Source organism: Mizuhopecten yessoensis, unplaced genomic scaffold (assembly GCF_002113885.1).
Source record: "Mizuhopecten yessoensis strain PY_sf001 unplaced genomic scaffold, ASM211388v2 scaffold3853, whole genome shotgun sequence".
NCBI classification, from domain to species: domain Eukaryota; kingdom Metazoa; phylum Mollusca; class Bivalvia; order Pectinida; family Pectinidae; genus Mizuhopecten; species Mizuhopecten yessoensis.
This window is the reverse complement of record NW_018405252.1, coordinates 590,904-838,029: the sequence shown is the minus strand read 5'-3', so window position 1 is coordinate 838,029 and position 247,126 is coordinate 590,904. Positions and strand designations below refer to the sequence as shown.

Sequence of the window (247,126 nt, the reverse complement as noted above, 5' to 3'; positions counted from 1 at the left end):
GTGTATACTAGGTTCACAGGACACAGTACTAGGCTGTCCCCTGGTGTATACTAGGTCCACAGGACACAGTACTAAGCTGTCCCCTGGTGTATACTAGGTTTACAGGATACAGTACTAGGCTGTCCCCTGGTGTATACTAGGTTCACATGACACAGTACTAGGCTGTCCCCTCGTGTATTCTAGGTCCACATGACACAGTACTAGTCTGTCCCCTGGTGTATACTAGGTTCACAGGACTCAGTACTAGGCTGTCCCCTGGTGTATACTAAGGTTACAGGACAATGGACTAGGCTGTCCCCTCGCGTATACTAGGTCCACAGGACACAGTACTAAGCTGTCCCCTGGTGTATACTAGGTTCACATGACACAGTACTAAGCTGTCCCCTCGTGTATACTAGGTCCACAGTACACAGTACTAAGCTGTCCCCTGGTGTATACTAGGTTCACATGACACAGTACTAAGCTGTCCCCTCGTGTATACTAGGTCCACAGTACACAGTACTAAGCTGTCCCCTGGTGTATACTAGGTTCACATGACACAGTACTAGTCTGTCCCCTCGTGTATACTAGGTCCACAGTACACAGTACTAAGCTGTCCCCTGGTGTATACTAGGTTCACATGACACAGTACTAGGCTGTCCCCTAGTGTATACTAGGTTCACAGGACTCCGTACTAGGCTGTCCCCTGGTGTATACTAGGTTCACATGACACAGTACTAAGCTGTCCCCTCGTGTATACTAGGTCCACAGTACACAGTACTAAGCTGTCCCCTGGTGTATACTAGGTTCACATGACACAGTACTAGGCTGTCCCCTCGAGTATACTAGGTTCACAGGACACAGTACTAAGCTGTCCCCTGGTGTATACTAGGTTCACATGACACAGTACTAGGCTGTCCCCTAGTGTATACTAGGTTCACAGGACTCCGTACTAGGCTGGCCCCTCGTGTATACTAGGTTCACAGGACACCGTACTAGGCTGTCCCCTGGTGTATACTAGGCTCACAGCACACAGTACTAGGCTGTCCCCTCGTGTATTCTAGGTCCACAGGACACAGTACTAGGCTGTCCGCTCGTGTATACTAGGTTCACAGGACTCAGTACTAGGCTGTCCCCTGGTGTATACTAGGCTCACAGCACACAGTACTAGGCTGTCCCCTCGTGTATTCTAGGTCCACATGACACAGTACTAGTCTGTCCCCTGGTGTATACTAGGTTCACAGGACTCAGTACTAGGCTGTCCCCTCGTGTGTACTAGGTTTACAGGACACAGTTCTAGGCTGTCCCCTGGTGTATACTAGGTTCACATGACACAGTACTAGTCTGTCCCCTCGTGTATACTAGGTCCACAGTACACAGTACTAAGCTGTCCCCTGGTGTATACTAGGTTCACATGACACAGTACTAGTCTGTCCCCTCGTGTATACTAGGTCCACAGTACACAGTACTAAGCTGTCCCCTGGTGTATACTAGGTTTACAGGACACAGGACTAGGCTGTCCCCTGGTGTATACTAGGTTCACATGACACAGTACTAGTCTGTCCCCTCGTGTATACTAGGTCCACAGTACACAGTACTAAGCTGTCCCCTGGTGTATACTAGGTTCACATGACGCAGTACTAGGCTGTCCCCTCGGGTATACTAGGTCCACAGGACACAGTACTAAGCCTAGGCTGTCCCCTGGTGTATACTAGGTTCACATGACACAGAACTAGGCTGTCCCCTCGTGTATACTAGGTTCGCAGGAAAGCAGGACACAGTACTAGGCTGTCCCCTCGTGAATACTAGGTTCGCAGGAAAGGTTTATCCATACATTAGGACACAGTACTAGGCTGTCCCCTCGTGTATACTAGGTTCGCAGGAAAGGTTTATCCATACATTGTGATGTTTCATTTCCATTATCGTTCAAGTTAAGTGTAGGAGAAAACTGCAACAGACCTGCAAGCATTCCCTTAACAGGCAAGTCTGATGATTGGTATCATCCAATCAGATCATTTTTTACCTAAAGAATGGTAACACCAGATGCATCAGAAAAAATCCTCCGACAGAATATTGATAAATTTCTATATAACATTTAACATAAATTAAAAACAATCTTTATAATCTAAACAAAAACAGTAACAGCACAGTATAAGTTTAAATGTGATTTGGTCCAGACAACAGTAGATTTGGTAGACCACGATTAAATGCTGAAATTAAGTCATCATACACTCATTAAAAAGTTTGCCAAACGATTCCACATACCTCCACATGAAATTCTCAAAAATATTTTGAATGTAAAAAAAATGTTTTGGCGATTTCATCCAGAGAACAAGATTGATTTTGCAGTGGTTCTAGTCCTATTAGATTCCAATAAAATCTAACAAAACAAGAGGCCCATGGTACATATATCATAGGCATAAATAGAAACGGGCACTTGGATTTTTTCAACATGAGTGAAAATCTTCTCAACGACTGGCCTTCATAATGACAGAGTGATCTCCCTTTGGTATGCCATTGTTTGCAAAAGCAGGTTATTCCAGTTTCTGTGTCATGTGAATATTTGTTGTAAAACTCCTAGATTACATTGTAATCAGTGACTTGCGGAAGAAAGACAAACAAGCTAGGAGACCAAAAACATCGCCAATGTTAGCATTTTAAATATGTAAATCAGATGGGTTTTTTCTCTTCTGGAGAACCTAAAGTTACAAACCAAACTGACCTCTCCAAGAGGCAGGTATAACACATTTTCCACTAACATGTAACAAAAACATGCACATTTCTTTTCTATAATAAAACTTTAAACATGGACATGAAAAAACATGAATAACACTATGAGTAATGTATATACCCCTCTATCGACCTCCCCTCTCTATATTCCTTATACTGTGACTCATCCAGTACATAACAATTATCACACCCTCTATCGACCTCCCCTCTCTATAGCCTCACTTCAAACTCATCCAGTACATAACAATTACACCCGCTATTGACCTTCCCTCTCTGTAGCCTCACTCCTACTCATCCAGTACATAACAATTACACCCTCTATCGACCTCCCCTCTATATAGCCTCACTTCAACTCATCCAGTACATAACAATTACATCCACTATTGACCTTCCCTCACTGTAGCCTCACTCCTACTCATCCAGTACATAACAATTTCACCCTCTATCGACCTCCCCTCTATATAGCCTCACTTCAACTCATCTAGTACATATGCTCACACTTTTTTTCCAACGAATCAGAAAGCACGAGTTTATTGCGTGGACGAATATATTCACGAGTGCGCACAGCGCTCGAGTGAATATATATATCGCAAAAAATGAGTGCTTTCTGATTCGTTAGCAAAACACAAGTGTGTTGTCTTGCTTTTATCACATTCCTTCCGTATTTGGTAGAGATCAACACACAGATTTTATAAACTTTGATATTTTTTGCAAATACTGGGAACTTTTCAGTTCGCCACGACTAGGGGATTCCCATAAAAAGTAGTTCCGGCTAGTAGGTAAATACAACATTCCGTATTGCATATGTGCAATACAGAATGTTGTATTTCATGGTCCGAACATTGCTTGTATTACTATAACAAGATTCAACAGCTATGTGATAAATAACAATTACACATGCTATCGTCTTCCCCTCTCGGTAGCATCATCACTCAAGACTCATCCTTTACAAAACAAGAACTACACACAAACAACCTCCCCTATCTGTACCCTTACTCATCCTCTACATCACCAATCACGTAACAGCTCTCTTACACCCAATGGACCAAGCTTCCTCTAGGAGTATATGTACAGAAGATTAACATGGAGTATACAACAGACATGTACACGTGTCACTTAAATAAAGCACTTAATATTAAAAATGTCTACCAGTAAATGTTGTCTAAAACTACTCACACTACTGTTGGAATCAAAGTCATCACAGACAGTTAACGAGACTAATATTTCAGCAATATTTGGAGGTAGGTCCTACCACAATAACAAAGGATCATTAAATTCTACATTTCACAGGTTGGAGACCCTGTTCCAGCACAGTAGTCCACTTGCTCTTGTAATGTACATTAGGACTAGATACAAGGAAAATAAACCTCAGATGTCAAACAAGTTTCTAATTCCTACGTATCATTTCTAATAACATGTAAAGTGCTTTGAGATTCTTTATATCACATTCAACCAAAGCATGTATAATAGCACATTTTGTGAAAATTTTGATATCTCTTCAACAATCTTATATTATTCAAACAAATTTTCCTTTACATAGAAGAATGTCAGAAACAAACTGATCTCTTGGTATCTGCCTCTATATCGTAAAGGTTTTAGAAATCCAGTGAATGCCTTGACATCTGCCACTTCATATGAAGATTTTTAGAAACCAATTGAATCTCTTGATATCTGCTTCTATGAAGGAAGATTTTAGAAACCCTTTGAATCCCTACTATCAGTTTCTATACAGGAAAGGTTTTGGAAAATCATTGAATCCCTTGATATCTGCTTCTAAATTAAATATCTGATTGTCAAAATAGCCAGAAAAATCCTTTAGCACTTTATGCTTGTCCGAGAGAATCTTCAGACTATTAATGCATAGTATATGTATTAGTGTGAATGTATGTATATTGACCGAGCTGACCTTCTGCGTTTGATAATTGTTGATTCACCTCAAAGGTGATGTGTGACTATGTGTAATGAAACTTGGAGTCGTGTACATTTGGTCAATCCGCTTAATTAATGTGGTTTATGTAATGTTGGTATGATCGTAGATTATAATCGCTGTTGCATATTTCAAAGGATTAAACATCTATCTTGTAGCCCATGACAATTTGGTGTTCGAAGTAAAGACTATTTAATTATTCTATATTACTCAACTTATGATTATACCCATACTCTACTGTAGCTATTTATAGCCACGTGTCAATGTTGTAGCCCGAGACAGTGACATAGCGCTGATGTCACCAATAGTTGGAATCCCTAGTGATGATTGACCACCTGATAAAGTACCAATCCCATACTCTAGTGGTGGGCCTATTTTTATCTATTACTATTAATATCTATACTTACAAAATGCATGCGAAGAAAAATGGAGATTGTGATTTTAATAATATCTGTTTTTCTTGCATCTTTAAAAGTAACCTATTTCGTTGTTTGATTCTTACTAGCACTTTAAACTGTCAATCTACTTAAGTAACACAGAACTGCCCATCAATAGTGCTAAAATATCCTAGCTCTCACATGAAGAATTCACAATTCAATAGCTCCCTAGGAGTCCAAATTCAAAACTCAATGGGAACAAGTGGTAGTGACACAGCCCTAACAATATTGCTGAAATATCATCTCTAAATACAAAGCCGTCACAACTCATAGTTCCCTAGGAACCAGTGGTTGTCACGGGAATACTAGGTGCCGATGTGGTTGCCACGACACTGGGTACCGTGACAACTACAAAAGGCTTAACAACTGGCTGGCCAATCATCTGTCCGCCTTTTAACAGGCCTGGAGAGAAGATGGGAAATTGTTGTAGCAGTTGCTGTGATGTTAACATATTGATCTGTGACTGGGATAGTCCTGGAGTCGCAGCTGCCAGCTGAACGTTTGGTGACATCACCATTGGTGACACAAGATGCGCTCCGCCGGCCTGACCCATCTGAGCCAGCGATATGAGTTGCTGCATGGATGTGTGGCCAACCATGTTGCCTATACCCGACAGACCGCCCATAGTGGTCCTTGGAACTGTCTGTGGCATCAATGCTGCTAGGGGAGCCGTCATAATTGCGTGGTGTGGTCCAGCCCCGATAATGGTGGGGCGAATGTTGTTAATAGGAGCAGCGTTGACCATTGAATGTGTGGCTTGTGACACTGCTGATGTTGCCATGCCATTCTGCATAGCTGCCAGTGACATTAGAGAAGCTGAGGCTGTGGTTATCGTGGTAGCCGAGGAGATCTGGGATGATGCTGTCGTGACTGAAGTCACCATGGGTGTGGTGAGCTGTAGGCCGGACGACATTAGTATGGGTTGGTTCAGGGCTTTTGTCAGGGGTGTGAGGTTGGTTGCAGAGTTGATGTTGGACATGGGGATGGACATTGCTGCTGTGCCTGCCAGCTTGTTGAGGGCAGCCAGTTGGGCAGCGTTAGCAGGACCACCGAATGAGCCAAGTGACAGTGGCGCCCTCAACTGGGTTATGGATTTCATCTGATTTGGGTGGAGCTTGCCAGCACCACTGGCACTTGTGGTGGCAGTTGATGACACTGTTTTAGAACAGAGAAATTGTATTAGGCAATCTGAAAATCGACATATGAAATTAAATATCCTGACAATGAACTATTTGAGATTGCGTTACAAAGAATTATGCTTCAGAACTTATAGTTATTACATAGCACAAGCATACAAGTGGTCTTTTTATAAATTCATTAAGCTGTATTCATGGAATGCCATCAAATATCTTTCCAATAACATGGATGTCAGGTTAAACAACAGTTTCCAAGGCTGTCTGACCTTGACCTTACCGTGCACTGCCCCCTGGGAGGTGCCACTCTGTTGTCGCTGAAGCAGCTGTCGGGCCAGTATCTGGGTCACTGGGGGACGTACAGCCGCAGCCAATGTCTGCTGGATTACACTGCCAGTCGTCTGAATGGCTGGCATGGAAACTGTTGAGGTAGTCATGGGAACTTTGCTGGTGGTGTTGTTGCCAAGGGTACGAGTTGGAGTAGGGTTGGGATTTGAGACCTTCAGGACTGTCATGGAGGCTTGACTCACAATGGGGTGAGGCAATGACTTATGTATGGTCTTGTTAATCTTTACCTCGTGTACTAAACAGAAAAAAACATGTCACATTCTTTAGTTCTGACTGCATGTATTCTTAAACGGCTCCAAAATATTTCAGCTCTTCATACCATTGTATTTTGTTCCATTTCAATCTAATATATAGGAAGTGCTTAATGTATACAGACATATCCTTAAGTTAAAACGAACAGAAGTACAGTAAACCCTGTCCTATAGGATACCATGAGTGATACTATCAGTAATCAGAATACACAACGGTAGAAAAGAGATTACAAGCCTGAGTTGGATTAGACATGATGTCTAGATACTCCGATCTGATTAGTCAAATGTATGAATCTTCAGAGGTCAAATTAATGAGGAGATTGGACCATTCGGGGGATAGGATAACACAGGATGTCTGAATATCAAGGGGTCTGTATAGACAAGATGTCAATAACCTCAGAGGTCAAATTAAACTGATTGTTGGACCATTCGGGGGTAAGATAACACAGGACATCTGAATACCAAGGGGTCAGATGAGACAAGATGTCTAAATCCTAATAGGTCAAATAAACAGGAGGTTGGACCACTCGGGGTAGGATGACACAGGATGTCTGAATATCAAGGGGTCAGATTAGACAAGATGTCTGTGTTCCAAGGGGTCATATTGGACAGGATATCAATGCCATGTAGGCCTGACTGGACAGGATATCTGAATATCAAAGGGCCAGATTAGAAATAATGTCCGAATATAGAGAGGTCAGCTTTGACACCATATCAATACCCACAGGCTAGATTAGCCAGAAATGCGGTGGGAATACCGAGGGGTCAGAATACCGAGGGGTCAGAATATCATAAACAAGGGATCAGACTAGACAGGTTCCATTGTGAATGTACCAGTATAAATAAGGATAAAAGCTAATTAAGTAAAGTTTATGACAAAGATAAATTTGTTGCTTACCAGTTATGAGAGAACGAGCTATTTCATCGTCATCTTCATCCTCACTGCAGATAGGACTTCCTTGCTCTGAAATACAGAGATTACAGGGGTTAACACACTAGCAAAGGCACCTACTCCTGGAACAAACACTGGTGATGAGAGAAACACACATATTGTCAGGTTACACAGGTATTAACGACCTTCAGGTATCTGAACTGCTGATATTCATATAAACAATTGTTCATCAAAAACAAGATGGAGAGACATGTAACAAACTTAGAAATAGCCACAGATATCTACGGACAGAGACCTTACCTGTTTTATTTAAGTTAATAGGATTGTGTCACCATTTCTCAGTAGAATTTCTTCAAATTTTGTAGTTATATTGCTTTGGAGTAAAGAAATTTTTTAGCCACAAAAAAACTATAGGTTGTCAGAATTTTAAGGATTTTAAATGGATATTTATGTAAAAAGGAGTGAATTTTGGAAAAAAATATGAAAGACAAGTTTTTGCAAAATAATGTCAATAAAAATGATAGTGCCATAGATTAGTATTGCATTAATGTATATCAATTTAATAAATGCTGAAATTGTGTAAAATTAATTATCTATAAACGATTAAAAATTGACATTTTATAATAAAACCATATACACATAGTAATTGCATGTAAGAGTTATCTGTCCTGAAAAAGGTAGCCGGTGTCCTGAAGTACAGAAAAATGGACACATGTGACTCATTGATAAAAAATCAACTGAACTAATGCCTGGGTTGCTTTGTAATACTTTAATATTGAGAGAACACACTGTTCTGTCAATACTAAACACACAATATTCATCAGTTTAATATTAAACATTAGAATATGTGGAAATTGTGATACTGTCTCCCTACATTGGATTTTCAACTAGGGATGTACTTCCTATTTTCGTTTATCAATACACTCCTATGACCTTAAGGACTTATTCTTTTGTCAACAATTATCATTTTTACGGTAATCAACATGAACACAGCCTTAAAGGTGAGGAGAAGGTGTTACTACCAGGGCAAGAACCTTACATGTGGCAGTGGAAGAGTTTCTATCCTTGTGGATCAAAGTTTTCAACCATGACAACAGTCCCATCTGTGGTAGTGGAGAGCTCTTTACCCATGTCGTCAGAGATTACAACTGATGGCTATAACCATGACAACAACCTTACCTGTGGCAGAGGTAAAACTCTTTACACATGTTGTCAGGGATTACAACTGATGGCTATAACCATGACAACAACCTTACCTGTGGCAGTAGAGGTGGAGTTGGTGTCCTGATCGTCAGGGATGGTCGCCCATTGGTTGATGTCTACTTCTATATTCATCCTGACAAGTTCAGTCTTCAGCATAGCCATTCTCTCCTGGAGGCTGATTTTTTCCCGAGCCAGGCGCTGCATCTCCAGTTCATACTCCTTTTCCTTCCTCCGCAGCGCCTGCAATACAGCAAAACCTACTTCTATGAAGGACAGTGGTAGGAAATACAAGTAGTTGTTACGCAGGACATCTGGGTGCCAACAAAAACTGGTATAGGTTATGTAAACCCAAACAAATCTCAATTCTCTTACGAATGACCTATTAATTACTTCATGTCAGAATCATGAAAGAAGTTTCAAAGTCTTCAATATAAGCTTGAATTCTGAAGTCTTGTTACGACAGTGATTGGCTGTATCTAATATGTAAGCAGTATCTAAGGTATACAGGTAATGAAAAATCAACTCCAATCAAATAAGTGCTAATATGTAAGCAGTATTTAAGGTATACAGGTGATGAAAAATCAACTCCGATCAAATGAGTACTAATATGTAAGATGTATCTAAGGTATACAGGGAATGAAAAATCAACTCAAATCAAATGAGTACTCATATGTAAGCAGTATTTAAGGTATACAGGTGATGAAAAATCAACTCCGATCAAATGAGTACTAATACGCAAGCAGTATCTAAGGTACACAGGTAATGAAAAACCAACTCCAATCAAATAAGTGCTAATATGTAAGCAGTATCTAAGGAATACAGGTAATGAAAAATCAACTCCAATCAAATGAGTACTAATATGTAAGCTGTATCTAAGGTATACAGGTAATGAAAATTCAACTCCAATCAAATGAGTACTAATATGTAAGCAGTATTTAAGGTATACAGGTAATGAAAAATCAACTCCAATCAAATGAGTACTAATATGCTGTTGTCTTAATAAGGTTGGGTTTTTATAATGGCAGTTACATAAAAAGGTAGATATATACATTTTTTTATCATATGAATAGTGTTATGCACTGTCATAAAGCCATCACATAAATTATTTTTATGTAACGTTTGTATTATCACTCTGGAAATGTTGTCACAATTGAATAGGAACAATCAATGTGACGTCACGTCATTGTGAAGCGAATGCAATTTTCATTGTTTCAAAGACAGCCAAATGCAAAATATTTGTTTCAGATCACAATTATACAGTTTACTTTGTATTATATGATAAAAAGAATATGTCATTCGTTTCCCTTCATATTAGATTTATGATACTTGTTTTGGATATTTCATATTTGCTTGCCAGAGGCTTGCAAACATGAACAAGAGGCCCAGAGGGCCTGTATCGCTCACCTGGATATCTAAGCAATCATGGCAAAATATTCTCCAAATGGGATCCAAGGAATTATGCCAGACCCCAAGGCCAATCCTTGTAGATATCTGTATTAGATTTTTCATGCCCAGCAATTTTATGTATAGTTATGGGGTGGAGATCTCAACTGTTTCCAAGCTGTGACACAGAAACTAGGTCCATAGGGTTGTGGCCAGACCCCAGGATCAATTCTAATATCATGACTGCATTTGTCTCTTTATGCCCAGCATTTGTATTTGTAGTTTTGGGGTGGGGATCTCAACTGTTTCAAAGTTATGACCCAGGGACTATGTCTCCAAGGGTTGGGCCAGACCCTAGTGCCATCCTGGAAGCAAATGTGCATTCTTCTCTTTATACTCAGCAATTGTATATATGGCAATACGGTGGGGATCTCGACCATTTCCAAGTGAAACACTTTTTTTGGCCCCACCCCTTAGCCTGGGGCTACCATTTGTACAATTTTGAATCCCTGCCTCCCATGAATACTTCGGACCAAATATGATCAATAAAGTAATTTATAGCAATATAGCCAAATTGCCGCCTTTCGGCCTCACCCCTCAGCCCCCTTGGGGGTCAGCCCCACCATTTGTACAATTTTGAATTCCCACCATCTAGGGATGCTTCCAGTCAAATATGGTTGATATCAATCTCTTAGTTCCAGAGAAAAAGTCGCTGAAAGCAATATAGCCAAATTGTCCCCTTTTGGCACCGCCCCTCATCCCCACTATTCGTACAATTTTGAATCCCCATCACCTAGGGATGCTTCCAGTCAAATATGGTTGATATCCATCTCTTGGTTCCAGAGAAGTCGCTTAAAGCAATATAGCTGAATTGCCCCCATTTGTACAATTTTGAATCCCCACCACCTAGGGATGCTTCCAGTCAAATTAAGTTAAATTCCAATCAGTGGTTAAGAAGAAGTCGTTCAAAGAAATTGTTGAGGTACGGACGCCGGACGCCGCGGTATGGCATAAGCTCACCTTGGTCCTTCGGACCAGGTGAGCTAAAAATCCAAAACTTGTATCATAAATCTAATATGAAGGGAACAAGTGTAATAAATCCTCCAGGTGCTGTGATTGGTCAAAACTGTGGGTACAATTTCAATATTTTTGCTATTAAATATATTTTTATTGGATCGAAAACTGTTCATTATCAAAAACAAATCTGGTTCGCACAGCATCGAACAACAAGAGGCCCAAGAGGGCCTGTATCGCTCACCTGAATATTTAAGCAGTCATAGCAAAATATTCTCATTAAATATTATATTGCAATAAAAATATTTCCCTCGCAAACTTTGTTGGCTCCATCTGTTAAAACTACCAGCAATATATTATTATAAGATTCTATGCTTTTTGATTCTTCTTCAGAAGTTGCTTGACATATTTTTCCCAGTGACCTTGTAAGTAGGTCAATGTCATTTTCCTTCTCAAATTGGTTAGCTCGATTTCAAAAAGCTACCAGCCAAATCTTATGAATCCATTCCTTTTAGTTCTTAAGAACAAATCCATTAAAATGTTGTTGACCTCTGTGACCTCTAACATAGGTTGAGGTCATTTTCATTCGCAAACTTTGGTGAACTCTATCCCAGGAAGTCACCAGCCAAATATTATAATTTTATGCCTTTAATTCTTCACAAGAAGTAGTTTTATACAAATTGATTTTTTTCCCCTAAGTATGCTTCAGACCACATTTGGTTTAAATCCCTTTGCCCAAAGATTCTCCAGAACAAGTTTGGTTATAATCGGTACAGAAGGACAAGGATCTTTTATGTTTTCCTCTATTTCCCCTAATGGGCCCCACCCATCTGCCCCAAAGAAGGGGGTTCACACACCTCAGTTTATACAAAATTGATTCTTTTGTCCCTAAACATGCTTCAGACTGCATTTGGTTTAAATCCCTTCACTTGTATAGTAGGAGAAAAAAAATCCACTTTTTCCCCTATTGGGCCCCGTCCCTATACCCCCAGAGGGGCCACACCCTCCATTTATACAAACTTGAGGCTCTTTTGTCCAAAGATGCTCTAGAACAAATTTGGTCAAAATCCTTCTATTGGTTGAGAAGAAGATTTTTAAAGATTTACCTTTTCCCCCCCTATTAGACACTGCCCCTCTGCCCCCAGGGGGGCCATACCCTCCGTCTATACAAAACTGAGAACCCTTTGGCCAATGATGCTCCAGACCAAATTTGGTCAAAATCCTTTATCAATACAAAAAGAAAAGGATCTTTGATGTTTTCCTCTATTTCCCCTAATGGGCCCCACCCATCTGCCCCTAGAAGGAGGCCCACACACCTCAGTTTATACAAAATTGATTCTTTTGTCCCTAATCATGCTTCAGACTGCATTTGGTTTAAATCCCTTCACTTGTATAGTAGGAGAAAATAGATCCTCTATTTCCCCTATTGGGCCCGCCCCTCTGCCCCCAGAGGGGTTACATCCTCCGTTTATACAAACTTGAGCCTCCTTTATCCAAAGATGCTCTAGAACAAATTGGGTCAAAATCCTTCTATTGGTTGAGAAGAAGATTTTTAAAGATTTACCTATTTTCCCCCTATTTGGCCCCGCCCCATGCCCCTCTGCCCCCAGGAGGACCATACCCTCCGTTTATACAAAGCTGAGAACCTTTTGGCCATTGATGCTCCAGACCAAATTTGGTCAAAATCCTCTGAGCCGTTCAGGACAAGTAGCGTACAAGTACTTTGGTTTTGACCTATATAGAGTCATTTGATCAGGTGATAACACATGATTGTGTTTGAAGTTTTGTTTTAAACTATGAATGATATATGATAAATAGAGTCTTACATTCGTGTCCGTGTCATATTCAATTCATTTAACAAGTTCAACAAATTGATATAACACTTGCCTATAGGCTTGCGTCATATCAAATTATTGAACTTGTTGTATAAATAAAATCTGACATGAAAGGTAAGTGTCATATATTATTGAACTTGTTCAATATGACATGGACGGTAAGTGTCATATATTATTGAACTTGTTCAATGTGACATGGAGCTGAAAGGTAAGTGTCAAATATTATTGAACTTGTTCAGTGTGACATGGAGCTGAAAGGTAAGTGTCAAATATTATTGAACTTGTTCAGTGTGACATGGAGCTGAAAGGTAAGTGTCAAATATTATTGAACTTGTTCAGTGTGACATGGAGCTGAAAGGTAAGTGTCAAATATTATTGAACTTGTTCAGTGTGACATGGAGCTGAAAGGTAAGTGTCATATATTATTGAACTTGTCTAATGTGAAATGGACATGAAAGGTAAGTGTCATATATTAGTGAACTTGTTCAATATGACATGGACATGAAAGATAAGTGTCATATATTATTGAACTTGTCTAATGTGAAATGGACATGAAAGGTAAGTGTCATATATTAGTGAACTTGTTCAATATGACATGGACATGAAAGGTAAGTGTTATATATTATTGAACTGGTTCAATATGACATGGACATGAGAGGTGTCATATATTATTGAACTTGTTCAATATGACATGGAGATGAACGATAAGTGTCATATATTATTGAACTTGTTCAATGTGACATGGAGCTGAAAGGTAAGTGTCATATATTATTGAACTTGTCTAATGTGAAATGGACATGAAAGGTAAGTGTCATATATTAGTGAACTTGTTCAATATGACATGGACATGAAAGGTAACTGTCATATATTATTGAACTTGTTCAATATGACATGGACATGAAAGGTAAGTGTTATATATTATTGAACTGGTTCAATATGACATGGACATGAGAGGTGTCATATATTATTGAACTTGTTCAATATGACATGGACATGAAAGGTAAGTGTCATATATTATTGAACTTGTTCAATATGAGATGGACATGAAAGGTAAGTGTTGTATATTATTGAACTTGTTCAATATGACATGGACATGAACAGTAAGTGTCATATATTATTGAACTTGTTCAATGTGACATGGACATGAAAGGTAGGTGTCATATAGTATTGAACTTGTTCAATGTCACATGGACATGAACATGAAAGGTTAGTGTTGTATATAATTGAACTTGTTCAATATGACATTGTCATGAAAGGTAAGTGTTGTATATTATTGAACTTGTTCAATGTGACATGGACATGAAAGGTAGGTGTCATATAGTATTGAACTTGTTCAATGTGACATGGACATGAACATGAAAGGTTAGTGTTGTATATTATTGAACTTGTTCAATATGACATGGACATGAAAGGTAAGTGTTGTATATTATTAAACTTGTTCAATATGACATGGACATGAGAGGTAAGTGTCATATATTATTGAACTTGTTCAATATGACGTAGACATGAAAGGTAAGTGTCATATATTATTGAACTTGTTCAATATGACATGAACATGAATGTCAGATCCTCTTTTGATTTCATTCTTATGTGGACGTAAATCTGAACTTTAGAAAATATATATAAATAAAGCTTTAATTATTTCACAATAATTACGACGCAGGTTATTAACTGATGTTAATCCCTCATAACAATCAGGAAGTGTCTGAGTTGATTGCTTCATCTGATCATTATGTGAAAGTTACTGGGGACCAATCATGTTATGATGACCTCAAACTTGAACCTTGACAGAAACCTGGTTACCATAGAAAACACAGCCTTGTTCCCACAAAAATGGCTTTTCACCATTTGGTTAAATGATCATGAATCAATGCAAAAGAAGGTAAAGTTGGATTTTGTGATTTTGTACATAAATATAAGTACTGAATACATATTTTGAACATTTATGAGGCTTTTAAAATATTTAACAAAACTATATTTCTTTTCTTTTTACATTAACAATTAATATAAAGCAATACATAACTAATTATTCGTTATTATTAAAATTTGTGTTTCTGGAAATAGGAAATATTTACCAGGTAGGACTATGGCCAGCAGTTATACTATCTTAATGAAATTTTCAAAAAAATAAATTTAAATCCTAAATGTTACATGTGGGTGACATCACAATGTATCATACAATTAAATATTTACTTGTAGGCGGATTGGTAGAGTGGTTAACACTCCGGCCTTCAAAGCAGGCGGCCAGGGTTCGATCCCCGAAGTGGCCATACGCATGGAATATTCAGAGAAAGTGTTTTTCTCCTGCCCACACAACTCCAACAACCCAGGTGGAGTATAAAATGGTCTGGGGTGGGTGTTGCGGTATCTGTGCTGTAGCATTCAAGTTAGGTGGCACTATAAATGATACCGTTGGAAGCACGGTCCCACTACAAACAGAACACAATACATCTCCAGCTCACACACAGGCGTACACAAATAGGGAGATATTAGCCAGGTGGCATAGGACTAGTAGTTAGCACCTGATAAGGCAGCTCCTGCGAATTCCTCAATATTGTATTGATTAATATATATGCTAATTGTATTGACTGTATAAATTGTATATCTATGTACTGTCAAGCACTTTAGAGTGGCTTATGTTAGCTATATAGGGCGCTATATCAAATGTTGCATATTGATTTTATTGATTTTATTTATTGTCAGGTATTGTAGTTAAGTATATATTTATTATAGTTCCTGTTTACTTTTTAATCAAAATACAGTGATTCTTTTTTGCTCAGTTTTACAGCCTAATACAGTCTGTTTCCTCTAGCTAAAAAGTGCATTAAAATGTATTTTCTCAAAACGACGAAAAAATGAGGAATATATTCCAAATTTCAATTAAAAATGCTACATTTCCCCAATCAATAAAGGAACAGGCTGTTGTAAAATTCAGGTAAAAGTTAAAATTCTTTCATCAGCACTGACATTATGTGTAGATACCTGGTAGTTAGAACCCTATAACCTCTGTAGTTAGAACCCTATAATCTCTGTAGTTAGAACCCTATAATCTCTGTAGTTATATTAGAACCCTATAACCTCTGCTGTTTAATACAAGGATTTTTTAAGCCTTTCAAACAAAATACAGTATTTATACTTCCTGTTTATTATTTTTCTGTTTTTGCCAAAAAAAAGTGATTAAATAACCCAGAACACAGCCTTGTAGCAGTGTAAGATTTTTCCACAATTACAAACAGCCTTGAACTTAACAATAAATGTAATAAATACAGAATTCTTCTATAGTATGTGGAATGAACATGATTTACTGTGATCCACACGACACTGATGACTAGACAGTCTAGAAATGTACTATACCTGCTAATGTAAACAAACACTATCTAAAATCATTGTTCAGTGAAAATGAAAGATTTAAACAAGTTATCACTGACCAACATCGCCTGTCCCTATTTATATCTCTCTAACATGTGTTAAGGTGAATGTAAGTCACATGATATAATGTATTGGGCAACCCAGCCAATCAGAATTGACCATGTGCCAGCCTGGTACAAATCAAATATAGCACATACTATCATTATGATAATGTGTGACCTAAATATCGGTCTACAAGTTTGACAGCTTTAGGCTCCACCCCCTTGCCCCTACAAACACTGAGCACTAGCCTATATTTACACTTGTATACATGCTAAGCTACTCAGTGACGACTGCCGTGATGAAACATGTCTTAGACAAAATCACACCATCAAAACCTCTTTTTCTACTTCAAACTGAATGAAGTACTATTATAAAATATTGTTTATCTGATTTTTGTTCATAAATAATCAATGATCCTTTAAAAACTAAATAGATTTGGGGTGTAGGACCATGTGACACAAGGACATGAATTAGCCATGTTGTGGTTGTGATCCTAACTATGTCAGTCAAAATTACCCACTAAGGAAGTCATTGCGTACTGGACACTGCCCCAAAATTTAATCTCCTAGGAAATTGTCAATGCTATCTTATTCAGGTATTCTATTTTCATTTGTTTTTCTATCTATCTATCTATCAGATCTGTTATTAGATTTTATTTATTTATTGGATTATAATTATTTATTTATTGGTTTATTTAAAGCAGGAATTCATAAACATTTCCAGAAAATTAACCTTTTTATCTGAAAAAAAAAAAGAAAACCTAGAGATATTTTCCTGTTAACTACTTCCAATTTATAAAAAATTGTTCATGATATAAGAATGATAATAATTCATAGCTGCTTCAAAATTACTTCCTGCTAAACTATTCAGTTTTTAATTCCTTTGCAAAGGACATTTAACTGCCATTCATTCAAGGAATTCATGACATCTCTAATTTAAATGTTTAATGTTTGGAAATTTTGATCCAAGTAGTATTTTTTTCTGTTACAAAATAAATTAAACGCAAAGATAAAATCTACACAGAAAAGTACCACTAATTGGCTGATAAAGGGGTACAAATTAATATCTGTAATGCTGTTAGTTATAAACTGTTGCTCAAGATATAATCAGACAAAAGTTTGGTAAGTGTTTATTCTGAACGATATCATGTTTCCTGTATTTGTGTACACATATAAACATAATTACTATAAAATAGGTGGACAAATCGACATCAAAATGGTGGCATTTTTTTATAACACTTCCTTTGTTTTTAAAGACGCAAATGATCACAACCAACCTCAATATAATGTGACCTGGTTTGATTTGAGCACATGTACCAGGTAATCACTAATTATAGGTGCCATTTCAAGCCGATTCTACCCAAAAACATATCAACCTCCAATATCAAATTCTACCTGTGGTGTCACTTGTCAATTCAATGTGTACGGAGTTCAGATTCTATTTCACGGTACATGTGTATGGATGTTACAACAATGGTTGTCATGGTGATGTACAACAAGGGTTGCCATGGTGATTTTTGTAAGATGCAAATGTCATAATATGACAATTCACAGTAAAATCCATCATAAAAATGCTTCCGACTGTTTATATATCTTACTTAAATCTTTTATAACGCCAACGACATAATATACTTATTGTATCTGTATACCATTCTGAGGAAAACTGAGCCACCTTTTGGATCAATTTTTGATCTCTGTATATACATAGTCTGAAGAATCTCCTAGAAGAGATGAAAGTACTAAAGACTCGTTGTTGAGAATATTTCTTTTTATAATATATACATATAGATAAGTTAGAAACTGACGATGTCATAGATACAAAAAGCTTATAGGACAACACTATAAAGATTTCAGATTAACACTCGACTCACACAATTCAGTACAAGTCTGGCATCAGTGGCCATATAGAGAGACAAGGTGGCATCGTTTAGACTGGGAAGGGATATTTTTCACAATATTTCCACATTTATTGTTAATGTGATAACCATTTCCTGTGAGGTTGGTGAAACCAATCCCTTTTAATTATCAATAAGAATAAAAGAATCTATCACTCCTGTATGATGTTAACAGAGAAATCCGAACCTGAGCATAAGATTTCTTAAGTTGAGTTGAGAAATGACTGGTTAATATTCTCCCACACTCTCCTGCTGCTAAACAACATGTAACGCTGAACCCAATGCACCGTGCCATCAACAAAGGCGCTTTCAATTAATCTGTGACAACATTGATGATGTTACCCTGGCTTCACTGTATAAATAATGACATGATGGGGACGTTTTCATAATAATAGCACATGTTACATGCTGATATTTTCCTTAGCAAAAACAGAAATGCACTTTGAAGTATATATTATATATATATATAGCCATGCAATAAAGTATATAGCTACTTTTTTATAGTTAGGAAAGCAGCGTAGCAGCATTCAGTGGGAAAACAAGTGTTCTACCAGCCATTCAGCAATAACCTGCCACCTGCTACATTGAGGAGGAAGACAGTCAGTGAACACCGAGGGTGATCCGGGGGTCAGCACCTTTCATGCAGCTATTTTGTATGTGTCGGTGTGTGGCGTGCCATCCCGCACAAACCACTTCATGTTACATATCTTTATCAATCGCGTTAGATCAGCTAGCTATTGTTTACAGCAGTTTATCAAACTTTTTCTTCTTTTCTGTCTGTATTTAAATTGACTTGAGACAGATCTCTCCAAATGATTGGTAAATGATACTATTAAAACAAGGTAACACATGTATAGGATCCTGTTACCAGAACCAAAAATATACATGAATCAGGTATCATTTGAATTCCCTATACATACAAACAGTGGCTAGGTGAATCGCAATACATATATATTATCCTCAATTTACATGATCTAACTTTAAATAATAATCTTGTAATCTATAAATACAAACAAGTAAAGAGAGTTTTCAAATTTCCCCAACCATATTCAAATGCATCTCCGTTATCATTCTACTAACAGATGACAGTACAAAATGTCAGTGATTAACTTCATAGCAACTGATGACATTATATAAATATGACATTCATTAGCAGGTAACAGTGAATATTGTCAAACCGAGAAAACCGTTGTCACCCGAGGCGAAGGGTTTTTGAGGGTTGACAATATTCACTGTCACCTGCTAATGAATGTCATATCTATTTTGTTACACCAAAACTCTTTGTAGCTCAGAAACAGCAGCAAACCTCGATAATGACATCTTGTCTGTTGATAGTCTGCCGTTTACAATCGCTATCGCACCGGCGTTTGATAAAATTGGCTGTTGCCATCAAACGTTCTTGTGACCATCACAGTGGGGAAACGTAGCGGTGAACGCACATTTTTCGCGCATGTGATATTTTTCACTGTCTCATGGCAATATCACCTGCTCCCCTTAAAACCGATGTATTTTCGGAGGGTGACAGAGATTTTTGTTTATTTTTCTCCCAACCAATCAAATAGCTAGAAATTCACTTGAGGTGTAACAATACAAAATGTCCATGAATGTCATAGCAACAAGAGACAGTACAAAATGTCAGTGAATGTCACAGCAATACATGACATTACAAAATGTCAAAGAATGACATAGCAGTTGGTGACAGAACAAAGTGTCATTGATTAATTTCATAGCAATGGACGATAGTCTGCTAGATCTTTTCATGCACATCAATACTATTCTAGGGACAAAGGGATCAAACACACCAAGTTTTGGATTCATGATCCTTTTAGTACTTTCTTCAGAAAAAGTACTAGTAAGAGGCTTCAAAAGCAAAATCTAAGGCAGCTGATATTTTTTCCCCTGATCTATCTAAAGTTGAAGCATGCATAACTTAAGGATAGATACAATCATGTGTATTAATTTTCATCAAGATCCTTTACATAGTTTGTATGAAACAACAATAACAAAATCCAAGATGGCTGCATTTGTGGCCATTTTTTTAATATCCATCCCAAACTGGAGCATGTGTACTATGGACCAAGGAGATCATACATTTTTTTTTAAATCCCTTCAGTAGTTATGAGAAATAGTAGCTACTCAATATATGAATGCAAAATTCAATATCAATGGACCAAGGGGATTGTGTATACCAAGTTTCATCAGGATCTCCAACATTGTTTCTGTGAAATAACGGCTATAAAGAGGTAACTGATTGACTGACCCCAAACCACATAGACGAGCTATACAAATGATGGTGGGCTTAAAATCAAACTGCGATAGCAATGCATAAAATAAGTAACACACAGGAGCAAAGTATTATTTTAAATTTGGTGATGTATCCCAATATACTGCAAACCATTCTGGAGTTTCACAATACCTATGTTTCACAATATACAGCAGATATACAATACAATACACCAGTTGCAAATGGAAGTCATGATCGGTTACCTTAAATGACTTGCAGTGTAGCGAGCCTCGAAGAATACCAAGGTTGATGATAAATCTTACCTGTATGTAACGCAGCGACCCTCTGAGAATACTCAGGTTAGAGGTCCTCTTGTCTTCAAGGGTTGGGATTTGATTTTTCAGAAACTCAAAGCATTCCTTCAAGTGAGCTCTCCTACAAGTAAACAGGTTACATTAGCTACAATTCAGGAAAGTTGAGCTCATAATTGTGTCTGTCACCAGAAACTCCTTATATATGTATGTTTTAAACATGAAATCGTAGAAGTCAGTGTCTACTGAAATTTGACTCTAAAAATATAAAACTGATTTTTTTGTTTATAATTGAAACTATATATAGCAGCATGTTGGTTTTTCATTTGTATCAAAATTATAAAATATTTTAGTAAACTGATTTGTATATCAGCCTGTGTCCATGACATTGCCGTTTTCTGTATTAAATGAAATTTGCAAACTCTGCCTGTAGGATGGTACTTGAAGCATACAATTGTTCATTCCTTTGGTTTTATTGGAGTAGCATAAATAATGGTCATTTCATCATTGCATAACATCATTATAATCCATATCAGGATCGTCAAAATGTTTAAATTTGATTCAGAGTAATGCCCCTTGCGTTTATACATAATGTTCATCCCTACAGTGAAAGCAGGAATACACCAACATTGATCTGCCCCTGTCGCATATTTGTTATAAGTCATGTTTTAGTCAATGTTTTTTGTCAGGGTTGTTTATGACTGTTTTGTGACCCACTGTGGCATACAGTGCTGAGCTGTTTTGCAATTGACAATGTTACAACACTTTCTATAAAATACAACTTTGGTTTTAGATATGGTCAAAAGATGGTAGCCTCTGCAGAGTTAACTCTATAACATAAGAGGTCGCTGGTCAGCTGACTGCGAGAGTTTACGTGGCACCTGTCAAAAGTATCTCGCCGTGTAAACCTCCAACACTGTTGGAGTAAGTTAACTGGGGATTAAATACATCACAAATGGTGACAGGCTCAATATGCTTCCATCATTCATTTTTAATCAAAGCAGCTTAACTAATGCTGCCTCAACAAAAAAAACAACGTAAATTCAGGACATTCCACAATACATCTAAATAACATAATATTTACACGTGAAATTATATAGAAACTTGCTCGAGTTACCTCCCATAACTGAATGGTATTTTAATGAGATGTTTTCCTATTGCTACAACTTAAAATGCGTATGTTAGCTGGACTGTTGTAGCAAATCATGATGATTTTACCATTATTTAGACATAACCATGCACATACATAAATACACTTCCACTTAATCTTTTGTATATAAATGTGTGCCGTTAACACTATAAACAAAATTTTAATTAATGGTGTCAATTAAATACCACTTATGTAAAGATATTAGCAAAAAGTTGTTTATTAACAGTGCCAATTGCAAAACGCTAGATTTATCTACAGAGAATATATACATAAAAAACCTCCTGATAACCCACACATCATAATCTTTTATTGTTTATGTCAGTTGTTTTAATTAATTGCCTATTTATTATTATTACCTGTTCTTTTCCAACTTATTATGGACTTCACGTGTTCCAGCTCTGTAAAAATAAACATTGCGATTCAAAACAAAATATTACACGGATGCAAATCAACGTGAATGGAAAATGTACAATTTCACAAAACAAAACACACTGAACGACACCGTGTCGAATCACACGTGACGCAGTTTCGTCACAGAACACGTGAAATTGAAGGTCGATCATGTTTACTCACCCGCCCGCACGGCGCTTGTCTTTGCCGTCTCCCTCATTCCCCGATAGCTTCCCCGAGTTGCTCGATTCAGGTGATCCATCGGAATCGTTCATAGACAACACGGAATAGCCATGCGGATCCCGGGGGCCCGAATCAACTAATAAAGCAGAAATGAAACAAAATACAAGATAGTCTAGCGTTCCCGGCACGTACAAACAGCTCATAAATATGCAAATAAGTATTATCTCCAAAGAGAGACCCCGACAGCAAATGTGTATACATTATCGAATTCTGTATGCAATCGCCATATTATCAAACAGACAATTGCAAACGTGATTTTAACGAATCCTAAATGGAAGACGCTTTCATCAGAATATAATAAAACGTGAATAAACGACGTAAAAAACATGAATTTTCATCAAAAATAGGCCATGTGCTTAATCTTACCACGTGTTCTGGAATGGTTACGCCATTCCAAAAATTCGGCCGCTTCTAACAAGGTTTCCAGGCTCATTTCCCTTGCCGATCTGCTCGAAACGGTAACAGGATTGTTCCTCAGTCACACTGACTGGTCACTTTCTGATCAGTCTCCTAAGTATATTACAACATTCAATGTTTTGTCGAGCCACCAACATAAGATGGCGATGGCTAGACCAAAACACTTGGCCCTGAGAAATAATTGCAGTACCACGTGGTTTTTGATTGGCACCTGTCAGTTTTCGACCAATCAAAACGCCGAATTTTGACGTCATGATGCTACCACGTTGGAAATCACATGGTTTGTTTTGGCAATGTTAATAATTTTGCATTCAATTTTATGGTCAAAACAAATTGTAAGTAATATCTGAATGGTGCAAATTATTCATTGAACATTGACTTAAACTGCTTGCGGGTGAATAAACAATGATTATATGAGTATTTTTCTGCAAACAAACGCGTGTTTGTTGTAAATAGGCAAGTGGGTGTTTCCCCTGGTGATGATGACATACATTTTCCGAAATCGCGAACTTCGTCGCGAGAAATCGTGAGATAGCTACAAAAATGGCGTCAACCTAGATTTACTACGTGGAGAATAACAAGACAAGGAAGAAGCATGCTGCAAATGACACGTCCGGTTTCAATTTAAATTTGGTGAGTATCTGGTCATTACGCTGAACCCTTTATTGCTCTATAACATTAGGCCTAATGTTGCGTTGTGTTTACATTGGTGTCAGTTTGACAGGCAGCAATGCCAGCAGTCATGCCGTGCACACGTTGATGTCATGCTATTTGTAAATGAACTGAAACATCACGATTTAAAATTTGAATGGTGATGTAGGCCTACGTATTGAATCTTGAACTAGGCCCTAGCTGTCCAGGGAAGACGTGGAAATTGTATTATATTCTCTTCTGACGGTAATAACAACAGGTAAGTCGTCTGACTCGATCACATTTCATAAATGAAGCATGGCAAAGATACCTTGTATCAGGTGTCGCTGATCATTACAACATCAAGACCGAGTTTGATGAAAGTTGTTATTTGCGAAATCCCGGTCAAGTCCCGTCCATAAATATATCTTATTAATTACTCTGCCTTTTGCTCACTGGTTAAAGTGTTTTAACCCACAATTTTATAAAGAGAAAGGTTCCGCCAAATCATGTATATCAGGTTAGTGCAATAATTCCAAAATAACAGGAAAAAATAGAAACTTCATTTTTTTTTTTACAATAACTATGAAACAATTTCTTCCAACTTATATTAATCATTCTTGTTTGCCGGGATGAAAAGTTAAACATGTATAAAAATATGGGAGAAAACCCAGTGAACTGAAAAAACGCACATGGTGGCAGGCAGGTGACCAAATACTTCTCATTCAATATATGAGAGTATTAAAAGGCTAGTACGCTTATCCACTGTGACATTCAGCCACCCTATAGCTAGACTCCAGTCAAAATTGTATATCTTAATTGATACAGTTTTAGCATTTTTATCCAAACCCCACATGGTCAAGCTGGTGAACCTATACTTTTCACATATAATTGGGTAATCACACCCCATCCGTCTTTATGAAAGGCGAACAGATATGCTGTCACCTCACCAATCTATAACTAGAGCCCAATAAAAGATATTTGAAAACAAAATATTGTCACTTATTTGGACTAAGGTATTATAAAAGAGTTTATGTACACTAGGATAAATGGTTAAGGTTATTTTACCAGTTGATAGCTCTGCTCACCAATATTAGAAGTTCTGGTGCACCTAATGAGAAATTTACTTCATCTTGTAGAAGTCTTAAATAGTTCTGGTTCTGTTCCATGTTCAGTGATGTTTCTGGAAAAGTTCTGGATCTGTTCATGTTCAGTGATGTTTCTGGAATAGTTCTGGTTCTGTTCCGTGTTCAGTGATGTTTCTGGAATAGTTCTGGATCTGTTCATGTTCAGTGATGTTTCTGGAATAGTTCTGGATCTGTTCATGTTCAACGATGTTTCTGGAGTGAAGATTTGTCATTTCTGTTGACAGTCATAATGGTTATTACATACAGGGGGCACTGATTTATCCATAAGTCATTTCTGAGGTATAAATTTCCAGATAAAAACTTTTAAAATTCATACAATTTGGCAGTCACATGGTACATTAAGGGGACATGTATACTTCAGGTATAAAGGTAGCAATCAGTAGCAAGACTATTTCATTGAAGTGTATAATTGATAAATTGGGACGGAAACATCTAAGAATTTCACACCTTTCGTGAAAAGGAAGTCTACTTACCAGGTATAAAGTGCCCTTTCATTAGACATGGAGTTGAGAACTACACACTAGTATTTCAACACATGGTTATGAAAGTTGTCAGATTGTGGTGTATTAAAACTGGTAGTACACATGTCCCATGACTAAAACCCAGTCAAAGTAATCTGAACAAAATCTTGAAATAAGATATTTTAATGGTTCTGATCACCAATAACAGCACTGTTTCATCAATTAGTGTTAAATTGAACTAGCCCATCAGTCATATGTTCAGGTTTATTGATTAATGGTTTTGGTCCAAGAGTTTAGCTATAAGGTAATCAATAGAGCATGTATACATCAATCGAGTGTTCTGGTCCACCAACTGATTCTTAAAATCCAATTTACACGTACATATAACTATTAATTAATAACTGAGTACACCCCTGTAGGTTCAGGAAAAGGATAGGCCTGCTGTATCCCACTGCTTGTTTTGTCATATAAAGGGACTTGTGTAGGGCCTCTTGCAGAATTGAGGGTCTTCTTCTGTCTTAACTGTAGGGGACATTGAAGAAAAATTGATCTTTTGTCTCCTTGACAACACATGAGACATCTTGCCTCCCCTAAGTACTCATGTTTTTCGTATGACTTCAATTGTTGTGAAAGCATTAAAACCTTGTGGATTTTTTTTTTGCAGACAATGTACATAACAGTATGCATGGAATACCTAGCTTATATAATTTCGATGTTAAATGTCATTTTCATAAAAAAATAATCATACCAGCTGTTCTACCTCATGAACTACCTTAAATTTGCGGGTATAGTGCGCACTCGGGTAATAGTGCGCACTCGGGTAAAGTGCGCATGTACGTTTTTGGGGTCAGATTTGAAGAGAGAGAAAAAATGGAAATAAAATGTTTTTTTTTTTTTTTTTTTGAAAAATCCTAAAATTAACGGTATCTATCAAACTGGAAAAGTAACATCAAAGGTAGCTTGGTGTTTATAACGCCGATTAATTAACGATTGATTGATTGGAGTCAACAAGCCCATGAAGGTCTCCCTCCGTACCGCTTGGTGGACGAATCCTGCAGAAACCAAACGAAGAAAGTCTAAGGCCTAATGTGCATTTTTTTCCCTGGCTCACTTTCATGTTGACATGATCGATAACCTCGTGAATTATTTCAATATTATGAAGCATCATAAAAATAGTGTATTCTGCTTTTATTTATTTCCTTCAAGTAGATTTGAAGGGGATGTGTTTAATGTCCACGCTTCTAGTATAAACAATTTTTTTATAATCCCTTTACAGTCAAATCAGTCTGTAGTTCTAACAGTGCACCGGGACTTCACCCCACGGCACATGTTGAGGAGTGAAAACAACACGGTCCCTCGTTTGCGACTGCAAGTAATTTCAATTACTATCATACTATCATATATGACTGACGACTCAAAATAAACTATTTGAAGGGAGGTAATCCAATATGGCGGACCAGAAACTCTAGAACGATAACCCAAGAATGACTTGTTCCTGCGTATAGTGCGCACCCCCTGTTTGACATGACAATATTTACCCAAAAAAGTGTGCACTATACATGCAAATTTACGGTATAATCAATCCTAGGCCTGTGATCCTGAAACACATTTGGCTGGTGTTTGAGAAATGTGTAAAAAAGATTCTACCATCAGCTGGACTTTATGGTACATGTAAAGCCACTGGTAAAGGGCTGGACATTGGTATAGTAATTGGAAGATATATGTATAAACTATTGACTGCAGGCGACACATTTGTACAGTGGTTATGGGCAACATGTTGGTGCTGTGATTGGAGGCTAGACTGAACTTTAAATTTGGTAAAGGTACTGGAGGCTAGACCGAACTTAAAATTTGGTAAAGGGACTGGAGGCTAGACCGAACTTTAAATTTGGTAAAGGTACTGGAGGCTAGACTGAACTTTAAATTTGGTAAAGGGACTGGAGGCTAGACCGAACTTAAAATTTGGTAAAGGTACTGGAGGCTAGACTGAACTTTAAATTTGGTAAAGGGACTGGAGGCTAGACTGAACTTTAAATTTGGTAAAAGGACTGGAGGCTAGATATAGACCGAACTTTAAATTTGGTAAAGGTACTGGAGGCGAGACTGAACTTTAAATTTGGTAAAGGGACTGGAGGCTAGATATAGACCGAACTTTAAATTTGGTAAAGGTACTGGAGGCGAGACTGAACTTTAAATTTGGTAAAGGGACTGGAGGCTAGATATAGACCGAACTTTAAATTTGGTAAAGGTACTGGAGGCGAGACTGAACTTTAAATTTGGTAAAGGGACTGGAGGCTAGATATAGACCGAACTTTAAATTTGGTAAAGGTACTGGAGGCGAGACTGAACTTTAAATTTGGTAAAGGGACTGGAGGCTAGATATAGACCGAACTTTAAATTTGGTAAAGGTACTGGAGGCGAGACTGAACTTTAAATTTGGTAAAAGGACTGGAGGCTAGATATAGACTGAACTTTAAATTTGGTAAAGGTACTGGAGGCGAGACTGAACTTTAAATTTGGTAAAGGGACTGGAGGCTACAATTTGGTTCAGTAGTAGTACACAATTTTAGATTTGAAAATGAAGGACTTTTAATGGGCCAAAGTTTTGTCAAAATTTGGCAATTTCAGTTTTTTAGAATTCTAGATTGCATTGTGATAATTAAAAGGTTAGGATGTTTCTGGATTTGTAATAATTTGTATTTGTGATCAAGTTTGTGTGTTTCTAAAAATTCACAGTTCGGTTTACAGCGATATAATTGTCACTATTCTAAAGTCAAAGTCCCCTTTTCTAAAATTGTGAAAATAATCCCTGAAACATCTACATTATATTCCAGAAGTAAAAAATTAATTCACCTCTCAATCTATTCTGTCAAGTTTTAAAAGGATGATGTATTCATGTCGGTGTTCATGCAAGCATGCGAACTTTAACTAAAGTGAAAGGATATTAAACTATTGAGGTTCAATTATCCATGACACATTTTTTTATGCATGTTCACAAGTACAATTATAACCACAATTTTTAATAAGAAAAGCAAATCCTTCAGGGTATTTCATTTTGTCAAAACTATCATGGTTCAAAGTGAGGTATATGAAGATCTCTACACAACAACTACGGTAAATTTCCATAAAGTTAAATACTGGATAGTTGTGGTAGATTTTGTTCAGGTTTGATGCTTGATCATTTAATAGTTGATTTTCCTGACCTTAAGTCATGATCTGTGGACACCAATCATATTACTCTAGCTTTTGTGAAGAAGTAAAACCACTATGAAACCCTGTCAAATTCCAATGGATTGACAATGTCTGACTCGAGTTGCTTGCCCTTTTTTGCATTGCAAAAAGCTATATTGTGAAAGGCATTTATAATTTCCTTTTCTACAAAAGCAAGAAAAACTGACAGGGGGAGTTACTCTAAGTCAGAAAATATTTTTGGGTTGCTTCATCTTCTGTATAGAGTTGAAAAAACTATGAGTGGTGCGATTATAACTAATGTAGTGGTACCCTTTACCTTAAATACATCCATTCAGCGACTGTATCACTAGTTGGTCTTATTAGACCTTTTGTGTCATTGGATACTTGAAACTCTGTCAACTAATCTATATTTTGTCATCAGTAATCAGCCTTGATTAATTGATTGATTGGTTGGTTTTATGTCCGCTTCACTACCGAGTATTTCGATTATCCAGCAACCTTGAAAGCTTGGTAGTCATCTTTTATAGGTGAGAATGCCCTCCCCATAGCCTCTCTCACTGCCTAGATATATCAGCTGTCAATAATTCATGCTCCTGGTTGTAGCCTGGTATAGTGAGAGTTGTTACGGAGTAGGTATATGTACCCACACATTATCTGTTCACGCTTAAGATAATGAGATTTGTACCTGTGCGTCAGATTAGAAATGGGTTTGATCTTGTGCATAAAACAGAATGCACACATTTAAATGTGCAATTTTGTAAGAAATCTACCAGTGATTGTGACAAAGATTTTGGATATAAGTAGTAGAAGATGTACTGTAGATAGGTAAAATGGTTTTGTTCGGGTATACATAGCCAGTTAAAAACACACTACATAGGTGGTGTCGGACACATCAAGGGATTTTGTGACGCAATTTGTGTTATGCATGGTTAAATTGAGCTATTAAATTTTTAACAAATTTTGTTTGATTGTAAAAGGAAGACAATAATTGCTTCTATGAGAAAAAAGGGGATTCAAAACATTTTAAACATAGCAATCAGTTAACACTACACAAATGTATCCACAGATTATTTGATTCAACTTAATGTCACTAGCGATTGGTCAGGTTTATTTACCTGAGACCAATCAAATAGCTAGACGCTTGCCTTCAGTTTTGCTATGACATATTCCAGGGGTGCAGAGAGCGAAGGTGAGCGTAACTTCTGGAGTATCGAGGATGCTTCACTTATGATAAAGGAGGTTTCATATAATATATCGTCACAAAGTCACAAACATAAAATTTTACTTTTTATGTTGATTTCATTGTTTTTGTGACATTTCATTTTTATCTCATTTCTGTCCGTCTCATGACGTTTAGAGGAATCTACTGTAATAATGGAGATACCCAGGTTACAGCAGAGTGTGTTCTGTTATTGATCTTATCACTGTAGAGTAATAGAAAGTCACCCATTTAACGCCAGCTACTGCTTTGTGTAATAGAGCTTGGTTTTGGTATGGCCATTTTAGAACAGGAAAAAAAAAATGCTGTATATAAAATTTCCTGGTAAACAAGTATAAAGGAAATAGAGAGTAAACCTCTAAAAGAGCAGGTGACCTATTAAGGTCCCAAGATCTCTTGTATAATTATATATATTATATTTATAATGCGACTTCTTACATGGATGTATCACAGGTGTATTAGATACAGTAATATTTATATATATCTACACAATTGATTGTATCAGCATCTGTCAGCTAGGTAAAAGTTATTGTAAAATGTCATGGATCCGAGTTGTGCCTCTGACACAATCTAATGAAAATCATATCCTACAGCCGATAGGGACAGTAGGTTTAGCTTATGATTTTAATCATAATGGCCTGAGTCTAATCGTACAAATATGGAATATCAGACGTATGGAAATATTTACGATGTCAACACATCAATACCTTGTGTTTGATGTACACGTGTTACAGACAGCAGACTACCTACCCCAATAACTCTGGACTAATGTTTACCTAACACTAGCTGGTGTTTATAATTTATAGGGTATCGTGCTCTCCCCAGACCTCTAGTAATGACTTGATGCTGTCATGTCATGTTTTATACTGGGGTAGGTATCAATACTTTTTAACTTGTAGTGATTTTTGTTGTGTAAATCGATGTGTGCTGCGAGGTATAAACTGTATTGTCTCCCAACTGTCTAGTGTCACTCATATACAGCACACATGATACATGTGTCCTTACTGACACTGCCCCCTAGTGTCACATCTATACAGCACACATGATACATGTGTCCTTTCTGACACTTCCCCCTAGTGTCACATCTATACAGCACACATGATTCATGTGTCCTTACTGACACTGCCCCCTAGTGTCGCATCTATACAGCAAACACGATACATGTGTCGTTACTGACAATGCCCCCTAGTGTCACATCTATACAGCACACATAATACATGTGTCCTTACTGACACTGTCCCCTAGTGTCACATCTATACAGCACACACGATACATGGGTCCTTACTGACACTGCCCCCTAGTGTCACATCTATACAGCACACACGATACATGTGTCCTAACATGACCTGGTGTTACTTATGTCTAGAGGACCAGGAAGTGGAAGTAATTCAGGACAAAAGAGCTGTTCAGTCGGCAAGTATAGATCATATGTTTAAGAAAATATATGCCAGTATTATAAGAGGGGAAAAGGGAATGGTATTTTCCTGCGTTTCTCAGTAATAGCAGGAAATATATGTCTGTTATGATTCGGATGGAACTGTATTTTGATTGGCTAAGTGTATTGACACATGAATATGAATGAGCGAAAGTGCTTTGCACGTGCAGGTTATAGAGTAAGAGAGGTACACGTGGTAAGGTAGTCATTCTAGCAAGTATAGATCATATGTTTAAGAAAATGTATGCCAGTATTATAAGAGGGGAAAAGGGAATGATTAGAAGGTGGGGAAAGAAATAAAAGTAAAAATTTAAAGTGGCTAATTGTTTTATTGGTCTATCTACATATGTTGGACTAGCCCTAGATTGTTTTATTGGTCTATCTACATATGTTGGACTAGCCCTAGACGATTTGTATGATTGCTATTTTGAAGTTTGACTGAGGCTGACAATGACAATTTTTATGATTGCTAATTTGAAGATTGAGGCTGACAATGACAATTTGTATGTTTGCTATTTTGAAGTTTGACAGGCTGACAAAAATGATTTGTATGATTGCTATTTTTCAGGATGTGACTGAGGCTGACAATTATATTTGTATGCTGTTTTTCAGGCTGTGACTGACGTGAGCCATGTCTCCTCCTGTGATTGAGAACCTGAAGGGGTTTCTGTCCACCAAGCCTCCACTTGTCATTTTTATGATATGTCTCGGAGGCTGTGCAGTCGTTCTTCTGACCTTGGCCTATATAGTGAAGGTTAATGACCAACTCATTAATCCAGATTTAACTAAGGTCAGTGTGTGGTCGGCTTAACTGATTAAATTACCTAAAATTTGGATCATCTGGCATCAGAAACATCATCTAGAAATTGTCCATTTAGATTTTAGAAAGAAAATCAGTATTGTCAATATTTAACCTTTATAAGCAACTCACCCTTGGGATAAGCAACCCAAAGTTGTTTCATCAGGTCCGAGATTCCCAAACATCTAAAACAATTTACTGACTAATATGATAAGAGTCTATTATGGCTATTTTGTTCAGAATTTTAAAAGGATCGGTAACTGGTCTAGGTTTTCAAACTTGCTGAGCAGCCTAGCATGCTTATCAATGCAAAAATAGTACACTGGTCTTTTTATACGAATTAATTATTCAATTATCTTTCAATGTTACTGTAATGGATAGTATTCATATTTGTTGTTTAATACATTCATTCTAATGTGACAGGATTGGAACAAGTTTCTGGATAATTTTGCGGAGCTGGAGTTCTGTATGATAGCTAACTCATCAGGGTATCCTGACGAAGCCCAGTCTGCCTCTCCAAAGCTGACTGACAAGTTAAATGTTATCAGTAACAAACTGACGGGGTCGGCATCCACTACCGAGAGGTCACCACAAAGTGGAGACGACATTGTGTAAGGTTTCATTTGTTACCGTTAATTAAACCACCCCTGGTTAAATAAAATAGAGCATACACATGAAAGTAAATGAAAAAATATAAATAAAATGTAAAGGTAAGCACAACCTGAATATAAGGTCGTATTTAGAAATACTGTGAAGATACTTATTTTAGTGGTAATCATATTTTAGAAGTTTTCATGACAATTCAGAAGTGCTAAGCTATGACGATCACTAAGTAGAAACCACTTTTCTCCTCTATGTTGCAGTGCTAAATCAGGACTATTATAATTGGGTTCATAAAATTGAATGTAAAATATATGTGTATGAATTATAATTCCCTGGTATGAATGGCTCACAGACTGAAAAATAAATATGTAATTGATGTTTTTAATAATATAGACGTATAGCAGTGTTCAAGAGTTTAACTCAAATGTTGACATGTAGGGAGAAACAATCAATGAACACACTCTCATAAATACATAACTCCCTGTATCTCATCCTGACAGTGTCACTTAATACGACAATCAATGAATACACGCTCTCATAAATACATAACTCCCTGTATCTCATCCTGACAGAGTCAATTAATACGACAATCAATGAACACACACTCTCATAAATAAATAACTCCATGGATCTCATCCTGGAGAGTCACTTAATACGACAATCAATGAACACACACTCTCATAAATACATAACTCCATGTATCTCATTCTGACAGTGTCACTTAATACGACAATCAATGAACACACTCTCTCATAAATAAATAACTCCATGTATCTCATCCTGGAGTGTCACTTAATAAGACAATGAAAAAGTCACCCTCATTGTTTACAGTAACACATCACTGACAATGTCACTTAATACGACAACCAATGAAAACACACTCTCATAAATAAATAACTCCATGGATCTCATCCTGGAGTGTCACTTAATACGACAATCAATGAACACACACTCTCATAAATAAACAACTCCATGTATCTCATCCTGACAGTATCACTTAATACGACAATCAATGAACACACACTCATAAATAAATAACTCCATGTATCTCATCCTGACAGTGTCACTTAACGACAATCAATGAACACACTCTCATAAATAAACAACTCCATGTATCTCATCCTGACAGTGTCACTTAATACGACAATCAATGAACACACTCTCATAAATAAACAACTCCATGGATCTCATCCTGACAGTGTCACTTAACGACAATCAATGAACACAATCTCATAAATAAACAACTCCATGGATCTCATCCTGACAGTGGCACTTAACGACAATCAATGAACACAATCTCATAAATAAACAACTCCATGTATCTCATCATGACAGTGTCACTTAATACGACAAGCAATGAACACACTCTCTCATAAATAAATAACTCCATGGACCTCATCCTGACAGCGTCATCTAATACGACAATCAATGAACAGACACTCTCATAAATAAATAACCCCATGTATCTCATCCTGACAGAGTCACTTAATACGACAATCAATGAACACACACTCTCATAAATAAACAACTCCATGTATCTCATCCTGACAGTATCACTTAATAAGACCATCAATGAACACACACTCTCATAAATAAATAACTCCATGGATCTCATCCTGACAGTGTTATTTGATAAGGCAATGAAATAGTCACCCTCATTGTTTACAGTAACACATCACTGACAATGATGGTGGAATTGCGGCCGACGCCCCACTTCTACGGGATCACACAGAATGTGACTTTCCTGTCGTCCACGGTAACAGGCAGTCAGATTGGATTGTCAGGTACGCCATAATATTAATACTACAGTTTCACTTCAAATAAGACAGTCTGTAAACCAATTAGGAGTTGAAGAAAAGTATAGATTTAAATGGAAAATTGATTTGCTGATTGATTACAGGTATATGATCGATTTTTCAAGACTTATGAATTCAAGAACTTGCAAATATTTTCTTATTCAAGTATTAGTTTCAAACAGCTACTTATAGGGGGACAATGTTGTCTGATATTTAATCTAAAAATCCCAGGGGATATTTAAAGTACGGATGTAAACATATACTGACCGAGGTGACTTCTGTAAACATGGCAATTAGCATCCTGTGCAAAACAATACTCATCATACTCTACACTTGGTCAACTTGCTATTCAAACATATCCTATACACTATTGGTAGATTGTAGATTACATTTGTCGTTGCAGGCATATTTCATAATTATTCACATTAATTAACCCTTTCACCACTGTAGACCGTAATAGACTCATCTGGATCAATGCATGGTAGAGTCTACTAAAGTTACATAGGGATGAAAGGGTTAAAACAATACTCTCATTGCTTTACCTTTGCATTACTTTGTGTGGAATCTCTTTTGAACTTTTTAATGTTGATGCTTTTCCAGGGGCAGCTGCTGACCTTGAGATGAATGTGACCTTGAACTTCCCGTTCGACTGGAATGACACCGATTGTTCTGGAAGCACCTGTCCTACTATACATATCCTCACATGTATCAACTTACAGGCCCCTTTGGCCTTTTTCCCCAGTACACGGTAAGTCTGCCATTCAATGCAGTAATAAAGAAACTGTTAAGTAAATTTCTCGTAAATTCTTAGCTGTGGGAAACCATGGTCCGATAAAAAACAAAAATCAAGCCTAGGGCTACGGTTCCCGCAGCTAATATATTCTATGGATATATCAGACAAACCAGGAGTTAAACATAAACTTTTTTTTCTTTCACAACAATTACACAAGTTACAAGTTATTACAGCTGACATTAATCACTCTTGTTGGTCCGATGTTAGCATGCAGGGAGGGGGGTCTTAATGTGAGAGAAACCAATGTACTAAAACATACACTAAATTTTCTAGAAGATTTTTTTTTAAATGAAGAACAGAATTTAATATTGTTTATATAAAAAGTCAGCTTTTGATTGTTAATTATCACTTTCAGAGAAGTTCCCAGAACATGGGAGACTGAATCTAGGGCCTACCCTAGTTGATTTTTTTTCAGATATCTGCTCCTCCGGCGCTATACGCCTCAAATGATTGACTCTCTGTAAGCATAAACTTCAAAAAATGATTTGCTGCGCCTCTGCATTTTGATCACAAGAAGGACAACCTCATTTTGACACGGTGTTCTAGCTATAGACATAGGTGCCCAGACAAGGTTGTCCTTGCTCGTCTCAAGAGGTGTCATTTATAGATTAGGGAAACACGAAGACTAGCCTCAATGCATAGCCTCTCAGGAACTATTAAAAGACTTGTTGTCAGATTGCATAAACCTTAGCAAACACAAGACAGTTTCTCTAATCTTGTTACAAGTCTTGAATTCTTCTCGAAAAACTTAACATCTCCAAAATTCCACCTGAAATCTGTTGATCTGTTACAATATAGATAACTTACCATAGCCACATTAACATTTGTCAATTTCATTTATTGGATGTTACCGGGTATTTCCCTTAAAATGTTTTCATCGACCATTTATTGGATCGAATGACATCCTCTATGTTGATTGGACTTAAAAAATGTTGTAATAACTTTTTAGGTCACCTGAGCTTTAGCTCAAGTGACCTATTGCTATCCGTTTTCGTCCGTCGTCGTCCGTCGTCCGTCGTCCGTCGTCCGTCGTCCGTTAACATTTTACATTTCAAACTTAAAGTCAAGTTCTGCTGGGCCGATTGAACTGAAAGTTGATAGGAATGATCGCCTCATGGTCCTGACAAAGTGTTGTTATTTTTCGGGTCGATCAGAAATCCAATATGGCCACCACGGCTGCCATTTTGGAAAACTATTTCAAACTTAAAGTAAAGATCTACTTGGCCGATTGAACTGAAACTTTGTAGGAATGATCGAATCATGGTCCTGACAAAGTGTTGTTATTTTTCGGGTCAATCAGAAATACAATTTGGCTGCCATGGCCGCTATTTTGCTACTAAGTTCTAATAGGCCGATCTCACTTAAAATTGGTCTAGGAATGATCAGCTCATGGTCCTGACAAAGTTAAGTTAACATTATACTATTTTTTACTCAAATTGGTACATATTTCAACAACAAAAATAAATACTATAGACTCAGGTGACCGTTAAGGCCCATGGGCCTCTTGTTTATATAATATATGAATATTTTGATAGGAACTGCCAGGGTTGGGGAGCCCTGGGGTCAGGCCCTTGAACAGTATGGTGTCCTCACACAGGAGAGCTCTCATTCAACATTCATCTTTCAGTCTCTTTCTGAATTTAGTTTATACGATCATATTTCCGTTGTAATAACTATTAATACGGTTTATACATTGTATATCTCCAGACAAGTGGGTGCGTGCTACAGTGCATCTAACGAGTCGAGCAGTGAAGTCCACACAAGAATGCAGAGTTACCTGGGTAACCAGTTCACCCTCCTACCAACAGCAGCTTCACAATGTCAGGAAACACCAGTCATCAAGGTCAAACACAAGGTCGACCCCAGGTTTACTATGATGCTGACGTTGGTAAGCACTGCTTATATCTATTCCACCTGTTCAATCAATAACTTTTGGTAATAACTGAATGAATATTCAATATACTGAGTTAATGAATATTCAGTATGCCTCTCTAATGAATATTCAGTATGCCTCTCTAATGAATATTCAATATACTGAATTAATGAATATTCAGTATGCCTCTCTAATGAATATTCAAATGACTTTGTTACAGGATCTAGATGTGTTGCTTGCATTAAAAATGCTGATAACACATGATTCTCCTCTTAGACTCCCAAAATGTAATCCCTTCTATGACCCTATGTTTCCCTAGTTATTGATGACCATGTCTGTGTATGTACAAATGCAGACAATTCAGAAGACTCTTCTAAGAAGTTTGCTCAGCTCCTGTTTGTGTAGTTTAAGATAACCGCTTAGTACAGTACAAATACACATTTGATATTACCCATGCGGTTTGGGTATGCCATCCATCAGGAATTCATTCAAACATCTTCATATGACACTTGTTTTTGGAGGGTATTAAACACGAATAAAAGAACCATTTATACCAAGAAATTATGTTGTCAGAGATCAGAAAAATATCCTTGATCAAGGATTGAGTAAAATGTGGAATAATTATGCTGTTAAGTATACAGTTGACCTTACACAGTAGGAACATGTTTGAATAGTGTGAATTTTAGCATGTAATATAGTAAGATTTTTGTCTCTAAGCTGGATATAGAACTATGAAGAGCTTGCCAGATGAGCACTAATTTCTAATGTTTTCTATAGTTTGTTTAAGTTGTGTTTTACTGTGTAATTCTTCCTATCCTGTGTAGTAAGTAAAGTTAAACTGTTTGCTGTATACCCTACAGGAGGACCGGTCAGTCATCAATCTCCACCTGATGCACACAAGCTACTTCCTGTTTGTGATGTTTGTCACCATCTTCTGTTACGCAATCATTAAAGGCCGGACAAGCAAGGTCAAAACACACAACAGTTACTCAGAGGTGAGTCACAGTAACTGTTTAGTGGTAGGTCCTGTCTGGTTCAGTCACAGTAACTGTTTAGTGGTAAGTCCTGTCTGGTTCAGTCGCAGTAACTGTTTAGTGGTAGGTTCTGTCGGGTTCAGTCACAGTAACTGTTTAGTGGTAAGTCCTGTCTGGTTCAGTCACAGTAACTGCTTAGTGGTAGGTCCTGTCTGGTTCAGTAACTGTTAAGTGGTAGGTCCTGTCTGGTTCAGTCATAGTAACTGTTTAGTGGTAGGTCCTGTCTGGGTCAGTATGTGTTTAGAAGTCCTATCTGGGTCTAAATGTGCAACAGATGAATAGGAAGCTATCTTGGCAATTTTGTGAAACTTCAGATATTCTCGGCTATAAAATCTAATATGTTATCAATTCATTTTCGTACAAAAAATGATTTGTACTTGATATCCGCAAAATGTGTCACATTATATCCATAAACTTTGTTCATTTGCAATTGTAGGTGAATTCTTATGCATGAAGTGCAGAGAGGTAGACAGGCATGTCTGTGATACTGTTGATAGCAGTTCTTTTCTTGGCAAGGCTTACCATTGTCTCCCCTTGAGCACCTGGACGAGGCTTGGCAAGGCTTACTGTTGTCTCTCCTTTACCTCCTGGACGAGGCTTGGCAAGGCTTACCGTTGTCTCTCCTTGACCTCCTGGACAAGGCTTGGCTAGGCTTACCAGTTCAGTCACAGTAACAGTTTAGTGGTAGGGCCTGTCTGGTTTAGTCACAGTAACTGTTTAGTGGTAGGTCCTGGCTGGTTCAGTCACAGTAACTGTTTAGTTGTAGGTCCTGTCTGGTTCAGTCACAGTAACTGCTTAGTGGTAGGTCCTGTCTGGTTCAGTAACTGTTAAGTGGTAGGTCCTGTCTGGTTCAGTCATAGTAACTGTTTAGTGGTAGGTCCTGTCTGGGTCAGTATGTGTTTAGAAGTCCTATCTGGGTCTAAATGTGCAACAGATGAATAGGAAGCTATCTTGGCAATTTTGTGAAACTTCAGATATTCTCGGCTATAAAATCTAATATGTTATCAATTCATTTTCGTACAAAAAATGATTTGTACTTGAAATCCGCAAAATGTGTCACATTATATCCATAAACTTTGTTCATTTGCAATTGTAGGTGAATTCTTATGCATGAAGTGCAGAGAGGTAGACAGGCATGTCTGTGATACTGTTGATAGCAGTTCTTTTCTTGGCAAGGCTTACCATTGTCTCCCCTTGAGCACCTGGACGAGGCTTGGCAAGGCTTACTGTTGTCTCTCCTTTACCTCCTGGACGAGGCTTGGCAAGGCTTACCGTAGGTCCTGTCTGGTTCAGTCACAGTGCCTGTTTAGTGGTAGGTCCTGTCTGGTTCCGTCACAGTAACTGTTTAGTGGTAGGTCCTGTCTGGTTGAGTCACAGTAACAGTTTACTGGTAGGTCCTGTCTGGTTCAGTAACTGTTAAGTGGTAGGTCCTGTCTGGTTCAGTCATAGTAACTGTTTAGTGGTAGGTCCTGTCTGATTCAGTCACAGTAACTGTTTAGTGGTAAGTCCTGTCTGGTTCAGTCGCAGTAACTGTTTAGTGGTAGGTTCTGTCGGGTTCAGTCACAGTAACTGTTTAGTGGTAAGTCCTGTCTGGTTCAGTCGCAGTAACTGTTTAGTGGTAGGTCCTGTCTGGTTTAGTCACAGTAACTGTTTAGTGGTAGGGCCTGTCTGGTTCAGTAACTGTTTAGTGGTAGGTCCTTTCTGGTTCAGTCACAGTAACTGTTTAGCGGTAGGTCCTGTCTGGTTCAGTCACAGTGCCTGTTTAGTGGTAGGTCCTGTCTGGTTCCGTATGTGTTGAGAAGTCCTATCTGGTTCTAAATGTGCAACAGATGAATAGGAAGCTATCTTGGCAATTTTGTGAAACTTCAGATATTCTCGGCTATAAAATCTAATATGTTATCAATTCATTTTCGTACAAAAAATGATTTGTACTTGAAATCCGCAAAATGTGTCACATTATATCCATAAACTTTGTTCATTTGCAATTGTAGGTGAATTCTTATGCATGAAGTGCAGAGAGGTAGACAGGCATGTCTGTGATACTGTTGATAGCAGTTCTTTTCTTGGCAAGGCTTACCATTGTCTCCCCTTGAGCACCTGGACGAAGCTTGGCAAGGCTTACCGTTGTCTCTCCTTGACCTCCTGGACAAGGCTTGGCAAAGCTTACCATTGTCTCCCCTTGACCTCCTGGACGAGGCTTGGCAAGGCTTACCGTTGTCTCTCCTTGACCACCTGGACGTGGCTTGGCTAGGCTTACCATTGTCTCTCCTTGACCTCCTGGACGAAGCTTGGCAAGGCTTACCGTTGTCTCTCCTTGACCTCCTGGACGAGGCTTGGCAAGGCTTACCATTGTCTCTCCTTGACCTCCTGGACAAGGCTTGGCAAAGCTTACCATTGTCTCCCCTTGACCTCCTGGGCGAGGCTTGGCAAGGCTTACCATTGTCTCTCCTTGACCTCCTGGCCAAGGCTTGGCAAAGCTTACCATTGTCTCCCCTTGACCTCCTGGACGAGGCTTGGCAAGGCTTACCGTTGTCTCTCCTTGACCTCCTGGACAAGGCTTGGCTAGGCTTACCATTGTCTCTCCTTGACCTCCTGGACAAGGCTTGGCAAGGCTTACCGTTGTCTCTCCTTGACCTCCTGGACGAGGCTTGGCAAGGCTTACCGTTGTCTCCCCTTGAGCACCTGGACGAGGCTTGGCAAGGCTTACTGTTGTCTCTCCTTGACCTCCTGGACGAGGCTTGGCAAGGCTTACCATTGTCTCTCCTTGACCTCCTTGACGCTGAGGCTTAGCTTCTGTGTGACAATGACACCTTCTATAGGAGGCAGAGCTCCTGTGTTGCTCTTGCTCCTGATGGACGTCCTGGACGAAGCTTAGCAATTGTATTACACTGACAGGTGTAACTTGTGTATTACACTGACACTTGACGGACCTTCTTTGGGAGGTGAAGCTTCTAAGTTTCACTGACAGGTAATGGATCTCCTGGGCAAAGCTAAGCTTGTGTTACACTGACATGCATAACTTATGTATTATACTGACACCTGACAAACCTTTCGAAGACGAAGCTCTGGTCTTACACAGCTCACCTGATTGATACCCTGGACGAGTCTCTGTGTTTCATTGACATTTGACAGACCTTCTTTGGGAGGTGAAGCTCCTGATGAATCTCCTGGGCAAAGTTTAGCTCTTGTGTTACACTGACAGGCTCAACTTGTGTATTGCACCGACACCTGACAAACCTTTAGGAGACGAAGCTCCTGTGTTACACAGCTCAAGTGATGGACATCCTTGACGAGTCTCTGTGTTTCATCGACCTCTGACGGACCTTCTTTAGGAGGTGAAGCTCCTGGTGGATCTCCTGGGCAAAGTTAAGCTCATGTATTACAAACCTTTAGGAGGTGAAGCTCCTGTGTTACACAGCTCAACTGGTGGACATCCTGGACGAGGCTCTGTGTTACACCGACATCTGACAGACCTTCTTTCGGAGGTGAAGCTCCTGATTGACCCCCTGGACGAGGCTGATCAGCTTCTGTGTTTCATAGACATCTGACGGACCTTCTTTAGGAGGTGAAGCTCCTGATGGATCTCCTAGGCAAAGTTAAGCTCTTGTGTTACACTGACAATTACCTTGGAGGAGATGTAGAAATCTTTTAAGGACTTGCGTGCAATTTGAATAGCAATTAATTATCTGCAATCTGGATAAGTGTATACCAGTTAAGTGTATACCAGTACACGTCAACTGAATAGCATTATAGTCAGTGTATATTGTGTATAGCAATGTAGATATTACTGAACTACAACAGACTTTCAGTATGTCCCAGAATATTGCATGTCAGTGATTTTACATGGATTTAGAATATAGGGATAATTATATGTGGAATGATCTCAACTGTGTCTAGGGACACAAAACGATCTTGCCAGTTTCACAGAATGTCACCCTTCAGGACACAACATACCAGGAAACTTGTGCTATGTGGTCTGTAGTAATACTGATCCTCAGAAAATATTGAACAGTTTCAACATTGAGTAAGTTAACGGTATATGTAGTATTCTGTACATTTGTACTGTCACTGCCAGGAAACAAATCTTTGTACTGTCACTGCCAGGAAACAAATCTAAGTGTTTAAATATAAAGATCAACCAAGTGCTCCTGTTGTTTCCAGTTCAATATAGACAGAACTAGTTCAGAAAATTGGTGTGATTGTACATGCATGCAAACACCAAACACATTACACTCGTAAATTAGAATACTGAATTTCCTCTCCACAGCGACAATGCATCATGATTTAGCACAAAATCTTTTTAATAACTTCAAGGAATATAGTTATTACTATTTAGCAGTTATCATAAATTAGTGCTTTTTAACTAAGTAGTACAAAAAAACACCAAGGTATGATAACTGGTAAATTAATGATGTTTACTGTTGTTCATTGCCAATGTGGTGTTACAGTTTGCTGACAGTGATGTATTTGAACGAACTTGTGTTCAGATGTCTCCTGATCTTTGTTATTTATATGTCCATGTCTCTATGTGTGATATTTATGTCCTGATATTGTCACTAGGTTTCTTTAATGATTTCAATAAAATGATGACAGTTATTAGGTGTCAAGTTCCAAAGAGACTGACCTCTCTCAAAATGTGTCATGTGATGAATCATGTGATGTGTCACATGATCAGTCAGATGTTTTCACCAAAGTCTGGTATCAAGGTCACGTTGTAAAACTGTTTGTAACATGGACATGTAAGTATGGTGTTAGTCATTTTATGTACATAAGTGCTGTAAGATTATTATGGTGCAGTGTGTAAACTTTTTCTGTATTTGTTACAGTGTCATTGTGTGGGAATTCCAGATTAGGTAGCGTGTAAAGAATTTTTGATTGAGAATGAATGCTGAATACCGTAGATTTAATGTGTGTATGTTATAGCACCATAGTCTGATGAGGAGGTCATTATGTAAATAAGATAATTGTTTGTAAGATGAATATGACGTTAATTATTATATGTACATTACAGTGCTGTAAAATTATTGTTATGATGCACTGAGGTTTTCAGAAAACCAGTCTGTTCTGTCCTTTTTATATGTCATTGTGGGAATACCAAACAGGTACCGTTTAGTGTTGTCATATTGGAATAAAAACTGAATACCTACCTGAGAGTGTATGACTTTATGAGGGGGAGCATGCATTATTTCATATGTGTTTTGGGGACCATTTGTTACTTTGTATAAAGCCAGTCAACTGCTGACTCATCATGTGTTTTATGGTACATATTGTTTTTGAATCTTCAAACCAAACACAGAAACCCTGCAGAGACATGGTCCAAGTGGCTGTATGACGTGTTGTAGTGTTTAGCCTCTATGGTCCAAGTGGCTGTATGACGTGTTGTAGTGTTTAGCCTCTATGGTCCAAGTGGCTGTATGACGTGTTGTAGTGTTTAGCCTCTATGGTCCAAGTGGCTGTATGACGTGTTGTAGTGTTTAGCCTCTATGGTCCAAGTGGCTGTATGACGTGTTGTAGTGTTTAGCCTCTATGGTCCAAGTGGCTGTATGACGTGTTGTAGTGTTTAGCCTCTATGGTCCAAGTGGCTGTATGTCGTGTTGTAATGTTTAGCCTCTATGGTTCAGTCATCTGTCTGTCTGGTTTTTTAAGGTATTTAGCAAATATCATTGAAGCTAAAACACATCAGTTGTGAGTATTTATAGTAAGGAAATTCTAAATGTTACAAATAATTAGGCTTTGATTGAGAAGTGCTTCCTGATGACCTAGAAGATACCCAGTATATACCTCAGTTTGTTCAAAAACAATTGGAACAAATTCTGTTTCAATATCAAAAATTGCATTCTTAGGATAACAAAAGGTACCACATCCAGGTGTAATAATTTAATGTTAGTTATTGGAAGAAGGTGTTTTTAAATCAGCCATAATTGTTAGAGCTTTGGGGTGTAGATATGGAATAGGAGGGACTATGGTTAAAGATGACCATTACATATTGATGTTTTTCAGTACTGCTTGCCAAGTTTAAACACATTTGATGAAGAACTCTGTAACAACCAACATTAGGTGTAAATTAAGATTTGATGTAAAACCAGGATTGTTTTAGTATTTCAGTATTGGTTATAGAATTGAGATTTGTTATCTTGTTCATTGAAATGTTTTGTTTAAGTTAAAACTTTAATTATTTTGACATGTTAAATGTTTTTGTTATGTATTATAGATTTATTGTTCTGTCATTCAAGTCCTCTGCCGCATTCTTTGTTTTAAATTCAGCGTTTTCTGTTTTTATCTCACTTCACTGCTGTATAATCAGAATATTCTTGTTGCTACTTCCTTTTTTTTGCAGTAAAGTATGGATTTTTACTCATCTTACTTTTTTAAGAACTGTACAGCAGTAACTTCAGAAAAATACGACCTTTTATGATATTAATTTGGGAAAAGTTAGTAAAATCATTAAATAATGATTAAACTACAATTAGTTAGCACTTATGTAGGGACTTAAAGTAGAAATGTAATATATATAAACATGTAAATTGTAAATTTCAATTAGGATACAAGCCTAATTATCCAATTTTCCCCTGGAATTGGCTTATCAGAATTAAACTAAAATAATGCTATACAGATCAATATCTTAATGTTGATGTTTATGAAATACTTGCCATACTTACTGATTTGCCGTTTGGTAATACCTCCTGTATCAGTTTTGTTCTGCTTGGTTAGTTTCACTGTAATGTACCACACTGACCTGGCAGAGTACAACAGGGCATTGGACTAACCAAGATCACCCTAAACTGCAAATCAATAGTTAAGCTTTGAAACTATTATATTTAATGCTTCATAACATTCCATACTAACATTCTAAAAGACTGAACATTTTAGTTACTAACAGTGGTATTTCATATCGGATATTAAAGTTGAATAATCTGACTTGAAACATTAACCATTAAAAAAAGGCAATAAAGAAGTTAGCTGGTTAAATGTGAATATTTGATATAAACTTACTTATTATTGATCTGATGTTCTACATGTGAGTATATGAAGTATCTGTAATATTGCTCTGTGATAGGATTTGTATCTGTTTACATGGTGTGCATGCCGATGATGAAAGACACTGTTGTAAATTTCACTTAAACCAGAGATTATCGATCTTTTCATGTCTACAAAACACCAATTGTTTACACAACAACCAACCATTCTGTTTGTAAGGTCTAATACACCGATAGGTTTGAGCTGTGATATAAGTGTGTAATGATGGGTCCGTGTTCATGAAACCGTTCTCATACTCAAGCCCACTTTCTTCAATCATGTAACATGGTCAAAAATTCTAGTGTAAACACCGTAAATTATTACAGAAAATGTATTACAGAAAAGTTGAAGAAAGAAAGTTGGCTTGAGCACAGACTCTGGGTTTGAACATGAGAACGGTTTCATGAAGACAGGCCCTGGTATGTGTAATTCTGTATTTACTGATGATACCTGTTCAGAAATTAAGCCTGCCTCATTGTTATACAAACTTTAAGCATTGGGGTCATTACTAGAAATACCTATTTGTGTAAACATGGTCAGTACTAAGTACATACATGGATTGTTTATGGTGTATTTAATACAGTATGCATTAAGTGTTGTCATGTACTTGACTCTTAGTAACCAATATCAGCTGCTGAATGGATATTTTATGTTGTGTTCAAAGTGCTTGGTGAATCTAGTGTGTAGTCTTGGTACATTTAAACCTCGTTGGTCTGCATGCTTTTATAACAGTGAACCTCATTGGTCTGCATGCTTTATAACAGTGAACTCCATTGGTCTGCATGCTTTATAACAGTGAACCCCATTGGCCAGCATGCTTTATTACTGCGAACACCATTGGTCTACATGCTTTATAACAGTGAACCCCATTGGCCAGCATGCTTTATAACAGTGAACCCCATTGGCCAGCATGCTTTATAACAGTGAACCCCATTGGCCTGCATGCTCTATTACAGTAAATCTCATTGGTCAGCACGCTCTATTAAAGTGAACACCATTGGCCCTTACAGAAAACCTCATTGGTCTGCACACTATTACAGTGAACCCCATTGGCCAGCATGCTTTATTACAGAAAACCTCATTGGTCTGCACACTATTACAGTGAACCCCATTGGCCAGCATGCTTTATTACAGAAAACCTCATGGGTCTGCACGCTTTATTACAGTGAACCCCATTGGCCAGCATGCTTTTATTACAGTAATCATCACTGGCCAGCATGCTTTATTACAGTAAACCTCATTGACCAGCATGCTTTACTACAGTAAACCTCATTGGCCAGCATGCTTTATTACAGTAAACCTCACTGGCCAGCATGCTTTATCAGAATTGAACTCATTTGTCAGTATTCTTTATCAGAATGATCATCAATGGTCTGCATGCTACCTTGAGCAACACTGAAAAAAGTAGTTAAATACTAATGAAGGGATTTTAACCTTTTTAGGGATGAAACATTTCTTGATATGATAATTCAAAGTTAGATATTAAGAAGTGGGTTCACCCTGAGAGTAGTGGGTTGGACCCAGAAGTATTTCTCTTATATTGCCCTACCAAGTGTACTGTGTTGTTATTGTAATTGTAAGGCCCAACAAGAAATCCAAGATGGCTACCGTGGTTTTAGAAACTTGTGAAACTTGTTCAAATAACAATAAAAACTGAGTGGAATACACCCTATTGACTTGTTATATAATATCAGTGTAAGAGTTCGTTGTGTACCACCATACATTCATGTTTGTAAGTATGCTAAGTTTAGCTTGGGTTACCAAAGGATAAAAGATTGTGTATGTTTTATGTGGTTAGAAGTTTGATACATTTAAGTAAAGAATAAGTAATCAAAGGATGAAAGGATGTACATGTGCACTATTTACCGTCATACCATCATTCTGGTACAATGTCAGTAAGGTTTACGTAACCAAAAGGACGAGTGTACATGTACTTTGATTTCCTTGTTGTATTGCAATATGCACAGCGATGTGTGTTAGTCAAGATTACAAATAAACTTCTATTTACACTGTCACTTTGTTGTTTATTTTTGTCCTTCACTTTGTTGTTTACTTGTGTCCAGCTGGTCTATGTGTAGCGTCATTTGATCTCCAAAGTTTCTGAGATTGTTCTCCTTTTTTCTGCCGAACGCTATCAAATCAATTCAATTTGGACACTATTGGCCATCAGACGTGCATAAATATGGCACAGCTTACAGAAGTAAGCAGAAATTAATGATAAACATTAAATATTTAAATAATAGATAGATAGTACAGGAAACGACAGTGATTGGTTAGAAAGTACCTAAATTTCAAGAAGAATGATTTTGGTTTCTAGCATCTTTGATCAAGGTAAAAGCTAAATTGGCAAAACTAGGTAACAGGAAGATCTTTCTAACGAAGTTTGAGATGGACGTACACTTCTATGTTTGAGATAGACATACACTTCTATGTTTGAGATAGACATACACTTCTATGTTTGAGACATACACTTCTATGTTTGAGATAGACATACACTTCTATGAGAAATGGCGATAGCGACTAACATGGTCAAACTTAATTAAGATGCCTTTTCACCATTTCCCCTCCGTCCCATAAATCTCCAAAAGATCCATCTAATATATCTTGAAAACGAGCTACAATAAACTTTATCTGTCATCAAAGATGGCACCCTTGCTGCAATTTTCTTCTTTGGATCAGTGTCAAAATTGAATGCCTAAGATATTTGAAATCCAGTACTTTTTAGAGAAACACCGGTAGAATTGTTTAATGACGGATCACTGATGAACGGCCCATCGCTTACTGTGTAGAGTAAACTAGTGGAACACATCAACTCGGGATGAACAAAGTCACATCATTAATTACCTTCAGCACAGTTTTCGAAAAGGAATTTCGGAAAAAAAAATCTGTCTGAGTTATCGGGGCTAGTACATTTCATGGGATGAGGTCGAACCTACAAGTTCGGGAAGCCTGGTCGAACATCCCTTACACAGCGAGGGAAAATGGCTCGACTTGTCAAAAGTGACAGCGACCTTGTTGCATCATGAAAGACAAACCGATCCCATAAAGTAAAACTCCTCATTCGAACTCAAAAACAATGAATATTGGGCAAAATATGGAGGAGGGAACGACTTTTACGGAGACCTTTGAAAAATTAGAAATGTGTCTTCTGCTTCACCGACTACACTCGTCTTGTAAATCTAGATTAAGTCCTTCTAAAAGTGTGAACTAGAGTAATAATAACAGCAGTAACCGAACTAGAGTAATAACAACAGCAGTAACCATGAGTATAACTAAAAACGTCAATATTCATTTCGCACAGAGATAATAGTGTTGGAGATGATGACGACGACCGCTGAAAATCTAGCCACCGAACTCCGCAAAGAAACTGCCAATGTTTGTTAACAAATGTTCCTAAACAATTCATAGCTACATACTTAGATTGTCATTATCTTCTCCCTGGAAAGAAAAGTTTTCACAATAAGAAAACCAAAGTGTTCCTCCAGTTTGGTATGAAGTACAGTGTAGAAAAGTTAAGGCTGTTAAAGATGGATCAAATGAGATTCGAGTTCTCGAAAGTCCCCATTCTATTTTTTTTACACCCGTCAAATTTGACGGAAGTACATGTATTATGGTATGGGGTTGTCCGGCCAGCCGGCGTAAACTTTTGTTTGTCCGGCAATCTCCTTTTACATTTTTCAACTCATCTCTTTGAAACTTGGTATACATTATATTCATAATATGAAGTTGTTTCTCCCTTAAAAGAATTTTGATTCGACAATTTTTCCAAAAGTTATTGCCTTTTGTTCATTTCAGTATTTGATTTTTTGTCCGGCAATCTCCTCCAACATTTTTCGACCGATCTCTTTGAAACTTGGTATACATTATAATCATGATATGAAGTTGTGTCTCCCTTAAAAGAATTTTGATTCGACAATTTTTCCAAAAGTTATTGCCCTTTGTTCATTTCAGTATTTGATTTTTTGTCCGGAGATCTCTTCCTACATTTTTTGATGGATTTCTTTGATACTTAGTATACATTATAATCATGACATAATGTTGTGTTTCCCTTAAAAGAATTTTGATTCGACTATTTTTGCAAAATAAAAAAGGCCTTTCTTTATTTCAGTATTAATTTTTTGTCCGGAGATCTACATTTTTTGATCGATTTCTTTGAAACTTTGTAGGCTTTATAATCATGATATCAAGTTGTGTTTAATGAGTTGGAGACTAAGCTTTTGATTACTTGTTTTCCTCAAACTGTTAGAAAATTAAAGAAAATCGAACATTGACTTTGTATTGAAAGGTGAGATTTATAGCATGCTAGCTAGCGCTTAAGGTGATGCAAATCTTATTTAAATGCAAGATAGTATTTAACACTATATGGCATTCGACGAGCGTATATTGTTCCGCCCTAGCTGCGATACTTGACTTGTTTCTCCTTCAAGACTGTAGAGTGTCACAATACAACTGCAACCCTGATTTAAAGAATGGTAGGAAGAAGTTTGAATAATATCTTAGCTGAACAATCAGTAAAACGTTGTGAAGCTTCGATATCCAATACGAAAGAAACATGTATTTACCCTAAATCATTAATCATTAATGGATATAAGGAAAGAATATAATATAGAAGCATAATTAGCCAGTTATTGTAAATGTACACCAAGGGTTTCCATGGATATAGTAAGCCTAGTTATCTTTACAAGCAGAAAATGTCAGATAATTATTTGTTTAGTCTATCGACACAACCACATGCTTGTCATGCATATCGTTAAGTGTAGTTGTCATGCATATTGTTAAGTGTAGTTGTCATGCATATCATTAAGTGTAGTTGTCATGCATATCGTTAAGTGTAGTTGTCATGCATATCGTTAAGTGTAGTTGTCATGCATATTCATTAAGTGTAGTTGTCATGCATATCATTAAGTGTAGTTGTCATGCATATCGTTAAGTGTAGTTGTCATGCATATCATTAAGTGTAGATTGGATTTTAAGCTGCTAATTCATATTTGATGGTACCAGTAACCAAAATAACTTTTAATAGCTTTTTGACCTTTGAATTGGTGTATCCGTGTATGTGCAAAACATCCAAAAAATAGCAGTATCCTGTTATAGGAAGCTATGATCTGAACGAAAAAGTAAAGAGTAGTTAAATAGGGACTATCATACATACATCACAAGTCTTTTACGGATGTCGACCATACAAAAGAGAACTTGAATGAGTCATCTAACTAATAAACGTAAAGTCAACTTTTACAAATAACCTTATTTGTTTTATTGTGAATGTGTTGTGTAGACCTGTCACCATAACACCGTTGTGTATGTGTTGAGTAGACCAGTCACCATTACACCATTGTGTATGTGTTGTGTAGACCAGCCACCATTACACCATTGTGTATATGTTGTGTAGACCAGTCACCATAACACCATTGTGTATACAAGTTACCATAACACCATTGTGTATACAAGTCACCATAACACCATTGTGTATGTGTTGTGTAGACCAGTCACCATTACACCGTTGTGTATGTTGTGTAGACCAGTCCCCATTACACCATTGTGTATGTCTTGTGTAGACCAGTCACCATTACACCGTTGTGTATGTGTTGAGTAGACCAGTCACCATTACGCCATTGTGTATGTGTTGTGTAGACCAGCCACCATTACACCATTGTGTATGTGTTGTGTAGAATAGTCACCATTACACCATTGTGTATGTGTTGTGTAGAACAGTCAACATTACACCATTGTGTATGTGTTGTGTAGACCAGTCCCCATTACACCGTTGTGTATGTTGTGTAGACCAGTCCCCATTTCACCATTGTGTATGTGTTGTGTAGACCAGTCACCCTTACACCATTGTGTATGTGTTGTGTAGACCAGTCACAATTACACCATTGTGTATATGTTGTGTAGACCAGTCACCATAACACCATTGTGTATACAAGGTACCATAACACCATTGTGTATACAAGTCACCATAACACAATTGTGTATGTGTTGTGTAGACCAGTCACCATTACACCGTTGTGTATGTGTTGAGTAGACCAGTCACCATTACACCATTGTGTATGTGTTGTGTAGACCAGTCGCCATTACACCGTTGTGTATGTTGTGTAGACCAGCCACCATTACACCATTGTGTATGTGTTGTGTAGAATAGTCACCATTACACCATTGTGTATGTGTTGTGTAGACCAGTCCCCATTACACCGTTGTGTATGTTGTGTAGACCAGTCCCCATTACACCATTGTGTATGTCTTGTGTAGACCAGTCACCATTACACCGTTGTGTATGTTGTGTAGACCAGCCACCATTACACCATTGTGTATGTGTTGTGTAGAACAGTCAACATTACACCATTGTGTATGTGTTGTGTAGACCAGTCACCATTACACTGTTGTGCATGTTGTGTAGACCAGTCACCATTACACCGTTGTGTATGTGTTGTGTAGACCAGTCACCATTACACCATTGTGTATATGTTGTGTAGACCAGTCACCATTACACTGTTGTGTATATGTTATGTAGACCAGTCACCATTACACCGTTGTGTATATATTTTCGGTTGGTAACATTGAAGTGGTGAAGAGTGAAGCTACCAGATGAGAAATACAGTACGGCATCCTATTCAGTATTCATAGTCTAGGTTTTTTTAAAGGTGGTTTCCTGTTGATTGTCATATTTTTTTCTATTTAAAAGATACAAACATTGTGTTTATGTTCCCGAAAACAAAGGATCTTCCTATAAATACCACCAGTTAAAGAAACATTTTTAAGTGCTAGAATAGATTCAGACTTTGTTCAGACTCGAATTAGTCAATTCTATTAACAGAGTAAGTAAAAGTATGGATGTGGATATATATATATTGATCAAACATGATGAGGCAAGTGTAAAGCTGCCAACCCTACAACTTGCAAATAGACTTGTCCTTTATTCCACAAATATTTACCATGTGCCCTGGTTAGTTGAGCGTGTTCAGGTGGTATAAGTCCATATATTTTGAAGCATAGGAAAACACAATAAGATCACTTGATGATATCACACTACATACGATAGAAGTAGAAATGTTCACATTTTTAGGTCACCTGAGACAAAGTCTCAAGTGACCTATTGCAATCGTCTTTTGTCCGTCGTCGTCCGGCGTGCGTCCGTAAACAATTTACATTTTCGACTTCTTCTCCAAAACCCCTGAACCAATTTCAATGAAATTTTGCAGGAACCTTCCATGGACAAAGGTCAACAAAAATAGTGGCCGGTTTAGTCCCAAGCCCCCAGGGGCCTGAGGGGCGGGGCCAAAAAGGGTCAAATTGACTAAAATTTCAAAAATCTTCTTCTCCAAAACCCCTGAACCAATTTCAATGAAATTTTGCAGGGACCTTCCATGGACAAAGGTCAACAAAAATTGTTGCCGGTTTAGTCCTAAGCCCCCAGGGGCCTGAGGGGCGGGGCCAAAACGGATTGAATTGACTAAAATTTCAAAAATCTTCTTCTCAAGACCCAGATATGGTAGAATCAAATACTCTTCATTCTTCATAGATGGAAGGGTCTTAAGGTTTATGACCCTAGAGTCTCACGTTTACCCCCTGGGGAAGGGGGGGGGGGGCAAAATTTATTATAGTTTATAATGGTAAATGATACTTTGAATATTACATGTTAATAACTTGATTGGAATTATAACCTTGAATTGACAGTTTGATACTTTGAAAATTTTGAGCCAGCCCTACCCCCAAGGGCTGTAGGGTAGGGCTCAAAGGAGTCAGTGTGCTAAAATTTCTTTATTTTCCTTGTTAAGAATCAGAGGTGCTAGTTTCAAATCCTTTTTAGTCTGAAATCTGTATGCTAGATATTGAGTAAGGTGGTTTTATTGTTTTTTGTCACTTTGAATAATATTTCTGTTCATGTTAAAAACAAAATCAACTCTCTGTATAAATATATCAGGTGACCGTTAAGGCCCATGGGCCTCTTGTTCATGTTGTGATATTTATCTATAGATTATACAGATTAAAGATAAAAAGAATATTTATCTATAGATTATACAGATTAAAGATAAATAGATTATACAGATTAAAGATAAATAGATTATTCAGATTTCAGAGCTATTGACAACAAGAAAATTTCCACACAACAATCATTTTAACACATTCAACCCTGAAGACACATTTGAACTCTTCCAATTCAAATGTTGGAACAGTTCATTATGAAATTTCAGGGGTGAATGAATTATTGGGACACAATGTGAACATTTTTAGTTCTACAGTATGTTATGTACCTGTTTTAAATAGATTACAACGAAATTCATGTCAATAATGTTTGAAATAATTCCAATATTAATTCTTCATGTAATTCTGCTTCAAGCGACACATCTTCAAAATCTAAAGGCTGCAACTCTTGATATACACATCTACCCCACACCTTCGGAAAATATTACAAAATTGAAGACTCGTGGTCAGTTATTTGATTGGTTTCAGGTGTAAATATACTGACAAATCGCTAGGCTGAAACCTGTCCTTTGAAGATTACAGACAGGCTACACATCAACTTACAAGCCAGTCATTTTTAATGGTGGTTACCATTCCTTTCATCCTGATCAAAGACATCCTACTAGTTTATTCCTGCAGTGTATCATCCACAAGTTTGCACGTATTAAGCTTTACATTTTGCCCGAACATATTTCAAAGGTGTAGAAAAGGTATAAATCATGAAAGAGGATTTTGAAAATGCAGATGACAGCAATGAGATAAAATTATCAGGACTATTTTTAACAATTTTCTTTAATATCTTTCTGTTTTTTGTTCTTCTTTTTCTTTTTCTTCTTTAGCTTCATACATCCGTTGTCCTCTATAAGAGTTCTGTCAATGTCTGTACCCTCTACATTTGACACACAGTCTTTTCTAGGTGAAGAATCTTTGCCATTTTGGTGACAATTAGCTTCTGTGGCTTTTATAACAACAGATTGGTTTTCCTGAGAACCAAACGAAATCTTGCTTTGCTTGATTATAAAGTCATGTGACACCGCTGCTGCAGCCAATCGCTTGTCTTCCTCAGAACTGAAGTAGAACACAGTAATAAAACTTCAATCATTTTTAAGAATGACATATTGTAATTATTTATTCAATGCTATATGACTGCTATGATCCCATGTGATTTTTAATTAACAGTTCTTGATGGTCATGATGAGATGCCTTACATGAACTTTACATGAATCAATGCAATGCAATAGGAATTTTGAATTTTGAATTGTTTTTATTTCTTTTGGTATTGTTTTAAAGCCAATTTACAGACTACATGTTTACTGTATACTGTTAAAAGGACTTAGATTGCTAATATGATAAGCTTCAGTAACCAGAGCCTGACCAGATACAGGACTTTGTTTTAAGGCCCTTTGACTAATTAAATCATCTAGGACAATAAATACTGTAAAAATAGACACTCACAAAAAACAGACAACCAAAAAAATAGACACTCACAAAAAAATAGACACTCACAAAAAGAAATACATCAAACTTAAACTAAAAGGTTATGAAGTAAAATATGCAAAAAACATCAATAGCAAACAAACTGGTCGTAAAATATATGGCATCTTACCATTAAGATCAAATTAATATAAATAATTGTATATTGATTGCACAGAAACTGTTTTAAACTTTTATAGACGGTACATCAATGAATATAAGAAAACCCCTGTATCAGTATATCCACCTATCACTACTGCTATCCCTGGCTCTTCTTCTCCTGGGAACAGGCCTCTTCCGTAGTGGTACTGGTACGTCTTCTGGGTTACAATCAGTCGTTAAGTGATGCCTTGATCCAAAGCACAGTCTTATACCTATCAAAACATGAAAAGTAATGCAAGAAATACTTAGCTAGAATTCTATTCTTTAGGGTTAGGGTTAGTATGAACTCTTTAATAAAAAAAATAACTAAATGTTCAAATTTGTTATCAAATTACTCCTATTAAATTAAATACCTGTGTCCTCATAACCAGCGGCATTCAGATTTCCGTTTTCAATCTCTTCCTCTTCTACCTCTCTGCAAAAAAATTTTTAAGTCCAGTTTGAGAAAATTTTATTTGCAAAGAAGTCAACTGTTTTTTAGGGAATTCTCTTTGCTAAACAGGTTAATGTATTTGTTTGCCTCGAGTGGGCCTTATCCCTAAACAAGAATTCCACGGAAGTGGATGTGTCGCCTGCGCAGGAAGCTGGGAGATTACGAAGAAATAGATACACTTATTTCAAGAAATAATGTTAAAAGTAAGCAATAATCATAGATTATGTTTTTGGATGGCATCATTTTGTTATATAATCTGTTATTCTAGGAAGAATACTCTGAGTTTTAAGGAACTTGCTATGGATACTCATTGTCTCAATTCCAAGTTTAATTTGTATGATTTGTCGGATGGTTTCCCATAAATAAATGAATAAACTTGTGGATTATGATGTTAAACAGCTAGTGTTGTCAATAACATTTGGAGTAAGACGGCATTTCAGAGGTATACACGGTGGGTCAAGTGGTAGATCGAAGCCGTCCAGTATACAGTTTTAGTGAAGTTTCTATTTATAGTAACAGTGACCTTGACCTTTGACCTTCGGACCTGAAAAGCAATCCCAAGCAAGCACTTTTGGTAAGGAAGCACTGCATGACGTTTGAGTTTGATCGGCCCAAGAAAACTCAAGTTATCGCACGAAAACAGATTTTCTATTTATAGTAACAGTGACCATGACCTTTGACCTTCGGACCTGAAAAGCATTCCCAAGCAAGCACTTTTGGTAAGGAAGCACTGCATGAAGTTTGAGTTTGATCGGCCAAAGGAAACTCAAGTTATCGTACGAAAACCTCTGTTCACACGTTGCCGCCACTGCCGCCGCCGACAAAGCAATACCTATGTGTCACCAGCTTTTCGCAGGCGACACAAAAAGCATGTCAGTAGTTTAAGATTTTTTTAAAACATACACTGAACTGTACATATAGTAAATATAAACACATTGTGTTTGCTGTCATCAATTAAATATTTTAAGAAAATGATGTTGCAGATTAATTGAGTAGAATGTCATTCTCATGGTAAATTATAATAGTGAAACACTAAATATTGGTATTAATAGAAAGTGGGGGGAAAAAATGCTTATTTCAGCCTGAACAAATTTCTGATTGTTTTGGCATATTCTCAAAAAATGTTGGTAGGAACATCTCAACATCAAAAAGGTTGTCCTTTCGTTAGGACATCTCTACAATAGAAGTCTAACTTCATCTACCTTCTAATCATTTGAGATTTGTGGTGATGTGTTACAGTTGTAGCAATATTCGGCTTTAAATAGAAACTGGACAGAAAAACCGATTACCAGGTATATATATAAACAATCCTTGAGATACACAAGGATACTGACGAGATATAAACTGGATATCGTGTGAAGATTGTAAGACAACATGGTAGGGATAATACATACTGATCAAGCATCTGTGATAATTTCTTCGCCACAAACGCCTTAAACTCTGGAGTTGTGTTCAGGTCGTTCCTATCATGTTCTATTGTTTGAGATGGTCTGCAAGAAAAAACATATACAGGTTAATTTTACTAATAATTTATCAAACAACATCTAAAACTATAAACAAACAAAAATCATACATTAAAAACAACAACAAAATACCATAGTAAAGAGGAAAGATAAACAAATACCTTTTTGATGGGATATTTGGAATAGACCTATTTCTTGAAACTGCTGGCTGAATTTCTACAAAAATAAAGAAATCATATATTACAACATATGTTTTTGGTGTAAATATATAAAACTTTCAAAATTAATATACCAAGTTAGCCATTAGTTAAACAAGATCTTTTTTGCACAACAAATGACAGATAAGTTATGATGAAATTGCTAAAAACGAAAAAAAAACATATGGTAATTAGTGTCGTTTATAAGTGCAATAGCTTTCACACGGTATTACACCCATTTACGAGGGGAGACAATCTGTTGTCAGATATTTCATATGTTCATCGATATTTTGTCTTAGACAATTTAAACGTTTACACAAACCAATAGGAAACATCTACTGAGAACATGTGCGCTGTGCCGAAACACAACAATGCCAATAGCAGTGTCAGATATATATATATAAATCCCCAATATTGCAATAAACCACAGGGGTTCGTTTTTAATATCTTACCAATAGGCCCCACTTTTGGTTCTGCTGACTTAACAATGGTTTTAATGTCTATAGCTGCATCTAACAAACGCTGGCGTTGAGTTTCATCCTCAATCGAGCTGTCGGAATCAGAATCGGAGGCCATGTTTTATGCGATTCATATAATTTGCGAAACGCACTTCCGTTCCAGTATCTTGAACGAAACGATAACCTATTAAAAAGAAATTAACGTTATCGACGACAAAATGACGTAAGTTGTCTGTTCCTGGCATGGGTATCTGTTAGGGATTTCTGTTTCTGAGAGCACCTCTACAGAACGTATGCACACCTATGCACCTATGTAAGTAAAAGTTGCATGGTTTAAATGACATTTTCTTCTACTGTAGGGAAACGAGACATATATACATGTATAGTTATAATTATGTTGCAAAACAGATCATTTTGAGTCTAAAAATAGTGTATGCATTGTGCTTCGTTCCAATGGTTGGTTTTATGTCGGTATCTATTCGCATAGGCATATACAGCAGTACTGCCGTTATTATAAAAATTGTGTAACTTCTACCTCACTTTTTATGAGTCAAATTTTCGGCTTCTTTCGTTAATTCAAGCAATCTCGGGTGACATAAGTTAAATTGCGTGCTTCTTTTGACGTAACAGTACCAATGTGCTCTGGGGAAGATATTGCACGATAGAATTAATATTGGAATTAGCGCACCGTATGATTGGTTTTCACAAAGTGTTTATTGTATAGCATTTCTCAGCATTAAATGTAAAAAAATCAATTATGTTATATCCACGATTAAAACTACTAAAAAATAAATCAATCAAAGATATTCACGATCAAAACATATTTATTTTATATTTACGATTGCCCAATATCCAAATTGATTTGGAGCAGGATGTTATACGTTGACCAGCTGTATATTTATGTGGGATAAAGTGACAAGTTTTGATTTTTTTTTATAATCTGCACTTCGAATAAGTATTAAATAACAAATGTGTGTTCATATTAAAATTATAAAAGAATCCGAAAAGTTAACTCAATTACTGAGTCCATATAATACCACACTAATACTGTCATAGATAATGTAATAGTGAGGGAGAATACGATGTAGCTGTCACACTACTACCAAAGTCTGAAACAAGCCTTTTAATTGCAGGGAGGGTTTTAATGTGTACAGCTAAGAGCACAGTAATTTTAATGGCATATCAAGTAACGATCAAAACACAACAGATGAATAGCCTGATATCTGAATCCTGCTCAAGCATCACATGACCCTGGCTGTTGCGAGGACGTTAAACCACAAACAAACAAACAACTACTCGAGGGCTACTTTAAAGTGTCATCATACTGAAGTGTCTTAACCTGGACACAGTATCATGTCAGTCCACTCGTCATACTCCGACAACGGGCCTACCGCCAGAGTCATGTCACTATACTGAAAAGAAAGCGTCTACAAGGGAAAAGAAAGTGGTCCAATGCGGACAGCAAATCAAATTAGGATTTTCCAATGTACCCTAAGCAGAAGACATATACTACTACTAGTATGCCCCATTATCTTGATCCCGAGTCAAAGTCTGAGTGTTTTATTAACCTGTAACGTATCAGTATGGCTATACTCTAGGAAGACCAATGGATGCACGGTGTTTTTTTCAGATTGAAGATATTACTACAAATGTACTTTTGAACAAATTGCTGCTTTCTTTTGATGCTTGTTATTTCATGAATATTAACATGTTTAAATTCCTCACGAATTACCGCATTAGTGGCTTGTTTTGATACACCGATCATATATTAACGTTGCCTTCCAAGTTGTTCACATGTTCCGTAAGTTTTCATTTTATATTCAAAAGACAAGTAGATCTCGTGCAATATTTCGAAAGGAAGCTAATTATAGTACAGTGTATTGATAACGGCTTTTGAATTACCGAAATTAATAACATCAATATCTTACTAAAGAAACTGCAATGCGAAAACATTTTTTTCCTATGGCAGATAAAGGCAAATTTGTCGGATTGAAAAAAAATATCTATAAATGAATCAGATATCAATATAATGAAATAAAGCTACAATAACATATAATTTTGAATTTGCGTCTAAAACGGAACTTTCTGCAAACAAACATTATTTGGAAGTTGTAAAATAGGCAATGTAAGTGAACATTGTGTTTTGTATTTCAGGCTAACACGAGGGATTGATGATTTATTCTAAATCAACAGGCCGCACAGATGCCAAGAAAGCGATGGCCGGATATAATTCAAATGTTAACCATAACTATATGAGCATTTTGGCGGAAATGGCTTAAGTCGGTATGACCAATCTAACATTGTTGATGTCCAGCTGGCACAAATAACTTCCTCAGAATGTTGGCGGGAATGACAGAGCGTCGTTATGACCAATCGTCCTCTATTAACCAGCTGCTCCTGGCTGCAACATCGCTCGATACTTCACGATTGCGTGCACTGCTTGATGCAGGTGCAGACGTGAACGCCCGGAACGAGGTTGGACAGACGCCTCTCCTGTCGGCATCCCTTAACAACATGGTAGAATCGTGTCGTCTGCTCCTTGAAAAAGGTGCGGACATCAAACACAGTGATGTCGGTGGTTATACCGCTTTACACCTGACCCAATCGGCTGAAGTGTCCGAGCTAGTTTTATGCCAGGCAAGTTTTCAAGACAGAAAAGATGAAATCGTCAATATGCGAACCAAAGAAGGAAGGACACCATTACACGAGGCAGTCTTGCATGGGCCGTTAGACCGCGTGACTTTTTTACTTAAGCACAATGCTCTTGTAGATGCTGAAGACGAAGACTTGACCACCCCGTTGCATTATGCTTTTAGTGTTTGGGACAAATCCGAGGAGTTGATACAAATAATTGAACGATTACTTGAAGCCGGAGCTGATGTTAATAGACAAACTGCCTTCTTGAAAACCCCGCTGCTTTTGGCATGTTCTCAGCAAGCACTTGGCGCGGGCAAACCAGGCATCAATATACTATTAAACTATGGAGCAGACCCCACCATTACCGACATTGATGGTAACACAGCATTACACGCCCTTCTGCAAGGAGACGATTTAGCACTAGGCGTAACACCGCCGGAAGTTGTTGACAGACTTGCCAAAGTTGCTCCAGAAATTCTTAACAGTAGTAATAAATACGGGGAACATCCGATTCATTTAGCATGTCGAAGATGTGTTGATGACGATTTTCACCTCGTACGTCATTTGATTAACCTTGGAGCGGATGCATTTGCCCGTGACACCATGGGAAGAAACTTACTGCATCTGTGTTGTCTGTATGGGAAAGATGAGGAAAACGCCATCATGGCGGACTACCCTACTCTTCCAAATGAAGTTGATTGTCGCGGCAGAACCGTTTTACATTATAAGGTCATACTCACAAAGGAAGTGCCGCAAATTGAGAAGATTCTTCAACTGGACGGATTCAGTAAATATAGTGTCTCGGACGCGTTCGGGTTAACAGCTTTCGACTATGCAGCAAAGAAAGGGCATGTGAAAATGATTGAACTGTTCAAGAAGTACGGCGACAACTCCAAAATACCAGTTGCCGATGGTAAGCCTGTCCAAGGAGATGAGACAACCATTGATCGTCTGCTTTCCCCAATTGTTGTGGAGGCATTTGACGATGTGCTTCCCGAGTCTTTACGACCAATACAGGACGCAGACACATTTTTAAAGGAAATTTGGGAAGCTGGATCTTCGCCAACAAAGAACACTAAGCTCTTCAATGAGTGTAAATCGGTTGTGGAATCCTTTATGCACAATGTGGTTGATCTTATGAGAGAAAAGGATGAAAGGTTTTCTGGGACGTTGATTCAGAATGGTAGTTCGTATGAAGGAACCAAGATCGGGTTTGCTGATGAGTACGACTTTCTTTTGCAGCTTGATGAACTTAGTAATGCTTGCCGGCCCATTGAAACAGGAAATGACCCACCTGGTTACGCGAAAGTTGCGCGCATTCCCCGACAAGAGTTGGGCAAGTATGAGGATCTGTTTGATTCTGAAGGAATCATAAAATGTGAAAAGATCATGTCCCGCTTTAGTCAGATAGCCATGGAGGTCATGCACGACCCTCGTGTCTGGGAATCCAGTGGCCTTGATTTCTTACCACGACTTTTCATCAAATGGAAAGGTCGTCCTTCACTAACGATTACGTGTACACAGCGTCGTCCTTGCACGGTAGACTTACTCTCTATTGATTTTCTTCCGGCGTTGTATTTCAAGAACTGGTTGCCTTGCTGCACACGTGACGACATGGTGCGTCAGCAGGACGACGTGAGAAACACAGGGTGTCATATGATCATTAAACCAGCTGATGTACCGTATTATCAGCATGCGCAGTTCGGAATGCCACGTCACTTCCTGCGAATTACATTTTCAAGAGCAGAAACTGTGCTCTTCAATACTGTCCCGGCGTTCATCAGAAAGAGCTACATGATTGCTAAACATCTTGTCAAAAGAAATGCTCGGATTCCTCTCAGTATTTTGTTCGACACCGGTGATCTACATGAAAGAAAAGCGACCATTATTGGTAAACACAACATAAATTCGTACTATATCAAACAATGCTTGCTCAAAAAGGTGATGGATGACTACCCGGTGTCACCTCCATGTTTAGACGAAGAGGAACAATCTCTGATGACAAGATGGGTTCGAACAATTTTTAAAAGCATTCACAAGTCGTATGAGGATGGATATCTGCCAAGTGCTTTCATGCCGAGCCAAAATCTGTTGCACACATTCAAACCGGATCCTAGCATTGATCGGATGCGACACATACTGTTTCAGCTTGTCAATCACAGCATTGTACAAGAAAGCGTTGCCGCGACAATCACACGCGGAGAGTACAACCAGCGAGATCCCAGTGACCGAGAGATGAGGATGGATGGTAAACTCCAGCTCCTCAAACGGCTGTTGTATGGACCGCAGGATCGAAATTAAATAAAACCATTATAAGTCACGATAAACATATCATTTAACTGGACTGCAGGAATGAGTAATATGTCAAAGCATGTGTAGGTTAATTGAAGGCAGGGAAATAAACTTCGAGATCATATCCCATGTTGCTGATCGCCAGTAAAATTGTCTGGAGACTGCTACTCTATCGACTTGACATAATATATCCGATATTGAGCTACAGTTCCCGTTGTTATGATACCGGCACTAGTAACGGATATTGGTCCTATAGACCACAGGACGAAGCCCAGTTTCAAGTACTTGTGACAGAAATAGTTTCTCCTCAGCGCTGCATTGATGTCGTCATTTTGACGTTTATATCAACTGGCCTTGAAAGTTAAGATGAAAGCTAAATAGTGTAGATATACTTATTATGTGGGTGTGAGAACTTAAGGGCTGCGTAGGGAATAAAGTCCTATTATGTTGTGAATAGTTCTGCTGGTACAGGTAGGAGGCTGTATTGTGTAATAGCGTGTGGGAAGGAGAATTAACAGGTGATCTTGTTAACAGAAACTGTATATTAGTATAGGTGTGTGGCTGCGACTTGTTCCGGGGTCATTGGGATTGAGTGAGGTGCTAGGATCTGTTGTAGAGAAGGATGAGCCTAGACATGATGGTGTATAAGGTTATAGAGTAGGGTGAGCCTAGATATGATGGTGTATAAGGTTGTAGAGTAGGGTGAGCCTAGACATAATGGTGTTTAAGGTTGTAGAGTAGGATGAGCCTAGACAGGATGGTGTATAAGGCTGTAGAGTAGGATGAGCCTAGACATGATGGTGCATAAGGTTGTAGAGTAGGATGAGCCTAGACATGATGGTGTATAAGGTTGTAGAGTAGGGTGAGACTAGACAGGATGGTGTATAAGGTTGTAGAGTAGGTTGAGCCTAGACATGATGGTGTATAAGGTTGTAGAGTAGGGTGAGCCTAGACATGACGGTGTATAAGTTTGTAGAGTTGGATGAGCCTGTTTGTTAGTTTGCATGATTGTATTGGGTGCCAGCCTAGTTTGCCCATCAGCATACCTGGAACTGAGCTTGTATTGTTTTATATGTTTTATATGTATCGTGCTGCTTTGTGTTATATTTCCTTTATTTTGTTTATATTTGCTTTGTATGAAAGTTATATTTAATATGTCAGGAGTATGTTAAAGGTTGTGTTTTAGAATCCGTACAGTCAGTTTGAATTGGAGGTGACGTTGTTGGTGTGTTTGACTTTTTTTGTTATGGCGTTTATGCTAGGTATCTGTTACTATACTATACAGCTATTATACATATTTTATCTCATATTTTGAATGGAATCAACATTACTTATACATTTTGAAATATATTTCTATATTAATTTTATATATACAATGTATTTAATTTTAATATTTAATGTTATTTGTTACTATTTAATGTTATTTTAATATAAAATGAGGGAAAAAGATAAATTCAGATGTGAAAAATAAGTCGGGACTTTAAAGTCGAGAGCCATACAATACTGGGACTGTAGTAGCCTGAGTTTCCTCTGGCCCTGACACCAGACGTAGACATGTTGACACCTAGATGCCCATCTATATGGTGTAGACATCTATATGTCAAAATGTCGAAGTCTGGTGTCAGGGCCACAGGTACATGCTAAATACATCAATCAATATGGTAAGGAATCTCGTAAAACATCTAGATAATAATTGAAATCCTCTGTAATTTGTTTTTATGAAGAATGCTATAACATACAAGTAAAGGGGATTATACAAGGTTCGAGAGATTGGCTCGTTGGTCAGAGGAACGTGTGAGGAGGGGAGTGGTTTTGATGAAAAATGGAAAATTATAAAATACAGGAAAGCATTGGTATATGAAAAGGAAGACGATAATGGAGTCAAGGTAGGTCAGAGGAAGTAGGAAGGAGAATATTTGAAATGTCTTTGTGAGGAAAAGGTAATGCGGCAGTAATTAACAAGTCTTAATCGGAAGTCACTGGTAAACGGAGAACTACTCACAATCGTTTTGATTCATATAATTGTTTTTCATACAGTATCTATATGATATTATATACTTTATGTCTTAAGAATTTACTTCCATTTATGTGTGTTATATTTTTGCTAATTTTCAAATATGCACATTTTATTGTACATCATTTAAGTTTTATTTTAATTCTTGCATAATGTTTTTTTTATTTTTACACCTTTACAACGACTACAAAACAAATGTCAGATGTGGTGCTGAAGATGTTGACCTGTACGGAGCACCTCTCCCATGTTTTTGTTAAGGGCCGTGACTTCTTTCCTTTTAGTTTGTGTCTTATCGGTGCACTTTCGGGTTTAGTCCTGATCTTGTTGACAATAGCGTATATTTTCTATGTTATAGAATAAAACAAATATTATTGTCAGAATTTGACACGTTTAATTGAATTTTACAGCATTTGCAATTTCATGCAGACACAGTTAGTTCGTCATTTAAGGAAATCTGTGTCTTATATAAATCAGCATTCATAATAGAACATGGACATTGCTGTACTTCATGTAAAACACCCATGTGTTCAGATCTACCTCGTCTGATTATTGTGAGTAGTTAACTTATAAAGCTTTGTTTTCTTAGCATGTAAACAGTATAGTTTACCGCAGCTAGAATCCATACACAACGGTAATACTTACGGTGTTAACATATCACAGTTGATTCGGTATTTATGGTTTCAAAAGATGCAACTTGATGAAAACAAAGTTTTTAATTTTTCCCATTACTGTGCCTGTTGTTCGTTGTCAGTCACTTGTACTACTAATTTTGATTGAGGGGATAACTTGGGTGTGAGTTAACTTACAGTGTCGTTGTCAGTCACTTGTACTACTACTTTTGATTGAGGGAATTACTTGGGTGTGAGTTAACTTACAGTGTCGTTGTCAGTCACTTGTACTACTACTTTTGATTGAGGAGATTACTTTGGTGTGAGTTAACTTACAGTGTCGTTGATGAAACAGAAGACGCCTACCCTTCCGAAACACCTGGTCTTACTCTCCTTTTACTTTTTCAAGGAACAACGTATAAAGCTGTCTTTATCCCGAGTTTCCTCTGGCCCTGACACCAGACTTAGACATTTTGACAGATTGATGCCTGTTTTGGGCACCATCATCTCTCAAAATGTCTAAGTCTGGTGTCAGGGCCAGGGGAAACTAGGGCTACTTCATATTATGCCATATTTCTTTTCTTTCTTTTTTTGAGATCAAATTACGGCGTTTACTTTTCTAAGGCCTACCTATTGATGATATGTCAGTTAAATGTCAGTCTAATGCCTTTTTGTATAGTTTAATCGATATTCGTTTCCGACATTCTGATGAAGTGAAATGCTGCATAAAAATAACTATTATCGAGTTCTGCTTGTTTCATTTAAAACCACACATGTACGACAAAGACAGAACAGAACTGATATATCAATAACGATGTTCTATTGTAATCTACCCAAAGCGAAAATTTTCTAATTTATGACATTTGCGGAAATTGATCTTTTCATGACATCACTAGACATATGGAAGTGCCTAATTGTTTTAGTAAGTTACTGCAGAACTCCAGACAACGTAAACATGTTTAACAAAGTATTGGAATTGTTCTTTTTTTTTCAGGAAAACTATAGCTTTGATAAATCATTTCTGAAAAGAAAACCATGCTTTGCAGGACATGCAAAAACAATAATAGTGTCCTGGATTACAACAATAATAGTGTCCTGGATTAAAACAATAATAGTGTCCTGGATTAAAACAAATAGCTGACTAGACCGGGGATTCGAACCCTGGACTTCAGACTGTTATACTGTCGCTCTTTACTACTGACGGACGTTGTTTCCAAACGAAAGTTAAGGGGAGGTTACTATACATACAAATACCTTAAAGTGGGATAGGGATCCTTATAATATCTGCTACAAGGTAACGGTCTGAACCCTCTGGAACTGATAGTCCACATGTAATATAAAATTAATCACTTTGTGACGTAAGATAATTACTTGAAATAAAAAGTAAGAAAACTCCTATCTAATAATTTACTAATTCGATGCAAGTCAAATAAATCTATGTCAGAAGTATTCCGAAACATGAGCAGTGTGTAAACATGTACAGTCAAACCTGTATTAAGCGGCCACTTAAGGGATCAAGGAAAATTGGCTGCATAAGAGAGGTGTATATGATGTGCAGTTTGGTAGTCAATAAATTGCACATGTTCGTTTGTTTAAAACGTTTTATGCGGAACAGACCTGTTATCTAAAGCGGTATGGGTCTTAGTTACACAACCCAATGCATATCTGTGTGTACAACGCGGTATAAGGTGAACCAGATTTCTGTCGCCTGCATTATTTAACCGTTGGGTAGATTTTAATTGTCTGTCTTACCGTTTGTTGTTTAACACCAACCTATACATGCATGATATAATCTGTATGTCGTACAAGGCGATCACGAGGGTGTTTCTCTAGCGGGGTGGACAGGCGCGTAGCTACCATGTAAGCCAATAAGCCCGGGCTTGCATATGATTTTGACAAGTATACGTTTTCATGACGGTTTTTTTTAAATGACGAAAACTGTCTTCTGGAGCCTGCCCAATTACAACACAACAGAATTTTAAAAGATCACGGTGCTTTGTATTTTTTACTTTGTCAGATTGCGCATAATAATACCTTCTATAATGGACGTATATAAAACTAAAATTAATTTTCTTCCATGTCCACAAAATGTTTATGAAACCAGAAGACGAAACTGTGTCGGAGACTGAGTAAAGGTGACAGTGGGGGTAACCTCGCTTTCCAATTAACTCGGATCAGATTATAAGAAAGACAAACCCAATTGCATGTTCACTAATGCAGAAGTATCAAATGCATTTATCAAGATTAGGTAAAAACCAGACAATGTATGTATGGAGGGTGTACAAAGCAATACCGACGGTTAATATTCAGAATTACACTGGATCCACGTAAATAGGTATATATATATATACCAAAAATAGGACTTTTTTCTTGCGGATTTAAACGAGAAAACAGACATCAGGACGTGGGAAATGGCTCCTGAGACGTTCTAGAAAACAGAATTTTCATGGGGGAGACCCCCTAGAGCCCCCTTACAGGAGGGGGAAGACACCCTTTCGTACCCTCCCCCTGCTCGCGCTACGCGCTTCGGGGGGAGCTGCCTTCGGCAACCCCATGTCGGGCTTTCACATGGTAAAGGGGCTAGCTACGCGCCTGGTGGAGGGGGTTTAATATCAGCTAAAGACCAAGGGTGTAGCTAGTTGTAATAACGATATTCAATCTGTAATAACGGTATAGATATTCACAACGTACCTATATCAATTCAATTAGTTTTTTCTGTAAGCCTTACGACTTATAAGATACAAAACACAATATTAATACATATTAACAGGTTAAACAGAGTAACGGTGTAGAGGAGAGTGATAATTGTATGTAATCGTATCACATACATACACACACACAAATGTGATAATACTATAATGACTGAGAGCACTTCTTAAAAGCAAATCTTATATATTTACCAAGATTACACAAATCTTTTACATTATTAACACTTAGCAATTGAACAAGTTTAAACACACTAGGACGACTAAAATAATATGGCGTTAGGTATCTCACCCGTAAATCTGCATAAATACTTAATAGGACACTTAAGGATGAAGTGAAACTCATCCTCAATATCATCAGTATCACATAATGTACAAACACTATTGGACCTAGCTAAATTATTGTATCTTCTTCTTTCAATATTGAGCGTATGAGATCTTAAGCGAATACATGAAATACTGTTTCTATACAACTGATCAATAGGTTATTTCAGGTAGTATTGCAGACCAAACTTATCTACTAAATGCTGATACAATGTTCCTTTTGGGGAATTCTGTATTGTAGACAACATTTCTTGTACATGTATATCATGAAATGTGTGCTCTATTAACTTCTACACAATCTTACTTTCATAGCAGTTATTCCATAAATACCCTAATCCTAACTTATTCAATTCTGATTGTATATTTATAATCCAATCATTATTATCTAACATTCTCTGTTCATAACATGCTTTCAATATAAAAATGTCGGTTTCTTTCACATTAACCCAGTATTTCAATATTTTCATTTTCCGAACAATATACATTGGAAGTCTACCTAATTCGTAATATACAAGGTCATTACATGTATTTTTACCAACACCTAGTGTTTTTTTTACAAAAAAAATATGTATGAACCTTTTCAACTTCTAAAGCTCTGTGAAAACCCCATATTTCACTTGCATACCCCAATACACTGCTTACATAAGTGTCGAATACAGAACATAATGTTTCAGTATTAAATTTATGGTTCTTTAATTTGCTTGCTAATGCAAAATAGGCTTTCCTTCCCTTCTCTGCTGCATGTTGCTGAGTTTTATTGAATTTTCCGTTAAAATTAAAAAGCATACCTAGATAGTTGAATTCATTAACAACTTCTACTTCGCTATTGTCATAAAACCATCCTTCGTCTTGTTTTACAATACCACCATTCCTGAAAACGACAATTTTAGTTGTATCTCTATTAAGAGTAAGCTTCCACTCATTATTATACAAACATAAAGCATCTAACATAGATTGTAGAGCATGCGGTGTTTCTGCAAAAAGAACTGTGTCGTCTGCGTACATAAGTAAAAATAAGAATATCATACCAATTTCAACTGGTTGACAATTTTCTCGTATAAAATTCATTTCACAGTCATTGACAAATAAACTATATAAAATTCTCCTTGGAAGAGACTGATTCTGCTCGAAAAAATATTCTGAAATACGACAGTTGTATTTTACACAGGATTTAACATGTTCATACAGGGATTATATAGTCTTTAACAATTTACCTTGAATTCCATGTTCAATGCGTTTACACCACAACTTCCCTGTATCAATAAGGTCAAAAGCCTTTTTGTAATCTACACAGCAACAATACAACCTTTTCTTTTTACTTAAAGATCTATTAATTAATGACTGAAGTACGAATATAGCATCTACAGTTGAGTGACCAGCTTTAAAACCAATCAATGGAACATCCGCGGATTAAAGGCAAATATAGAAGAATTTCAGAATCTATCAAAAGAATTTAGACCCGCCATTTTTTGTCTTCAAGAAATCATGCTCAAAAACCAATCACGCTTAGAAATTTCTCACTCTACACTAATATTCCAACTGTAGTTAGCAGAGCAGCAGGTGGCGCAGCCGTAGCTGTCCATAAAAATATTCCTCACAGAATGATCAAGTTAAACACAAATTTACAGGCTGTTGCTGTCTGTGCAACATTACACCGACAAATAACTGTCTGTTCAATTTATCTCCCTCCGAGTATTGTTTTCACTTGTGAGCAACTCAATAATCTCGTCTCCCAGCTCCCAACACCATTCATAATCCTCGGTGATTTTAATGGTCATAATAGCCTGTGGGGCTCTCCCAACACAGACGAGAGAGGAAGACGTATTGAGGAATTTATAGATAAAAACAACTTGTGCCTTTTTAACAACAATACCCCTACTTATTTACACCCTGCTACAGGCTCTCGTACCCACATTGATCTATCATTATGCCATCCATCCATTTTACTTGACTATGACTGGAGGGTAAATGATGATCTTTGTGGGAGTGACCACTTCCCAATTTTTCTTCAGAATATTGGGACTCCTCTTGATGATCCTCTACCTCGATGGAATATGCACAAAGCAGATTGGGCCCAATTCCAACACATGTGCATTGAAAAACTAACCATAGACAATTTTACTAACCTCGACGACCCTATCAAAACTTTTACTGAAACACTCACTTCTATTGCCCAAAAGACAATTCCAAAATCCGCTCCAAAACCTACGAAGTTCCTTTTATCTGAAGAATCTTTTAAAACACGCAGTAATCGGGCAGCTGCTCTAAGACGCTACTTCAATTGCCCAACTGCTTCAAACTACAGTGAATTTAAAATTTGGCGGGCAAAGGCTCGGCGATCAATTAAAATTGACAAAAGAAACAGCTGGAGAGAATATGTATCCAAGATATCATCAAACACGTCCTCAAAAAAAGTATGGGATATGATTCGGAAAATAAGTGGGAAAAAGAAAAAGGCAACATCCTCCCACCTCATTAATAAAAACAAAATTTTCTCGTCTATAACTGAAATTGCTGATGCATTTGCAAAAAACATAGCTAAAAACTCATCCCCTTTAAACCACTCCCAAAAATTCCAGTCTTTGAAAAAAAAGAGAGAAAAGAAACGGCTCAATTTCAAATCATCAAACAAAGAAAGTTATAATGAACAATTTACCCTACCAGAACTTGTTGATTCGCTTAGAAAATCACAGGACACTGCTTCAGGTCCTGATGATATTCCATATCAATTTCTAAAGCACTTACCGGACTCTTCACTAACATGCCTTCTTTACATATTCAACCAAGTTTACGCTTCCGGAAAGATTCCCGATTCGTGGAAGAACTCCACAATTATACCTATCCCAAAACCGGGAAAGGATGCTACTGACCCAAACAACTATCGTCCTATCTCTCTGACTAGTTGTGTATGTAAAACTTTGGAACGAATGATAAACACTAGACTGGTTTGGTTTCTTGAGGCCAACGATATAATATCCCCTCTTCAAAGTGGCTTTAGAAATAGAAGAGGGACAAATGACCATCTCATCAGATTAGAGACGTTCATTCGAGAGGCTTTCGCCAAGAAAGAACACCTTGTCGCTGTGTTCTTCGATCTTGAGAAGGCCTATGATACTACATGGCAGTATGGCATCATGAAAGATCTTCACGACCTTGGCGTACGTGGAAACCTTCCCAATTTTATATCTAATTACCTATCAGATAGACACTTCAAAGTCCGTGTTGGTTCAACTTTTTCTGAAACGTCTAAACAGGAAATGGGAGTCCCACAGGGTGGAATCCTATCAGTCACACTGTTTGGACTTAAAATAAATGATATAGTCAAATGTCTTGGTCAATCAACAGAAGGGTCGTTATTTGTGGATGACTTCTTGATCTGTTACAGATCTAAGAACATGCACACGATAGAACGACAACTTCAACAGAGTTTAAACAAACTACAAAATTGGGCAGACGAAAACGGCTTCAAATTCTCTAAATCCAAAACTGTGTGCATGCATTTCTGTCAAAAACGAAAAGCACACAATGACCCAAATCTAACACTCGATGGCACTAGAATTCCTGTTGTTGAACAGACTAAATTTCTCGGCCTCATTTTTGATTCGAAACTCTCTTTCATACCACATATAAAGTATCTGAAGGATAAGTGTTCCAAGGCGTTAAACATTATACGAGTCCTTTCTCATACTGATTGGGGAGCGGATCGTGAAATGCTTTTGCGCCTATACAGATCACTTATTCGAACAAAACTGGATTATGGTTCTATGGTATACGGGTCAGCGCGCAGTTCGTACCTTCAGATGCTAGATCCAATCCATAACCAAGGGCTACGTCTTGCCCTGGGAGCTTTTCGAACAACACCTGTAAAAAGCCTGTACGTGGAAGCAAATGAACCATCCCTTTATGACAGAAGAATAAAACTTTCATTACAATTTGCAACTCAATTAAAATCAAACCCTAAAAATCCTGCTTTCAACCAAGTATTCAACCCCAAATACCAAAACATATTTACGCAAAACCAAAAACTTCTGCCAACATTTGGTATCCGAATTTTGAATTTCCTGCAAGAACTCAACATAAAATTGACGGACATAGCTGAATTTAACATATCTGATGTTCCTCCGTGGACCATTCAAACCCCCGATTTTAACTTTACATTACATGAGCGAGGGAAATCAAGTGTTATGCCCGAAGAACACAAATCCTCCTTTCGGGAATGCATTTCGAATTACCCTTCTCATACACAACTTTACACCGATGGCTCCAAAGAAGGTGAGAAAGTGGCAGCAGCCTGCTGTACTGCCAATACTTGCACTTCAGTCCGACTACCAGACGGCGCCTCCATCTTTTCTGCTGAAGCATGCGCCATTGGTTTGGCCCTCGACCATATCGATGAACACCGCATTAAAAAGGCAATTATTTGTTCAGACTCTCTATCTGTCCTACAGAGTTTACAGTTACGAGATCCTAAAAACACAATCGTACAAAACCTTGCTCATCGAATATCTCGTATATTAAAAAAGTCTAAAATAACTTTACTATGGATTCCGAGCCATGTCGGAATAAAAGGCAACGAATTTGCTGACAGGGAAGCAAAAAATGCATTGAATCTCGAACAAACAAATATCAAACTACCATACACAGATTTTAAACCTACTATTCGTACAGCCATTCAAAATGAATGGCAGAAACGCTGGTCTCTGGAGACCAACAACAAACTTTTTAAGATACAACCGAAACTTAAAACATCTATTCCCAGTCGGAAAGATCGTAGAGAGGAAGTTGTCCTCGCTCGGCTCCGCACTGGGCACACATATCCTACTCATTCGTACCTTTTAAAACGAGAAGATATACCTTCATGCCACGCATGTGACACTCCATTTACAGTGGAGCATTTTTTAATAGAATGTTCCGATTTTAAACACATTCGTGATAACTACTTCCGAGTCCCGGATATGAAAACACTTTTCAGTTCCGTGGATTCGAAGGCATTATTTAACTATTTGAAAGACATCGGTCTATTTTATAGACTCTGATGTCTTTTAACCCACCTTATCCTTTTTGACGTTATATATATATCGCATATTCCATATCATCTATTCGTTATCTCTTTTATTATTTTAACCCCCTTTTATTATTTTTAATTATCTACACATACAATGCGAATACTTTTAAAATGAACCATTTTATCTGATTTTATCTTCGCTATTCACATGATTGTTAAAAAAGTAAAATAAATAAATAAATCACCATGGCCCTAAATGACCACAGCCGTCGATGGGCCGTTAAACATAAACAAACAAACAAACTTTAAAACCAAACTGGGCATCAGTTATAATTGAATTTTCTGTTTAAAACTGCAGTAAAAGTTTGCCCGTACAACTGACAAGAGTAATGCCTCTATAATTACCAACATCATTAATATCACCTTTTTTGTGTACTGGGACAATGCAGCCACGTGACCACACTTCCGGAAAGAGACCCGATTCAAATATTCGTCTGAAAAGCTTCGTTATACAAAGGGTTAAAATGTCTTCACAATCTACGGAAAGTTCATTTAAGATTAAACCTTCACTACAGCTTTTATCTCTTTTCAAATTTCGAATTGCGATATGTACCTCATCTTCTGTAAATGGTTTATCTAATTCTTCAAATATTGTTAAATCTATGTCATCATAAAAGTCCTGAGCAGTAGCATCAATATCACCAGTGTTACTACTAACACTTTTAAAATATTCTAAAAATTCGTTGATATTGATTTGTGGTTGGGATACACTGTTTATACGCTTTGAAAAATATTTATAAAACTTTCTAAGAAACTCAACCCTATCACCTTCTTGTCGTTTATATTGTCGTTTGAGTCTATATTCCAACTTTTTGTAAGCCCGTTTTTTTAACTTATAAGAACAGCATGATTCTCACAGGATTAAGAAACATCAAAATTAAACAATGCATTTTTATTTCATTATATCTGGTTTTACATTCTTCAGTAAACCACGGTTTGTCCTCTTCCTCCACCTTATGTTGACGGGGATAGTGTGATGTACTTTAAGCAATTTTAACGCCACAATTAGGTAAAACTTTGTCATTTACATCACCACAAAATTTGGCTACACATCTATCAAGTTCTTCATGAGTACCCAAATGCGTATCACATATATCCAGGAAGTTCTTCAACTATTACATTAAGGCCATTACATATTTTATCTACATTATCTCTGTTCCACCTTACAGTTTTAAATGTCTTACCTGTACATGAAGCACCGTTTTGGTCATCAGTAATATTATTGCTATATGTACTGATATTGACGGAGAAATACAATGGTGAATGGTCATAAAGAGTATTGAACTCATCCGTACCAAAGTTTATAACATTAGAAATATTATCACAATCAACTAATAAGTTATCAATAAGGCTTGTGCCTTTGTTACTACAAAATGTAAGACTTCCGTCTTTGTCACCTGTATAACAACCATTAATTATACACATACTCGTATGTTTAAACAATGAAAGTAGTTTTCTGCCATAAGTATTCACATATTTATCCATGTTACTACGATTCTGAATATTTAAATGATTACTGTAATACATAAAATCTAACGTATCATTGTTGAGGCCATCATTTACTATGAAATCCGGTTTAGTTCCTGTTCTAGCATTAATGTCGCCGGTAACATATACATTTACATTTGTTTTGTAACGGCTAATTGACTCTGCAAGAGTAAAAAAATGTCAACATCCCAATTATTATAAAAAAAAACACTTTTCTGGCGGGAAATAGCAAAAACACAAAAAATAGAGACTTTTCATTATAGCTAAGTTTTACCCAAAATATACAATCCACACTATTTTCAACTAAACAAAACACATTTTTTTAAATAGCTCATGTGTAAAATTACAAATCCGCCTCCTTTCCCAGTAGGTCTAGGAAAAGCGTATGAACAGTACCAATCTAGCTCAATAACATCAGTATCTGTAATCCAGCATTCGGTAATACAAACAATATCATATTTATAAATTATGTCTACAAAGTTTCCATCAGTAAGTTTGTTTGCTAGCCCTTTGCCAATATTCCATAAACGAGCTGAAAGTTCACTCTCCTCTCTGTCCTACCTCTGTTCCTTGGGTGAATAGGATCTGTCAGAGGTACTAGAAGGAACATAAGGCTCACTTGCCCTTCGTTCCTCAGCTGGTTTCCCAGGAGTACTAGGAGGTACACACGATTGCCCTGGCTGGGCCCGAACAAGGTTACCCTCATAAGTCATCCGTTCCTCAAATGGTTGCCCAGGAGTACTAGGAGGTACACACGATTGCCCTGGCTGGGCCCGAACAAGGTTACCCTCATAAGTCATCCGTTCCTCAACTGGTTGCCAAGGAGTACTAGGAGGCAAACACGGTTGCCTTGGCTGGGCCCGAACGAGGTCACCCTCATAAGTCATCCGTTCCTCAACTGGTTGCCCAGGAGTACTAGGAGGCACACGCGATTGCCCTGGCTGGGCCCGAACGAGGTTACCCTCGTTAGCCCTCCGTTCCTCAACTGGTTGCCCAGGAGTACTAGTATAATGGCGGGACTGTTCATTGCCCCTATACCCCGCCCTCATTTCCTCAACTTGTCGCAGTGGAACGGCCAGGAGTACTACGAGGGCTAGTATGTTCACGTTCAGATGAGAAACGTGGTCGAGAGGATGACGGAGCAGTGTTATGTCCGTGTTCCTGTCCAGAGAAGGAGGAATTAGGAACACGCGGTCGTTTTACTGATCTTCGACCATTATTGGATGTCTGGACAAATTCACTGAATGACTTAGTTGACCTAGTCTCTTGTCCATTATACAGCTGACCATCGATGTTAGTTTATATTCCTCACACGCTTGACTTGATCTCCTGCCCTCATATGTGAACTTAGAATGGGACACAACTCTCTTCGTCGTTCTTCCACGGCGTTGGGAAATTGTTCGTTAATCCAAAAGGGTGTATCTTTAAGGTAGTGTGCATTATTCCGAACTAACTGTAGTTCTTTTTGGAACATAAACACTGCTACGATTGGTCGTTCTTTCCAAAATACTTGCTTGCCAACACGATGGACATTGGTGAACTCAATGTTATTGTTGATACACAACTCATAGTATATAAAGTCTCTCAGTCTACTTTCGGTATCTTCATGTGAGTGTTCCTCCAGTCCATGGAATATCAGGTTCCTTTTCATTGACCTGCACTGTATGTCCTCTAATGTATCAAATATTGCCTTCTGCCCACTTTCATATCATCATATAGTCCACTGATCATTTCAGAACTCCTCTCAAATTCAATGTTATTCTCTTTAACTTTTTGGATTTTATTTTCCAGGAATCGCACTTCGTTATTCAATGATTGCAAGGACTTTTGAACATCATCAATTTTTGGGACCTGTTGTTCAATTACATTCAATCTTAAATCTAGCTTGCCAACTAACGCTAAAAGTTCTGTAAGTGAACTAGCGATTCCACTCTCACCGGTGGGAGAGGAGTCGTCTTGCAAGCATTGTGGAAGTTTCAGTCATATTTAACTTTATAAATCCGGTTGAAACAATATACACTGTAGGTTAAGTTCACAACAGTTCACCACTACACCACATAGGTAAGCAGACAAGTACGTACATTGTAGGTAAGCGGGCAAGTACGTACATTGTAGGTAAGTAGCACTGAGCACCTGTCAACTCTACAGGTAAATCCCATTGTCTGTATATTTTGTGTAGGTTGTCCTTTAGAAGCCACTTATTAAATGTTTATCACGGTTACTACGATATTTTTTCTCGATGATCCGTATATATTTACGGAACACCCAACCCCAATAAAAAGACATTCTCCTGTAAAATACAGGAAACTATGTAGGCCTTCAGCAAGACCGAGGTAAAATCTTAAATCAGGGTTGACATTTTAAGTTCTTAGTATGAAAGCAGGTTAAAATGACCACAAAATATCTTCATGCTGACAGAAACCCTTGGCCAACGAGATGAATATGTCTGAAAACCAAGTCCTGATACTCAAATCAGAATAAATTCCGATCCTTAGATAGAGATTAGTGATCAGAAAGTGATATTTACTTCCTATTTTTATTTTATTAAAACCTGTTAGTAGTCTACTCCTGTTCAATATGAAATAGAACAAATATCACTCTTAGTCTCATTATTTCGGTCTCCTGGCCTTCTGCAAGGGCGAAAGTCAACGATTGTTAAATATAGCTTCTTCATTGATTTACATGTATATGTAACGTTAATAGACCGATAGGTGCCAAATACATACAGAAACGCAACATATTGAAGAAAAATATCTAAATTTATTAAACCTTTTACAATCAATTATCATTTGTTTTAAAGCATATGAGGAAATGTATGTAAACTAGGCACTGACCTCAACAAAAGTCTAAAATTAAAAAATATTTCCAACATTCCGAAATAATTCCCTTCTCGGGTATTTATAGAATCAACCAGGAAAAGTCTAAGCATTAATCCATTTACATAAATTCATTGATAGACAAAGGATATGAAACCTCGATTTAACACAGTAAGCTGTACAAGTGTAAATGTCACTTAATGGAGACACTATAGTTACAGACTTCATAAACAAGAACAGGGACAACACACATCAGCAAATTACAAACACGACCTACGTTTTAGTTTGCAGCATATCAAATCATGTTAAATCGGCCGGTTCATGTAACTCTTTTGATCTTTTCTAGGATTGACGTCACTATTTAAAATAAATCCGAGCGATTAAGAACCAGGATACCACCCTCTAGGTCATAGATAATACATCGGCGACGTTGATACTATACAGAGGACAATCTAAACAGAAATGAACTAAGTTTTCGCAACGATGCAGACTAATTGAAAGGATTTACGCTTATTCGATTTCGTGCAACCGACGGCTATGATTTAAAACATTCATTTTCCGGGTCTGAAAGTGAAACAAACTATATCATAATATTTTATAAGTTACATGCTTCTGTCTTAACATAAAGTTTGGGATTTTAAGGTATCAAAATTGAACAAATTTCTGATAGATTCCTTAATGTTATTCCGAGGTTATTCCAATAGAGTGTTGGGGGGGGGGGGGGGGGGGGGGGGGGGGCGATAATTGGCACGCTGTGTTGCTCTACCATCATCATTATTGCAAGGAAGAATATCATATTGTGTAGTTCGGCGTGGGGACTGTTCAATTGTATATCTTTACTTATTATGACGGTTTCCATTTTTCTCTTTGATATCAGTCACCTTACAATCTCGACACAAACAAAACAAAGCGTGGTATAAATAGTCAAACTCATAACAATTCAATCAGTTTTATCTTGGTTGCAGTTTTTCGATATATGATGATTTTTAAACTCCACAATTGTCCCAACCTTCATTGGCATATTCAATCAAACGTAACGTTATAAACATGATTTACTGTTTTAGACATAAATTAGTTGTGCTGATTTTGATATAAATTTTATGTAGAGTAATACATATTTGAATACTCTTTTAATGATTATATATTAAGACAATTTTCAATCACAGCTTATCTTACAATGTCTATGGATGATCATACGTGATTGATCTGGTTTACTTGTTGGTAAATGTGGTGTGTGAACGTGACAAATCATTATCTATATAGGACATACGCCAATGCTTGGATCATATTTGAAAATCCTTTTGGCTACATAAAAAAAGTTTTTTAAAGTCCTGTGACGAGTAAGATAGTGACGTGTCGAGGGCCAAGAGACTTGGTAAGGATGCTGAGAAATGCCACTGACGTTTCACAAACAGGACGTCACTTGTATGTTATTAACCTGTTGTATTCCACTGACATTGACGCCGTGTAAGAAACCAATCTCAGACAGAGCTGTAGGACATGATGGGTTTGTGTATGAACATGTTCAGTGGCGGATCCAGAGACCTATCTGGGGAGGTTTCCAAATGGGGGGNGGGGGGGGGGGGGGGGGGGGATTTGAGGAAAATGGTGAAAATACATGATTTTTAAAGAAAATTCTTAGGCTGTTAGGCTGGAGGGGTTTCCTGAAGCCCAAATAACCCCTCTGGATCTGCCACTGCATGTTTCATATGGACTGTAGTAATAAACTGTTTGAACATATGGCTACGTTATTCAATATGATGATAAAATTGAAATATATTCCAAAACAATTCAAAATGGATTAAATGTTTAGTTGTACAAAAGTCACGGGGAAATTAAAGATGAACCCAATAGCTGTAGAGACAAGACCACCACTGCCAGTAATGATTAAATCCGTGTCCAGTAGAATCACCCCAGACATTTGTTCAGATACCTTAGACTAAGATTTGTAGGTTTAGTTTTGAGTAAGGTATGGTCTAAGCGACCATGTTACTTGAGATACCAATCAACCTCATATTTGTATCTGTCACAAACAAACAGCTATCTGTATAACGGAGTAATCCTTGTAGCCTATGTACAGCTTTTAATAATGCGTTTGACAATGTTTGGCACGCAGGCTAAAATACAGTATATCGGACTGATAGGCAAAATAATCAAGTCACGTTACCAGTGGAAATTATCTGTTAAGTACCCGCAGTATTCTAAACCATACCGTGTATCTTAGGAGTATGTGTAATGTCTTGTATGTCAATACTCATGGACTTATGTCATTACTCGTCCTCGATACTCCAGGGATAACGCTCACTTTCGCTCTCTGCGCCCTTTGGTATATGTCATAGCAAAATTGAAGGCACAAAGATTGCTGTTTGATTGGTCTCAGGTAAAAGAAACTGTTACCTATATTTTGAAGATTACAAAGGAGCGACACCCGACTTCAAAGCCTGTCATTTTTTCCGTTACCTGACCGCGAGATTCTTTTGGGGAACATCAAAGGATCGAATTAGTCTTGTTTTTCTCTTCCACAAGGTGGTGTACGGAGCCTTCAGTTTTGCTATATATGACATATTCTAGGGAGTGTCGAGGATGGTAATTAATGTGAAAGTTTATTTCGATACTGTGACTTATATTATTTTACATTGTAACAAAAATACTGAAGTAACAGACAATGTATGGTGTACTTTTTGATATGTATGTTAGATATACAATTCAATGTACATTTGCGTAATTCATCGGACTTTGATTTGACTAATATTTGATTAGATAGTAGATATTGACGTTCGTCTGAAGACATTAAATGTTTCAGAGTAAGGGTATTAACACGTGTATCAAATGTTGAATACTACAAATAATTCAATTATTTCTCAATGACATCAATTCAATGCCAAATTGAATGTACCTCTTTTTTCTCTGATAATATATTTACATGTACATTGAAGAGTGACGATAAATGATCATCTTGTTGGGGAGACGGATAATAATAACAAGCGGCTAATATCGGGTTATGTGGCTGCAGAATCGGGATTTTTTATGCATACAGAACACTTCAGGCGTTAGAATATAGCTATGGTTACTAGACACGATTTGTTTATTTTAAAAGTAAGGATATTTTATAAAAGCTGGAGAGTACGTTTTCTTCAGTAGTAAGAAGTAAGACCGAGTACGACTGTTTAAGAGTATTTAAAACACTTTCTTCAGAAGTCACACTGTTTGTTTATTCCTTTTAGTTAAGTGAGCCATTAATATGTTGAAGATTACGAGTTTGCTGACAATAAACATGTAGCGTTAACCAGAGATACATGTATGTAGTATATATATACATACGTCTAGAGCGGCTTTAACATTCGTTACATGATATACTTTTAGTGACCAATGCTAAGCTACAGGTTCCTTTCCTGACGCCTGTGACCATGGCTGAGGTAGGCAATCTGGTATTTTAAATCACCGTCTGTACTACCTGCAATCTACAACAAATACAATATTCATTGAATCACACAAAACGTCGCTTATGTAAAATTAGTGCTATTGTCACTTCCTGTTGGACGGCATCGTCGGAAAACCCCGTTCGATTGTACTAGCGTTTATCGGGTGGCGTTAATTTTATATGCCAGATCACAGGCACTAGCCTCGTCTGTCAATATACATATTATATATTATGTGTATTGACAGACGAGGCTAGTGCCCGTAGTGAGATCTCCCGCTAGTCGTTACGTAACCAAGTCGTTATGCGGCCATCTGAAACCTACAAATATATACCGTAACAACCGGGGGTGTTAGATACGTAAATGTTTACAGATTGTTCCTGGAATAAGTATTGTTCACTGTGTACGACATATCCTGGTTCAAAGGTCATAGCTCACATGACAGCTCGTCCAGGTCGATAAAGTCTGATGATGATGTTCCTTGGACATATATATGGGAGATATTCATTTCAGTGTCGTTATATATATATAATTAGCAACTAAAGATAGCCGGGGTATGGCAGTAACAAACTTTTAACAGTGAGTTATAAACGACGAAGTTACAAATATAATTTTAATATAAATACGTCCCAGGTTTCGGTTATAACGGAAAAAGGACATAAAAGTACGTTTTCAGCACCACTATCAACCAGTCAACCAATGAGATAGATATACAGACATAAAGATGCATCTGAAATAAAACAAAATCTACTGATATATATATATGTGTTTTATCATTTTGAAATTCTGTTTTGGGCAAAACATCTTTTCTAATATCAGACTTTTTGCTTGCATCGTTAGGAAACGTTCTAAAATAGTAATAGTTATCATTACAGCTTGGCACAGAGAAAGAAAATCAGGGGCAATATTTTGTTCTATGACCACTTATACATGTATTGTAATAATTTTTAATTATATTTATTATCGGGGACATACAATAATAATTTTATTTGTGTAAAATACTAATATAAGCAGCGTAATATAAATAACGTTTCAAAATCGAAGATAAATAAAATGTACAGCACTCTGTTATGACTGAAGGTAACAATAAAGAGCATATAGACCACAGGGGCTCGGTTTGACTTTCGGGATAGTTTCGGTTAATAATAAACCTATTCACACCAGTAAATATACACATTCTTAAACCTTATAACATTTTTATAATGTTTCAGAATGTACATAAACACCGGAAAAGAAGTGTTGCTATTATTTTCTGGTGTGTATAGGTTTATTATTACGCTGCACAATACACTCGAAAGAGGGTGTTGCAGAATATCTAGATAGATAGATAGAAAGTGTCTCGAAACCGAGCCCCTGTGTACTAAATGCATATTGGCGGGGACATACACTATATACTGCGTTCCGCATTCTTGAAAATTTGAATTTTCTATCAACCTTTAATTGACGCTTTAAATATAAATACGTAAATAGTCATCGATAAGGCGCTAAAGGGGAGCGTCTTAATAAAAAAAATGTGGTGAACGAAAAAAATTAATAGGTCGTAACTTTGAGAATTCGAATAAAATGACAACTAGTCATAGACAGTGACGATTACATGAACATTTGTTATTTAGGCGCATTGATTCAGCTCATTTGCATATTGGACAGGAAGTGGTGCACAGGCGGTACTTTCTGCATGAGGTTCACGAGTACGTCTCGAAGGAGATAATTTTATCCTTTTGCTGTCTGTAGCACATATTTGAATGTGGAAAGCTACACACCAACGCGAGTAATGGAAACAACGGCCGTGTCCATCGGTTGGGCTACTAAAACCTAGCCCGCATTAGAATTATCGACGAAGTTGCATCCAGGCTATTTCTTATCACTTTCAACATGGCTCAAAATTACAACAACTTGAACCGGGCTCAGTTGAGCTTTGATTATCTTCATACCAATTCGTAAGTATGCCGTACCCACCGAATGTGATCTTAATTTATTAATGCATTTAATGGTTCTGTTGAAGGTTCTACGAGTACACATCTAAAAGACTACAGATGTTCATTCCAAGCTTCAGTGTGGATTTCAATGATTTGCATACCCAACTACAGCAGCAGGAGAAGAATCGCAAGATTTAACCACATATTGACGCTATAGTTCATCGTACCAAACGTGTATCAATAGCTTCATTGCTTGTCATTAGAAGGGTCATGTAACCAATGTATAATATGCATCTTGTTTTTATAAACACCAACACAAATATCATTATGTTCTGGTGACCTCATAAGCCAGACTGGATGTACCCTTTCATACCAGGATTCATTACCCACCGAGTGACAGTTAAACTGTGTGAAACCTTCACAACACAGATAATACTGAGATAATGTGAAAACAACTTAAGTGACCGTTGTGGTGATACCAGTATGTATTCATATAATTGATACGATACACCGTCCACAAATATAACAGTTTCAACTGTAGATATGCAGTGTACATAGAACTCATATCATGATGTACATGTCTAGTAATTATATATTCCAAGCTTTCGTTAAAACCACTGGTGTAAATGTGTCGTTTGGCATTCCATTTATATCAGGTGTACATATAAAATGATAACCTCGTCTTCGTCCTTTGGTCCGACTCCAGTGAATTAATAACGGTCGTTATAAAATCAGGAATAAACTATTTACACAACTGAAGTGCTGTCTTCAAATAAAGAGCAGTCTGATGGCTGTCTCCTGCTCCTTAGAATTTTTAGTGAAAACGTTAATATATTTTTTTATATGCATCATTGCTACTAGAGATAGAAATAATTATTTTTCATCATACCCAAATTGTAAAATTTTTGTCAAAATGTCTATGTTTTCTCAGAGTTGTCCGGGGCCTATGTGACTAGCTTATTTTATACATGGAGAAAACATATTTTTTCTGGTATTTGACATAGATAGGTCTCGTAACATTAGCAGATATTTGTTATAATCATTTGGTTTGGACCGTTGTCAAATCATGCAACCATTTTTCATAGTTATTTCAGTGAATTTAATCTTGGTCTAGTGGTATCTTAATGTGAAAAAATTAAGAGCCAGAGACAAGTTCAATTGTACCCAGAACATTTTTGCAGAAATAGATTTAACAATGTATACTATACCATACAAATATGCATAGGTAATTTAAAAAAAATGGGAATGTGATGGTGTAATTGATGGCAAGCTCTCCAGCCTTGGGCTTACAAGTGTTTATCTGCTCTGTATGTTCTGGAAATGGTTACATGTCTGATAAATCACCAGCAGGGTCCAGTTATAGGTGAGTGTGTGTGTGGTTTGTCTTCATTATGTCCTGATGTGTTTAAATACCAATGTGCTTGTTTACGCCATGTTTAACTCGTTTAACCCTGAAGACACATTTGAACTCTTCCAATTTAAAGGTTGGAAAAGTCCATTCAGAAAGTTCATGGGTGAATGAGTTAAACAACATTTTGTAATAAATTCGCCATAATCAGGAAATAAGAGAAAAGTAAATAGCTGTACTAAGTTCTTCTAAATTGTTAATATGTTCCACCAAGTTTTGTAGCGTGTAACCTTAAGGCCTTAAAAATATGGAGTTCAGTGTTCAAATTTAAAAGTATGGAGTTCAGTGTTCAAACTTAAAAATATGGAGTTCACTGTTCAAACTTAAAAATATGGAGTTCAGTGTTCAAACTTAAAAATATGGAGTTCAGTGTTCAAACTTAAAATATGGAGTTCAGTGTTTAAACTTAAAATATGGAGTTCAGTGTTCAAACTTAAAGTATGGAGTTCAGTGTTCAAACTTAAAATATGGAGTTCAGTGTTTAAACTTAAAATATGGAGTTCAGTATTCAAACTTAAAATATGGAGTTCAGTGTTCAAACTTAAAATATGGAGTTCAGTGTTCAAACTTAAAGTATGGAGTTCAGTGTTCAAAGTTCTCTACCCAGATCTCTCAAACGTTTTGAGCCATATTAAGAAATATCTATACGTAATAAAAAAATTGACATGCATATATCCCATCCCAAATTTAAACCTCTAGAGTAGAGTAAAGTGGTTGTGGTATTGAGTTATACATTTATTGATGTGAGTAATAAAATACCAATCAACCAAGTCTGTTCCTTTTAAGTAAAAAAAAAATGGCAATACATGCATTTTGTTAAAGCTTAATCCGCTTACATCTTGTCTATAGCTAGTTGCAGGTATATAAAATTACCTTTTATCATACAAAAAACATTGTTTATTGCAGTACGTGTGTTTATAATTAGTTACTATGCAAATATAATTAATTAGAATATTGAAATAATTTTGGTTAAGTATATGTCAGACATATTGAAAAAATGTAACAGTTGCTGAAACTTGCATGAAAGAATGATTTTGTTTGTCTTGGAAAGGTTATAAAACAAATTATTCGTCATTTGGTTATGTTTCTGGTCTTATTATTCTTGGCAGGTATTTGATATGTTGTGAAAGTGTCTTTGTTTTTCTACAAAATATTTTTAACTATCGTGTTGGAAATGAAATTACCCAGTTAACCTGCTTTATCTGTGTGGTGCCCATATATTAAGTTTCTGTAGTTTCTTTAATGTTTCATGTATATCATGTTTTACACAACTCATTCACCCCTGAAATTTCATAATGAACTATTCCAAGCTTTGAATTGGAAGAGTTCAAATGTGTCTTCAAGGGTGAATGCGTTAATAATTCGTCCCATCTTAGTAAACCTTTATCTGTGTGGTGCCAAAATAAATTACCGGTTTGAAGTATCTGTAGTATCATTAATGATGTGTTCAATGATGATAATATGTACTGCACTTATCCAGCAATAAGCCCATGTCTTGTAATAAGCCCACCCATAACTATTGCAGTTCAGAAGAAATGCCTTCATATGTTCACTCATTGTCCTGTAATTAACCCAACCACTTGCATGGGGTCAAAGTTGATATGTTGTCCTCCTGGGCTTGTTACAGGATAAATACAGTGCAACAACTTGTATGCAATTTTATAAAAGTAATTTATACCCAATGTGCAGTAACATATAAATATATACATGTACTACATTTTACCTGTAATAATGATATTAATGTGTACAACAACTAATGTAAACAACGTTATACTGATAATAAGCCCGTGCTCACTATTTAGCCCATGTCTTCAGTAAACTGATTCTGGAAGAGGATCACATCTGTATAGGTCTTTTCTGCATGTACAGTCAGTCTTAGTTCATTTTACTTGTTGTCAGAGTTTATTATCAAAATCAATTTGTTTGGAATGCATAAAAAGAAACAAAAAGTGTCGTGTAAACTTCCCACTTCTGTGTATTGTCTTTATTCATCAACATTTATAATAAACATTGATTAAAACAACTGTGAATGGTATAGTTAGTCCAAGTTTAACAAAGTGTTAAGCCTATTAGTCTTCGTCAGACCCTTTTAAACCTGGTTGGTGCTGTAATTCTGTCTACATCAGACCCTTTTAAACCTGGTTGGTGCTGTAATTCCGTCTTCGTCAGACCCTTTTAAACCTGGTTGGTGCTGTAATTCCGTCTACATCAGACCCTTTTAAACCTGGTTGGTGCTGTAATTCTGTCTACATCAGACCCTTTTAAACCTGGTTGGTGCTGTAATTCCATCTACATCAGACCCTTTTAAGCCTGGTTGGTGCTGTAATTCCCCATGTTCAGATTACTACATACAACTACTGAGGACAGAATGACATGTAAATGTCACTTACGGAAAAATTGTATGATGTCTTAATTAGGTCATAAATATTGACCATTAAACTGATGTAATGTTGACTTAAAATGAAACTGATTTATTGTGTTTGCAAATAATTATTGTGTTGTTTTCAGATAATCATAGAAATGGGAATAATAATTATGTAAAGGGTGTATTTATACTGCTGTTAAATAAAGATGGCAAGCTCGCTGTGTTTGTTGTATTTAAGCACTATTCACTGAACAACATTAATATATAATATATAAAGTCCAGGACTTTTAATATCCAAGTTTCTAGTAGATTATGTAATAACAAGATAATACATCTACAGACTAGATAGAATAGCAGAATATATATTGGTTAACAAATTATCTACATGAAAGGATATCTAAGGTAGTGCATCTACCTGCTGGTGTTCTGGCTAGTAAATAGAATACACCCGGCTATTGGAATAGACTTTATAAAGACAAGTGAGAATTAGGTGGCTACAAACAATATATTTTTGTAGAAAATAAATTAAATGCAGGCTGGTGAGAACAGAATATCTACCGGCTTGTTGAAATATCGGCTTATTGGGAGAATATATTCTAGTTGAAATAATCGGGCTACTTAACATCTTCATGCTGTTATTTAGCTACAGACAGACTAGAAAAAATAGCTCGTGTTAAACTATTTACATGAAATTTCATATAACATCTAGGTAAGTAGGGATTAAAAAGTAACAGATGCTGTCTTTTGATATATTGATGAAGGAATAGAAAAATCTTAAGGGGGCGGGGTGGGGGGATTAGTAACTATTACATCCTTTCAACAGATATATTTTCTAACTTTATGATAAAGGAGCATATAACTGGTAAAATGTACATAACGGTCTACCAGAAATAAACGGTAGATAATGTTATAACAAATACACCAGGAAATGATTGACCTGTTCCCCCTCCTGTTTTCAGAACTACCCATGAGTTTTTGTTCGGTGCACTTGCAGAGTTGGTGGACAATGCCAGGTAAGTCATTTTGTATACAATTTCGATCAGGAAAAAATAAAGCCTTTCATACACATGTAAATTTATAACATTTAAAGGCAATTTCGCTCCTGGGGTGGGTGGTAATATATTTTAACAAATATACAGGGTTAGCAATTTCAACATTAAAAAAGTAGGTTATGTGCACAGTGTTAAACAGCATGATGTGCTGGTGTTTTAGTGGAGAGCAGAAACTGATGTTATCAATTGTGATAAAATTGTAATGTGCATTCGGAAATACTTATTTTCTGGATATGAATATCTTTTGGGACTTGATAAAATGTTTGTCCAAAGCAGTGGATTATGTTAAATTGGCTCAATTAGCTCAGTAGGTACCCGAGATTCGAGTGCTACTAAGCATCCCGATATGAATAACCTTGACCTGATTTCAAGATCAAAGTGTTGAAATATGTTGAAAACTGCGAACACCATTTAAAGAAACACATGGTCTTTAAAATAGTTTTGATCTCCATCCTTTATCTATGTACCTGCTTTCTAAGTGTAAGAGATGCACAATTATGCTGCCAGGATTGGTGCAAAGGTCTGACCCCATTCATGGGAAATCAAGCAATGGGTCATAATATGGAAAAAGTTGAGATTCCCACCCAGTAACAAGATATACCATTGCTGGGCATGGTAGATTCCCATCCAGTAACACTATATACCATTGCTGGGCATGGTAGATTTCCACCCAGTAACAATATATATATACCGTTGCTGGGCATGGTAGATTCCCACCCAGTAACACTATATACCATTGCTGGGCATGGAAGATTCCCACCCAGTAACAATATTTACCATTGCTGGGCATGGTAGATTCCTGCCCAGTAACAATATATACCATTTCTGGGCATGGTAGATTCCCATCCAGTAACACTATATCCCATTGCTGGGCATGGTAGATTTCCACCCAGTAGCAATATATATATACCGTTGCTGGGCATGGTAGATTCCCACACAGTAACACTATATACCATTGCTGGGCATGGTAGATTCCTGTCCAGTAACAATATATACCATTGCTGGGCATGGTATATTCCTGCCCAGTAACAATATATACCATTGCTGGCCATGGTAGATTCCCACCCAGTAACACTATATACCATTGCTGGGCATGGAAGATTCCCACCAAGTAACAATATTTACCATTGCTGGGCATGGTAGATTCCTGCCCAGTAACAATATATAATTGCTGGGCATGGTAGATTTCCACCCAGTAACAATATATACCATTGCTGGGCATGGTAGATTCCCATCCAGTGACACTATATACCATTGTTGGGCATGGTAGATTCCCACCTAGTAACAATATATACCATTGCTTGGCATTGTAGATTCCCACCCAGTAACAATATATACCATTGCTGGGCATGGTAGATTCCTGCCCAGTAAAAAGATATACCATTGCTGGGCATGGTAGATTCCCACCCAGTAACAAGATATATACCATTGCTGGGCATGGTAGTATTCTACCCAGTAATAATTTATACCATTGCTGGGCATGGTAGATTCCCACCCAGTAACACTATACCATTGCTGGGCATGGTAGATTCCTGCCCAGTATGGTAGATTCCCACCCAGTAACAATATATACCATTGCTGGGCATGGTAGATTCCAACCCAGTAACAAGATATATACCATTGCTGGGCATGGTAGTATTCTACCCAGTAACAATTTATACCATTGCTGGGCATGATAGATTCTCACCTAGTAACAATATATACCATTGCTGGGCATGGTAGATTTCCACCCAGTAACAATATATACCATTGCTGGGCATGATAGATTCCCACCTAGTAACAATATATACCATTGCTGGGCATGGAAGATTCCCACCCAGTAACACTATATACCATTATGGTAGATTCCCATCCAGTAACAATATATACCATAAGATATACCATTGCTGGGCATGGTAGATTCCAACCCAGTAACAAGATATATACAATTGCTGGGCATGGTAGTATTCTACCCAGTAATAATTTATACCATTGCTGGGCATGGTAGATTCCTGCCCAGAAACACTATATACCATTGCTGGGCATGGTAGATTCATGGTAGATTCCCACCCAGTAACACTATAGGTAGATTCCCATCCAGTAACACTATATACCATTGCTGGGCATGGAAGATTCCCACCAAGTAACAATATATACCATTGTTGGGTATGGTAGATTTCCGCCCAGTAACAATATGTACCATTGCTGGGCATGGTAGATTCCCACCCAGGAACACTATATACCATTGCTTGGCATGGAAGATTCCCACCAAGTAACAATATATACCATTGTTGGGTATGGTAGATTTCCGCCCAGTAACAATATGTACCATTGCTGGGCATGGTAGATTCCTGCCCAGAAACACTATATACCATTGCTGGGCATGGTAGATTACTGCCCAGTAACAATATATACCATTGTTGGGCATGGTAGATTCCCGCCCAGTAACAATATATACCATTGCTGGGAATGGTAGATTCCCGCCCAGTAACAATATATACCATAACTGGGCAGGGTAGATTCCCATCCAGTAACAATATATACCATAACTGGGCATGGTAGATTCCCATCCAGTAACACTATATACCATTGTTGGCATGGTAGATTCCAATCCAGTAACAATATATACTTCTCACCTAGTAACAATATATACCATTGCTGGGCATGGTAGATTCATGGTAGATTCCCACCCAGTAACACTATATACCATTGCTTGGCATGGAAGATTCCCACCCAGTAACAATATATACCATTGTTGGGTATGGTAGATTCCCGCCCAGTAACAATATGTACCATTGCTGGGCATGGTAGATTCCCATCCAGTAACACTATATACCATTGTTGGGCATGGTAGATTCCTGCCCAGCAACAATTTATACCATTGCTGGCCATGGTAGATTCCCATCCAGTAACACTATATTCCATTGCTGGGCATGGAAGATTCCCACCCAGTAACAATAGATACCATTGTTGGGTATGGTAGATTCCCTCCCAGTAACAATATGTACCATTGCCGGGCATGGTAGATTCCCATCCAGTAACACTATATTCCATTGCTGGGCATGGTAGATTCCCATCCGGTAACAATATATACCATTGCTTGGCATGGAAGGTTCCCACCCAGTAACAATATAGACCATTGTTGGGTATGGTAGATTCCCTCCCAGTAACAATATGTACCATTGCCGGGCATGGTAGATTCCCATCCAGTAACACTATATTCCATTGCTGGGCAGGGTAGATTCCTGCCCACCCAGTCACACTATATACCATTGCTGGGCAATATACCATTGCTGGGCATGGTAGATTCCTGCCCAGTAACAATTTATACCATTGCTGGGCATGGTAGATTCCTGCCAAGTAACAACATATACCATAACTGGGCATGGTAGATTCCCGCCCAGTAACAATATATACCATTGCTGGGCATGGTAGATTCCCGCCCAGTAACAATTTATACCATTGCTGGGCATGGTAGATTCCAATCCAGTAACAATATATACCATTGATGGGCATGGTAGATTCCCACCCAGTAACAATATATACCATTGTGGGACAAAATACCATTGCTGGGCATGGTAGATTCCCACCCAGTAACAATATATACCATTGTGGGCATGGTAGATTCCCACCCAGTAACAATTTATACCATTGCTGGGCATGGTAGATTCCAGCCAAGTAACAACATATACCATAACTGGGCATGGTAGATTCCCATCCAGTAACAATATATACCATTGTTGGGCATGGTAGATTACCACCCAGTAACACTATATACCATTGCTGGGCATGGTAGATTCCAATCCAGTAACAATATATACCATTGTTGGGCATGGTAGATTCCCACCCAGTAACACTATATACCATTGCTGGGCATGGTAGATTCCTGCCCAGTAACAATATATACCATTGTTGGGCATGGTAGATTCCCGCCCAGTAACAATATATACCATAACTGGGCATGGTAGATTCCCCCCCAGTAACACTATATACCATTGCTGGGCATGGTAGTTTCCAATCCAGTAACAATATATACCATTGTTGGGCATGGAAGATTCCCACCCAGTAACACTATATACCATTGTTGGGCATGGTAGATTCCCGCCCAGTAACAATATATACCATAAATGGGCATGGTAGATTCCCACCCAGTAACACTATACCATTGCTGGGCATGGTAGATTCCCACCCAGTAACAATATATACCATTGTTGGCATGGTAGATTCCCACCCAGTAACACTATATGCCATTGCTGGGCATGGTAGATTCCCACCCAGTAACAATATATACCATAACTGGGCATGGTAGATTTCCACCCAGTAACAATATATGCCATTGCTGGGCATGGTAGATTCCTGCCCAGTAACACTATATACCATTGCTGGGCATGGTAGTTTCCAATCCAGTAACAATATATACCATTGTTGGGCATGGAAGATTCCCACCCAGTAACACTATATACCATTGTTGGGCATGGTAGATTCCCGCCCAGGAACAATATATACCATTGTTGGCATGGTAGATTCCAATCCAGTAACAATATATACCATTGTTGGCATGATAAAAAATAATAAAAGTGTTGGAGGCTATGACATATATACCACAAAACCAATGTTCACCCAATAAAGTGATGAAGAATGTGGGTGGAAAATGATGTTATTATCTCCCCTTATATCATTGATTGGCATATATCATAATGTTGTTTACATAACATTAAAGTTGAATGTCTGAAGGTATCGTCAATGCTTGAAAATGTTGACTTAAAGCAACCCTTTGCCATGTTGATTGTGCTTGTCTACACGCACACTTTACAGACTTGGAAGAGCAGATTTTATTTTCACCAACAATATATATAAGAAGTGTAAAAATTTCCCGGATAATTTCTGCAGTATTCTCCAAAAATTAATGAATGCAAAAATCATGTAAGTCAATTTTTTCCACAAAATATCATGGTTTCTCATTTCTGTGTTACATTTTTCCGTAGTCACAAAGCACATGCCCTGATACAAAAGACATAGAAAAATCACTAGTGATTTTGTAAATGATATTATAACATGTTTTTTGTCACAAGGAAGATTAATGTGGTGGAGGATCCTGTTGCTAAGTTACAGTTTTAATGGCACTAGTGGCCCTACCGTCATTACAAACTGTCGTCATATGACTGTAGATTGTAGATATAAACGCAGGTCAGGAATGTTATCTGACGGCAGCAGGACTCCACCCTACAAGTCAAACCACATAATACAACTGGTGTAATTGATGTGTTTTACAGGGATGCCTCGGCTACTAGGATGGACATTTTTACAAGTGAGTATTGATCTGTCTCCGCTGTATTATTTTTGACAAAAAGTCATTTATACATTTTTTATTGATTTTGTGCATAGTTGATCTACTTCTGGCGGTGTCCACAATATATATATTGATTTAATTAAAACGTGTCTGTCATCAATTTAGTGTTCCTTGAATAATTTATAATTTGATTATATTGATGAAATTAGTCACAGCCTACCTGTGACTAGTCTTTGAATCTCATTGATGTATAGAGCCCAAGGAATGTATGAGTGGGTCATAAGGGATGTTACCCATCATGTACATCACTTTACTTTAGTATTATGCGGTGCTTGCTGTATAGTTGTGTCACTTTTTAATAGTTTTTGTATATGTAGGGCTTGACAAGCCATTTCCTTCGGAGAAATTCAGCTTTATTTTACTGTTATTTTAGGAAAATATCTAAAAATTTAAGAAAAACACAGTTTTTCAAGCTATTTGATGCAGATTTTCAGATATAAGATTTTAATGTCATCCGTTTGGTTCTTTGCCATCCGTCTTTACCTGTTGTTTGGTACCCTGTGGTATACCTTAAACTCCTGTCCGACTTGAGCTCCGTGTTTAAGCAGGAAAAATAACATATGAAGTGAAGGTATCAGTTGGGACCTTTTTAGTCTTCTGATTTGGTTCCTTTTTACAGCTTTTAGCCTTTTTCTCTAAAAAGATTTGAATTGTACATCAGAGAAAAATGTCATACATCATTGAGCGGTCAAAATGGTCACATGGTAATTCTATAACAATTCAAGTGGGCCATAAAGATTTTTGGAGAGGCCTGAAATACATCTTGACATGATTGAATGGTGTTGCTGACTGTAAAATTATTATCTTCCTGGTCGGATTTTACCACTATGTTGATAAAGTATTATTTAAGGAGCTACATTTATAATGTAGTCTTTTCAAAGGCCCTCACAGCAACACATTTGTTGTGTTGTTTGTTACTGACCTGCTGCAGCAGTACTGAATATAGGGGTTTAGTATAAAATATAGATAGCTCGGCCTCCAGCATCGATGCCAGTACTTCATACAGATCCACTATATTTAGTTAGAGAATCAGTAACAATAACAGAAGTACCGAGGTAAAAGTGTACTGGTGTTTATTGTGTACTTTCCACAGAACATCAACTCATTTGAAGTCATATATTTAAATATTTGACCTGTGATAATTTATTTCCATCATAATACCATGTGTGAGAAACATGGACATATAATACCTTGTGCATCATGTACAACAGCTAGCAGTGTATGTATCCTGTTCTGTACCCCAGGCTCCTGTCTCTGAGCAGTGTATAGTATCCTGTTCTGTACCCCAGGCTCCTGTCTGTGGTGACTTGAGCTCGGTATTTGGGCAGGAAGACCAACACGTGAAGTTGTGAGATCAGTTGGCACTAGTGCAGTCTTCTGGTTCGATCTCTTTCACACAGCTTTGAACACTAAAATAACCATGCCTTGTGTATCTGTTGGTGTAATACAATGCCCCCGTACTTTAAATCAGTGTTATCTGGGCCATATGATACTTAAAAGTAGTCTTTCAAATAATTCAGAACTATTTTGGTGTATTTCCAGTCCAAGATGAAGAACTGCGGGGTGAATACATGCTGTGTTTTCTGGATGACGGTGAAGGAATGGATCCAAGTATGTTAACAAACAAGTTCAAATCTGTATTAGTGACCAGAATTCATTCTGTAAATATAAACAAACTGTATGTAGGTCAAAGGTCATGTTTGCTGAAATTTTCATTTTAGAAGAATTTTGTTAGCTTAACTCATTCACCCCTGAAGACACATTTGAACTGTTCCGATTCAGAGGTTGGAATAGTTCATTATGAAATTTCAGGGGTGAATGAGTTAATGGTTACTTCCTTTGATACTGTTAAAGTGGAAGGTCATGTGTTTGGAAATTTTTTCGTTGTTATTCTTTAAACTGATATTAGTGTGGAAATTTTCAGGTTGGTTATGGTTTAGAAATATATAAACTCTGTAAAATCTTTACTCTATATAATCTTTACTCTATATATATTACTTTACTCCATATATTCTTTACTCTATATATATATAACATTACTCTATATATATATAACTTTACTCTATATAACTTTACTCTATATATATAACTTTACTCTACATAATCTTTAAAAATGATTGCATGTGGATGCTTTTGTATTTATGTACGATAAACAAAATTTCCACATTAACAGTAAATGACCGGGTAGATGACTAGATTTAAACAAGACACGTAATACTGAAGGATTTTGATTAAAAATCATGGACACAATTTATGGCAGGTTTTCATGTATTGATAAAATTGAAGATAAAACAAGGTTAACACGTATGCAAGTGTTGGAAGAATATTTGTTATATTATTAAAATGCAGTAGTAACCTGATGTTAAATATCAAATGATGTAACAGCTATCTCATTTTGTTCATGGTCTGTGAACATCATCGACCATGATATAAAAACATTACTGGACTGTAACTAAATATCATTTAGTCATCTCGCCATGTAAATTATTTTCCAGGTGATACTTCAGATATTATAACGTTTGGTCGTTCAACAAAGAGGTCGCTAGATAGTCCACTTATTGGAATGTACGGCAACGGTCTGAAATCGTAAGTACTGTATGACCATCTGAAATCCTTAGTACTGTGTGATAGTCTGAAATCCTTAGTACTGTGTGATAGTCTGAAATCCTAAGTACTGTGTGATAGTCTGAAATCGTAAGTACTGTGTGATAGGTCTGAAATCCTAAGTACTTTGCGATAGGTCTAAAATCCTAAGTACTGTGTGATAGTCTGAAATCATAAGTACTGTGTGATAGTCTGAAATCCTAAGAACTGTGTGATAGTCTGAAATCCTAAGTACTGTGTGATAGGTCTGAAATCCTAAGTACTTTGTGATAGGTCTAAAATCCTAAGTACTGTGTGACAGTCTGAAATCCTAAGTACTGTGTGATAGTCTGAAATCGTAAGTACTGTGTGATAGTCTGAAATCCTAAGTACTGTGTGACAGTCTAAAATCCTTAGTACTGTGTGATAGTCTGAAATCGTAAGTACTGTGTGATAGGTCTGAAATCCTAAGTACTGTGTGATAGGTCTGAAATCCTAAGTACTTTGTGATATGTCTAAAATCCTAAGTACTGTGTGACAGTCTGAAATCCTAAGTACTGTGTGATAGTCTGAAATCCTACGTACTGTGTGATAGGTCTGAAATCCTAAGTACTGTGTGATAGGTCTGAAATCCTAAGTACTTTGTGATAGGTCTGAAATCCTAAGTACTGTGTTATAGTCTGAAATCCTAAGTACTTTGTGATAGGTGTAAAATCCTAAGTACTGTGTGATAGGTCTGAAAACCTAAGTACTGTGTGATAGGTCTAAAATCCTAAGTACTGTTTGATAGTCTGAAATCCTAAGTACTGTGTGATAGGTCTGAAATCCTAAGTACTTTGTGATATGTCTAAAATCCTAAGTACTGTGTGACAGTCTGAAATCCTAAGTACTGTGTGATAGTCTGAAATCCTACGTACTGTGTGATAGGTCTGAAATCCTAAGTACTGTGTGATAGTCTGAAATCCTACGTACTGTGTGATAGGTCTGAAATCCTAAGTACTGTGTGATAGGTCTGAAATCCTAAGTACTTTGTGATAGTCTGAAATCGTAAGTACTGTGTGACAGTCTGAAATCCTAAGTGCTGTGTGATAGTCTGAAATCCTTAGTGCTGTGTGATAGGTCTGAAATCCTTAGTACTATGTGATAGTCTGAAATCGTAAGTACTGTGTGATAGGTCTGAAATCCTTAGTACTATGTGATAGTCTGAAATCGTAAGTACTGTGTGATAGGCCTGAAATCCTAAGTACTGTGTGATAGGTCTGAAATCCTAAGTACTGTGTGACAGTCTAAAATCCTAAGTACTGTGTGATAGTCTGAAATCCTTACTACTGTGTGATATGTCTGAAATCCTAAGTGCTGTGTGACAGTCTGAAATCGTAAGTAAAATATACAATGTGTTTTTGACTTTGTTTATGATGGTAAGGAAATGAAATAATTTAGCATGATGTTATTGTTCTAAAATGATTCCTCTACGATGATAACCGTTTGAGATCGTAAATGACGTACAGTATTAAATGGACTTTGGTTATGATGGTAATGGCAATATATAATTTGGTTATGATTGTAAGTTAAAATTGCTGTGCAATATACATATACTTTGGTTATAAAAGCATCGGTCTGAAATCTTCAAAATATAATACAATGTAATTGGGTTAACATTTATATGGTCATGCGTAGAATGCTATATTATAATTTTTACTCTGTTTAATGTGCAATGGCCATCTTAAATTGTAACATTTGTTCCCTAATCTCGAATAAATCGTGATGGTATAATGTGTTTCTGACTGTAGGGGATCCATGAGGATTGGTAATGACTTGATGTTGTTTACTAAGAAGGGCGTGACCATGTCCTGTCTCTTCCTGTCGCGTACCTTCCACGAGGAGGAAGGCATTGATGAGGTAAACCATTTCTCTCTACTGCAGCTGGTGATTGAGAAACTCCAGAAGCCAGAAATGTCCCACTAAAATAACCGCTGTAGTATCCTGTTCTGTACCCCAGGCTCCTGTCTGTGGTGACTTGAGCTCGGTATTTGGGCAGGAAGACCAACACGTGAAGTTGTGAGATCAGTTGGCACTAGTGCAGTCTTCTGGTTCGATCTCTTTCACACAGAAATAACGATGCCTTGTATACATCTGCTGATGTGTTAACGAAGATCTTGTAGTCAAAAAGAAAAAAAAAAGAATTTGGTTTATGTTATATTTCATGTATTATTTCATGTTCCATATTTACAGCACACACTTTTTCTAATTCCGATGTTAATATAGTGGTAAAAAATGATCTCTACCATTCAGATTCCTTCACAGGTTAAATTATAACCTAGGTAGTAATGTGAGTTACGGTTGTATGATCTGCAAAGAGAGTTATCTATGTCACTATCATCAACATAGGCGTACAGTGTACAGATAGTTTGTGAATGACTTGTATACCTTTTAATTATTTGATACTTGAAGGTGATTGTACCTCTGCCATCATTTGATGTCAACACAAGGAACCCAACATTACCCGGACCGAAGGTTTGTAACACTGGACAGCTGGAGCACACAAGATTTCTTGCATTCCTTTTCTGTACAATTCTGGGTTTATGAAAATTATTCACAAATTGTTGTTAATATTTAATTTGATCAGTCCTAACAATATCTAGGAGTTTCTATTAGCATATACATGACAACCTCATTGTTCTTTTTGTAAATTGCTGTACCTCAATAAAAGGTAGCATATTTAGTTTACCTTTCATTTTTGACCTGTGAATTTTTCATAAAGCTTTTTCATAATCAGGTAGACGAATTCAATTTGAATGCCAATTTTCTCTGTCTTTGTTAAGTACAAAAACAAAGCTATTCTGGTAAGATCACTAACTTCAGTAATACTATCAGTTGCACCTTTGTAACAGAACACCAACTAATTGTCCTTATTGATATAGAACACAAGGCTGGAGTAGACATCATTTATGAGCTGAAGTTAATTAACCCCCATCCTCGATGGGTTATGCTCACTTTCGCTCTCTGCACACCTGGAATATGTCATAGCAAAATTGAGCAAAATTTAGTTTACCTTTCATTTTTGACCTGTGAATTTTTCATAAAGCTTTTTCATAATCAGGTAGACGAATTCAATTTGAATGCCAATTTTCTCTTTCTTTGTTAAGTACAAAAACAAAGCTATTCTGGTAAGATCACTAACTTCAGTAATACTATCAGTTGCACCTTTGTAACAGAACACCAACTAATTGTCCTTATTGATATAGAACACAAGGCTGGAGTAGACATCATTTATGAGCTGAAGTTAATTAACCCCCATCCTCGATGGGTTATGCTCACTTTCGCTCTCTGCACACCTGGAATATGTCATAGCAAAATTGAGGCACATGACTAGCTAATTGATTGGTTTCTGGTAAAATAAAACCTGACCAATTGCTAGGCTGATACCTGTCCTTTGAAGATTACAGCGGAGTGACACTTGATACAAAGCCTGTCAATTTCACCGTTACATGACCGACATATTCTTTTGAAGTACGTCAAGGGATCAAACTAGTCTTCTCCTCTCATGCACATGGTGGTGCACACTGAGCCTTCAATTTAGCTATGACATATTCCAGGGGTGAGGTGAGTGAAAGTGAACGTAACCCCTCAAGTATCGAGGATGAGCTACCCCATATTGGTAGAGAAATTCTTCCAGGGTTTTTTTTGTTAAAAAAATTGACAAAAAGCAATTTTTCATGTGAAATAACAACTGATAAACTCTAAAACATATCTTGTCATTTTAATTTTTTGGTTCCTAATATCTTTGAAAAATTGGTTTTAGACCCAATAAGTTTACGATGTAATCATTTAAATGTGTTTTTCAGCATGACTCGGAGATGGAACTGATACTGAAGTACTCGCCATTCACATCAGAGGAGGAATTCTTTGCCCAGTTCGACAAGATCGAGGGCAGCTCAGGAACGCTTGTGATAGTGTATAATATGAAACTGTTAGACAATGGTGAACCTGAGTTAGATATAACGTCAGATAATGAAGATATTCTCTTGGCTAACCCAACGCAGGATTTTGATTCTGATGAAGGGTATGTATACAAAAAATTAACTGCCAGTTCTAGGTAGCAAATAAAATCAACAGCAGGTTTTTGTGATCAACATTTAGCTTGATGTACTCGACTGCATGACAGTTTGATTTTAAAGGAAAATTGACAGCGACAGGAGAATGTGCCCTTTCAAATTAAAATGATGTAACTATTAAATATATGAAGGAAAAAAAGACAATATGTCATAATAAAATATTTTGGACAGATTTTCAGAAATTGCATCGAAAACATTTTTCTGATTTTGAGGTCTTGACCATTTATCATAATTTGCAGATATACTTAAAAATATATTTTGGCTATTTTTGCTAGATTTTGATATTTTTTTTATCTTTATAATTTTCACAAATAGCTAAGCAGCTAAGGGCACTTATCAGAACAAACACTGTACATTGTGTATCAATACATTTGTCTACTAATATAAGTTACTGGGGTAGACCTTTGTATGGACTACATCTTGTACCGACATCCTCATCACAGCCTCATTTCATCAAAATTTGTGTTTACTTTCAGGTTGATGCCAGAGAGAAAATCCTTCAGAGCTTATACATCTATTCTATATGTGGACCCAAGGATGAAAATTTATATACAAGGCAAAAAAGTGCGGACTAAGAAGTTAATGTGTAGTCTATACAAACCTAAGTGTTACAAATACTCCTCAAACCGCTTCAAAACGCGGTCGGAAAACGAAGTGCAACGCGCAAAGGACGAAGCTAAGCAGGCAGAACATAAAGTGAAGGAACTTGAAAGTAAAGCTAAGTGAGTGGTGGATCTTTGTTAACCCTTTCACCACTGTAGACCATAATGGACTTACCCAGATCAATGCATAGTAGAGTCTATTTAAGTTACATAGGGATGAAAGGATTAAAAAATTCAATGATGGAAAATTAGAAAGAGACACTTATGTCATACTTTCAGAATGCATTTTATTCTAGTTTTTGTGCATGTTGTTTTAAATACTAGAGTCACAGCTATTTCTTTTTCCAGATAACTTAATTACTTCAGACAATTAAACATTCGGAAATATATTTATGCACAATTCTATTTCTAGTGCATTTCTCAAAAAATTCTGAATTAGCAAGTTTTACTAAAATATTATGCAATGGTTATAGTTTTGTGAATAATGTCTTTAAACCATTCCTTTTCAGACATTTAGAGAATAAACAAAGTGGGTCTATATCAAAAGATCAAAGAGTAAGTGTTTAACAGTGAAATAATTATTTTTTATCAGAGGTCTCTTTTCCGAAATACCTCTGCTCGTATCAAAACCAAGGACCACAGATCACTGGTTCTGTGTTCTAGCAGTTGATTTTTCAAGAGTCGAGTCAGTAGCAAGCAATAAGAAATCTCAGTGTTACAGTCTCGTAGTCCACGAAAGGACCTCTTCCTTGGAATATATGGAGTGTAAGCATGATTGTGAGGGCAAGGTTACAGTAAGAAGATTATCATTTACCTTACCCACGGCCCTACGTGAGCACCATCTTTCCCCCTTAAGGTAATAGGAGTGTGTCACCATTTCTCAGTAGAATTTCTTCAAATTTTGTAGTTATATTGCTTTAAAGTAAAGAAAATTTTCTGGCCCAAAAAAATTTAGGTTGTCAGAGTTTTAAGGAATTTAAATGGAAATGTATGTAAAAAGGAGTGAATTTTGAAAAAAAAATGAAAGACAATATTTTTACAAAATAATGTCAATAAAAATGATACTGACATGTATTAGTTTTGCATTAATATCAATTTAATAAATGCTGAAATTGTGTAAAATTAATTCTCTATACACAATATAAAAATTGACATTTTATAATAAAACCATATACACATAGTAATTGCAGGTAAGAGTTATCGTTCTTGAAAAACTTCACAGTAGTGAAATAGGTAGCCTGTTTCCTGAAGTACAGAACAACGGACGCATGTGACTCATTGATAAAAAACCACTGAATTAATGCCTGGATTGCTTTGAAATACTTCAATATTGAGAGAACACACTGTTCTGTCAATAATAAACATACAATATTCATCAGTTTAGTATTAAACATTAGAATTTGCGGGAAATTGTGATACCATCTTCCTACATTGGATTTTCAACTAGGGATGTACTTCCTGTTTCTGTTTATCAATACACTCCTATGACCTTAAGTACCTTTGTTAGAATGCAAACTACTGGTCAAGTTCTCTAACAAATGAGCTAAATAGGAAATTCCCTGTATAGTGAATCGGTAATAAGCAGCTGGGTGACTCACCTCTATTATTACACTTTATTTTATATGCTCTATTTCTGAATTGACTTGAAATTTGGTTCCCTAACACTGGGAGTCAACATGGACTAATGACCAGGGTTTATTCAAGCCAGTAGCAAGGAACCCAATTTCATGTCGCCAACAAAGCAAGGGGATATACACGGATCACTCTTGACCGTGTTGTTTTCCCCATACATGGTGTCTGTGTGAAATCTTTTTTTGATGGTGAAACCGCGAATGCCTCATTAAATCAGTTATGGTTCCTTAGATCATACGATCCTGCTTTGATAACTGTGGCAATTCTAGAACTAATACATGCAAAAAGGAACCGACTCACGGAGGTGCGATTTTATCAGTTCAAAACCAATCGGTTGCAAGGCATAATGCTTTTATTATCATACGACTTTCTACAAATGCCTATAATATTATTTTCAAAATCAGTTTTGGCTCAAATTGGAAATAAAAATTGTCTCTGCTTGCTTGTTGGGTTTGCTATGATTTATTGGGATTTTTTGAGCATGGTAATATATAAGTTGTTACAATGATAATGAACGTGTGATTTTCCTATTTTACAGACAGAACTTCGGAAGGCACAACAGCAGGCAGCGGAGTACAGACGAATAGCAGAATACAAGAAACAGGTGGCAGAGAGAAAGGCAAAGGAGGTGTCAGTCAAGGTGGTCAGCTAGCTATCATTATAGGCCTGTAGTAGAGTAAAGACGAATAGCAGAATACAAGAAACAGGAGGCAGAGAGAAAGGCAAAGTAGGTGTCGGTAAAGGTGGGCAGCTAGCTATCATTATAGGCTTGTAGTAGAGTACAGAAGAATAGCAGAATACAAGAAACAGGTGGGAGAGAGAAAGGCAAAGAAGGTGTCGGTAAAGGTGGTCAGCTAGCTATCATCATAGGCTTGTAGTAGAGTACAGACGAATAGCAGAAGACAAGAAACAGGTGGCAGAGAGAAAGGCAAAGTAGGTGTCAGTTAAGGTGGTAAGCTAGCTATCATTATAGGCTTGTAGTAGAGTACAGACGTATAGCAGAATACAAGAAACAGGTGGCAGAGAGAAAGGCAAAGTAGGCGTCGGTAAAGGTGGTCAGCTAGCTATCATTATCGTCTTGTAGTAGAGTACAGACAAATAGCAGAATACAAGCAACAGGTTGAAGAGAGAAAGGCAAAGTAGGTGTCGGTAAAGGGGGTCAGCTAGCTATCATTATAGGCTTGTAGTAGAGTACAGACAAATAGCAGAATACAAGAAACAGGAGGCAGAGAGAAAGGCAAAGTAGGTGTCGGTACAGGTGGTCAGCTAGCTATCATTATAGGCTTTTAATTGAGTACAGACAAATAGCAGAATACAAGAAACAGGGGGCAGAGAGAAAGGCAAAGTAGGTGTCAGTCAAGGTGGTCATCTAGCTATCATTATAGGCCTGTAGTAGAGTAAAGACGAATAGCAGAATACAAGAAACAGGGGGCAGAGAGAAAGGCAAAGTAGGTGTCCGTTAAGGTGGTCAGCTAGCTATCATTATAGGCTTGTAATAGAGTCCAGACAAATAGCAGAATACAAGAAACAGGAGGCAGAGAGAAAGGCAAAGTAGGTGTCAGTTAAGGTGGGCAGCTAGCTATCATTATAGGCTTGTAGTAGAGTACAGACGTATAGCAGAATACAAGAAACAGGTGGCAGAGAGAAAGGCAAAGTAGGTGTCGGTAAAGGTGGTCAGCTAGCTATCATTATAGGCTTGTAGTAGAGTACAGACAAATAGCAGAATACAAGAAACAGGTTGAAGAGAGAAAGGCAAAGTAGGTGTCGGTCAAGGTGGTCAGCTAGCTATCATTATAGGCTTGTAGTAGAGTACAGACAAATAGCAGAATACAAGAAACAGGTGGCAGAGAGAAAGGCAAAGTAGGTGTTGGTAAAGGTGGTCAGCTAGCTCTTATTATAGGCTTGTAGTAGAGTACAGACGAATAGCAGAATACAAGAAACAGGTGGCAGAGTGAAAGGCAAAGTAGGTGTCGGTCAAGGAGGTCAGCTAGCTCTTATTATAGGCTTGTAGTAGAGGACAGACGTATAGCAGAATAAAAGAAACAGGTGGCAGAGTGAAAGGCAAAGTAGGTGTCAGTTAAGGTGGTCAGCTAGCTCTTATTATATGCTTGTAGTAGAGTACAGACAAATATCAGAATACAAGAAACAGGCGGCAGAGAGAAAGGGAAAGTAGGCGTCAGTCAAGGTGGTCAGCTAGCTATCATTATAGGCTTGTAGTAGAGCTTCATAGAAGTGATATCCCGCTTATAGAGTCAATTTAACCTAATAGGAAATATTCATAGGTTTGTCTAGTCTCTCAGGATCAGCATAACAAAAAAATACTTATTTGAAAGATGTTAATATATATTATTGAATGCATTATATAAATTGTTCTAATTTGAAAGGAACGAAAATGACTTGCAGATCATTATTAAAATTTTACAAGGTCATTTGAATGCCATGAAATATTTTCTAATATGAAAAAATAAATTGTTAATAATTTTCTCAATTCAAAAACATCAGAAAATTCTCTGTCATGCAATTTTTGATACACTTGATTGCTGATTAACAAAAAAACCCTAAATTTATGTACAACATTGAGGAGGCGATATTAATTTGAATTTCTGAAGTTGCCTCCCTTTAAGTGTATTATTACTGCCATTGAATTTGTGAAATACAGATGTTCATGTGACTACTGATCTATTTACATCCAGATCACTAAAGGATCCGAAGATACTGAATTTTGTGTTCGGAATCAATCTTGAGAATCGGAATCATGATGGTATATTTGTATACAACTGCAGTCGACTTATCAAAATGTATGAGAAAGTAGGTCCTCAGACTGACGGTGGTGTGTAAGTATTATTGAATGTCCTCCTACATACATGTTAGAACTATCTGTAGTGACCTGTCTTGCTTGTAGCACAAATTTGTTATACTAGGATACCATAAAAACATGAAGTATTGTTGTCAACATCAGCCCTTCTCAAGTTATCTCAACCATGGTCAAGTACTTTGTGTAGCTATAGCAGATAAAAAATACTTTTAGATTCTTCCTTCCAGATGTATTGTGTAGTAGAATGAAATTTTGTAGACAACATCAGCTCTTTTAAGCCATAGTCAAGTTTGTATATATCTGACAAGATTTTCGATGCTTCCTTCCAGATAGTGTAGTATTCTGAACATACTTTGTTACTCAATGGGTCTTCTAGAATTGCAGAATTGATTCAGGAAACTGCTCTTTTTTAACCATAGTTGAAGATATATATACCTGACAAAATACTAGATGCTGTCTTAGACTTTTTATAAGTTTTTGATTACTCGATGATTACTTTGGACAGTAACTGACGGGATGAATTCAGGAGAAATATCCGACAAATATGTGTAATATGTAGTTATACCAGGTTTTGAATGTGTTCGATGCATTAACCTATGAATCTACTTCCATGAGAATATTGTTAAGGTAATAGGATTGTGTCACCATTTCTCAGTAGAATTTCTTCAAATTTTGTAGTTATAATGCTTTAAAGTAAAGAAAATTTTCTGCCACAAAAAAAATATAGGTTGTCAGAATTTTAAGGATTTTAAATGGAAATTTAGGTAAAAAGGAGTGAATTTTGAAAAAAAAATGAAAGACACAATATTTTTACAAAATAATGTCAATAAAAATGATACTGACATATATTAGTACGGCATTAATGTATATCAATTTAATAAATGCTGAAATTGTGTAAAATTAATTCTCTATACACGATATAAAAATTGACATTTTATAATAAACCATATACATAGTAATTGCAGGTAAGAGTTATCGTTCTTGAAAAACTTCACAGTAGTGAAATAGGTAGCCGGTTTCCTGAAGTAAAGAAAAAATGGACACATGTGATTCATTGATAAAAAAACCTAAATTAATGCCTGGATTGCTTTGAAATACTTTAATATTGAGAGAACACACTGTTCTGTCAATAATAAACATACAATATTCATCAGTTTAATATTAAACACTAGAATTTGTGGAAATTGTGATACTCTCTCCCTACATTGGATTTTCAACTAGGGATGTACTTCCTGTTTCCGTTTATCAATACACTCCAATGACCTTAAGGAATTGCCTGATACATAAAGTAAAGTAAATAGGTACATGGTATAAAACTGTAAGAATTGTTTTTTACATTTCATTATGAATGATATTCATTTCGTCACTTTTTTGGTAAACTTGCAGGTTCTGTAGTGGTGTAGTAGGGGTTGTGGATATTCCCTACTTGGTGTTAGAACCCACACATAACAAACAAGACTTCGCCGACGCTAAAGAATACCGACACATGATGAAGGCGATGGGTGAACACATGACGCAGTATTGGAAGGACATTGGGATAGGTATGTCACCGAGACAGGCTCAATTTCATTTCATTTCAACAAATTTTATTGTTCAATAACAAATGGATTGGACAACAGACAAGCCTATACAAGTCCTCTCCAATAGGTACCACATATATACAAGTCAGAATGGAAAAAGTTAATAGTAGATTTCATACGGACAATGATGTATTTATTTAAAGAGAAATGGATTTAGTATGAACACATTGATGGTAGTATTTACACAGACTTTCAGAGAGTAGATCAATAACTTCTGGTAACATATAATAATTATAATGTAAAATCTACTCCAGCATTTACAGACTTGTATACCCACAAGCCTACATGTCACACACACCCTCGCACACACAACACATCTATAGAAGATGTATACTCAGCCTTCGTAACTACAGGCTCAATCATCAGACACAGGATAATTATATATGGAAATTGATAAAAGTTCTTGAACTTCAACTTTTGTGGAAAAAATATGAACTGATCAGTTCCTTAAAATTATGAAAATGGTTATTGCACTAGTAAGTGTGGGGTTTGTTTTGTGTTAACATGTGGTATTAATAATTCACTATCACATTAATTATTGCTTTGCAGGAGGTAGTTTTCAGTGGTAAGATATAAATATACTGGTGATACCAGGATCAGTAGTATTGTACGTGTGACAGGTTTTATTTGGATCTTAGTGACGGATCATTTGAAAATATTTGAACTTGAATCAAATCAAAACAAAACTGAAAACATATATGTCTAAGTAATTATTTAGTGGAATTTGAAAATATTTAAAAGTGGACTTGGTTCCTTTTAATGAATCGGTATAGTTTGCAGACACGACACTGTAATTTCAAATTTCTGGATGGGGGAGTAATTGCATCTTCCCTTCATGTTAAGGCCATCATAATTATGAATTTCGTGATGGTGAAATTTATATGACTCTTTGGCACAGTACAATGTCTTTCACACAGGATAATTGTGGATTATTAAGTTCTAAACTGTTCAACTACTTAAAGTAGTTACCACAAGCTAAAACTTCAAAGTTATATAGTGCTGCAAATTTTGTGGTAATGTTTCAATATTTAACAAGCATAGAATGAGAATGTTTTCAAATGATCTGCCCCCAGTTTGCTGTGTTTGTTCCGTTCACTGATTGTTCTAACCCTTTGTTTTGTTTAGCACAACAAGGGGTAACAAAGTTCTGGTAAGTTATATCACTAGATAAACTCCCTGTACATCCAAATAGGTCCTCCTATATCCAGCTCTACTAAATCTTTATTCAAAATTTATGTTTCAAAGCTGACAGTGCAAGTTAGAAAGCTTTAAATTGAGATTTTAAAAAAGAAACGTTTCAGAATAACTTTGAGATGTGGTGACCATCTCTCCTAGTCATCATATCCAAAGATTAACAACAGGTTCGTTGGTGCTTTGGGTTGTATTGGTGAGGTAATAACGAACAAGTGTAATATTAGTTTAATAAACCATTAGCCTAATATTTCATTTACAACTAACTCAAAACTGAATTAGACAACTTAAAGAAATGAACATCTGACAAAGGCTGAATGCCTACCTTATAAATCGTGCCAATATTTCAACAGTTTATAGCAACATTAATAAGTTCCTGTGAAAAACTACACTATTTCCATTTATATCCATCAGAATGTCGCCTATATCAAATCTTACACCATTGAAAAAACATGTTTTGTATGTGTTTTAAACAGTATTTATAATTAAGGCTTAAAAAGTATAGCAAATACTCATGTATGGTGGTCACTATACACAGACTGTACAAGTGTCATATGTTTTATTTATATGATATAAATATTTGGGGATACTTGAGAAATAGTGCCAGAAGGATTACCGATAGATTGATAATTGTTACCAAGTATAGCAAAAGCTAAAATGTTGGTGCTTCCTTAGATATGATTATCGCGGGAGGTCGCCATTGGGGAACATCACAAAACCAGCCTGAAAAATGCTACTTAATTTTATTTTATTTTTCAAATCCTCAGTTAAAACCTGTTTAACACCTGTGTAAAACACTGTCAGTTTAAACTGAAAAAATGCAGGTTTTCTTTCACTTTTCCATAGATAGAGATATAGAAATGGATATTGTTTGTCCCTTTAGACTGTTGAAATTTAGTGGCTTTCTCACCTGGTTTCTTTCTCCCTCAGACTGACTTTGGATTTATTATAGCAGTATTCTGTACAACACTTCACTGTAATACAAATACTGTAGCTACAAACACTAAAGATAATCAGATAATGAATTAAATTGATTGATATTTTATTAACAGGAATGATTTTCATTTTTATGATTTTAATGTTTAGACCAACGCACATTCTTCTGACAGATAAATCAGACCTCCGAGACATGATCGTATAGAGATGATTATTCTAGGAACTGAAATAAATTTTATATGCAAGGGGAAATAACTCTTAGTCATATAGTCATAATAAGAATGCCTGTGAATAACTTGACTAATCTACCCTTGCACAATTGACATGTCTATATGAAAAATTATGTGATGTCCAGCTTAATTGTTTTTCTTGAAATCTTTTTATTACCTTGTATATGTGTTGAGTTTCCATGGTAATAGCATTGTTTTTTGTGTACAGGGAGAACTTTGGATATGTAAGTCAGAGATGGAGAGACCCTCCCTCTGAGGACAACAAGTACGCAAGGAAAAGGGCCATGCAGATCAATGTCACATTACAATGTGGTAGGTTATTGTCTTAAAAATGGAACCTTGGGCTTAAAAAGCATTTTATTGACAGGTTGCCAGTGTGACCAGAAAATTAGCTTTTTGTTAAAAAAAAACACCTAACTGGCCAATACAGTAAAACCCGCGAACTTGAACTCTTCGGGTCCAGATCAATAGTTTGAGGAAGACATGGTATTCGATGAATCTGAGGTTCATCCGATATTGCATTTTTTTTATCATGTGGGACGTCCGACTCCAAGAGAACTGCAAATGTTGCAGAAAGTAGTAAAAAAAAAAGAGGTTTAATAAAGATGACAACATTTGATAGATATGAGATAGCTGAAGAATGAAAACATACATATATATATATATGTAGCCATCGGTATTAAGAAGGAAGTAAAAAAAACACCCAGCTGTATGTGTAGCTTTCTTGTCGTTTTGACATAGTCCGCCCTACTGTACATGGCAGTACTGTACTATTAGGGGGATGTTATATATGTGTCTTTTGTTCCAGACATGTGCCTGAAGTGGCGGACATTACCATTCTCTTCCAACAACATTGGCAAGGACTTCCCTGACGACTGGGTGTGTGCTATCAACCCAGACGTAGCTCACAACAGGTATACTAGTAGGCTCTGGTTCTCTCACCAATTGGACTTTCTCCACTAATGAAGCAACAATTTTTCTGACTGGAACAGATAATCTTGTTAAATTGTTGTGAACATGTATTACTTAACTCATGATTCTTAACTTAATGAAATCTTCTCACAGAATGATTCTATCAGGTATCTTCAATACCTTGTTTATTTACAATTTGGTGTGTGGTCCTATCAACTAAAGATAACAAGATTCTGTTGTATTGTGGTTCCTAGAGCCATAAAAGAGACTGTGCCTACCCATTTAAAAGACTTCTGAAGTGTTGGGGTGTAGTACAATGTATGAAGTGATTGGTTTTGGTTTCAAAATGCACTCTGTATGTCAGTTATTTAAATTATAAAATCTGAAAAAACAGTTTCATGCTGAAGAGAAAATTCTGTATATGTTTATTTTACACTACAAGAACAAAAATAATGTCCTGACTCCATCCTGTAGATGTTCTGTCTGTACCATTGTGATAATGTATTGTGTGTGTGTTACAGGTGTTTGTCAGCAGATAATGTATTGGGTGTTACAGGTGTTTGTCAGCAGATAATGTATTGTGTGTGTTACAGGTGTTTGTCAGCAGATAATGTATTGTGTGTGTTACAGGTGTTTGTCAGCAGATAATGTATTGTGTGTGTGTTACAGGTGTTCGTCAGCAGATAATGTATTGTGTGTGTGTTACAGATGTTCGTCAGCAGACAATGTATTGTGTGTGTTACAGGCGTTCGTCAGCAGATAATGTATTGTGTGTGTTACAAGTGTTCGTCAGCAGATAATGTATTGTGTGTGTTACAGGTGTTCGTCAGCAGATAATGTATTGTGTGTGTTACAGGTGTTTGTCAGCAGATAATGTATTGTGTGTGTTACAGGCGTTCGGCAGCAGATAATGTATTGTGTGAGTTACAGGTGTTTGTCAGCAGATAATGTATTGTGTGTGTTACAGGCGTTCGTCAGCAGATAATGTATTGTGTGTGTTACAGGTGTTCGTCAGCCGATAATGTATTGTGTGTGTTACAGGTGTTTGTCAGCAGATAATGTATTGTATGTGTGTTGTTACAGGTGTTCGTCAGCAGATAATGTATTGCGTGTGTGTTACAGATGTTCGTCAGCAGATAATGTATTGTGTGTGTTACAGGCGTTCGGCAGCAGATAATGTATTGTGTGAGTTACAGGTGTTCGTCAGCAGATAATGTATTGTGTGTGTTACAGGTGTTAGTCAGCAGATAATGTATATAATGTATTGTGTGTGTTACAGATGTTCTTCAGCAGAACAGAAGATGAATATAATAGAAGGGGTATTCAAGAAAGCTGTTAAATCTCAGGACCAGAAACAAAAGGACATAGAGGAGGTAAAATGACTATTAAATACAAAGGCCCAAATGACTTCCCAGAATTCATATGTGACTAGTGTTCCACTAACATTGATCACATACTTAATGTCAATACATCTGTTTATACAGAGTACTGATGTGTGGATAGCTCTTTAAGTCATTGTGAATGATCAGTAAAGAGTACCACCACGTTGAAATATATTATCACCAATTAGCACTTTTATGAAATATTTGTTCATGTCCTTTTCTACAGAAATTGTTAAAATAAATTTGTCTCAGGCTGCATTTACAGAAATAAATATATATCAGGTTTGAAACACTTTAGGGAATAAACTGTGGACCTCTACACCACCTACCCTATTCTTTTTATCAATGTTGCTATCAAGGAATTACAAATGCATAGTATTAAAATGAGACATTCATAGCTTTGCAAAGGGAAGTAACTCTAAACTGGAAAAAAATTCCTTTTTGCTGGTTTATCTTCTGTAAATAAGGGAGCATACTCCAAGGAAAAAAATCCGCTGTGAAGTGGAACTCTTTTTCCATGATTGTTACTGATGCTGTGGTATCCTTCCCCGTAAAAAACATTAGTTATTCTCCTGGTTCTTTTTGCAGGCTATAAAGAAAAAGTCAAAAGAACTTGAAAAAATGCAGGTAAGTTGATTTCTGTAACAACTGTTAACTGTTTAAAAGGCTCAAATTGATATTTCCAAAATCTTGCCAGCGTTTGTTTCTGTTTTTTTTCTCTCTATTTGTTTAATATAACAGAAATGAAAAAAGTGCTTCTTTATGTTTTGGAGTTATCAAAGTTGAATAGAAAGAATGTTTTTTATGAGTAAACTCGGTGAAGAAATAAAAAACCTTGCTAACCAGGTAAAAACTTTATTATGACCTTCTTGTGGAATTGCTTCAAATTTTAGAAACACAAACCAGTGATGTCATCAAGGCAACTGGCAGAAATGGATAGAAAGAGGAAAGAGGAGGAAGACAGGAAACGGAGAGAGGAAGAGAGGAGGAGGAAAGAAGAGGAACGAGAGAGATTGGAGGAAGAAAGAATAGCTCAACTCAAGGCAGCAAGAGAGGCAGCAGCCAAAAAGGTACAGTGTTGTGAGATTGTTTTACAGAAACTTATATAAAGAACTGTTGTACACATGTCATAACGCAAGATCTCACATCTGACGTTGCCATAGCAATCATGTGTCGTGTAGTGTATTCAGGATATCTGTGACAACAGTAGATATATGGTGAGGTTTTTAATAATATATTTCTTGTAAAATTTTAACTTACTTGTGAAATTTATTATGAATGTCACTGCTGCAGTTCATTCACCATATGTCATGTCATATGGCATATCTTATATTATATGGTTCCCAAGTCTTGTATGTGAGAACCTCTTGGAGTTGTGATATATCTTCTACTGAATTTGAATCTCACGCGAAATTGTATTTTGTGCTCCACTCACTATGCACAGAGATTAAGCCCTTCCTTCATTTTGTCACCAATATTTACCCCCAGAAATGGAGAATTATTGATAGTTATAATACAATTCCTTGTTGTAACTCTTTTTGTAGCTAAAAGTTAAAAATGTACAGCAATGTTGTATTTGATGATTCCAGGCAGCAGCAAGGAAAGCGCCCCCGTCCCCTCCCCCTCCCAGGAAAGTGGCAAGTGCTTCCAAGTCCCGAGCTCCAATTAGATCCCCCACGGTGACCTCCACACCCAGGGTTACCTCAACGCAGAAATCCAGGAGTGAACCAAAGTCTAAACCGGAACCAAAGGTGTCCACTACCAAACCCAGCCCAGTAAAACCACCACCAAGGACGTCAAGGGTGGGTATCGCAGCTCCTAAATGGGTAGCATTTGTTAGTTTTGCCTAAGCCAATCAGAGGTCAAGAATGCCATCCTTTTTTCAAAGGCTGAAAAACAACTTTTCCTAAGAATGAAAAGCATAAAAATCATTTGCACATTTTATACGAAATATATTTCATGATTATAATAGCATACTTTACATTGTAATGAAAATTATATACTTAGTATATCAACTTTCCTTTTGTAAAGAAGGTTTTGGTAGCACTGAAACTCAAACACAAAAGACCATAGGGTCTTATCACATCTGGCTTTCAGGTTTGAAAATTTTTCTGATTTGGTCAAAATTGCCAAAATAAAATGGGTTTTTTTCTTCGATAGAATTCATCAGATGCTGCTGAATCTGAGGCATTGTCGACAAAACGGAGATCGACGGTTGTATCCTCAGTAGATATTGACGAGGAACAAGTCGTGCCTGCAAAACGAGCCAAGGCCTTATCTTCTGAATCCGACTCTGATGGTTCAGCCACAAGTACTAAGAAACCGGTGGCAGGCATCTTTACAGAGTCAGACTCTGAACCAACGCCAGCAAAGAAGCGAGGACGAGGAACGAAGGCTGAGAAAGAAGAGGTGAGAATATGTAACATTTACTCCGAAATATAAGGTATTATAGAGAATAACTATGACTTTTTAACAGGATTGTGTTGTAATAATATAATTTCTACAAGTGTAATATTTTCATTCAGGTCATCATAATCTTGTGTTTCAAAATATTTTATGGATTTTTCGTGATTTGGTTAAATAATACGGTTTAGATTAATCTCTGCTTCATTGTTCGACCAAAATTAATATGATATTACTGACTGTCTTGTTTGACGTGATAAACAAAATGATTTTTACCAGTGACATTAATAGTAATTAATACCCATGATGAAATGTAGTTACAAGTTCTTGTCTTTCTACCAATACCACTTTGTATGATGAAATATGTTGATAGCTGTTTTCTCCCTGCAGTCTTCCTGTGATGAAATGGAGGTATCTGAGACGACCACGGAGGTTAAACCTGACATTGAGGAAACCAACCAGGTGTCTTACAATGACGCTGATAGTAACGGTGAGTACAGTCTGTTTCCTATTGATACAGGTATCCCCACCAACTGTAAGTACAGTCTGTTGTCTATTATAATTGTTATGTTAGAAAACAGCCAAGAAGACGCAGGTATCCCCTGTAAAAATATGGTAAAGTGGGAGTGTAAGAATTTCTTTCATAGCAATTCACAAGAGGACTGGGGTCACCAACCCTTGGCAAAGTTTGCAAGTACCTCATAGGGTGGTGTAGTGTCACACACTGAAATCAGGTCTCACAAATTAAATACAGAGTTACAGCCCTTTAATTATCACTAACTATATACAGAGTTACAGCCCTTTGTCGCTAACTATATACAGAGTTACAGCCCTTTTATTATCACTAACTATATACAGAGTTACAGCCCTTTGTTTATCGCTAACTATATACAGAGTTACAGCCCTTTGTTTATCACTTACTATAAACAGAATTACAGACCTTTGTTTATCACAAACTATATACAGAGTTACAGCCCTTTGTTTATTTACTAATTATATACAGAGTTACAGCCCTTTGTTTATCACTAACTATATACAGAGTTACAGCCCTTTGTTTATTACTAATTATATACAGAGTTACAGCTCTTTGTTTATCACTTACTCTAAGCAGAGTTACATCCCTTTGTTTATCACTTACTATATACAGAGTTACAGCCCTTTGTTTATCACTTACTATATGCAGAGTTACAGCCCTTTGTTGATCACTAAATATATACAGAGTTACAGCCCTTTGTTTATTACTTACTATAAACAGAGTTACAAACCTTTGTTTATCACTTACTATATACAGAGTAACAGCCCTTTGTTTATCAATTACTATATGCAGAGTTACAGCCCTTTGTTTATCACTTGCTATATACAGAGTTACAGCCATTTGTTTATCACTAACTATATACAGAGTTACAGCCCTTTGTTTATCACTTACTATATACAGAGTTACAGCCCTTTGTTTATCACTAACTATATACAGAGTAACAGCCCTTTGTTTATCACTTACTATATACAGAGTTACAGCCCTTTGTTTATCACTTACTATATACAGGGTAACAGCCCTTTGTTTAACACTAACTATATACAGTGTTACAGCCCTTCGTTTATGTTTGATACCAAAGCAGTTTTATGACTTAACAAAAGACCCTGAGACAGTCACCATGAAAAACTTGGTAGGTCTATAGGAATAATTAACTTCACAGGGTGATCCTGTTGTTGCTAGGGAAAAGATAACTCTATCTTACACAGGGTAGGGAAAGACAACTGACACGCACTATGAGGTCATTATAATGGATTGTCGATGCGTTGTCATTTTATTGTTTCCGTGATATCATACAACTGTTGTGAATGGGGAATCCTCCGTCTCAACCCTAGGGCTTTGGGGTTTGCCAGAAGAATAAGATCGATGTTTATTCCGACTGGAATTTGTTTATTTGTATGTATGGGAGAAATATAATCAAACATAGGTCTGTTCCATAGACAAGGATATCTTAACCCTCGCCAAGCCTCGTGCTGACCAGCCTAACTCTTACACTCGGGTTGAGATATCCCTGTCCACGGAACAGACCCATGTAAGATTCTATCAATCACATAGCCCCCTTTGTCTATGATGTGTTAATTCTAGATTCTAAGACTGCCAATTTTTGTCCAGAGGTGGAGGACTTTTGAATGCTCACAATACTTTACTTTGTTTTATCATGTGACATGACCAAAACTGTTTATATCGTGTATTATCACCAGATTTCCAACACATGAAATAGCTAGTACATACTTCATCTATGAAACCAATGTACATCTAATGAGGGTGCATTTCATGCCTTGATTTGGTGAAAAACAAACATATGTTGTACTAGAACTAAGTTGTACTAAATGGTCAGTTGCTTTGAACACAAACAGGAATTAAAAAGTTGTTTTGTAAGCTTTTGAAAACATCTGTTTCCTTTGTCAAGCAAAGAGTGAAAATGACCAGACTTTGAAGCTCTGATAACAACTCGCTTAGCCACAATGTGTCGGATCAGTAAAGTCAGCTGTCAGATATCATAGAGACATTTCGCCCAATAGCAATCTAGGCAGTCAGGGGGACAGGTAACATGTTTACCCATTCCGCCCCGTAGTGATGTTAAAATGGAGTCATAAAGATGACTCAGCTGGTGGCCCCCTTCATCTCTGTTCATCAATTCCCCTTCCCTTCTAATCCTGATGGAGTCTTTTGTTTTCCTGGCTCTCTAGTTGTCCTGCCTTGCAAGCACTTTCGAGTTGTTCCAGTCTATGATGTGGTTGTATGTGTTAGTATGGTCTGTGATGGCTGATTTATTGTCTATGATGTGGTTGTATGTGTTAGTATGGTCTGTGATGGCTGATTTATTGTCTATGATGTGGTTGTATGTGTTAGTATGGTCTGTGATGGCTGATTTATTGTCTATGATGTGGTTGTATGTGTTAGTATGGTCTGTGATGGCTGATTTATTGTCTATGATGTGGTTGTATGTGTTAGTATGGTCTGTGATGGCTGATTTATTGTCTATGATGTGGTTGTATGTGTTAGTATGGTCTGTGATGGCTGATTTATTGTCTATGATGTGGTTGTATGTGTTAGTATGGTCTGTGATGGCTGATTTATTGTCTATGATGTGGTTGTATGTGTTAGTATGGTCTGTGATGGCTGATTTATTGTCTATGATGTGGTTGTATGTGTTAGTATGGTCTGTGATGGCTGATTTATTGTCTATGATGTGGTTGTATGTGTTAGTATGGTCTGTGATGGCTGATTTATTGTCTATGATGTGGTTGTATGTGTTAGTATGGTCTGTGATGGCTGATTTATTGTCTATGATGTGGTTGTATGTGTTAGTATGGTCTGTGATGGCTGATTTATTGTCTATGATGTGGTTGTATGTGTTAGTATGGTCTGTGATGGCTGATTTATTGTCTATGATGTGGTTGTATGTGTTAGTATGGTCTGTGATGGCTGATTTATTGTCTATGATGTGGTTGTATGTGTTAGTATGGTCTGTGATGGCTGATTTATTGTCTATGATGTGGTTGTATGTGTTAGTATGGTCTGTGATGGCTGATTTATTGTCTATGATGTGGTTGTATGTGTTAGTATGGTCTGTGATGGCTGATTTATTGTCTATGATGTGGTTGTATGTGTTAGTATGGTCTGTGATGGCTGATTTATTGTCTATGATGTGGTTGTATGTGTTAGTATGGTCTGTGATGGCTGATTTATTGTCTATGATGTGGTTGTATGTGTTAGTATGGTCTGTGATGGCTGATTTATTGTCTATGATGTGGTTGTATGTGTTAGTATGGTCTGTGATGGCTGATTTATTGTCTATGATGTGGTTGTATGTGTTAGTATGGTCTGTGATGGCTGATTTATTGTCTATGATGTGGTTGTATGTGTTAGTATGGTCTGTGATGGCTGATTTATTGTCTATGATGTGGTTGTATGTGTTAGTATGGTCTGTGATGGCTGATTTATTGTCTATGATGTGGTTGTATGTGTTAGTATGGTCTGTGATGGCTGATTTATTGTCTATGATGTGGTTGTATGTGTTAGTATGGTCTGTGATGGCTGATTTATTGTCTATGATGTGGTTGTATGTGTTAGTATGGTCTGTGATGGCTGATTTATTGTCTATGATGTGGTTGTATGTGTTAGTATGGTCTGTGATGGCTGATTTATTGTCTATGATGTGGTTGTATGTGTTAGTATGGTCTGTGATGGCTGATTTATTGTCTATGATGTGGTTGTATGTGTTAGTATGGTCTGTGATGGCTGATTTATTGTCTATGATGTGGTTGTATGTGTTAGTATGGTCTGTGATGGCTGATTTATTGTCTATGATGTGGTTGTATGTGTTAGTATGGTCTGTGATGGCTGATTTATTGTCTATGATGTGGTTGTATGTGTTAGTATGGTCTGTGATGGCTGATTTATTGTCTATGATGTGGTTGTATGTGTTAGTATGGTCTGTGATGGCTGATTTATTGTCTATGATGTGGTTGTATGTGTTAGTATGGTCTGTGATGGCTGATTTATTGTCTATGATGTGGTTGTATGTGTTAGTATGGTCTGTGATGGCTGATTTATTGTCTATGATGTGGTTGTATGTGTTAGTATGGTCTGTGATGGCTGATTTATTGTCTATGATGTGGTTGTATGTGTTAGTATGGTCTGTGATGGCTGATTTATTGTCTATGATGTGGTTGTATGTGTTAGTATGGTCTGTGATGGCTGATTTATTGTCTATGATGTGGTTGTATGTGTTAGTATGGTCTGTGATGGCTGATTTATTGTCTATGATGTGGTTGTATGTGTTAGTCTGTGATGGCTGATTTATTGTCTATGATGTGGTTGTATGTGTTAGTCTGTGATGGCTGATTTATTGTATTGCCTCTCCAACGTTTTCCTTGTATTGCTAGTGTAGACTTGCTGTTTCATGGCTTCAGCGTCTTTCTGATGTTCTTTTAGGCGTGTCCCAAAATTCCAGCTCCTTTCCCCTCCCTATCAGAATACAAAGTAATCTAAGGGTCTATAAAGGTTTTGTATGACATTTTATTGACAACAAATAGGAGTTACTTCCCTTCCCCCATGGTAGGCCCTCAGGATTTATGCATCAAAAAGCCATACAAAATACATATCTTCAACAATGTTAAAAAAGGTACCTAGCCAGTGATGTTGGTGTACACCATGAACAGTTCATACAATGTTGAAATTTGCACTTTCACACTAAGTAGACTTTGCCAAAGGCCTATAATGGTTTCATCTTTTCACTCCTGTTCTGATATTCTATATGTTGTAGTAAATAATGAAATCTGTCTATAAAATCCACGCAATAGAGAGCATAAAAAATCATCATCATAGAAAGGTGATATTAATATACAGGTGGTCTTAATTGCAATATGATCTTAGATATACAGGTAGCCTTTATATATTATAGAAAGGTGATATTAATATACAAGTGGTCTTAATATACAGTTGATTTTTAAGACACATTTCATTTTCTTGTTTTGACAAAAAAATATAATAGCTATTTTTCTGTAAGAAGAAAATAATTCATTTTCTCAATACCTTTAAAACCACTTGGGTCGATATAGTTCATTTACATCATCATAATGTGATGAAGTAGTATGAATGGTTGCTAGGATAATACAATTAGCCTAGATCATACACATATGCATTCCATATTGCTGAAAATGCATTTCAATCTGTTCACAATAGCGTTCTCCAGTTTCATACATTTAGCCTGTGCATGTGTCTTCATGCATTGTCATCTAACCAGCAGTGTACTTAATTCACTGTTCAATTCAATGTTCTGAACGCTCACATATACTATAACTTTTAATTAATAAGCAACAGCATTCCACTTTGAAATCAATATTCCATCACTCAGTTCCTACATGTGGTTTACAGAGAGAAGAGGTCAAGCCTCTTACCATATCAGCTGTATTCTAACTAGTCATTGAAGCTGAGGTGTTTAGTTTGGAATTTGTGCATGCTGTCCTCAAAACTGCTGTAGGATTGAAACTCATTATTTCACAAATGCTGTGTATACTGTTCAAGCCTGTGTATGTATGCATCAGGCAAAAACGTCTGATTTATGTAATATTAGTGATATGGACAAAAAAAAGCAAATATTATTGTAAGGCATTTTCATAGCCCTTATAGGTATTCTTTCTTTACACATTTTTCTAAAGAAAAATCACCAATTTAGGCAAATTACTTTAAAGTTTAATCCAAAGTTCTTCTCATTCACAAATAAAATAAAAATAGCAGATTCAGCATTTTACATGTCTAAATGATTTCTTATCAAGAATTTATCGATATAAAAGGTAGCTGTCTATTGCAATTCAATAAAAAGAAAATGTGATATGTGAGATTATGAATCTGAAGTGCTGTCACTAATTAAATCCATATTGTTTCCATGTTAATTTCGCCGTGTATCTACTAAGGAATTTACTGAATTAATCATTGAAAACATTCACAGGAAATCACCTTATAGCCCAGCCTGCTGATAAGGATCGCAGACCAATTGAATCGTGTGTGTTAGCTTGTTAGGGATTTGTCTGCAACCCTGATCAGAACTATAGGTCTATAACTATAAACAGACTAAGTCAGTACTTTTAGTCATATTTTCCGCTGATTTTCCCTGATCAGAACTATAGGTCTATAACTATAAACAGACTAAGTCAGTACTTTTAGTCATATTTTCCGCTGATTTTCCCTGATCAGAACTATAGGTCTATAACTATAAACAGACTAAGTCAGTACTTTTAGTCATATTTTCCGCTGATTTTCCCTGATCAGAACTATAGGTCTATAACTATAAACAGACTAAGTCAGTACTTTTAGTCATATTTTCCGCTGATTTTCCCTGATCAGAACTATAGGTCTATAACTATAAACAGACTAAGTCAGTACTTTTAGTCATATTTTCCGCTGATTTTCCCTGATCAGAACTATAGGTCTATAACTATAAACAGACTAAGTCAGTACTTTTAGTCACATTTTCCGCTGATTTTGTCAATAAAATTATATTTAAATTTCTAAAATAAATTCAGGTTGATTTTCAGTAAATGGAACAGCCATTATCAGCCAGCTGTCTCCAATGGCACGATAACATCACAATGTTCATGACCTTATGATGATCGCTTCAGATTTATAGTTACATGAAGCACAACTACTTTCGGTAGGTTCATACTTATAAATATTTCCCTAACAACATAAATCAATCTCTGGTTTTGTTTTCTTCTGTTCAGATCATCTTAATTTCTGTAAAAATAAAATATATCTTGCAATATAAATTGCACATTGTGTCACCATCTGTTTTGCAACAGATTGTAGTTTTTCTCCCACTATCCAGTCATAGATGTTTTTATCACATACCCAGTAAATCTTACTATAGTGATACAGTTTTAAGGGCATGCAATACAAAGTCCTGTATTCCATACGGTGATATACTGTATACTGTCCAGGCATAGATGACTAGGTGCTTTGTCCAGTCACAGATGTTATATTTTCTGTTCGTTGTATGCCTTTAATACCAACATTTGACATGTCTGCGTTCCTTTAAACAATCACACATAAAGCAGGCCTACCTCACTCGTCAAATCTCCGAGTAGATGTTGCCAAAAGCAGAGGGAGTCTAAAAATATCAGATACTTGTGAAATTGCCAAGGTTTTGTTGAGAAACATTTATATTCATCAATTTACACCCGTGTCTGTATTGTCTTAATGTTTTAAAAGTTTTACTTCTGATGATAAATGTAAATTTTAGTACAAATGGAATCGTATATTGTGTGGTCAATCAATTTTAAGTTGAAAATCTTTGGAACAAAGACATAACTCCATTTAGAGTGTGAACAAAGATTTTTTTCCTGTGCTTGCTAATTTCCTACGCACTTTCCCTGGTGGTTCCATCTGTTTCCCATGCAGGTCATCAAGATATAATACTGACAACTGCCTCCAACAACACCGTAGTTCTGGAATCTATGCCATTTACAACTCCCAAAAATTTACTGTCAAAAATTGAAAAACGTGGTTCGGTAAAAATAATCGATTTTCCGTTGCTCTTTCTTGTGCTTTGCCGTGAGATTGCGGCTATATTCCTTGCGGATCAGCCATTTGAAATTTTATGTTTGTATTTTAAGTGTATTGACTCATTTTGGTAAAAGCTTTAAAGAGAAACATTTTTATGGGTGTAATTTGACAAGAGAACGAATGCTGCTGGTATTACTGTATGGATTCCTACGTTTATCTAATAGCATGCAAATGTGTTCAACAGCAAATTAGTGGTCGCATGCATACCGTTAACCAGAGAAGTCACACCATAGCTTGATGCATGTAGCTATATATTGTGTGCGTTATGTTACTTGTATGCTCTTAAAGCAGGGCTAATAACCTCCTAACGAGAAGCTGTTGATGTGGGTTTACAATATAGATGGGGAACTGTAGTACGGCTCAAATCAATGACAACTAAAAATAAAAACTTCATTAGCCTGACTGAACTGTATGATTTTGTAAAAAAAAATCACAAAATACTTGATTTTTTCATTCATTATTTTAAAGTGAAAATTTAATGCAATGTGTTGTTTGAATGATTTAATTTGTTTGAATTATTTAAACAATAAAAATCTATGAAAATCTCAGACATAGGTTTAACTATATAATTGTATTTAGTCATTATTTATGGGTATAATTGTACCGGATAAATCACAATATTGGAATTATAAAGATTTCCTAGCCAATAAATTCATCAGAATATTTTTGATACTGGTCAAATTGCATGATGGCCCTGAAAGATTTTTGAGTTTCTCCTTTCCCTGCATTAAAAATATTAACGGACCATTAGTCTGGAGATCAATGCCTGTCATATTAAATAATTCTTTTGTATATATTGCAAATAAGATTTTTATAGCAGCAATTATTATAAGACATGTATCTCACAGGAAAAAATGCACCTTCAGAAGATTTGAGGGGACATATTATGGTACATAATGCATTGGAAGAGTCCCTTTGTCATTTTGTCCACACTTTCATTTTCGCAAGATAAGTTATTAAATAGCATTCAATCTTAAATGAACTTTAAGCATTTACAATATACAAAGACTAAGGCAAAGATAGAAATCTTCACATAATTAGCATACTATACTCTGATTGGTCAGCGTCTACACTTAAGTTCATAAGATGATAAACAGGTCCAATATACAAAGACTAAGGCAAAGATAGAAATCTTCACATAATTAGCATACTATACTCTGATTGGTCAGCGTCTACACTTCAGTTCATAAGATGATAAACAGGTCCAATATACAAAAACTAACGCAAAGATAGAAATCTTCACATAATGAGCATACTATACTCTGATTGGTCAGCGTCTACACTTAAGTTCATAAGATGATCAACAGGTCCAATATACAAAGACTAACGCAAAGATAGAAATCTTCACATAATTAGCATACTATACTCTGATTGGTCAGCATCTACACTTCAGTTCATAATTTGATAAACAGGTCCAATATACAGAGACTAAGACAAAGATAGAAATCTTCACATAATTAGCATACTATACTCTGATTGGTCAGTGTCTACACTTAAGTTCATCAGATGATCAACAGGTCCAATATACAAAGTGATTAATGCTCAGTTTGAAGTTGAGTTAAATCTGTGCATAATAAATCAACATACCATACTCTGATTGATCAGCTGACTCATGCGTCTTTGATCAGCTGACTCATGCGTCATTGATCAGCTGATTCATGCTTCATTGATCAGCTGACTCATGCGTCATTGATCTGCTGACTCGTGTGTCATTGATCTGCTGACTCGTGTGTCATTGATCAGCTGACTCATGCGTCATTGATCAGCTGACTCGTGTGTCATTGATCAGCTGACTTGTGTGTCATTGATCTGCTGACTTGTGTGGCTATTGTTTCTCTGTACTGATTACATCATCACCATTAAGCTCTACCGGTTCTTTTTGTACCATTATCAGGACCTCACCTCAAACAAATCAAACCTTGTCACCAGAGAGTACAGACAGAATCAAACATTCTACATGTGTGCTACATGTGTGTGTTTTCAATACATAAACAACATTTCAAATCCAAAATATACATATACCTGAAATCTGAAAATGTTTCACGATGGCAATGTAAAACAGTTGTAATCAATGTCTAGATTTACAAAAGACATATTTTACCTTTATTGTTTGTGACTGGCTTGATATATGTTCTTAATATGTTTGTTCGGAGCTCTCATCACCTAACGAGCAGAACATTTATGAAATTTATAATCTTGTCATATGAAAAGTTGATTTTTGTACTAAATATTCAATACGGCTAATAAAAAATGGTGTTAACTTGGTGAAAAATGCTGGTAATCAACAAGATGTTAACTTAAAGCTATTTCAATTTAATGAAACATTATAATGCATTTAGCTTATGATGTTTTTTGTGCATTTTAATTCACCACAGCCTGGTGGTGCCATTGGATATGAGTTTCCCAAGATTCAAACAAAGTTGCCGGAAGGCATCATCAGAGATGAAAGTGTTCACAATAGGAGTTGAAACAGTCAATCTAGTTTTCAAAACTGAAGTTGCAATGCAATATTTGAAGTGTATAGTTAATATTATGAAAACTAGATAACTAGTATGTTTTAATCAAAAATTTTCAATGTGAAACATTTATTGCATTCATTTGACAAGATATAACCATAATAACCTTTGGAATGTAGCTATGTCATGAAATCAACAATTGTGGTCTTGTTTAACAGGTTCATTTTTTTACCGTTTTCTGTATTTCTGTTTCAGCTGAGATTGGGACCAAGGTGGAGGCACTAGTGAGTGGTAAATGGTAAGTAAAGCCCCGTTATATAGATGTTACAGGTCCTCGTACTGACTATATAGATGTTACAGGTCCTCGTACTGACGATATAGATGTTACAGGTCCTCGTTCTGACTATATAGACTACAGTTCCTCGTACTGACTATATACACGTTACAGGTCCTTGAACTTACTATTTAGACAGTGCAGGGTACTGACTATATATAGACTACAGGTCCTCATACTGACTATATAGACGTTACTGGTCCTCGTACTGACTAGATAGACGTTACAGGTCCTCGTACTGGCTATATAGACGTTACAGGTCCTTGTGCCGATTATATAGACGTTACAGGTCCTTGTGCCGATTATATAGACGTTACAGGTCCTCGTACTGACGATATAGATGTTACAGGTCCTTGTACTGACTATATAGACGTTACAGGTCCTCATACTGACTATATAGACATTACAGGTCCTCGTACTGACTATATAGACTACAGGTCCTCGTACTGACTATATAGACGTTACAGGTCCTTGTACTGATGACTATATAGATGTTACAGGTCCTCATACATACTATTTAGACGTTACAGGTCCTCGTACTGACCATATAGATGTTACAGGTCCTCGTACTGACTAAATAGACGTTACAGGTCCTTGTGCCGATTATATAGACTTTACAGGTCCTCGTACTGACTATATAGATCTTACAGGTCCTCGTACTGACTATATATAGACTACAGGTCCTCGTACTGACTAGTTAGACGTTACAGGTCCTCGTACTGACTATATAGACGTTACAGGTCCTTGTGCCGATTATATAGACGTTACAGGTCCTCGTACTGACTATATAGATGTTACAGGTCCTCCTACTGACTATATAGACGATACAGGTCCTTGTGCCAACTATATAGACTTTACAGGTCCCCGTACTGACTATATAGAACAGGTCCTCGTACTGACTCCTTGTACTGACTAAATAGACATTACAGGTTGTCATACTGACTATATAAGATGTTACAGGTCCTCCTACTGACTATATAGACGTTGCATGTCCTGGTACTGACTATATAGATGGGTCCTCGTACTGACTAGATGTTACAGGTCCTGGTAATGACTATATAGAGGTAACACGTACTGACTATATAGAGGTTACAGGTCCTCGTACGGACTATATAGACGTTACAGGTACTCGTACTGACTATATACAGGTCCTCGTACTGCCTATATAGACGTTACAGAGATGTTACAGGTCCTCGTTCTGACTATAGTTTTACAGGTACTCGTACTGACTATATACACGTTACAGGTCCTTGTGCCAACTATATAGACTTTACAGGTCCCCGTACTGACTATATAGAGGTTACAGGTCCTCGTACTTACTATATAGACGTTACACTATATAGATGTTACATGTCCTCGTACTGACTATCCTCGTACTGACTATATTAGATGTTACAGGTCCTCGTTCTGACTATATAGATGTTGCAGGTCCTCATACCGACTAGTTAGACGTTACAGGCCCTCGTACTGACTATATTAGATGTTACAGGTCCTCGTGCTGACTATATAGACGTTGCATGTCCTGGTACTGACTATATAGATCTTACAGGTCCTCGTACTAACTATAGTTTTACAGGTCCTCGTACTAACTATAGTTTTACAGGTCCTCGTTCTGACTATATAGACGTTGCATGTCCTGGTACTGACTATATAGATCTTACAGGTCCTCGTACTTACTATATATACGTTACAGGTCCTAGTACTGACTATATAGACTGCAGGTCCTCGTACTGACTCCTCGTACTGACTATAAAGATGTTACAGGTCCTCGTTCTGACTATAGTTTTACAGGACCTCGTACTGACTATATATACGTTACAGGTCCTCGTACCGACTATATAGACGTTACCCGTCCTTGTACTGACTATATAGACTGCAGGTCCTCGTACTGACCATATAGACGTTACAGGTACTCGTACTGACTATATACACGTTACAGGTCCTTGTTCTGACTATATAGATGTTGCAGGTCCTCATACCGACTAGTTAGACGTTACAGGCCCTCGTACTGACTATATTAGATGTTACAGGTCCTCGTACTTACTATATATACGTTACAGTTCCTTGTGCCGATTATATAGAATTTACAGGTCCTCGTCCTGACTATATATTCTACAGGTCCTCGTACTGACTAGATAGACGTTACAGTTCCTCTTACTGACTATAGTTTTACAGGTCCTCGGACTGACTATATAGATGTCCCAGGTCCTCATAATGACTATATCGATGTTACAGGTCCTGGTACTATAGACGTTACCGGTCGTTGTACTGACTATATAGATTTTACAGGTCCTCGTAATGACTATATAGACGTTACAGGTCCTCGTACTGACTATAGTTTTACAGGTCCTCGTACTGACTATATAGACGTTACAGGTCCTTGTGCCAATTATATAGACTTTACAGGTCCTCGTACTGACTATATAGATGTTACAGGTCCTCGTACTGACTATATAGACGTTACAGGGCCTCGTACTGACTATAGTTTTACAGGACCTCGTACTGACTATATAGACGTTACAAGTCCTCGTACTGACTATATAGACGTTAGTTACAGGTCCTCGTACTGACTATACAGATCTATATAGATGTTACAGGTCCTCGTTCTGACTATATAGATGTTACAGGTCCGCGTACTGACTATATAGACGTTACAGGGCCTCGTACTGACTTTATAGACGTTACCGGTCCTTGTACTGACTATATAGACGTTACAGGTCCTCGTACTGACCATATAGATGTTACAGGTCCTCGTACTGACTATACAGATGTTACAGGTCCTCATACTGACTATATAGATGTTACAGGTCCTCGTACTGACTATATAGACTACAGGTCCTCGTACTGACTATATAGATGTTACAGGTCCTGGTACTGACTATATAGATGTTACAGGTCCTCATACCTGACTATATAGATGTTACAGGTCCTCGTACTGATTATATAGACGTTACAGGTCCTTGTACTGACTATATAGACGTTACAGGTCCTCGGACTGACTATATAGACGTTACAGGTCCTCGGACTGACTATATAGACGTTACAGGTCCTCGAACTGACTATATAGACGTTACAGGTCCTCGGACTGACTATATAGACGTTACAGGTCCTCGAACTGACTATATAGACGTTACAGGTCCTCGAACTGACTATATAGACGTTACAGGTCCTCGTACGGACTATATAGACATTACAGGTCGTCATACTGACTATATATATCTTACAGGTCCTCGTACTGACTATATAGATCTTACAGGTCCTCGTACTGACTATATATATGTTACAGGTCCTGGTACTGACTATATATACTTTACAGGTCCTCGTACTGACTATATAGACATTACAGCGTACTGACTATATAGACGTTACAGGTCCTCGTACTGACTATATAGACATTACAGGTCGTCATACTGACTATATAGATCTTACAGGTCCTCGTACTGACTATATCGGTACTGACTATATAGATGTTACAGGTCCTTGTACTGATTATATAGACGTTACAGGTCCTTGTACTGACTAAATAGACATTACAGGTTGTCATACTGACTATATAGATCTTACAGGTCCTCGTACTGACTATATAGATGTTACAGGTCCTGGTACTGACTATATAGAGGTAACAGTTCCTTGTACCGATTATATAGACGTTACAGGTCCTCGTACTGACTATATAGACGTTACAGGTCCTCGTACTGACTATATAGATGTTACCGGTCCTCGTACTGACTATATAGATGTTACAGGTCCTTGTTCGGACTATATAGACGTTGCATGTCCTGGTACTGACTATATAGACGTTACAGGTCCTCGTACTGACTATATAGACGTTACAGGTCCTCGTACTGACTTACATGGGCCGTTACATCTTACACTGTCATGTTGTTAGTTCCCAATCACCGCTGACTCGGAGCCCGTATAGACGACGGGGCTCCGTGTACTGGGTTAGTTCCTTGGGAGTTATGTGTCTGTACGCAACCAACTCTGGTCTCTGTAGGTCAGTACAAGACCTGTAATACGAAAGCCTATTGATTTTACTTTCCTTATGACATCACCCACGGGATACAAGGGAAACCACTGTGTAGAAACACATGCAACTTCATTTATAGTTTCCTTTTCTTGAGCATTTCTGAAACGGGTCTGCAATTGTTTTAGCTAACTTGAGAGTAACAAACTAAGACCAAATAAACCTTGTGAAAAATTGAGGCCATATATGCAAATTACAACCAAGTGCAATTGGAACTACTAAGTGTACAACTTAATGTTTTAAGGTAAAGCAAAATTTGTTTTCACTTTACAACAATGAAACAATAGATATGTTACAGAAGTCAGTAAGAGACAGAAAATATTGTGAGTATGCTGTGGTGAAATATATCACATGGATGTTTATTTGTTCTAGTATTCTCTCATCCTCCAGATATATTCCACCCGGCACACTCACAATTGTCAATCATTCTTAAATAACTGGTGTTGATTAAAAAAACAGCAATAAATTGAAAACTTAATACCTATATAATACTTGAAAATGTCTGAATGCTATAATCAAATTAAACTCCCATACTGTGATGCAAGGATACATTCTACTAATGATGAAGATTAATAAAAATAAGTGCATTGAATAGGAAAACAAAATATTAGGTATAACCTGCAAAACAATCCGAGCATTTTAAAATATCTGTCAAGGTTTACAAATCTTAGAATTAAAGTAAACCTCAAATGCTAAATATGATGGAGTTTTTCTGATGCAGTGTGAAGATTTTAACGTGTTCTTCCTGTCAAAGATATGTAGTGTTATGTATGGATTTGTGACGACCAGACTTTGGGAGTGTTGCTTGTCATGAAAACTAGATGAGAGCATTGCCCTACTAATACTACCACGGCAGGCGAAACCGAGTCAAGGATGAGGCCGCCCAGGACGACCGCCAACTCAAAATTAGACAAATTCAATTTTACAAATAACACAAGGCCCATTTTAATTTGAGTCTCCCAGTCATTAGCTGTAGAGAATTGACTAGTTACAGAGACATGGAGACAAGGCAAAAAGCCGCGGCAATCCTTTCTGTTGTGGTCAGATACAGAAGGGTATTGATTATCAAACTCCGAGATAACAGAGTTGTTGAAATATTCAAAATTGTCTGATAAATAGCTGTATGCTTCACATGGCCTTGAACTTAGTGTAGCTTTGGGAAGTGATACATGGGCTTCATTCAGTGCTGTAGACTTTTCTCTTGGAACATAAACAGATTTCTCCAGTTTTCCCTGGTCCTTTTATAACAAATAGAAGTGTAGATAATATGTGTATTGCTACTTCAACCTTTGAAATCATACTTTGATATATATATTTATAACAAGTGTCAACAAAAAATCAACAATGTTCTAACATGTTTCAGTCGTGCAAAAATTGACATACAAAGCTCGGTTATTATTTCGAGATACAAAAATATAACAAATGAAGCATAGACTATGGGGTATGATAAAAATGAACAAAAACAAAAAATGTTTGGGTAATAGAGTTTTGTGACATGTTTGGGTAATAGAGTTTTGTGACATGTTTGGGTAATAAGAGTTTTCTGACATGTTTGGGTAACAGAGTTTTGTGACATGTTTGGGTAATAGAGTTTTCTGACATGTTAAAAGAGTTTTCTGACATGTTTGGGTAACAGAGTTTTCTGACATGTTTGGGTAATAGAGTTTTGTGACATGTTTGGGTAAAAGAGTTTTCTGACATGTTTGGGTAACAGAGTTTTCCGACTTGTTTGGGTAACAGAGTTTTCTGACATGTTTGGGTAATAGAGTTTTCTGACATGTTTGGGTAACAGAGTTTTCCGACATGTTTGGGTAATAGAGTTTTGTGACAAGTTTGGGTAATAGAGTTTTCTGACATGTTTGGGTAATAAGAGTTTTCTGACATGTTTGGGTAATAGAGTTTTCTGACATGTTTGGGTAACAGAGTTTTCCGACTTGTTTGGGTAACAGAGTTTTCTGACATGCTTGGGTAATAGAGTTTTCTGACATGTTTGGGGAACAGAGTTTTCTGACATGTTTGGGTAATAGAGTTTGTAATAGAGTTTTGTGACATGTTTGGGTAATCGCGTTTTCTGACATGTTTGGGTAACAGAGTTTTCCGACTTGTTTGGGTAACAGAGCTTTCTGACATGTTTGGGTAATAGAGTTTTCTGACTTGTTTGGGTAACAGAGTTTTCTGACATGTTCGGGTAATAGAGTTTTGTGACATGTTTGGGTAATAAGAGTTTTCTGACATGTTTGGGTAATAGAGTTTGTAATAGAGTTTTGTGACATGTTTGGGTAATCGCGTTTTCTGACATGTTTGGGTAACAGAGTTTTCTCACATGTTTGGGTAATAGAGTTTTGTGACATGTTTGGGAAATAGAGTTTTCTGACATGTTTGGGTAATAGAGTTTTCTGTCATGTTTGGGTAACAGAGTTTTCTGACATGTTTGAGTAATAGAGTTTTGTGACATGTTTGGGTAACAGAGTTTTCTGACATATTTTGGTAACAGAGTTTTGTGACATGTTTGGGTAATAGAGTTTTGTGACATGTTTGGGAAATAGAGTTTTCTGACATGTTTGGGTAATAGAGTTTTCTGACTTGTTTGGGTAACAGAGTTTTCTGACATGTTTGGGTAATATAGTTTTCCGACATGTTTGGGTAATAGAGTTTTGTGACCTGTTTGGGTAATAGAGTTTTGCGTCATGTTTGGGTAATAAGAGTTTTCTGACATGTTTGGGTAATAGAGTTTTCTGTCATGTTTGGGTAACAGAGTTTTCTGACATGTTTGAGTAACAGAGTTTTCTGACATGTTTGGGTAATATAGTTTTCCGACATGTTTGGGTAATAGAGTTTTGTGACCTGTTTGGGTAATAGAGATTTCTGACATGTTTGGGTAACAGAGTTTTCCGACATGTTTGGGTAATAGAGTTTTGTGACCTGTTTGGGTAATAGAGATTTCTGACATGTTTGGGTAACAGAGTTTTCCGACATGTTTGGCTAATAGAGTTTTGTGACAAGTTTGGGTAATAGAGTTTTGTGACATGTTTGGGAAATAGAGTTTTCTGACATGTTTGGGTAATAGAGTTTGTAATAGAGTTTTGTGACATGTTTGGGTAATTGAGTTTTCTGACATGTTTGGGTAACAGAGTTTTCCGACATGTTTGGCTAATAGAGTTTTGTGACAAGTTTGGGTAATAGAGTTTTGTGACATGTTTGGGTAAAAGAGTTTTCTGACATGTTTGGGTAACAGAGTTTTCCGACTTGTTTGGGTAACAGAGTTTTCTGACATGTTTGAGTAACAGAGTTTTCTGACATGTTTGGGTAATATAGTTTTCCGACATGTTTGGGTAATAGAGTTTTGTGACCTGTTTGGGTAATAGAGTTTTGCGTCATGTTTGGGTAATAAGAGTTTTCTGACATGTTTGGGTAATAGAGTTTTCTGACTTGTTTGGGTAACAGAGTTTTCTGACATGCTTGGGTAATAGAGTTTTCTGACATGTTTGGGAAATAGAGTTTTCTGACATGTTTGGGTAATAGAGTTTTCCGACATGTTTGGGTAATAGAGTTTTGTGACCTGTTTGGGTAATAGAGATTTCTGACATGTTTGGGCAATAGAGCTTTCTGACATGTTTGGGTAATAGAGTTTTCCGACATGTTTGGGGAATAGAGTTTTCTGACATGTTTGGGTAATAGAGTTTGTAATAGAGTTTTGTGACATGTTTGGGTAATCGCGTTTTCTGACATGTTTGGGTAACAGAGTTTTCCGACTTGTTTGGGTAATAGAGTTTTGTGACATGTTTGGGGAATAGAGATTTCTGACATGTTTGGGTAACAGAGTTTTCCGACTTGTTTGGGTAACAGAGTTTTCTGACATGTTTGGGTAATATAGTTTTCCGACATGTTTGGGTAATAGAGTTTTGTGACAAGTTTTGGTAATAGAGTTTTCTGACATGTTTGGGTAATAGAGGTTTCTGACATGTTTGGGTAATAGAGTTTTCTGGCATGTTGGGTAATAGAGTTTTCTGACATGTTTGGGTAATAGAGTTTTGTGACATGTTTGGGAAATAGAGTTTTCTGACATGTTTGGGAAATAGAGTTTTCTGACATGTTTGGGTAATAGAGTTTTCTGACATGTTTGGGTAATAGAGGTTTCTGACATGTTTGGGTAATAGAGTTTTCCGACATGTTTGGGGAATAGAGTTTTCTGACATGTTTGGGTAATAGAGGTTTCTGACATGTTTGGGTAATAGAGTTTTCTGACTTGTTTGGGTAACAGAGTTTTCTGACATGTTCGGGTAATAGAGTTTTGTGACATGTTTGGGTAATAGAGTTTTCTGACATTTTTGGGTAATAGAGTTTTCTGACATGTTTGGGAAATAGAGTTTTCTGACATGTTTGGGTAATAGAGTTTGTAATAGAGTTTTGTGACATGTTTGGGTAATCGCGTTTTCTGACATGTTTGGGTAACAGAGTTTTCCGACATGTTTGGCTAATAGAGTTTTGTGACAAGTTTGGGTAATAGAGCTTTCTGACATGTTTGGGTAATAAGAGTTTTCAGACATGTTTGGGTAATAGAGTTTTCCGACATGTTTGGGTAATAGAGGTTTCTGACATGTTTGGGTAATAGAGTTTTCTGGCATGTTTGGGTAACAGAGTTTTGTGACAAGTTTGGGTAATAGAGTTTTGTGACATGTTTGGGTAATCGCGTTTTCTGACATGTTTGGGTAACAGAGTTTTGTGACATGTTTGGGTAATAGAGTTTTCTGACATTTTTGGGTAATAGAGTTTTCTGACATGTTTGGGTAATATAGTTTTCCGACATGTTTGGGTAATAGAGTTTTCTGACATGTTTGGGTAATAGAGTTAACAGATGAAGGTCCTACATGTTTGTGAATGGTAATAAATTACACAGTTTTGTTTACCAATCAAGGGTCCTCAGCAGAATACAAAGAATTCAGAATTAAAGGTCCTCCAGAAATGGCACGAAAACAAATTCTGTGCTATAAACATCTAATTAAAAGTATCAATTAAAGTGTTGCTCTTTAACACAGTTTATACCGTACCCTTTGTTCCCTCATACAATATCCCAGAAACTTAACAGGTCGTACAGGTCCGTTTCATTACTAAAAAATGTAACGACCATTCTGGGTAGTTAAGTCTTGTTTTGTGATCTATGAAACCTGTAAAATTAAGATAGACGTTTTAAAGTTCAGCTGCCAGAAACAGTTCCATATGTTATCAACCAGACGAACGTTTGGCCTATAACAACTATAGATATGATAATAAAACGTTTTTTATCGGTATATATTCCGGCTTCCTTGTCTAGAACACGACAGCAGCATTTTAGTGTCACCTTACTCTTCCTTTCGAATAATTGGAAGTTTAGTGATATATATATAGGAATATTTTAATATTTTTCTAAAAACTATTGAGAGCTTGAAAAACAATTTTCACAAAACAATTTTCTTTAACTTAATTTAAAAAGTTGGACAGTTAAGTACACTTGTCATTGGTTTCAGCACATGAATATTGGCTTTGTGTTCATAGTAGCAATGGCTTCCTGCAGATTTTAAATGATTGCATTTAACATAGGGCTATAAATCAGAATAATCCTATACTTGAAGTAGGAAATGCAAATTTTAAGTGAACAAGGTATATTAAGGATGTATAATACATTACTGTGACATGATTCTGTTTTCCAAAAGTTATTCACTGAGTCAATGTACCTCCTCTCTGAAGAGTTCCACACCGAGTCGATGTACCTCCTCTCTAAAGAGTTCCATACTGGGTCAATGTAACTCCTCTTTGAAGAGTGCCACACTGGGTCAATGTACTGGGTCAATGTACCTCCTCTCTGAAGAGTTCCACACCGAGTCGATGTACCTCCTCTCTTAAGAGTGCCAAACTGGGTCAATGTACCTCCCTCTGAAGAGTGCCACACTGGGTCAATGTACCTCCTCTCTGAAGATTGCCACACTGAGTCAATGTACCTCCTCTCTGAAGAGTTCCACACCGAGTCGATGTACCTCCTCTCTAAAGAGTTCCATACTGGGTCAATGTAACTCCTCTTTGAAGAGTGCCACACTGGGTCAATGTACTGGGTCAATGTACCTCCTCTCTGAAGAGTTCCACACCAAGTCAATGTACCTCCTCTCTGAAGAGTTTTGCACCGAGTCAATGTACCTCCTCTCTGAAGAGTTCCACACCGAGTTGATGTACCTCCTCTCTGAAGAGTTCCACACCGAGTCAATGTACCTCCTCTCTGAAGAGTGCCACACTGGGTCAATGTACCTCCTCTCTGAAGAGTGCCACACTGGGTCAATGTACCTCCTCTCTGAAGAGTGCCACACTGGGTCAATGTACCTCCTCTCTGAAGAGTGCCACACTGGGTCAATGTACCTCCTCTCTGAAGAGTGCCACACTGGGTCAATGTACCTCCTCTCTGAAGAGTGCCACACTGGGTCAATGTACCTCCTCTCTGAAGAGTGCCACACTGGGTCAATGTACCTCCTCTCTGAAGAGTGCCACACTGGGTCAATGTACCTCCTCTTTGAAGAGTGCCACACTGGGTCAATGTACCTCCTCTTTGAAGAGTGCCACACTGGGTCAATGTACCTCCTCTCTGAAGAGTGCCACACTGGGTCAATGTACCTCCTCTCTGAAGAGTGCCACACTGGGTCAATGTACCTCCTCTCTGAAGAGTGCCACACTGGGTCAATGTACCTCCTCTCTGAAGAGTGCCACACTGGGTCAATGTACCTCCTCTCTGAAGAGTGCCACACTGGGTCAATGTACCTCCTCTCTGAAGAGTGCCACACTGGGTCAATGTACCTCCTCTCTGAAGAGTGCCACACTGGGTCAATGTACCTCCTCTCTGAAGAGTGCCACACTGGGTCAATGTACCTCCTCTCTGAAGAGTGCCACACTGGGTCAATGTACCTCCTCTCTGAAGAGTGCCACACTGGGTCAATGTACCTCCTCTCTGAAGAGTGCCACACTGGGTCAATGTACCTCCTCTTTGAAGAGTGCCACACTGGGTCAATGTACCTCCTCTCTGAAGAGTTCCACACTGAGTCAATGTACCTCCTCTCTGAAGAGTGCTACACTGAGTCAATGTAGAATTCAATACTTAGTCAATGCTACGCCTTTCTGAAGAGTTCCACTATTTTATATATAAAATATGATACAATGGTCAATGGGAGTTGTGACCAAGGTTACTTGTGTATACTAAACTGTATATTAATATTGTGAAATGTATCCGGGAGTTGTGACCAAGGTTAATTGTGTATACTAAACTATATATTAATATTGTGACAGGTATCCGGGAGTTGTGGCGAAGGTTACTTGTGTATACTAAACATTATGTTCATATTGTGACAGGTATCCGGGAGTTGTGACCAAGGTTAATTGTGTATACTAAACTATATATTAATATTGTGACAGGTATCCGGGAGTTGTGGCCAAGGTCAACTCTACTGACGGCAAGTGGAAGGTCAAGTTTGACAACAACCCTAAGGACAAGTATGATAAATGGTGAGTACATCTTAGTTGTGCAGTTTGATTTCTTCCTCATCTAAAGCTGGAGCTGGAGTGGAAATCAAGAGGATTTAAAAGTTATGGTAGTATTTCAGTGTTCCCACTGAATTTTAGATTTGGGGGTTTATTTGATACATTTGATACATTTTCAGGATTCTGTTTCCCTTGGTACTTAGTTATATACATGCTGTGCAAAAACTGTGGAAAACTGGGGGTACAATCAACTGTTTTGGGGGCGATCCTCATACGGGGGTTTCTTAGAACACTGGTTTTTAGCAAATTTTTAAAAACAAAACCTATAAGATATTTATGAAATGAACATTTGTGGTGAAGGGGAGACGTGTGAAACAAGGGTTCAGGTATACATTAGAGGTGATCTTATCCTAAGTGGTACCTATCAGGCATTCTAGATTCACACACAGCAATCTGACTGATGTCTGGGGAAACAAGGATGTTGTATTTTTTTCCAGAATATTCCACCACACAAGATTTAATACACACCTATTGATTGGTACACCTAATCTGTAATTTCTAGAAACTGAAATAGAGCCAAGTTACTTTTCTTGGTGTTGAAGCAGCGTCTTAGGGTACCTAGTTTCTTGACTATCAGGAACAAGTTGGAAGTTGTCGCTGATATACAATTGAAAGTATTAAGGTTAACAGCACAGGTGATGAAAAGAGAATGGATTATGGAAAAAGACAATATGATCTTCCAAGGCTTCCAGTATTTCTCACGATTTCACTCATCTGTTATGGCTGACACACATTCAGGTATCGTTAAAAGAAAAATTACCTCCAAGTGTTTGGTGATAAAATGGAGGTAGGTAAAATGTTCACAAAAATATATTGACATTTAAAGTATTATTGCCTGGAACAGTTTGTCAAGTCTAGCATAGACGTTTGTTTCCTGAAGGTCGTATATCTATACCTACTATACCTACTATACCTACTATACCTACTATACCTACTCTACCTACGCTACCTACTATCCCTACTATACCTACTATACCTACTATCCCTACTATACCTACTATCCCTACTATACCTACTATCCCTACTATACCTACTATCCCTACTATACCTACTATACCTACTATACCTACTATTCCTACTATACCTACTATACCTACTATCCCTACTATACCTACTCTACCTACTATACCTACTATTCCTACTATACCTACTCTACCTACTATACCTACTCTACCTACTATACCTACTATTCCTACTATACCTACTATACCTACTATCCCTACTATACCTACTATCCCTACTATACCTACTATCCCTACTATACCTACTATCCCTACTATACCTACTATACCTACTCTACCTACTCTACCTACTCTACCTACTATACCTACTATCCCTACTATACCTACTCTACCTACTATACCTACTATACCTACTCCTCCTAGACCTACTATACCTACTATACTTACTATACCTACTATACCTACTATACCTACTATACCTCCTCTACCTACTCTACCTACTATACCTACTATACCTACTATGCCTACTATACCTACTCTACCTACTCTACCTACTAGACCTACTATACCTACTATACCTACTATACCTACTATACCTCCTATACCTACTATACCTACTATACCTACTATACATACTCTACCTACTATACCTACTATACCTACTCTACCTACTCTACCTTCTATACCTACTATACCTACTATACCTACTATACATACTCTACCTACTCTACCTACTATACCTACTATCCCTACTATACCTACTATCCCTACTATACCTACTATACCTACTATACCTACTATCCCTACTATACCTACTATCCCTACTATACCTACTATCCCTACTATACCTACTATCCCTACTATACCTACTATCCCTACTATACCTACTATCCCTACTATACCTACTATCCCTACTATACCTACTATACCTACTATACCTACTATCTATACTTACTATACCTACTATACCTACTATACCTACTATTCCTACTATACCTACTATACCTACTATCTATACCTACTATACCTACTATACCTACTATACCTACTCTACCTACTGTGTCGCCATCTATAAGTTATACTTCTTTAATTAGTTGAGACAGTGCTTAATTAGTTGAGACAGTGCTATTGGTTGTGAGGGCTGAATTTTACAGAAAAGCCTCCAGTTTTGACAATTTAATACTTACAGTATGGTCACAAAAGTTATTATCCTCATCGGTAAAGAAATACTTGACATGATTTCATTGGCTGTTGAAGGTCTTTATCTGAGCTGTGCCGATATAACTTATCGTTTTAACTACTCAGGTTTTGGTCACAAAGCCTTTTGTCTTTATCAATTAAGAAATTCACTTTGATTGTGATTGGCTGGTGAGTTGTTTACGTGATGTATAGCCTACCGTTTTATTGTTTAACTACCTATGTTTTAGCCACATGGCCTCGCTCCTGTCCACAAATTATAGTAGTAAGGAAAAGCTTGTCAGGAACCTGTGCTATTCAGTGAAATCACACCTGGCCCGCTAATTTTCTCCCGCGCTGTATCGCTGAAGTGTTTGGCTATAATGGAACCCACTAGATATGTCAGGCAGGGCTTTTCTTGTTGTGTGTTCTTACAGTATAACAACACGGCAGGGAATTACAAATTTATTTCTTGTTAAGTGATTAAGTATTTATGAGCAGTGTTGCTGGGGTTGAAGAGAGAAATTGAAGCTTCGGTACTCCACACAATTTCTATGTCTTACTTGTAAAATTACTAAAGTCCCTGTAGGGCTATCATTGAGGACGAGGAAATGATCCGGTTCTAGTGGGCTTCCATCAACCCAGCGTACCAGTCAGTTTCAATATCTCCCTCTCTGGCAATCCAAATGACTTTTGGTCCTACCATTTTATTGGTCAGCCCGAAATGGTTCGACAAAATTGTGATGGTGTTGTAAATATTTGATTATTGTTGCACTGTTTATTGTATAAAGCAATACTGGGGAAGCATACATCTTGCTGACTACGGTTACCAGCTGTATTGGTACTGGGTACTCAAACGTCTCGCAGTCCGAGCCTCGCAGCTTTACAACTTCAGTGGGAAGATGGAACATTTTATGGTTTCTCTCAGACTCATAGTCATAAAAGTTGTTGCATTTGTTAGAATTACCATCTATTTTGGAGAATGGACTTCCTTACATACGTGCCACGTCTTATAGAACATCAGTTCTGCTTATGTGCTTCGTCACAAAACACTGTCAACAAATCCTTATCTACATCGCTAATGGTTACTCCTACAGAAGTAGTGCAAAATGCAGCTTTAATTTCTGCATCATCTTCTTGACAATAGATCTTGAATTTCAGGATATAAATGAATTTATACCGGTTGATTTTGTAATAATACTGTCACCAGCAAGCACAAAGTGTGTTCCTTTCAGAAGTGTTTCTGTAGTTATGTAAACTTTTAAACTTGGTTATCTTGGCAGAGTTAATAATTGAACATAATTCATAACACTGATTAAGAATGCACATAAATGGTGATGTAAAAGGATCCCAAAATGCACAAAAGCCTTTTGTGAGGGGCGTGTCATAAAATGGCACATGTATTTCGGCCGCTATGATACTCAGGCTGGTGGCCATGCCGGTATTTTTGTTTCTATCTCGTAAATAAGATCATTATGCAATGAATGTCTCTATATGCTACCTTTTTTCTAGACAGCAAAATTATTATTGTATGTTTTTTATAACTCAAATTGTCACATTTTCGATCTGAATATTAATTCCACACCTAAACTTGGTTATCTTGGAAGAGTTAATAATTGAACATAATTCATAACACTGATTAAGAATACACATAAATGTAGCCCCAATGACCGTATGTGGTTGTGCTTCATCCCTTGTCTGTCCTACAATTATTATATTAAACAAAATCTCCCAAACTACTGAGTGGAGTTCAACCAAACTTCAGTGGAAACATCCTTCTGCCATGGGGATCAAACGTGATACAAATAAAAGGGCTGACCCTCATGAGAGCTTTGAGAGGGATTGGGGGTCTAAGTGGTGAAATGGGCTTATTTGCTTTTAGCAATATTTCTTCACTAACTTCTCAACCAAATTTTAGTGGTAGCATCCTCAGTCTTTGAGGCTATAGGGCCTGTTAATGTGGTAAGGGACCAAGGGAGGCAAGTTCAGAAAAGAAAGTGATAGGGGTAGATAAGAACATGTATAGCATTTTGGGAGCCTTTTACACCACCTTATGGTTTTGTTGGGTCTATTATTCGCCCTTTGCCTGCAGATACAGAAGGCAGCAGCAATAAATCACATGATATATATATGAAGTTATACATGATGAATAAAAATTACTAGATACATATAATATTCTGATAATAATATAATATAGTATAGTTTGAACATTTAAATTTCAAATTCATTTGTCTGTTTTATTGGTGCCCACTCTGTACTAGGAGTGATTTTACAAGAGTTCATCTTTTTAACTAAATCACTAGTAAATGAATTTGATTAGTGAATCTGAGGTTATCCTCTTCTAGTACTAATGGTTACAAGTGGGAACTGTACAAGTGGTCCTGTGTGTCGGGGAACATTTTGTCTCTGCGGGCTATCTGGAATATTTATAGACCCATTCACATCAAACTTTTCCGTAAGATATGTTCCGGGGTGATACAGGTTGCTTTGGAAAACAATGCATAATAATAATATCTATTACATTATGGAAAACAGCTGAATTCTGATTGGTTGATAGTTTCCTCAGGATTGTTTGAAATATTTTCTTAACAAAGTTTGTTTTTGGTATGATGACAATAATCTGCACATAATTACTTACGCTATGGTAAATACCGGTAGGTGATATCTGATTGGTTGACAATTCATTAGAATGCAAACAAATATGTATATAAGAAATTAAAGATTTTACATGATAACTGTCAAAGAAATAAAATTTAAAAAAACCAATAAATTGATGTATAAATTGTGATTTGGTCATCCTGCTAAATGTACAACCTCTGTGTTTCCTTGTTGAAGTTGTCTTGTTAGGGACAACAATAAAAGGAGGATGGCATTTACGTTAACGTTATCAGGAAACGAAACCAGGATGCCAGGTCTATAAATAGAGAAGAATCAGAAAAGTGTAATATGTTTCTTCGTCACTATTACTTGTGTGTGAAACCCATTGTTTATAGTTCTTGTACACACAGTTGGTGCATTACGGAGAAGTTTCCTCTACCAGTTATTGTGTCTTGTCGAGTGACTTCTGGATGGTCCTCGACCAATAATAACGGTAATATACTTGGGACAGCCTCGCGGGAAGTGGTGAGGACAGAGCATTGTACGGAAACCCGTCCTCACGACCTCTCCCCTGACTTTAAATGTGCAAGAAGACGAGCCAAGGCACTTATAATGTGTAGAAGAACTTAGATTAATTTATGCTTCAGTGCATAAGCCAGGTCTCCGAAGACGGACATCTTTGCCACCTAATGGAAAGCAAGCTTTTATTTACACAATGAGAGTATTTAAATCTAATGGTCATAATTGCTTAGCCCTTCAAGTATTTAAGAAGCAAATTAAAGGCAAACCTTGGGGAGTATCGCTTGACTTGGGGGCTGGCCCACTTATCCATTTGTCAAAGGAAATTATACGCACCGTTGACACTGATGAAATTTTAATTAGTATGCTTGTGTCTCAGTTGGATACATTCTGCTCGGGCAGCCCCCTACAGATAGTACTTCTATTGCCATTACAATCACAGTCATATCTGCTGTGTAATAATTCCATGCACAAAAGCTTTTTGTGAGGGGCGTGTCATAAAATGGCACATGTAATTCGGCCGCTATGATACTCAGGCTGGTGGCCTTGCCGGTATTTTTGTTTCTATCTCGTAAATAAGATCATTATGCAATGAATGTCTCTATAGGCTAACTTTTTTATACAGCAAAATTATTATTGTATTTTTTTGATAACTCCAATGTCACATTTTCGATCTGAATATTAATTCCACACCTACATTTTATTATAGTACACAAAATAATATAGCATACAAAAAGATCTTTGGCACTGATTTTCATTAAATTTTTGATGAACAAAAATAACCGAAGAACTTTTCTTAATTTTTTTCCGTTGTGTATCAAAATTACTCATTCAATATGTAATGGATTGAAAGGAAATTTAACTGATTTTCTGCATTGAAATATCATTTAACATTGTTTACTATTTAATGAAAAACTAAATATCTACCTGGTACCTTAAATCCATAACTTTTGATTTTATTTAGAAAATAATATACTTGCTTAAAAAGTAGCCATTTAATAATTTCATGACAAGTTGGAAATTAAAAAAAAAAAAATCAAACACATTTAAAAAAATAATTCTCTGATACAATCTGTATAATTATCTTTTGTTAAAATTTCCATGATCACACCTGATACAATTTAATCCTATTTCAACCATTTATCGACTTTCAAGAGCGAGATGTAAATGTCACCATTGAATTATTGAAACATGTGGAGAAGAATAGCATAGCATTGTTGTGCGTGGAGTCCATTGTACTTCCCCAAGGCTACCGTGAATTCTTACCAGTGGAGTTGAACTAGGTGAACTGCGGAAGTGAAATAAATTTCGTACTGTCTCGTAAAAATTTAAACTTTAAAAAAAAAAGTGAACATTAGGTTATGTTAGTTGATAGATAATCTAATTTTGTGTGTTAACTCATCAGAAAGCACACTTAGGGTGATAATTTTATCAAGAAAGGTGGAACTACAAATTAAATCTTGATTGAATTATGCATGAAGGGGAGGACTACTCCCATGCACTTTTCAAGTCGTGATCTCTCTGATTTCTTTCCGCTTTTGTGAGTTGGGGTCATAGAAGGAATTATGGTGGACAGAAGGAGACCCTCGTTTATAATAGAGACTGCCCCACCTCCTCACTAGGGGGTGGGGCAGATATGTTTTATGGTGACTTGGCTGTGCGTTATCAATGATTATTGTACAAACGGAATTGGAAAATTAAAGAGACACTATAGATTTAGGAGAGACAGAGTTTTATATATGGTCCTTCAAACAATGGCAAAATAAAGATCAATTAGGAAGTATTCTTAATTGGCAACAGATTTTGACATCAGTAAAACAAGTTCCTTTGACGGTTCAACTCCTCATCTTCTTGTTGTCCGTAATAAATCTAAACACGTTCGTTGATCTGAAGATCGGGTGTACATTACAGTGAGGAGAATGGGGTTTGTTCTTGTGATTTAAAGCTGAAATAAATAGCTACCAAGTAGTCAATGGAGAGCTTGCAAATAGTGAAATGAAAAAAATCATAAATACATTTCTCTAGAAAATTCACTCACAAAAAACAATTGTCAGTTGTATTGCTTTATTAGAAACAATGATTTTGCTATGAAAAAAAAAGATGAAAACTAAATTGATTTAATTATTTTACTTTAAATTTTAGGTTACATAAAATGTTTTTTTTTGTGAAAGTAGCTCAAATAAAATTAAAAAATAATGTTTACTAAAGTAACAAGCCTAGGTAGTTATTATGAATAAAAAATATATTCTGAATTGATTATCTGTGTTGAAGAAAGCTGGAATCATTCTTGGTTTGTATAGCTAGGATGTAAAAGTACAGGATGTAGGCTATGGGGTTCCCTGTTGGATTTACCAGTAGACATAGAAAAGCTTGTACGCAATACATCAGACTTTTACAATTCTTGGTGGTCAGTCGACTCAGGCTGATTGAATGAAGTATGACACAGCAGTGGTCAGATAATTTGGTAAAACGTCCATCTTTGGGCGTGTGCCTAGGGAGGCCTGTGGTCAGTCTGGCACCAGCTGTATATGGTGAGAAATTCTCCACTAAGTCTCGCGTATGTTCAGCATTATTCACTGGCCTGACCAGTGAAATGGGACGCAGATCATTGGCTGCAGCCGATATGTGTCCAAGGCTGTTGTGTGGAAACAGTGGGCGCTGACACTTGACATGAAAAACAAGATGGTCTGTTGTTGTAAATACTTGTAACACTTGTATCATCTCATCAAATTGAATGGGGCTTAAACTTTTAACAAACACTGTGTTAAACCGGTTTAATGATCCTTAATTATGTCGAGTGTTGACATGATGGCGTGTGCCGTAGCGTCCCTATAGGGGACTCATTCACGGCCCTTGAAAGGGAGCTCCCTACTCATGGTGGGGCACCATATACAACACCCTACACTAACAATACCTTGTCTATCATTACCCAACACACGTCCAGCAGCGAGGCGTACAGCCACCTCGGGTAATTGCAGCAAATTAATTCTGTATAAACCCCAAACATATTGGGAGGCAAATCTCTGTTATGTTTCCCTTTCAATCTTAATGTTCTCTCCAGGATCAAACTCGCAGCCTTTACAGAACCTGTAATGTTGGCAGTGTTATCAAAATCCGATCAGCTATTTTGTAACTATGCTTACAGATAAATGATGACAAATTTGGGATTCTATTTTGAGTTTAGAATGACAAAGGACAGAGTGGTGGTTGATCTGTTGAGTGAAGTTCTGGCACGCGGCCACACGCGTAGGAGTGCAGAAAAGCAATACTGATGTCAAATAGAATCTCCACTGGCTAAATAATCATTAATTATCACTCAATTAGACTAAATTTCAAACGCTTTAAAATAGCAGAATATTATCTGATCTGAATGCCACAGTCTAGTAAAGGCGGTGGGTGGAGTATCTATATTTACAGAATCTAGGCGTATAGTTCACATGAACATTGCTGGAATTTCAAAGAAAGAAACAGCAGTGTAATAAAAAAAATCCTTGATTTTAATAAAATTCAATTCTTGAATATGCTAGAATATTGTAGAAAGAATCAACAGTGTAATACAATTTTACCTTGATTTTGATAAAATTCAATTCTTGAATATTGCTAGAATATTTTAGAAAGAACCAACTGTAAAAAAACCACTTGATTTTAATAATAAAAAATCTAATCCAAGAAATTCAGTTGAGACTCATTTATCAGACAGTTAAGTTTGCGTATCAAAGTCTGGAATTAAAAATTCATGTACAGTCATAAAACATGAATTGTTAAGAAATTACCGTTGTGAAAGTAATAAAATATACTGAGCATTCTGGGGTTTCTTTACAGGTTTGACAAGAGCAGCTCTGACATCAGGTTAAAGGTCAGTATACAAGGTCACCTGTACATATCAAAGACAACAAGTCCGATCTTCCTATTTTATCGAAATTTGAAAATGTTCGCAAATGAAGGTGTGAGTGTTAAGTGCAATGATGACAGAACATGAAAGTTTTGGTTTAAGGTCTAATTATTATATTTAAAATCTTGATTACAATGAAGCTAATTATTATGTTAATTACAATATTATTTATAATTATCAATTATTAATTGTTATGATGGTTTCTGAAAATCATACTTGTGGACAGTCACACTTTGAAAGTAAGATCCTAAAAATGTAAATGTCAATGAAAACCAAATGAAGTAAAATTGTAAATAAAAATGTGCTGATTGTATATTAATCATACATCATCAGAGTGGTCAGCCGATCCCGGAGTCCCAGACCCCATCATCCCCCGCCTCCTCTCAGGATACAGCAGCAGAGGCTCCCTCCTCCTCCACCACCACGACCACCACCGGCGCCACGCCCTCCAGCCAGATAACTGAGGAAATCGCCAATGGTTACAGGTAAAGCAGATATCAAAATTAACAGTTGCAGAAACTTCTAGAGTTTGATTTTATCTTGAAATGCTCCATTGTAGGAGAATTCCTGGAGCTGAGAACAGTGGAAATCTTCTTTTACTCAATATGAAAAATTAGAAGGGTCATTATATGTAATTTAAAAGAAAATGGAAATTAGAAGGGGCCGGTTTCAGTTTGAGGGGCCTTGGGCCCCATGACTTCCTCTACGATTGTCCCTGCATTGTTTTTGCCTACATGTAGGTCCAAATACAGCAAGGTATGTAGGAGTAAGTATGGACAGTTCTGGAGGTGTGATGGGTTCCACTTGGGTCTAAATATGGGAAGGTCTGTAATGAGATTTTATCTTGAAATGTGGTGTTGATTATATTTATGCCCAAATATGGAAAGTTTTGAAATGACCTTTTATCTTGAAATCTTCCGTAATTGTATTGCTTTCAAGAAGAATGTAATCAAACTTAGATTTCAAGAGATCGTATCCTTCAGCGCAAGCGTAATCAGTGAGATGTATTGAAAGTTTATTATATTCCCTAGTTGATCTCTAAAAGCATCCTCAAGATTATTTGTTCCATTTCATTATTTGTATCTTGAAAATAATGAACTAAGATTTCATTTTAAATTGAATGGCTTTGTATAAAGTACATATCTGACTAACAGCAGCCTGTCCTAGTAACGTACACGTGTAATGGTTATTGAAGAAGGTGAGGAGAAATCACTTACACGATGAAATTAACATTCGGGATACAAATCATAAAGTAGTCCGTGTGTCTCGGATAACATTTACCAGTAATCAGGGTTGTCGTCGGAGGAAGCCTGGTATTTTCCCATCAATAAAGAACGGTGTGTTTAGTTGGTGCACCAGTAGAAGATGATGGTGGATTCTGTGTTATAGCACAACCAAAGCTGATTACTACACCTGGGCCAGGCCTGGGTACCTGATTACTACACCTGGGCCAGGCCTGAGTCGGACCCAATGTGTTTGTTTGTCACCCACAGGTGCCACTTTCAATTTCAGGTAAAGAAGATTGCTAATTAGACAGGATAGGCAGTGATTAGTAGTCGGTAATTCCGCCACACTAATCCCCACCATTCTGTAACTAAATCTACATCATCGTCCATCATACATATATCTAATCACTTTTCTACGGGTTTAATGACTGCTACATAAAGTACACCAACCCTCCTGTCCAACTGTTGACGTGTTGATCTCTGGTCTTTCAAATAAAAACAGTGCAAAGTGTATTGTAGAAAGAATTCAGCTAAAGTCCAAAATATTTAATTCAAGATTTTGTGAAATCCTGCAATAAAGGAGAAACATGTTTTTAAACCCGAATGAGCATATGTATCTATACATAATTATGTTTCAGGCCAAGTTTTCAATCTATCGCTCCATTTCACTGATTGAGATATACTTTGTCGAATGGGGAAATACTATTTAAAGTTCTCTGTTAAAACAGGGTAATACTTTTAATCAATACCTTCATTACATTGATTGAGGTGTATTTGTTAATGGGGATGTATTGCTTGAGGTTAAAACAGTAAAGATTCCATATTCAGGACACAGTATTGATCGTATGTGATTTTGATGCTCCTCATATATATGAACAGATCAGGCCTGATATCAATATCCCTTCATTTCTCCCTCAAAAGACAAGATTGCGCCTGATATTGGAAATACTTTGAGTATTCCTTAAAAGAATGGCTAGGCCTTAATATCACAACACATGGAATCCTCTTCAAAAGTTAAGACAAGCCCTGATATTACAAACACCTTGAGTTTATGTTTTATTAGTCTGTTCATAAAACAATTACACGTCCTTGTTATAACTGAGGTCATCCCTGTATGTATAGAGGATCTGTCATAAGTTTCCCTTCATATTATGGTACAGGTAAGAAAAGATCCAAAATGAATATCATAAATCTAATATGAATGGAAACCAATGATAGATTCTTTTCATCATATACAAAGTAAACTGTATAATTGTGATCTGAAACAAATATTTTGCACTTGGCCGCCTATGAAACCATGAAAATTGCCTCTGCTTCACAATGATATGATGTCATATTGATTTTTCCAATTCGATTATGACGTCATTTCCGGAGTCATATTACACACGTTACAAAAACATAATTTATGTTATGCATATATAATTGAGTTTTGTGTACAGGACAAGTTTGCGGTACTTTTTACCTCCCCAGTGGGTGATATAACTATCCCTGTATATCTAATAATACAATGATTTTTTTGTGTACAGGACAAGCTTGCTGTACTTTTTACCTCCCCAGTGGGTGATGTCACTATCCCTGTATATCTAATAATACAATGATTTTTGTGTACGGGACAAGCTTGCGGTACTTTTTACCTCCCCTGTGGGTGATGTAACTATCCCTGTATATCTAATAAAACAATGATTTTTGTGTACAGGACAAGCTTGCTGTACTTTTTACCTCCCCAGTGGGTGATGTTACTATCCCTGTATATCTAATAATACAATGATTTTTTTGTGTACAGGACAAGCTTGCGGTACTTTTTACCTCCCCAGTGGGTGATGTTACTATCCCTGTATATCTAATAATACAACGATTTTTTTGTGTACAGGACAAGCTTGCTGTACTTTTTACCTCCCCAGTGGGTGATTGAACTATCCCTGTATATCTAATAATACATTGATTTTTGTGTACAGGACAAGCTTGCTGTACTTTTTACCTGCCCAGTGGGTGATATAACTATCCCTGTATATCTAATAACACAATGAGTTTTGTGTACAGGACAAGCTTGCGGTACTTTTTACCTCCCCAGTGGGGGATGTAACTATCCCTGTATATCTAATAATACAATGATTTTTTTGTGTACAGGACAAGCTTGCGGGACTTTTTACCTCCCCAGTGGGTGATGTTACTATCCCTGTATATCTAATAATACATTGATTTTTGTGTACAGGACAAGCTTGCTGTACTTTTTACCTGCCCAGTGGGTGATATAACTATCCCTGTATATCTAATAACACAATGAGTTTTGTGTACAGGACAAGATTGCGGTACTTTTTACCTCCCCAGTGGGGGATATAACTATCCCTGTATATCTAATAACTCAATGATTTTTGTGTACAGGACAAGCTTGCAGTACTTTTTACCGCCCCAGTGGGTGATATAACTATCCCTGTATATCTAATAACTCAATGATTTTTGTGTACAGGACAAGCTTGCTGTACTTTTTACCTGCCCAGTGGGTGATATAACTATCCCTGTATATCTAATAATACAATGGTTTTTGTGTACAGGACAAGCTTGCGGTCCTTTTTACCTCCCCAGTGGGTGATGTTACTATCCCTGTATATCTAATAATACAATGACTTTTGTGTACAGGACAAGCTTGCAGTACTTTTTACCGCCCCAGTGGGTGATATAACTATCCCTGTATATCTAATAACACAATGAGTTTTGTGTACAGGACAAGCTTGCGGGACTTTTTACCTCCCCAGTGGGTGATATAACTAGCCCTGTATATCTAATAACACAATGAGTTTTGTGTACAGGACAAGCTTGCGGTACTCTTTACCTCCCCAGTGGGTGATGTAACTATACCTGTATATCTAATAATACAATGATTTTTGTGTACAGGACACGCTTGCTGTACTTTTTACCTCCCCAGTGGGCGATATAACTATCCCTGTATATCTAATAACTCAATGAGTTTTGTGTACAGGACAAGCTTGCGGTTCTTTTTACCTCCCCAGTGGGTGATATAACTAGCCCTGTATATCTAATAACACAATGAGTTATGTGTACAGGACAAGCTTGCGGTACTTTTTACCTCCCCAGTGGGTGATGGACAAAGATGCCATATCAACCATGTCGCTAGAAGAGCTGGCTGCCTTCCCTCTAGATGACTTTTTTGACCACTACGAAAAGGGACTCCGGAAGGTAAGCTGTCTAATTCACAGAGAACACGGCAGTGAAGAAAAATTCTTTTCTTTAATATTTATCATTGGCATTTTCTCAACTGATAACACAGGATCACCAACTTTTGTTATATATTATGCAATTTTACAATTTGACGGTGTCCTATTGTTTCTAAATTTATCATTTCAGCTCCACTGTTATTGGTTAGAACTGTTCAGAAATTAAACTTCTTTTATTTGTTGTAGTTGGTTGGAAATTTCCAGACGGAGGCCACACAACGAAAGCAGGAGTGTGAAGCATCCATGGCTAAACTGTCTGCTGTTCGTAAACTTATCGCAAAACTTCTCAAGTCTATAAATGAGGTAAGCTTTATATAGTCATGCAGGTCGGCATATACAGCCAAGTATGCTACAGGGTTACGTGTTTAGTACCTGTGTTTGTCTATGTGTAGTTGAGAACAATAAAGGCTTGTGTGTTTAGCATTCGTTTTAAGTCTACATATGGTCAAGTACAGTGCAGATGAAATGTTCCTGTTTAACTCTAGCACCCGGCACTGATTTGTTTAATGAAAGTCCTTGCACAACTTTTTCTGAACAGCTTTTAAATGTAAAATATTGTGATAATTTGTCCCAACACCAAATATTTGGCAAATATTACGGTATGGTAGTTGTATTAATTGTACAGTGGTCATATTTACTGTACAGAAACTATATTTACTGTAAAGTGGTCATATTTACTGTACAGAAACTATATTTACTGTAAAGTGGTCATATTTACTTACAGAAACTATATTTACTGTTAAGTGGTAATATTTACTGTACAGAAACTATATTTACTGTACAGTGGTTGTATTTGTTTTAGAGTGATTATATTTACTGTACAGTGGTTACAAATTTTGATATTTTTTTTTCACGTTCTGAACACAATGCACATTTCCATAACAACTATAAGAAGTTACCAATGTGTAAAACAAATAAAGATAGTAAGCAGTGTAGCTCAAATTGAAACAACTGCAAGTTTGGCATCAGTTCAGCAACACTAGAACCTCCCGATATTCAAGCACTGTATACTGGTAGATTTCATGTGAAAGCAGAGTTTTATTATCTTTCAAGCACACTTTATAATCCTTCATTTAATTTTCCTTAAATCCTTGATGTTTGACAGTTCTACTTAAACGTTCACAGTTCTAGGTAAAGGTTTAAGGAAACTTGCTCTTTAGTGTCGAAGATGTTGGTAAAGTCACAAGCTGAGAGTGAGTTCTGTTTTAATGTTATGTTAATGGTAACATCTAATTTAATTGGCCATGCTGAAATTGTCTTGATAAAGATGTTTTTAAAATGATTTTGGCTTGAAAATGAAATTAAAAGTTGCTGACTTGATTCGTGTCATTAGAAGACATAGCGCTGTATCATGGATATCAATTTAGAAAGACGTCACAAACAGAATTAAACTTTAAATCACTGACTACCATTTGGAGGAATGTAATGGTCCGACATTAGCCATGTATTAGCTACATTTTGACTGATGACTTGTCTTTACAACAATTTGATAGAGATGTATATATAATGGTATTAAAGCGAGGCTTTATTAATGGCAATGGCTAGGGTTCTAATTGAAATAAAATTCTCGTAGTCGGATAACCAAGACGAAGACCGTCAGAAATCTAATGATCCACAAACCATGTATATTGTGTGGCGACAAGATAAAAGCTCCGTGACTGTAATAGCAGTATTTGAAGAGGCTTGAATTTGTGCGTAAGACTTTGATGTGAATTTACATGGTTTACAACCAGGCAGCCCCCTTTGTTACCCTCAGATGATAATTTTTGTGTAACATTTTGGATCCAGATTCCATCTCTTTACCGCCAGCTTTAATGAAACTTGCATGAGCGAGTGGCCGTGCTCTGTCGAACACTCATTAGTAACTGTGGCCACAAATAGTTAAGTCAATATTTTTGGCTTTTGATGCAGTATGCTTACATCCAGGGGAACACACAGAGAGAATGGGGTCTAGACGTCACAGACAGTATTTCATGTCCACAAAACAGATTGAAATGGAAAAGATTGGTAAATTTATCAAGATTTAAAAGTAAATTTACTGATTAGCGACAGAGGGCGTATCTTCTAGTACATACAGATTAGTATTTCTGTGGGCTGATGGAATTGCGTAACTTATCGCTGCATCTCTAGTAAATCTGTGTACGGGTCTTGTGAAAGTTTAAAGCGCGGAAACGTTATGTTTGATACTGCCTCGTCTAATGTGGAGAATTGTGTGCATTATCTGTTATCATTGGCCCTCCTGTAGCATGGTATTAGATATACTCCATTGTATTGTAACGGATACGGTGAGCTCCATCGTATTGTAACGGATACGGTGAGCTCCATCGTATTGTAATGGATACAGTGAGCTCCATGGTATTAGATATACTCCATTGTATTGTAACAGATACGGTGAGCTCCATGGTATTGTAATGGATACAGTGAGCTCCATCGCATTGTAATGGATACAGTGAGCTCCATGGTATTAGATATACTCCATTGTATTGTAACAAATACAGTGAGCTCCATGGTATTGTAACGGATACGGTGAGCTCCATCGTATTGTAATGGATACAGTGAGCTCCATCGTATTGTAATGGATACAGTGAGCTCCATGGTATTAGATATACTCAATTGTATTGTAACAGATACGGTGAGCTCCATGGTATTGTAATGGATACAGTGAGCTCCATCGTATTGTAATGGATACAGTGAGCTCCATGATATTAGATATACTCCATTGTATTGTAACAGATACAGTGAGCTCCATGGTAATGTAATGGTTACAGTGAGCTCCATACAGTGAGCTCCATCGTATTGTAATCCATGGTATTAGATATACTCAATTGTATTGTAACAGATACGGTGAGCTCCATGGTATTGTAATGGATACAGTGAGCTACATCGTATTGTAATGGATACAGTGAGCTCCATCGTATTAGATATACTCCATGGTATTGTAACAGATACCGTGAGCTCCATGGTATTGGAATGGATACAGTGAGCTCCATCGTATTGTAACGGATACGGTGAGCTCCATCGTATTGTAACAGATACGGTGAGCTCCATCGTATTAGATATACTCCATGGTATTGTAACAGATACCGTGAGCTCCATGGTATTGTAATGGATACAGTGAGCTCCATCGTATTGTAATGGATACAGTGATCTCCATCGTATTGTAATGGGTACAGTGAGCTCCATGGGATTGTAATGGATACAGTGATCTCCATCGTATTGTAACAGATACGGTGAGCTCCATGGTATTTTAATGGATACAGTGAGCGCCATCGTATTGTAATGGATACAGTGAGCTCCATCGTATTGTAACGGATACGGTGAGCTCCATGTTGAAAGTGTATAATTAGACAAGTACACACACACAGTACAGTTATTGAATGTCAAACCAGGTATTCTTTATCTCACCAACCCTAGCCTAAACTCTAAAACAATAAAAAACAACCACTCTTTGACTTCAACCAGAGAAATCTCCATGTCTTCTTAGTAATACAACCCACTTCCTACGGACTAAGCTAGGGAGAATATCTCATTAACTGGTAGAGCATCAGATCAGTTTACCAGAGGTCCGAGGTTCGATTCCTAGTGGAGGCATTAAAAAAATGATTCTGTTTATCAATCTTTCATAATCCAAATATTTGGCATGAAAATCAGTCCATGTGAAATTTTGAAAATGAGATCTCTGATAAATACGTTTTTGAAGAATAGATTATGAGTCTGAAAATGAGGTTTCCACCAAAATACACATGTTTTTTGAGAATTCTGTTTGAAGGCTAGTATCAAAGTTGACAACAATAATATCATTGGGTTAATGCATTATAGCTGGCACTGGGATGTGTGTAATTATATTCTAAAATGAGATTTCCACCATAATAGTTATGTTTTATGAGAATTGATCTTAAAACTGGTACCAATGTTGAACTGGTTCAATGCATTAAAGCTTGTAGAGGATGGAATATTATCCAACTCATAGCTCCATAGACTGCACATGTCGGGGGAGACCACACAAGCCAGCAGTGATAGAGCAGTATCGGAGTAAATCAAAGGGGCACATCATTAATAGGGGCACCTGATAAAACGTCACGCTACATACAAAAACAATTGTGTCCACATCAGATAGTGTGTGGTATCGGGGGCTGAGTGGCATCTCTGAAAGCAAGCCATACATCTTGTCATCAATATTCATTATAGGACTTCACGACCGATAAGGAAATGCCCGGTATTTGCATCGATCTCGGCCTCCTGGAATTAATTGGCATACATATGGCTAAGTGTTGACAAATGTTCACACCTCTGCTTCAGCTGATAAACGCGCATCCCGGACGGGGATGAGAGATTTCCATGTAGGGAATGGCCTTATTGGATAAATGATGTTGCATCCCTTACAAAGGTCATACCAGTTCTCTTCCTCTATTTTAGTCAAATCTCTCTCTCCTAACCTGCACATATCATATCATATATATCACCTCAATCTTGTAGGCGGGGGTGGGCATCGTGGATGAGCGGGGGTCAGTGGATGGGGGAGGGGGAGGGGTGGAGCCATGGATAGTACACTCACTGTTCACCAACATGGCCAGAGTCCTTGATCGGATGTGAAAAGGTTTTGGGTCACCCACCAACCACATTTGTTTTCTCCAGGTGCTCTGGTTCCTTCCATCATTAAGGCTTTCCTTGGTGCTTCCTTCTGTAGAATAATTATCTGCCCTCTCCATATATAATCACTTATACTGGTCACCTCAGTATTCCCTCTCTTAGTCATATCTCTTAACATAGTCACCTCAGTGTTCACTCTCTTAGTCATATCTCTTAACATAGTCGCCTCAGTGTTCTCTCTCTTAGTAATATCTCTTAACATAGTCACCTCAGTGTTCACTCTCTTAGTCATATCTTTTAACATAGTCGCCTCAGTGTTCACTCTTAGTCATAACTCTTAACATAGTCACCTCAATGTTCACTCTCTTAGTCATATCTCTTAACATAGTCACCTCAGTGTTCTCTCTATTAGTCATATCTCTTAACATAGTCACTTCAGTGTTCACTCTCTTAGTAATATCTCTTAACATAATCACCTCAGTGTTCATTCTCTGAGTCATATCTCTTAACATAGTCGCCTCAGTGTTCACTCTCTTAGTCATATCTCTTAACATAGTCACTTCAGTGTTCACTCTTAGTCATAACTCTTAACATAGTCACCTCAGTGTTCACTCTTAGTCATATCTCTTAACATAGTCGCCTCAGTGTTCGATCTCTCTGTCATAACTCTTAACATAGTCGCCTCAGTGTTCACTCTCTTAGTCATATCTTTTAAAATAGCCACCTCAGTGTTAACTCTCTTAGTCATATCTCTTAACATAGTCACCTCAGTGTTCACTCTCTTAGTCATATCTCTTAACATAGTCCCCTCAGTGTTCACTCTCTTAGTCATATCTTTTAAAATAGCCACCTCAGTGTTAACTCTCTTAGTCATATCGCTTAACATAGTCACCTCAGTGTTCACTCTCTTAGTCATAACTCTTAACATAGTCACCTCAGTGTTCACTCTCTTAGTCATATCTTTTAACATAGTCGCCTCAGTGTTCACTCTTAGTCATAACTCTTAACATAGTCGCCTCAGTGTTCACTCTCTTAGTAATATCTCTTAACATAGTCACTTCAGTATTCACTCTCTTAGTCAATTCTCTTAACATAGTCACTTCAGTGTTCACTCTCTTAGTCATATCTCTTAACATAGTCACCTCAGTGTTCACTCTCTTAGTTATATCTCTTAACATAGTCACTTCAGTGTTCACTTTCTTAGTCATATCTCTTAACATAGTCACCTCAGTGTTCACTCTCTTAGTTATATCTCTTAACATAGTCACTTCAGTGTTCACTCTCTCTGTCATATCTCTGAACATAGTCACCTCAGTATTCCCTCTCTTAGTCATATCTCTTTACATAGTCACCTCAGTGTTCACTCTCTTAGTCATATCTCTTAACATAGTCACTTCCGCCTTTCTGTCCTTCCCAGTCATCTCTCCTATAATAGCCACACAAGTCCCCAAAAAACTACTTAAATATGAAAAATGAATTTTAGTTTTAGTTTTGTACATTAATATCCCTTGTTTTCTTACGATGATTAAAAAAGTCCTACAATGGGAAAAAATAGTAAATTTGAGGATTGTAATAGGTGAGATTGGTATTTAAACAAATATTTTTCTAAATGAAACTTCTAAAGGTGTATAGAATTGAATTATATTTAAATAAAACCTGTAGAGGAGTATGGAATGGACATATCATCACTGTCATTTATGGACAGGTGCTTGCTTAATTGGTTTGTAAAGCTAAACTTGATCTGTATTAAAGGTTGTGTAGGTGTGAAGTGTCCCCTTGCTACTCTGTCTACTACAGCTGACTGTGATAGGTTATATCTGCGGATCATGTCCAGTGCTAAGACAGCCAACATTAGTGTGCTCACACACATAGTTTCTTTGACTGTGATAGGTTATATCTGCGGATCATGTCCAGTGCTAAGACAGCCAACATTAGTGTGCTCACACAAGTAGTTTCTTTGATTGTGATAGGTTAACTTAGAAAGTATACTTTTAAGTTGTTACTTTACTCTGTACAGAAGCTAGACACCACTTTGAGCTATGTAGACACGTACAGTGGATTCACCTGTAATTTATTATACCCGGTGTCCTGTCACAGACCTGTGGGGCCAGTAGAAGAATTCATTGTTAACAATTAAAGGTTATCTGGGTTAAATGACCGTTATCTGGTTACATAAGGAGTGTGGTCAGCGATTCTAGCTGTAGTCTGTGTGGTCTCAAGGAGATTCCCATACACTACACCTTTAGTCATTTTCATTTCTTAAGCTACCTAAGAAAGCATGTCTCCAGAAATATTTTTGATAAAAACAGTCTCAGAAGATGGATAAGAATATTTCTAATAATGCTTTTCTTGAATTACAAAACTATCTACCTTCTTATACGTTACATTTCCTATTTGTGTTACTGTAAAGAGTTATCTCCCTAAAGGGATACATTGTATTTGTGATTTGTGAAAAGATATGTTATGTACTGCAATGACTCGATTCGGCAATGCTTTGTTTAACACTTTGTTATAGATGTGTGAGAGTATACGAGTCCCATCATCTAGACTTAAAACTGGCCCATTGGGTGTATCCAGATGGTTTCCTTTGTCTGCTGCTTTAACAGATTGAACGTCACATATAAACACTTCTTGGTTGTGCTATATGAATATTTTCACAATCCATATTTACCAACATGAAGAATTGTTTTAGAAATATCTGTGATTTGTTTTGAAGTTAAGGTTGTATGCTACAGTGCACATTATACCTGTCTGTGATTTGTTCTCGAGTTATAGGTATATGCTACAGTCCACATTATATCTGTCTTTGATTTGTTCTCGAGTTATGGGTATATGCTATAGTCCACATTACACCTGTCTGTGATTTGTTCTCGAGTTATTGGTATATGCTACAGTCCATATTATACCTGTCTGTGGTTTGTTTTGAAGTTAGGGTTGTATGCTACAGTGCACATTATCCCTGTCTGTGGTTTGTTTTGAAGTGAAGGTTGTAAGCTACAGTCCATATTATGCCTGTCTGTGGTTTGTTTTGAAGTGAAGGTTGTAAGCTACAGTCCATATTATACCTGTCTGTGATTTGTTCTTGAGTTATGGGTATATGCTACAGTCCACATTTTATCTGTCTGTGATTTGTTCTCGAGTTACGGGTATATGCTACAGTGCACATAATTATACCTGTCTGGGGTTTGTTCTCGAGTTATGGGTATATGCTCCAGTCCACATTATACCTGTCTGTAGTTTGTTCTCGAGTTATTTGTATATGCTACAGTCCACATTATATCTGTCTGCGATTTGTTCTCGAGTTATGGGTATATGCTATAGTCCTCATTATACCTGTCTGTGATTTGTTCTCGATTTATTGGTATATGCTACAGTGCACATTATACCTGTCTGTGATTTGTTCTTGAGTTATGGGTATATGCTACAGTCCACATTATACCTGTCTGTGGTTTGTTCTCGAGTTATGGGTCTATGCTATAGTCCACATTATACCTGTCTGTGATTTGTTCTTGAGTTATGGGTATATGCTACAGTCCACATTATATTTGTCTGTGATTTGTTCTCGAGTTACGGGTATATGCTACAGTGCACATAATTATACCTGTCTGTGGTTTGTTTTGAAGTTAAGGTTGTAAGCTACAGTCCATATTATACCTGTCTGTGGTTTGTTTTGAAGTTAAGGTTGTATGCTACAGTCCACATTATACCTGTCTGTAGTTTGTTCTCGAGTTATTGGTATATGCTACAGTCCATATTATACCTGTCTGTGATTTGTTCTCGAGTTATTGGTATATGCTACAGTCCACATTATACCTGTCTGTGATTTGTTCTCGAGTTATTGGTATATGCTACAGTCCATATTATTCCTGTCTGTGATTTGTTCTCGAGTTATTGGTATATGCTACAGTCCATATTATTCCTGTCTGTGATTTGTTCTCGAGTTATGGGTACATGCTACAGTGCACATAATTATACCTGTCTGTGGTTTGTTGTGAAGTTAAGGTTGTATGCTACAGTCCACATTATACCTGTCTGTGGTTTGCTCTCGAGTTATGGGTATATGCTACAGTGCACATTATACCTGTCTGTGATTTGTTCTCGAGTTATGGGTACATGCTACAGTGCACATAATTATACCTGTCTGCGGTTTGTTTTGAAGTTAAGGTTGTATGCTACAGTGCACATTATACCCGTCTGTGATTTGTTCTCGAGTTATGGGTACATGCTACAGTGCACATTATTATACCTGTCTGTGGTTTGCTCTCGAGTTAAGGTTGTATGCTACAGTGCACATTATACCTGTCTGTGGTTTGTTCTCTAGTTATGGGTATATGCTACAGTGCACATTATACCTGTCTGTGTTTTGTTCTCGAGTTATGGGTATATGCTATAGTCCACATTATACCTGTCTGTGATTTGTTCTCGAGTTATGGGTACATGCTACAGTGCACATTATTATACCTGTCTGTGGTTTGCTCTCGAGTTAAGGTCGTATGCTACAGTGCACATTATACCTGTCTGTGGGTTGTTCTAGAGTTATAGGTATATGCTACAGTGCACATTATACCTGTCTGTGGTTTGTTCTCGCGTTATGGGTATATGCTACAGTCCACATTATTCCTGTCTGTGGTTTGTTCTAGAGTTATACGTATATGCTACAGTCCACATTATACCTGTCTGGGATTTGTTCTAGAGTTATAGGTATATGCTACAGACCACATTATACCTGTCTGTGGTTTGTTCTCGAGTTTTGGGTATATGCTACAGTCCACATTATACCTGTCTGTGGTTTGTTCTAGAGTTATAGGTATATGCTACAGTGCACATTATACCTGTCTGTGGTTTGTTCTCGAGTTATGGGTATATGCTACAGTGCACATTATACCTGTCTGTGGTTTGTTCTAGAGTTATACGTATATGCTACAGTCCACATTATACCTGTCTGTGATTTGTTCTCGAGTTATTGGTATATGCTTCCTTATATATTAAAACTGTGTTTTATGTTTGAGTTGTCTTCTTATTGGAAAATATCTATAATGGCAAAATCTGTGAATAAAAAAAAAATGTGGATGGTCGTGAAATGATTAATGGAAATAAGTTTAAAACTTATTTGCTTAAATCATTTTCATGTTATGTTTATAAACATTTTTCACTACATTCTTGTGAGGAAAGGTTGTGACCTTTATTACCAGTAATATCAAAGTAATATTTCAAAATGCAGAGTTTATTCTGCGAGACAGGACATAACAATCATATTTAAATGTATCAATATCACTGGAGCGTTTACGGTGCTTAATTGACAGCCAGACATAGCTTTATTTTACTTGCAAATTCCAAGTAGGAAAGCTTGAGAAGGATTTCACCAGTAACATCCTTACTTGAGTGACAGGTTCTGATTTAGCTGCTGAAGCTAAAGTACCCGAACCCCAGTGTTAGGTGCTAGATTGTCCTGTCGGGGTGGCAAGATCAAACGGCCAGATTGGACAGACAGCTGTTCATTTGTGGTTGGTTATAGTGTGATTGGGACTGTATCAGCCTTGTATCACTACGACACGGACACGACACTCAGTCTTATCATGTGTCCAATTTATGTATCATCTCCCTCGTAAAACATAAACACTGAATTACAGATTAGAGAGACTACAGTTGTCGGGGGTTTAATACGCTTGTGTGTAAGGGCTAGGATACTCCTCTGTCCTCCAGCTCAGGGTTTATCATTGACTTTAAATAGATTCTCTGAATAGCTGTGACTCTGGGTGTGAATTCTTCCATCTCCGTCGCAGACAGTGGACACCGTGCTGTGAGGAAGGTCCAAGTCATATTTGTGAAAAGTTACTTGCTATAAAATGAAATTTAGTATTTTTCTCAAGTTTTAAAAGACATAAAAGTGTACAGAAACACAGTCTATCGTAACATGAAAGAAATTTCATGGTGCACAAGAAATTGTGAAAAAAATGAATGACATGTTGAAGGTGATTATTTAAATTTGACTTAGGAAGAAAACTTTTTTGTCACTGATGAGCGAAAATTTTGTTTGCCACTTTGCACAAAGTTTAGGGGGCCACCCAAACATTTAATTAATGGTTTACCTGTGCACGCCTGTAGGTAGGTGTATCAGCCCCGACCCTGTTATACCGCACTGTCAAACACTAAAGTGAACTTCGCTTTTATGGTTGTGCTATAATTACAGGAATGAGCCATCGGAGANGGGGGGGCACCTCACCACTCTCTTCTGTAATAACTCATCAGTACAATCTACACAAAAACAATGCTGTTTAAACACCGTGATTTATTGACCTTGATAAAAGTGCATTATAAAATAACAAAGCATTTTTAAAAAGGTGACAGGCGAACTCTATAGACGCCCTTCATGTGTTATTTAAGGTGGAATTGTGTTCGTAAAAGATGAAGGAGGGGAGAAATTTCTATAAATATGGTAGTTTATTGTTATAGAAATTCAAGAAAAATTAGAAAATAAAAGATGGTGTGAAGGTGTTGTAATTAATCAATGTTATGAGAAAAATAACCAAGTTTGTGTGCCTGGAGACTTTGTAAGTGATGGCATTACACTATACACAGAGATTTATCAGTAACACAGGGACCAGAGGAAATACACAAGTTGTCTGTATGTTTGATTTATTGTAAAAATTAATTGACTAAAAGTAGATGATATTTTATGGTGATGAGACACTTTGTAAGTTTAAGCTAAAGTTCAGTGATTTACATGGAGTAAATCAGATAAAGTAACAAGTTCATGGCTCCAAGGACCTATTGAAGTTTGAGATATTTTGGTTAGGAGAAATTGTTTGTAAGGTCGCTTGTTCTTTTTATTGACCAAATATATCTACCATCAAAACTGTGTATTCATGATTTTTTCTTGAAGCAACATAAAATATGTAGAACAATTTGATGCAGCTGAAAAGAAATATTTAAGCATTTTATTGAGAGTTTTTTTTTGATGTTACAGGAGTTTGATATTGATCCAGAGGCTGACGGGGAACAAGTTGATGAACTTTTGGCAGCATGTGTAAAACAGGCAGTACAGTCACAGCCGTGAATCAGATTCAAGATCACCCAGAAGCTAAGAACATCATATGCCAGGTCCCACAGACGTTTAAAGCATCCAGTTCCAGGTCACACAGAAGTTTGAATTAATAAAGTTTACTTGGAGTATGAAGCAGACCATTGACCTAATGTGATCTTGGAAACAAACCTAATTTTATATAAAGGGGACTTTGGATCATAAATTGGATCTGGATTTTACTTCATCTTGGAATAAAAGAATCAGTATCTTATGAAAACTTTGATTTTAAGGATAAAAGTGATGGTACATCAGGGTTAGGGCAGAGTACACAGACCTGTATAAAGCAGGAGTCTGTTAAACAAGCCCTTCGACCCAAACTTTCTATAATGTACTCCACGTACTGATGCGGATGTAGCTTCTTCAGCTGTGTATTGAAGGTGAAACAGGAGTTGTGAGTTATACAGAGATTTGTATTTTAAATGCAATCAGACAGAGAACTACAGCAGAAGTGTCAGCCTTGGTGTAGAGCAGTGTCACTTCCTACTCTTACGAGGAGTATTCTGAAGGTGTCTACATACGATTTTCAGCATCATATGTAATACTTGTATATTTTAAACATTGAAAGTGACATCTTCATGTGACAATATGAAGTTTTATTATAAGTTTGACTGTTAATGATTTGCCATAATTTATTACTTTGATCATTAAGTAAATGTGAATCAATCATGCTCGCATTTCATCCATTGAATTTATTATGAATCTCTGTACACCAGAGCATCTAGGTGGTTTCTGAATTCTATATAACAAATCTTAGAAGGGCCAACTTCTACAGAGACAGGAGCTGCAGTGCAGAGAGAAGTCGGTGTCTACATCAAATTACTGTAGCTTAAAACCCGCGTCACATGATGAATGATTAACACTGTCCGATACTTCTAAGAATGATGTGCCGATCTGTAAAGGGGAGGGCAGTTGTCAGGATAAATCCATTTTTATAAAGAAGTTGATTTAGTTTGTAAAAGGTTGTAAAGTTCACAGCTTTGACAACTGCGGGCTTCTGATAGACCTGTCTTTTGTAGGTCTTAATGATGGGTGATGTGCAAATTTCATTGTGTACTGTTGACATTGAGTTTGTACTGATAAACGACTGAAGAAATATACAGTAAAACCTGTCGTAAAAGGTCAGTCGAGGAACAGAGCAAGCTGATAGGGATTTCCACACTTCCGGTCAGGGAAAGATATTTCTGTCTTACCCTAAAGTAAAGATGGGAGAATCCCCCCTTATAACAATAGTATGACGACACGTCAACAATAGCAGATCACAGAAGATAACACTCATTTGCTAGTTTAAGCAGTCAACCTTTGCATTTTATGAATTTACTATTTGTATCATTCCCGCTTCTTGAGAAAAACAAATTTCGATAGAGAAACTTGCCAAATAGGTTTAGAAATATCCCAGTTAAAATGAGCACATGTTAATGATGCTTTATACAAAGTAAGTATCCGTACATAGGTAATCTCTTTAACTCATTCACCCTTGAAATTTTATAATGAACTATTCCAGCCTTTGAATTGGAAGAGTTCAAATGTGTCTTCAGATACCACTAGGTAAGGTGTTTTGATAAAAGCTTTGTCCTCAACTTCCATTATATATATTACCATTTAATTGTTTTGTCATAAATTACTTTGTGTAAATATGACGAAATTGTGTTCGCTACAGAGCAGTCAAGATAACACGTCAAGATAACACGCAACTTTTCCAGGTGACGATGACACCCCCCCCCCTCTGTCGTCATGCATACATCATATACCCATCATATCAACCCTACATCTGACCATTGTACATATGTAAATAATATAGGGGTGTACATATTGTACCTGTTGTATATTATACACCATTTATATAATTACTTTACATCATTATATAAAGGTGTTTTAGCGGATTTTTGCAAATTTTCTTGCTTCTTTATTATTGTAGTTCATTTATAATGAAAGAACTACAGGATTTACCTATATTTACTAAATAAAACACTAACCATGTCAAAGCAGTTCTATAACCCTTTCTGTAGCTGTTATAGAAGCAGTTCTATAACCCTTTCTGTAGCTGTTATAGAAGCAGTTCTATAACCCTTCCTGTAACTGTTATAGAAGCAGTTCTATAACCCTTCCTGTAGCTGTTATAGAAGCAGTTCTATAACCCTTCCTGTAGCTGTTTTGTTTCACACTTATGTTGAACATGTCAATTGGAAAAACTGGTTTTCAAGAAATTGGAAACATGCCACTTTTATATGTTGACTGAAATATCGTAACATGCATAATATAGAGACTTTGTGTGGAAAGATTTAACATATCAAACTGTGGTACGTTTCTGGTATCCCAATCCATTGTTTGGTACACTGAAATTTGTCTGACGAAAACTGGGCAGAATTTAACTAAGGAAAAGTTTTCAACATCACAACAGAGTTAAACGTGTAAAATCTGAACAGTCCACCTAACTGCACCTTTTGCAGAACTGTTACTGGTAATAGTCGACAATAATAAACCTACTTTCATGTTTGTTTTCATATTGACATAGATGATGGTGTTATAAATTGTATCATTTAATGAGCCTTAACAATTAAAAGGGACGACCTTTTTTTTATTTCTTTCCTGATCCTTGTTTCATTTGAATGGGGGGAAAAAACATCCATTTTTTTTCATGCAAAAAAAAAATGGAAATTAATTTAAACTCTCGTGTATTGGCGTACTTTCTTCAGTTTTATCAGTTCTGTTCCGAAAGTGTGAAAAGAACCCTTATTTTACATTGGTTTGCCCCCATCATTAATACCATAGTAGGAAAGACCTATTACCAACACCAGGTATGCTACCTACCTATATAGCATAGATCATGTAAGCTGTTTATTGACATCATTGAGGTCATAATAACATAACTCTTTTATATTTTTAAAGTTTTAAGAGGGGCGAGTGCTAGTGTGATTGTGTGAGTTGACATGTAATTTTAGTTTGTTCTCATCCTATTGAAGGTGTCTGAGGCAGCATTGTATGCTGAGTTGTACACCAATATTATCATCGCTTTACGTACTTCACTTCCTGTGTACCGACCTAGATGTTCTTGTGTTGTTTTAGTACTAGAAATGTCCAGTAATGATTGGTTCACTCGAGTTCATGTGTCCTGTTTCTATCTGAAATGTATATAACAAATAGATGGTAGTTAGTCCTTCTGATGCGGAGTAAGGTGAAAAACTACAAATTTATTGTGGTGGAATTATTTGATCTCGTAAATCAAACAGCTGAGTTTTACTTGTATAAATGTTTGTCGATCATTTCGTTTGTAATGGTCAGTTTGACTGAAAGCTTTTTTTTCACAATGCAGGTGTTTCAGACAATTTTATGTTAGAAAAAACAGATTTATCAGGGTCCGTCGGACACTCCCAATAGGATTTATATCAGGAATCTAATGGAGTCTACACACAAACATTAATTCACATCAAAATGACCACAAAGTCTATTGTCTAGAGTTGTGGGATTTCACTGAATAGCTCCTAACAGCTCATAACAGCTCATAACATACACAAAACCACATAGCTTGCTTAGCTTGCCAATTGAGAATACAAGAATTTATTTTGAGGCTGTCTTTATATCCCTGTATCCACATGTTATTTATCTACCCCAAAAAAACAAAAGAAATATTATTTTTGTATGTTGCATTACATCTTATGCTGGTTGAATTATAGAGCATTTATGAATTGGTTTTCAGATTTGATAAATGCTATTATAATTTATATGGTCCTTCACATTTACACAATAGGCATACCTGGATCCTGGTAATATTAGTCAACAGCTGGTGACATACAATCCCATGTGTTCACTTCATTGTACAACATGGCTTCTGTCATCTCTAAACTCTATACAATTTTGTGTAATTTCTTTTTCATTTACTGAAGTTTTCACTGTGCTGGTACTAACTGTAGTTGAGTCTTTAAATTTTTCATTTAATGTAATCACAGTATGATTATATCAACAGACCTACTAAAGTTAACACAGCAAAAGCTCTTTATAGTGGCACTATTATAGTCACCAGACCAATGACAGTTATACAGTAATGGTTGTCATAGTCATGGTTGTCATAGTCATCAGACCAATGACAGTTATACAGTACTGGTTGTCATAGTCACCAGACCAATGACAGTTATACAGTACTGGTTGTCATAGTCACCAGACCAATGACAGTTATACAGTACTGGTTGTCATAGTCACCAGACCAATGACAGTTATACAGTACTGGTTGTCATAGTCACCAGACCAATGACAGTTATACAGTACTGGTTGTCATAGTCACCAGACCAATGACAGTTATACAGTACTGGTTGTCATAGTCACCAGACCAATGACAGTTATACAGTAATGGTTGTCATAGTCACCAGACCAATGACAGTTATACAGTACCGGTTATCATAGTCACCAGACCAATGACAGTTATACAGTACTGGTTGTCATAGTCACCAGACCAATGACAGTTATACAGCACTGGTTGTCATAGTCACCAGACCAATGACAGTTACACAGCACTGGTTGTCATAGTCACCAGACCAATGCCAGTTATACAGTACTGGATGTTATTGTCTAGCTTAAACTTTATAAACCTGTCAAAACCTGAATTTAGACTTATTTTGATGACTATGGTTGTTGGCAGTATCCATTATGAATATAGTGTTCCGATTCCTTGGTAGAACAATGACATGGTATTTTATTGGTGAAATGGTCAATTAACACTACTATACTGAGTAATCAGCTGTTTGAATAAGAAGGTTTTCAGTAGATTTATTTATAGACTTTTATTTGCAGGAATTTTAGGATGAAAATTTTGATGTTTACATATTTACAGTATTTTGTTTTAGACCACCTGTGCCAAGTACATCTGTCATTTGCTGTCAATTTAGCACTAAATATGTACAAATCACCTTTTCAGTGAAGTAGAATCGCATAGACATGGAGCATCTGATAGTCTGTAACTGAGGAGCCTTAACTAACAAGCTTGTGCTATTTCCCATGTTGCTGTGATTTTGAATAGTCAGTAAATTTGCAGATGCAAAGAGTCTATTGGGGGTATATATTGATCGCTGAAATACCCATGTCAGATGGGACGCAATGAATTAAATTGATATTCAAAACATCGCATTTTAATGCTGTAAAACACATTTTACCAACAGTTTTTCATTTGGTTAGACAAATTCAAATTAGGAAATGATCCTTTGAAAAAACAAACATATACTAAAAATAATTAGTTTTCTTCAAAGAGTTTTATTTTGTGGGGTTTGTATTGACGTTTCATAGAAGGGCATCAGTTTTTTGCCGAAAATCTTTATTTTCAAAGATTAAGCAAATGTTCTTTAAAAGTGCACCACATTCATATTTTCTTTCCAAGTTACTCTTGAAGACACTGTTTTAAGGATCATGTCATTAAAATATTGTGAGACACAATGTTAAGTTTTACTGTCGATTTATATATTTTAAAGGATTTATTTAATTTTAAAACGTTTTCATTTAAAGAAAGGTTTTTTAACGATTGTTATATTCTGCTTTCTTAGAAACGTCCTTTTTATCCAAGACACCGGTAATGTGTCCAGCACACATTCAATGAAACAGTGGGCAATTTCTCAAGCTCTACATTAGAAATATTTATTAAACAAGTTTGGCTTAATTATTCAGCGGCTGCCGTCTTAAAAAAATATTCGTCGCTAAAATAGTCCCCTTCATGAAGCATGAAATTGCCCCACAGTTTTGGAATACACTCGAATTTTCGAAATCGTCCATTGTTACAATCTTAAAAAGAAAATGCTACTTTTGATGGTTATTGAGGTTAAATCTAAAGAGACCTAACTATGTGAATATTGGTTTTGGTCTTTCAGCGCCTATTACATCTTGAAATACGTAACCAATGCTGATCTGGTTCAAATGATGAACTTTATTTGGGTTTCTTGTTTCAAACGACTATTATTATAACCTTGAAAATCACAAAACATTTTTAACAACTTTTCGGTATAATATCACGATTTCCTGTGTTTGTAATCTAGCGCGACGGCATGTGTTTCCGAATCATTTATTGTATCATTTTCTTCAAAGGCATTCATAAAATAACTTGATATAGTACTGGTGACTGGAACTACTTTTAACTTACTTACCATCACTGTTTTCTATGTATGTATAATATTTAACAGGAACTATTTTATCTATTGTGCGTTTACACTTTTTGATGAAAACTGTTATCTGATGTCTGAACACTTTCTAACAAACTGTTTTCTCTTTTGCGTGTATATTATTTAACAAGACCTACTCTCTCTTTGTGTTGTCATATAAGTGTGGTAGGCAGTCGCATTTCGTATCACGTGATCACAGGCATCTGAGGTTATTTACCGTAGTGTATCTCATAGAGCTGACCATTGATAATCCTAATATCGTCAAAATCATTATCATCGTCATTATCAATATTACAATGAAACATTGTGTATACCATTCTCGTTATAAAACAATTCATTCTGGGAAGAAACGTTTTTGTGTTTGTAACTTGTATGTCCATTAAACTCTAAAGATAGAAGATGATGTTGTTGTTTTTTCTCAGTTTTTTGTACAACGGTATAATAACAAACTAAAACCACCAAATCAATTAAAAATCAGCAATGTACAACGGTATAACAAACTAAAACCACCAAATCAATTAAAAATCAGCAATGCAGAACGGAATAATAACAAACTAAAATTACCAAATCAATTAAAAATAATCCAATTATTCCTAAAAACGTCTAAGGAGACTCGATTACATGAATGAAACGTAAAGACAATCTGTATGTAAAACGTATCGGTTACAGGGGTGCTGTACTTCCCATGGTGTTACACAACGTGTGTGAGACGTAAGTTACTGATAAATAATGAACAAATGATCACCTGTTGTGTTGATCAAACCGACATCTTTCGGAAGTTGGAAATTCTAGAAAATTATAAAACTGACAATGTCCAACTCGGACTATTACAATTGAAGCGAAATCTAGACAATATTCTCAATATTGATACACGACGAAACTACTAACGTGAAATTGATTCAAATCGCGCAAACGTATGAATTTCATCGTAAAACCCTAAATATTGTATTCGATTTATTCTTTTGCAGCAATTAACACAAGACATTGTCGATCATTGGCTTTTATAGGAAAAACCTTTGAGTAACAGTACAAACTAAAACCTAAGATATTTTTGTCATGGACAAATGATAAAATATTTTTCAGGGGGACGGATAACTTCAGTAGATAGATAAAATAATTTATGTCACAATTGAATGATTCCATTCCAGCAGTGCATCTAAGATCCTCAATATTAATATGCTACAAGTCGTGTCTTTGGATGGTCAATGATGAGGACATCATTTTATAAAGAAAACATATTAGTCTTTCGACCATAGCTTTAAGTGTATTATCGATACGTGACGAAACACGGTACATATGGTCAGGACCAGAAGATGGTGTGCAGTGCCTAAAGCACCCCAACGCTTGGTGCTGAAAATGTGTCGAAAAGTTCAATATAAAAACAATCACTACGGCATGCTCCTGTTTAAATACTCCTAGTTTTGCTTTACGATCTGACTGAAATGTGAACCAGTTGAGCTAGTTTCCAACCTTTAAAATGGGTTGTTTCTGCGTTATTTCAGTAGTTTTACTGAAATAGGAGTTTTACTGAAGTAGGAAATACTTCCAATATTTGTCATTACTTAGGAAGTTTCTTTTGCCATTCAGATTCCATATAAAATGAAAACGTTTATGTACAAGGTGATTGTTACAGATCAAAGTGAACGCGTTTACTTGATATGCCTTCAACACGTCAAATTACCAATCATTAAATCAATTACATTAACTCACGGCTACTTAGAGAGCAGTTGGTGATTTCAGTCACCCGTAGGTTTAGCCTGAGCATTAAGGTAATAGGATTGTGTCGCCATTTCTCAGTAGAATTTATCCAAATTTTGTAGATATATTGCTTTGAAGTAAAGAACATTTTCTGCCACAAAAAAATATAGGTTGTCAGAATTTTAAGGATTTTAAAAGAAAATTTATGTAAAAAGGAGTGAATTCTGAAGAAAAAATTGAAACACAATTTCTTGCAAAATAATGTCAATAAAAATGATACTAACATAGATTAGTATTGCATTGATGTATATCAATTTCATAAATGCTGAAATTGTGTACAATTAATTATCTATAAACGATTAAAAATTGACATTTTATAATAAAAGCATATACACATAGTAATTGCCTGCAAAGAGTTATCGTTCTTGAAAAACTTCACAGCAGTGAAATAGGTAGCCGGTTTCTGAAGTACAGAAAAATCGACACACGTAACTCATTGATTAAAAAACAACTGAATTAATGTCTGGATTGCTTTACAATACTTTAATATCGAAAGAACACACTGTTCTGTCAATAATAAGCATACAATATTCATCACTTTAATATTAAACATTAGATTATGCGGAAATTGTGATACTGTCTCCCTTCATTGGTTTTCAACTAGGGATTTACTTCCTATTTCCATTTAGCAATACATTCCTATGACCTTAAGCTAAGCAACATTTACTATTTTTTTAACAAATTTTAAAAAGTTCAATATAAAAATATTTATGCAAACACTTTTTTTCAATCGACAAAATGACCGTATTGTGCAGAAAAAAATGGTAGCCTTGTTTGTTTCTCTGCATCAGTTTACTAAGTTTTTTAATAGCTTCTTCTTTACTTCATATTGATAGAGATTGTTACGTCATCAGGTGCTTACAGGCGGACTGCTACTGTTGCCGTAACTTTATAGCTTGAAGTCGGACATGGATAACCTGAAAAAAACTAGTTAAGAATAAATTAACTTTTGCTATCAAAAGTTGTAAATTGTTACGTTATAAAGGGTTCTGGAGACGCTATTTTCTACACATTTCGAAACACTCCAGGCTTGAAGTTTGCTAACGAGTCCCAAATGGACGAAATGACCATATAGTGCATTGTAATTGTTTTCTTTGATTCTCTGCACCGATATCCTAATATTCTCATATATTTATCATGAAGCTCAATCGCTGATCATTTACTTCAGATTTAGGGAAGGGAGTATATCGCTATAAACGGTACAATTTAAAACATAAAAAATCGTTCAAGAAAATTAGCAATGGTATCTTGTTCTCACAGAGCTAAATATACCAAGATATATATATCAGTTCATTCCTTGCATAAAAAAGGAAAATTGCAACAAAACAAGACCCAATACATCTCCTTTTGGGATATGTTAAATGGAAACTGTTGAACTGATAATGTCATTTAAATGTCGGTTGTCTGCAAGTTTTCGCACAATCACCACAACTTCTTTCAAACCTTCATATTTACAAATTGTCACCATATCACAAGCTTTGCTGTTTTCTAATCTGCACTGACCAATCATCAGTACTATTTCCAACCCTTCACATTTAGGAATGGTTGACCTATCATCAGTACTTTTTCCAACCCTTCACATTTACGAATGGTTGCCCTATCATCAGTATTATTTCCAACCCTTCACATTTTACGAATGGTTGCCCTATCATCAGTATTATTTCCAAACCTTCACATTTTACGAATGGTTGCCCTATCATCAGTATTATTTCTAACCCTTCACATTTTACGAATGGTTGCCCTATCATCAGTATTATTTCCAACCCTTCACATTTTACGAATGGTTGCCCTATCATCAGTACTATTTCCAACCCTTCACATTTACGAATGGTTGCCCTATCATCAGTACTATTTCCAACCCTTCACATTTTACGAATGGATGCCCTTTCATCAGTACTATTTTGAACCCTTCACATTTACGAATAGTTGCCCTATCATCAGTACTATTTTGAACCCTTCACATTTACGAATGGTTGACCTATCATCAGGACTATTTTGAACCCTTCACATTTTACGAATGGTTCCCCTTTCATCAGTACTATTTTGAACCCTTCACATTTACGAATGGTCGCCCTATCATCAGTACTATTTTGAACCCTTCACATTTACGAATGATTTCCCAATCATCAGTATTATTTCCAACGCTTCACATTTTACGAATGGTTGCCCAATCATCAGTACTATTTTCTAACCTTCACATTTACGAATGGTCGCCACATCATCAGCATTGTTTTCTAACCTTCACATTTACAAATATTTGCTTTCATTTCTGGTACTGTTTTGAAAATGTCATATTTACAAAATTGTCGCCCTAATATCAGTATTGTTTTCTTATCTTCACATTAACAAATTGTCACCCTTTCATCAGTGTTGTTTTCTAACCTTCATATTTACACAATGTCTCTTTCATTAGTACTGTTTTCTAACCTTCATATCTACGAAATGTCTCTTTCATCAGTACTGTTTTCTAACCTTCATATTTACACAATGTCGCCCTATCATCAGTATTGTTTTCTAACCTTCATATTTACACAATGTCGCCCTATCAACAGTGTTGTTTTCTAACCTTCATATTTACACAATGTCGCTTAATCATTGCGAGTAATTATTACTAACCTTCATATTAACAAAATGTCGCTCTTTCATTTGCACTGCTTTCTGTCATTCACGCTTACAAAATATCGCCCAATCACCGTTTTTGTAAGCTTCACGTTTAAGAATTGACTTCAAAAATCAATCTTCGAGAGTTACACATAAAAATATTAATATATAAAAAAAAACATTTTGCTAGTGGAATCAAAATAATCAAGTTGATGCTTAATGATGATTATTTCTGAACATGCTTTCACGAATCTTAAAATGAGTTTTAAATATTTCCTTACTTTAAGATGAATGAAAAAGTCGGTAGTAGAGTACTACAAACGTGAAAAGATAGCAGTACTTGGTATTGTGCCAAAGTTTTCGCGCGCAGCGTTCATTCAAATCCCACGGACGACATTCATTTTCTTTACATATCTAACCAAATTAAGAGTAAAATAGAAATGTAAATTACAGAACTTCAAGTAGACATGAACACAAGAACCATGGAGACCTAACACAAATAAACCGAGGGGAAACCAGTGTCTGAAATAAATAAACTTGGATTATACAATGATGAAGATGTACTTTTTATCAAAGTTCTGTTATTCCTTTGATGTGATGGCGCATGAATAAGTGATTACATAACTGCTATTATCATTGAAGGGTCACAGCTTTAAGCCACACAACTAACGGCGGGTGTGAGGCTATGAATACTCAATGGACACACTGGCTCATTCAAGTTAACAACGGGTACTGGCGAACCTTTCATAGTCTTATTTTTTAATAATAGCGGAGTTATCTGTGCGACTCGCACTGCTCTTCACATACATACATATGACTGATTAATTTGGCAAAGGAATAGGCGATGTTAAGGTCATCAAAGCAGGAAGAATCAGCACAAAGCGGTCCGAAGCTTGTACTTTGCTTGAAGTGGAATAAGGATGTGTGAGTGAGTGTATGGGTATGTGTGGGCGAGTATGTAGTTGTTTCTAGTTTCATTTAGTAAGTAAGCCGATGTATTTGATACAGTATGATTTATTCTAATATGTTTGTATATCCATTAACTTTCATTAAAATATCCCTTTACTATGTTCATGCAAAGATGTGTAGATGAGTATATGGGAATGTTCGGATGATTCTAATTTTATTTAGTAGTAAAGCCGATATGTGTGATACAACTTTTTTTTTCTGTTATATGAGGTCATTCATTCATTTTCAAAATATCTGTCACTATGTTCATGCAAAGATGTGTAGCTGAGTGTATGCGTATGGCTGGTGAGTTTGTGGCTGTTCGGATTATTCTAGTTTCATTGTGTATGCCATGGGTAGGTATGTGGGTGAGTGTATGGGTAGGTATGTGGGTGAGTGTATGGGTAGGTATGTGGGTAGGTATGTGGGTGAGTGTATGGGTAGGTATGTGGGTGAGTGTATGGGTAGGTATGTGAGTAGGTAGGTGGGTGAGTGTATGGGTAGGTATGTGGTTGAGTGTATGGGTAGGTATTAGGGTAGGTATGTGGGTGAGTGTATGGGTAGGTATGTGGGTAGGTATGTGGGTGAGTGTATGGGTAGGTAGGTGGGTGAGTGTATGGGTAGGTATGTGGGTGAGTTTATGGGTAGGTATGTGGGTGAGTGTATGGGTAGGTATTAGGGTGAGTGTATGGGTAGGTATGTGGGTGAGTTTATAGGTAGGTATGTGGGTAAGTGTATGGGTAGGTAGGTGGGTGAGTGTATGGTAGGTATGTGGTTGATTGATGGGTAGGTATGTGGGTGAGTTTATGGGTAGGTATGTGGGTGAGTTTATGGGTAGGTATGTGGGTGAGTGTATGGGTAGGTATGTGGGTGAGTGTATGGGTAGGTATGTGGGTGAGTGTGAGGCTAATTGGCAGATTCTGTTTTTATTTAGTATTAAGCCGATATATTTGATACAATATAATTTTATTCTGTTAAATTAAGGCATCCATTCATTTTCATTAAAATATGTCCATGCAACGATGTGTGGGTGAGTGTATGGGTATTTGTGGGTGAATGTGTGACTGTTCGGATGATTCTAATTTCATTTAGTAAGTTAAGCCGATGTGGATGATACAATATAATTTATTCTGATATGTTTATGTATCCATTAATTTTTGTACATGCAGGATGTGTTGATGAGTGCGTGGCTGTTTGGCAGATTCTGTTTTCATTTAGCAAGTAAAGCCGATATATTTTATACAATATTTTTTTTCTATTAGATTAAGGCATCCATTTATTTTGATTTAAATATCTGTTACTATGTGTATGCAAGGATGTGTGGGTAAATGTATGGGTATTGCGAGTGGGTGTATGGCTCTTCGGGTGATTCTAATTTCATTTAATAAGTAAAGCCGATATATTTGATGCAATATAATTGTATTCTGTTTTTATTAAAGCATCCATTCATTTTCATTAAAATATCAGGTACTGTGTACAGGATACATAAACATAGATTTTTCAGCCAAATACCGGTACCTATACCAAATATTGATCGTCTACACCAGTCACTGATAATAGTCTCGGAGGATCAGTTATCATGGAACTCCACATCGTTGGAGGACTTGTATTTGTGCTAAAATATTTATTTCATGATATCATTATGACGTATTCTATAATTTTCAATTTAAGTCAATGTTTATAGCCCTTTTTGTAATTATGAAGTTAGTTGAAGGCAAATAAAACAAAATATTCAAATGATCATACACATGTTAACATCTAAGTGAATTGTACTCCTTACTATACTTTTAGCAAACCCACTTATATAGTTGTGTATTTAAGACACAGGAGGCGGTTTTATTCGTGTTTAAACCTGTGTCCATTATCAATACGGAGATGTGCCTCTTATCTATGTTACGGGACGATCTGATTATTGTCAGTATCATATCAACAACTGATGATTGGTCAGTAAGAATAAAATCGCCTTCACAGTGAGGATTCTCGTCGGAAAATAAAATGTTATAATTGCTAGGAATGCAAAGTAAGGGAACAACTATATTTACAGTAGTTATTTGTATTGCACCATTTGGTCATTTCGTTCATCAAAACTAGAGGTCAAAAAATGATTTTTTTTGTTTAATGCAATATTGTTGTATTATAATATTGGTTTTAAACTTTTTCAAATGATCATTCGAATAAGTTAAACAAAAGGGAAAAAAAGACGCTACTATTTGAAGTTATCCCCAATAAATAAATAAAACAGTTGCAATTCTGATTAATAACATATCCTTTTAGAACATCATTATCATGACAAAATGTTTTGAATACACAGAATAAAAAAGAAATTTTCAAAATATGAGGTTCTTTATTTACAAAATGTTATAATGTCAGTAAAATATTCATTTGACTATAATAGAGATAATATGAATATGTGGAATTAAATATAAGCGGCTATGTCATATTAACAGAGATTTTCATATAAAATACAAACATGTCTTAATATGTTATAAAGTGGAACCCGTGAGTTTGACAAATACACCGTCCTAACCGTGGAATCAAATATCCTTTAATTAACTTTGAGATATGTTTATAATGTTTTGTACTCAAACGTTGTACTGTATTTTGTATAGCATTTATGATCTATTTGAATGTCACAGCTTTGCAAGCAAACAACATAATGCGCTTAATTTGTCATTCTATAGATCATAAATGCCATACAAAAACAGTTCAATGCTTATATTTACGTTTTCACCGCCTTTCACGTTTTTTTAACTTACAAATTATATTGGTGAAATTTTAAATTCTCGCCTTTTCGACAGTCTGCTTAAATTTGTTCAGTAACTGAAACAGCGTATTGTCGCGTGCTGATTGGCTAACAACTGTGTCTCGTAGTGCATGTCATTTGAAGTCTCATCAACGACACAGTTATCAAGTAGTTCATCTAGTGACAATGCAATGCAAATGTAAATAAGTATGAAGAATTATTAACTGCATTTCACTTATAACCTAAAACATAAAATTGAAGAGACCAGAGCACTATCTTCCTCAGATTGACGTCTTAATAATTACCTTCAGTATGACAATATACCAAATTCTACATAAATTTCACGTTAATGGTCGCATCGTTACAAACTCTATGACAAACTGACGACTTTAATTTACCAACTAAGTTTCCTTTTCTAATTGATAACATAAGAGTTTTTCATTTTTCATTTCAGAATATTTTATTGTACTGATCTTATGTGCAAAAAGAATTGGGCAACAGGCATAGTCTATATAAGCCCTCTCCTTACAAAACATTACAGTATATACAAATCATATAAATGTTACTCTTACAGATGTTTCTTTTAGTATTAAAATAAGAGATTATTTGTACTTTGAATTTGATTTGACACACATATTTCAAATATCACAATTGTTGTAAGAGAGATTATTTTACAAAGCTATTTGAGAATCTAATAAAAACGTCTGGTGTCTCTAATGTAATTCTGAACCGTCTCCAACATATTTATATTCATATTTACGTCTCGTGATTGGAAACCATAAATAAAAGTTTTGGTATTGAGTGGAATAGCATCACTCATCGCTGACATAGAGTTAAGTAATATTAGTCTTTGGTTAGTATAAAAAGGACAGTGCAGGAAAAAATGATCACGATCTTCGAAGGGGGAGCCACATATACAAGCAGGGCTATCATTTAGATGTGGATTAAATAAATCTGAATTTAAATTACTTGCAGAATTTCTTAACTGACATAATGTTATGTTAATTTTTCTATAACCGTGATATTTACAAATGTTACTACATATTGGTGAACATCCATGTGGGATGAACGTAAACATTCCTTTTTCAGAGTTCCAAGAGATGTCATAGTGGGTAACAGACAGGCTGGATTGTTCCATTCTGACATAAGTTTTGGAAAAAAAACTAGAATTATATAAATGCGTTTTTGGTATTGGAATGTCAAATAACCTATTATGTCGAAAGTTGTAATGTTCAAGGTTATTGAAAAAGGGCAGTATCAAGTCTGAGACATGAGATGGACAATTGTTATTAAAAAATGCAATATTTTGATGTAAATGTCTTCTTTTACTAAGTGTAACAAAGCCAGTCTCTCTATATAAAATGTTATGGCTCGTTCCTCGTCTTAAACCAGAAATAATGCGTGCTGCTTCAAGTTGGATTGACTCTAAGACGTTGCACTCTCTCTGAGACAGTTAGCCCATACAATATCGGCGTATTCAAGGGTTGGACGAACATATGATATATAAATTGTTTCCAGGGATTTTCTATCAATCTTAAATTTTAACATTCTAAGTATATTCAGTCTTTTATATGCTTTTTCAAAAATATAATTTATATGAGTTGACCAGTTGGCTTTGCCATTGAAAATAAGACCAAGGTGTTTATGATCAATAACGTTATTAATAACTGCATTATTAAAAAAAAGGTTAGGATGTAGAGCCTCCGTTTTATCCGGATTTGAAGATGATACCCCATTTATCAGTATAGATAGAGATTTTACGTAAATCTTCATTTAGTATGTCAGCAGCGTCCTGTCTGTTTCCCTCTATCAATGCATAAACAGATGTGTCGTCAGCGAAAAGCTTAACATTAGAGATTAAATTTTCTCCGATATCATTTATGTACAGTAAAAATCAATCTGGCCCTAAAACTGACCCCTGTGGTACCCCCGCCTTTAACGTTTTCCAGTTAGATTTAAATCCATCAAAGTCCACCCTCTGTCTCCTATCACTTAAATACGAAGAAAGACATTTCAAAATATTACCGCAAAACCCATATTTTTTTATTTTTAAGCATATTGAGTTTACAAGTCATAGTTGATTTGCTAATCCGGAGCCTGTTTAATTTATTTGGAGACATGTCTCTTGTTAAATAGTGTTTTCCTAACTTGCGAATGCTGGTTCAACGTTTACATTCTTACTAACTTGAGACTTTTCTAATTTGAGGTTATTTATTAATTTGTCATAATAATGTGTATTTGTTGCTAGATTCCTCTAATTATATCAATCTCGGTATTTTTATGGAAAAAAACTTTCTTTTAATTCATGACAAGAACAGTTTTCTATTTTGAAAAAAAGGGCCTTTGAAAAAAAGATTATTATCATCGAAAGTTTCATTAATTGGCATTTGAAAAAAAAATAAAGGAGGGGTGACAACTTTTTGGTGGACCATTTCTTTGAAAGTGAAATAGTAACTTTTCTGCAATGATATTGAATGAAATACTTGTATTTTTGTTCAAACCATGTCTTAAAGATGTGTTGTTTTCTTACTTCTTTTACATATTATATGCTAAAGTATTTTGTAAGTTTTTAAAATTTTGTTAAGTTTTTAAATGAATCATAATATATTAACAAAATTATCGATCTGTATGCCATTATTATATATCGAGATTTAAATGATAATATATCAAGATGAGCCACATCCTGATTAAGAAGAACTATCAATACAACGTAACCTATCCTAAATAAACGTGGATGGTATGCCTAGTTATAATCAATAGTCTAATATCTGTTCCGAGCGAGTCTTACTTTGTGTATTATTCCTCCATTATGACCTAGCCTTGCCCACATCATTGATACATTTGTTGAACATCCAGAACATTTAGGGTTAAGTAATTACTTGCTAGCATGAATCTAATTAAAATAATTGTTTCCATATATTTATCTACATTAGGGCCCGTTAAATAGTCAGTAATGGGTGATACTATATGAACGAGATTTGGATCAATCAAGAATACCAATATTTAAATAAAGACCATACACGTCCTAAACTACAAAATGGAACCGTCCGAGTCTCTATTTTTTATGAACCTCCTTTTGTGATATGGACAGATATAGGTATTATGTTTTGCCGTTGGTTTATACTATTAGGATTTCTTCCTGAATATGTTCTCACCTGAATATCAGGAAAAAATATCTTTACAAAATATTCGCAGTTTATGTAATGTTAAATAGTACCATTTTACCCACTCTCTTTGTAAACATTACCAAATAGGCCAACGATTATTTTGTGAATTGATTTGAAATTATAAACAACTTATTAATCATCTTTATACACGTATATATCATTGGCTAGATATCCTTACTTTTAAAATATATCAGACAAATGATAAAAATAATATAACGTATATAAATATATTAATAAATAAACGAAGTAAAAGTGTTTGCTTTGGGTCCCTGATGCAAGTTTGTGAACTAAAAGCTGTTCTGAGCTTATTCTGAACTGTAAATATTCATTTAGATTGGTATGTTTCAGCTTGTATGACATTATTTTCTTTGAAATTGCTTGTTTTGTTCAACTTCATATGGTTTCTGAATTTTACAAATTAAGAGAGTTTACCCACCCGTTATGTTTCATCAGTGACCAATTTGGATGAGTCCTAGAAGGACGTGACTGCAATATGGTGAAGTTTAATTCATTTTTGGCATACTGAATCTATTATCAAATTGTATATGTGCAATGATATGCATGTGTTTAACATTCATCTTTCATATGATAAAATAAATGCATAGCAAAACGAATATGTAGAGTAAAGCGCCTTTGTATGGTTATATGAAAATGTATATAAATTGTAGAGGGCGACATGCTTTTTATTGTTTTGTTATTGCAAAAAAAATTAGCCATGTTTCAGCAATATTACCCAAGGTGACCGAATTCCTACTAAATGATAACAGTTCCCCGATACCAAGTTGACCAGACATTGTGTATACAGAATACCTAGTTGGTCTACAAACGATTGTGTCCCGCCTGTATTCCCTGACCAGTGATCTACGTATCCGGTTTGGGGAGCACTCGTCGTGGTAAGTTGATCACTTTTGACGATTGTTACAGTATGACCTCTTTCAGGGTGTCAACAGTAACGGCTACCGTACACGTTGTCCGCTGCAGATATGTACATTTTCCTGTCATTTGTTTTGTTGATCTAATCAGATATTGATGACCAGTTCACAGACGTCATTCTATGACATTTTTGTCTGTGTTATGTGTTATTTATTCCCAGAAATATCGATTATACAGACTATGTTTAGAAATATGTGCGTTTGATTTGCTATTAATGTAATTTTACATTGTTAACAATCTTTATTGTATATAGTAGATTAGTAGATTGGCTACAGTTATCATCAAAGACAATGTATTATCTCATTCTACCATAACAAATTATATATTTAGTGTAATGTTGACCAATAAACCACACGCAGTCGGATTATTCTAAAATGTTAACGCTGTGCTTTTCTTCTTTTCTTTATTTGTACTTTCTTTTTGTTTATATTCTATAGCTGACCATTTAATTGGACATTCGATAATATACGTATGTATGATTTGACCCTGTCATTTACATGTGATTTATCAATAAAACTTCTTTATTTCTATTATGTGTATCACATTTGGATCACGGTGTCAACATATGCATGTTCGTTGAATGTCTTTAATTTACGATGAAGAAATGTTGAGGTCATTGAATACCATGGCTTGATGTCTTCCTGTGAAATGTTGGTGTCTAACAAGGTAAAAGCATGCTCAGTGTGTCCTATATCGTTGGGGTTGGCATACTTTCACTTTCATTTTCACCTGCCTTTATTTTGGATTAAGTTTTTTTTGTGTATATCAAATGGTTCCTCTCGTCATTTCCTGTCGATCTTGTGCTTTGATTTTCTCATCATTATTTTCTTTTTATTGGTCTCAGTTTTACGGTGGATGTATGAAATGATGTGGATCGCAATAGAAAATAACTCTTGATTCATCAGTAAAGCTGGCCTCTCTACTTTACCTGTATATAAAGATATAATTAGGTATTTCCCCGTGTGATTAACTAAAAAAAGCTTTTTTATGGACATATGGTTATATCACTGATGAGTCCTAAATGTATGGAACAGCCGTGGGAACAGCCGTGGGATGCAGTAAAGTGTTTACTTTTTTTGGCTTCTGCATGGACTTATTGATAAATTGTTAAACATTGTTTGGCTTCGTCATGGACTTATTGCTAAATTGTTAAACATTGTTTGGCTTCGGCTAGACTTATTAATAAATGGTTAAACTTTGTTTGGATTCTGCATGGACTTATTGATAAATGGTTAAACTTGTTTTGGCTTCGGCTAGACTTATTTATAAATGGTTTAACTTTGTTTGGTTTCGGCATGGATTTATTGGTAAATTGTTAAACATTGTTTGGCTTCGGCATGGACTTATTGATAAATTGTTAAACTTTGTTTGGATACTGCATGGACTTATTGATAAATTGTTAAACTTTGTTTGGATTCTGCGTGGACTTATTGATTAATTGTTAAACTTTGTTTGGATTCGACATGGACTTATTGATAAATTGTTAAACTTTGTTTGGCTTCGGCATGGACTTATTTATGAATGGTTAAACATTGTTTGGCTTCGGCATAGACTTATAGGGAAATTGCTAAACATTGTTTGGCTTCGGCATGCACTTATTGGGAAATTGTTAAACTTTGTTTGGCTTCGGTATGGACTTATTGATAAATTGTTAAACTTTGTTTGGATTCGACATGGACTTATTGATAAATTGTTAAACTTTGTTTGGATTCTGCATGGACTTATTGATAAATTGTTAAACATTGTTTGGCTTCGGCATAGACTTATAGGGAAATTGTTAAACATTGTTTGGCTTCGGCATGCACTTATTGGGAAATTGTTAAACTTTGTTTGGCTTCGGTATGGACTTATTGATAAATTGTTAAACTTTGTTTGTCTTCGGCATAGACTTATTGATAAATTGTTAAACTTTGTTTGGATTCTGCATGGACTTATTGATAAATTGTTAAACTTTGTTTGGCTTCGACATGGACTTATTGATGAATTGTTAAACTTTGTTTGGCTTCGGCATGGATTTATATGTAAATTGTTTAACTTTGTTTGGCTTCGGCATAGACTTATTGATAAATTGTTAAACTTTGTTTGGATTCTGCATGGACTTATTGATAAATTGTTAAACTTTGTTTGGCTTCGAAATGGACTTTTTGATAAATTGTTAAACTTTGTTTGGATTCTGCATGGACTTATTGATAAATTGTTAAACTTTGTTTGGCTTCGACATGGACTTATTGATAAATTGTTAAACTTTGTTTGGCTTCGGCATGGATTTATATGTAAATTGTTAAACTTTGTTTGGCTTCGGCATAGACTTATTGATAAATTGTTAAACTCTGTTTGGATTCTGCATTGACTTAATGATAAATTGTTAAACTTTATTTGGCTTCGGCATGGACTTTTTGATAAATTGTTAAACTTTATTTGCCTTCGACATGGACTTATTGATATATTGTTAAACTTTGTTTGGATTCGACATCTTATTGATAAATTGTTAATCATTGTTGCTTTAAATTGTTAAACTTTGTTTTGATTCTGCATGGACTTATTGATAAATTGTTAAACTTTGTTTGGCTTCGGCTAGACTAATTTTAGATGGTTATACTTTGTTTCGCTTCGGCATGGACTTATTTATAAATTGTTAAACTTTGTTTGGCGTCGGCATGGATTTATAGGTAAATTGTTAAACTTTGTTTGGCGTCGGCATGGACTTATTGATAAATTGTTAAACTTTGTTTGGCTTCGGCATGGACTTATTGATAAATTGTTAAACTTTGTTTGGCTTCCGCATGGACTTATTGCTAAATTGTTAAACTTTGTTTGGCTTCGTCATGGACTTATTGATATATTGTTAAACATTGTTTGGCTTCGACATGGACTTATTGATAAATTGTTAAACTTTGTTTGGCATCGACATGGACTTTTTGATAAATTGTTAAACTTTGTTTGGATTCGACATGTACTTATTGATAAATTGTTGAACTTTGTTTGGCGTCGGCATGGACTTATTTATAAATTGTTAAACTTTGTTTGGATTCTGCATGGACTTTTTGATAAATTGTTAAACTTTGTTTGGATTCTGTATGGACTTATTTATAAATTGTTAAACTTTGTTTGGCTTCGGCTAGACTAATTTATAAATGGTTAAACTTTGTTTGGCTTCGGCATGGACTTATTTATAAAATGTTAAACTTTGTTTGGCGTCGGCATGGATTTATAGGTAAATTGTTAAACTTTGTTTTGCTTCGGCATGGACTTATTGATAAATTGTTAAACTTTGTTTGGATTCTGTATGGACTTATTTATAAACTGTTAAACTTTGTTTGGCTTCGGCTAGACTAATTTATAAATGGTTAAACGTTGTTTGGCTTCGGCATGGACTTATTTATAAAATGTTAAACTTTGTTTGGCGTCGGCATGGATTTATTGATAAATTGTTAAACTTTGTTTGGATTCGACATGGACTTATTGATAAATTGTTAAACTTGGTTTGGCTTCGGCATGGACTCTTGATAAATTGTTAAACTTTGTTTGGCTTCGGCTAGACTAATTTATAAATGGTTAAACTTTGTTTGGCTTCGGCATGGAGTTATTTATAAAATGTTAAACTTTGTTTGGCGTCGGCATGGACTTATTGATAAATTGTTAAACATTGTTTGGCTTCGACATGGAATTATTGATAAATTGTTAAACTTTGTTTGGCATCGACATGGACTTTTTGATAAATTGTTAAACTTCGTTTGGATTCTGTATGGACTTATTTATAAACTGTTAAACTTTGTTTGGCTTCGGCTAGACTAATTTATAAATGGTTAAACTTTGTTTCGCTTTGGCATGGTCTTATTTATAAATTGTTAAACTTTGTTTGGCTTCGGCTAGACTAATTTATAAATGGTTAAACTTTGTTTGGCTTCGGCATGGACTCTTGATAAATTGTTAAACTTTGTTTGGCTTCGATATGGACTTTTTGATAAATTGTTAAACTTTGTTTGGATTCTGTATGGACTTATTTATAAATTGTTAAACTTTGTTTGGATTCTGTATGGACTTATTTATAAATTGTTAAACTTTGTTTGGATTCTGTATGGACTTATTTATAAACTGTTAAACTTTGTTTGGCTTCGGCTAGACTAATTTATAAATGGTTAAACGTTGTTTGGCTTCGGCATGGACTTATTTATAAAATGTTAAACTTTGTTTGGCGTCGGCATGGATTTATTGATAAATTGTTAAACTTTGTTTGGCTTCGAAATGGACTTTTTGATAAATTGTTAAACTTTGTTTGGATTCTGTATGGACTTATTTATAAACTGTTAAACTTTGTTTGGCTTCGGCTAGACTAATTTATAAATGGTTAAACTTTGTTTGGCTTCGGCATGGAGTTATTTATAAAATGTTAAACTTTGTTTGGCGTCGGCATGGATTTATTGATAAATTGTTAAACTTTGTTTGGCATCGACATGGACTTTTTGATAAATTGTTAAACTTCGTTTGGATTCTGTATGGACTTATTTATAAACTGTTAAACTTTGTTTGGCTTCGGCTAGACTAATTCATAAATGGTTAAACTTTGTTTCGCTTTGGCATGGTCTTATTTATAAATTGTTAAACTTTGTTTGGATTCTGTATGGACTTATTTATAAACTGTTAAACTTTGTTTGGCTTCGGCTAGACTAATTCATAAATGGTTAAACTTTGTTTGTCTTCGGCATGGACTTATTGATAAATTCTTAAACTTTGTTTGGCTTCGGCATGGACTTTTTGATAAATTGTTAAACTTCGTTTGGATTCTGTATGGACTTATTTATAAACTGTTAAACTTTGTTTGGCTTCGGCTAGACTAATTCATAAATGGTTAAACTTTGTTTCGCTTTGGCATGGTCTTATTTATAAATTGTTAAACTTTGTTTGGATTCTGTATGGACTTATTATAAATTGTTAAACTTTGTTTGGCTTCGGCTAGACTAATTTATAAATGGTTAAACTTTGTTTCGCTTTGGCATGGACTTATTTATAAATTGTTAAACTTTGTTTGGCGTCGGCATGGACTTATAGGTTAATTGTTAAACTTTGTTTGGCTTCGGCATGGACTTATTGATAAATTGTTCAACTTTGTTTGGCTTCGGCATGGACTTATTGATAAATGGTTAAACTTTGTTTGGATTCTGTATGGACTCATTTATAAATGGTTAAACTTTGTTTCGCTTCGGCTAGACTTATTTGTAAATTGTTAAACCTTGTTTGGCTTCGGCATGGACTTATAAATAAATATTTATACTTTGTTTGCCTTCTGCATGAATTTCTTGATAAGTTGCTAAACTGCTGTTTCCCTAGTCCGTATATCTAGTGAGGATTGTGTTCGGTCAAATATTTCCATATTTTGCTTTCAATTAATAACCGTGTTCTGTTGTTTTTTTTATAAATATTTGATTTAGTTTTTTGAGTTAATTAAAATCTACGAATAAGAAGGCATGATACACTGGAATAAAAGGAATGGCAACATGAACCAATCGGAAAAACAGATAAATAACCATGCTTCCATTTATATAAATGATACAATTTAGCGTTCCTTTCTTGCAGCTTGGCAGTATTTGGATATACCATGATAAGTTTAACAAATGTCTAATTTTAACTTGTAACTTAATGTCATTTAACATTTTACTGTTATATGTATATCTGTCTGCAAAAGCAACTAGTATCAAATATCATTATAAAAACTACAGTTACATTCTATGTGTTCAAATGTATGGACGAACAAAAGATATGTATTTTGTTTACTTTGTTTTTATCTCTGTGTTGAGATACTAATTATTAAAAAGGTTTCCTTACTTCGCTGTAATTATTATTGATAATATTTATTATTTATTGATGTTTGTAATTAATTTATATTAATATAGCTAAACTCACTTTTTACACCAGTTTTGCTGATATCAATGCAGCGATTGTAATAAATATTTCATAAGTTCGATAGCACTTCTTGGTAACCTCTAATGCAACCATTTCCTTACTGCCGAGAAGAATTTATTTCTTTATTTATACTAAATTTTCAATATTATAATACGACTTTTTTTTATTAAATTCACAACAAATTCTCATATCATATTTGGCCCTTTTTTCCCTTTCAGTATCCGATAAAAAAGCTACGCGTCCGGAAATACCTATTGGTTTTCAAATTTATTGCAACAAATAAAATTTTCAAACAGTAATGTTTTGTTTTTTTGTTTAAGAATTTAGTTATAATTAATTATAACCATTGAAAGCGATTAAAATCAATCAGCAGGGTTTGAACAAAAAAACGTTTCTACCTTTTGACAATTCGTGGATTCTAAATTGGATATATTTCCATACCAAGATGAAGATTTCTTAATCATTGTAAATGATTTAGTAAAAGGAAAAATATAATTGCCACATTTATACATTTGAAGCTTTAAGCGTTCGAAAAATAGCCATGACAGAAATGCCTCCCTGCGAAAATCAGCAACAGACATCAAACGTCACAAAATCATGACGCCATGATGGTTATGACGTCAGAATCATGCAACAAAATGTCAAACGAGATATGTTTGGATTTAGAAATGTTATGGCCGATGTTTTCAATTTGGGAGTTAAATATACATTAATATGAAAACTAATCAAAATTTGTTTTGTTTATTATTTTTATGAATCATGACATTGTTAATGGTTATTTTGTATGGGTCCGCTATTGTCATTACATATCCGTTGCCCAGTGATCGTTTCCATAAATGGCTGTATATTGATCGATATTTTTTCAGCATATAGAAGTCCTTATCTCGTCATACCACAATTAGCTTCATGTACTTTACTTGAAGGTCCCCGCGCGCTGCCACCCTACCACAGGACGATGGTGATGTAAATTCAGGAATGGGCAGCGGACCAGATCGCGAGCGAGTCATGCTAACCATATGCTTGTGTAATGCGACTGGCCTTTATACTTTGAAACATAACCACAGCAGGGATATTGTCATGTATGTGCCCCGTGTTTATACCTTAGCCGAATTCTGACGTTTGTTTTCATCTTTTCCTTTTTAAGAGAGACTGTAATTACTTAATCAGGGGCTAAGTATTATCATCAAAAGGAGAAAGCACCTATCGTGTTACATTCGTCACCACGGATGACGACATAAAATCGCACGAGTTGTGTGTGGTCTTGGCTAGTTAACAGGCACCACTAAAATAAGAAAATTTGTGTGAAATATTTCATTTCAATTACATGGTTGAGTGACCAGCCCAGCAGAACCGTTGCTCACTACCTGTCCTTCTCCGTAAGTTAGTTAACCGGCCGGTCTTATCTCGCCAATGGCTGGTCAACTTAACACCACGCTTCCAACATTAAAAGTAATGACAATACTAAATAAAGAAACGATAGAATGGAAAGTGACTAAATCTCAAAATAATCCAACAGATTTATTGTTTTGGCATCAATAACTTATAAAAAAAATTGCTACATGGTTTTCTTTCTCTCTTAGAACACAGGTTACTTTGACTGATGTCTAAGGATCACTGTAGTGTCGTCTGCCCGCCGATCTGTTCGTTCCCATAGCAGTGAAATGTGATGCAACGCTACCTGAGCCAGACATAGTCGCCTTGTAATACTACATCAAATGATATTCGACTCTAGATGACTAGAGAGACAGGGCTTTAAAAGACGTCCTCATTTGTAATTTTCCTCGCCGAAACGGATTACGTAGATGTTTGCTTTGCAATAAATGTCAAATCAAAGACTAGGAACCAGTGTAGGTAGAAATAAGATGGGGAGCAGAGCCTATGATACAAAACTATTTCTTAATAAATATCAAATATCATTTCATTCATATAAATTATTCATAAAAGTTTAACATGACTCAATGCCTTCTATTTCAATCTGAATTGTCCATTAATCAGTAACTTTTGCTGTTTAAATAAAATTCTGCCATCGCTTAGTTAAATTTAGCTTAATAACATTAATTCCATTGACTATAAGTATTCATCAAGAAGTGACAAACATTAATATAAATGATATAATATGAACTTTTTTTGTAAGATGAACTAATTGATGTAACTTGAAAGGTATTGTCTTTCCCCTTCATTCGATACATAACCTTATCCTTACAACAACCGATGTAATCAAGTTTATATTTAATTGTTGTGCACCTATGTTAAACAGTCCTGTAAAACATAACATAAGGTTTACTGAATGTTTTATTGGGTTTTGCCTCTTCTCGGTAGCTAGAGTAATCGCGGTAAACCTGAAACAGATACAATATAACACCGTAAATGGGAGAGACTCATGAATATCCACAAAAACGCCTGATGACAGAGTTTTGCTGAATCATTTATGGTCGGTACATGATTGTTCATGGAAAATGCATTTCGCACTATATTTTCTTTTAACATTTAATGCATTCAATACCATAAGCAGATGCAATAAGAAAGATTAAAAGATATTTTCTGTGTATAATTTGTATGAACCTATGTTACATCCAAACAGTAAATGAAGAGACACATTCTTAATTGATAATATTTGCTTGGAATCACATCAGACACGTGAACGTTATTCTAGCTAAATATAGTCATCGATATAAATCCTTAGATTAGTAAATGTGTACGTCACAGTAGCAATGACCCGGTTTTATCACCCGAAGGTTTATACTTTGATTGCTATATTGATAGAGCGAGCAGACAGGAGTAACAGCTACCTCCAAATGTCAGAGGTCAGACCTTCACCATCACCTAGCCGACGGTTGTATGGAAAGCATTAAATATTTGAACTTATCACACTTTTAAAGATACGTTTATGTCACAAAGGCTATATAAATGATTAAAGAAAGAAAAGTAACTGTTTTATGGATAATGTTTTTAAAGTATTGGACGTTTTGTTACATAAAAGAACATTTGTGTCATTTGTGTAATATAAAAAACAGATTGAAGAAAGGTGACCCTGGGTTTAAAAGTAATGATTTCTTATATACTCAACAAGGTATGAGTTAATTTCATAATAAATTTGATGTGTTTCTTTTCAAAGCTGCAATTCGGCTATATGGTTTCTTAATTTTTCAACAATCTCTTATATATATATATGAAATTAACGGAGACAGAGCATGCGAAAATACCATCTGTTTTCAGTAATCGCAAACGGTTCGGTGTTGTATTAAAATGTATCTTATTGTTAACAGATTGATTTATATCGTTCCAATGTAATTTTATTAGCGTTGTATTATATAATATATATATATAATCAGAGAAAATTGTTAACAAAATAACCGATATTTCGCTGCCTTGTAGAGTTCCCTTTCAGATCTTATTCTATTTATACACTCTTTTGAGAGCGTGATAAAAAAACGCTCACAAATCAGTAATAATATCGTACACCTCCTTCAACATTTTTATTGGTTAACAAGAATATTTACCAGATCTAATTATCATGATACATGATGCATAACTGTATTATACCTTTATTTTTGTATGACCTAATATACCTTTAATTTTGTATGTCCTAATATACCTTTAATTTTGTATGACCTAATATCCCTTTAAGTTTGTATGACCTAATATACCTTTAATTTTGTATGACCTAGTATACCTTTAATTTTGTATGACCTAATATACCTTTAATTTTGTATGACCTTATATACCTTTAATTATGTATGACCTAATATACCTTTAATTTTGTATGACCTAATATACCTTTAATTTTGTATGACCATATCGTTCTGTAAGCTTTAATTGGCTTTCTGCATCAACAGACTTTTTATTAAATAGCAACTTCCTTACATTGTATTTCTTTTGAATAATTTACGTTACAAAGTTGTTGACTGTGCTGGTGGACTATCAGTCCCAGATATTGGCCTGATGGTGGACTGTCAGTCCCCGATGTTGGCCTGTAGATGGACTAACAATCCCCGAATTGGCCTGAAGATGGACTAACAGTCCCCGAGGTTGGCCGTAGTAACCTTGTAGTTGGTTCTGGTGATGTTTTAGACATCATTGCCTTTTAATGTTTTTTATTATCATTCTTTCGACCTTAATACCACTGTTGAGTCCTTAATGGACAAAATTTATTAGTTGATGCAGAAACTATTTGTCTTGTTTGGTTTTCTGCAAGAATTTTAAATAATTGTTTACTTACTTCATATTTCTAGTGATAGTGTGACCTTTAACACTAAAACTATATATTTGTACGTTGCGATGCATTAATATGTCACCTCCGGTACGTTAAAACGCGTTGTTTTGATTTTTTAAAGGTGACATCGCATAGTAATTAATTAGTTTCTGATAAATCTTATATGTTATCTTGATAAATATCTTCATCTTATTCTAGCATTCTGTTGTAATTTGCATACATATTTAACATATTATTGTATAGGCATTGGTATGTGTGCCCAGAAACTTATTAATGAGTTTGATAGTTTCTGTGGAGATTTTTTTTACCTGAATACGTATTATTTACGTGATACATAATCTAATTACTTTTTTTATTAGCGAAATATTAGAAATTATCAATGCGATCAATGCGATGGAAAGGTATGTCTGAAGTGAAAATAATCGAAATGTTATAGTTTAACTTGTGATGCTATTAGGTGCAGTATTGATTACATAATTACCAATTAGAACGATGTTTTTTTTTATTTCATTCATAGTCGTATATTTACTGTTCCATCTTCAGATGAGTTAATAGTAGAATAAACTGTTGGTTAAATACATCATTAATACATACACTAAGATGTTACGGAAACCATATGATAAGCTATATTTTTGTAAGAAAATCGTACGAAATTATATAGCAGAAAAGTGTAAAATCGCGTTGAGTTGCTCCTTCATAATTACATGAAGCCCTTTTGTCAAACGTGACATTATTAGAAGACGGCGCCAAATATAACGCTACGAAAACGTGCGCTTTGCTGATGTAGTAATAGTTAACCGTAATATTACTGTCGTTGCACTTTAAAATGTGATAAATATAAAACTCAATGGTTTTCGTGATGAATACCGTATATATTTTACTCGTATTGAAAAATACTCGCAATAATATGTCGATATTATACCTTACTCGTTAAATATATATATATGATATCGGACAATAAAACTATACTGATACATGATTAAGTATTATGTTATTGATACGTGTTGCTATAATGATTTCAGTTAATATTGTACGGAATCTTGAATCACACGTGTGCGTGTGTGTTAGGGATACAGTATGTCCTTTATACCATATATTATATAATTATCAATATAGAATATATCATATAGCATGTGTAATATATAAGATATCGTGTATATGTACATGTATGTATCGTGTATAAGACAACTGATATCATATATCAAAAATCATATATATTATTATTAATCTCATGGCTGTTACCATTCTTTAAAAAAAATGTTAAGTTATCTCGCCGAATTCAGCGGTTGGCCACCAAATTATCAAAAAGATGACTTAAAAAGAGTTTCTAAATGTATGGCATGATTAGACTCCATGGACACGTGACACCGTTAATCATCCTTAACGGTATTTGTCGGATATATTTTCTGCTCTAGTTTTCAGAACCTAAATCGACAATGATCGCTTATTGGCATGACTTTCATTAATCGCAGAAATTATAACAAACATAATACCAACATACTATATAACTCGATATAGACTTGGTAGACATTATAGTGGGTCACCTAGGATGTACGTCTTTATTGTGATTGACAGACTTTGTTGACGTAAACAAAATCGTAGCAACAACTTTTTCCGGTGAAGGTGTTTCTAATGTGTTATTGATGTATGTCGCTCCTTAACACTTGTCTACCACCCATCACTTAATTGAACACGGTATGTCTGTGTCCCTCTGTCCCGAACACTGGCCTGCCACGATTTCAAAAATCGTTCATAATCACGTTTACCAAACCAAGTGCTGGAAAACATTAAAATTGCATGTTTAGGTGTCAAGGCCATTCGAGGAAAGACTGTGATTCTCATGTGCTTTGTTTTGGATTGCCAGTTACAAGTCAAAACGTTGTCGTTTGTGTTCGCCAGGTACCATATCAAATACAAAGTATTCTTTTCTGAAGGCTAATGCCAAATAGATGTGTGAAACCTATGTAATGATGGAAAGATATATTGCTTTTCGTAAAATTATAACAACCTTTATTTTTTCTGTTGAATTACATGAAAACTTGCGTCTCTTGTAATGTTTTTGTTGGTGGAAGAATTAAATGTCCTTAGCGACCCTATTGTATATAATAAGGTATGTTTATAATTGCTAGATACACATTGATCATAAAATTTGCCAGCTAATTATCTTCATCCATCAATGAAAAATCAGAACATTCCCGAACATGTTTTTATGTTACTTATATTAGTCACCATATTAAAACAGAGACAATTGAAAAAATGCAAAAAGATTTACTAGTTATCGAAAGTCATACTATCGTTTATGATCACATATGTTTGTTAACAGATTTAACACGTAGTTTGTATGATTCATTGATTTTTGTTATCTATCCGCCTTGTAAGAGCAACCATGTTTACGGTAGTGCATCTTGGAAATGGTTTGAACAAAACTGTGTTAAATAACACCATAATTGTTTTAAAATATATCCACGTTCAAAATATAAAAACTACTGTCTTCGTGGTCTCCTCTGGGTCTTGGTACATTTTAATCAACTGTTTTACCAAATCCTATAACGGCCACAGGTTTTTCCACGGTTTTTCCTGTGTCTATCATTTCTGTCCGGCGACATACGTCACATCGAATTCATTTGACAATTTCTGTCAAAATCTAGATCTAACGTAACGACATGATCAGTCACTGGTCACTCTAAAGGTAAATAATCATAAGAAATACAAAGAAGTGCACATACTTGAAAGTTTTAAGTATTTGGTTGTAACATTTGGTCCACTTTGTCCGATTTAGAATCTCAGCGGTACTAAAGATCAAAAGATAGAAAAGTGTGTGTGTGTGTGTGTGTGTTTGTGTGTGTGGGGGGGGGGGGGGGGGGGGGGGAATATTTAGAATACAGCGAAAAGGAGAGGCGCCAATACAATCCTCTGTAGCGTACAAATTTGCAACATAAAGCTACAACAGATAATTTATACTTTAACTAGTAATTATTGTAAACACTGACAGAATTAAGTCCAGATAAAAAAAGTCACGATCAACCTCGAGGACTGGTGATAGTCTATCGGCTGAGTCAATTACCGGCTGAGTCAACCACCCTGCTACAAAACGTAAACACCAGAAATATAAAAAAAGAATGATCTATTTGAAAACATTGTTTACGAAAACATAGACAATTTAAATAACGCTTAGATATAATTAACTATGGGACAGTGAAAATAAAATCTCCTTTGTTACTCAACCACGTGATAGTAATGATAAAAATATTATGTTGTTACTAATTTATGTGATGGTCAAAATAGAATTGTCATTATTAATGAACTATGTGATTGCAAGAAAGAAACGATTATGTTGTTATTAAACAATTGTATAGTGAAACTGAAATTATTATATTATCACTTAACTTTTTATAATAAAAAATAAAATGTTCCTGTCATTACTTAATTAATACCAAATGTGATGGGTTTGTTACTACGCTATGTATCCGTTAAAATAGATGATTGTGTTGTTACTTAATTAATACCAAATGTGATGCGTTTGTTACTACGCTATGTATTCGTTAAAATAGAATGATTGTGTTGTTACTTGTCAAAATTATATTAAATATAAAACGAGTATGTATTTCTTTATTAAAAAAAATAGAATAAGTATGCTCTTACTAAACAAAGTAGAATTTTTATATTGTTACTTCACGATGTATCGTAAGAATAAAAGATGGCGTGCTTCTAAACAAAACTTAAATAAATAGAAATAATATGGTTGTTTCTAGACTATGTGGTAGCAATCATATGTTTCCTTTTCCACACAACACCAAAAAAATCCATTTTTTTTTAATATTTATATAATTAAATGTTACTGCCATTTTTAATTCTAACAGGAAAGCTCAGCTGATGAAGCAAACTATTTTCCACAATTTCCGTTCAGCCATGTCAGTGTTGTTTGTAAAAAAAACATGTATGTGCAAACCTATGTAGACTACCAGTGATGTGATACCGCCAACGACAAAGATTTTATTGTTTAGATTGGTCAGTCGTTATTGTTCTATTGTTCATGTGTGTATGATTACATGTATATCCTATGATACATATAACCCAGTAAACAGCCGGCGATCAGTAGCTCATTAGCTGTGCTGTCTGATGCGAGCCGGTTCAGCCTGTAGTTGTGTGTGACTCTATACCGCGATAGGCTCTCGAGTAACGCCAGTATCGATCCTGGGCCTATTGTACACAGTATCGTGTCCATCTCATAGTAAGGAATGCTTAATTCATACAGCGAACAGCGTTAGGTTATCCAAATAATAGCAGTTGTACGTTTCTCTTCTGCATTCACCAGGCTTCACTAGATTAGATTGTGATAAAATGTAATAAATTTCGAATTTGTGATTTTTACATAATTATTGAAACTGAAAAGGAAACATATTGGTCTCCCGAATTAATCTCCAATAATATAAACAGATGTGATTCTTTTTATGTACATATTTCAAAAACAAATAAAAATAGATAATTGAATACAAAGAACAGAAATTACATTAAAATATAAGCTTTAATTAATGTATAATTATATCGCCAGTGTTAAGTACAACAAGATATCAACAGGAAACTCACACATAAACAAATATATGATCTTAATGAGGAAAAAATAATTATTTAGATTAAAAGATATAATGCCAAAGCAAAATAATTAAAAAAGTGCTGCTGAATATTTAGAGTTTTTCATATTAAGATATTCTAAACTTAAAAATAATTGTGCATTTTTGGTATGTAAAAATATATTATTCCTGCACGAAGCTATACGCAAAATAATTGACAAGGTTTTCCAGGGCTTTCCTATAAAGTTTAATTTCTATTAAGATCTTGTAAACTTAAAAAAAATTGTAAATATGTATAGGTAAGAACACATCACTGTTTTATTTCTCATGACTTAAAATATCATAAAAGTGTGTGTTTTTTTTAAATAATCAGGAACAACATTATGTATTTCTGTTTATTTTGTAATGTGGCATTATTTTGATACTGTTGAAAATAAAAACTAATCGTATGTTTGAAATGCCATTCTGTGCGAAAATTATTTACATAAAAAGAAATGAATTAGAATGGAATGAAATCGATATTTCTTACATTTGTTGCTAAGATTGAAATCTTGTGTTTCGTTTGGTAGTTTTCCTGAGCACCGTTCATCGTCTCTGAATGTTGAAGATCAATGATAGGATGTACAATATCAGTGGACTTTTGTTTATACACGTAGCCGTCACGTGTTCATCATAGGAGACAGTTATATTCTCAACGATTTAGTGTCAGTTTCAATTTAATTGCAGCATTCAATAAATGTTATATTTGACTGACAATCTGTGAATTATTACGAATATTTTATCTGGAAACACGTAATATTTTGATAAAGGAAAACTTATTTATTTCAAACAAAAATATATAAACACAAAATGGTTTATTTGGTTTCACAGTGTACAAAAAGACAACTTAGACGTGCACTTGTTATATCAGTAGAGATAAGAGCAATACCTGCTATCAGAGACACTGGGGAATTCGGGGGTTAAAAATAGGTGTCTTTTTTCATTCTTGCTTCTTGTATCATGACGGGTTTTTTTCAGTACAATTTAACGATATTCATCAAACTGATTGAAACAACTATAATCAATTAATCATTTTAAATTGTTTTTATTTTAGCACACCGCATTAATACAAGTAACCAAATCACAAACAAGAGATCATAGAAAGTTTATTTACACACTTGTCAGTTATCAAAGTGGATATCGTCAATTATTATCATGATAAAATAGTCTATCTTTCAAAAACTTATAGTTTACCGTGAACTTTTTGGTAGACCGTCCTTGTGTATTAAATGGCCTGTGATTCTCTATACAGAATTAACAATAACAAAGTTGTCTTTATAGATCGCATTTGATACACGTCCTATTAAAATAATATTTGTGATTAATTTCCTCTCACTAGTACCATATTAACGTAAGAAGCATTTCTAGGAACGAACGCAGTGGCTAGTAGTGTATGTAAACCTGACATTGATGATATCGAGGGTCATAACATGTACTGAACACTCACATTAAAGAATGTAGTGAGTGTTTGATGTTTTCCTATATGAACACTTCATTCTCTGTTGTTTGTGTTATCCTTGCTCTATAATATCACTTTGATTATGTATGAACTATGTACCCTCATCTCATTTGTTATATTTTTCACAGACTTTAGTGTAACGTTGTCTATGTCAACTATTTACTTCGATGTCATGACGGAAAATGAATTTACGCTAGCTAGAAGCTTTGCCGAAAAATTGTTAAAATAATTGTGTGTTACGGAGTTGTGATACACTGTATAATTTTGTACGCGTTTGCAATTAATATAGCATTAATGCATGTGGTTAGAAAAAATAATTAGCAATTCTTGTAAATAAAAAGAATTGGTCGATAGACGCAACCTTTCATCAAAACAAACTGTACCAGAGAAAGGGGTCAACAGCCACATATCATGACCGTTCTTTCCCCGATTACCCAATCAATATATCTTGTGTTTTATCAGACATTGGGCTATGTTTGAGGTTATGATATCTTACATGGACGTTTCTGATAATTGATAATAATAATTGATGTAAGAATGTATCATTCCTGCTTATTAAGTATGACCTACCGTCTGTTATTTCCTTTGTATCGAGAGTTCAGAGTATTTGTGTTTCAATGCTGTATTTTATTTTACTTTCTGTATTTTCTCACCTGTTTCACGTTTGTCTAATTGAACAGCTAGTCAGTAATAACTGTAACTGGGGTCTATATTACAGAGGGATACTCAGCGAGTATAGCCTATACGTTATTTGTTGTAATTTCCTATCCGACATATTGATAGTAGGAGGTTTCAGGCTTGTCCTTGTCACATCTTTAATGTTAATGTATATCAAGTCACACTAAATGAGCCAATATCATTTTAATCAAGAAATTGGCGAATCCAAAAACATTTGGAAGTTATTTTTCCTATGGTTATATAAGATGGACATCAAAAAAAGTAGAAATAACATTGTTTTATGCAAATTAAATCGAGTAAGATCATAATTCTTTTATCGACTGGAAACATGGACTCTACTTTCGATTTCTAGTAATTTACTACTGGTAAGCAATTGCTATTATTTTGATTTTTCTTATGAAGTACAAACACACGTGTTGATCCATTCTATCATAATACCATATAAAACATGATTTAAAACAATTAATTCAATGTTACTGGTTTTTTTTTATATCATTTTACATGTTGAGGTGCAGGTTTGGAAGCCGTCTAGAAATAAGTTTCACTGTACTTATCTCCAGGTAAGTCTCCAGTAAGTCTCACTGTACTTATCTCCAGGTAAGTTTCCAATAAGTCTCACTGTACTTATCTCCAGGTAAGTTTCCAATAAGTCTCACTGTACTTATCTCCAGGTAAGTGCAATCGTCATATCTACATTATATAATCACAATTGATAAGATATCTAAGGTAAAAGTAATTTCACTAAGCGAATTCTTATACAGACATAGCGTGTTTTCTTCTCTTTCATTGATAAATGCTCACTCTTTACTATATGTTATTGTTTATTATTGCCATTTAATTGACACTAAAACACTCAGAAATTAAATTGAAATAAGAAAACATTGTGTGTTTATATTCACATTAAATCATCTTAATTGACAAGATATCTGAGATAAATTGACAAATTTATTTCGTGATTATACACATACGGTGTCGATGTTTCATTCTTATGTGTCGTGTAACACTGGTGAAGTTGGATCAGAGACCTGACGATACGTGATCTCTTTCATACAAACTCAATCTCAGAAACTTATCTCACACATATTTGCATTTTCGTTTGTGTGAAAGCTTGATGAATTTGTATCCAATCATTACGTCCTTTCACGGAACCATTTCTAATTAGTGTTGTTTAATTTGTTTGTGTTGTAAGTTTTCAATTTAAAATCTGTTTAAGTGTTTAATTGGTTTGGATTTTTATTCATGTTAATTTCGGTGATGTATCACAAAAAAATAAAAATATCGCCATTTCTGTATTTTTATTGTCACGTCGTGTAATATATAATCATTGATCTTGTCAGCTCTTGTTATATATAATTACAGTGATCCTGTATTATTTCTGTAACCTCATGTTATATCTTATAACTTGATCGTGTTTTATTACAGTAATTTCGTGTTATATATTATAATATTGATCATGTATTATTACTGTAACCTCGTGTTTTATATAATAACATTGATCCTGTATTATTACAGTAACTTCGTGTTATATATAATAATATTGATCATGTATTATTACTGTAATCTCGTGTTATATATAATAACATGGATCCTGTATTATTACAGTAACTTCGTGTTATATATAATAATATTGATCTTGTATTATTACTGTAATCTCGTGTTATATATAATAACATTGATCATGTATTGTTACTGTAACCTCGTGTTATATATTATAACATTGATCCTGCAATATTACTGTAACCTCGTGTTATATATGATAACATTGATCTTGTACTATTACTGTTTCCTCGTGTTATATATAATAACATGGATCCTGTATTATTACTGTAACCGCATGTTATATCTTATAATATTGATCTTGTATTATTACTGTAACCTCGTGTTATATATAATAACATGGATCCTGTATTATTACTGTAACCTTATATTATATATTATAACATTGATCTTGTATTATAACTGTAACCTCGTGTTATATATTTTAACATTGATCTTGTATTATTACTGTCACCTCATGTTAAATATTATAACATTGATCTTGTATTATTACTGTAACCTCGTTTTATATATAGTAACAATGATCTTGTATTATTACTGTAACCTCGTGTTATATATGATAACATGTATCTTGTATTATTACTGTAACCTCTCGTTATATATGATAACATTGATCCTGTATTATTACTGTTACCTCGTGTTATGTATGATAACATGGATCCTGTATTATTACTGTAACTTCGTGTTATATCTTATAACATTGAACTTGTATTATTACTGTAACCTCGTGTTATATAGGTAACATTGATCTTGTATTATTACTTTAACTCCGTGTTATATATTATAACATTGATCTTGTATTAGAACTGTATGCTCGTGTTATATATTATAACATTGATCTTGTATTAGAACTGTAACCTCGTGTTATATATAATAACATTTATCATGTATTATTACTGTAACCTCGTTTTATATATGATAACATTGATCATGTATTATTACTGTAACCTTATGTTATATATTATAACATTGATCTTGTATTATAACTGTAACCTCGTGTTATATATTTTAACATTGATCTTGTATTATTACTGTCACCTCATGTTAAATATTATAACATTGATCTTGTATTATTACTGTAACCTCGTTTTATATATAGTAACAATGATCTTGTATTATTACTGTAACCTCGTGTTATATATGATAACATGTATCTTGTATTATTACTGTAACCTCTCGTTATATATGATAACATTGATCCTGTATTATTACTGTTACCTCGTGTTATGTATGATAACATGGATCCTGTATTATTACTGTAACCTCGTGTTATATCTTATAACATTGAACTTGTATTATTACTGTAACCTCGTGTTATATAGGTAACATTGATCTTGTATTAGAACTGTATGCTCGTGTTATATATTATAACATTGATCTTGTATTAGAACTGTAACCTCGTGTTATATATAATAACATTTATCATGTATTATTACTGTAACCTCGTTTTATATATGATAACATTGATCATGTATTATTACTGTTACCTCGTGTTATATATAATAACATTGATCATGTAGTATTACTGTGACCTCGTGTTATATATAATAACATGGATTCTGTATTATTACTGTAACCTCGTGTTATATATAATAACATTGATCATGTATTATTACTGTGGCCTCGTGTTATATATAATAACATGGGTTCTGTATTATTACTGTAACCTCGTGTTATATCTTATAACATTGAACTTGTATTATTACTGTAACCTCGTGTTATATCTTATAACATTGAACTTGTATTATTACTGTAACCTCGTGTTATATATAATAACATTTATCATGTATTATTACGGTGGCCTCGTGTTATATATAATAACATGGGTTCTGTATTATTACTGTAACCTCGTGTTATATAGGTAACATTGATCTTGTAGTAGAACTGTATGCTCGTGTTATATATTATAACATTGATCTTGTATTAGAACTGTAACCTCGTGTTATATATAATAACATTTAACATGTATTATTACTGTAACCTCGTTTTATATATGATAACATTGATCATGTATTATTACTGTTACCTCGTGTTATATATAATAACATTGATCATGTATTATTACTGTGGCCTCGTGTTATATATAATGACATGGATTCTGTATTATTACTGTAACCTCGTGTTATATATAATAACATTTAACATGTATTATTACTGTAACCTCGTTTTATATATGATAACATTGATCATGTATTATTACTGTTACCTCGTGGTATATATAATAACATTGATCATGTAGTATTACTGTTACCTCGTGTTATATATAACATGGATTCTGTATTATTACTGTAACCTCGTGTTATATTTAATAACATGAATCCTTTTAATATTACTGTGACCTCGTGTTATATATTTTAACATTGATCCTGTATTGTTACTGTCACCTCGTGTTATATTTTTTATAATGGTCCTGTATTATTATAATCTAGTTTTATATATAATAACATTTATCTTGCATTATTACTATAACCTCGTGTTATTACTGTAACCTCGTGTTCTATCTTATAACATTTATCTTGTATTATAACTGTCACCTCGTGGTTTATATAACAACATTGTGTTATTAATGTTACTATCAGAGACATAATTTACAACAAAGTTCCATCCAATATGATGACAACATGCTGTTCTTATGAACTTTCTAATTAAAAATTCTCATATTCAGAATTTAGTAAGGGTTTTGTTTCAATGATATATTTGATATATGTTTCAAAAACATGTGATAGCCTTCATGATAACCTTTCATGAGTGACATATTTCATTCATCAACCCTTTCCTTAATTCTGAATATTTCATGAATCTGAAAGTTCAATAAAACATGTAGATAGGTATAAAGAATAACGGACAAGATAATTCACTTTTAAATAATTTAATAAAATAAGAGTGATATTGTGATGCATGTTTGAGTTGTAATTACAATGACAAGACAGCGGCATTGTATAGCACCATATCAGAGTCATCAAACAAATACACTATCAACAGGAACCTAAGCGAAACGATTTGATTGCCTACGCAATATTGTATGTATATATATATATTTATATTTCCGTTTCCGGTTCAGATTATGAAACTGTACATCTTTTGACGCATGCATCAAACAAATACGTATGAGGTTTCTATAACAAAAACAAAACTGAGACATTTAAATGAGTAAACAGAACCGTGGACTCCATACATACAACCGAATCACAACATCCTGTCTCTGTATCATTACACGTGTCACTGTCACAGTTAAAGCCTTGCACCTTCCGGCCTTCCTCGGCCAGCCAACACACTGACCACTAACAGGATCAGCTGAGTCCTTTAGGGCCAAAGGAACGCAGTTCGTGTACATCCCGGTAGGGTCACCAGTAGTCACATGGTACCATGTACGCGTGAAGTCTATGAACACACATTGCAATTCATTGGTTTATACAGCATACACACTGCTGGACACGACATGGGGAATGACTTTGGCATCATTGTATATATGTCCTAACGACGTGTCCTCACGAGGCCCGGCATTGGCCTAATTCACTAGGCGCTGTCATAGGACGCATAGGGGCTCTGCATGGTTACCAAATGTACAATAAAGATTGTTTAGTAGGCCCACCTCATGCCATTGGACCAGGAAAGTTCATGTTCATCATGTGCACGTTTGGCGAGAGGTGTGATGTGTAGGCTTGTGAGGGCTGCATGTAGGTACAAGACGGGAGCGAAGGATGCTGTGGGGGCGACGTACGGATACCGTATCCATGGGAACCAGACGACAGGTGACTTGACGACTGCCTCAGAGCACAGTCACTACTCGGACCAGATAGACGACACGCCTGCATCTGTGGACTGACGGCGTGGAGGTTGGAGGAGCCGACAGGCTGGAGGAGACTGGAGGTGGTGGACACGGGCAGGAAAGAGCTAGTTGATCCTCTGTTGACGGAACTATGGTGAGGGTAGTACACCTGATCACTACCCATACACTGACTTCCGTACGACTTGGAGCCCACTCCTAGGTACTGACACTGGGTAGACGGCTGGTTAGAAGCACTGTGTTGTGTGGGGCTGGTCGTCTTGCTGAGGGATGGAGCGCCGGGCGAAATTCCTGATGAAGACTTGCTGCCGATTTGACACGAAGGTAGATCCCCTTCCGGTGTATCATTGTGAACGTCATCAGAGGTGTCAGAAACTGGGTCGTTTTCGTCTTCAGATTTGATGCGATTTGACGAGTTCAAGCTGGAGTTTCTGTCGCTAAGTTCATCGTCCGTTTTCATCTTTTTGGCATAGTTCGATTCTGGAAACATTAAAAAATCACATTAGTATACGTAGGTCCCGATAACAATGCAACATACTCTTGTAATTACAGCAACGGCACAGCAATCTTAATTCTCCAACATTGACAAATTACTCTGAGAGACAATCGATGTAACTCATGACAACATGACATAAAATTAACGAAAAGAACAGTCAATACAAATGTGACGTCACGAATAATCTTCTAAATGAGCAGTGGGGAAGGAACAGACTTTTCACTTGGCGAGGTGTTAATGTTCGGGTCGGAGCGCGGGAAGAAGAATCCGGAATCACGAAGGCATTGAAGGCAATTTTCACACTTGTGTGTAAGATTAGATGCTGGCTCGGTATCGTATGTCAACCCTCCGCGGATCAATGCCTCAATACAATGCTCACATGTGTCATTAAATTTTAATCTGAATTGACGAGCAAAAAGCTGTGATCGTGCATCACCGCTGGATGACTCTTTGTAACATGTTTTTGTTTTCTTTTGTTTTTTTCTATTTTTGCTTTAAGCATAAAAAATGTATTGCAAGCAAGAATCTCGAAAACTGACATTTCATTTCCTTTGTTGATTTTTACATTTTAATCTAAGTCATTATGTTGTTATGTATATAAATTTCAATAAGTTTTAAATAACATCCTTCGTAAAATTATCTACATGTGTTCAAAGTAAAAATAAATATTGTCAACCTCGGCAAGACTTATTTGATTTGTGAACCTTAGGAAATTAAAGAGAAAGAGGACGTTTGATGTAATCTCGGTAACGCCAAATGATGTAGAATAATTTGAGATGGTATGCAAGAGCAAAATTGAGTTTAACATTCGAATTACTTTTTTTTCTTTTTGTATTCTATTTCATTATTGTTCTTGATCCACTTCCAATTCCGGTGTGGAAAGCTCGCTATAAGTGATGATATGTGGTCGCTTTTTATTCTATTTGCATTCCTTGCCAGTTATGTGTCTTCTGAACAAAAATAGCGAGAAAGCAAAAAAAACAGCGTGTGATACGAATCACTTTGCGTGGAGTACCTGACATGATTTTCCATCAAAATGACAGTCAAATTGCAATTTCCCAACGTAAGAAAACCCGCCAAATCTAGAGGCAGAAGCAGACGATAATTTGATTTAATTCGACAAACAACTGATCGCAGAAAGGGGAAATCCGGTGATGTCGACCGGCTTTAGCTATATACCGGCAGGTGTCGAAGAGCGATTCCATTGGCTAATACAATTACTCTACCGAGAGGTGCGAAAACTTGCGATGATATTTCAGCAAAACTCTGGCTGATCTAATTAACTCCCTCCATCAATATTTAAAGGAAGAGAAGGTAATTTCATCAAGTCAGAACCGCGTACCAATTCTCTTTCCTCATCTCAGATCCGCTCCGACAAGGTGGCGGAAGCAAATTCACTGAGGCTAAAAAACGCGTCCATTTTTGCAATAAAAGCGCAAAATCACTCCGCGCGGGTGCCTGGAGAAGTGTCGACATATCGGCCTTCTAGCAGATTTGGAGCGAGCAAGTGAGAGCGACATCGCCAGACGATAGCTTCAAGCTTGACAGATAATTTAATATAGAAATGTGCCTGTTTTTGCGAGTTGAAAATTTAATGGAAGGTTTTTAGAAAAATCTATCTCTCACCTTTTCCTATGTCAGACACGTTTTCATCGTCGGCTGGTCGCTTCAGACTTAACCGGTGGTCCCTGAAAAACACAGAGATCAATAGTGTTAGAAGATTTATAGATAGGCGAGGAGAAGGGAAAGGGACACTGAACGCTGTCTTCTCCTACACGTGGTATTAACTTAATCAATTAAAGAAAAGTCAAACAAATGGCCATCAGTGAAAAACACTGACGACAACGGTCACTGACAGTTAAACAAAAAAAACACCTTAATATTGAATTCTTTGATTATTTTTAGAATAAAAGAACACGGCGTTTAAATTAAAAAAAGAAAGCGCTTAAGTAAAAGGGAAGATTTATTGAGAGCAAATAAATAGATAAATAGTTACATGTTGTACCTTCGGCCCATTCCGTTGTCTCGGAAACCCTTAGCAAATGGGTTATTGTCAATCTTCAGTTGTGTGATCTGGAAATGAAATTAAAAAAAAACATATTAATATATTTTTATTTTTTCTCAAAACTACCCTAATTAATTCTTGTTTACGGTATACTCTATAGGGGATCAAACACAAAACATGTGTCACTGTTGTAGAGAGACTCCATCCATATTTTATTATAATGATCCCCCTACCACCGTTCTCATCAAAGATTCAAAAGGAAGGAACATTGACCAAATCACAGGAAGGGATGTCTTTCATCCTGTTACGCCATATACGACCAGAAATTACCCTGGACAACAGATGGGTGTAAGTTAATCCGCTGACGTCCAGTCCGACCATAATGTACCATCAGAGAAACTACTACTAACACCACATCGGTAAGAGAGATAGGGTTTCTTAGTCCAAATTGATATCGATCTTGTCCGGATATTGCCCTATCCGATTCTATTGTTTAGATCGAGTTGCTTGCTTCCCCTCTGGTCTCGATGTATCGGAAATGGTTAGAGGGCGTATAGGTTTCCATGCGGGAGAGACTTCGACTCTGATTATTAATAGATATCGAATCTGACTTTGAAATGTTTAGCATCTGTTTGATTACTGACTGTGTAATTACATGTAATTATTTATGGCTGAGAGCTGGCACCTAAAACCTCAGACGGGCCTGACAGTGCTGTAGGAGATTCACTTCCCGATATTAAGTATCACTAGCGTCTGTTCTAAAATTATCATCTTTTTCTCAAATTTTAAACCTTATAAAAGTGTTCTAATGATGAATTAAGTGTAAAAAACACACATTTATTTAACATAATAATCAATATATTTTTCTTTATATGAAAAAATACTTCAATCGTTTCGTTTGTTTTTATATCCATTTCGAAATATTTACCTGTTCGTTTTGATAGGCAGTGACAGCGATAAAGGTGGTCTCTTCGAATGCGTATGTGTTGAAGGAATTCCATCTCATGGTAAATATGTCGTTAGCCTGGACCACGTGTATCCGGGATTGGTACTTGTGCATCGAATTTAGAATTATCTACAATTAAAGATAAATAAAATAAATTAAATCGTCGTAATAAAACTGCTGCTGAAAATTATGCATTATAATAATTTCAGGCAAAAATAAGAATAAATAATAGCAAATATCATATTAATATCAATTCAACGCATATTAATATATATTTTTTCAGGGAAATGTTATTTCAATTTTATCACAAAAAACGCAAATGAAATTCTTTTGAGAAAAAAACCCAGAATGGAACTCTTCTTCTTTTCTTTTCTTTTGGGAAACTGCAATTCTCTTTCGTAATGAAACAAATATTTAAGTACAGTACGCACTTTGTTTATTAGAATCCGGATTAAGTTGTAGATTTATTGTGTCGTTTTTATGTTAGTACACACAAAACCCCGTTAGTGGCAACGCGATTTTCCTTTGTTGTTAATTAGAGTGCGCGTGCTCATTTTTATGTTATCAAATTGTTGATTATTCCGCGGAAAAGAGCTTTAAAAAGAACATTCAAGTCAGAACTTGGTTTCTTATATGTCGTTCATGAAGGAACTATTAAGGATGTTTATGGCGTCCCAGTAAAATAGTATAAATAATAAATAGATCTGGTACGGGCAGATTCCCGTGTAATCGTGAGCGATACTGTTATTGGGTGTTGCGAGATTGGGTACAAACATTATTCATGATTGACACGGAGAATTTGTGAATCATTATGTTTTTCGTACCTATTTGTGTCAAAATCACCAAAAAACTAATTAATCTTATACAGACAGTGTATCGCAGGCGCACGATAGCACAGCTCGTAAACACACCAGCGCTTCAACGTGCTTTCTACTGCTGAAAGCTAACTTGGAAAATTACACAAAAGGGGAAAAAAACATGTGTACCATTGTAAAGTACGCCTAACAATTAAACGTAACTTAACGTTCACTTTTAAAACCGAATTGGATGATATTTCAAAACATGAAAATTAGAAAAATTTCGCTATGAGTTTTATGAGGAGTAGTTGTGATGGGAGATTTACTAGGGGAGGAAGAGTACTCCATGATCAGCTCGCACAGACCCAACATCAAAGTGATTCTATTTATAAAATTGCTGCTTTTAGTTTGAAAATTAAGTCCAATATGTTTGTAATGAAAATACCCTCATCATTTTACAATGCACCTATTCCATCATATCAATGTTCAATTGGGAAGTTTCCTTTTGTTAAACTTTTAAAATCATTTTTTCCGGAAATATAACATATGTCAGTGTTATAAATTATTGTTTTATTTCTAGTTCCGTTGTTGAGCGTGGTGTTATCGGAGTATCTCTCGATGTCTGTACCATTACCGCGCGATAGCGAGCCCTACATGTGTTACCATGTTCACAACAAACATTAAATCTCGGAGATAATAATCATGGCGACATCTCTATCTTCCCTCACTAAATGTACACGATATCATACCCTCAAGAAAATCAGATAGACATGTATTGTTACAAATCGGCGAAGATAATGGCACAATTTCTTCAGATTAACAAGATAAGAGCAAAACTGAAAAACTATCGTAATTGACGCGTCGTGAAGATCGACATGGTGTAATAGTTTTGACCACGGGCGACCGTGACGGGTCGTCACTTATCTCTCATAACAAGGCAGACGACATGTGAACTACAACTCTATTTATTTGAGGCCACGTGGCGCGGAAATAATAGTCTACACAATAAATCATAAAATCTAATAAAATATATACGTGTTTATATAACTGCCCAGATTAATGGACCATCGATTAGTGTAGTCAACCCTCACTGAGTGTGTAATTACAGCGGATCTTTTTTGTATATCATTTCGGCTTTTAGTGTCCTAAAATTATATGCAAATTAGAGTTTCGCTATTATGAAAATTGAGCTGAATTGAAAACGATCTTAGCTCAACTTGATGGATGCAGCAAGATTTTAATCTTCCATTTTGGTTCAAATACAAATAATAAAGCGGGATGTATGCAAACTCCATTACCAGGGCATAAGTAGCACCGCATGTTTTTTTGGTGCCAGCGGTGGGATTAAAAACACTTAATAATTTTCCATTAATTGCCATTATATTTTTACATGTAAAATTTGAAAACCTTGCAATGATATTGGCGACGTATTTTGTGACTTTAAAAGTCAGACTGTTGACAGACAACATTTACAAATGAGTTATTTAAACATTCCCCTGCCTTGCTATTGCCCAGCACGCAGATCGGCTCTCTCCCAGGGGAGAGAATTTCTATTAAGAACAAACTGTCTGTTTCACGCACTCGTGCCGAGGTAATTACGACACGAAGAGTTGGGATGGATTGAGGAGGCAGAGGCATGAGTAACCCTTATAGGAAAAACCGGGACAAATATTTACTGTGTATGGAAATACTGGTATTTACAATATAATGGGGAAATGTTTTAATTAAGGTACAACTTATCTATATTGTTGAATAAAAGAATTGCGTTTTGTAATAAACTGTTTCCACGTGCTTTATTTGTAAATATGAACATAGGTACAGATCGTTGAATTTTTTACTTTTTAATTGCTATAAAAGGCTATGTAGATTATGATAAGAGGGCGAACACGTTACTGTATCCTAGAATGTTCCAGCAGTTTTATACCATATTACCCGGCTTCTGTTTTATCTATTATGAGCTTGAATTTTGTGCATTTATCGATTTGTGTAAAGATACCGAACTGACAAACCGAAACTTACAACGATAATTGAAATACATAAAATATAGATAAATATCATTTCCTATACCCATTAGAGTTTGCCGTGCGCTTATTCTATATGCTAAATAACAGACTTGATGTACCGAGCTTAGCTTTAATCTCCGATTAACGGCTGTACAATGCATGCATAATTCCAAACTACTCCATCTATAGTGTCTATTAAATTATTTCAACCTAATTTTAAAGCAGTCGTATCTAGCATTAAAATGGAGCGTTTTATGTGCGCGTGTTTGTTTGTGCGAGCTGCTCTCGAGCTTACGACCAGCAGTGTGCGTGATCCGTAACTGACAAGTCACGGGGTAATGTGAAAAGACTCGTGTTTAGGCCGACTATATTAACTAGAAAGCCTCGGAAAAAGAGATATTTTTTACTTCTACAAATTACCGCGAGCACGTGAGATAGATATTAACCAAACTAGTGAAATATGGCAAAATTGAAAGATTTTAACGTTAGTTTGGACGCCGGGGAGTGTATAAACGCGAGTGGAGAGAGGCGAAAAAAGAGGAAAGCGCCGATTAGGTTTCTGAAGGGGGGATGTTCGAGATGTTCCTAATAAGGCGCGGCACGAGATTCGGCTTCAGTTTCCGTGTTATGTGTACAGAAATGTTCTGACTATTTATTAAGCAGACCCATGAATCCTCCCCAGTGTGTCCTCTGCGCCGTATTAAGGTGCCTTGGTCTGTGACAAAAGTTTGGTCAGTTTAGCTGTTGTATCCAATTGACCACGTTTAGAGAAAAAAGTTGATATATTTGCTCGTAAAAACGTCTCTGTGCTGGCGATATTCTGGCTTGTGTCGGTGATGTATGTTGCTTTGTTGTAATATCGCGGGAGATCTACGGTAAATGTATGGTCCTATTGACAGTTAACTGTTATTTAACAAACAGATGACTTCACCAGTATTTACATTCTTGGCAATATTTCAGACTTTCGCGCTTGCTCAGCAATAAGCAGACTTAGTTCGCGACAAAACTGATTACATTGCGTCACCTTGATATTTGTTATGAAGCGTGCGTAAGGAAATTTCATATTTTGGTATGTTTTATTCATGTGATATTCTGTATAATCTTTTAAACTTAAAAAAAATGCGGAAAATAGTTCTAAAAATTTAAGTACTTACATGTCCGTTTTGATCCAGGTTGTTGTTGGTCAATTTGAGTTTATGGAAATTCAGCGGCTGTTTCATCCAGTGCGAGCCGGAAGCTGGGGAGTCGGGATGAATGTACAATCTGCCGGGCATGTGCGGTTCTGCTTTTCCGGTGACGACCCACTCGGAGTTGTGATATTTGTAGCGACAGTCGTCGACAGGTACTATATCCACCAACAGGATGTACTTAGAGTGAGGGTCAAGGCCTTCTAGACCAACCTTCAGTGTGGGAAACATTCGCCTGCAAATAGAGAACACGTTACATATTTAATATAAAGTGATTTCAAAATGTATAAAAAAACACATTGCTTGTTGATTTTATGGTTCCGGCGACAAAAATTAATACAGTGAAAAATTGAAATAAATAAATATGTATAGTTAAACTATAATAAAAGAAACAATATTATTTCGATTAGATATCAATTTCAGAGTTACCAAGTACATATATTAAAACAGAATAGGATATCATTATAATACACTGGCAATGAAAAAATTGTCTATTTAATTCTTATCCTTTTGGACGATAAACTGATGATAAGTGCAAAACATCTATATATAAAGTTCTGATTCCGATTTAGAGAAAACATATTTTGTCCGCTAATGGATGCGAGACAAGTTGAGAGATATGGAAACTCGACGTTTGTCGCCGGGTGTGAGAAATGAACATTGTCAGAAATCTCCCTCAAACCCACTACCTACAACGTGTTAAAATTCGCTCGTTTCGCCTGCCGTCTGTCAACAGACGAACATAACGTGTCGCAATAGGCACCTCGAAATAAAACAGGATTTTAAGCGTTTCTTACTTAAATGATAGCGACTGTTGTTTTAGGAGGGCGAGATAGAGCCGGGCAATAAACACCTCGGCCAGAGAACTCAATTGTCAGTCGGTAACATTAAAGACTTCATATTTTTCTAAACGTTTCTTTAGATTTTTTACATATAAAGTTAAAGTGCTATGTCTCGTGTTTGTTTTGACAATTTTCTAAGTGTTTCGTTGTTGAAAGTGACGCTTTGGACACAATCTATTCACGTTCCATATGTATCGCGCCTTCTATCTCCTGCAGGGTTTGGCGGTAAAATCAGACACAGAAAAGGCGACAACACTTCTCTATTAAAGAGAAAGGTATTGATACATGGTATTGTGTGATAATCCTACGGGTGGCGACAAGGACCTGGCGCCTCGGCAATTAGTCGGACGCTCACGCGCCCAAAATTATACATTTTCCTCTTTTTCAATTATATAATTAACATGCTATTATCTATCAGTTCAATTGAATTTACTCAGACAAATAAATTATGTAAAATAATAAGAAATATTGTTTGTTATTTTCTTTTCCCTTTATTTATAAAGATGCAACTTTATAAATAAATATTTTTTTTTAAATAAAAGAAATGCAGGTCAAAATTTGCTTCTAATTTATTAAACTTGTTAAATAAATGTTTATATTTGAAATAGAAACTTTGGCGCGTTTTTTGTGTAAATAGTTATAGGATTAGTCGGAGATATAATTTAATTGGTTTATTTCTGACATGTAGAGTGACGAAATGTTATTGCGACTAGAATGTTACGCTGGATTCACGTGGAGAGCGGCACCTTTGATTCCAAAGAAAAAAAATGTCGTGGTTCTGGTCGGTCGGTAATTGGGAACAAGTTTTCTGTTGTTCCGCACAAGAGGATGTGTCTAATTACATAATTAACATGATCAGTTAACAAGCGATTTTGGACACCCTTAACCGGAATAAGTCGACGAGGTGTCAAAAATTGGTCCGGCTCAGAGATAGGTAAAAGAAGACAATAAGATGGCCCCTAGGGAACGACGGTGCGCCGGAAGGCTGAAATTACCTCTTGTTCCGACTTATCGATTCTAGTTTCAATCACCTATCGACAAAGATCGAACAGCTGTTCCTAACGAGAAAAACAACCCACCCTTGTACTCTCGATAATTAGGGATAAACTTCGCTGTGGGGTTCACACCTACATTTTCAACACTTTTCACTTTCGGCAACATTTCGGTGAATACTAAACTAGACTTGAATAGAACCGGGTGGTGAATTCCTCAGCACTCTATTCTGGATAATAGGACGAGCACGCGCGCTTTCGTCACCAAACATTCGTCATTCCCGCCTTTGGAATAATTGATATTGTTTTCTAACAAAAATTAGAAATTATAGAAATATCTTTTTAATCGAAAGTAAAAGGTTAAGTTAAAAAAAAAAAAAAAAATGAGATGGGAAATAAAACGTATTTGAAAGCAATACAAATAAAACTACCATATTTTCCTAGCTCTGTCGTCAGCTACACAAAGCCGTGCTAGCGATTCTTGTCTCGTAACATGTTACGAGTTAATGCTAATAAACTTAACTGTGGAATGCAAATTGACGCGATCCAATTAGAAACCAAAATGGAAGGTTGCAAGTCAAAACAGATCAGATAAACAGCCCACTGTCAATTCTACAGGAAAACATTTATAAAATACGAATCGAATCCGTCATTTGTAGGAAAAATTCAGTCCTACAAAAGCTGTTGATTTTAATTCTCTCTCTGGCACAAAACTGTCAAGGTAAATAATCAACACCTCGCGGTGTGGAGGTGTGCAATCGTCACGTCCGGTAGACCTGTCGTCTGCTCGACTACCCCTCCCCTCAATGAAGTAATCATTACGTCCTTTCTTTTCTTTCAAAACAAATTCTGCCCGGACTAATTGTACAATACCGGTAAGCAGGTGTTTGTTTGTAGGATTTTCTGACCTTTTCTACCAAATATGTACCTCAAACCCCTAAAATAAACACTCCCTTCGTGCAGGCTTATTCGGCCCAGTTCTTCCATTAACACCGTTTTTGTGACGTGACGGAGAGTCAATACAGCCCCTAACACCTACACAGAAATGGCCCCATTGCCCGGTTCAATACAGTATGTGTACTTTTATGCATTTCCTAGAAATATATGAACCATTTTAAGCCCTTACAAAAAAAATCGTAATTAAACACCTTTGTAAAATCCGTAATTATAGCGACAATATAACTGCTTTTACAGGAAGCAATATATTTTTTCTTAATATTTTTCATAATCAGTCATATCCTGAGAGGTTATTAAAGTTCTTAATTAGGAACAAAGCACGCGCTCGATACATCATACGGTTGTGATTAGATTATTTAAGTCAGTGTAATTTGGGTATCCATTTTAGAGGAACTTGACTGGGAAGATACTGATATACTTAGTGTGATTTTTTACAACTTCTTCTAGAACTGTTCCAGAATAAACCGTAATTTTCATATTCTATTTATATATTTAAATAAAAAAAACTTTACAAAAATCTAATTACATTGTTTAAATCTAAGCCTTTATTAGACCTGTGATCGTAGTATTCAATGTCAGACTTAGAATTAATATATAAACCGTGTTTACAGCAGTCAATCAGCGCTAACAATACCAGGAACCGCACATTTCCTCTTTCATAAGTTTCACACGTAACTTTCCCACGTTCTTTATAATCCGTATTTTTATTTTCTAGGAAATGTGCTTAATTAGTGTAATAAAGAGGTGGCCGAAATAAAAGTGTGTCCCCACAAGCTGACCGGTGTCCACCCGACAGTAATCCCCGTCCATTGTTTATAGCGACACCTACCGTGAGAAAGCTTACACGGACACCCCTTTTAGGGATCAGGCATGAAACAGGGCTTAATGGGTCACTTTCAAATACAGCAGTTTGGATATGTTTTTTGTATTCATGTCGGATTAACAGTAAACAAATCATTTAAGAAAATGTGATGACATATTCGAATATCGTGGGAAAATATGTGTAATATTCACGGTAATGTTTTCACCTGTTATACTTACGAAAGAAATGCAATGAATGGAACACGTAATGGCGTATTTATATACAAATAATTTTTTTTTTCTTCCTTTTCGAAAGTTTCTTAAACTAAATTTTAATGATGTTTCTCACTAATTTGTTCTTCCTGTTTTTACCACGCGTTTTCTATTTTTCCTTATATCACTGAATATGTCATCATCGTTTTATTAATTAAAATGATTAGTTACCTTCCGGTCTTGGTGATGATCATCTCTGTGCCGATGCCGTGGAACTTGGACCATAGATCGCTATTCTCGAGGATGATCTTGATGTTCTTGTCGGAGGCGTCTGCCTGGCCCGGGCCCCCGAGCATACGCTTGTGATCCACGTGAGAGGAGAGAGGCGGGTATCCTCCAAACTGTTGGCTCTGACCTAAAGTACAAACAAACAATTATAAATCATTTCACATTACTTTTATGTAATTAATATTATAACTCCTTGAATTATTCGATGATCCCTATCTTTAAATACACATATCTTCTAAAAATATTGCTTTTATAATTTTAAAATATTGTTAAAGTTTGCTATTCTGCGCTATATTATTATGGGAAGATGCACGTGTGTTATGGTTGGTAACACACGTCCGAGACCTCACAGGGTGTGCGCGCGAGCGACGGCGCGTGCCGAAACTACAACTTTATAATGTTATTATCGGATGACATATAAATTAATTTAAATGTTTATTTCAAACATCGCAGACGTATAATAACGACATCCCGGTTTTGAGTCTAATATAGAATCGCGTGAGATGTTGCCCTTTAAGACGTTCTTAAATTACGTCTTTTTTTTGTTCAATATTATACGAAGCTGTTATACGAAGCTATTACACCATGGGAAATAAAATGAAAAAGTTATTGTTGCATTTGTTCAAAATAATTATTTTTATTATGGTGTTCATTTCCCGATCAATAAGTTAATAATATAACTATTAAGGCATCTTAACACAACCAGAAAATGTTATCGTTAAATAAAGTAAATTATCAATCGAAAAAAAACCTAGTCTATACATGAACAATTAAGATAGCTAACAGTAGGATCTACTAACTAGAATTGAGAAGATGTATGTTTTCAATTTTAATAAATAAAATAACTGGACTGTATTTTTTAAAGATGTTTCAAAGATGAACATTAAATAGGATTAATATAAAATAAACTTATTACAATGTATATGAGCCATAGGGAAAGTAGACGGATAGATTTATAAGAGAGGGGACTATTGAGTATTATCAGTAGATATCCACACCATTGACGTAGTTACATATCAAGGATTTGTTCATTCGTTTCTTATAAATTCTTTATTGAAACATATTTTTTCGTTTTTGTTTGGCTTGTAAATTATATAAATAAATAATAACATGCATGCTAAATCTTAGAAATGTATGCAATGTTATTGATAATAATACTGAATATGGCAAAATATAAATGTTGACTTTGTATATATATAGCAAATATAAATGTTGACTTTGTATATATAGCAAATAATGAATAAGAAAAAATAAGAATTAATGATTCAAGTATTATTCTCTATGCGTCTCTGTTTTATAATATAATATTTTTTCTATACTGCATATAATATTTTAAATTTCCGACGCTAAACGCACGAGATAATAAAGAAACCAGAAGTTGACCCGAGGAGATCGCCGCGCTGAAGATGATGTTGTGATCGTGTAAGATATAATCATTAGGACCTGCAGTTGTCACCTAATTTGTGATTATGACAATGTCCAATGCGTCTTATCACTTCAAGGTGACAACCACAGAACTGACCACAAGTGGACATACTAATAAATCTAAGCGTTTGTTCGGACGCAGGTCCGGCCTTAGATTCGAAATTATAAATGTAACTAAAGATTGTGAGTTTGTATAGTTAACAGAAATACGGGAATCATATTCGACTTCATGTGTCAGTTCAAAATGATATAATTTCCGGTCAGTGGTATTTCTAAATAAAATTCTGAATTTACGGACATATAATCAGGGAGAGAGAGATATATATATGCACTATTATTTTATTTCAAATAAGTGTTATGTAATGATCGATCGAAAGAAAGAATTTCGTGTTTTATTTACAATATAAAAAAACCAATTTCTTCAGTCTCCAGAAATACCTGTACATTGCTTGAAATAATATTGAGAAAAGCGAACCATTTATTATAATTTGTATCACGCTTTTAACGCATTGTATGTATACGATCAACTGTTATTTTACTCGTAGCTATATACCAGATATCAATTCGGAGTACCCCTGAATATACTGGCTACCGTATACAACTTGATAGTTATACGAAAATAAATATTTTAATCTTTTATTCTAAATTATTTCCTACCCTAAATGTCTTCGTCACAGAGATACGATTGCTCCGTAATGTTTTTGTATATATGTCAGGATAACAAGGCCTTCAGCGTTAAACATTCTTAGTAAATAGTCCATACCGTAACATAACAGAAGTACACAACGTTACAGTTCCTCGTGATCAGAATGTACGGGAAAACTGAATTACCCATCTTATAATAATTTGCAGTGAAAATATTCAAACGCATGAAAAATACTGTTTCGATCGGAAATATGATGTGATATATGTAATGTTATATTTTCCTTGCATTTAAAAAATTAGATCTCCTCACAAGAGGAATGAAATATTTAATGTTATACTGTAAATAGCCGGAAAATTATGCAATTTTAAGTGCCTCGAGTACGGGAAAACTGAATTACCCATCTTATAATAATTTGCAGTGAAAATATTCAAACGCATGAAAAATACTGTTTCGATCGGAAATATGATGTGATATATGTAATGTTATATTTTCCTTGCATTTAAAAAAGTAGATCTCCTCACAAGAGGAATGAAATATTTAATGTTATACTGTAAATAGCCGGAAAGTTATGCCTCGAGTATTTCCTCAATGATTTCTGTTGGCCCATATTTTAGTATAATCGTTTGTTTAATAAAATATTTAAGAAAGATGAATCTATGTATCCAGACAATAATAATTTTCTATTTAGATTATTGCTTTACTGGAAACTTAGGTTACGATATTGTAACTGTAAAATAATATATGTACTATAATATAATTTTGTATAAGAATTTTCGTCGCGATATCGTAAATAAAATAAAATAAAAATGTGCACATACCTTGGAGTCCCATAGGATCATGAGCTGGATGGACGGGAAATCCAAAGGAAAAAGCTTGTGGGGTGGGCATGAGTCCATGTCCCAGGGGAAAGGCCCTGGCCCTCTGGGTGATAAGATCCTCCTCGTACATGCCCGAGGGTAAGGACGAGGAAGGTGTGGGGTAGTGATTTCCCTGCAACAGTAACATGATAGTAGATATCCGTGTAGGTGTAGTCCTCGACACTGTAGGAAGTAGACAGTAGGTTAGGAGATGTTAACACGTGCTGTGTGAACACACCAATGACTTCAAACTCTCTCCTATCGCCTTAATAAGCTCCCAAATTTTACATGACAGGTTGCAATTTTTACAAGTGATGGTTTGAGTAGAGTTGTGTCCTTATTACACCAGGTGTTCACTCGCCCGTGAAATTTGGATAGCCAACTGCCAATCAAATTACGGTCAACCCGTAAGGTGAGATCAGGCAACCGGTAAAATGTGTGATCTTAGGTGTTTTCTATGGCAGAGAGTAGTTTGATCACCGTGACCGGGCGAGGGGGCGTGGCTACGGCCACCCGAGACAATTGCACAGGTACCCGTATTGAGCTTTGAAAGAATGGCCCGCCCACTGGGACAAGTTGAGCACCTTAGCTGGTAGAGTAGAATGTCGAATGGGACGACAATAATTTACATCAAGTACTACCCAAACTACATACTCTAGTTGTAGACTGATTTATGATCCACTTTAAATTCTAACAATAAATTTCCACGTACAGGTGTAAAGTTTAAAATGTACAAGAACATGATTCGTTCTAAAATGAAAAGAGTAATAAATAGATGGTAACCGTTGTGCCACACACACACACACACACATATATATATATCTACTATTTCTGATAATGCTGTTATAAAATGACAAAAAGTAAATCAAACTTATACTTTTCTATTTCTAATTTGATGAATAATTAAAATAATTACCTTTTTATGTAAATGTAGCTGGTGAAACGAACACGTTCCGCCGTCAGACAGTTGGGGCTTAAAAGCTCGGTAATCCCAGTAAGGCGATGTAGCAGTTTCAACACTCCGGCCGACCCAGGTGTGAAACTTTGTGAGGCTACAGACGCAGAAATTTACAAATTTGTATTACAGCTTTTACCGAAAAACCCGTGGACCATTGAATGGTGCTATCTGTATTGGTGATCTCGGTGCCAATGTTCAGCTGATAAGACACATCAACACACGAAAGGCATCCCGTACCGCCCCTTCATCGTAACAAGGCAATGAGCTTTCATTAACATTCGCTCCGCCTTCATCAGGCACGCGGGCGCCGTGAATGATACAACTTCGAAAAAAATGTCGTAAAAACGAACGGCTTCCATCAACACTCGCTCCGGCATCAAGATTTATTGAACACCCTTTTTGTCTTGTAGTTAAATTTATAAAACGTGGAGAAATGGAAATTGGCTGTAACGTCATGTAGCGCACGTGTAAACAGTCGGTAACTACATGTTAGCTGTAGAAAGCTGATGCATATTTATGAGAGGTAGATGCGGATGCTGAACATTTCACAAAAATCCCACAAAATAGCTCATCAATGGTGCGAGGACTCTAATACCCTTACAAGTGGTTGTGGGATAAATAAAAACATTAGTGACATACTGAAAAACAATAAATATCGGATATTTTATATTTCGTATATTTAAAAAGAGTTCATTATGTTTTCCGAGATCAGAGAGGAATGAATAAATAACAATGCTCAAATAAGCAACAATTTAGTAACAAGATGTTCCACGCATTGGCGGTGTAGGGTTCGGGACATTTTCGTTTCCGAAGGAATAATAGGAAGAGACAGTATGTTGCACTCAAGTAAGGAAACAGATGATTTATCGGTGAAGGAGCAATGCTATTATCGGAGAGAATTTTAATTATTTTTCAGCTGTTAAACTTATATTTATTCATTCAAATTAAAACAATATTTTGAAGAGGATTAAGGCGCCACATTGTAGGCGCCCAATTTAGAGCGGAGTCGACAGGGAGGAAACATCAGGCGCCAATGGACCAGGGAGGCTGGACGGAGGGAGGGCCGTGTCTTTATCAGAGCTGGTGGTTCTCACTGGTCCTAGATCAATACAGAACCGCCTTTATCTTCTGTCACAGCTACACTGATGTATCCGTCAAATCTCTCACAGCCTCAACAATGCCGTGTAAATATCACAATAAATGCACCTTCTTTTCTGAACAATTATTAACCCTAATCATAGACGATTTAAATCTCTTGCTTCTTTTCGATTCCATATGATGGAGATTAAACTTTCTAAGTTAATGATACTGAATTTTATGACGATACGATATATAAGACTGTCTTCAGGAGAAGACTAATATAGGCATTGCCTGTTGTCTAATCCTTTTGTAAATGCAATAAAATTTGTCGAAACCAAAGACTGTCAATTAAGAATTTGTCATATTGTAAAACATTTATATATTTGTGATTTTTTTTTCGTAATTCACTCCATATAATTTTTTATATAATTCTTGGTGATAAATCAACAAAAAAATGGCAACAAGAGCAAAACTTTATTTTAGAATTTCTGTTTTGATTTTTAAAATTTTCCCCCAATATTTCTACATTTTCCTGTTATTCAAGGTTACTGTTCTCTGTCATCACTGTTTTCTTAATTAAAACGAATTAATTCTCCTTGGCCCAGTTTGGAGCGCGTGAATTATGACAGACTTATACGGAGTGGGGAATAAATCTTGATTAATTGTCACCTAGCTACGTATCACCTGTATGAGAGCTATAGGGGCTATTCTGGTCGGGAAACAGGTGTAATTTTTTTTTGTCGCCCGTATTTCTATTCCATGTTTCAATAAACAAATCTGTTGAAAATACCACTTAAAAAAAGACGACGAAAAATGCATTTTTTATTTTACGAATTTTTCATTTGTTAGAGACTTTTTTCCCCTAAAGAAATTAGAAACTTGAATTTAGAAATACATCAGCTTGGGAATTCTCCTCAACGTCCCGGTAAATACACATTGATACGGTTAGTTAACTTCATGGGCTTGGATTTTCTCCTCCAGACTTCAAGGCTCGTTAAACACGATATGGTTGTATGATCACCGACCCTTCCCGCTTGGGTTACCTCCTCAAACTTTCACGGATGACTGATCTCGTCCAGCTCTGCTTGGGTTATCTCCTCAAGGTAACGATAATCGGCCGTACGGAGCTTGGGTGATCTCCTCAGTATTTTACGGGTGACTGATTTAGACCGGGGATGCGTGGACAATCTCCTCAACCGATCGACCGGGTGTTTACTTAGTCCTGAATATTCCTCCCCCGTTACCTTTCTTTGATGTCCCGACCCCTCAGATAACCTTCTGAGTATTTTGGGAGGTTCTGATTGGTTAATTAAATGTAGGTTACATCTACCCAATCTGCGTGTTCACAAGTAATACACGTTTCTTTTTGTTTCATTCTCCCTTGATGAAAGTTTAGAGAATTCGTAAACTTTGACCATGAAAATAAACAATCTAGTAAATTCCTATACAAAACATGAAAATACCCCTAGCTTATCTATACTAAAAATGTGTTAATAGTGGAGTTAGGAATACACTTACGCTTATTATTACAACCAGAAATAAATATACATTAATTAACAAATTACTTTTCCTTGTGAGAAGAAACAAAATTCTTATGGCCAAAGATATTTTACAATTTCTTCACGTTTTATATATATATTGTGACTTTCTCATATTTTTATTCTGTTTGAAATAAACATAAGATTGTAATTCAAGAAAATGAACACAGCAATTAAATAATAGGACCTGTTATTAGCCGTTACCAATGATGGCATAATCATTGATGCTGTTGACAAAGTAGATGCCAAATATTGCTTTATTCGATTTTTATTGTGTTATTTAATTTGGATACAAACAGTTTCAGGCATCAGGCAGTTAAAACATGAGATCGAATACACACTTGACCGGCTTGGGCATTCTCCTCAACGTAAATACACATTGATACGGTTAGTTAACTCCGCCGGCTTGGATTTTCTCCTCCAGATTGCAAGGCTCGTTAAACACGATATGGTTGCATGATCAACGACTTAGCCCGCTTGGGCTACCTCCTCAAATTTTCACGGATGACGGATCTTGACCAGCTTCGCTTGGGTTATCTCCTCGAGGAAATGATAATCGGTCCTATTGCGCTTGGGTGATCTCCTCAATATTTTACAGGTGAATGATTTCGACAAAAAAAGCGTGGACGATCTCCTCAACCGATCGCCCGGGTGTTGACATAGTCCTGACTATTCCTCCCCGTTACCTTTCTTTGATGTCCCGGCACCTTTCTTTGATGTCCCGGCACCTTGGGTAACCTTCCAAATAATTGGGGGATTCTGATTGGTTGATTAAATGTAAGTCACATTCACACAGTTTTACAGTCTGCCTGGACACAATACACAAAATCAAGCATCATCCTCTCTTTTTGTCAACAAGTTTTTATTTGAGAAATTCCTCAATATTTGAAAATGTGAAGATTATAAGCAATACTTTGTAATTGTGCCCCTCTCAAAACTCCCCTCTAGAAGATATAACTAACTTATATACATAATACATAACACCGCTCTTATGTTGGTCGTATTAAATCAGTTATTTCTTCTACTAATTAACCCGATAGAGTCTGTCTGATTTTATCTTATTATTTTGTACTTCATTCCCAGCTCTGTCCATATGCTGTATTAAACTATAGCAGTTACATTGGGATCACATGACGTGTAAAACCGACTGCAACCTGACAGGAACGTGCACATATTTCAACAAAACTTTATCATGCAAAAATGTACACAACTTTATCAGATAGCAGGCAGAGTGTTTATAAATGGTGGTCTGGTAGTATGAGTAACTTATCTATTTCTTACTCTGAACAATTTATAGGGGAAAACATCGAATAATACAAAAATAATTAGCAGAAATGATAACCACATCCTATCAAATACTGGATCTCATTTCTTACCAATGAACACGGATGCTTATATTTTGATTTACAAAGATTCGGCAAAGATTTACGTTTACAAAAAAATATACACAGTAAACGTTTGATAATCCCAGCTTAAAATACGCTTGCTTTTACTTTGCTATTTTGACTTATTTATCGGAATCAGAATCACTATCGTAAATGAAGGTCAAAGGTCATTTACGAGAGCGTTTCCGTGGTTTTTGAGGTGGATGGGGGCGAATTCGGGGTGAACATCTTTTATAAAGCACGTGCATATCGTAGCTGTGAGAAAACAATACAATAGGAGCTATTATTTTAATCTTTATCACTAGTTCTGAAAAATTAATACATTACATACGGAATAAATATTGTTTTATATGGAACAGACTTGGCCCCATTTGGATAGATTAATATCATATGGATATTTGATAGAACAATTCTATTGTACGTCCTCTCGTAAATTATATATATGGGGCCTATGCTTGATCATTATTGTCTACAGGAAAATATCTATTAAGGTTAGCTATTTTAGGGTTCTGTTTCGCCAATTTAAAACTTATATATTCTTTCGATCAATTGTCGAATTGTAGTATCTGATATATCTTAATCAGAAGGGTTTTTTTTCGTCAGTAACATACTTGTTAGACTTTTCACGGGATAAACCTGGGCCCGTATTCATGAAACCATTCTCATGCTCAAGCATGGATTCTGTGCTCAACACAGTCTTCTTGTAACGGTCTTAAATCATGCCAAACGATCAAATACTAAAATGTAAATATTGAAATCAGCATTCAGCTCCAAGTCTTATCAAAGGTCTTTCAAGTCATTGACATAATAATATTTTTTTATTAATATGTAACTAAAACAAGAAATTAGGTTTGAGCGCAAAATCCATGCTTGAGCATGAGAACGGTTTCATGATTACAGGCTCTGATGTTTAAATATCCCGACTAACGATGACTGGCAGATTGAACATCTCCATCCTCGACACGCTTGGCGGGGTTCGTGAGAAACCCTTTCAAGAAATTGTCCGAAGTTTATCAGCTGACCACAGGTCAGTTACACACGTTTAACGTCGACATTTTATTGGTCAACTAAATGGAATCACTTTAACAGAAATAATAAAATCCTATTTTAAATCCCAAACATGAATGGACAGAACAGTTTATGGTAAGTTAGAGAGTACACTAGACAAGATGGCGACCATGGGTCCCCACAAAGGGACCGTCTTAAAAAGGTATAATGGGCATGTAAAAGTCAACGTAAACCTGTCTATCTCAGTTTATGACCAGCTGATGGCTCGTACACAGCGTAACAAAATATCAGATCGGTACTACAGACGGAGCGCACCTACGATTTAATGAAATCTTAAATGTTTGTATTGTGCTCTGTACATTTGCACCATATTGTTGAGGTAGTGAGACCACGATACGCATCAATCGACCATGCATAACTACCCAATCTAACTCTCGGCCCTTCGCTTCTCCAGTAGCGGCAATGTTATCAGATATCCTTATAACATCTACAAATGTTTAACCGTCAAAGCGCTGTAACTAGAATTTGATCGAGTGTGGTACAAAATATGGTAACACAAATACAAAAGTAGTTATTTTACCGTCTTTGAAAAGTATAACTTCCGCTGTTTTCAAGTTGCTCAATTAATGTTATTATCTTTACAGTGTGGAGTACCAGTCTGACAACACAATCTGTGTTATTATCTTTACGAGGTTAAGACAAGTTACACAGTCTGTGTTATTATCTTTACGAGGTTAAGACAAGTTACACAATCTGTGTTATTATCTTAACGAGGTTAAGACAAGTTACACAGTCTGTGTTATTATCTTTACGAGGTTAAGACAAGTTACACAATCTGTGTCATTATCTTAACGAGGTTAAGACAAGTTACACAATCTGTGTCATTATCTTTACGAGGTTAAGACAAGTTACACAATCTCTGTCGTTATCTTTACGATGTTAAGACAAGATTTATACAAACTATGTCATTATCGTTACGGGGTAAAGACAAGTTACACACTATGTGTCGTTATCTTTACGAAGTTAAGACAAATTACACAATCTGTGTTATTATCTTTACGATGTTAAGACAAGATTTATACAAACTATGTCATTATAGTTACGGGGTAAAGACAAGTTACACACTATGTGTCGTTATCTTTACGAGGTTAAGACAAGTAAGACAACCTGTATCATTATCTTTACGAGTTTCAGACGAGTAACACTTGATGTCTCCTAATCTTCGTGAGTTTCAGTCAAGTAACACAATCTGTGTTTTTATCTTAACGAGGTTAAAACACCTAACACAATATATCTCGTTATCTTTACGAGGTAAAGTAAAGTTACACAATCTGTGTCGTTATCTTCACGAGGTTTAGACAAGCTACACAATCTGTGTCATTATCTTTACGAGGTTAAGACAAATTACACAAACTGTGCTGTTATCTTTACGAGTTTACGACAAGCTACACAATCTGTGTCATTATCTTTACGAGGTTAAGACAAATTACACAATCTGTGTTGTTATCTTTACGAGTTTACGACAAGTTACACAATCTGTGTCATTATCTTTACGAGGTTAAGACATATTACACAAACTGTGATGTTATCTTTACGAGTTTACGACAAGTTACACAATCTGTGTCATTATCTTTACGTGGTTGAACAAGTGCTGCAGTGAGTTTAACAATCAATATTATTTTCTTCGTGAAGAAGAGTAAAAAAATCAAAGGAATGCTAAGATATATCAATAAAGCAAAATATTGTTTGAACTAATGAAACAAAGGTATTTTCAACAATACAGCAATAGTATGTGGGAAAAGGAGCTTGTTCTTCTAACCAAAGTCATTAATAGTATTTGGAGTTATGTAAATTGATTGGGCAACACAGGAATGGTGTTCAAGAAGAATTCAGAAATGACGTTCTGTAACAATTTTCTTGAAAAGTAATGATATTTTGATTATCCCTTTACAATGGAGGAACTTATCAATCGTCATGTCATTCAGCCACAATACCACATAGGTCGACTCCCCTAGTTCGTGTGTGTTTAGGTGGTTCCAGTTCATAACTAGACAACAAAGATACGATTTTGTATTGAAAAGGGACCAGTATCCGACCTTGACAGAAAAATATTCCAAAAACAAATCTTGTATAATAAGAAAAGTCAGTTTTTGCCTCTCTCTTGCAGACAATGTTCCATCTAGATTTACAGTACCTCCAAGATATATGAAAAAACCCAGATTTTTTTTTAACAAGACAATTAGTTTTTAACTTTGTAAGCATGTGTTCTTAACATAGTGTTCTGTCAATCGGTTCAAAAAGGTTCGGAACGAAAAGAGAAAGCCAAACAGAACGAGAGAACGGAAATAATAAATAGCGTGTAAGTCATGAAGCGAACTTATTGAGAACTGAACACGCGCGGGCTAAATTACCAAAGTCTTTGTATTACTATAGTAAAAAATAATATAAAGGATGACATGAGTATATATGTTAAGGGTTTATAGGACTAGCAGATTCTAATTACGTTGTTTATAAGATATTTACTGTAATGAACCAAGCAAACAAGTCTGTCCTTCAATTGTGAAAACGTGAGGATTTGGGTTGAAACAACGGCCTGTTATAGCAACTAATTCTTATTAATTACCGACGAGTATTGCTTAATCCACTTAACGTTATAACGAGTGCTGGTCAACGGTAATTGTGCGAAAGTGGTCAAACTGGCACCTTGTGGTCAGTCTTGGCGAATTGCTGTAAACACATTGACCAGTCAAGTCAGATTATACTCATGGTCAGTCGGAACCAGGAAATCAAATTAATGGTGAACATAAACCTGACCTGATATATCTGCTGTTTCAAGTTGCAGTAATATATACTTAATCTCTATAGAGTAATTAATGTTTTTATAATTTAGTGATTAACGTCTGGGCGGGTTTTAGCGGGTATACCGCGCACTGTCGCCACAGGTAGGTCCAGGTAGACATTAACGGAAGGATGTCTCGCCGTCCGGATTACCAATATCCACGGATATTAAATTTTCCATTTAAATATTGTAGTTTGTTTAAGGAAGTAACAATGATGATACGTCATTTCCTGATTGACCGTAACTTTGATGTAGTGATGACTAATTGGTGCCCGGAGTATCGGTAACACTACTGGTCAGTATAGTACCAAAGTCTGTGAACTAGTACCAACACTGGTTTTTATGTCACACGTTCGCGTGATTCTGTCGTCGAGTAAAGTCCTAGTGTGTTATCATCCTTACTGATAAATGTTGTATACAAAGTAAGGTGGTATGTTTCACACAGAGTATAAAATAAGCTCATTACTGTTTTATTTTTTATTTTCCTCCAAATTGAAGAGTTACATATACAAGTATCAGGTTGATAAATGTTCTCCAGGTACTCCGGCTTCCCACATTAAGACCCCCATCCCATCCGCCCTGCGCGCTTTCCTCCGGGCCAAAAAGAGTTGTTAAAATATGTTGAACAACCTGGTTTCAGAATTATTATCAAATAAATAACGTTTATGCTTATAAGTGCCCAATTTGCAATTAAATATACAAAATATAATCTTAGCAAAATATAACAAGATTAATAAATTCGCACATATATACGTATATACACACGTATAATTACGATCTTATCGATGAAACAATTTCATCGTCTTAAATTGCGCGATGCAAAGTTTTTATAACCTGATCTGTAGTAGAGAGAATTAATTTGATTCTGACTAAGAACGCATATATAAACGCTTAGTTCTATTTCAAAGTCGATAATAAGGCGGCACCAAAGATCGCCTCTAAGTCTCTTGATGTAAGATTATTGTATAACGTACCACAACATGTCACAGGTGCATCGCTGGATTTGTTGTCGACTCACAACTTCATTAACTGACGCACTTAACCCCCTCCATACTCACACACAGAGACTAAAGACGACGGTTAGATTGTACATCTTATATTTTGATCATGCAATTTATCATTAAAACAACATTAATGGTAAAAAGTTAATATGATCTTTACATTTAAAAAACTTTTATTTATGAAATAAAATAGTTTTACTGGGGGAATTATTAATACGATGCCATAAAGATGTTTCATCGATTGAAAACTAATGATATCGATCTAACGATTAATATATATATACATGTGTCTGTGTGATTAAAATCCCTTTATATAGGTCGTATATATGTGGTAATAAGTCATTCGCTGTCGGCACCTCGTCATCACTCCGTCAGCCAGACACCTTCTGTAGCAGTGACACGATAATGATATCAAAGTGTCACGTGAAACACGCACGCGCACGTGGTCAAACCTCAAGGCACGTGGCGACGGAAACCAGACCGGTTATGGGGACATGGAACGCACGTGCGGTGTCTAAACACATTATGGTACACCGTGGATTAATATCTAACAAATAACAGTCTGAACACAAGATTTGAAATCATGTAAATGGGTTCTGGTATGGCGGCGCACGTGCAGCTATCAGCACCTGTTGATACACTCGTCAGATATTCTCACACGAAAAGAAAGCGACACATATTTGTGGGAGAAATTACGGGACTGTTTTTGGTTTGTTGAGTGCCTTGTGCGGTACATATAAACCCATAACAGTGCGCAATATAATTCAAACCCATCACCCTCCAATCACGCGCACTCCCAGTTTATGTGTAAATTACTGATAATTCAATTAAGACAATCGCGAGGTGTTGGCTCGGTGACGAGACGACATGCTTGTCTACGCACTGATCTTTAGTAAGATGGTATACAAGACTATATTTCTCCAGTACACTCGTGACTCTTTTTCCTAACGACACGTTGTTCTGTTAAAGTACACCCTAATACATTTACACTAATATTAGAAACAGGTAGACATTGACCCTCGTGACCAAAGCATATCATGTCATTTAGCACCCAAGTCTTTACAAATTGCAGGAAGCAGTATTTGTGTTTTCCTGAAGTCTTTTTCATCCCGACGATGTGTATATCCAACCAAAGCTTTCTTTCCTTACAAACGTAAAAACAAATACACCTAGCATATATAACAGACACAACAACAACGGGTTACACGCTTCCAACCTCACCAGTCTAAATTAAACTGTTACACTTAACAAAAACGTAACGAACTTAGGAGATGATGAGTAGACGAACAGATGAAGATTCGCGTTTGGACAGGGGTGGAATTTCGTGATGGAACATAGGTAGATTTTGCGGTCGAACAGGTGAAAATTCCCTTTTGCACAGGGGTAGATTTTCAAATCCGACAGGGTAGATTTAAAGCGCTTTAGAGTGGCTTATACTAGCTAAATAGAGCGCTATATCAAATGTTGTAAATCATTATTTATTTTAGGTTTGCGCTGTTAAGCAGGAGTAGATTTTGTGGTCGGAAAGGTGTACATTTTGCAGTCGGACAGGGACAGATTTTCGCGGTTGCACAAGGGAAGATTTTGCAGTCGGACATGAGTAGATTATCGTATTTTCAGGGATAGGTTTTAGACATGAGTAGATTATCGTGTTTTTAGGGGAAGGTTTTTGTAAATTCTCGTTGTCGGACTGGGATAGATTTTGTAGATTCTCGTTGTCGGACTGGGATAGATTTTGTAGATTCTCGTTGTCGGACTGGGATAGATTTATTTTGTAGATTCTCGTTGTCGGACTGGGATAGATTTTGTAGATTCTCGTTGTCGGACTGGGATAGATTTTGTAGATTCTCGTTGTCGGACTAGGATAGATTTTGTAGATTCTCGTTGTCGGGACTGGGATAGATTTTGTAGATTCTCGTTGTCGGACTGGGATAGATTTTGCAGTGCACCACCCTATAAGTGATATCGGTGATGACAAACTTCTATAACCGCCGTCAACTTGTTATATACATTTTTTCTGTTCTCTTCATTACTAATTCCTTTGTACAAACTGTTTGCATTCACGTGTGTGGTGTCCCGATAGCTGTGACCCGTGACGTAACTCAGCGACAACTTTAACTCCCGCGGTAATACGCGAGACCAGGTCCCACTGAAGCCTCTTTATTGGTAGATACTTTATCAATAGGAATCGGGTCTCTTTACTCCGCCATTTGTACGATATCATATCATCAACAGCAAAAAGGAGGAGGGAGACAAACCGGTTAGATCGGAAACAGGAACAGATGGTATAAAGAATGGAACCGAGACAGCTTCACTGTTTACGGAATATTTTTCTCCGTTACCGGTCGTTTAGTCGTTGAGTGCGCTTTTCTGATCTTATCGCAATTATAAATTAATTTCGGGCAATTACAGCCTTCTTTACATTAAAACGACACGATCCTCTTCCATTGCACTAATAGACTTCTGATTTATCATTACTCACCCAATTTTCTCCATTTCCTTTAATTTGTGGGCGTGGCTGAACGTTCATTTCTAGTTTTTTTCTGAGTGAAAATGAGATTTGATGCAAAAATAAGTTTTATGGATAACATTAATTACCAGGAAATTTGACGACATTTTTCTCCTCTTTTTGTATTGAAGTTTTTTGTAATTACTCTAAAAATGATCAATCCTCAATGATAAATTTATTGTAATTAAAGCAAAGATGAAAAATGAAAAATGAAAAATTGGACTTGTGTGGTGACAGAGGGATGAGTAGTTAGGGTGCGGTACTGTGAAGATTTATAACGGAGTATCGCCGTACATCTAGACCGAGCAGGTGTCTAAGGCACTGTAACAGTCGACACGGAAATCAACGAGCCGGCAACGTTTTCTTTTGTACATACATCAAGGTGTTTCCGGGTACTTAGCTACAATTAAAATTACGTGTATTTCTTTATACGCCATCTTTACGCTATACGTTACGGACATGTTCACGTGATACTCGTCAGATAGGCGTCATTTATGAAGGGTTGAACTGTTTCTAAAGGGATAAAAATCATAATGAAATTTTAACTGTAATTTTATCGCTTTAATTTTTACGGACATGTGAGTTTTGAACAAAGACCTTAAATTATAAAGATAAAATTGTTTTATACAAATTGAAATCACATCGACACTTCGCAGGTTTAATTCAACAATGAATTTAAATGATTAATGTTTTGCATTTTATTTCTGCATAAAGTTTGGTAAAATGTAATGTTTTCTGATTCAATAGAAATGGGAAGAGTATCGAAAACAAGATACGTATAGTGTACGGTGGTTGAGGTATGTTTTTTTTTTATAAATGTTCATCGTCTGTAAGTGTGTGTATTGGGTAGATACCTGGTAGTGTTACCAGGACACACTATCTAGTGATAACCTGGTTGCTAACGATACCGGTTGGCGCGTGGTTTAGCGTTGTCAGGTTAAACTCTGTGCGGTTTACACTGTTTTTAACACACGGATGTGTGGTACCCAGGAGCCTTGAGTGTAGAAAATGAAACGAAGATGTAATTTTCATCGGGAAATATTTAACCATCAAACGCCCAGTACTCGCGCGCGACAAGTTTGCCAAGTGGCACGAAAATCGATCAGTTCATGCGCGGACCGAAGGCGACAAAAATGGCTGCTCCGTAACCTTTCGGAAATGGGAATACGGACGAGTTATGGTAGCACTAACACGCGTGGTCACGCACACTTTTGATTCAAGGTGTAGAAACTGTCATCTGGTGTGTAAACGCCAGTATCCATTTGCAAAAACTTTCTCTATGCTATGACAAAGTTTTCATCTTTCATTTCTGTAAATCATAACTCATAATTACGCTTGCCGCTTTACGACGCTCCTTCGTATCGGCGTGTTGTCACCTCTAGAGCGCGAGGCTGACGACGACCAGCCCCGTCGTCAGCAAGGGACGGGGACCGGGGCCAACCCAGTCAGTCTGATGGGGATTAAAACGAATCTGACGTTGGGAGAGTGAATTACAACGTGATCACTTTATGTTCGAGGACAGCATCACTATCAGTGGACTAGTTGATGAATATCTCTGTCTCCGCCAATAACAGCCTGACACGTCACCCGGTCCGGCTCCGTACTTCAGCCGACCCGCATCCGGTTCTGACAATTACTCTGATCACCATAATTTCATTTGAGTGCGATTATGTATTCGACAAGGGAAAAAGGGAAAGGACATACATACATCCATATAATGGAGTGAAGGTGTTAAGCACTGAGGTACCGACCGATCGTGATTTCCAAGAGAAATGAGTTCCCTTTAAAACCAATAACGATGAAATGCGTGCAAGAAGTCATAAATATGCATTCGAGACGACATACTTATCCCAGGTCTGCAGAAGTAGTTTATATTTGATGATAACTTGTGCATATTGTATACTAAACAGCTAGGCCTTACACGAGCTCCGGACACCTCGGCAGGCTCACCGGTGGACACCGCGACAACTCAAAAATCCACTTCTTATCCCGTATATATATCGGCACAATTACTTAAGCATCTCTTGGACATAACTTCAAATGACATGCTTAAGAGTCTATCTATTGAAGTTCACGAATTAGTTTTTCCACAGTATTCTTAATTTCAGATAGTTTACTTCAACATTCTCCGATATGAACTTACTGTACTTAAACTTATTCTCAGTCTCGTGTATAAACATATTTTATTGCTATAAATTACGATAGGATTTGACAAAAGTTTACAAAATTTATCGAGGCCTATTCCTTATAATAATATCATACGTACATACACATAAATGAGAAAACGGCTATGAAGAAGGAAAGTAAAGTTACAGGAGGATCGACATAGGAGAAGCGATTTGGTCCATCATAAACTGTTAAGCGGATGTAACTTATGTGTATTCCTTACCAGAATGTGATTCATATCCCCCTAAATAACACCAAAGAGTCACGTGTTATTTTGTAAACTTATTTTATGATACGTGTTATTCATGATGAGATCCATTCTATTTTATGAGATTTGTGATATTTCATGATTTGCAAAAATACTCTTGTTTTGATCAGAATTGAATAAATATTCATTAACTAGTAACAAAACAGTGTTGTCTGTCCTTTCACATACAATCAAATAAAATCATAAGGCATTGTATGATACAAACAAAATAAATAAATAAAGAACTGTCTACACGTTAGAGCTTTAGCAGCTATTTAGATTTATGGAAAGAGTATAGGTGTTTTTTTTCAGTATATACCTGTTTACGTAAATTCCCCATCATACTCATTGCTGTTCCTTAAATGTGTGGATGTGTTTAAAGGTTGCTTATCTAACCTTGAACAAGAGATGTAAACAAGTAAACTTGATCCAGTAATAGTGGGTTATTGTGATTATTATCAGGCACCACAAATAGACGTAATTAATTAATTAATCAGAAATATAAATCACTGTATTTTGGGTAGTTTCGTATCCACCCGCGGTGGTTTAATTACACACGTGAGGTGTGTCGACACGTGCCTGACGTCACCGCCACGTGTAGTTACCGACACCCTGTCACCTATCAGCCTCGCTAACTTGCCATAACGTCGACACAACAGCTCCCGACGTGTTCACATGCTTGCAAGTGTAACAGTACACTGCTAATTGGATAAACTCATAAAAACATGCAGTGTCACAACTATGTACAAATTCATCGTTTATGAAGGTTTAAAGCTGCTATCAATCTAAGAGGATACAGATTTAGTTATTACTACACTGGTTCATTAAAGTGAAGCGACAGCAGAAGACCGCAACATTAGCTGCAGAGATCGAACGCAATTGCAACTGCAAAAAAGACGTCTTTCGTTGCAGTGAGGTCATGTGCGTACGTGTTAAATTTCTTTAAAAGTCTCATATATACTTCTACAAGACCAGTCACATAAAACCTGAACCGAATCCAGGTTCTCATATTTATGCCACGATACCTGATCAAATACTGTAACTACGTATTTTGATCCTTTCCAGTACTGGCCCCTTTGTGACTGTTCCTTGGGAAGACACCTTCCCTCCCTGGACCGAACATTCTTTTTTTTTGTATTTTTCGTTACGTTGATTCAACCGCTCCTTCCACTGATACAACAGTTTGAAGGATAAGTGTACCGATAGAGGGTTTGGGCTGTCCTAAAACAGTGACTATTGTACGTCTACATTTCGTGGATAAGTGTACCGATAGAGGGTTTGGGCTGTCTTAAACCAGTGACTAGTGTACCGATAGAGGGTTTGGGCTGTCCTAAACCAGTGACTATTGTACGTCTAAATTTCGTGGATAAGTGTACCGATAAAGGGTTTGGGCTGTCTTAAACCTGTGATAAGTGTACCGATAGAGGGATTGGGCTGTCCTAAAACAGTGACGATTGTACGTCTACATTTCGTGGTTAAGTGTACCGATAGAGGGTTTGGGCTGTCCTAAACCAGTGACTATCGTACGTCTACATTTCGTCCTTCAGTAGTTTGCCTCGGGTTTGGTGTCTGATATATTAAAGTAAAAATTATATGACAACCAAGGTGAATAAAGCACAAAGTTCAAGAGGGGTAAACATCTTTGGCTCTACCTTGGTAAATTCCATGAAACGTCTTGTCCTTATAGCAAGGATCGTGGAAGTGACCATGAAAACACAACACACACTAACGAGAATAATGAAAAAAGACCGCTGATATTCATATTCATATTTTGCAAAGAAACATATCATGAACGCGACCAAAAACCTTGCCTGAAGTCTTCATCAACCTGCATTTCTGATAAGGCACCAAATCAGTATAAAGCTTTCTTAGAACAAAATAATCTAAATGACTTAGATATGCCTATAAACAAAGCAGTTCTTGCGGAACTTAAATCTGTATGAAATAAAATTAAAATGATTGATTACTTTCAAGATGGCCCTTTTTTCGTTTTTATCATTTTTCATCTTGATATTTTGATAAGAAAACTATTTCTTCCCGAAGAATTGATCATTTTCATACCAACATATCATAAATAGAAAATTGTCTCTAAAACATTCATTAAATCTTACAAAACAATTGCAAAACATTGAAATGGCTAGTGAAACATCGGTTCTAACAATGTCTAATGCAATGAGGGATATTGTTAGCTTACACTACGTGATACTCTGCATTCAGACACAGTACCCTTCAGTAAAATTCACGGCAATGATGAGTGTTAAGTAGAAATCGTCAGATGACAAAATAATCAAGCGATCTATTGAATTCATTCCTGGACTTGCTGAGGTGTATTTGGACCATAACTTAATTCCTGAACTTGCTGAGGTGTATTTGGACCATAACTTAATTCCTGAACTTGCTGAGGTGTATTTGGACCATAACTTAATTCCTGAACTTGCTGAGGTGTATTTGGACCATAACTTAATTCCTGAACTTGCTGAGGTGTATTTGGACCATAACTTAATTCCTGAACTTGCTGAGGTGTATTTGGACCATAACTTAATTCCTGAACTTGCTGAGGTGTATTTAGACAATCACTTAATTCCTGAACTTGCTGAGGTGTATTTGGACCATAAGTTAATTCCTAGAAGAAGAGCTTGGAAAAGCTTTAAAAAACATGAAAAACTGTAAATCTCCTGGAACAGATGGCTTTCCTGCAGAATTTTTTAAATGTTTTTGGCCAGAACTTAAATATTTTATATTTAGATCACTAAACCAGGGATATACTAAAGGATCTTTTTCCACAAATCAAAGGCTAGGTATTATTACATGTATTCCAAAAGGAGAAAAACCAAGACAATTTTTAAAAAACTGGAGGCCTATTACATTATTAAATACAATTTACAAATTAGCCTCAGCATGCATAGCCAACAGAATGGAAACAATATTAGATTTTATAATTTCAGATACACAAACAGGTTTTTTAAAGGTGAGGTTTATTGGAGAGAATACTAGATTAATATATGACATAATGAATTATACAGAAAATAATGACATTCCTGGATTATTTGTTTTAATAGATTTTGAAAAGGCCTTCAACTCGGTATCATGGAAGTTTCTAGACAAAGTATTTTTTTTTTTAATTTTGAACCGAGTATCAGACATTGGATCAATACACTATATAAAGACACTTCATCAGCTATTATACAAAATGGTAGGTTATCTAATTTTTCACTATAGAACGCGGCTGTCGTCAGGGCGACACTGTCTCACCATATCTTTTTAAACTTGTGGCAGAAATATTGGCAATTATGGTTAAAAACAATGCAAAAATTAAGGGTATCAAAGTAGGGAAAAAAGAACACAAGTTCTCACAGTTTGCAGATGACACATCTCTTATTTTAAATGGTTCTACGAAATCTTTCAATGAGGCACTCCAAATGTTAGAATTATTTGCTCAAATATCAGGTCTTAAGGTAAATAGTGACAAAACACAATTGATATGGATAGGAAGTAAAAAATTCAGTCAAGACGTCTACCACCATAGATGGAAATTAAAATGGGGGATTCCAAAATTTAACCTTCTTGGAATAGATTACTCTGTCAACTTAGATGAAATGATTAACATTAACTATAATAAAGCTATACAAAATTTAGATAAATCATTACTACAATGGTCTAAAAGAATACTTACACCAATAGGTAGAATAACTGTTTTAAAAACATTAATACTTTCAAAAATTATTTATCTCTTTATGACTATACCGAATCCAGACAGAGCTTTTTATTAAAACATTGAATTCTACTTTTTTAAAATTTATATGGCAAGGACCTTTTGATAAAGTGAAAAGGAACACTCTAATTAAACAATACAACAAAGGAGGTTTAAAAATGATAGATATAGGGAACTTTATTGATAGTTTAAAATCTACTTGGGTAAGAAGACTATTGATATCTAGTGATAGGGAATGGAAAAATATTCATGAAATATGTCCCATACAGTGTCTTTCAAAATTTGGTGAAGGTTTCTTTGAAAACTTAAATATAACAAATTTATTTTGGAAAGAAGTCCTAAATACATTGATAAAAGTGTCAAAACTAAATAAAATAAGAACCAAAACTGACCTTCTTACCTCCCCTTTATGGTACAATTCTAACTTTAAGATAGGACATCAATACATTTATTTTGAAGACTGGCATAAGAAAGGTGTAAATACAGTAGTTGACATAATGAAAGGAGATGGAACATTTCTAAATTTTGAAGAATTCAAAGACAAGTTTAATTTTGTAAGTTACCAGAGTCTGTGTGCATCCATTAAATCTGTGATTAAAAAATGTAAGGTATATCTGAATAACAATACTATTGTAAGACCTTATTTACCTTTTCACACTCAAATTCTATTTAAAAGTAAAAAAGGCAGTGGAGATTTTTAGTGTGCACTTACAGAGCAAAACCACAAAAAAACATAGTTAATACATCAGAAATTAAATGGAAAACAAATCCAACTTTCCAATATTTGAACTGGAATACAATTTATTTATAACCATTTAATACTACCAAAGATGCAAAACTAAAATGGTTTCAGTATAAAATACAAAATCAAATTCTACCAGTAAATAAACATTTGAAAAAGATTGGCATAACAAATAATGACAAGTGTAACCTATGCAAAAATAATGTAGAAGAACTGGATCATATGTTTTGGGAATGTAATGAAGCTCAGGTCATTTGGACCAAACTAGAAAAATGGATTAAACAAAAATCAAATAAAACAGTAGTTTTTGATTTGAAAATGATATTGTTTGGACATACAGTTAACATTGTCACATCACAATCTCTCAACTTGCTTATTTTACTTACAAAATACTTTATTTTTTGTGCATCAAAAAGACAAGACAGAGTTAACTTCAACTTGTTAAAAGAATTTATTGCACAAAGATATCCAATCGAAAAAGTGGTTCACATAAATACATGTTAACAATTGTTTTTTTCAAATATGGGAAGAGTGGGAAAATGTATTTACATAAAAAAACATTGATAAATTACAACCTATCCAAATGACATAAAGATGTAACTATTTTAAAATAAGATTTCTTACTTTCTTTGGTAGTAAAGCTTCCCCCTACATTTTTATAGCAGATTGTTTATAGGTTATAGGACTCTATATATATCCATATATGTTTATGCATGAAATACAATTGAAAACATATATAAAGAGTGAAGGAGTGTTACAATAAAAACATCTACTTATAATACACAATTTTATTTTAAATGGATTTACTTGTATACTTTGTGTACATGTTTATACACATTTCATATCCTGATATTAAAAAAAATGCTGACTTATATACAATATATATCTATACAATTTTTATACTTAGTTCAATTGAAGTTCACTTAAATAGCAATGTAGATAGAAATTATTATTAAATTAGAATAAATATATGGATATATATATTGCCTTGTATAGTGTGATGTAAATGGATACAGTATGTGACGTTTAGTTATAAGTTATGTTTGATTAAAAAAAAATAAAAAATCTCAGATACTGAACTCCAGAACTCATCCCAAGTAAGGGAAAAAATCAAAGATGTGATTCCTGTGAGAGTATGTTTACATGATATATGTATACTCATATGAAATTTAACATGATGTATCTGTAAAGACAAAAAAAAAATTGCATTATTACTTCATTCCTGAACTTGCTGAGGTGTATTTGGACCCTAACATAATTCCTGAAAGTTAGTCCATAATTTATGGTCCAAATACACCTCAGCAAGTTAAAACAAAAAGAAGACAATTTCTGGCTTCGTTAAAAGAGGTAAAAGACTTGTTTTGTTATACAAGAGATGACAGTCAGTGGTTGAAGCATCTGAAATTATGCAGAGACAATATTCAGCGTCCTAAGTGGGTGTTCAGTAGGTGAACGAATATCCAATCATGAGCAAAGGTGGAAACACCCTGTAAATTTATTGTGGTTAGGCCGCTGCGATGTTGGATTACGTCCTTGATTGATAAAGACACGATGTTGACCCCACCCCCCGTGTCCTTCCAGATACACAGTGTAGCTGTTAAGTGTCACCAGACCAGGGAAAGCCGTCCAAGACGTGATTACCCATCCGTCGGATATTTTCGGAGAGGTTTCAAGTCTTCATCTGTAATGCTATCTAAGTTGTGAGATCCTGGTTCATCAAATGGAAGAAGCCTACCTTCAACACGAATAACAACGCATGGACCTTTCACAGCTTTTTCTTCCGTAATCAGCACGGAGAAAGGACCAAATAGGACCCCATTCTCGTTCCATGCATTTGGCCATACAAGGCACGTCTCAAATATAAATATGCATCTACATGGTATAGCTCAAATGATCCGATAAGAAATACAAACGAGCGAGTTCCTGGAGGCCTTCTTCAAGCTAAGAACAATTTCTTTCTTTTTGAGTCTCGAAAAATATGAAAAAGAAAGACCCATAGCTCATGAACAATTCCGTTCTCTACCTGTCCTCCACCCCTGCCTTCGTAGACTTCAAAGGGAACCAGAGGGTAGAAGTTTTTTATTTTTGTTTATAACAAAAAAAATGGTCTCTCTGAAAGAAATTTGATAATGTCATTTTAATATCACTTTATTTAATTTCTTTTTGAGTTTCACAGAGGAAATCGTTTATTTTGGCAATATGTTGTATTTCTGCTTATTATTTTACGCCACAAGTTGTTTGACACTGCTGGTGACTGTCAGTTCCCGGGACTGGGTTATCTGGTGTCGTCTCCTCACCTAACATACATTAGGTATTCTCCTATATCAAGTTCTTTATGTCCTGAAGTTTTACAACTTATGGCAATTACATATAAGACAAAGACATTCACAAGGACACACTCACACTGATTCTCACACATCATCCTCATCATCAAGAACACTCACACTAACTCGCACACATCATCCTCATCATCTTCATCATCCTCATCTTCTTCTTGATGACCTACGCCGATTCAGCATCACAGCTTCCGCATCTTGGATAGAATGTTATGTGCTAGAGACTTATGAATATCATGGTATATTACATAATTTTTATTGAATACATGTAACTAACATTACCTGTTCTAGTGGTGACCTCTTAATAAATCTGCTCTACGTTTAAACGCTAGTGATACATACTTTCCTAAATTATTAAGTTCTTTTGTGTTTTCGATTTTGAGTAATTGAACAAATTTATACATACTAGGCCTTTTGAAATAATATTGCTTTATGTATTTAGACCAGAGGTCTGAATAGCGATTACATTTAATTATAAAATGAAATTCATCTTCTATATCATTTTCATTACATAAAATACATTTTCTTTCTTCTCTAGGTATATCTCTGTAACGGCCACGTTCAATGAACATGTCATGCGCACATAAACGCATCTTAGAAATATGTTTTAAATAATTTAAATTAATTGCCTTAATGAAGATATGGTTGCAGTTTAATACTTTCCACTTATTGTTGATATAATGCTCCTTTAGAAGAAGAATGAACTTTCTCTAGACAATGTTGCTGAAAACTATCACATAATCGCTGCTTATATACTTCACTAGAATGATTAATACTATCAGTCACAAACATGTATCCAAGGCCGATGTTTTAAGTTAGGGATCCAGGGGTCTTTATATATACAGGTAAGGTGTTGGCCGTATGGGGGTCTTCCCTGAACACCAACTCTGCTTAAATCACTTGTTTACATAGGTGGTCAGTTGTGATGATAGTGAGTTATAGTCTATTGCAGAAATGGTGTACAGGTAAATTGCACAGGTAAATCAACTTCTGATATTTATTCAGATAATCAATAACTGCTAATAATTGCAAAATAATAATAATAATTAACATTTAGAGTTCCGATCCCAAGCTGTTAAATGGGTAACGTATAAAACAGCAGCACATTTTGGAAACATCAACTTCTTTAGTGAAATTTGTGTGCATTCTCTTATAATTATTGTCATATAAAACTTGTACTTGTTTTCAGATTTTAACTTGTGTGACTTCAGTTTGATATTATTATCTGTTAATGTGTGCTTTGATACATAGATATTAGTTAAACTTGTATTTTCAGATTTGTGTGAATTCTCTTATAATTATTGTCACAGCGACTGCCAACATTTTACACTACCAAATCATCTCTCTACCATGCTCGCCGCAAACAGACTCCTCCACTACCAAAGAGCTTGACCGACATCACCTTGGATGGAAGGTGGACAGAAACATCTACATGCGAACTATTTCTCCTCTTCGACGACGGTGAACAGAACAACAGAATGATCGCATTCGCTACATCAGAGAACCTGGCCGAACTTGCAGCCTCCGACGTATTCCTTAGTGACGTCACCTTCTACACCTGTCCTACTATGTTTCACCAGATTTACAGCATCCACGTACAGATTGAAGTCATCATGACCCCAGTTATTTATGCACTACTTCCCGGAAAGAGCCAGGCTATCTACAACCGTTTCTTCACGCTACTACAGGATCACATGGCAAACTTCCAGATTCCATTCCGACCAACAACAGCCTTCGTCGATTTTGAGGTAGCCGCACACAACGCTATCCGCAGTGTCGTCCCTGGTATCAACATAAAATGCTGTTTTTTCCATTACACTCAATGTATTTGGCGAAAGGCCCAGTCAACCGGACCCCAGACACTGTACCGTGAGAACGACGACGTCAAACTACTTGTCCTCCGAGCTGCTGTTCTTCCACTCATCCCCTTAGACCGCATAGAAGACGTCTGGTTCCAAACCCTTGAAGATGCTGATGATGCTGACATACCACATCCCGTGCTGCTTTTTACAGACTACGTCACAGAGCAATGGGTAGAAGGAGACCGACCAACCTGGAACCACATCTCAACAGAAGGACCTCGGACTACCCACCATCTGGAAGCTTGGCACGGAAAACTGAAGAAAAGAGTACTGCATACCCACCCCAACATCTACACCATCATCCAGACGTTTAAGGACATACAGAACGTGAATGACATCAACTGGATCCAGAGAGATGCAGGAGGCACTACTCAACCCCGAAAGAAGAGATACGCCAACATCGACAGACGCCTGGCCACCCTGAAAGACCGTTATCAGACTGGAACTATCGACCTGATGACCTACGCCGATTCAGCATCACAGCTTCTGCATCTTTAGTTGAATGTTTTGTGGTAGAGAATTAAGTGATATATATAGAGAATGTGATTTGTGCTGGAGACTTCAGCTTTATTTAGTGGTTTACTGTTTATATTTATATCTAATAATTAACTTTTAGTGCAATGTTAAATGTGTATTACTGTAATATGTATGAATAGAAACTTTTTTTTTATTGCTGAGATTAGTATGAATGTGGCTTAAATTAAGGAATTTTATTTTCTATATAATGTAAATATTAATATTAAATGATTATTTTCTATTACTTAGTGCTGTATTTAATGTGTATTACAGTTATATGTATGAATACAAACTTTGTATCCATTTTATTATTGACTTTAGTATCAAATCTACAAAATGAGTTGACATTCTTAGTTGAAACAGGCTATAACTTAACTTCAAATGATCTCCTATATAAACACCTTCCTTTCAATTCTCCAGAGTTGGTGTTCGGGGAATGAGCCGGTGTATGCTAGGTGAGATTGTATGTCAGTTAGAGAACAATAGGATTTAATAACAGGTAAATTATAGTCTGTACTATAAAGTATCTTACCGTATAAATGCATACATTGGGAATTAGCACAGCACTTATCTTTGCTGTTAAATTCTATTTATTCATGATATTTCCATTTCATAAAAAAGTATTGCAACTTCATGCTATACACTTCATGAAAATATTATTATTCATTTTTCACTTTCAATAAAAAGACTTCATATAAGTAAGTTGAAGGGCTTCAAGAAATACTTAATAACTTTGAAAATGATTGTAAGCCGTGAAGACAAAACAAGAAGTGTATTGTTTTCTTTACCTGCTGTAGCCTAAAGTTGTACATTTGTAACGTTATAAAGAGTTTTATATGAATTTTTCACTTTTGCCTAAGTTTCCACATTTGTTTCAGAGCACTTTCGCATGGATTTCAGTCTTTAGATATCAAGTATCACGGATGAGTTCTAAATGGAGGAAGTGGCCACGTTATCGGGTAGATATTAACTTTGTACGGCTTTCTGCATGGACCTATTAAATTTATGATAAACGCTTCCTTACCATAGTTTTAGTGATAAGTTTTCAACAGCTTTGTGTTTTTTTCAACTGGGATTCTCTCCTATATTTGCTTTGCCCTACTGGAGATGCTTGTCAATGTTTTTGCCTTTATCTGGTTTATTAAGATGATCGTTTAGATTTGAAACAGCAGTCATATGCCTGTTGTTGCTGGTGATGGGTGCAATTTCTACTGGGAAACTATACATATATTATATATTATCATATTAACTTCGAGACTCACAGTACACTAAGACATGGTTAATTATGTCGCGTTCTCTAGATGTGTCGGAATGAATTGTGAAACAATTTGAATTTCAACTGAGTTTTACGTCATAATCAAATCACCTCAATCTCCGAAAGTTACGTGGGGTTTACATTTAGAATAACAGACTGCTTATTTTTCCCATCAAAAATGTTTGGTACCGATTGATTGTGTTCGTATGAAAGAATATATGGAGATTTTCTTCGCGGTGAATGTTTTGTTTTAGTATCATTGGATATTGTTTGATTCAAGAAATTATTTAGCTCTCGTACATCATCAGGTATCCAAATCATTGTTACTTTGAAAATACTTTATTACGTCTCTTTAACTCAAGTAGCATGACTGCTGTCTCGTGAATACCTGCCCGAATCAGTAACAAAACCGTTGTTAGGATTTGTTTGACACTCACCGTAAGTCAGCCGTGTTATTCTAAGTTGTTGGACAGTTACCATAAGTTAACAGTAACAGAACCATAATTATATGGTTTTGTCAGTTTTTTTCTAATTAAAAAGATTCTGCATTACAGATTGGTATTTACACGTGCGGACATGCTCACTGTCAACAATAGCGCGTGTTAGGCGTCATTCCTGCACGTGCGCGTGTTACGCCTGTTTTAAATCAGGCAAATGAAACAAAATATCATTTCACGCCAAATACTGTCATAGCCCCTATTTAAAATCGAAATCTTTTTTAGGCACCCGCTTTATTCAAGAATAAAAAATCCCAAAATTTTTGTGCCAAATACTACATTATCATACAAGATGTCCGTTAGAACATTTCCTGTTTACGAACACGTCACTATTCGGGATGATCCAGGATTTCGTTTGCAGCGAATAAAATAGAACTAAAATACTGCAAACCAAAAAGAAAACAAGAATGCTGAATAGGGGATAGCTCTAACAGAGTTAGCATTCCCGATAGTTATTGAGTGTAAATTGTTATAATAAGATGATAAAAATATACTAAAAACACAATGTAATTTAAATCACGAGACAAAATATGGAGACGGGCTATAATACGATTTTTTTTAACATAAAGGATGATATTTGCCAAATTAAAATTTCATACTTTCAGTTCGTTTCAGCAACTGTGTGAAATTCAAACTTTGAAAAACCGCAAAGCACAAAATGTCCTTTAAAATTTTGCGCTATTTAGATTATCCTATTCAGTTTTGAAATTAAGGATTGGCGTCTATTTGGAGCCCTTATGACGGCAGAACACAATAAATATGAGTTATTTGTCCTCCCGTTACAAGTTGCGTACCCCCGTGTAACCGGACCGGGTAGGGACATGGACCTGTCAGGTTCTCTCGACTGCTGCCAGAAAGAACGTCTATTAAACTTCAATTAATTACTGCTATGTCGTAAACACGTCACGGCCAGCACGGCAAATTGACGGCGTTATGATATCACAACAATCCTAATTTACATGTATCGCGTCATTGGAAGAGAAGAGGCGGGTCACTCACTCAGCAGTGTACCCTTCCGCCAACTGTCACCGAGCACGCGCACTTTCAAAGCGAGGTCTATGCACGCGAAAAGAGGACTTAATTGCTTTTATCAATGTATGTATTGGACAAGTGAGGTCGTTTATTATTTTGTGCCCGAAGAAATTACGAATAATAACTAATAATACATGTATTATATGATTATAATAAAACTGCTACAGTTATAAACAGACTAAAGATTAAGATTAAGGTAACAGAACTATCATGGCTGAGCTTTATGTATTTCTGGCAGTTTGGGACTGTCTAAAATAGATTCTCAATAAAAGGTCCAGTTCCTACACGGTACCAAACAGGTTTTTTCTCAGAAAAGTCGACAATAACTCACACAAAATGCCTATATATCTTCCTCTATACCGTAACGTATAACCCTCCGTCTAGGACTCCTTTCGTTACGAGAAATATAAGTTAGATTTGAGAGTAACGTATTACGACGGACATAGCCCCGTATGTTATACAGGGTTCGTTCAGACCAGCTAACTCGTGTTTTTTGACAGTTGGACTTACAGTCGGGGGAACTACAGAGATGCGGGGTCGGGCGGATTTAGAGGAGGGAGGGGGAGGTAAGAGGGTAGGGACAGCCAACTCATCGTAAGGGGTGTGAAACTCTGGCATGAAGACGGCTAACCAATTATCTTGTACTCCTATGGGCACATAAATAAGGCAGATATCTGAAAACACAATGGGAAACGGCCCATCATCCATTTAAGCTGTAATTGGTTTTGTTCTACAGTCTTATTGTATTCCTAACGGGAACTGACAAGCATTTCTTGCTCTTTGTATCGTTTTCCTTTTTACATTGAACAATTTTGAAACAGGCAGATTTAGTGTGTAAGTTGTTTATTTTCAGGCCATTGGGAGAATAAAGGACCGACAATTTGTTTGAATTAATTTAAACTCGTTAGACATTTGAAACAAAGGCTTCAATTTTACAGTAGATTGCATTTTTTTTTAATTTGCTGAAACTGTCATGTTTTCCCGATTCCAATGTTTGTTTCTAACACTTTGTTGGACAATCGTCAAAGGTTGAGGCGTGACCCCAGCACAGATCGACTGGTATTGAAGGTCAACATTACAGACCTTCGTTTTATATCAGACTACTTAATTTATGGAATTCATACCCGATAGGTTTTTATGTATGATGGTATACTCGTGTATTGTCTTCAGTTTCCACAGTTGAAGAAAAAATGTTTATGTTCGATATACATACAGAAATGTCAACACAAAGACAAAACATATACCACCGTTTGCAATACCGTAGCGTCAACACACAATGATATAACAAATTATAGCGTCCTCACACAATGATATAACAAATTATAGCGTCAACACAAAATGATATAACAAATAATAGCGTCCACACACAATGATATAACAAATGATAGCGTCAACACACAATGATATAACAAATTATAGCGTCCACACACAATGATCCCTCAACGTCAACACGCCAGGACAAAATCACAGTGTTAAAATACGACAAAATTAAATTATAACGTCCTCACACAATGATATAACAAATAATAGCGTCAACACACAATGAAACAACAAATTATAGCGTCAACACACAATGATATAACAAATTATAGCGTCAACACACAATGATATAACAAACTATAGCGTCCTCACACAATGATATAACAAATAATAGCGTCAACACACAATGAAACAACAAATTATAGCGTCAACACACAATGATATAACAAATTATAGCGTCCACACACAATGATATAACAAATTATAACGTCAGCACACAATGATATAACAAATTATAACGTCAGCACACAATGAAACAACAAATAATAGCGTCAGCACACAATGAAACAACAAATAATAACGTCAGCACACAATGAAACAACAAATAATAGCGTCAGCACACAATGAAACAACAAATTATAGCGTCAGCACACAATGAAACAACAAATAATAGCGTCAGCACACAATGAAACAACAAATTATAGCGTCAGCACACAATGAAACAACAAATAATAGCGTCAACACACAATGAAACAACAAATAATAGCGTCAACACACAATGATATAACAAATTATAACGTCAACACACAATGAAACAACAAATAATAGCGTCAGCACACAATGAAACAACAAATAATAGCGTCAGCACACAATGAAACAACAAATAATAGCGTCAACACACAATGAAACAACAAATAATAGCGTCAACACACAATGATATAACAAATTATAACGTCAACACACAATGAAACAACAAATAATAGCGTCAGCACACAATGAAACAACAAATAATAGCGTCAGCACACAATGAAACAACAAATAATAGCGTCAACACACAATGAAACAACAAATAATAGCGTCAACACACAATGATATAACAAATAATAACGTCAACACACAATGAAACAACAAATAAAAGCGTCCACACACAATGATATAACAAATAATAGCGTCCACACACAATGATATAACAAATAATAGCGTCAGCACACAATGATATAACAAATTATAGCGTCAACACTAAATGAAACAACAAATAATAGCGTCAGCACACAATGAAACAACAAATAATTGCGTCAGCACACAATGAAACAACAAATTATAGCGTCAACACACAATGAAACAACAAAATATAGCGTCAACACACAATGATATAACAAATTATAACGTCAGCACACAATGAAACAACAAATAATAGCGTCAGCACACAATGAAACAACAAATAATAGCGTCAGCACACAATGAAACAACAAATAATAGCGTCAACACACAATGAAACAACAAATAATAGCGTCAACACACAATGATATAACAAATAATAACGTCAACACACAATGAAACAACAAATAAAAGCGTCCACACACAATGATATAACAAATAATAGCGTCCACACACAATGATATAACAAATAATAGCGTCAGCACACAATGATATAACAAATTATAGCGTCAACACTAAATGAAACAACAAATAATAGCGTCAGCACACAATGAAACAACAAATAATAGCGTCAGCACACAATGAAACAACAAATAATAGCGTCAACACACAATGAAACAACAAATAATAGCGTCAACACACAATGATATAACAAATAATAACGTCAACACACAATGAAACAACAAATAAAAGCGTCCACACACAATGATATAACAAATAATAGCGTCCACACACAATGATATAACAAATAATAGCGTCAGCACACAATGATATAACAAATTATAGCGTCAACACTAAATGAAACAACAAATAATAGCGTCAGCACACAATGAAACAACAAATAATTGCGTCAGCACACAATGAAACAACAAATTATAGCGTCAACACACAATGAAACAACAAAATATAGCGTCAACACACAATGATATAACAAATTATAACGTCAGCACACAATGAAACAACAAATAATAGCGTCAGCACACAATGAAACAACAAATAATAGCGTCAGCACACAATGAAACAACAAATAATAGCGTCAACACACAATGAAACAACAAATAATAGCGTCAACACACAATGATATAACAAATAATAACGTCAACACACAATGAAACAACAAATAAAAGCGTCCACACACAATGATATAACAAATAATAGCGTCCACACACAATGATATAACAAATAATAGCGTCAGCACACAATGATATAACAAATTATAGCGTCAACACTAAATGAAACAACAAATAATAGCGTCAGCACACAATGAAACAACAAATAATTGCGTCAGCACACAATGAAACAACAAATTATAGCGTCAACACACAATGAAACAACAAAATATAGCGTCAACACACAATGATATAACAAATTATAACGTCAGCACACAATGAAACAACAAATAATAGCGTCAGCACACAATGAAACAACAAATAATAGCGTCAGCACACAATGAAACAACAAATAATAGCGTCAACACACAATGAAACAACAAATAATAGCGTCAACACACAATGATATAACAAATAATAACGTCAACACACAATGAAACAACAAATAAAAGCGTCCACACACAATGATATAACAAATAATAGCGTCCACACACAATGATATAACAAATAATAGCGTCAGCACACAATGATATAACAAATTATAGCGTCAACACACAATGAAACAACAAATAATAGCGTCAGCACACAATGAAACAACAAATGATAGCGTCAACACACAATGATATAACAAATAATAACGTCAACACACAATGAAACAACAAATAAAAGCGTCCACACACAATGATATAATTAATAATAGCGTCCACACACAATGATATAACAAATTATAGCGTCAACACTCAATGAAACAACAAATAATAGCGTCAGCACACAATGAAACAACAAATGATAGCGTCCACACACAATGATATAACAAATTAAAGCGTCCACACACAATGATATAACAAATAATAACGTCAGCACACAATGATATAACAAATTATAGCGTCAACACACAATGATATAACAAATAATAGCGTCAACACACAATGAAACAACAAATAAAAGCGTCCTCACACAATGATATAACAAATTAGAACGTCCTCACACAATGAAACAACAAATTATAGCGTCCACACACAATGATATAACAAATAATAGCGTCAACACACAATGAAACAACAAAAAAAAGCGTCCTCAC

General features: G+C 36.1%; 7 protein-coding genes across 9 annotated transcripts; 3 read left to right on the top strand and 4 right to left on the bottom strand.

The window, feature by feature from the left end:
• Positions 1-3,534: 3,534 nt before the first annotated feature.
• Positions 3,535-23,346, bottom strand: LOC110448147 (max-binding protein MNT-like). Its single transcript, XM_021494228.1, has 8 exons — positions 23,122-23,346; positions 22,696-22,831; positions 22,479-22,520; positions 20,985-21,096; positions 8,954-9,140; positions 7,704-7,769; positions 6,487-6,789; positions 3,535-6,228 (listed from the first exon to the last, which is right to left on the bottom strand). Exons 1-8 carry the CDS (start codon positions 23,186-23,188, stop codon positions 5,351-5,353), a joined length of 1,791 nt encoding a protein of 596 aa, XP_021349903.1. The 5' UTR covers positions 23,189-23,346; the 3' UTR covers positions 3,535-5,350.
• A 107-nt stretch (positions 23,347-23,453) lies between these two features.
• Positions 23,454-38,778, top strand: LOC110448145 (transmembrane protein 248-like). The gene is made up of 8 exons (XM_021494226.1): positions 23,454-23,805; positions 31,870-32,047; positions 32,480-32,667; positions 34,328-34,443; positions 35,056-35,203; positions 36,956-37,136; positions 37,982-38,116; positions 38,592-38,778. The coding sequence occupies exons 2-8, from the start codon at positions 31,889-31,891 to the stop codon at positions 38,607-38,609; spliced, it is 945 nt and encodes a 314-aa protein (XP_021349901.1). The 5' UTR covers positions 23,454-23,805; positions 31,870-31,888; the 3' UTR covers positions 38,610-38,778.
• A 931-nt stretch (positions 38,779-39,709) lies between these two features.
• Positions 39,710-47,181, bottom strand: LOC110448146 (oviduct-specific glycoprotein-like). The gene is made up of 2 exons (XM_021494227.1): positions 46,250-47,181; positions 39,710-46,187 (listed from the first exon to the last, which is right to left on the bottom strand). The coding sequence occupies exon 2, from the start codon at positions 40,908-40,910 to the stop codon at positions 40,155-40,157; it is 756 nt and encodes a 251-aa protein (XP_021349902.1). The 5' UTR covers positions 40,911-46,187; positions 46,250-47,181; the 3' UTR covers positions 39,710-40,154.
• A 5,890-nt stretch (positions 47,182-53,071) lies between these two features.
• LOC110448144 (uncharacterized protein C12orf43 homolog) lies at positions 53,072-80,758 on the bottom strand. Its single transcript, XM_021494224.1, has 7 exons — positions 80,662-80,758; positions 57,315-57,504; positions 56,827-56,881; positions 56,597-56,692; positions 55,123-55,184; positions 54,855-54,981; positions 53,072-54,202 (listed from the first exon to the last, which is right to left on the bottom strand). Exons 2-7 carry the CDS (start codon positions 57,436-57,438, stop codon positions 53,914-53,916), a joined length of 753 nt encoding a protein of 250 aa, XP_021349899.1. The 5' UTR covers positions 57,439-57,504; positions 80,662-80,758; the 3' UTR covers positions 53,072-53,913.
• LOC110448143 lies at positions 57,466-63,565 on the top strand. Its single transcript, XM_021494223.1, has 2 exons — positions 57,466-57,633; positions 59,475-63,565. The coding sequence occupies exon 2, from the start codon at positions 59,658-59,660 to the stop codon at positions 62,256-62,258; it is 2,601 nt and encodes an 866-aa protein (XP_021349898.1). The 5' UTR covers positions 57,466-57,633; positions 59,475-59,657; the 3' UTR covers positions 62,259-63,565.
• Positions 80,759-82,334: 1,576 nt separating the features above from the next.
• On the top strand, positions 82,335-164,845 carry LOC110448141 (MORC family CW-type zinc finger protein 2-like). Of its 2 annotated transcripts, none has more exons than XM_021494221.1 (29): positions 82,335-82,625; positions 87,337-87,390; positions 92,682-92,716; positions 94,301-94,369; positions 95,254-95,344; positions 97,132-97,240; positions 97,793-97,855; positions 99,187-99,404; positions 99,933-100,178; positions 100,568-100,613; positions 102,229-102,314; positions 104,384-104,524; positions 105,892-106,046; positions 107,211-107,235; positions 108,651-108,754; positions 109,251-109,356; positions 110,634-110,727; positions 111,325-111,363; positions 111,630-111,806; positions 112,326-112,538; positions 112,897-113,145; positions 113,530-113,629; positions 123,952-123,994; positions 135,486-135,575; positions 144,689-144,722; positions 145,092-145,243; positions 149,047-149,179; positions 149,404-149,520; positions 160,775-164,845. In XM_021494221.1, the coding sequence occupies exons 1-29, from the start codon at positions 82,561-82,563 to the stop codon at positions 160,862-160,864; spliced, it is 3,144 nt and encodes a 1,047-aa protein (XP_021349896.1). In that variant the 5' UTR covers positions 82,335-82,560; the 3' UTR covers positions 160,865-164,845. The 2 variants fall into 2 exon arrangements, with proteins under 2 accessions (XP_021349896.1, XP_021349897.1); XM_021494222.1 differs by lacking the exon at positions 107,211-107,235 and adding an exon at positions 106,635-106,650.
• Positions 164,846-200,456: 35,611 nt separating this feature from the next.
• On the bottom strand, positions 200,457-216,162 carry LOC110448140 (T-box transcription factor TBX6-like). Of its 2 annotated transcripts, none has more exons than XM_021494219.1 (7): positions 215,797-216,162; positions 212,851-213,034; positions 208,782-209,049; positions 204,810-204,956; positions 203,873-203,949; positions 203,503-203,564; positions 200,457-201,860 (listed from the first exon to the last, which is right to left on the bottom strand). In XM_021494219.1, exons 1-7 carry the CDS (start codon positions 215,981-215,983, stop codon positions 201,187-201,189), a joined length of 1,599 nt encoding a protein of 532 aa, XP_021349894.1. In that variant the 5' UTR covers positions 215,984-216,162; the 3' UTR covers positions 200,457-201,186. The 2 variants fall into 2 exon arrangements, with proteins under 2 accessions (XP_021349894.1, XP_021349895.1); XM_021494220.1 differs by having other exon boundaries at positions 203,882-203,949.
• Between the last annotated feature and the right edge of the window lie 30,964 nt (positions 216,163-247,126).

Excerpts from the sequence above, each read along its gene's own strand:
- LOC110448147 (XM_021494228.1), bottom strand. The coding sequence starts at position 23,188 with ATGAGCCTGGAAACCTTGTTAGAAGCGGCCGAATTTTTGGAATGGCGT. Across the intron at positions 21,097-22,478 it reads AATAAGTTGGAAAAGAACAG|GAGAGCTCACTTGAAGGAAT; the intron begins GTAATAATAATA and ends GTTTACTTGTAG. Across the intron at positions 9,141-20,984 it reads GGTCGCTGCGTTACATACAG|GCGCTGCGGAGGAAGGAAAA; the intron begins GTAAGATTTATC and ends GCTGTATTGCAG.
- LOC110448145 (XM_021494226.1), top strand. The coding sequence starts at position 31,889 with ATGTCTCCTCCTGTGATTGAGAACCTGAAGGGGTTTCTGTCCACCAAG. Across the intron at positions 32,668-34,327 it reads CAAAGTGGAGACGACATTGT|TAACACATCACTGACAATGA; the intron begins GTAAGGTTTCAT and ends CATTGTTTACAG. Across the intron at positions 35,204-36,955 it reads GCCTTTTTCCCCAGTACACG|ACAAGTGGGTGCGTGCTACA; the intron begins GTAAGTCTGCCA and ends GTATATCTCCAG.
- LOC110448146 (XM_021494227.1), bottom strand. The coding sequence starts at position 40,910 with ATGGTAAGCCTTGCCAAGCCTCGTCCAGGAGGTCAAGGAGAGACAACA.
- LOC110448144 (XM_021494224.1), bottom strand. The coding sequence starts at position 57,438 with ATGGCCTCCGATTCTGATTCCGACAGCTCGATTGAGGATGAAACTCAA. Across the intron at positions 56,882-57,314 it reads ACCAAAAGTGGGGCCTATTG|AAATTCAGCCAGCAGTTTCA; the intron begins GTAAGATATTAA and ends TTATTTTTGTAG. Across the intron at positions 55,185-56,596 it reads TTATCACAGATGCTTGATCA|AGAGGTAGAAGAGGAAGAGA; the intron begins GTATGTATTATC and ends ATTTTTTTGCAG.
- LOC110448143 (XM_021494223.1), top strand. The coding sequence starts at position 59,658 with ATGTTGGCGGGAATGACAGAGCGTCGTTATGACCAATCGTCCTCTATT.
- LOC110448141 (XM_021494221.1), top strand. The coding sequence starts at position 82,561 with ATGGCTCAAAATTACAACAACTTGAACCGGGCTCAGTTGAGCTTTGAT. Across the intron at positions 107,236-108,650 it reads CAAGGGGTAACAAAGTTCTG|GGAGAACTTTGGATATGTAA; the intron begins GTAAGTTATATC and ends TTTTGTGTACAG. Across the intron at positions 113,146-113,529 it reads CGAAGGCTGAGAAAGAAGAG|TCTTCCTGTGATGAAATGGA; the intron begins GTGAGAATATGT and ends TTCTCCCTGCAG.
- LOC110448140 (XM_021494219.1), bottom strand. The coding sequence starts at position 215,983 with ATGTTACTGTTGCAGGGAAATCACTACCCCACACCTTCCTCGTCCTTA. Across the intron at positions 213,035-215,796 it reads TGATCCTATGGGACTCCAAG|GTCAGAGCCAACAGTTTGGA; the intron begins GTATGTGCACAT and ends TTTGTACTTTAG. Across the intron at positions 204,957-208,781 it reads ACCTGGATCAAAACGGACAT|ATAATTCTAAATTCGATGCA; the intron begins GTAAGTACTTAA and ends CTTTAATTGTAG.